At 37.8% G+C, this 288,358-nt stretch overlaps 2 protein-coding genes across 2 annotated transcripts in view; both read right to left on the bottom strand.

The window, feature by feature from the left end:
- LOC150087475 (uncharacterized) overlaps positions 1–31,159 on the bottom strand; it is a 77,139-nt gene extending 45,980 nt beyond the window's left edge. Inside the window, exons 1-3 of the mRNA XM_090372500.1 lie at positions 31,148–31,159; positions 29,717–29,765; positions 11,436–11,720 (exon numbers count right to left, since the gene is read on the bottom strand). Of these exons, the coding sequence (XP_090228626.1) occupies positions 11,436–11,720; positions 29,717–29,765; positions 31,148–31,159 (346 nt within the window). The remainder of the gene's footprint in view (positions 1–11,435; positions 11,721–29,716; positions 29,766–31,147) is intronic.
- An 18,453-nt stretch (positions 31,160–49,612) lies between these two features.
- Positions 49,613–272,859, bottom strand: LOC150087474 (uncharacterized). Its single transcript, XM_090372498.1, has 18 exons — positions 272,445–272,859; positions 272,251–272,321; positions 266,437–266,569; positions 253,688–253,848; positions 239,835–239,937; positions 221,869–222,026; positions 198,689–198,835; positions 184,232–184,319; positions 172,272–172,423; positions 148,305–148,412; positions 133,522–133,605; positions 99,828–99,960; positions 93,428–93,543; positions 88,163–88,226; positions 80,646–80,763; positions 60,274–60,377; positions 50,019–50,126; positions 49,613–49,695 (listed from the first exon to the last, which is right to left on the bottom strand). Exons 1-18 carry the CDS (start codon positions 272,476–272,478, stop codon positions 49,613–49,615), a joined length of 1,965 nt encoding a protein of 654 aa, XP_090228624.1. The 5' UTR covers positions 272,479–272,859.
- Positions 272,860–288,358: the final 15,499 nt, after the last annotated feature.

Here is a 288,358-nt window from a genome sequence, read left to right as displayed (position 1 = left end):
TTACCCCAACTTCTTACCAAAAGAAGTAACGAGTGACAAAAATTCTTCCACCGCATAACTCGTAGTGAGAGTGGCGGTAACATCATCCACATACACTATACATTTACACTGCTCTGCCGGCTTTGGCAACGGTATCCCCTGAATGGCCTCAGTTCTGTCTATTCTTCCCAGTAGTGGTTCTAGTGCTAACGTAAATAACAAAGGACTAAGCGGACATCCTTGTTTTACTCCCCTATCAATTTTAATGTTTTTCGAAATTTCTCCATTTACCAAAAGTCATGTGCTACTACGTGTATATAGATTTCTCAGAACTGTAAACAACTGAGATCCTATGTTCATATTTTTAATTATAGAGAAAAGGTAGCCGTGGTCAATTCTATCGAAAGCCTTTTCTAGGTCGATTGCTACTAACGCTAAATTGTAACTCTTTCATTTCCGATATTCTAATATATCTTTTAATAGCCAAAGGTTATATTCTATCCGCCTCCCTGGTATACCGTAGCACTGTGTGCTTCTAACTACCTGGGTTACGTCGCGTTTTAACTTAGCTGTCAAAATCTTTGCAAATATTTTGTAGTCACAATTAGCCAACGTAATAGGTCTCCAGTTACCAATTTTCGTTAAATCCCGTCCATGCATCGGAATGAAAGTAGTATAGGCATTTAAAAAGCCTTCAGGTACAGCCTCTTCCTGAAAAAATTTGTTAAAGACGGCCAGAAGAATAGGCGCTAACAAGTTCCAAAATTTCTTATAAAATTCAACCCCCAAACCATCCGGTCCCGGCACGCGTCGTAATTTACATGATTTTAGAGCCACAGTTAGATCCCCCATAATTATTTCCCTGTCCTGTAATGCTTTTTGCTCGGGTGTGAATTGTCCAATCGTCCAAATGGAGTTCTCTCTCTCTTTTTTCTGCAAAGCAAGCTCTTTTTCGTAGTAATTTACAAAACTATTCATAATAGTTAGCGCTGTTGAATGTGTGTTGTCATCGTCTTTAATTTCCTGAACCGTTTTGGCTAAATTATTTAGCCTTAGTCTTCTTTGGTAAAACGCAGCTGAAGGACTATCAGCCTCCCTAAATTTCAGCTGTATTTTTCGTACCTTTTCTTTCTCTTCTTCCAATATTATACCGTCAATAATCGCTTGTACGTCTGCTATTGCCTTTTCATCTTCACACCGTTGGTAAATTCTTTTTTCTTGTAAGAGATCTTTTAGTCTATTTCTGCGTTGTTCGTTTCTTTCCTTAATTTTTGAGTAATAAAATGATTTAGCACTTTTTTTAATTTTCGTCCACATTTCCCACTCATTTCCACCTTTCTCTACTATCTTTTTAATAACTGTTGTAAAGTCCCAATCCTCTCTCTCTCTCTCTCCAGAACTGCTGGGTTGAGCTTCCAATAGCCTTTTCCCAGACTAACATTCGTAAATAAATCTCCCTTCCACATTACTGCCATATCATCTGAAACCTGTCGACCTCCCGCAAATTTAACATGCTGTATCATTGTTATCTTATCCTTCAACTGACTCGTTGCATAAGTGCAATCTATCCTAGTTCCTATATTATTGGCTATTCTGGTGGCCGCTCGTTTCCCCGGATTTTTTTCCCTCCAGACATCTACCAAGTCCCGTTTAGTACAAACCTCGATTAATTCACGAACCCCCCCCGTACCATGATGCGGGGTACCCCCAGAATTTTGTCCATAATGGGGTCAGGAACGCAGTTCCAGTCCCCTGCCATTACAACCCACTGCACCCCCCTCATTTAGTTGCCCAGTCCCTGAAACAGAGTTTTCCATTCTAAAGTGGAATTTGGACTATAGACACAGATTAGTCTAATTGCATGCCCCCCATAACTCCAATCCACTGCCACAACCCGACCTTCTGTATCCCTACCAACCAGTCGTACAGTCCCTAAAATTGGAGGAACCACTACTATTCCCACCCCTGCAGATCGATTTGTCCCAAAGCTCTAAAATCCTAACAACCGGTATCTGTTTTGAAACTGCTGGATGTCTGCTTGTAGACATCCAGCAGAGTGAAGTGGGTTTGCGAAGTGGGTTTCTTGTAGAAACCAAATCTTCACCCCCATCTTCATCATAATTTGCCATATCATCCTTTGTTTGTTAACCGCGCGCCTCCGTAGCCAGGTGGGAAGGAGCAGCAGTGCATAGCACACGCTTCTTGATTAGACCGGGGTTCGAGCCCGTCACCACCAAATACGGAGAATGCGGAAAGGTCAGGGAATGACCACCGCATATCCCGGAGCAATATGGCCTTAGTTGCTAATGCTCCTAAAAACCAAATAACAAACAAACTTGTTAACCGCTCTCAGACCCTGTATATTTAACGACATAAATGTTATTCCGGACATTATGAGCAGAACTTTACTAGAACTTCTGCTAAGATATTCCTATGTTCAGCATTTAACTTTAATTTGTTATTGGGGAGCAACACAGTGAGATCTCCAACATTCTTGTTTCTAATATTGGAAATAACGAAATCTCCCCAAGCGAACTATATATTTACTACTTCACCCTCCTCGTTTTCATTCCAAAGAAAAATCGATTCTCCTCGAGTTTTAACAATTTCCGCCACGCTTTGCCTATATTCCCTGTATTCTTTTGTTACTGGATGCAAAAAATAATTTTGATATCTTATATTTGGATTTCAGGAAAGCTTTTGACACTGTTGTGCATGGAAGACTATTGTACAAATTAGAGTAGAATGGTATTAAGGATATGTTGCTACAATGGATAAAAGGATGGTTAAGTGGGAGAAGACAGAGGGTAATCAATGGGTGCTTCTCTTCGTGGACTAATGTTATTAGTGGAGTCCCACAGGGTTCAGTGTTAGGTCCACTGTTGTTTTGTATATTTATCAATGATATTGATGAAGGTATATCAGGCTTAATGTGGAAGTTTGCAGATGATACAAAGGTTGGCAGGGTTGTTAATGACAGTAATGGCAGTGTGCTACTGCAACAGGATCTAGATAATTTGGGCAGATGGGCTAAGAAGTGGCAACTGAAGTTTAACCTTGACAAATGCAAAGTACTGCATATGGGTAGAAGTAACCCCAGAGAAACGTACCAACTGTGTGGTACTACGCTTAAGGTGGTAGAAAATGAAAAAGACCTGGGAGTAATTGTGCAGTCAGATATGAAGTTTTCTGAGCAATGCAGACAGGCTGCCAGGGCAGGTCATGGGGTTTTGTCAATGATATATAGGAATTTTGCTAGCAGGGAGAAGGAGGTGATTGTCCCTCTGTATAAGGCAATGGTCAGGCCACGCCTTGAGTACTGCGTACAGGTCTGGAGGCCTCATTTTAGGAAGGATGCAGATTTACTTGAGCGTGTACAGAAAATAGCAACAAGATTGGTGAGGGGAATGAAGGGATCCTCTTACCAAGAGATGCTTAAGTTCTGCAAATTGCAGTGGCTAGAGACTAGGCACCTGCGCAGTGATCTGATTGAGGTGTATAAGGTCTTGAATGGGTTGAGCACGCTGAATTCTGATGGGATCCTTCAGATTACAAACCGAAGGGGGCATAAATTCAAATTAAGAAAAGACAGATGTAGAATAGATGTGCGGAAATTTGCCTTTAGCCAGCGGGTGGTTAATTGCTGGAACAAACTTCCATCTGTCGTTGTGGAAGTTGATAGGTTGAATAAATTTAAGGAGGAACTGGACAGGCATTTGGAGGGAATGGTGTGATTTTTTTATTTATTATTTTTTATTTTATTTTTTTTTTTAATTTTATTTTATTTATTTATTATTTTTTTTTTTTTGGCTGATGCTGCATAAGCTCATACAGTTGCTTTCTTGCATCACATGCTACTACTACTACTACTATGAGTAATAACAGACTTGTTATCTTATCTTAACTTCTGTTCTGAGAAAAATAATGGAGTTATTAGTTAAAGAAGTATCATCATCAGCCATTTTTAATCCAATGCAGGATGAAGGCCTCTCCAGAAACTTTCCAGTTCCTTCTGTTTTGTGCAATGGCCATCCACTTACCACCCACAAACTCATGAATTTCATCTGTTCATCTCCGTCATTGTCTTCCAGGTTTAGACACATGGATTAGGCAGATTGCTGCCTAATCCATGTGTTTCTTTTCTCATCTAACAGTCTGATTCCCAATATAATTCGTTCCATTCTTCGCTGTGTAGTTCTCAGCTTCTCTTCCATTCTATTAGTGAGTGCCCAAGTTTCACTTCCATAAGTCATGGTGGGAGTATACATTGGTTCATTATTTTACGTTTCAGACAAACTGGTATATTGCTCCTCAGTAGCATTAGCATTAGCAAAGGCACATGATGCAAGAAAGCAAGCTTATATAGCATCAGCCAAAAAAAAAAAAAAAAAAAAAAAAAACCACCCTTATTTCACCCGTCCACTCGCTCCAAATCTTTGTCAAGTTCTGCCTTGATTCTATTTAAGCTATCAACTTCTACAACGACAGACGGAACTTTGTTCCACCAATCAACCATCCGCTGGTTAAAGGCAAACTTTTGCACATCTATCCTACAACCGTCTTTCCTCAATTTGAATTTATGCCCTCTCTCTCTTTTTTTTTTTTTTTTTTTGTTAGTTGTTGGCGCATCGGCTTCTGTGGCCATAATGCACCTCCCAAAGTTTTTGCATTTTACTCAGATCCAAGCCCGAGGCGGGAATCGAACCTGCGACCTTTGGGTTGCCAGTTATGCTCTCTCAGGCGATTATTCTGAGCAAAAGGAAGAATCCCATCTGCATTGAGCATGCTCAAACCATTCACGGCTTTATACACCTCAATCAGTTCACCTCTCAGGTGCCTAGTCTCCAGACACTGTAATTTGCAAAACTTAAGCCTTTATTCATAAGAGCAACCCTTTGTTCCATTCAGTAATCTTGTTGACCTTCTCTGTACTCGTTCCAACAGCTCTACATCCTTCTTAAAATGAGGCCTCCAGACCTGTATACAGTACTCAATGTCTGACCTGACCATTGCCTTATACAAGGGGATAATCACCTCCTTATCCCTGCTAGAAAAATTCCTGTATATCATTAACAAGACACCATGAGCTACTCTTGCAGACAGTCTGCACTGCTCGGAAAACTTCATATCTGCCTGCACAATTACCCCCAGGTCCTTTTCATTCTCTATCACTGTCCGTGTGGTACCACAGAGTTGATACGTTACTCTGGGATTACTGCTTTCCATATGTAGTACTTTACATTTGTGAATGTTAAACTTCATTTGCCACCTCTCGGCCCATCTGCTCAACTTTTATAGATCCTGTTCCAGCAGTGTACTGCCATTAGTGTCATCAACAACCCTGCCAACCTTCGTATCATCTGTAAACTTGGACATTAAACCTGATATACCATCATCAATATCATTAATAAATACGGAAAACAACAATGGACCCAACTCTGAACTCTGAGGGACTCCACTAATAACATTAGTCTACAAAGAGCAGTGCCCATTGATTACCCCTCTCTGTCTTCTTCCACTCAACCATCCCATTATCCATAGCAGCAATTTGCCTCCAATGCCACAATGCTCCAATTTGTGCAGCAGTCTTCCATGTGCAACAGTATCAAAGTCTTTCTAAGATCCAAATATATGATATCATAATTATTCTTTGCATCCAGTTCTTTTGTGACCACACCATAGTATCCAATCAAATTGGTCAGACAAGACTTCTCCTTAACAAACCCATTGTGTGTCCATAATTGCCTGTGTCTCCCTTTGATCCTCCTTTGTGGATTGGGGTCACATTTGCACATCTCCAGTCTATGGGTACCTACCCTCAGTCCAGGGAAGCTCTCATAATTATGGCTAAGGGTTTGCTTACTTCCTTTGCCACCTCCTTTAATATAACTTGATAAATCCCATCCATCCCGGGTGCCTTTTTTATGTTTATCTTCAACAATTTCTCCTCCACTTTCCTCTCAGTTATAATAAAATCATCTAACTCACTGCCAGAGTTTAACTCACCACTGGAATTCCCCTCGCTGAATAACTCCTCATGTGTGAATGTCGATGCAGAATATTCATTTAGTTTGTTAGCTACCTGAGCAGGATCATCAACAGTTGAACCATCGAACCATCGATATCAAGTGAACCAATCTGATTCATCCCCTTCCTTCAAGAGTTTACATAAGTAAAGAACTCTTTGCTGTTTTTCTTTGCATCCTTTGCCAAAGATTTCTCGTAATCTGCCTTCGCCTGCCTAACCTCCTTTGTAACTTGGTATGACTATATTTCCCGAATGCTATCCATCCAAAATTTATTCTTCTCTTTGACTTCCAGCCATTTATCATTATTACTGCTAATGACTTGTCCCAGATAATTATACAACTCCACCTTTTCAATAACTGCTCCTTCAATCATTATATCGCTTTCTGTGGAATACTTGTTCATCATTACTTTTGTTTTAGCCATATTCATCTTTAGTCTAAAATCCTTACTAACTCTGCATAACTGATTAAGATTTTCCTCTAATTCTTTGGGATTATAGCTTATGACCACAATCTCATTTGCAAATCGTAAATGGTTTAGGTACTCTCCATTCACATTGACTCCTTTCTACGACCAGTCTAATATTCTGAAAGCTTCCTCAAGGGCAGCAGTAAACAACTTCGGAGATATTGTGTCTCCTTGTCGAATTCCTCTCTGAATTTGAAATTGGCTACTGTCTTTGTCTAGTCTAGTCTAGTCTAAGAAAGGAGGTAGCATTCTCATATATTTTCTTCAAAATCATAATATATGGGGTATCTATGCCTTGTCTTTCCAGTGCCCGAAACAGTGCCTTATGCTGTATGGAGTCAAATGCCTCTTCATAATCCACAAATGCCAAGCATAATTGTGTTTTATATTCATTTTCTTTCTCCATTAGCTGTGATATTACGTGAAGGTGACCATAATTGAAAATCCTGTCCTAAAGCCAGCTTGCTCTTTTGGTTGATTCTCATCAAGTATTCTTTCTAATCTGTTAGTACTGACCCTTGTGAACAACTTGTAGATGTGGGATAACAAGCTAACTGGTGTATAATTTCCAATTTCTGATTAATCTCCTTTCTTATGCAGCAAAACTATGATTGCAATATTCCACTCCTTAGGCATCACACCTTTTCTAATGCATTTTGTGAAGAGTCTTGCCAGTTTCTGTGTCATGTCTCTTCCTTCCAATTTGAACAATTCTATAGTAACTTCATCTTCCCCTGGGACTTTCTGATTCTTCATTTTCTTCAACGCATGTTCTACCTCATCAGGAAGGATATCGGGTATGTCATATATGTTAATAATTTGCAATCCATCTTCCCCAGTGCTGGCAGCATTACCCCACTCCTTGTATAATTCTCTGTAGTAGTCTTCTGCTATTTGAATTATGCCTTCTCTTCTATTTATAAGTACACCGTCGCTATTCTTCAGTTTCTGCTCATGGCTGCTGATTTAAGCCCTTTGTTTTGCCTTAATGCTTGTTGTACTTTTCTTGTGTTAAATCGTTTTATGTCCTCTCTGAGTCTCAGTCTAATGGTTTTGCATAACTCAGTATACTCAATTTTCTCCTTGTTAGTGTTTATGTTGCTCTTGATTTGTCAGCTTCGGTTCATCATGACAAGTGTTTATTGACTAAATTTTTCTTCTTTGGATTTCTTTTTACCTATAGGTTTTTTGGGCTTTATCACATTCAGAAAGTTGTAATATTCTTTGTTGATATCTTGGTCCTGAGCAGTCTGGAGAAGCTCAAATTTGTTCTTAAGTTCCAGTGCATACTGCTTTTTCTCATCTCTGTTATCTCAAAGACCTTCGTATTATTTACTGAAGTCAGTTTTTTCCTTTCTTTTCCTACATCTATATCCAGTGTGCATTTTACCATTCTGTGATCACTTTCAACATTTACCTTGTTCAGGATGGTAACATCATTCACGATATATCTTCTGTTAGTGAGGATGAAGTCGAGTTAATTAGTTGTTTATCCATTTGGGCTCTTCCATGTCCACTTTCTGTTCACCCTGTTTTTTGAAAAAAGTGTTCATTACTGACATTCCTCGAGATTCTGTAAATTCCACAAGTCTTTCACCTCTTTCATTTCTTTCACCAATTCCAAAATTTTCTCTAATTCGCCTTTCCGTGCTGTTTTGTCTCTTTCCAACTTTAGCATTGAAGTCCCCCATAATGATAGAGTAGTGGGTGTTCTGCTCATCTAGAAGACTCTCAATTTCGGTGTACTTTTCGTCTACCTCTCTATCATCATGGCTCGATGTTGGTGCAGATATCTGCTGTACACCAATAGAAACAGTGAAAGGAGTGAAGGTGGAGTTAGCTTTCTGATCCATAAAGATATAAAAAACAACATTTTGGAATTCAAAAGTACATCACCAAGGGTGTCAAGACTACTACTCAGGATTTCTAAGAGGTACAAGCTAAAGGTTATTAAATCATTATAACCTTTAGCTAAAGGTTATAATGATTTAATAACCTTTAGCTTGTACCTCTTAGAAATCCTTAGTAGTCTTGACACCCTTGGTGATGTACTTTTGAATTCCAAAATGTTGTTTTTTATATCTTTATGGATCAGAAAGCTAACTCCACCTTCACTCCTTTCACTGTTTCTATTGGTGTACAGCAGATTTCCACTTGATAAACTTATAACTGATTCAGTTCTTCTTCTTGTTTCAGCAAAACCGATGATATTCCAATTCACATTTTCTAATTCCTTTTCCAGCTCTAATATCCTGACTTCAACGATGAGCGATCTTACATTGTAACAGGCCAAGTTCAGTTTCCGTGCATGGCAGCCTGGTAGTACCCAGAGATTCTTAGCACCCTCTGCTTCCACTCTAATCCTCTCATTGCTGCAAGAGGGGGAGTGAAAGCCACTGGGGACTGAGGGTCATTTGTTTAGGAGTGTTTGGTCTTTTCCTCTTCACGCTGACAAGGCATCTTGAAAAGAACCACTCTATACATTCGTTGTCACCTAAGTGACGTAATGCAGGACTATCTACACAGGAATATAGTTAAAATTCAGTCACAGCATGGTTCATTAAGGGGAGATCTCGCCTGACTAATCCGAATGGATACTATAATGCAGTGACAAAGGAACTGGAGGCAAAAATTAATTTTGATATCATATACTTTAATTAAAGGAAAGCTTTTGATACTGTTGTACATAAAAGACTGCTATACAAACTGGAGTTGTGTGGCATTAAGGACAAGTAACTGCTACGGATAAAGAGATGGTTGGACAAATGAATAAAGGGATGGGAGAAGACAGAGAATGGTTATTAATGGACAGTGATGTTGTGGACTAATGTTATTAGTGGAGTTCCATAGATGTGTGGAAGTTTGCCTTTAGCCAGCGGGTGGTTGGTTGGTGGAACAGACTTCTATCCTTTGTTGTGGAAGTTGATAGCCTAAATAAATGTAAGGCTGAGCTGGACAGGTTCTTGGAATGAATGGAGGGGTGAAATTGGAGTGTGTTTTTTTTTTCTTTTTTTTTTTTTTTTTTTGGCTGATGCTTCATAAGCTTGCTTTCTTGCATCATATGCCTCTGCTAATGCTAAGGTTCACTGCTGGGCCCATTGTTATTTTCTTTCTTTATTGATGATATTAACTAAGCTATTTCATGCTTAATGTCTAAGTTTGTAGATCATGCAAAAGTTTGCAGGGTGGTTAATGACAGTATCAATGTATGCTGTAATTTTTTATAGATCTTTCAACATGGTCTAGAAAAATTTGGCAGATAGGCTAAGAAATGGCAATTTAAATTTAACATTGACAAATGCAGGGTACTGCATATGGATAACAGATCCCAGAATAATGCACCAACTTTGTGGTACTACACTCAAGGTTGTGGATATGAAAAGGACCTGGGAATAATTGTGCAGTCAGATATGAAGTTCTTCTGAACAATGCAGACAAGCTGCCAGGACAGCTCATGGGATTTTGTCAATGATATACAGGAATTTTGCTAGGAAGAATAAGGAAGTGATTATTCCATTGTATAAGGCAGGTGTGTCAAACTCATTTCTGTTGCGGGCCGACAGAAATGGGTATGATTTTTGCGGGCCGCATAAAATTTTCTTAAATATTATATATTGATTCAGGATTCAGTAGCATAATCAGGATAATTAAAACTCATATGTAATTAACATTTAAATTTTTATTCAGATCTACAGAATACAAGTAATTTAGAATTTAGTATGTATAGTGAAGAAATGGGAGAAAAGTGGCTGTTAATGAACTGGTAACCAAAGGAGGGCAAGGCAGCCAAAGTAACACACCTCTATTAGTTACCATTTATTAGGAAATGTTTCAGAAATTGTTATTGTTACAAAATCCATCTTCAGTCTTTGTAGCAATTTCTGAAACGTTTCCTAATAAATTGTAACTAATAGAGGTGTGTTACTTTGGCCTTGCGCTCCTTTGGTTTTAGTATATATAATTATTATTATTATTTTATTATTATTTTTATTATTATTTTATTATTTTGGCAGTCTCCTTTCAACTGTAGCTTTCGGAGATGGCAGTCTCCTTTCTCAACGCTGTTGAGAAAGGAGACTGCCATCTCCGAAAGCTACAGTTGTTATAGTATATTTTAATTTTTAATATTCTTTAATATCTGTTTTCAGTCATATTTTAATTGTTTTTATTTATATATTTTAAATATTTTAAACTAGTTTTAATCATTTTATTGTAAATACAGTGTTTTTAGTTACAGTATTAAAATATTTTCAAGTACTAGTTGGTTTGAAGTTTAATTATTTAATATGAGTTTTCCCAGCCTTGTAGGCCTATTTAGAGAAATCAGTGACTTACTGGAGACTAGTACAGATTTAACATTTATGACCATGTGCATCCATTTAAATGTGACTGTCTTCCCAATATCACCAAGGCATCTTTCCACAAGCAACCCTCCATGTCTTATTGCAGTGGTGCTTGACTGGTTAGATGAGCAATCCGGCGAGTTTTCTATCTCCCATGGCCATCACATGTGACTAATCTCAGCTCAATTGAATATGTGTGGGATGTAGTGAAATGAGCTGTTCAGCACATGAATCCAGTTTCCTTTGAATAACTTTGTTTGTATGGGTTACCATTCAATGGAGACCCTCTGGCACCTCATGAAATCTATTCTGCAGTGTATCTTGGCCATACTAAAGATGATGCAACAAGACACTCGACAGGTGTTTATAATGCAAAGCTATCCTTAAGTGTATTTTTTTGCCCCTGGAATTACTTTTTTTTCTCATCCCCAAACCAACACTGGCAGATTAACAATCATCTGATAATCTTTCATCACTATTTCTTATTAATTTTTTTACAAAAGTAGAATATACAGTATACATAATATATACAAATGATTTGTATAATGCACACACATTATTATATATAATTTTGAGCAGGTCATCTAACTTATATAATCTCTGAAAAATACTTACTAACATATACTCTGCAAGATTCAGTTTTAAGGAGTGAACTTGTGATACTTTGATCAAATGCTTTCAAGTATTCAGAAGTAAGGCGGCATTTATAATCTCTATAACAAAATGAAAAACTTGAACATGCAATGCTTTTCTCGTTTCTACATTTTTCATGACAGTCTCTAGGTGACTGAGCGTCAACTTCAATAACCTTCATATTTTTAACATTAGTTGTTGTTTGAGGGTCAGGCAGCATAAAATTTTCGTAAGTGGAAATAAACATCTTTTCATCATTATCATCATCTGTAAAATAAAATAATAATCAGTATTATATTTGGTGAGTTAATAATGCAATCCAGTATATTTTTCAGATATTATTATGTTGATATTTATGAAGGATGATCAGAAAAGTTGAGACTAATTTCACTACACAAATGTAACTTTTTTTTACTGAACAAAACACCAACAGAAACATCTGATTTTTACAAAAAAGTGTGTCGGAAATCTACTACCACCAAATCCACTGTATAGACAGCATTAATAGTTTAAAGATTGCAGAACCATCACAGGACTGACTATATTCGAGGACTTCTATCGATATCAATAACTAATGCATTATTGATAAGATAAAGCATCTGCTATCAGCATTAGCATTAGTAGAGGCATACGATGCAAGAAAGCAAGCTTATGCAGCATCAGCCAAAAAAAAAAAAAAAAAAAAAACCCTCCCATTTCATCCCTCCATTCGTTCCAAATGCCTGTCCAGCTCAGCCTTAAATTTATTTAGGCTATTAGCTTCCACAAGAAAAGATGGAAGCCTGTTCCACCAATCAACTACGTGCTGGCTAAAGGCAAATTTCTGTACATCTATTCTACAACTATCTTTCCTCAATTTGAAACTGTGCCACCTCAGGTTCTTAGTCTGAGCAAGACGAAGAATCCCATCAGCATTCAGCTTGCTCAACCCATTCAAGGCCATATATACACCTCAATCAGATCAACTTGCAGGTGCCTACTCTCCAGCACTGCAGTTTACAGAACTTAAGCCTTTCTTGGTATGAGCACCCCTTTGTTTCCCCTCACCAATCTTGTTTCCCTTCTTTGTACTTGTTCTAACAACTCTACATCCTTCCTAAAATGAGGCCTCCAGATCTGTACACATTACTCTAGGTGTGGCCTGACCATTGCCTTGTATAATGGGATTATCACCTCCCTGTCCCTGCTAGCAAAATTCCTATATATCATTGACAAGACTCCATGACCTGCCCTGGCAGCCCATCTGCATTGCTCAGCAAACTTCATATTTGGCTGCACAATTACCCCCAGGTCTTTTTCACTTTCCACTTCCCTGAGTGTAGTACCACTCAGTGGTACGTTTCTCTTTGGTTATTGCTACCCATATGCAGTACTTTGCATTTGTCAATGTGAAACTCCAGTTGCCACTTCTCAGCCCATTTTCCCAACTTATCTAGATCCAGTTGGAGTAGCATACTGTCATTACTGTCGTTAACAACCCTGCCAACCTTTGTATCATTTTGTATATTTATCAAAATCATTGATAAATATACAAAAGAATAATGGGCCCAACACCAAACCCTGGGGAACTCCACTAATAACATTCGTCCACGAAGAGCAGTGTCCATTGATTACCACTCTCTGTTGTCTCCCACTCAACCATCCCTTTATCCATTGTAGCAGCTTACCCTTGATACCATACCTCTCCAATTTGTACAGCAGTCTTCCATGTGCAACAGTGTAGAGATAGGGACGTGATAATCCCATTATATAAGGCTTTTGTTAGACCACACTTGGAATACTGTGTTCAAGTATGGAGACCGCACCTAAAGAAAGACATCGAGCTTCTTGAAAGGGTGCAAAGACGGGTAACTCGCCTGGTGAGATCGGCAAAAGGGCGTCCTTATGAAGAAAGACTTCGAATATGTGCGTTGCAGAGTTTGGAAACTAGACACCTTAGAGGAGATTTGATTGAGGTGTTTAAGGCTCTGAGAGGCATCAGTAAAATGAATGAGGATGAAATTTTCAAGATTATAAATGATGCTAGAACTAGGGGACATAAATTCAAGTTACGGGGGGAAATGTTTAGATTGGACTGCTATTATTATTTATTATTATTATTTGGTTTTTAGGAGCATTAGCAACTAAAGCCATATTTCTCTGGGGATATGCGGTGGTCATTCCCTGAACTTTCCACATCCTCCGTATTTGGTGGTCACGGGCTCGAACCTTGGTCTAATCAAGAAGCATGTGCTACGCACTGCCGCTCCTGCCCACCTGGATACGGAGGGGCCAGATTGGACTGCAGGAAGTTTTATTTTAGCCAGCGAGTTATAAATTACTGGAATAAGTTGCTTACATGCGTGGTAGAGACTGACAGTTTGGGGAAATTCAAAGGTCATCTGGATAGTACCTTTGGGTGAGGGAAGCGCACAGGATGATAGTTTTATTTCCTTTTCTTTTTTTAATTATTATTATTTATTTATTTCTTTTTTTTTTTTTAATATTGTTTTATTCAGTTTTTTTTTTTTTTTTTTTTTTTGGCTGGTGCAGCATAAGCCATAGGCTTTCTTGCACCACCACCATCATCATCATCATCATCATCATCAGCCATTTTCAATCCACTGCAGGATGAAGGCCTCTCCAGCAACTTTCCAGATCCTCCTATTTTGAGCACTGAACATTCATTTACTACCCACAAACTCATGAATTTCATCTATCCATCTCCGCCTTTGTCTTCCAGCTTTTCTTCTAGCTCCTCTTGGATACCATTCTGTTATTTTCTTAGTCCATCTGTCATCATGTCTTCGAGCTATGTATTCTGCCCAAGACCATTTTAGTTCTTTGTTTTGATAAGAATGTCCTTTACTTGAGTTTGTTGCCTAATCCATGTGTTTCTCTTCTTATCTAACAGTCTGATTCCCAATATGATTCGTTCCATTCTTCGCTGTGTAGTTCTCAGCTTCGCTTCCATTCTTTTGGTGAGTACCCAAGTTTCACTTCCATAAGTCATGGTTGGGAGTATACATTGGTTCATTATTTTACGTTTCAGACAAACTGGGATATTGCTCTTCAGTATGTGACTATATTTCCTGAATGCTATCCATCCAAAATTTATTCTTCTCTTGACTTCCAGCCATTTATCATTATTACAGCTAATAACTTGTCCCAGATAAGTATATGACTCCACCTTTTCAATTACTGCTCCTTCAATCATTATTTCCCTTTCTGTGGCATACTTGTTCATCATTACTTTTGTTTTAGCCATAGCATTAGCATTAGCATTAGCATTAGTAGAGGCATTTGATGCAAGGAAAGCAAGCTTATGCAGCATCAGACAAAAAAAAAAAAAAAAACCCACTTCCACTTCACGCCTCTGTTCGTTCAAAATACCTGTCCCGCTGAGCCTTAAACTTATTTAGGCTATCAACCTCCACCACAAGGGATGGCAGTCTGTTCCACCAACCAACCCCCCGCTGGCTAAAGGCAAATTTCCGCACGTCTATCCTACATCTGTCTTTCCTCAATTTGAATTTATGCCCTCTCAGGTGATTTTTCTGAGCTAGAGGAAGAATCCCATCAGCATTGAGCATGCTTAAACTATTCAAGGCTTTATACACCTCTATCAGATCACCTCGCTGGTGCCTAGTCTCCAGACACTGTAATTTGCAAAACTTAAGCCTTTCTTCGTAAGAGCACCCCTTTGTTCCATTCACTAATCTTGTTGCCCTTCTCTGTACTCGTTCCAGCAGCTCTACATCCTTCTTGAAATGAGGCCTCCAGACCTGTATACAGTACTCTAGGTGTGGCCTGACCATTGCCTTATACAATGGAATAATCACCTCCTTATTCCTGCTGGAAAAATTCCTGTATATCATTGACAATACTCCATGAGCTACTCTTGCAGCCCGTCTGCATTGCTCAGAGAACTTCATATCTGCCTGCACAATCACATCCCAAGTCCCTTTCATTCTCTACCACTGTCAATGTAGTACCACAGAGTTGATACGTTGCTCTGGGGTTGCTGTTTCCCATGTGTAGTACTTTACATTTGTCAATGTTAAACTTCATTTGCCACCTCTCAGCCCATCTGCTCAACCTTTCCAGATCCTGTTGCAGCAGCATAGTGTCAGTAGTGTCCTTGACAACCCTGCCAACCTTTGTATCATCTGCAAACTTGGACATTAAGCTTGATATACCATCATCAATATCATTTATAAATACAGAAAACAATAATGGACCCAACACTGAGCCCTGAGGGACTCCACTAATAACATTAGTCCACGATGAGCAGTGTCCATTGATTACCACTCTCTGTCTTCTCCCACTCAACCACCCCTTTATCCATAGCAGCAATTTGCCTCCAATGTCACACTGCTCCAATTTGTGTAGCAGTCTTCCATGTGCAACAGTATCAAAAGCCTTTCTAAGATCCAAGTATATAATATCAAAGTTATTCCCTGCATCCAGTTCTTTTGTGACTGCATCATAGTATCCAATCAAGTTGGTCAGGCAAGACTTCCCCGTAACAAAACCATGCTGTGTCTGAGCTATAACTGAAGTCTTGTCTAAATGATCCTGCAGTGCTTCTTTAACCAGTGCCTCCATTAATTTTCCTGGAACAGAAGTTAAGCTCACAGGTCTATAATTACTTGTGTCAGATTTTGATCCTCCTTTGTGAATTGGGGTCACATTTGCACATTTCCAGTCTATGGGTACCTCCCCTGAGTCCAAGGAAGCTCTCATAATTATGGCTAAGGGTTTGCTTACTTCCTTTGCTGCCTCCTTTAATATAACTGGATAGATCCCATCCACCCTGGGTGCCTTTCTGGTGTTTATCTTCAACAGTTTCTCCTCCACTTTACTCCCAGTTATTTCAAGATTCTGTAGCTTACTGCTAGAGTTGAATACACCTCTGGCATTCCCCTTGCTGAATAACGCCTCATGTGTGAATGTCGATGCAAAATATTCATTTAGTTTGTTAGCTACCTGAGCAGGATCATCAACAGTTGACCCATCAATATCAAGTGGACCAATCTGATTCATCCCCTTCCTTCTAGAGTTTACATAAGTAAAGAACTCTTTGCTGTTTTTCTTTGCATCCCTTGCCAAGGATTTCTCATAATCTGCCTTCGCCTGCCTAACCTCCTTTGTAACTTGGTTGCATATCAACTTGTATCTATCATAGGCTTCTGTGTCATGTGTTAATTTTAAGTATCCCATGCATTTTTCTTCTCTGCCATATGCCTCATTAGTCCATCTGACATCCATTTTGGCCTAAACCTTGAACAATATTTCTTAGTTGGTATGTAAAGCCTAGTAGCTTCCAAGATAAGTTCTTTGAATGCTTCCCATTTTGAATTTGCTGTTGGTAACATCATCAGTTGGTCCCACTGTATAGAATTTAAATACTGTCTCAGTCCATCGTAGTCGCCTTTACGGAAGCAATAACCCTTCCCTTTACCCCTAATGGTAGTTACCTCTTTGAGTAAATCCCACTTCAGCACACTGTGATCACTGCCACCTAATGGTTCATTTATCTGCAGATTCTTAATGCATGAAGAATCACTGCTGATAATCAAATCAAGAGTATTACTCCCTCTAGTTGCCTCCCAAACATGCTGATGTAGAAAACAATCATCCAATAAATCCACAAAAGCCTTGCTACAGTGTGAGTGACCAGCCCCCAAATTCCAGTCAATATCTGGGAAATTAAAATCCCCCATTATAAGACTCTCTGATTTACTGGCCCACTCTATTTCTCTGTACAGTTCCTTATTATACTCATCAGAGTCATTAGGCCTATAGCACACTCTTACTCTCAATTTTGATCTCCCAATGCTTATGTCACACCAAACTGACTCAACACTGCACTGTCCAGCGATGTCGACTGGCTTCACTTCCTTGGTTTTTATGTGTTTCTTAACTAATAGCATAACCCCTCCCCCCTTCCTATCCTGTCTATCCTTTCTGTAGACGTTGTACTCCCCAAATTGCAGTTCTGCATCCCTTATATCTGTGTGATACCACGTCTCTGATATCCCAACAATATCTGCCTTTGATGTTTTGAGCAATACCTCAAATTCATCAAATTTATTTACTAAACTCCTAGCATTGGTGTACACGCAAGTATACCTGCACCTGTTTCTATTCTTAGCTACCCTAACACAACCCATGTGTTTATTTGTACCGCAATGGCTCCCAGCAGTCTCTGAAATACCATGCATCTTGTTTTTCAGGCTTCTGCTCATTCTAATAGAAGCAGTGCAAGAATCTCTTTCACCTCTGCCAGTGGCTACTGTCAATCTATTGGTCTTTGTCTTCCCCCAAGCTAGCAGTTTTCCGACCCACCTAACACTGCCTCGATAGCATCAGCAAATATTCTTGCACCCTTTCTATTTAAGTGTATCCCATCCCTGTAGAAGCAATCTCTTCTGTTAACAAGTACAGTCCAGGCTGAAAAAAATTCTACCCCTTGAGCCTTGCACAATCTTTCCAGGGCCGAATTGATCGACAAGGCTCTCATCATATACTCCCTCCTATCGTGTCTGGGCAGAATTGCAGACACTTTCAAATTCAACCCTAATTCTCGGCTTTTGTTCAACAGTGACCTGTACTTGTTAAGTAATTCTGCCGGTCTCCTACTCTTAATATTATTAGTGCCAACGTGTACAACTATATCACCTTTTGTGCCCTTAAAAGATGATATTCGCTCTACAACGTCATCAACCTTTGCCCCTGGCAGACATACCCTGGTCCTGTTCCACCTATCTTTTTTACAAAGCATGTTCCCCGTTTCCCTGACAATAGAGTCACCAACAACTACTAGTTCCTTCGGGACCAGCGCATTCTGCCTTGGGGGTTGTCTCTGTGTCACGCGATGCCCAAGTGCAAGCTCTGGCGTTGATGTGGGCAGCTGAGAGCTTGATGGGCCCCTCAATTTAGTTTCTTCGAGGGCATCCACCCTGTCCTTCAAGCTCTCATATAGGCCCACAAGAACGCCGAGTTGTTGCCTGATATCGATACACTTCTTGCATCGCGCACACACAAAGACATCCCCCTTGGCAGTATCATGTCCCGTACCCGATTGCTGTGCAAACATCAAGCAAACAGTGCATTTTATAAGGCTGTGAGTCAGAGGACAACTGCCCCCCTCAGTTCTGCTCTGAGCCACAGCGCTTCCATTAGCTTGAGCCTTTTGCTTTGCTGCTCTGGTCTGAGTCATGATTCTATTAATTTATTAATTAATTATAATTAATTATGTTATGTTATTAATTATGTTAAATATAATTAATTATATTACGTTTGTAATCTAAGTCGTTATATGTATTTATTTAAACGTACAATTTAACTGCTAACGAAGTTCAACTAATGCTATCTAGTACGGCATACAACTATCGTATCACAATGGCGGGAAAATTACGAATGCTAGCGGAGTTGAAACACGTGGAAACCTTTACCGATACTTTTATGCAATTACAAGGCCGAGTAAAGAATAAATACACCAAGTTAATCAGAAAATCACAAAATAATGTTATACTACTAAATTTAAATCAAAAGTTTTAGAAAAACAATAATTTCAAATCAATAAATAAGAAAAATCCACTTAGAGGCTTGGAACACGACCGTCTCTAGTAGCTTCGTCAGCAGAAATCCATATTCATCTTTAGTCCAAAATCCTTACTAGCTGTGCATAACTGATTAAGATTTTCCTCTAATTCTTTGGGATCATGGCTTATGACCACAATGTCATCTGCAAATCGTAAATGGTTTAGGTACTCTCCGTTCACATTGACTCCTTTCTGCGACCGGTCTAATCTTCTGAAAGCTTCCTCAAGGGCAGCAGTAAACAGCTTCGGAGATATTGTGTCTCCTTGTCGAACTCCTTTCTCAATTTTAAATTTCCTACTGTCTTTGTCTTGTCTAATAAAGGAGGTAGCACTCTCGTATATTTTCTTCAAAATCATAATATATGGGGTATCAATGCCTTGTCTTTCCAGTACCCGAAACATTGCCTTATGCTGTATGGAGTCAAATGCCTTTTCATAATCCACAAATGCCAGGCATAATGGTATTTTATATTCATTTGCTTTCTCCATTAGCTGTGATATTACATGAAGGTGATCCATAGTTGAGAATCCTGTCCTAAAGCCAGCTTGCTCTTTCGGTTGATTCTCATCAAGTATTCTTTCTAATCTGTTAGTAATGACCCTTGTGAACAACTTGTAGATGTGGGATAACAAGCTAATTGGTCTATAATTTCCAATTTCTGATTTATCTCCTTTCTTATGCAGCAAAACTATGATTGCATTCTTCCACTGCTTAGGCGTCACACCTTTTCTAATGCACTTTGTGAAGAGCCTTGCCAGTTTTTGTGTTATGTCTCTTCCTCCCAATTTTAACAACTCTACAGTAACTTCATCTTCCCCCGGGGCTTTCTGATTCTTCATTTTCTTCAATGCATGTTCTACCTCATCAGGAAGAATATTGGGTATGTCGTATGTGTTGCTACTTTGCAATCCATCTTCCCCACTGCTGGCATCATTCCCCTGCTCCTTGTATAATTCTCTATAGTAGTCTTCTACTATTTGAATTATGCCTTCTCTGTTTATAAGTACACCATCGCTTTTCTTCAATTTCAGTATCATTTGTCTTTCTGTATTACTGCTCATGGCTGCTGATTTAAATCCTTTGTTTTCCCTTAATGCTTGTTCTACTTTTCTTGTGTTAAATCTTCTTATGTCTCTTTGAGTCCTCTGATTAATCCTCTGAGTCTCTTTCTAATGGCTTTGCATAACTCAGTATACTCAATTTTCTCCCTGTCAGTGTTTTTCTTGCTTTTCATTTGTCGTCTTCGGTTCATCATGACAAGTGTTTCTTGACTAATTTTTTCTTCTTTGGATTTCTTTTTCCCTATAGGTTTCTTGGGCTTTATCACTTTCAAAAAGTTGTAATATTCCTCGTCGATATCTTGGTCCTCAGCAGTCTGCAGAAGCTCATACTTGTTCTTAAGTTCCAGTACATACTGCTTTTTCTCCTCTTCTGTTATCTCAAAGACCTTTGTATTATTTACTCGAGTCAGTTTTTTCCTTTCCTTTCCTACATCTATATCAAGTGTACATCTTACCATTCTGTGCACTTCCAACCTTTACCTTATTCAGGACGGTAACATCATTCACAATATATCTTCTGTTAGTGAGGATGAAGTCGATTTCATTAGTAGTTAATCCATTTGGACTCTTCCATGTCCACTTTCTGTTCACCCTTTTCTTGAAAAAAGTGTTCATTACTGACAGTCCTTGAGATTCTGCAAATTCCACAAGTCTTTCACCTCTTTCATTTCTTTCACCAATTCCAAAATTTCCTATAGTTCCCCTTTCTGCGCTGTTTTGTCTTTTTCCAACCTTAGCATTGAAGTCCCCCATAATAATAGTGTAGTGGGTTTTCTACTCACTAGAAGACTCTCATTTTCGGTGTACATTTCTTCAACCTCTTCATCATCATGTCTCGATGTTGGTGCATAAATCATTATAATCTTTAGCTTGTATCTCTTAGAAATCTTGAGTCTTGACACTCTTGGTGATGTACTTTTGAATTCCAAAATGTTGTTTTTAAAATCTTTATGGACCAGAAACCCAACTCCACCTTCACTCCTTTCACTGTTTCCATTGGTGTACAGCAGATTTCCACTTGATAAACTTATAAGTGATTCATTTCTTCTTCTTGTTTCAGCCAAACCGATGATATTCCAATTCACATTTTCTAATTCCTTTTCCAGCTCTAATATCCTGTCTTCACCGATGAGTGTTCTTACGTTATAACAGGCCAAGTTCAGTTTCCATGCATGGCAGCCTGGTCATACCCAGAGATTCTTAGCACCCTCTGCTTCCACTCTAATCCTCTCGCTGCCGTAAGAGGGAGAGTGAAAGCTGCTGGGGACTGAGGGCCATTTGTTTCTTCGTGCTTTCATATTGCTGGAGGGTTTGGTCTTTTCCTCTTCACGCTGACCAGGCGTCTTGAAGAGAACCACTCTACACGTTCGTTTCCACCTAAGTGACGTAACAGGGCTTACCATCGAGGTGTGCATGAGTGGATTTTAGGGAGGCAGGCCAACCGGACTTCTCCTAAATCTTCTGTAATAGAGAGATATTGGATCCATCAGTGTTTTAGGCTGAGTGTCTGATAACACACAGGATACCTGTTCCCCTCTAAGCCCCTTCTTGCACCATGCGGCCATTACTAATACTAATACTAGTATCAAAAGCTTTCCTGAAATCCAAGTATATGATATCAAAATTATTTTTGGCATTCAGTTCCTTTGTGACCACATCATAATTAAACAATCAAATTAGTCAGACAAGACCTACCTTTGACAAACCCATACTGTGTCTTAACTATTACTGCAGTCTTGTCTAGATGATCCTGCAATGTTTCTTTAACCAGTCTTTCACCTCTGATTCCATTGTTTTCCCCAGAACATAAGTTAAACTAACAGGTCTGTAGTTACTTGTGTCACCTTTTGAACCTCCTTTGTGAATTGGTGATACATTTTCACATCTCAGTCTGTGGTGACTTCTCCTTAGTCCAAGGATGCTCTCATAATTATGGCTGATTTGCTTACTTCCCTTGCTGCCTCCTTTAATATAACTGGATAGATCCCACCCAGGTGCCTTCCTTAACTTCAACAATTACTCCTCCACTTTGCTCTCAAGTATTACAAAATCACTTATCTCCCTGTTTGCATTTGATAAACTTCTGGCACTATTATTCTTGAAGGCAGGTGAATTATAGTCAGAAAGCTTGCAGAGGCCTCAGATATTAGTTATGGGAGCATACAATGCATTCTGAAAAAATGTTTAGGAATGACATGAGCTTATTCACGATGGGTCCTTCAACTCTTTACTACTGAAATAAGGAAAGTTATAGTTGACATTGCATTTGCCTCAAAAACAACTAATGATATCAAAAAAATTAATTTTTAAGAATATAACTGGAAGTGAGTCCTGGATCCACCACCACAATCCTGAATCAAAACAACAAAGTTTGCAGTAGAAGCATAAAACATTTCCACCTCCAAACAAGGCATGGTCTGTAAAGTCTGCTGAAAACATATTATCATTACCTTTTTCATATTGTGGAAAAACATTTTATTGTGACTAGACAATATTACAATGAAGTTCTTAAGAAATTAAATATAGAGTAGACCAGAAAAGACATGACATGAAGTTGCTGGATGGCTACTGCATCATGCTGCTCTTGCATTGTCTCAACACTCTTGCATAGCAGAGCTTCAATAGTTCAGAAGAAGACATGAATTGAGTATCAGACCCCCCCTCCCTCCCTGCAGAACAGATCTTGCCCCTTGTGCCTTTTTTCTATTTCTTGAGCTTAAGAGCTAAGAATGTCACTAATTGTATCTTAAATTGTCTCTAAAACAATGGCTTCTCTGATATATTCAGGAAATAGGCAGAGAGATGGGACAAGTGTATTGAACTAAGTTTGAACCAAAAAAGAATAACCATCAGAAGATCAAGAAAACATTTTATATTTTAAATTTAACTTCTCTCAATCTTTTTTGATCAAATTCTAATAATATTTTATATATGGTCTCTGTGTCTCAGTTTTAATGGTGTCATAAAAATTAATAATGGAAAAAAAACACTTAATATCTAAATAGTAACGAATGGGTCTGGTGTACTGGGGTCCATGGTTGAGAAAAATAGATACGTGCAATGATAACCCAGTTTAATGTAATATAATAAAGTATATAATAATAAGTAACAGGTAGTAGCTTTCAAGACTAATGAGTCTCTTTTTTTTTTTTTTTTTTTTTCAACTGATTTAAATACAACGGATAAGTGCAATGAGGCACGTTATTCATTTACTCCACTGATCATCTAGCATTAAAACGGTTGTCTCTAGGATGGGGTGTAGACGTATGCCTTTGTGGCCCAAAAATGTTCCGTGACTGTGGACTGGTCAGTTTTGGCAAGCCAGATTGCTCTGTTCCGTAACGCGATCTTGGAGACGTCTTGATGTTTCTCCTATTACAGTATGTATCTATTACAGGCAAAAGAACTCACATCCCACCCAAGACCACCGAACCGAGATGGTATACCGTCCGCCTACATTCCCTATTATCCAGGCGTGTCAGGAGATGGATCTCGAAAATTCTTAGAAATTACAACATCAAATGCGTGCAGTTACCCTGCAGAAACCTACGTTCACTTGTCTCCAGTGTGAAGACCCCTTCACACCTCTCTTATGCAGCAATGTAGTATATCGCATCACCTGTAGAGACTGTGACAGCTGCTACATAGGAGAAACATCAAGAAGTCTCCAAGATCGCCTTACGGAACATGACAGAGCAATCCAGCTTGCCAAAACTGACCAGTCCGCAGTCGTGGAACATTTTTGGGCCACAAACCACGATCTTGATCCCAAACGTGACTTTGAAATAGTAGACCACTCACGACACTTTTGCCACCGCCTATGGCTAGTCACTTAACATATTAAACAATCCAAAGGCAATAAACCACCACAAAGGCATACGTCTACACCCCATCCTAGAGACAACCGTTTTAATGCTGGATGATCAGTGGAGTAAAAAACAGCGCCCATCTGTGCAACAACAATAGTAAATGAATAATGTGCCTCACTCAGCTCATTGCACTTATCCGTTGTATTTAAATCAGTTGGAAAAAAAAAAAAAAAGAGACTCATTAGTCTTGAAAGCTACTAATGAGTCTCTTAATGAGTCCTGGTGAATGCCTCACCAGGTTTTAAGATGAGAAAATAGCAAGTTACAATTGCTATGTGTGCAAATGCTACTGGGACACCAGATCGTCCATGCTCATTATTGGCAAGTTGAAAAAATTGAGAGCATTTAAAAATCTGTCTAATTTTCCTGTTTTTATAAAAATCATAAAAATGCCTAGATGAATGTTTCTGTTTTCTGAGATTGGTTTATAATTTTTTTATTTAATTAATCTTAATTATTTAATTTAATTGTAAAGTAAGATTAAATTTATTTAATCTTACTTTACGATTAAATTACATTCAATTTTCCAGAAAATTTGGCTATCCGGAAGAGGCCTGACATCAGGCGCCTCCATAGTCAGGTGGACAGGAGCAGCAGTGTGTAGCACACGCTTCTTGATTAGACCAGGGTTCGAGCCTGTGACCACCAAATACGGAGGATGCGGAAAGGTCAGGGAATGACCACCGCATATCCCCGGAGCAATATGGCCTTAGTTGCTAATGCTCCTAAAAAAAAAAATAAATAAATAAAATAAAAAAATAATAGGTCTGACATCAATTATTCCCGATAACTGAAGCTCTACTGCAATTTAAATATGACCAAAACTGATTACAGTTTTGGTTATACTTAAATATAGCCAAAATTCCTGAACAACTGGCAGACTACCCATTCTTTTCAGTGAAAAATTAAAAAAACAGAAAAATTTTCTCAGTTTTCTGTTGATGAGTATGGATGTTTCAGTTGCACCTGCTATGCAGTACATATAATTATCTTTGTTTTAAATGGTTTAACCATTTGTCACTCATTTGAAGAGAGAGGTCTGGATTTGAATCCCATTGGAGACTGCAGGGATTTTTAAAGAACCAAGCATGGATCTAGTTAGCCAGTCTGTGGTGGAGCGGTTCCTATAAATTATTCCAGGTTTTTCAGCTGCACAACATTCAAATCAGCCCATGAACACACACTTGTACAGATATAACACACATATAATGTGCTAATATGCTATATAAATAATAATAACAACTTTGTTTTAATTCAAGGTAGTTTAATTCATATTAGGACTCTCACTGACTAGAGTGTAGCATGTTAGCAGTTCCATAGTTTAATCAGTTTTGAACACATAATTCCTGTGAAACCAAAGCTGCTAATCATGGAAAAAGTTCAGGACTTTAGGTTTCTTATATCCATACAGAACTGGTAGCTGGCATATAATCAGTTTACACAATATTTAAATTACTGAGGAAGGAGTTCAGACAATAATGATTTAATTTCTAAAGAAATGTAAATTCTTCCATATTTAATAAATTTAGATATTAAGTGAGAAAAATAGATACGTACAATGATAACTCAGTTTAATGTAATATAATAAAATATATAATAATAAGTATTTGTTACAATTGCTATGTGTGCAATAATAATAAGTTATTGCACACATAGCAATTGTAACTTGCTATTTTCTCATCTTAAAACCTGGTGAGGCATTTCTCTTTTAGTAGCCAGGGTTTTTTCTCGGTAATGCTTTCCATAATAAGCCTGTCTCATCAACATTATAAATGTTTTCTTTCTCTTAATTTGCTATAACTGAAGCAAACTTACTTTTAAAGGACACCACTGCCAATTCAGCTACAGAAAGTTTCTCACCTTGAATATCTAATTCACATATACTGTGTCTCAGTTTAAAGTTTTTCAGCCAACCTGTGCTTGCCTTAAAATTTTCATTACCTCTTAATTTTCAATTAAAATCCAATACTTTTTCATACAACATTGGGCCAGACACTAGTTCACCTAAACTTCGCTTCTGAAAAAACCACAAAGTGCACTCTCTAAAGTGGCACTTTCAGGTTTCAACATTGTCTTTTTTCTGCTAGATCCTCCTACACTATCCATAATCAACACAAATTCTGTTATAGCACTGGAATTTTTCTTGATGTTGTAAATTGTTGAAGTCCCAACACTAAACTCTTTGGAGAGATTTCCTAAATTTTCACCTTTTCTAATTCTATTAATAATTTCCATTTTTTGTTGCAACGTTAAAACTGCGCTTCTTTTTGTTCACATTTTACAGTAAAAAATTTGAGAAAAATAATAAATTGCACAGTATCAGGCCGATATTATTCTTACCTAATCTGGAGCTAAACTAATCTGAAATTCATTCATGGGGTCCGAGAAATCCCAGTAGTCTCTGATATTTTTCTAAAGCACATTTCTGAAGGTCACAGAATTCTAGAGGTCACGACCATAAAACAATAAAACAATTTGCAATTTTCAATTTATTGGGCTTTTTTTGTACAATCTGTTATAAATGGGTAGTAAATTCGATCTTTCACTTATTAGAATCAAAATTCAGTTTGTAAACATGATTACTATAACCAGCGCTTACTGTACTACCGTTAATAATAAAAAAAAAAAAAAAAAAAAAAGATCAGCCTTTCAAATTATTCCAGATAACTGACGTTCCGGATAACCGATGTTCTACTGTACTTACGAAGCAATAATTTTGTTTTTTTGTAGTAATTTTGAAGGAGTAAATTTTGTTCAACTTTCCATTTTTAGGTTTCAATTTTAAGAAAAATCATAAAAATACCTTTGTTTTTCTATATTGTAATCCATTCTATGGACCTGGCAAAAACTGAGTAAAAGAGAATGCTTACAAAGAAGTTACAAAGTCTCGCTACCCCACTTCATTATCTATTATGATGTAAAATTTCATTTTAGGAAAATTTTACTGATAAGATCATAATCATAATTTAATAATAAAGTCTGCATTTTGTAAAGACCTTATACCATATGCTAATAAAAAATAAAAAAACATACAGATAACTAAAACATAAAAAGGAAGGAATGCAATAAGCAATATAATAAGATAAAATTGAATATTTTATATTTTAATTAATTTATATAATGTTCCTCATCTCTTCATTTTCCTTTATTCCTTTTTTTTCTGATTTTTATAACAAATGATCAATTGATTTTTATTCTATATTAATATATCTGTAAGCTGTCTTTCAAGATGTGCACTTTAAGGCTATGACTGGTCACTCAAGGGAAGCAACAAATATTATTCTCAATCAGGAATGTTTATTAAGCAAGCGAGAGAGAGAGAGAGTAATAGTGATAGCATCCCTCTCTCTTGTATTTGCAATTTAGCTAAAATAATTCTACATCAATAACTGTGTTTATTGACCAATCTAATGGACAGGTAGAGAACATCCTATCCAGTGATGAAATTCTATTGGCCATTGGGACAAGTGTAAGTTTCTGCCTAGTTTATCTAGACAGAAGGTGCCAGGCAACTTCATCCTAAATGGAAGGCATATGGCATACTCCTGAGAATATTTTAGACAATGTAGTCAAAGATTTAATTTGAATTAGTTTTACAATGGGAATCAAATTTATATTACTGTACATGACCAACATGGATGAAACATAAGTGAAATTTTCATTTTAAAATGCACCTTAAAACATTAGATATGCACTGCTAATAGTTCCTTCAGATTTCACTTAGCTGGTTACCACACAGAGTTCACTGTCATCACAGCATAGAGGGAAAATGTTCTGCAGTAAAATATTTCAGCTGGGTGCAGAATCAGAGACCTGGAGAAGATTTTATCTTAGATCTCAGCAGTGTCTCAAGTATTTGATTTTTAACTTTCTAATGTGACCAGAAAAGAACAGTTCTGAGTAAAAAAAAAAAAATTAAAACAGTTAGAGGCAAAAAACAACTTCGATAATATATATCCAGACTTCAGTAAAGTTTTTGATGTAGTACACGTGAAAGGACTTATATAAACTGAAGAAAACAGTGTTTTCTAGTAAGATCCTTTGTTGGATCAAGAGTGGGCTAATATAGGAGGCTGTATCAAATCTTAAAATTATTTAGTTGTCAGAAATGTATATGCATACCTTTATCTATGCTCTCCAACCTACTCACATATTCTAACTTAGCCTAATAAGCTAATCTTAGTAGAAATTTACCAATTCTGAAAGGGTGCATTACTTTGGTTCACAAGCTGCAGTCTGAAACCACTGTTATGCAACAAGGGTTTAAATAGATGCGACCAGGTAAACCAATAATTCTGTAATGGTACAGAAATTTCATAAAGGATGCCTGTCTGTGCAATCATCCTAGCTGAGGTACTGCTGAACAAAAGTAATATTACGTGGAGTCAAAAGATATATGTATGACATGCCAGTTGTGAGCGTAACATGTCAGGGTCAGCGGCGTGTAATGTGTTACACTGCCATCTGAGGATGATAAAGGATGAAATTGTGTTGGTAAATTCCTCTATGATTACAATTTTACAATTAGGCCACAATCTGCTGCATCACACGCATTTTTTGGTTGGTGAATAAAAACTTGAAGATATAAAAACTCCTTTATCAACTGAAAGTGGCTTCAGGTTTGTATCATGTACCCTATTCACACAATAATGATTTAGTTTTGTAAAGGAGCTTTGTGGATGATCTGTATTATACAATAAATATCATAATATCATATTCATTTATATACTGAACATCTTTACTAAATTATTTCAGTTTATTTCTCTACCATTCACACAAACGTACACACATTTTTTGGCGGTGCCTCTGTAGCCAGGTGGGCAGGAACAGCAGTGCGTAGCACACGCTTCTTGATTAGACCAGGGTTCCAGCCCCTGCCCACCAAATACGGAGGATGCGGAAAGGTCAGGGAATAACCACCGCATATCTCCGGAGCAATATGGCCTTAGCTGCTAATGCTCCTAAAAAACCAAATAACAACACATTTTTTGTGTTTCATTTTATTCAGAAGATGGCTGTTGGTATCATAAATAAGAATTTATACTATGATTTTTAGTGTTTTCCACCAACCATGGAATAAAACGAAAGACGAAAAACCCAAATTTTTAAAATATTTAATATTTACAATAAATTATTTACAAACAAAATATTTCTGATAGTAATTTTAAAATAAAACAACTGTGATATACAGGATAATAATAAAATGCCGAATTTAAAATGCAATAAAATATACTAGGTTAAAAGCGCTAAAATACTAACTGAAGCTTTCAAAGGCTTCTGCCTTCTTTCTCAACAGTGTTGAGACTGTTGAGACTCACTGTTGAGAAAGAAGGCAGAAGCCTTTGAAAGCTTCAGTTAGTATTTTAGCGCTTTTAACCTTGTATATTTTATTGCATTTTAAATTCGGCATTTTATTATTATCCTGTATATCACAGTTGTTTTATTTTAAAATTACTATCAGTAATATTTTGTTTGTAAATAATTTATTGTAAATATTAAATATTTTAAAAATTTGGGTTTTTCATCTTTCGTTTTATTCCATGGTTGGTGGAAAACACTAAAAATCATAGTATGAGTATACCCAACCCCAGAGGCCTATTTGAAGAACTGTTAAGAATTTATTTTCAAGAAACATGAAAAACTATAAATAATGTAAATGTAATGGAATAATTCTTGAATTCCATTTACGGATCTTATTCTATATTGTGCTGTATTATTACTCTCTTAAAATGAGAATACTTACTTGTATATGGATTTTCTCCAACAGAAAGTATTTCAGCTGTTACTTTGATCTAAAAAAAAAAAAAAATTACTCAAAAATAAAGTACTGAACACAAAAATTAATACAAGTACACTAAATATGTTTAATTAAAGAATGCAGAAGGGAAAATAAAGGATAACTGTACATTAATGAATTAATGTTTTTAAAGTTAATTATTTTATCAATAATTCCCTTCTGTTTCTCAACTGCTTAGACTCTGCACCATTCAAATAAACACTCTAAAGATTGATTGGCTAGTGAAAATATTAGCCTACAGGCAGGCATACAAGTTAGTGCAATTGCATCATTTCTGTATGTAGCCAGCTACTTAAGTAGTTATAAATTGGCATCATTAAGTAGTAGTAATAATAGTGGCATATGATGCAAGAAAGCAAGCACATGAGCTTATGTAGCATCAGCCAAAAAAAAAAATTTACACAACAATTCCCTCTAAATGTGTGTCCAGTTCCTCCTTAAATTTATTTAACCTATCAATTCCCATGACAGATGGAAGTTGTTCCAGCAATTAACCACCCGCTGGCCAAAGGCAAATTTCTGCACATCTATTCTACATCTGTCTTTCCTCAATTTGAATTTATGCCCCCTTAGGTTTGTAATCTGAAAAAGTGGAAGAATCCCATCAGAATTCAGTGTGCTCAACCCATTCAAGGCCTTATACACCTCAATCAGATCACCTCGCAGGTGCCTAGTCTCCAGCCATTGCAATTTGTAGAACTTAAGCCTCTCTTGGTAAGAGGATCTCTTCATTCCCCTCACCAATCTTGTTGCCCTTCTCTGTACACGCTCAAGTAAATCTACATCCATCCTAAAATGAGGCCTCCAGACCTGTATGCAGTACTCAAGGCATGGTCTGACCATTGCCTTTTACAGAGGGACAATCACCTCCTTTTTCCTGCTAGCAAAATTCCTGTATATCATTGAAAAAACCCCATGACCTGCCCTGGCAGCCAGTTTGCATTGCTCAGAAACCTTCATATCTGACTGCACAATTACTCCCAGGTCTTTTTCATTTTCTACCACCTTAAGTGTAATACCACACAGTTGGTACATTCCTCTAGGGTTACTTATACCCATATGCAGTACTTTGCATTTGTCAATGTTAGTTGCCACTTCTCAGCCCATCTTCCCAAATTTTCTAGATCCTGTTGCAGTAGCACACTGCCATTACTGTCATTAACAACCCTGCCAACCTTTGTATCATCTGCAAACTTTGACACTAAGCCTGATATACCTTCATCAATATCACTGATAAATATACAAAACAACAGTGGACCCACATCGAACTCTGTGGAACTCCACTAATAACATTAGTCCACAAAGAGCAGCGCCCATTAATTACCACCCTCTGTCTTCTCCCACTCAACCATCCTTTTATTCATTGTAGCAACTTACCCTTAATACCATTCTGCTCAGAGGCAGATTAAGCGGTAAACGGACTAAGCGGCTGCGTAGGGCCCGGAATACTAAGGGGCCCGAGGTCTGAAAATGTCTTTTCATTAGGATTCGAGGAAAATTATGTTTTTTTGTATACAATCAACCCTCCTATAATGTGGTATTATTTAAACTTTTGAAAGGAATTTATTTGAGTTTTGGTGGGATTTTAACTTTTAACTGGACATCAGGGGATGAAACTAGTATAGCATAAATAGGCCCAAATTAAGTAAATATATAAATTTTTTTAATTACACAAAAAAATCGACCCCTCCCAAAATAATAATTTGATTTAAATTTAAATACGATTTATGATATGTGGAAAGAGGGCTACATAAAAAATAAAAATTTGAGGTTTGTAATTTTTTTTTAGTTTAAAAGCAAATTGCCCTGACAGGCCGCTATTTTTCATAATGAGATTTTTTTGTAAGAAAAACGATCATAATTCGGAAAAGGGACCCTGAAATTTTTACCGCTTGGGGCCCTCACTTGGCTTGATCCACCTCTGATTCTGCTCCAATTTGTACAGTAGTCTTCCATGCACAACAGTGTCAAGTATATCTTACACTGTGAATGCCTTCACAATGAGTTGCCCTGATATTGCACTACCTCGAATAAGCAATGCTTCACCAGTGGTGAAAACTAATGTTACTTATTCTCGGTGAATAAACCACCTAGACGGCACTGTTTCAGGGCTTTTTGGCCCCATCAGTGGGCAGGTAGATACCCTGGTGTTACAACCCGGTTTTGAAGTATAACTCCACAATATGAGAGATGCCAGATGGTGTGCAACAATATAGATTAAAAAGGTTTTCGGGCTAAAACCTTAAAACCTTGTTAGCCCTTTAACCAGTGGTGAGCTGTGAATATTTTAATAATAGGTTCACACTTTTGCCAATTTTTTGATGAGAAACATCCTTTGGGGGGGGGGGGGGGTTACCTACCAAGTAAATCTGATTGGTCACGGAAATGATGCCACTAGCGGTGTCTGCCAGAGGGGCACTTCCCACACTCAGACCACTAGTCTGTGTGGAGCACTCACTAGTAGTATTATTAGATTAGGGCGCGTGACACATTTTTTGTGACCAGTACGATATCTCGAGTTCTAACTTTTTGGAATTTTTGAATAGTATGTTGTCACAATCATACTTCCTGCAGTTACTACTGTAACTGCAGGAAGTATGATTGCAAGTATTTGTCATATGACTGCAACAATACAAAGATTTGTCAACTATTTCTGATTTCGTCTATCATTTTCGCATACACAACTGTTCGGGGCACCTAGCATTCCATTGTAAGGTGCCCTGACATTTAGATATGTTGTTAGTGCATTTAGATACATTGTCAGGTGCAGAGACATTTAGATACGTTGCAATAGCAAATATACGTCTCTTACTTTAGTTATCATAAATCCATTGTATATTGTCTTCCAGAAATTATGGAAATTTGTGAATGATCAATAAAATAAAATATTTACAATATAAAAGCTCTCTTATTTCGTAATCAATATATACAAATCAAAATATGTAAAAGAAATGAGTAGGATGTTTCACGTAAAACCATCTACCACGCGACTTTTTTATTCTTTTTTTTACAACTAGGGAAATAAAACGGATACATTTTTTTTCATGATAAAATTTTAATATTGCGAATAAAAGATATAAAAATATTTCCCATATTACAAATTATCACAAAAATGACGTATAACGAATAACACAAAACATTCTAGAATATAAAAACAAATATTACATAAAAAACAAACTGTTCTAGAAAAGGTACACAAAAATCACAGATTACATGAAAAAAATATTGCAGAAATATTCAAGAAAATTTTATTCCAAAAATTGCCATATGCAATTTACTTCTTTATTAATATTTGTTTTCGATCTTCTTCTCTGCTCAATAGCTGAGTTATTATTATGGAGGAATGATTTCACATAACGATCTGAATAAAATTGAAGCAATGGTTTCCATTTAGATATATGGTCATCATAATATGCAACGTGTTTAATTGTCAACATTATTCATTCATTCACACAATATTATTCATTATGCTGAAAGCCCGCTTAGCTTCAGCACTGCTAATCGCAGTGGTTTCAAAGATATTTCTGGTTTTCTTAATTGAAAAGGGAATTTCACTCAAATGTAAAGATAAACTGTCTTCGACAAAATCTCTAAAATCATTAATTTTTATTTCATATATTATCAGAAAACAAATTTCTTATTTGGTTTTCACAGTCTTGCCACCAAAACGAAAGTTCTTTCATATTCCACAATTTCCGGTAGCATATGTTTAAAATTTCTTTCAATGGTATCATTTTCTTTATTTAATTTAAAATCACCCTGTTGCATCAATAACTTAAACTTTAAGGATAAAACAATGCATTTAATAACTTGTCACGAGGTAATTTTACTGTTTTTACTTTCGATTTTGATTCCTTCAAATTCTTTCCACTTCAACATGCTCTCAATTTTAGCTTCATAATTTCCTTCAGAATTTTTCAAATTAGCGATAGCACTGATAGTTCGAATAATTAATTTATCTTCTTTTACCATAGTGAATCTGTAAAGCTTCTGAAATGTAAGAGAGCTCCTGCAGGATGTCGATCATTAGTGCTAAATGGTTAAGAAATTCCAGATTTAAAAGTTGATTTAACAATCCCGAATATTTAACTTCTGATTCAAAATGTTTGCAAAATGCAGGATAATTCCCTTAACCTGCAAGCTACAAGCTGCTCTTATAGCCCAAACACATGACCAATCTTTGTAGTTTCCACATCAAGTTCTTTAGCAATCATCTTTAATTCGTGCTGGTTTTTTGGAGATTGGTGATATAATGGATACAGTTTTTTTTTTTTTTTTTAAATTATTGCCTGTATGGCATTATATTTTAGAACATTTTCTACACAGTGAAAGCCTCGACAAAATTTAAAAATCTGCCAACATTTCATCTTCGTAAAGTTTATATAATATTTCAGTTGCAATTCTGATTACATTTGATATTGTTTGATTACAGTCATTTTGTTTGTCAAAACAAAAGTATTGTGTCAGATAACGCTTCTATTGCATCAGACAGTAATTGCAAGGTATTGCATCAGCTGTTTCTATAAATACGGCATTGAAGGGTATACACGCTCATTAGTATCCTGTTTTGCGGAGGTGTGGGCATGGCTCCATATGTTAAGTTGACACTAAGAAAAAAAAGTGTAGCTGTTGCTCTGTCCCAGGAAAGGCTTTCTATGCATGCTACCACTGATAAAATAGGCTGCCATCAGTCAACAGTATCCCGGGTGCTGAAATTAAAGCATGAAACCGGTGATGTGAAGAGAAGACCTGGATCAGGCCGTAAGAGAGAGACTATGCCTTCCCAAGGTTGATATTTGAAATAGGCATGTAATCAGGAGCACCATGCTAGTGCTCCTGATCTAAAACTGGACTTTTGGATGGCCTCTGGTATTGAAACAAGTGCATGAACTATGATGTTGATGACGTTGTAGAGCAGATATCATCTTTTAGGGGCACAAAAGGTGATATAGTTGTACACGTTGGCACTAATGATATTAGGAGTAGGAGACCGGCAAAATTACTTAACAAGTACAGGTCACTGATGAAAAAAAGCCGTGAATTAAGGTTGAATTTGAAAGTGTCTGCAATTCTGCCCAGACACAATAGGAGGGAGTATATGATGAGAGCCTTGTCGATCAATTCGGCCCTGGAAAGATTGTGCAAGGCTCAAGGGATAGAATTTTTTTAAGCCTGGACTGTACTTGTTAACAGGAGAGACTGCTTCTGCAGGGATGGGATACACTTAAATAGAAAGGGTGCAAGAATATTTGCTGATGCTATCGAGGCAGTGTTAGGTGGGTCGGAAAACCGATAGCTTGGGGGGATACAAGGACTAATAGTTTAACAGTAGCCGTAGGCAGAGGTGAAGGTGATTCTTGCACAATTTCTATTAGAATAAGTAGCGACCTGGAGCGAGGGGTGTTGGGGGTTTCGGGGACATATGGCAGTCATCGTGAAACAGGTGGGTATATGGGATGTGTTAGAGTAACTAACAATAAGAATAGGTGCATGTATACTTGCATGTATACCAATGCTAGAAGTATAGTAAATAAATTTGATGAATTTGAAGTGTTGGTCAAGACATCAAAGGCGGATATTGTTGGGATATAAGAGACGTGGTGTCACACAGATATAAGGAATGCCGAACTGGAATTTGGGGAGTACAATGTGTACAGAAAGGATAGACAGGATAGGAAGGGAGGAGGTGTTATGCTGTTAATAAAGAAAAACATAAAATCAAAAGAAGTGCATCCAGTTGATATAGATGAACAGTGCACTGTTGAGTCAGTTTGGTGTGACATAAGCACTGCGAAAGCAAAAATTAGAGTAGGAGTGTGTTATAGGCCTAATGACTTGAATGAGTACAATGAACAATTGTACAGAGAAATAGAGTGGGCTAGTAAATCGGAATGTCTTATAATGGGGGATTTTAACTTCCCAGATATTGACTGGAACTTGTGGGTTGGGCACTCACACACTAGTCAGACTTTTGTGGATTTATTGGATGATTGTTTTCTGCAGCAGCATGTTCGAGAGGCAACCAGAGAAAGTAATACTCTTGTTCTGGTTATCAGCAGTGATCATTCATGTATTAGGAATTTGCAGATAAAAGAACCACTAGGTGGCAGTGATCACAGTGTACTGATATGGGATTTACTTAAAGATTTAATTACCATCAGGGGTAAAGGAAAGGGTTTTTGCTTCCGTAAAGGCGAGTACAGTGGTCTCCGACAGTTTTTAAATTCTGTACAGTGGGATCAACTGACGATGTTACCAACAGTAAATTCTAAGTGGGAAGCATTCAAGGAATGAATCGTGGAAGCTACCAAAAGTTTCATACCTATTAAGAAATATTGTTCAAGGTTTAGGCCTAAATGGTTGTCAAATGAACTAATGAGACTCATAACAGAGAAGAAGCATGGGATGCATATAAATTATCAAGCGACTCAGAAGCCTATGGCAGATATAAGCTAGTCTGTAATCAGGTCACAAAGGAGGTTAGGCAGGCGAAGGCAGATTACGAGAAATCCTTGGCAAAAGATGCTAAGAAAAACAGCAAGGATTTCTTTACTTATATAAACTCTAAAAGGAAGGGGATGAATCTGATTGGTCCACTTGACATCGATGGTTCGACTGTTGATGATTCTGCTCAGAGAGCACACAAACTGAATGAGTATTTTGCATCTACATTCACACGTGAGGAATTATTAAGGTTTGAAAATGGCAGAAGGTTATCAAATTGTAGCAAGATACTTAATGATTTTGTAATAACTGAGAGCAAAGTGGAAGAGAAATTGTTGAAGTTAAACGTAAGAAAAGCACCTGGGGTGGATGGATCTATCCAGTTATATTAAAGGAGGCGGCAAAGCAACTAAGCAAACCCTTAGCCATAATTATGAGAGCATCCTTGAACTCAGGGGAGGTTCCCACGGACTGGAGATGTGCAAATGTATCCCCAATTCACAAAGAGGGGATTGAAGGGTGACACAAGTAATTACAGACCAGTTAGTTTAACTTCTGTTCTGGGTAAAATAATGGAGTCCCTGGTTAAAGATGCATTGCAGGATCATCTAGACAAGACTGCAGCAATAATTTTCCCTTAACTAACCAATAACATGGGTTTGTTAAGGGAAAGTCTTGTCTGACAAATTTGATAGGTTATTATGATGTGGTTACAAAGGAACTGGATGCAAAAAATAATTTTGATATCATATATTTGGATTTCAGGAAAGCTTTTGACACTGTTGCGCATGGAAGACTATTGTACAAATTGGAGCAGAATGGTATTAAGGGTAAGTTGCTACAATGGATAAAAGGATGGTTAAGTGCGAGAAGACTCTTCTTGGACTAATGTTATTAGTGGAGTCCCACAGGGTTCGGTGTTAGGTCCACTGTTGTTTTGTATATTTATCAATGATATTGATGAAGGTATATCAGGCTTAATGTCGAAGTTTGCAGATGATACAAAGGTTGGCAGGGTTGTTAATGACAGTAATGGCAGTGTGCTACTGCAACAGGATCTGGATAATTTGGGCAGATGGGCTAAGAAGTGGCAACTGAAGTTTAACCTTGACAAATGCAAAGTACTGCATATGGGTAGAAGTAACCCCAGAGAAATGTACCAACTGTGTGGTACTACACTTAAGGTGGTAGAAAATGTAAAAGACCTGGGAGTAATTGTGCAGATATGAAGTTTTCTGAGCAATGCAGACAAGCTGCCAGTGCAGGTCATGGGGTTTTGTCAATGATATATAGGAATTTTGCTAGCAGGGAAAAGGAGGTGATTATCCCTCTGTATAAGGCAATGGTCAGGCCACGCCTTGAGTACCGCGTACAGGTCTGGAGGCCTCATTTTAGGAAGGTTGTAGATTTACTTGAGCGTGTACAGAGAAGGGCAACAAGATTGGTGAGGGGAATGAAGGGATCCTCTTACCAAGAGAGGCTTAAGTTCTGCAAATTGCAGTGGCTGGAGACTAGGCACCTGCGCAGTGATCTGATTGAGGTATATAAGGCCTTGAATGGGTTGAGCATGCTGAATTCTGATGGGATCCTTCCACTTGTTCAGATTACGAACCTAAGGGGGCATAAATTCAAATTAAGAAAAGACAGATGTAGAATAGATGTGTGGAAATTTGCCTTTAGCCAGCGGGTGGTTAATTGCTGGAACAAACTTCCACCTGTCGTTGTGGAAGTTGATAGGTTGAATAAATTTAAGGAGGAACTGGACAGGCATTTGGAGGGAATGATGTGATTTTTTTTTTTTTTTGGCTGATGCTGCATAAGCTCATACATTTGCTTTCTTGCATCACATGCCACTACTACTACTACTACTATCCAAAGACGGTTTTTGGAATGTGGTCTGTGTTACAAAAGCCTTTAAAAGTTCACGAATTTGGGGACCAAGAAAGATTCCTTCCTTTACCTTAGCATCACTCAACAGTGGAAATAGTCCTCTCAGGTACATGAAAGCTTCTCCATCCTGGTTCAACCCCCTTAACAAAGTTCTTCACGAGTCCTAGTTTGATGTGTAAATGGGGCAGAAGAATTTTGCTTCAATCAACCAGAGGATTGTGCTGGATATTTTTTTCCTCAGAGCACAGATTTTCCCTTATTGGCCAGACCTTTCTCTTGTAGTGTGAGGACCTAGCTCGACTATCTCACTCACACAGGAAACAGCAGTACTTCATGTATCCCAACTGCATGCCCTGCAGTATTGCAATCACCTTCAGGTCTCCACAGATCTGCCATTGCTGGTCTTTGCACTTCATTGCTTCCAGAATTAATTTCATATTCTCATATGTCTTCATGTGGACAAGTAGTATTCAAAGTATTCTTGTATGTAAAGGCGGTAACCAGGGTTTCCCCATGTATGCCGCCGAGTCATCTAATGGCAAAGTGCCAAGGCCGGCATTAAAAAAAAAGAAGAGAGAGAGATCTAATGAAATGTTTGTATCTTTATGTGTGCTTTGTTTTATGTTGTAAGCCGGCACCTGGCATTTAGCAGTCAGGGGGCAGAAGAACAAAGGCTCCCCTACCACCCGACTCCCATCCCAAGCCACGAGGAGGCAGCCAGTTTCTACTATCAAGAGACACATACTGAGGCTGTCACAAGGAGAACCTCAAAATAATTTAGAAAGGAAGAAGGGAAAAGGAGGGAGAGGATGAAGAAAAGGGAACAGAAGAGAAGAGGAATGTAATTAAAAACTAATTATCAACAGCTATGCATATATTGTTGTTGGTTTAGGGGCATATATTATATATTTAGGGGCATATTTATTAGGTGCATCGGCAACTATGGCCATAGTGTGCCAGCTATGCATATACAGGGTGATTCACTACCAGTGCGACAAACTTGCAGGAGGTGTAGGGGGCACAAAGACGAATCGGAATCACATAGCATTGCAGGGTCCAAAATGCCTTCGTCATGCGGTAGAGGATGTTGAACGGGAGGTCGCGTGAACAGCAATCCCGCTGGAAGTCAGCATTTGCGACCCGTTTCTGTTGAAGAAACCAAGTAGCAAAAGTCCTCCGGAGTGGATAATCCGCAGGCTCCAATGATTGGACGCATTGCAGATGGTATGAACTCATTTGGTTTGTTGACAGTATCCTCCATACAGTGGATTGGGAAATACCCAATCGCTGGCCTATCGCTCGAGTACTCGTACTCGGATTTCCTTCTGCAAGACGTAGGACATTCTCCTCATTGTCTGGAATCCTCGTCGTTCGCTCTCGATTCATGGTACCTCTCGTTAAACAACCAGTCTCACGTAACCTTCTGTGCACACGTGCGAAAATCGTATGATGAGGAGCACGCCTGTGCGGGAAATGTTCCTGGTACAAGCGCAGAGCGGCGTGCACGTTACAGTCCGCAGCTCCATACACGAGGTGCATGTCAGCCAGTTCAACGTTTGAATACTCATCCATCTTACTGCCTCGGGAACTGGTTCGCAAATGCTGACTTCCAGCGGGATCGCTGTTCACGCAACCTCCCGTTCAACGTCCTCTACCACATGACTAAGGCATTTCAGACCCTGCAATGCTATGTGATTCCGATTCGTCTTTGTGCCCCCTACACCTTCTGGAAGTTTGTCGCACTGGTAGTGAATCACCCTGTATAAATACAATCGATTTTACCCAGTAATCACAATAAACCTAGTCATAATATCAACCATTAGGGCAGATAATAACTTAAAATCAAATTTAAAACTCCAAAAACAACAAGGCAAGAATCATACCAATAAGCAATCGAAAGACTGCAAATCAATAAGATTACAAAACCTCGAAAAACTTACAACTAAAACAGCCAATTAATCAACAAAACCCCAAATAATTAATGCAAGATAACAACACATAACACGGTAATTAATCTGATACCACTTCCAAAACCCAAGACACAATCAGAGTGAAAGTCCAAATAAGCAACTTAAAATTTAACTTAACAATAATCAAGCAGAATTTTACATTTTAACAAGTGATAGTCTGAACACAACCCTGACACCAGAAAACTGGAATAAGGGTCAAGCCAGCAAACACATAAATATAGGCTGTCATGACAGAGACACATCTAAACAAAACAAGAAGAAAACATTAATGTTGGGAATCCTCAACCAGTACTGATGGCAAATTACTAAACAGCCATGACAACTTCTATAATATACAAGTTCAGCTGAAACTATAAGCACGAACAATCAAACAGAAGTTAAAACGATAAAATAGGTCATAAAATCTAAAAAACCCTTTATGCAGAAACTCACATAAAGTCATTTTAAATAAGTTCAGATTTAAACAACTACATTGGTGTGCAAAACTTAAAGACCAGTCAGGTTTTAACCTGTAGCTTCTCATAGGAGTGGCCTGGATATCGGAAAAGCATACCAAAGGAACCTCGTGAGGCAAAAAAATGATGAAACAACACCGACACAACAACGGAAACAAAATGGTACAGAGGGACTTTATTCAAAAATGGCAACATAGCACTGGCTGCCATGATACAGATGCATCACTGCCAAAGATGGAACAAAGGGAAGAGGTAGTCCTCAGTAGGAGATATGGCCACCCCTAATGTCGATGCAGGCTTTGCACTGCCTGCCCATACTTAGAACAATACTGTTGATAAGTTCTTGCGGTAACATCGTCCATTCCTCTGTCAGCACCATCTCCAGCTAGTGAACATTTTCTGGTGGGTGTGAACGTGCTGCTAGGTGTCTCCCCAGAGCGTCCTATATGTGTTCGATGGGATTTAGATCGGTGGAACAGGCAGGCCAATCGATACAAACAATGTCCTTACTTTCCAAAAGCATATCAACAGCTGCAGTGCAATGGGGTGTGGCGTCATCATCCATAAACACGAACTCGGGGGCCAATGGCACCTCGGAACAGACGCACATGGGGAAGGATTACCTCAGTACAGTAGCATGCACTGGTTACAGTACCGCCTTCCAGTATCTGTAGTTGTGTACGTCCATACAAGATAACACCTCCCCAGACGAGAACACTCCAACCGCCATATTGATCCCTTTCAGTGATGTTTGCGGGGTGATACCGTGTGCCAACCTCATGCCAGATTAGCTGACATCCAGAATCGCTGCTGAGACTGAATCTACTCTCATCAGTAAAGATACCTTACCCCATTGCACTGCTGTCCAGTCCTTGAGTTCAATGCACCACTTTAAACGGTGTCTCCGATGGGCAGGTGTTAAAGGGACACAGCATGCTACTGGCTGTCGGGCAAACAGTCCATCTTTGTGGAGTTGCCTGGCCACAGTAAACTACAATATCCTGCGTCCTGTGCAGCTGGTTTGCAATGGATCCCGCTGTCTGGTGTAGGTCCCTCTTGGCCTGTAGAAGTATATAGCGGTCATCACTGGGCGTTGTTTTTCGTGGACGACCACCACTGGTCCTCCGAGCAGCTGTACCTGTTGTTCTGAAGGCCGACCACGCACATGAGATGATGCTATGGGCAATACCAAGTCATCAAGATGTTGTCTACAGCCATTTCGTTGTCTGTAGCACTGTATGAAACCAATCAAATGTCTGTAACAATCGTGCTCACCATTCGGTAATTTGCACATAACTGCTGAACTGCTGCTTTTATCTGTTTATGTGAGCCCTCTCATCACGATTCAAATTTTTGCATGTGCACCAGCTTTCTACTGAACAGCCACAGTTATACAAATTGCCACAGGCTGTTTTGTTTGATTTTGTGGTTGTAACCTTTAGAAATAGTGTTGGTCCTTAAGTTTTGCACATCAGTATATTAAGGTTATTAAGAAAACAAAATCCCTGCTGCCAAAGACCTATGACTTAAGCTATGGGTGAAAGACCCACTAAAACGCCAAATCACTAGCTAAAAATCTTTCATGTGGACAGCATGGCCTATGGGAATTGAAGGAAGAGCGTTGGCATTGTGGAGTAAAACAGCTTTTAAACTTAGCTTTGATGAGTCTATGAATAGTCTCCAGTCCTGTCAGTTGTGCTCCACATTCAAAGCCGTAATCAATCCATTGACATCACAGCAAGCAACAAGGTTGTTTTCACTTTTAAAATATGGAGTCAAAGTATTCTGCCTGCTCCTGTACACGGACACCTTGACATTTGGTTGCAGAAGATTCCACTGTTGGAGCCTTGATCCCAGAAGCTCTGCTTTATCTTTCAATAGATCTTGGTCTCGAATTAGATCACTTAGTTCACCTTGAGTGATTCTGTGTGGCCCACTCAGCAACTCAAGTTCTGGCACAAAATCAGGATCCTGTGATGTTGAAGGCCCAGGTTGACCATCATTCCTCACACTGTCCCCATCTTCATCAGACTCCAAAGTGTACTCTTCTGGAGGGTGAGGTACACGCAGACCATCCCCATGTGCCACTGGTCGGATAGCTGACAGGATGTTGGGGTATTCCACAGTCCATTTCCTTTTTTTTGATGCCATGCTGAAGAGGAGGCACCATGCAGTAAATAACAGTCATTTACATGATTTGAAGACTCCCTCCAAATCACTGGAATGGCAGTGATTTGGAACTCCCTCCAAATCACTGGAAAAGACTGAACATCCTTTGTTATTCAACCATCCACAGAGATTTACAGCACATGTATTGCAGCAAATATGAGGCGCCAAGGTTTGTCTTCTTCCCCTGCCTTACAGCCAGAAATAATGGTAGTAGGCTGTCTTCACAAGTGGAGTCAATTAGCATTTCTGAGTGAAAAATGTCACATCATCACACACACATAACAAAAATTGTCAGCACTATTAACACATTTACGTGGCATCCTGGCTTTTTACGTAATTTTTGTCTATAAACCTGAAAAAAAAAAAAAACACTCATAACATCACTTGCAAGGTAAATGATACACAGAAATACAAAAAAAAACAAAAAAAACCCAGCATATTGGTTCCTGTTTCAGTGTTACCAACCTATCTACTCTCTAGTCTCCAAAATTCCCTAGTATTCACCAACATTCCCCTAAATCATAAGAGGGGCTATATCGTGGAACTGAGAGCTAACTAAGAGTTTTAAATGTTACATTCACTTTTCTCATGCTGAAATTAAGAAGAATTTACTATTTTCAATCCAGAAACATTTTTGGTGTTGACCAGCATATAATTCATTCACATTTTTTAAGTTTTCCTAATTATTTCACATCTTAATCTTCAGAAACAGTATTTTCTACTTCTAGATCAACAAAGTTAACATTTATTAGAGGTAAACCACAAATTTCAATGATTGTTCCACACCTTCCTTTGGCATTCCATTAACAGCAATGTCCTTTGCAATTGCTATAGTCTTCTTAATTTCCTACACTGGATGCCAGTTTAAAGTTACATTATATTTGCTCCAGTTTTAAAGTACCACTAGGCATTCTTTTTTCCAATAAAGTCTAGTTTCATCCATGTTGAAAATTTCCAAGTTTTAAACATGGATGAAACTACGGAATTAGGCATTTTTAATTTATTACTGTATTCCACTTTTAACACAATAACAAACTGTGTTAAAACTGAGCCATATCCTAGAGTTTCCAGGATATGGCTCAGTTCCATATCCGTTTGACATTTGGAGACGGCTGTCAATGAAACTTTCTTGACAGCCATCTCCAAACTGTAGGATATGGTTCAGAAGATTCCTCATTTGTGCTTGCAGCTGCCCCTCCCAATAAATTTAAAAACAGGAAGTTAACTATGAAATAAAAGCTGTGTGCATGTTGAATCTCCACCACCTTCAGTAAGATATTGGTAAAGATTGTTGTTGTTGTTGTTATTTGGTTTTTAGGAGCATTAGCAACTAAGGCCATATTGCTCTGTGAATATGTGGTGGTCATTCCCTGACCTTTCCGCATCCTCCGTATTTGGTGGTGACGGGCTCGAGCCCCGGTCTAATCAAGAAGTGTGCTACGCACTGCAGCTCCTTCCCACCTGGCTACGGAGGCACCTTATTGGTAAAGAGACTTAGCCTTTACCATTATTACATGCATGATTATGACACGTTTTTTCACTTAGTCAATAATAACTGATAACTGATTTTAATAATAACTGAAAATTTTGAAAATGCTATGTTTTTTGGCCACTAAAAGTACTCAGTTTTAAGAAAAAAATTCATTAATTATACTTAACTTTTAAGAAAAATATTGGTAACATAAAACAGAAACATGAAACAGTTAATCTCTGCTGAATTTAAATTTGTGGAGGTATTAATTGCACAAACTTTGGCATTACTCTAACACAACAGATTAGGCCAACATTTACAAAAAATATAATTTGAAATTAACATATTTCAATTAAAAAAGAATTTTTATTAATTCTAATAGACAAATACTATTAATTCTGCATGTACTAACATATTATAAACATGAAATCATTCACATCCTTTATTTATTATTTTTTTTCCAGGTTCTTGTGCTACATGAAAATTCACTGGGTGTTAGTTGATTTACTGTTCATGACCACAAACTCTACTAGAATTTTTCTTATTTCCCTTGATAATACTCACATAGATGAGAGGTGAACTTTGAGAAGCTTTTTTAGATAGAGGAAAACATGCCAATTTGATGAAATGGCAGTGTTTCATTACATGATAAACTGTATTTGGTTGGACACAATGGAGTAACATAGACAATATCTTTCACAAAGTGAACAACATTATAAATGGACAAAAAAAGCAGTACATGCAAAACTAAAGACACTATTAAGAAGGTACAAAAAAAAAAAAACAACTGCTAATGCAGAAACAGTGAATCATTGGGATTAAATATTTTTCTGCAAGAGCTGGTGATGAAATATTACCACCGGGTTAAAAGGCATGTACAGTCATTATCACACTGGAAGCAGTTTCGATGCAGTTGTGATTTCAGTTTCATTCAGTTGCGTTCAAACTGTCTTATCACATTGTTTGTCTCTAATATGAAAGCACATGTTTAAGTTTCACAATACACTATAGCAGAGGCACAGTAAGGCCTTAGCAGCCCTTGTGCCACTAAACAACATATCAACCAACCAACCAACACTGTAGCAGAGTAAAATTAGGATTTTTATAGAGCTAATAGTGTTTTAGAAGAAAATAATGATGGCAGTGAATGAGAAAATTTAATGTGTTGTTCAGTCAGAAACTGTAGATGTCATACATCTGTACAAAGGAAGATAAAACAAAAGGCTAAGTAGAGAAATCTCATCTTGTCTAGAAATCTGAGCATTACTGCATTTAGGCACAGATGAAAACAAATTGTGAAAAAATAAGAGAGAAAGTTTTACCAGCATTGAAATTAATGATTGTACATCTACTTGGAATAGTCTTCAGACTATTCTAAGCAGAAGAGTACTTTGGAAAGTGGAAGCCAAAAGCTTATCAAACTCTGGCAGGGAGCTAATGATTTTGTAATAACTGAGAGCAAAGGGGAGGAGAAATTGTTGAAATTGAACATAAGAGAGGCACTGCCAGTGGATGGGAAAGGAAGTAAGCAAACCCTTAGCCATAATTAGCATTAGCATTTAGCATTAGTAGAGGCATATGATGCAAGAAAGCAAGCTTATGCAGATCACCCAAAAAAAAAAAAAAACCTTCCACTTCACCCCTCTGTCGATTCGAAATACCTGTCCAGTTGAGCCTTAAATTTATTTAGGCTATCAACTTCCACAACAAGGGATGGAAGTCTGTACCACCAACCAACTACCCGCTGGCTAAAGACAAATTTCTGCACATCTATCCTACATCTGTCTTTCCTCAATTTGAATTTATGCCCCCTCAGGTGATTATTCTGAGCAAGAGGAAAATTCCATCAGCATTGAGCATGCTCAAACCATTCAATACTTTATACACCTCTATCAGATCACCTCGCCAGTGCCTAGTCTCCAGACACTGTAATTTGCAAAACTTAAGCCTTTCTTCGTAAGAGCACCCCTTTGTTCCATTCACTAATCTTGTTGCCCTTCTCTGTACTCGTTCCAGGAGCTCTACATCCTTCTTGAAATGAGGCCTCCAGACCTGTATACAGTACTCAAGGTGTGGCCTGACCATTGCCTTATACAAGGGAATAATCACCTCCTTATCCCTGCTAGAAAAATTCCTGTATATCATTGACAAGACACCATGAGCTACTCTTGCAGCCCGTCTGTACTGCTCAGAGAACTTCATATCTGCCTGCACAATTACTCCCAGGTCCTTTTTATTCTCTACCACTGTCAGTGTAGTACCACAGAGTTGATATGTTGCTCTGGGGTTGCTGTTTCCCATATGTAGTACTTTACATTTGTTAATGTTAAACTTCATTTGCCACCTCTCAGCCCATCTGCTCAATCTTTCCAGATCCTGTTGCAGCAGCATAGCAGCATAGTAGTGTCCTTTACAAAGGTTGGCAGGGTTGTTAAGGACACTACTATGCAGCATAGCAGCATAGTAGTGTCCTCAACAACCCTGCCAACCTTTGTATTGACTGCAAACTTGGACATGCAGACTGCAAACTTTGTATTGACTGCAAACTCATATACCATCATCATCAATATTATTTATAAATGAAGAAAACAATAATGGACCCAACACTGAACCCTGAGGGACTCCACTACACTAATAACATTAGTCCACGATGAGCAGTGTCCATTGATTACCACTCTCTGTCTTCTCCCCCTCAACCACCCCTTTATCCATAGCATCAATTGCCATCCAATGCCACACTGCTCCAATTTATGCAGCAGTCTTCCATGTGCAACAGTATCAAAAGCCTTTCTAAGATCCAAGTATATAATATCAAAGTTATTCCCTGCATCCAGCTCTTTTGTGACTGCATCATACTATCCAATCAAATTGGTCAGGCAAGACTTCCCCTTAACAAAACCATGCTGTGTCCAAGCTATAACTGAAGTCATGTCTAGATGATCCTGCAATGCTTCTTTAACCAGTGCCTCCATTAATTTTCCTGGAACAGAAGTTAAACTCACAGGTCTCTAATTACTTGTGTCAGCCTTTGATCCTCCTTTGTGAACTGGGGTCACATTTGCACATCTCCAGTCTACGGGTACCTCCCCTGAGTCTAAGGAAGCTCTCATAATTATGGCTGAGGGTTTGCTTACTTCCTTTGCTCCTCCTTTAATATAACTGGATAGATCCCATCCACCCCAGGTGTCTTTCTTGTATTTATCTTCAACAATTTCTCCTCCACTTTACTCTCAGTTATTACAAGATTCTATAGCTTACTGCCAGAGTTGAATACACCTCTGGCATTCCCCTGACTGAATAACTCCTCATGTGTGAATGTCGATGCAAAATACTTTGTATTCATTTAGTTTGTTGGCTACCTGAGCAGGATTATCAACAGTTGAACCATCGATATCAAGTGGGCCAATCTGATTCATCCCCTTCCTTCTAGAGTTTACATAAGTAAAGAACTGTTTGCTGTTTTTCTTTGCATCCTTTGCCAAAGATTTCTCATAATCTGCCTTTGCCTGCCTAACCTCCTTTGAGACTTGGTTACAGACCAGCTTATATCTATCATAGGCTTCTGTATCATGTGTTAATTTATATATATCCCATGTATTTTTCTTCTCTGCCATGTGTCTCATTAGTTCATCTGACATCCATTTAGGCCTAAACCTTGAACAATATTTCTTAGTTGGTATGTAAAGCCTAGCAGCTTCCAAGATAAGTTCTTTGAATGCTTCCCATTTTGAATTTGCTGTTGGTAACATCATCAGTTGGTCCCACTGTATAGAATTTAAATACTGTCTCAGACCATCGTATCGCCTTTACGAAAGCAATAACCCTTCCCTTTACCCCTGATGAAAGCTTAATTGCACTCAGGGGAGGTCCCATGGACTGAAGATGTGCTGGGCTCAGGGAAGGTCCCCATTGACTGGAGTTATGCAAATGTGTCCCCAATTCACAAAGGGGGGGTTCAATGTTGACACAAGTAATTACAGACATGTTAGTTAACTATATAATGCAGGTGTAGATACACCAGTTTACTCATAAATTTGAACTATCTATGTAGTGTGAAAGGCTGCATTTCATCTTCTAAGACATGTTAGTTTAACTTCTGTTCCAGAAAATATAATGGAGTAACTATTTAAAGAAGCCATGCAGGAACATCTAGACAAGACAGCAGTTATAGTTCAGACACAGCATGGGCTTCTTAAAGGTAAATCATGTCTGACAAATAAGATTGGGTACTAGGATTTGATCACAAAGGAACTGGATGATAAAAATAATTTCGATATCATATACTTTGATTTCAGGAAAGCTTTTGATGTTGCACATGGAAGCCTTCTGTTCAAATTGGAGAAGTATGGCATTAAGGACAAGTTGCTACAATGGATAAAAGAATGGTTGAGTGGCAGAAGACAGACAGGGGTAATCAATGGATGCTGCTCTTCATGGACTAATGTTATTAGTGGAGTCCTCCAGGGTTTGGTATTGGGCCCACTGTTGTTTTGTATATTTATCAATGATATTGATGAAGGTATATCAGGCTTAATGTTGAAGTTTGCAGATGATACAAAGGTTGGCAGGGTTGTTAATGACAGTAATGACTGTATGCTACAGCAACAGGATCTAGAAAATTAGGCAAATGGGCTGAGAAGTGGTAACTGAAGTTTAACAATGACAAATACAAAGTACTGTATACGGGTAGCAGTAATCCCAGAGAAATGTACCAACTGTGTGGTGTTACACTCAGGATAGTGGAGAATGAAAGAGGTCTGGGGGCGGGGTAATTGTGCAGTCAGATATGAAGTTTTGTGGAGTAGCTCATGGTGTCTTGTCAATGATATACAGGAATTTTCTAGCAGGGATAAGGAGGTGATTGTCCTCTTGTCTAAGGCAATGGTCAGGCCACACTTTGAGTACTGCATACAGGTATGGAGGCCTCATTTTAAGAAGGATGTAGAGCTGCTGGAATGAGTTCAGAGAAGGGCAATGATATTGGTGAGTGAAACAAAGGGTTGCCGTTATCAAGAAAGGCTTAAGTTCTGAAAATTGCAGCGTCTGGAGACTAGGCACCTGTGAGGTGATCTAATTGAGGTGTATAAAGCCTTGAATGGTTTGAGCAAGCTCATTGCTGATGGGATACTACCTCTTTCTCAGATTACTCACCCAAGGGGACATAAATTGAAATCAAGGAAAAGGAAAAAAACCGAGGAAATGGAAAAATAAATCAAGGAAATGAAAAAAGAAATTCGATATTGAGGAAAGACAACTGTAGAATAGATGTGCGGAAATTGCCTTTAGCCAGTGGGTGGTTGATAGTTGGAACAAACTTCCATCTGTTGTAGTGGAGGTCACCAACTTAAATAAGTTAAAGGTAGAACATTTGGAGTGGATGAATGGGTGAAATGGATAGGTTTTTTTTTTTTTGGCTGATGTTATATAAGCTTGCTTTCTTGTATCACATGCCTCTAGTAATGCTAATTGGTGTGGGGACAGATTCTGACAAGTTGGTGTGGGGACAGATTTTGACATTTTCAGGCCCTAAAAAAAGTTCCAAATGATAACACTCAAAACACCAATTTGAGACTATTATTTTTTTAATTAAAAAATTATATGACTTGCTTTTACTGTGGTTTACTGTAGTGACTACTTTCATGGTGCACTCTAAGGTACAGACTAATATCACCCTTTCTTGGGGAACACATGGGGGGGGCTGTTATTGACAATGATATGGCTCAAGTCCTAGTCAGTTACCTATTGGACAATCTGGTGCTGAGCTCGTGGATATTTTAGAAGTTTTCAGCTCATAATATTCCAAATTTAAAAAAAAGAATGCATTAAAAGTATCAAACTTACATCGTTACCGTCTTTTATAACCAGTGTAAAAATTTTTCCCGCTTTAGCAGCTGTCTTCAAATTTTCTATAGCATCAGGGAGAAAAGGTTCTGTAACTGATATGTCAGTTTCACTTCCTGCATGTAAATTTAAAAAATTACCGTTAAAATTTTTATAACATCATATATTATTAAATTATGCATTGTCTTATTTTTATCCACTCACCACCATCAATGGCCATATTTTACAAATTTTTTTGTCAATGCACTGTTTGTTGATTTTACAAAAACTATTTGCAACTTTGCCATTAGATGTAATAAAATTAAAAATTTTCCCTGAAATTTATCACTGATGCCAGCATAAACCAGGTTAGTACAACTCTATAGTACCATAGATTGATATTTTTAAATAAGTATATTTTCACAAGGTTGTTGAGACTTTTATTGTTGTTGACAGCTTGCTATAACATTTGTGATTTTGGAAATAAATTTTGAGATGAATTTACAATATTACCTAAAGCCTAAGTTGGTAAACAAGACAGAATGAAAAAATGCATATAAGGAAAAGAATTCTTAATATGTTCATTCTAGTAGTGAATTGCAAGTGTCGTTCATAGGACATCACAATTGTAAGAAATCTGTCAATTCTGGTCACAGCTAATTTGAATGAATTTTTTGTTATATATGATATAAAATTAATATTGTTCTTATGCAGTTTCATACAATGAAATGATCCTCACCCTGCAAAACTCATATCTGCAAGCCATTTTGAGCCAATGGTATGTAGCAAGTTAAAAATGATACAAAAAAAACCAAAAAAACAATCCAGAATAAGAAAAGCAGATCTGAAAACCAAGAGAACTACAATATCCTATGAAGGACAGCTCCTTACCTGCTGTTTCAATATCACCTATACTCAGCAAATTAATCAAGTTAAATAATATTTAATTTATGATTCCAAAAACTTGGCTGTCAGCCTGACATCTATGAATTCTGTTAGGCAGCCAACACTTTCAACTGTTATAAGTAAAATTATCCTTATGAACTCACAATAGAAATTGTCTGCCAAATTAAGACTAAAATGTACCAAATTTTTTTTTTTTATAAAGGCATACAACTTCTGCTACTATGAGTGTATTAATATTTATTTCTCTATAAACTTAGAGAGAGAATCATTCTCTATGCCATATCACATGCATTATGTTGTAAATGAAAAACCATGTTGAACAAAGCTTGCTTGTTGGCTAACTCAACAATTATAGAAATTTTTCTCAGGTGTTTATTACAGCTGTATTTGTTACATTTCCTATTTTAATTACATACAGTTATATGTTCAATATCCTGGCAAGCCAAACAGTCAAATGCATTGGTCATAGTTAAATATGACCAATCACAGCTATGGAAAACTTCATTCCTGATTGCCACTTCCAACAATGGTAAATTAAAAATTGTTTGACACCTTGTAAAGGCATATTTCTCATAAATATTAATAATTCCCAATAAAATAAAATAAAAAATAATAATAATAAATAAAACTTCTTTATTGCTGCTAAGTACAGTACAAGTACTAGGAACAATAATACTCATCACAGCAGCATGGCCAGGAGTTTTACATTAAGGCAGAAAATGATACATGTGATTAAAATTTGAAAAAGGAAAAGTTACATAGGAAATTATAAACCTTATCATAATGTGTTTTCTTCTCTGGAGTGAATATTTTTTTGAATTGATTTTCTGGGCAATTGAAAATGCTAGTGGTCATGGAACATTTCCCATAGCTGCCAAAGCAGGGAAAAAATGTACTATGGGAATCACAAAAAAAAAAGAAAAAACACAAAGCTTTTATTTTGAGTGATTGGCGAAAATATCCCATGCTGTATTTATTTGCACTTCTGTTTATTTTTTTTCTCCTTGTTATTTTATTTAATTATTTTTAATGAAACATTATCAAAATGATTTTGTGAGCATCTACTTTGTATAACTTCATTTTGTGTAAGTTTCTATTTTATGAAATCTATTCAAGCATGAACTGTCATGGTGGTACTTATCCTTTTGGACTTGATCAGAAACATGAGGTTACTCTAATAAAGCAAATGTAGAATTTGAATAAAGTTTTTTTTTTTTTTTTTTTTTTAATACAAAATTTTAGTCTGTATAATGAACACTATAACAGACAAAGGCAAAGAAAGAGTGGATGAAAAAGTGGATTCTATTGGCAACTTTCCCACAATGTATTCGGTAAAATGTGTGTGTTTGGTCAGCCATCTATGGGCCGGGTACAGAAACCATGCAAGGACTAGCACTAGGATCAAGTATAAATTTGGATCAGCCTCCTGTAGGGCTAAGCATGGAGCCAAGTGTGTTGCATCCTCACCAAATAGAACCAGAAATGGTTTCCTCTCTATGAACTCAGAGAGGAAACAGAGAACATATGCACTCAGCAACACATTGATATCTGCTAAGGCCAATTGTAAATAGAGATAAATGAGAATGTATGTAATCAGTCAGCAATGTAACTTTCCATGAAACAATGAAGTGCTGTTGATAACAAGTTGAAGTACATTCCTAAAATTAGTGGGAACATGGTAATTGAAATAAAAATAAAACTGCTCATTTGTATGAAATTCAAATGTATTCTACTGACGGCATTTTGAAAATTTCCTTAACCTATATATCGGAAATTAAACTGACAGAGATATTAAATGAGGGAATAAGCAGTGCAACCCAAGTAGAAAACACATTTCAATTTTATGCTACAGGGCAGGTTCCAGTGGCTAGTATAACAAGCTACTGAGCAGGAATGTTCATTAGCATTAGAAGAGGCATATGATGCAAGAAAGCAAGCTTATGCAGAATCAGCCAAAACACAAAAAAAACAACAAACCACTCCCATTTCACCCCTCTGTTCATTTGAAATACCTGTCCAGCTGAGCCTTAAATTTTAGGCTATCAACTTCCACAACAAGGGATGGAAGTCTGTTCCGCCAACCAACTACCCGCTGGCTAAAGGCAAATTTTTGAACATCTATCCTACATCTGCCTTTCCTCAATTTGAATTTATGCCTTCTCAGGTGATTAAGGTTGGGGGGAGACAAAGACCAATAGATTGACAGTAGCCACTGGCAGAGGTGAAAGAGATTCTTGCACTGCTTCTATTAGAATGAGCAGAAGCCTGAAAAACAAGATGCATGATATTTCAGAGACTGCTGGGAGCCATTGCGGTACAAGTAAACACATGGGTTGTGTTAGGGTAGCTAAGAATAGAAACAGGTGCAGGTATACTTGCGTGTACACCAATGCTAGGAGTTTAGTAAATAAATTTGATGAATTTGAGGTATTGCTCAAAACATCAAAGGCAGATATTGTTGGGATATCAGAGACGTGGTGTCACACAGATATAAGGGATGCAGAACTGGAATTTGGGGAGTACGACGTCTACAGAAAGGATAGACAGGATAGGAAGGGGGGAGGGGTTATGCTATTAGTTAAGAAACACATAAAAACCAAGGAAGTGAAGCCAGTCGACATCGCTGGACAGTGCAGTGTTGAATCAGTTTGGTGTTACATAAGCATTGGGAGATCAAAATTAAGAGTAGGAGTGTGCTATACGCCTAATGACTCTGATGAGTATAATAAGAAACTGTACAGGGAAATAGAGTGGGCCAGTAAATCAGAGAGCCTTATAATGGGAGATTTTAATTTCCCAGATATTGACTGGAATTTGGGGGCTGGTCACTCGCACACTAGCAGGGCTTTTGTGGATTTATTGGATGATTGTTTTCTACATCAGCATGTTTGGGAGGCAACTAGAGGGAGTAATACTCTTGATTTGATCATCAGCAGTGATTCTTCGTGCATTAAGAATCTGCAGATAAATGAACCACTAGGTGGCAGTGATCACAGTGTGCTGAAGTGGGATTTACTCAAAGAGGTAACTACCATTAGGGGTAAAGGGAAGGGTTATTGCTTCCGTAAAGGCGACTACGATGGACTGAGACAGTATTTAAATTCTATACAGTGGGACCAACTGATGATGTTACCAACAGCAAATTCAAAATGGGAAGCATTCAAAGAACTTATCTTGGAAGCTACTAGGCTTTACATACAAACTAAGAAATATTGTTCAAGGTTTAGGCCAAAATGGATGTCAGATGGACTAATGAGGCATATGGCAGAGAAGAAAAATGCATGGGATACTTAAAATTAACACATGACACAGAAGCCTATGATAGATACAAGTTGATATGCAACCAAGTTACAAAGGAGGTTAGGCAGGCGAAGGCAGATTATGAGAAATCCTTGGCAAGGGATGCAAAGAAAAACAGCAAAGAGTTCTTTACTTATGTAAACTCTAGAAGGAAGGGGATGAATCAGATTGGTCCACTTGATATTGATGGGTCAACTGTTGATGATCCTGCTCAGGTAGCTAACAAACTAAATGAATATTTTGCATCGACATTCACACATGAGGAGTTATTCAGCAAGGGGAATGCCAGAGGTGTATTCAACTCTAGCAGTAAGCTACAGAATCTTGAAATAACTGAGAGTAAAGTGGAGGAGAAACTGTTGAAGATAAACACAAGAAAGGCACCTGGGGTGGATGGGATCTATCCAGTTATATTAAAGGAGGCAGCAAAGGAAGTAAGCAAACCCCTAGCCATAATTATGAGAGCTTCCTTGGACTCAGGGGAGGTACCCATAGACTGGAAATGTGCAAATGTCACCCCAATTCACAAAGGAGGATCAAAGGCTGACACAAGTAATTATAGACCAGTGAGCTTAACTTCTGTTCCAGGAAAATTAATGGAGGCACTGGTTAAAGAAGCATTGCAGGATCATTTAGACAAGACTTCAGTTATAGCTCGGACACAGCATGGCTTTGTTAAGGGGAAGTCTTGCCTGACCAATTTGATTGGATACTATGATGCAGTCACAAAAGAACTGGATGCAGGGAATAGCTTTGATATTATATACTTGGATCTTAGAAAGGCTTTTGATACTGTTGCACATGGAAGACTGCTACACAAATTGGAGCAGTGTGACATTGGAGGCAAATTGCTGCTATGGATAAAGGGGTGGTTGAGGGGGAGAAGACAGAGAGTGGTAATCAATGGACACTGCTCATCGTGGACTAATGTTATTATTGGAGTCCCTCAGGGCTCAGTTTTCGGTCCATTATTGTTTTCTGTATTTATAAATGATATTGATGATGGTATATCAAGCTTAATGTCCAAGTTTGCAGACGATACAAAGGTTGGCAGGGTTGTCAAGGACACTACTGACACTATGCTGCTGCAACAGGATCTGGAAAGGTTGAGCAGATGGGCTGAGAGGTGGCAAATGAAGTTTAACATTGACAAATGTAAAGTACTACACATGGGAAACAGCAACCCCAGAGCAACGTATCAACTCTGTGGTACTACACTGACAGTGGTAGAGAATGAAAGGGACTTGGGGGTGGTTGTGCAGGCAGATATGAAGTTCTCTGAGTAGTGCAGACGGGCTGCAAGAGTAGCTCATGGAGTATTGTCAATGATATACAGGAATTTTTCCAGCAAGGATAAGGAGGTGATTATTCCCTTGTATAAGGCAATGGTCAGGCCACACCTAGAGTACTGTATACAGGTCTGGAGGCCTCATTTCAAGAAGGATGTAATGCTGCTGGAACGAGTACAGAGAAGGGCAACAAGATTAGTGAATGGAACAAAGGGGTGCTCTTACGAAGAAAGGCTTAAGTTTTGCAAATTACAGTGTCTGGAGACTAGGCACCAGCGAGGTGATCTGATAGAGGTGTATAAAGCCTTGAATGGTTTGAGCATGCTCAATGCTGATGGGATTCTTCCTCTAGCTCAGAATAATCACCTGAGAGGGCATAAATTCAAATTGAGGAAAGACAGATGTAGGATAGACGTGCGGAAATTTGCCTTTAGCCAGCGGGTGGTTGGTTGGTGGAAGAGACTTCCATCCCTTGAAGTGGAGGTTGATAATCTAAATAAATTTAAGGCTCAGCTGGACAGGTATTTTGAACGAACAGAGAGGTGAAGTGGAAGTGGATTTTTTTTTTTTTTTTTTTTTGGCTGATGCTGCATAAGCTTGCTTTCTTGCATCAAATGCCTCTACTAATGCTAATGCTAATCTGAGCAAAAGGAGGAATCCCATTGGCACTGAGCATGCTCAAACCATTCAAGGCTTTATACACCTCTATGAGATCACCTCGCTGGTGCCTTGTTTCAGACACTGTAATTTGCAAAACTTAAGCCTTTCTTCGTAAGAGCAACTCTTTGTTCCATTCACTAATCTTGTTGCTCTACTCTGTACTCGTTCTTGCAGCTCTACATTCTTCTTGAAATGAGGCCTCCAGACCTGTATACAGTACTCAAGGTGTGGCCTGACCATTGCCTTATACAAGGGAATAATCACCTCCTTATCCTTGCTAGAAAAATTCCTGTATATCATTGACAAGACACCATGAGCTACTTTTGCAGCCCATCTGAACTGCTCAGAGAACTTCATATCTGCCCTAGGTCCTTTTCATTCTCTACCACTGTCAGTATAGTACCACAGAGCTGATTCATTACTCTGGGGTTACTGTTTCCCATGTGAAGTACTTTACATTTGGCAACGTTAAACTTCATTTGCCACCTCTCAGCCCATCTGCTCAACCTTTCCAGATCCTGTTGCAGTAGCCTAGTGTCAGTAGTGTCCTTGACAACCCTGCCAACCTTTGTATTGTCTGCAAACTTGGACATTAAGCTTGATATACCATCATAAATATCATTTATACAGAAAACAACAATGAACCAACAATGACCCAACAATGAACCCTAAGGGACTCTACTAATAACATTAGTCCACGATGAGCAGTGTCCATTGATTACCACTCTCTGTCTTCTCCCCCTCAACCATCCCTTTATCCATAGCAGCAATTTGCCTCCAATGCCACACTGCTCCAATTTGTGCAGCAGTCTTCCATGTGCATCAGTATCAAAAGCCTTTCTAATATCCAAATATATAATATCAAAGTTATTCCCTGCATCCAGTTCTTTTGTGACTGCATCATAGTATCCAATCAAATTGGTCAGGCAAGACTTTCCCTTAACAAAACCATGCTGTGTCCGAGCTATAACTTAAGTCTTGTTTAGATAATCCTGCAGTGCTTCTTTAACCAGTGCCTCCATTAATTTTTCTGGAACAGAAGTTAAACTCACATGTATATAATTACTTTTGTTTCCCTTTGATCCTCCATTGTGAATTGGGGTCACATTTGCACATCTCTAGTCTATGGGTACCTCCCCTGAGTCCAAAGAAGCTCTCATAATTATGGCTAAGGGTTTGCTTACTTCCTTTGCTGCCTGCTTTATTATAACTGGATAGATCTCATCCACCCCGGGTGCCTTTTTTATGTTTATCCTCAACAATTTCTCCTCCACTTTCCTTTCAGTTATTAGAAAATCATCTTGCTCACTGCCAGAGTTTACTTCACCTCTGGCATTCCCCTTCCTGAATAACTCCTCATGTGTGAATGTAGATGCAAAATACTTGTTTAGTTTGTTATCCACCTGAGCAGGATCATCAACAGTTGAACCATCAATATCCAGTGAACCAATCTAATTCATCCCCTTCCTTCTAGAGTTTACATAAGTAAAGAACTCTTTGCTGTTTTTCTTTAAATCCTTTGCCAAAGATTTCTCGTAATCTGCCTTCGCCTGCCTAATCTCCTTTGTAACTTGGTTACAGACAAGCTTATATCTATCATAGGCTTCCATGTCACCCATTAATTTATATGTATCCCATGCATTTTTCTTCTCTGCCATATATCTCATTAGTTCACCTGACATCCATTTAGGCCTAAATATTGAACAATATTTCTTAGTTAGTATATAAAGCCCAGTAGCTTCCAAGATAAATTCTTTGAATGCTTCCCATTTTGAATTTGCTGTTGGTAACATCATCAGTTGGTCCCACTGTATAGAATTTAAATACTGTCTCAGACCATGGTAGTTGCCTTTACGAAAGCAAAAACCCTTCCCTTTACCCCTGATGGTAGTTACCTCTTTGAGTAAATCAAACTTCAGCACGCTGTGATCACTGCCACCTAGTGGTTTCTTTATCTGCAGATTCTTAATGAATGAAGAATCACTACTGATTATCAGATCAAGAGTATTACTCCCTCTAGTTGCCTCCTGAACATATCTGATGTAGAAAACAATCATCCAATAAATCCACAAAAGCCTTGCTAGTGTGTGAGTGACTAACCCACAAATTCCAGTCAATATCTAGGAAACTGAACTCCCCCATTTAAGACTCTTTGATTTGCTGTCCCACTCTATTTCCCTGTACAGTTTCTTATTATACTCATCAGAGTCATTAGGCCTATAGCACACTCCTACTCTCAATTTTGATCTCCCAATGCTTATGTCACATCAAACTGACACAACAATGCACTGTCCAGCAATGTCGACTGGCTTCACTTCCTTGGATTTTATGTGTCTCTTAACTAATAGCATAACCCCTCCTCCCTTCCTGTCCTGTCTATCCTTTCTGCACACATTGTACTCCCCAAATTCCAGTTCTGCATTCCTTATATCTGTGTGACACCATGTCTCTGATATCCCAACAACATCTGCCTTTGATGTTTTGAGCAATACCTCAAATTCATCAAATTTATTTACCAAACTCGCAGCATTGTTGTACCCGCAAGTATACATGCACCTGTTCCTATTCTTAGCTACCCTAACACAACCGATGTGTTTACTTGTACCGCAATCACTCCCAGCAGTCTCTGAAATACCCTGCATCTTATTTTCCAGCCTCCTGCTCATTCCAATAGAAGCAGTGCTAGAATCACTTTCATCTCAGCCAGAGGCTGCTGTTAATCTATTAGTCCTTGTATTCCCCTCCAAGCTAGCAGTTTTCTGACCCACCTAACACTGCCTCGACAGCATCAGCAAATAGTCTTGCACCCTTTCTATTTAAGTGTATCCCATTCCCCATAGAAGCAGTCTCTCCTGTTAACAAGTACAGACCAGGCTGAAAAAATTCTACCCCTTGAGCCTTGCACAGTCTTTCCAGGGCCGAATTGATTGACAAGGCTCTCATCATATACTCCTTCCTATCGTGTCTGAGCAGAACTGCAGGCACTTTCAAATTCAACCCTAATTCACGGCTTTTTTTCGACAGTGACCTGTACTTGTTGAGTAACTCCACTGCTCTGCTATTCTTAATATCATTAGTGCCAACTAATGTTCATAAGGTTTGTGATTCATATGGTTCACATGGCTCAAAGACTTATGCAAAATGGAAATCCTCAATGACAAATAAAAGGTGGATCAGAGAGTTGATGTGGTTCATTTTAGTGATTTAACAATTCACAGGTTTGTAGCATAAAATTAACATCATAACAATAGCTAGGTATCTTATGCTGTTGAACAGGTGGAAATTGCCACGGTGGCAACTTGATTATATTTCCCACTGGCAAGCATGTGTGATAAAAGTGCTCTGATCAAAATTATAAAGTCGTGCATCATGTTTGTTCTTCTGTGTGGGAAAATTGAAAAAAAGTTTTTAATTTTCCCACACAGAAAAACAAACTTAAAAGCTAGGTATGCTCTTATCCTGCTGTGTGAAGTTTGACATTCAGCAGCTGATATAACCAGCTGCTGAGCAGAAAAGTGAAAACTGCATTTTCTTCAAATTTCCATTTAAACATTTCTACTCAGAAGAAACAAAAGAATGAAAAAAAAAACAGAAAAGGGAGAACAGTTATGATGGAAAATAAATTGTAGTTAATTTAAGTAATTTACACATTCATAGGTTTGCAGCAAAAAATTAACATTTAGATCAATGACCACATAACAGAACAGATTCAGAACAGAACAGGTCACCAATAGATTTGTTGACAGTTTTCCACTGACTTTATTTGCCTGTTGTCAGACAAATCAAGACAAATAATGAGCCAGAAAATTAGAATGTCTTGTCATGGGGGATTTTAACTTTCCTGATATTAATTGGAATTATTGACTTGCATCTCACTCAGTAGCAGGACATTTCTGGATTTGCTTTCTGGATGACTTTTTAAGTCAATACATTAGGGAGTTAACTAGAGAAAGCAATACTCTTGATTTGGTTCAGGTAGGAGTCTAGAATTATGAATTAGGATTAGTGAATTAGATCAAAGCTATATCATAGTTGCATTTTTTAAGTGCCTAGTGATAATACACATTAGACCTCACTGTCATAAAAATGAGATTATAATAAAAAATTAGAGAAAAAATTCTGCACTTACGAACATATAAGGTACATTTCTTTGCTGGATTTATTGCAACAGCATCCAAATCTGCTACTGGTCTTGTGCTTATATAGCAAGTGCTCTGGCAAAGGTGATAATATCTTTAAAAAATAACTTTTATATTAGGTAGGTATGCATTGCATTATATTTCAGGTACATTTGATTATTATTACAGTAACTTGATAAATCAGCCCAGTAACAAATATTAAATAATATACAGCTGTACATTATCATGTTCCATTATTTACTAAATTTGTACATACACTCAGACCTCGTATAACATGTGTTAACACTACATGAATTTGATCATACACTATTTATAAATAGGGATACGATGTCACATATATCACAAACCTAATTCGCTTATGTATGATTGATTCGGCTTTGTATTTACAAGAAATGGCAGTCAAATGCAGTGGAATCACAACAACTGAACGCAACACTTACTGCATTGTTTACGCAGTTGCTACACATGGGCTGCTTTATGTGTATAAAATGTGCCTCCTCATTTTTGTTCTTTTTTATACTGTAATTGTGCTTTATTCCTTAAAAATGAGTAAAATACTTGAAAATGGTGTGAAAAGGAAGCATGCTGGTGAAGATACTGCAGGTTCAGAGAGAAAAAGAAAAAAAAGTGGCTAAAGTAAAGAAAGCCACCATGAGAACCAGGGCAAACTTTACAGGAACTTGCCAGACAAACTGGTTTGCCACTATTGCAGTTTATCCTTGCATTCTCGGTAAACAGACAGTGCATGTTATTGGTAGTGGCAGTAGAAGTCAAGAACAATATATTGATTGACATGTCGGTTTGTTTGTTTGTTATTTGGTTTTTAGGAGCATTAGCAACTAAGGCCATATGCTCTGGGATATGCGGTGGTCATTCCCTGACCTTTCCGCATCCTCGTATTTGGTGGTAACGGGCTCGAACCCCGGTCTAATCAAGAAGCATGTGCTACGCACTGCTGCTCCATCCCACCTGGCTACAGAGGCACCGACATGTCGGTGTGACAGACAAAGTTAGGAAACCTTATTTCTGAAATACGTTAAGGGCTTTAGCCTCAGGCTGTGAGAGATTTAGACAATGTACAAATTAGCGCAAACGCATCATATTAGTACACAGCTAAACTCTGAATTAGCAAAATTATGTAAAGGCGGCATCGTTTAAGTTATCTCATATTGTGAATACCACAACGAGTTGCCATGATATTGCAATACTTCGAATAAGTAATGCTTCACCATGGAGAAGACTGGGCTATCTGGCCCTTTTTCAGTGGGTGGGTAGGTACCCAAGTGATGCAATGATGACAAAACAGTTATGAAGTATAACTCCACAATATGAGAGATGCCTGATAGTGTATAATTTCAGTCTTAACTTATATTATACACCATCAGGCATCTCTCATATTGTGGAGTTATACTTCATAACTGTTTTATCATCATTGCATCACTTGGGTACCTACCCAACAACCGAAGAAGGGTGAAATAGCCCTGAAACGGTGCCATCTGGGTGGTGGTATCCACTGAGAATAAGTAACAACAGTCTTCTTCTTGGTGGAGCGTTACTTATTCGAAGTAGTGCAATATTGATCTGTAACCAAGTTACAAAGGAGGTTAGGCAGGCGAAAGCAGATTACGAGAAATCTTTGGCAAGGGATGCAAAGAAAAACAGCACAGAGTTCTTTACTTATGAAACTCTAGAAGGAAGGGGATGAATCAGATTGGTCCACTTGATATCGATGGGTCAACTGTTGATGATCCTGCTCAAGTAGCTAACAAACTAAATGAATATTTTGCATCGACATTCACACATGAGGAGTTATTCAGCAAGGGGAATGCCAGAGGTGTATTCAACTCTGGCAGTAAGCTAGAGAATCTTGTAATAACTGAGAGTAAAGTGGAGGAGAAATTGTTGAAAATAAACACAAGAAAGGCACCTGGGGTGGATGGGATCCATCCAGTTATATTAAAGGAGGCAGCAAAGGAAGTAAGCAAACCCTTAGCCATAATTATGAGAGCTTCCTTGGACTCAGGGCAGGTACCCACAGACTGGAGATGTGCAAATGTAACCCCAATTCACAAAGGAGGATCAAAGGCTGACACAAGTAATTACAGACCTGTGAGTTTAACTTCTGTTCCAGGAAAATTAATGGAGGCACTGGTTAAAGAAGCACTTCAGGATCATCTAAACAAGACTTCAGTTATAGCTCAGACACAGTGGTTTTGTTAAGGGGAAGTCTTGCCTGACCAATTTGATGGGATACTATGATGCAGTCACAAAGGAACTGGATGCAGGGAATAACTTTGATATTATATACTTGGATCTTAGAAAGGCTTTTGATACTGTTGCACATGGAAGACTGCTGCACAAATTGGAGCAGTGTGGGGCATTGGAGGCAAATTGCTGCTATGGATAAAGGGGTGGTTGAGTGGGAGAAGACAGAGAGTGGTAATCAATGGACACTGCTCATCATGGACTAATGTTATTAGTGGAGTCCCTCAGGATTCAGTGTTGGGTCCATTATTGTTTTCTGTATTTATAAATGATATTGATGATGGTATATCAAGCTTAATGTCCAAGTTTGCAGACGATACGAAGGTTTGCACGGTTGTCAAGGACATTACTGAAACTATGCTGCTGCAACAGGATCTGGAAAGGTTGAGCAAATGGGCTGAGAGGTGGCAAATGAAGCTTAACATTGACAAATGTAAAGTACTACATATGGGAAACAGCAACCCCAGAGCAATGTATCAACTCTGTGGTACTACACTGAAAGTGGTAGAGAACGAAAGGGACTTGGGGGTGGTTGTTGTGCAGGCAGATATGAAGTTCTCTGAGCAGTGCAGATGGGCTGCAAGAGTAGCTCATGGTGTATTGTCAATGATATATAGGAATTTTTCTAGCAGGGATAAGGAGGTGATTATTCCCTTGTATAAGGCAATGGTCAGGCCACACCTAGAGTACTGTATACAGGTCTGGAGGCCTCATTTCAAGAAGGATGTAGAGCTGCTGGAACGAGTACAGAGAAGGGCAACAAGATTAGTGAATGGAACAAAGGGGTGCTCTTACGAAGAAAGGCTTAAGTTTTGCAAATTACAGTGTCTGGAGACTAGGCACCAGCGAGGTGATCAGATAGAGATGTATAAAGCCTTGAATGGTTTGAGCATGCTCAATGCTGATGGGATTCTTCCTCTTGCTCAGAATAATCACCTGAGAGGACATAAATTTAAATTGAGGAAAGACAGATGTAGGATAGATGTGCGGAAATTTGCCTTTAGCCAGCGGGTGGTTGGTTGGTGGAAAGACTTCCATCCCTTGTCGTGGAAGTTGATAGCCTAAATAAGTTTAAGGCTCAGCTGGACAGGTATTTCGAACGAACAGAGGGGTAAAGTGGAAGTGGTTTTTTTTTTTTTTTTTTTTTGGCTGATGCTGCATAAGATTGCTTTCTTGCATCAAATGCCTCTACTAATGTTAATGCTAATATCATGGCAACTCGTTGTGAAGGTATTCACAATATGAGATATAACTTAAATGATGCCGCCTTTGCATAATTTTGCTAATTCAGAGTTTAGCTGCATACTAATATGATGCATTTGAAACCTTATTTCCTAACTTAATCTTTAAGTTTAAGTTAGGAAATAACATAACTTGGCTGCTGAGAACAATTAGAAAGAATGCAGAGAAAATAAAAGCAGCTTTTATAGCAGGAACAACTCAAAGTGTAACAAAAGACATTAGATCAAGACAAAAAGAATTGGAAGGGATGGAATGTAGTTTATCTGCTTGGATAGAAGATCAAACAAAGAAGAGATCAGGAACAAGTTTGCTTATGATAAAGCAAAAGCATTAGCAATATTTTATTACATAAAAATTGTAACAAAATATTTACGTATTTTATTATGATTATTTATTGCATTTGGTAATAAAGCACCAGAGCTTTATGCTCATATGCAGGAACCCTGACCCCTTTGCTTGGGAATGGCTAATTAAAGAGGACTTTAGAAATTTCTCTAATCTTTGATGGGACTTTGACCCAGATGAGCTGCAAAATGGCAATGTATCATTCCAATACTTCCATGGAGTATATGGGGGCGGTGAAAAGATAAGCCAACATGAGCAAATAGCATTAGCTTTAGCAAGGGCACATGATGCAAGAAAGCAAGCTTATATAGTATCAGCCAAAAAAAACAACAAAAAAACCCCATTATTTCACCCATCGTCACGCTCCAAATTTTTGTCAAGTTCTGCCTTGAATCTATTTATATATCAACTTCTACAATAACAAATGGAATTTTTTTCCAGCAATCAACCACCTGCTGGCTAAAGTTAAACTTCCTCACATCTATCCTACAACCGTCTTTCCTCAATTTGAATTTATGCCCTCTCAGGTGATTATTCTGAGCAAGAGGAAGAATCCAATCAGCATTGAGCATGCTCAAACCATTCAATACTTTATACACCTCAATCAGATCGCTCGCAGGTGCCTAGTCTCCAGACACTGTAATTTGCAAAACTTAAGCCTTTCTTTGTACGAGTAACCCTTTGCTCTATTCACTAATCTTGTTGCCCTTCTCTGTACTCATTCCAACAGCTCTACATCCTTCTTAAAATGAGGCCTCCAGACCTGTATACAGTACTCAAGGTGACCTGACAATTGCCTTATACAAGGGGATAATCACCTCCTTATCCCTGCTAGAAAAATTTTTGTATATCGACAAGACACCATGAGCTACTCTTGCAAACCGTCTGCACTGCTCAGAAAACTTCGTATCTGCCTGCACAATTAACCCCAGGTCCTTTTCATTCTATACCACTGTCAGTGTGTTACCACAGAGTTAATACATTACTCTGGGATTACTGCTTCCCATATGTAGTACTTTATATTTGTCAATGTTAAACTTCGTTTGTCACATCTCAGCTCATCTGCTCAACTTTTCTAGATCCTGTTGCAGCAGTATACTGTCATTAGTGTCATTAACAATCCTGCCAACCTTCGTATCGTCTGCAAACTTGGATGTTAAGCCCGATATACCATATCAATATCATTTATAAATCCAGAAAACAACAATGGACCCAACACTGAACCCTGAGGGACTCCACTAATAACATTAGCCTACAAAGAGCAGTGTCCATTGATTACCACTCTCTGTCTTCTCCCCTCAACCACCCGTTTATCCAGTAGAATTTGCCACTAATTTGCCTCCAATGTCACACTGCTCCAATTTGTGCAGCAGTCTTAGATGTGCAACAGTATTAAAGGCCCTTCTAAGATCCAAATATATGATACCAAAGTTATTCTTTGCATCCAGTTCCTTTGTGACTACATCATAGTATAAAATCAAATTAGTCAGACAAGAATCCCCCTCAACAAACCCATGCTGTGTCCGAGCTATAACTGAAGTCTTGTCTAGATGATCCTGCAATGCTTCTTTAACCAGTGCCTCCATTAATTTCCCTGAAACAGAAGTTAAACTAACAGGTCTGTAATTACCTGACTCCCCCTTTGATCCTCCTTTTTGGATTTGGGTCACATTTGCACATCTCCAGTCCACGGGTACCTTCCCTGGGTCCAGGTAAGTTCTCATAATTATGGCTAAAGGTTTGCTTGCTTCCTTTGCCACCTCCTTTAATATATATAACTGGATAGATTTCATCTGCCCCAGGTACCTTTCTTATGTTTATCTTCAACAATTTCTCCTCCACTTGACTCTCAGTTATTACAAGGTTATCTAGCTTACTGCCAGAGTTGAACACACCTCTGGCATTCCCCTCCCTGAATAACTCCTCATGTGTAAATGTAGATGCAAAAGATTCATTTAGTTGGTTAGCTACCTGAGCAGAATCATCAACAGTTGAACCAACGATATCAAGTGGACCAATCTGATTCATCCCCTTCCTTCAAGAGTTTACATAAGTAAAGAACTCTTTGCTATTTTTCTTTGCATCCTTTTCCAAAGATTTCTCGTAATCTGCCTTCGCCTGCCTAACCTCCTTTGTAACTTTGTTACAGATCAACTTATATCTATCGTAGGTTTCTGTGTCACATGTTAATTTATATATATCCCATGTATTTTTCTTCTCTGCCATATGTCTCATTAGTTCATCTGACATCCATTTAGGCCTAACATTTGAACAATATTTCTTAGTTGGTATGTAAAGCCTAGTAGCTTCCAAGATAAGTTCTTTGAATGCTTCCCATTTTTAATTTGCTGTTGGTAACATCATCAGTTGGTCCCACTGTATAGAATTTAAATACTGTGTCAGACCATCGTAGTAGCCTTTATGAAAGCAAAAACCCTTCCCTTTACCCCTGATGGTAGTTACTTCTGAATAAATCCCATTTCAGCACACTGTGATCACTGTCACCTAGTGGTTCCTTTATCTGCAGACTCTTGATGCATGAAGAATCACTGCTGATAATCAGATCAAGAGTATTACTCCCTCTAGTTGCCTCCCGAACATGCTGCTGTAGAAAGGAATCATTCAATAAATCCACAAAAGCCTTGCTGGTGTGTGAGTGACCAACCCACAAAGTGCAGTCAATCTTTGGGAAATTAAAATGCCCCATTATAAGACACTCTGATTTGCTGGCCCACTCTATTTCTCTGCACAACTGCAGAGAACTATGGATCTGACGTGCTGGGACTATGAATCTTAATACATTTCAAGAGCTATACATTAACTAACAGACATAATGCAGCCAAGAATTCAAATAAAGTCAGTGAAATCAAACTCAGAAGCACTTACAAGGCTGACTAAGTTGAAATGTGTGACCAATTGTTGGCAACAACCAAAATAAAAACAGATGAATGAAAAAATAAAGAAATCAGCCATTCACTCTATACTCCTCCGAAAACTAGTGTTTTTCACTAGACACCTAAATGCAAATTGCAACCTTAATTGAATGGCTGTGATTTTTATAATATGTAACAAAAATTTAGAGAACTGTAACACAAGCTCCTATAATTAGCAAAATAATAAGGTACAGGAACCAAATTCCTCCACTTCAGTTGCACTTTATTAAGCCTTGAAGTCAGGTTTTAATTAAACTTCAAAATATAATGAAAAATATTTCGTATTAAGTATGTATTGAGTTGATTACATTTCAATAAATAATTTATATGAACTCACAGTATTTTTTAATTAACTTTAGTTATTATTATTATATTATTTCTCCCTGATTGGAGGAATCCACTCAGTGACGGGTACTGCTACCAAGTACACAGGGTAGTTGTAAAGTCTGGTGTTGCTGTTGGTCGAGGAAATCTCTGACTATCCTACAGGTGTTCGGGACTGCGACTTTCTGGAGTTCGTTGTAGGTGTTCTCTGGGAGACCTATTGCTGCTATGTAGAGTCTTTGGTACCATACCGATGGCTGACATGATGATCGGGATGGTGACTTTCTGGAGTTCATTGTAGGTGTTCTCTGGGAGACCTATTGCTGCTATGTAGAGTCTTTGGTACCATACCGATGGTTGACATGATGATCGGGATGGTGGCTACTTCTTGCATACGCCACATCTCCTTGACCTCGTGTTTCAGGTTCGTGTACTTCCTAATTTTCTCCTCATGGGTTTTCTGGACATTGCTAGTGTTGGGCACCACTATGTCAATCAGGTAGGTAGCCTTTTCCATCTTGTCCACAAGGGTTATGTCCGGTCTGTTGTGCGGAATGGTCTTATCCGTTATTATGGTGCGATTCCAGTACAGCTTGTGGATTCGGGTCTCTAGTACTGCCTGGGGTTTGTACTTGTAGTATGGTACACTTTCTTTGGTCAACTGGTATTTCCTCGCTAGCTTCTGATGTATTATCCTGGCTACCTGGTCATGTCTATGAGAGTACTCAGTCTGGGTAACCGCAGTGATGTGTTGGATCATTTCTGAGGCCAGGTGGCATCGTCGACATGTGTCATCTGACATTCAAGGCTCCTTTGTGATGTATTTTCTATAGTTGGTGTTGATTACCTGGTCTTGGATGGGCAGCATGAATCCCTCAGTCTCGGGGAAGAGCATCCGAGTCATGCATTGGAAGCAATTGTGTCGATGTGATCTTGATGGAGGTCATTGTAGTGTCTGCCATGGAGTGTCTTCTTTGCCCATCTTTCTAACTTCATTTCTTGGACTGTCTGGGTGGGAAGTTAGGCTGAGTTGGGTATACCACTTATCTATCTTCCTTATGGTCTGGTGGAGTGATGCTGTGTTGTTCTTGAAGTAATCCTTCAGGTTAACCATCGCTGTTTTCTGTTGTTCTATCAGGTCTATCAAGCCCCTTCCTCCCTCTTTTCAAGGTATTGTTATTCTCTCCACTGCTGACTTTGGGTGGTGTTGGTGACTCTTGGTCATCATTGTCCTTGTCTTTCGGCGCCTCCACAGCCAGGTGGGCAGGAGCAGCAGTGCGTAGCACACGCTTCTTGATTAGACTGGGGGTTCAAGCCCGTGAGCCACCAAATATGGAGGATGCGGAAAGGTCAGGGAACGACCACCACACATCCCCGGAGCAATATGGCCTTAGTTGCTGATGCTCTTAAAAACCAAATAACAACAACAACCTTGTCTTTCACATGATATCTTCTAGCTCGGTGTTATTCCAATCTATGGCCCCGAATGTGTATGTTAGTACTGGAGCTGCATAGGTGTTTATGGCTTTAACTGTGTTCCCTTCGTTCAAATTTGCTTTCAGCAGGCTTCTGAGTCTCTGATGATATTTTTCAGTCAGGCAATTCTTGATTTCCTTGTGCTCTAACTGCTCAGCCTGCATCATCCCTAGGTATTTGTAGGTCTCTCCTTCTGTCATAGCTTCGATCTCTTTACCAGTCAGCAGCTGGTAGTTTTGCCCAACTAATTTTCTCTGGTGCAGTCTGTGGGTCTTGCATTTTTCTAGACCAAATTCCATCCTGATGTCCTTGCTGAATTCTTTGGTGATCCAGAGTAGTTGCTGGAGATGCTTCTCTGTTGCCACGTAGAGCCTGATGTCATCCGTGTACATCAGGTGGGTGCCGACCGGGCTAGCTGGGTGGGTAAAGTGCCTGCCTGGCAACCCAAAGGTCGCGGGTTCGATTTCCGTCTCGGGCTTGGATCAAAGTACTGCAAAAACCTTGGGAGGTGCATTATGGCCACAGAAGCCTATGCGCCAACAACTACCAAAAAAAAAAAAAAAAAAACATCAGGTGGGTGAGGGTGTACAGGTTCTTTCTTCCTTCTTTGAGGTTATATCCATACTTGCTGCCACTGAGCATGGTAGATAGCGGGTTGAGTGCTAGACAGAACCATAGTGAACTCAGAGCATCTCCCTGACAGATTCCTCTTCTAATGGGGATTGGCCTGGTTGTGATGTTCTCAACCTTAATGGTGGTACTCCATTTCACCATTGTTGCTCCTAGAAAGTTTGTCACTTTGTTTAATATTATTAGTATGAAGGAAGGAAGCCTGAGGCTTATGCTTCATCAGCCAAAAAAAAAATTCCCAAGTTACCCTGAGAGAGAGAGAGAGAGAGAGAGAGAGAGAGTGTCAAATAAGGAAATCACCAAGAAAAGAAGAATGATGACATCCAGCTCAGGACCCTGGGTGTGCCAAGCCCATACTCACCAGATGTAAGCCCCTGGGATTAATTGAATATGTGAAATGAGAAGGCAAATACAACTTACTAAAAGTAGACCACTACATGTCAAAAACTAACAGGATTTATATGTATAATTAATTATAAAACTCTGCAACATTTCAAAAAAGAAACTCTGCCTCCCCCTTCTTCCAATGATAAACTATAGTAGTACTGGTCACAGAACTATAAATTGCCAAATTCTGATTCTCCATCTACCATTGCTGTAGTTAATTGCTGGAAAGAGCAAAAGGGAAATTTTCCTTCCAATTGTCGGAGTAATGCAATTAATTATATAGAATGAATTGATCTTTTAGTTTTCAATATGTGGTTAGTAGTGTCTTTTAAGTTCTATTTGTTATTATTATACCTACCAAATCAAATAATCAAAATGAGAAGACTCAAGTACTTTTTACTGATATGAAGACTACAATAACAATTTGGTTAATTTCCCCAGAGAAGAATGAAGAATAACAGCAAGAGTTGCAATTTCAAGGAGTACTACATGGCCTTCATTAACTGGGAACATGGCATGAGGTGGATAAATTATGGAATAATTTTAAATTCCAAATGAATACATGCCATTTAGAAAATATAGCAAAAGAAGCATTTTAAAAGCGTCATTTCCTTCACTGGTTATTTCCATTAAGAGATAACCAATTTAATACATTGTTACACCATGATTATTACCTTTCTTAATAGCACCATGTTCTGGAAATTCTGCCAGTCTCTTGTTGACATACACTACTCACATGAACAAGAGACTGGTAATATGCCTCTCAGTAATCAGAAAATGCAGGAAAGAAAGGGAATGAAATGATGTCTTCAGGAAGCAATTGACCCCTAATTGGCCAATCAGAGGAACCCAGTAACCCCACCCTATCCTCTACAGATTCTCTCATAGGAGAAGGTGCGATATATACAAAAACACTTTAGGTGCAGGATAGTATATGCTGGCAAGAGAGGGAGGTTATTTGAAACTAGAATTGCCAAACAATGTAAACATATAGAAAACGGAAATACCAGGAAATTGGAAGTAATAGCTGAACATGCTTACAAATGTTCCCATGCTTTTAATGTAAAAAAAAAATCCATTCAAAATAATCAGGTATCAAAAGAATGGTTAAAGCAACTTATGCATATAAGATGGTTGGTTGGTTATTTGTTGTTTAATGGTGCATTGGCAGCTAAGGCCATAATGCACCAAGATGAAGAAAGAAACATCAATAAATATATTTAGTAACTTCTAAACAGGTTACCACATCAAAGGAACTAAATATATATCAAAGTATATAAAAAAATAAATTTAAATATGTACATATAAATTAATAGACTGTAAAAAGTTAAAAATGTTAGACATATTGTCTCTGCCAGCTAAAATCTGGCTGAGTGTAAAGGGTTCAGCCAGATTAATAAAATGCATAAAACACAAACATTGTGCTTCAGTAAAAACAGTGCACTCCATTTAACTATGAATAATGATTAAAATAGTTTTACAGTTCCCATGCATAAGTAGGTCATCTGCCCTCTGCAGAAAAGTGTGTCAGATGACCGTGACCTATGCAAAGCCAAGCAAGAACAACTTCCTCTTTTCAGACCCTGCAGAGACTGGATTTCCACTGCTTATTTAAGTGCTTAATCTGCTTTAAGACTGTCCACTAGGAATATAGTTTATTATGTATTGTTTGCCTATAGTCTGTACAAGGGACTGACAGGTAACAGTAATTCAAGGGAATTGCTGATTTCACAGCATTATCAGCTAGATCATTTCTTCAATGTGGCTTAGGATCCAGCAGAAATGGATGTCAAATTCAGATTCAAAAAGGAAATAAAGAATTCATCTACTGAATTCAGGACAAGGCTGAATGAGGATTATGGCACAATGTTGATAAAGCCTGCAACACACTTGATGAATTAGTGTATACCATATATCTTTTATTATTGCTAACTTTTATATGATTCAAGGCTAGTTCTACTCCATGCAACTCATGCAATAACAGTACATATGCTACTTTCTCATGGAATCTGGATAGATGTTATTTTATGTGGAAAGACAGCAGCTGAAAGGCAGCAACATATGATTCTGACTTAGAGCCATCTGTGTACATGGTAGAAAGTCAGAACATTTCACTCAATGTGCTGCAAAGAGTTGCTGGTAGAGAGCCAGTGGTGTGGCAGCCTTCTCCCAAATCTTGAGGGCAAAGTCACAAGCTGGAAGATGGGCAAGCCAGGGTGGAAGGAATTGTCTTGGTAACTGTCAACATTGACAGTTACCATGCTTAGTTCACCTAAATAGCTCTTGGATTCAAATTCCTAAAGTCTGACAAGTGTTCTAGAGATTTTCCCCGCCATGGCTTGAAGATTTTTTTTTTTTTTTTTTTGATTTGGTAGTTGTTGGCGCATCGGCTTCTGTGGCCATATTGCACCTCCCAAGGTTTTTGCAGTACTTTGATCCAAGCCCGAGGCGGGAATCGAACCCGCGACCTTTGGGTTGCCGGGTAGGTACTTTACCCACTAGGCTAGCCCGGTTGGCTGGCTTGAAGACTTATGGTCACGATGATCAGGCAGGAATTTTAACTTGAAACATATGCAAGGACAACTACTTATGTTTAAGAGAAAGAAGTGGCTCATTTGCTTCAATATAAAGCCTTTGGATAGAAGATGCATGGAATTCTCTGGGAGCAGTCCAGACAGCCTGAGGGTGGACTGGATCCAGCCACTAAAGTGCACTATCTCCAGCAGGAGCATAAACCTGGGAACTGTAATCAAATTTAGAATGGAAAAGAGATTCGTAGAGCCAAAGTAGGATACAGCAATCTGCACTCCCATGAAGTTGACAAAAGGGCATGAAGGATATTAAGCCCTTTAGCACACTTTTCCCTTAGCTGACCAATATGTTGTAGAAATGTCAGTTTTCTGTCAAAAATAGGTCCTGGAAATTTGGCTTCTGCTACCACTGGGACATTGTTTTACCCAAGCCTTACTTCTTGGTCAGGATGAAGATAAGTTTTGTGACAAAAGTATATATAAACAAAAGACAAAACTTCATACTTAGTGTGTGTGTACTGATAAAATTTTATGTAAAAAAAAAAAGTGTTTTCTTATAGACTTTTACTCTAAAGGGTATTATAATGGATCCACAGTCTGGGACATCAGGACTGAAAAGGAATGGGGATGGACAATATGTTGAAGCTGATAACATTGAATCAGCTCTTTATAATATGTCATGTAATACTGAAATAGAATTCTATTCAAGTGATGCAGATTCTGAATCTCATTCAAATGCATCTGTTGATGTTAGAACATTATTTGCAGTGATGATTCTTCAGAGATGAAATCCATTTACTAAAAAGCAGTGCCATTTGTTCTAGGGCCCCAAGAAAAGTGCTTAAAGCCACATATAAAGGACCCTCGCAAATATAAAAGGCAGCAAAAATGTTAACAAACTCCCCAAATTATCTATCAAAATCAATCCCTCTCCACCATAAAACTTTGAAAGTCTAGGAACTGTTCTTATAACCCACAAGAATCCATGTGACCTATACATAAATGAATGTTTCACACATCTGACCATTACTCAAAAAGAAAATGCCAGACTGACACCAAAATGATAAAATGACACCAAATTTTGAGTATATTTTTGTTAGTGCTTGGGAAGGTTTCAGGATCAATTTCTGATTTGATAGTACCCAGTCCCTGTCCCCCCCACAAAAAACATACATATTAGTTTTGAATATTCAGTCATTGCTTGATAAGAAAACACTGCATCAACACCAAATTTTTATCATGTTTTGTTGGTCTCTGTAGAGGATTTAGGTCTAATTCCAATTTCACAGCCCCCAGAATTCCCTCTCTTGAGAGTGGGAATGAGATTAGCTCGGTGTGGGTGAAGTTTTTATGGCTCCAGCTAATAGAGAAGTTTTTCTTAAATTTTACCATTTTATTGATTAAATTGGAATATTAATTTATTTTCTAGAAGTAGCTTTATATTCGTAGTTACGATACTTAGTTTATTTTGAATTTAGACAGAGATTTTGTGGGATATTACTTAGTATAAGTAAAACTTGTACCATTCTAAACTTGCTGCCATTGTGTAGTATCGATACAGCATAGCATTATGCATATCACGAACTTGATAGCTTAAGGCATAAGGTAAAACTAGATAACGTAATACGTAACACCGTAGTACGATTTTGTTAGCTTAGTATTGGCAATTAATCAATTAAATTTATAACTCCTTTTCATTTTTATTGTTAATTAAATTGTATTTAAACGAAAATCATGCCCCAGACTAGAGCAGCAAAGCAACTTGCGTGAAGTAGCAAAAGTGCTATGATTTGCGGGAGAACCGAAGGGAATGATTCGCCAACACATCACAGTCTAAAAAAATGTGCAAAATGTGACTTGTTTGCAGATGTCTCTCGAACAGCACATAATCTAACCATGGAGAATGTCTTTGTGTGTGCTAGGTGCAGAGAATATGAAGAAATTAGGTGCTAACTCAGCATTCTGATAGACATCTATGAGAACTTGAACAGTCGGGAGGATACCCTCCAAGGAATTAAAATGGGGGCCCATCAAGCTCTCAGCTTCCCAAATCAACACAGCGGCACCCTTCAGGGCAGGATGTGCTGGTACCACAGGAGCTAGTTATTGTTAGTGACTCAATTGTCAGAGAAACAACTACAGTTGTTGTTATTTGGTTTTTAGGAGCATTAGCAACGAAGGCCATATTGCTCCGGGAATATGCGGTGGTCATTCCCTGACCTTTCCTAATCCTCCGTATTTGGTGGTGACGGGCTCGAACCCCGGTCTAATAAAGAAGCGTGTGCTACGCACTGCTGCTCCTTCCCACCTGGCTACAGAGACGCCCCGTCAGAGAAACGGGAAATATATTGTGCAAAAAGGATAGGTGGAATAGGACAAGGGTATGTCTGCCAGGGGCAAAAGTTGATGACGTTATAGAGCAGATATCATCTTTTAAGGGCACAAAAGGTGATGTCGTGATATCACATTAAGTGTAGAAGATCTGCAGATTTACTAAGCAAGTACAGGCCAATGTTGAAAAAAAGTCACAAAGGGTTAAATTTGAAACTGCCTGCAATCCTGCCCAGACACGATAGGAGAGAGTGTATGATGAGAGCCTTGTCAATCAATTCAGCCCTAGAGAGATTGTGCAGGACTCATGGGGTAAAACTTTTCTCAGTGTGGTCTGTGCTTGTTAACAGAAGAGACTGCTTCTACAGTGATGAGATACACTTAAACAGAAGGGGTGCAAGAATATTTGCTGATGCTATCGAGGCAATGTTAGGTGGCTCAGAATACTGCTAGAATGAGGGATTCACAGACTAATAGATTAACAGTAGCCACAGGCAGAGGTGGAAATGATTCTTGCACTGCTTCTATTGGAATGAGCAGCAGCCCAGATAGCCAGTTGCTAGGGATTTAAGGAACTGCTGGGCATCATGAAATAACTAAATACATGGGCTGTGTTAGAGTAACCAAAAGAAGAACAGGTGCATGTATACTTGCATGTACACCAATGCTAGGAGTATAGTAAATAAATTTGATGAATTTAAAGTGCTGGTTGAAACATCCAAAATGAATATTGTTGGGATATCAGAGATGTGGTGCCACTCAGATATAAGGGATGCAGAATTGGAATTTGGGGAGTACAATGTGTACAGAAAGGATAGACAGGATATGAAGGGAGGAGGGGTTATGCTGTTAGTTAAGAAACACATAAAATCAAAGAAGTGCATCCAGTTGATATATATGGAGAATGCAATGATGAGTCAGTGTGGTGTGACATAAGCACTGGGACAGCAAAAATGAGGGTAGGAGTTTGTGTAGGCCTAATGACTCTGCTGAGTACAATGAACAATTATACAGAGAAACAGAGTGGGTCAGTAAATCAGAGTGTCTTATAATGTGGTATTTTAACTTCCCAGATATAGACTGGAACTTGTGGATTGGTCACTTGCATGCTAGCAAGGCTTTTGTGGATTTATTGGATGATTGTTTTCTACAGCAGCAGCATGTTAGAGAGGCAATAAGAGAGAGTAATACTCGTGATCTGATTATCAGCAGTGATTATTCAAGCATTAAGAATTTAAAGATAAAGGAACCACTAGGTGGCAGTGATCACAGTGTATTGATGTGGGATTTATTTAAAGATGTAACTACCATCAGGGGTAAAGTGAAGTGTTTTTTGCTTTTGTAAAGGTGATCTCAGAGATTTTTTAGGTTCTATAGAGTGGAACCAACTGATGATGTTATCAACAGCAAATTCTAAATTCAGCATTCAAGTAAATAATTTTGGAACCTACTAGGCTTTTTGTTCCAACTAAGAAATACTGCTCTAGGTTTAGGTCCAAATGGATGTCAGATGAACTAATGAGACTGTGTGTGTGTGTGTGTGTGTGTGTGTGTGTGTGTGTGTGTGTGTGTGTGTGTGTGTGTGTGTGTGTGTGTGTGTGTGTGTGTGTGTGTGTGTGTGTTATGGAAGTTTAATGGTGCATAAGCTTCTGGGGCTATGGGATACCTGAAAGACAGTTTACCATGGCAGCATACAGATGGTATGCCTTAATGAGACTTGTGGCAGAGAAGAAAAATGTATGGGATGCACATAAATTGTCAGGCGACACAGAAGCCTATGTTAGATACAAGCTAGTCTGTAATCAAATGACAAAGGAGGTTAGGCAAGCGAAGGTAGATTATGAAAAATCTTTGGCAAAGGTTGCAAAGAATAACAGCAAAGACTTCTTTACTTATATAAACTCTAAAAGGAAGAGGATGAATCAGATTGTCCCACTTGATATCAATGTATTGACTGTAGATTATCATTCTCAGGTGACTGCCAAACCAAATGAGTATTTTGCATCTACATTAACATATGAGGAGTTATTCAAGGAAGTGAAGGCCAGATGTTTATCAAACTCTAACAGAGAGGTAAATGATTCTGTAATAACTGAGACCAAAGTGGAGAAGAAATTGTTGAAGTTAAACATAAGAAAGGCACCTGGGGTAGATGGGATCGATCCAGTTATATTAAAGGAGGTGGCAAAGGAAGTAAGCAAACCCTTAGCCATAATGATGAGAGCATCCTTGTACTTGGGAGAAGTCCCCACAGACTAGAGATGTGCAAATGTGTCTCCAATTCACAAAGGGGGATCAAAGGGTGACATGAGTAATTACAGACCTGTTAGTTTGACTTCTGTTCCAGAAAAAATACTGGAGTTACTGGTTTGAACAAGCATTGCAGGATCATCTAGGCAAGACAGCAGTAATAATTCAGACACAACATGGGTTTATCAAGTGGAAGACTTGTCTGACCAATTTGATTGTATACTATGATGTGGTCACAAAGATTGTATACTATGATGTGGTCACAAAGATTGTATACTATGATGTGGTCACAAAGATTGTATACTATGATGTGGTCACAAAGATTGTATACTATGATGTGGCCACAACTGGATGGAAAAAATCATTTTGATATCATATACTCGGATTTCAGGAAAGCTTTTGATACTGTTGCACATGCAAGACTACTGTATAAATTGGAGCAGTATGGCATTAAGGGCAAGTTGCTACAATGGATAAAAGGATGGTCGAATGGGAGAAGACAGAAAGTGGTAATCAATGGATACTGCTTCATGGACTAATGTTATTAGTCGTGTCCCTCAGGATTCGGTGTTGGGCCTATTGTTGTTTTGCATATTTATCAATGATATTGATGAAGGTATATCAAGCTTAATGTCAAAATTTTAAAGATGATACAAAGGTTGGCAGGATTGTTAATAACAGTAATGACAGTATGCTGCTGCAACAGGATCTGGAAAAGTTGGGTAGATGGGCAGAGAAGTGACAACTGAAGTTTAACATTGACAAATGCAAAGTCACGCTTTTGGGAGCAGTAATCCCAGAGAAATGTACCAACTGGGTGGTGTTACACTCAGGGTAGTGGAGAATGAAAGAGACCTGGCAATTGTGCAGTCAGATATAAAGTTTTCTGAGCAGTGCAGACAGGCTGCTAGAGTAGGTTATGGGATCTTGTCAATGATATGCAGGAATTTTGCAAGCAGGGATAAGGAGGTGATTATCTCCTTGTATAATGCAATGATCAGGCCATACCTTGAGTACTGTATACATGTCTGGAGGCCTCATATAAGGAAGGATGTAGAGTTGCTAGAAAGATTACAGAAAAGGGCAACAAGATTGGTGAAGGGAACAAAGGGGTGCAGCTTCTGGAGACTTGGCAGCTGCGAGGCAATCTGACTGAGGTGTATAAGGCCTTGAATGGATTGAGCAGGCTCAATAATGATGGGATTCTTCCTCTTGCTCAGATTACAAACCTGAGGGGACATAGATTCAAACTGAGGAAAGACAGTTGTAGAATAGATGTGTGGAAGCTTGCCTTTAGCCAGTGGGTAGTTGATTGGTGGAACAAACTTCCATCTGTTGTGGAAGTTGATAGCTTAAATAAAATCAAAGCAGAACTAGACAAACATTTGGAATGAATGGATCAGTGAAATGGAATGGGAAGGAGCTTGTTTTTTTTTTTTTTTTGGGCTGATCCTGTATAAGCTTGCTTTCTTGCATCATGTGCCTCTACTAATGCTAATGCTAAAGACATTGTGATAAATATATGAAACAGAAACTATGATCCTTAGCTGAGTAGTCAAGCACAAAAATGCAATATTAGAACATGTTTGAGTTAACTGTGGTTCAAGAGCATGTGACTGCTAAAAATGTTGTTAACAGTTGTGTTCATTGTCAGGATGATTAGTTGTAAAAGTCTCTGGCCTAGTGGGCATGATAGAGTATAAACAAAACTTTTTTTGTTCAAAAAATTTTAGTACCTGTTTAGAATATTTCTCTGGACCTTTGTGCCATATATTATGCTAAATGTTTACCTGTTCTCCCCCCCCCACCAACTACAAAGGGTACTGCTATACAAATCTAACTTCAGAGCTATCTGTCACCAGAACATCACATGATAATCAAATGCATCTGAAATGCAATGCAACGGATTACCCAACTTGCTTTTTTAGGTGTGTTTGTATATATGTATAGAACATCTACTGTTTTGATTATATCTATTTACATGTGGCAAATTGGCTCTGAGTGGACAGATATTGATGAAATTTGATATTTGGGTCTTTTAGAAAGATTTATCAAGACATCCAAATTCTCAAGAGAGTTGAATAGCAATAGAAATTTGTCTCCCCTTCCCCATAAAATTTCTGTATATAAATTGAAGTGTGTTTCAGAATGGAGAGCTTTGCTTTACAAGGAAAAATCAGATTGACACTAAGTGTTCAGAATATGCTCATAATAGTCCTCAGAAAGTTTTAGGATTGATTTTGATTCAATAACTTCCACCAGTTTCTCAACCCTGTAGAATCTATATTAGTTTTGGATGTGGAGCTTTATTCAAGAGGGAAAATTCAAGCCAACATTAAACTTTCAGCATATGTTTCACAGGAATCTTTTAGGACTAATTACGATTCCACAACCTCAATTCCCCCTCACAAATAAATGTTGCAATAAATTTGAAAGAGCTGCTCCAATCCTTTTGAAGACTTCAGAACTTTTTAGAATATTCTTATGGACCTTTACACCAAATTTCACATTGACTGGCTAACAGGATCTCCAATCTTTTTGGCTAGAGAGCCAAACCAGATAAAATTCTGAAGGCTGCAGATGACATGGATTCTCATGGGCAATGGGCAAAAAACAGTTCCTAACCATTAATTATGCATTTTTTAAAACAGGACAATTTTGTTCATCAATATTTATGTTTATAATTCAATTTTTTACATAAAATAATTAAATATGGAAATCAAATACTATTATTAAATGACACTAAGGGCATTTTTATTACATGACTGTAAAAATATTAAATATTGAGGGAGATACATAAAGCATAACAAAGCAGCATAGAATAATCAAATATTAATAAAAGCTGTGAAGCTGTATTTCATCACAGCTAGTTTAACTTGGGGGGGGGCAGCATAACATTTAGAGCTGTCCACATAGCCATGATCAATGAAATCAAGACATTACTAATCATTGTCCATCGCTGTGTTGAGCACAAAAAAAAAAAAAAAAAGTACAAGAAGCAACTACCTTTTTTGTTACATAGTGCAATCAATAAAGGCTTTTATTTAATCAAATGAAGCTGCTTCAGGCATACCAGACTTTTCTTGCTATGACAATTATGATAATTGTTGATTCTCTTGTAAATCAAGAGAATCAACAATTCAAGATGGAACAGTACAAGATTTAAGATATAACACTATTCAAGTCACTACAGAAGACTGCAATAATTACGTATGGAAGAAGAAAGAAGAAGAAAAATCATGGGAAGTAGATAGTATTACTGAAGTAACAGTGAAATGAATGTTAATCATTGTTCGTGATACCAACACTGCCAAAGATTTGTCACAGATTTGTTGTAAATATTAACATGGCCTTTTTCAGGGCAAACAAAATCAGGAAAGTGATTAGAACAATGCTTATTATAAAACTCTAACTAATATAATAAAATAATATTAAATAATTATTAACAGCCAGAAATAATTACAAACAAATGATAATTTCATGTTTCTCTGTGGCCCAAGTGTATAGGGAGGAAGAGATCAAGCATCTGGTCCCTCTTTAGCTTTGAGAATGTTACTGTATTAAACTGAGTACATTACTTACTATAATAGTAGTACAAGTCAAGGAAACAAAAATGTTCTTCTTAGTGCAAATTATCAATATACTCACAAGCATTTTTCAGTATATGACAAGCATGCTTTGGCACACTTCTCAACATCTGAACTACTGTCTATTTTCTTTTCATATATTGCAGGGGTTGATTCTTTCTTTCCTTCTGAAAATCCAGCTTAAAAAAAAAAAAAAGTTCTTAATGTAAAGATAAATTTTTTGTAATGTAATGAAAAACTCAAACTGAAACAAATTAAATTATACCACCTATACACATAATTAAATTTCCATTTCCTTAAGAAAAACAAAAATGCTCTTTAGAAGAAAAAGTTAACAGAAATTTTAATTGGTTAAATATATTGGTAATATATTTTATGAATTCCATGTGAACCTCTGGACTCTATGAATGACAGGAAAATACTAATAATAAGTCATACTGAATTTTTGTTTGAATAAAGCATAAAATTTGGTTGTATGCTATAAAGGCATTGCAAATGATGGTTATGCACATTTGGTTGAAACTTGATGAGGGCTGTTACAAATGCTCTGAAGTAATAGCTAGGATTATACTAAGTTTAGTATTTTCTTGGTTCAAAAAATTGCAAACTATTGCTTAGTTTGAATTTTTATTCAAGATCAAAATTTATACTTTATCCTTTCACAAGTGAGTTTCTGAACAGTAAATTTATGCCACCTGGAAAGAGTTTTTCAAGGAATTCTGAAGTTTGTATTTAAAAAACTAAACTAAAGTAAACTAAACCTAAACTTAAACATTATGTATATAAATTCTTTTAAATATTATTTTTTCCTATTCTGCCTTTATATTTGAACAGCAGAGTGACATTATTGTTAAAATTAAAATCTCTTAAAAAACTGCTATTTTTTTTTTTGCAGTAATAGCAGTAATTAGTATTAGTAGAGGCATATGATGCAAGAAAGCAAGCTTATATAGCATCAGTCAAAAAAAAAAAAACTTTCCATTAATTCCAAATATTTGTCTAGTTCTGCCTTCAATTTATTTAAGCCATTAACTTCTACAACAGATGGAAGTTTGGTCCAGCAATCAGCCACCTGCTGGCTAAAGGCAAACTTCTGCACATTTCACTATTCTACAACTGTCTTTCCTGAATTTGAATTTATGTCCCCTCGGGTGACTAATCTGGGCAAGAGGAAGAATCTGATCAGCACTGAGCTTTCTCAAACCATTCATGGCCTTATATACATCTCGATCAAATCACCTCACAGGTGCCTAGTCTCCAGACACTGCAATTTGCAGAACTTAAGTCTTTCTTTATAAGAGCAACCCTTTGTTCCATCCACCAATCTCATTTCCCTTCTCTGTACTCGTTCGAGCAGCTCTACATCCTTCCTAAAATGAGGTGTGGTCTGACCATTGCCTTATACAAGTGGATAATCACCTCCTGATCTCTGATAGAAAAATTCTTGTATATCATTGACAAGACACCATGACTTGCAAACTGTCTGCACTGCTCAGAAAACTTCATATCCAACTGCGCAATAACCCCCCAGCTCTCTTAGTACCACACAGTTGATATGTTACTGTGGGTTTACTGCTTCCGATATGCAGTACTTTAAATTTGACAATGTTAAACTTCAGTTGCCACCTCTCAGCTCATCTGCTCAACCTTCCTAGATCCTGTTGCAGTAGCGTACTGTCATTAGTGTCATTAACAACCCTGCCAACCTTCGTATAGTCTGCAAACTTGGACATTAAGCCTGATATACCATCATCAATATCATTGATAAATACAGAAGCCAACAATGGGCCCATTGTTGGCTTCTGTATTTATCAGTGTCCATTGATTATCACTCTCTCTGTCTTCTCTCACTCAACCATCCCTTTATCCATAGCAGCAACTTGCTTTTAATGCCATACTGCTCCAACTTGTAAAGTAGTTTTCCATGTGCAACAGTATCAAAAGCTTTCCTGAAATCCAAGTATATGATATCAAAATTATTTTTTGCATCCAGCTCCTTTGTGACCTCATTGTAGTATCCAATCAGATTGGTCAGACAAGGTTTCCCCTTAACAAACCCATGCTGTGTCTTAAGTATAACTGCAGTCTTGTCTAGATGATCCTGTAGTGCTTCTTTGACCAGTGCCTCCATTAATTTCCCTGGAACAGAAGTGAAACTAACAGGTCTGTAATTACTTGTGTCACCTTTGATTCCCCTTTGTGAATTGGGGTCACGTTTGCACATCTCCAGTCCATGGGAAGGACTGGAGATGAGCAAAAACTGATATTTATATATCAGTTGCTGAAACTGATATTTATATATCAGATAATATATATATATAAATGAGAGTATATTAAGAGGGAAGCTTGGATTCCCCTGAGTCCAAGCTTCCCTCTTAATATACTTTCAGCAACTTTCAGTTGAATTTTGAGAATTTCTTCAGTTTTGGCTTGTATAAGCCCATATTATCTGGAATCTTGTTTAAAGTTTGCATCCTTCTATGCCAATTTTTAAAACTATTGTAAATATAAAAACTATTGTAAATTTTAAAACTATTGTAAATATAAAAACTATTATAAATTTTAAAACTATTGTAGAAATAGAAACAAATTCGATAGTTGCCATCCTTTTAGAGTTTCAAGATAATCTGTACATATATAGATGTAATTTGTTGATAGTGAGTCAAAACGACTTCAAAATGAATATATACAGGTTCATGCTTCTTCAAGCTTACACAAAAAAAATAAATAATAAATAAATATATATATATAAGTACATTCATACTTGTACAAATGTTAATTACACTTAAAACAATTAATTTACACAGTTAAAATATTATATCAGATGCTCTGGGATAACCACAACCTTACCAAGAGCAAAATTTATATCAGACAAGCTAGTTTCACTTTATAAATTTTAATTTATACATTTTAATATATATATTTTTTAATATATTTTGCATGGTAATTGATACAGTGTCTTGTCGTTTTTAAGTAATAATTTATATAGTATTTTGTAAATTAGTAATTATAGCTGCTATAACTCAGAGTAGACATATGAGCAATTCTCTGACAGGCATTATTACTTATACAGGCTGTATTATGTAATGCAAGCTCATTTGCAGCTATTTACAGTATGCGTGATGGTTTATTTTTTTATACCAGATGCAGGAGGGTATGATGATCTGAAATTATAACTTGGACTTGGTATATTAACAGACAAGATTGGATTGCTGAGAAAACAGCATGATAACTAGAGCAGTTCTGCATGATTAACTTCAGCATGATTAACTAGAGCTTGCCAATTCCCTAGATAATACTAGGGAATTGGCAAGGACTCAAGTGTCAATAAGGATGTAGAGCTGCTGGAACAAAGTACAGAGAAGGGCAACAAGATTGGTAAATGGAACAAAGGGCTGCTGTTACCAAGAAAGGCTTAAGTTCTGCAAATTGCAGCATCTGGAGATTAGGCACCTGCAAGGTGATCTGATTGAGGTGTATAAGCCTTGAATGGTTTGAGCAAGCTCAATGCTGATGGGATTCTTCCTCTTGCTCAGATTACTCACCTGACGGGACATAAATTCAAATTGAGGAAAGACAATTGTAGACTAGATGTGCAGAAATTTGCCTTTAGCCAGCAGGTGGTTAATAGTTGGAACCAACTTCCATCTGTCGTAGTGGAGGTCGACAACTTAAATAAGTTTAAGGCAGAACAATACAAGCATTTGGAGTGAATGAATTGGTGAAATGGGAAGGTATTTTTTTTTTTTTTTTTTATTTGGCTGATGCTATATAAGCTTGCTTTCTTGTATCATATGCCTCTACTACCTAATGCTAATATCTATGCCTGGAGTAACAACTGATTGTATAGTTCACCAGTTGTCAATTCTCAAAAGAACCAATAGGGTTTTGGTTATACATGACTAAATGCACATACATACTGTGAATATTTGGTTGAAAGTATAAAGAAATGCTGAAAAAATATCTTAGGAAAAAAAGTGTACTGTGACAGCAGTCCTGTCCAGTCACAATAGGAGTGATTTTATGTGCAAGTCCTGTTAATTGAGGGGCTCTGCAAGGCTTTTGAGGGGGAGAATTCTTAACAGGATGATCTGTCCTAGTTGGTATAAGAACTTAGTTGGCAGGAATGAAATAGATTTAAATAGGGAATGCAGAAGAGGATCTTTCCAATGTCATTGAAGAGTCGTTAAGGATTCAGGGAAAGAGGTAATTGGAATGGGAAAACGAAATTTATTAATAGCACAGGTTAAGATCATACTTGCACTCTCCTTGAAAGTTTAAGCAAGACTTATAGCGTCCAAAAGTGAACCATGGCCACAAAGGTCTGTGGATTTTGTAATTATATGAAAGAATGTGACAAAACCAATACATGACAGGATAGTAATAGCACATGCATCAAGCAAATACAATTTTAAGCTGTTTATACAGTAAGGTCAGGAGTATTGTCAATAAAAATGGATGAATTTGAGCTATTGATGTTACAAGAATTGAAAGTGGTGAGTGACAGTGTCCTAAAATGAACATGAAAAAAGGGATTTTGGTAGCCAAGGAAAAATTATTTAAATTTCATCAAACGTTTAATTTCAAGATAGGCGATTACTCTGAACTAAGGAAGTTCTTGGACTCTCCATCAACTGGAATGAAAATATATTAGTATTTGGCAAATGATGCGAGGAAGCAAATTTATACAGTATCATCCAAAAAAAAAAAACCAATACTTTGCATTTCACCTGTCCATCCCCTCTAAGAGCTTATTAGTTCTTCCTTTAATTTATTCAAACACCTCATTATCCCTTCTGACAAAATTCTTGTGCATCAGTGACAAAACCCCATCATTTCTGAAAGTCAAACTTCAATTTCTACTTCTCAGCCCATCTTCCTAACTAGATCTTGTTGCATACCCTAATTACTGTTGTAAACCACTCTGGAAACCTTTGCATCATCTGCAAACTTAGACATTAAGTCTAATATGCTCTCATCATTATCATTAATAAATACAGAAAAACAACAATGGGCCCAGAACTAAATCCTGGGGAACTCCACTATAACTGTAGTCCAGCCAAGAAGAGCAGAGCCCGTTGATAACCACTCTTTGTTTTCTTCAACTCACCCTTTATCCACAGCAGTAACTTACCCCTATTGCCATACTGCTCCAATTTGTACCAGTAGTCTTTTATGTGGAAGAGTGTCAAAAGCTTTTCTGAAATCAAATAATATGTTGTCAAAATTATTTTTCGCATCCAGTTCCTTTGTTTCAGAATCATGGCATCCAATCAGATTGGTAAGACAAGATCGCTGTTTAACTAATTTTTTTGAATGATACAAATGAGGGAATAAAGGATACTATGAAGAAATTGGAAAGTGATATGAACACTGGAGAATGGTTAATAATGGAGGTCAGGCTGAGCTGAATGACATTAACAGCTTCACAGGTGGTTAAAGAAATGATAATTATATTTTAATCCTGTCAAGTATAAGGTTCTCCATTTGGAAAATAACTCTAGAATAAATTTATATACTAGGTGGGGAAGAGATGAAGGGTATAAATATTATGATACACACAGTAAATTTTTTTTTTATTAAGCAATATAAGTAGGTGGCCAGGATAGCTTGCAGTATCTTATCAATGATTTACCATATCATTAAATCTTATCATTGATCACCCTACCAGGTTGGCAGGGTGATAAACAAAAGTAATCAGGGTATGCTACTGCAACAAGGTCTAGAAAAATTAGGCAGATGGACTGGGAAGTGGCAAATGAAGTGAAACATTGAGAAATGCAAGGTGTCATGTTAATCCGAAAGAAAGTGTGGAGGTTGACTCACTACCACACTGAAGACATGGAGAACAAAAACGACCTGATGATAATTTTGCAGTCATGCACAAAGTTTTCTGAACAATGCAGTTGGGTTTGGAGTTCTCTGCACAGTGCAGACAGGCTGTTAGGACAGCTCATGGGGTTTTGCCAATGATAGAGAGGAATTTTTCCAGCAGTGTTAAAGAGGGATTAATCCATTAGATATTTTGTAACTTGTGCAGAGAAAGGCAATGACATTAGTGAGGAGAACAAAAGGGTACTCTTACCAAAAGAAGGCTTCAGTTCTGCAAATTTCAGCTTCTGGAAACTGGGCACCTGCATCTAGGGGTTTAAGCCTTTTAATGGAGTCAGTAAGCTAAATGCTGATGGCATCCTTCCTTTTACCCAAACAATACTCATGAGGGTACATAAATTTAAACTGAGGAAGAATGGGTGTAGAATAGATGTGCAGAAATTTGCTTTTAGCTAGTGGGTAGTTAATCGTTGGAACACTTCCATCTGGTATAATGGAAGTGAGTAGTTTGAAGACAAATTATTAGAGAGTGACGTCGAAAATGTTTTTATATTTTTGTTTCCAAGAAAACAAGCTTTGTGTAAGCTTATTTTCTTGCATCATTTGTTACTACTAATATTAATATCAATATAAAGAAATGAAGGTTACTGTTCCATTATATTATTCATTTAAGTGGATCTATTGGAACTATTGTATTGGGCTGTAAAGGCAAGTTTTTTTTTTTAATTAATGAAGCAAAAGCCTTGTTTTCTTCTACCATTTGTTCCATACTAATACTAATTCAGTATTAGTATGGAACAAATACTGTTCCATACTAATACTGAATCTAAATAAAGAGAGCAAGCTTACTGAAAAAGTTTTTTCAGTAAACTCAGTCTTACTGAAAAAAATTGTATTTTCATCAGATGAGAATAATAAAGTGACATCTATATGAAGTCCCTTTGTTACAGATATTGTTGATTTTATGATAACATCAGTACCCTAGATCATATTGCACCAGTATATTATTATAATACTTGTATTTGCAGAAGTGTGTGTGTATGTTTGGAACAATTTGTATGCTGTGCGGTCAAAATATTAAGCATAATTCACAGTGGGAAGGACCCTACTGTGCCATCAGAGATAGACTATTTACAACCTGACTGAATAGGCCTTTCAGAAGTGATAGTAATGAAACCACTATACTATCACAGAGAATCCATATAAGAAGAAACTATAAAGATATGGTTATGGATTATTACAGAGTTTGGTTACTAGATATCTCAAAGAGGATCTGATTGAGGTGTATAAGGCACTGAAGTGGTGGGAGAGAACAAAATGAATTTTCACACTGAAATGGGACACAAAAAACAGAGAACCTAAAATATTGGGGAGAACAAATAGACTGGACCTCAAGAAGTTTATATTTGGTTAGCATGTTATCAACCACTGGAATAAACTTATCCCCTGGGTGGCTGAGCTTGTTAGTTTGATGAAAGTTAAGCGGAAGCTAGATCAGAACCTTCAGGTGGTGTGAATAGTATAATAAATAATAATATACAGCACATAATTTTTTTTTTTTTTGGTTAATGAGGCAAAAGCCTGGCTTCTTTCATCTTTTGATCCATACTAATGGTAATATTAAATGTACTGTTACCCCACTCTCTAAATTTATTTTGAGAACCTACTAACTGCCATATTTTTGAACAAAAATTCCATTACTAACAATGAAACTAAACAGCATCTTAACTGAATGAAGAAACCTACCTGCATAAGGAGGTCTATCTAAAATCATGGCAGTAACTCCTATTTCTGTTGAAGTATAATCAATCTAAGTATTGAGAGGGAAAAAAAAGGGATATATTCTTATTTATAATAAATATATCGATGAATTTTTTTAGCTGTAAAAAGATATTATATATTAGAAATAAAATGTATTATTAGAGAAAATTATTGCATTTATTTGAATTCAAGAATTTGATACTAACTTCAAAAAAATGTATGTGTGTGTGTGTAAGGACACACACATACAGGTGTGTGTGTGTGTGTGTGTGTGTGTGTGTGTGTGTGTGTGTGTGTGTGTGTGTGTGTGTGTGTGTGTGTGTGTGTGTGTGTGTGTGTGTGTGTAAACACATACATAATATATATATATACAGATGCATATATATATATATACACACATCTGTCTTTAGTATTCTCAGCTAAAACAAACAATGTTTATTTTCATGTCTTTACACTTTCAGACCTTCCAAAAATGGCACAAAAAAAAATTCCTAACGTATCACACTAATGCACCAGCATATAATTTGCATTATCAGAGAATTCATAATCAATATTTTTCTTTCAGAATCATTATATTTTTCTACATGCAGTATTTTTTGAGGCTTTCACAATATATTTATTTAAATACAAGATATAAACTGCAAAAAAAAAAAAAATGTTTAATTAAATAAAAGTGTTACTGGGTCACAGTTATCACAGCATACTAATGTGAAATTCAATTAAAGACATAACTACTGTCAAGTGTAAAGGAAAAGGCTTTTGTTTTCATAAGGGTGACTACAGTGGTCTCATACAGTTTTAAATTCTGTGCAGTGGGAGCAACTGATGATGTTGCCAACAGCAAATTCTAAATGGGGAAAGTAATTCAGGGGCTACTATGCTTTTCATACCGAATCATAGAAGCTACAATGCTTTTCATACCAAATCATAGAAGCTACTATGCTTTTCATACCAAAGAACTATTGTTCTTGAACAATATTGAACTATTGAGGCACATGACAGAGAAGAAAAGTGCATGAGATGCATATAAATTACCAGGTGATACAGAAACCTATGGTATATATAAATTAGTATGTTATCAAATCAAAAAGGAGGTTAGGCAAGCTAAGGCAGATTATGAGAAATCTCTGGGAAAGAATGCAGAGAAAAACAGCAAAGACTTCTATGCTTATATTAACAGTAAAAAGAAGGGGTTGAATCACATTAGATCATCACTTGATGTCAATGGGTTAACTGTTGATGACCCTGCTCAGGTTGCTGAAAAAATGAATGAATATTTTGAATCTACATTCACACATGAGAAATTCTTGATGGGTGAGGATGCCAGAAGCTTATCAAACGTTAACAAGGAGCTAAATGAATTTGTGATAACTGAAAGGAAAGTGGAAGAGAAATTGTTGAAGCAGAACATAAAAAAGGCATCTGAGCTGGATGGAATCTATCTAATTATATTAAGGGGGGAGGGGGGAAGAAAGAAGGTAAGTAAACCCTTAGCCATAATTATGAGAGCATCCTTGGATTCAGGGGAGGTCCCTATGGACTGGAGATGTGCAAAAGTATCCCCAATCCATAAAGGGGGATCAAAAGGTAATATGAGTAATTACAGACCTGTTAGTTTAATGTCTGGGGGGGGGAGATAATGGAGCCACTGGTTAAAGAAGTAATGCAGGACCACCTGGACAGGAATGCAATCATACTGCAGTCACAGCATGGATTTGTTAAGGGGCAGTCTTGTCTAACCTCCCTGATAGGTTACTATGATTCAGTGACCAAGGAACTAGATGCAAAAAATAATTTTCACACCATATACTTGAATTTCAAAAGGCTTTTTTGATACCATTAAACATAAAAGAGTGCTGTACAAACTGGCGCAATACGGCATTAAGGGCAAGTTACTGCTATGGATAAAGGGATGGTAAAGTGAAAGAAGACAAAGAGCGGTAATTAATAGACATTGCTCTTCATGGATTGATGTTATTAGTGTAGTCCCCCAGGGTTTGGTGTTGGGCCCATTGTTGTTTTCTATATTTATCATTAATAATGATATTGATGAAGGCATATCAGGCTTAATGTCCAAGTCTGCAAATGTTGACAGGCTCGCTAATGACAGTATATTACTGCAACAGTATCTAGAAATGTTAGGCAAATGGGCTGAGAAATGACAATTGAAGTTTAACATCAATAAATGTAAACTACTGCTTATGGGTAATCCCCAAGTAACTTTCAACCATGTGGTACTATACTCAGGGTAGTGGGAAATGAAAGACATCAGGATAACTGTGCAGTGCAGACATGCTGCCAGGACAGCTCATGGAGTTAGCATTAGTAAAGGCATATGATGCAAGAAAGCAAACTTATATAGCATCAGCCAAAAAAAAACACACACCCTCTTATTACTTCACTCATCCACCTGCTCCAAATGTTTGTCTGGCTCTGCCTTGAATCTATTTAAGCTATCAACTTCTACGACAGATGGAAGTTTGTTTCAGCAATCAACCACCTGCTGGCTAAAGGCAAACTTTCACACATCTATCCTACAACTGTCTTTCCTCAATTTGAATTTATGCCCTCTCAAGCAATTATTCTGAGCAAGAGGAAGAATCCCATCAGCATCGAGCATGCTCAACCCATTCAAGGCTTTATACACCTCAATCAGATCACCTCACGGGTGCCTAGTCTCCAGACACTGTAATTTGCAAAACTTAAGCCTTTCTTCATAAAAGCAACCCTTTGTAACGTTCACTAATCTTGTTGCCCTTCTCTATACTCATTCCAGCAGTTCTACATCCTTCTTAAAATGAGGCCTCCAGACCTATATACAGTACTCAAGGTGTGGCCTGACCATTGCCTTAATCAAGGAGATAATTACCTCCTTATCCCTGCTAGAAAAATTCCTGTATATCATTGACAAGGCACCATGAGCTACTCTTGCAGACCATCTGCACTGCTCAGAAAACTTCATATCTGCCTGCACAAATTACCCCCAGGTCCTTTTCATTCTCTACCACTGCCAGTGTAGTACCACACAGTTGATACGTTACTCTGGGGTTACTGCTTTCCATATGCAGTACATTACATTTGTCAATGTTAAACTTCAGTTGCCACCTCTCAGCCCATCTGCTCAACTTTTCTAGATCCTGCTGCAGCGCAGCACACTGTCACTAGTGTCATTAACAACCTTGCTGACCTTCATATTGTCTGCAAACTTGGAGTGAGAGTTTTGTCAATGATATACAGAAATTTTGCTAGCAGGAATATGGAGATGAGATGATTATCCCTTTGTACAAGGCCATGGTTAGGCCACATCTTGAGTACTGTATAAAGGTCTGGAGGCCTCACTTCAGGAAGGATGTAGATCTGCTGGAAGGGGTGCAGAGAAGGACAATCAGATTGGTGAAGGGACAAAAGGTTGCTCTTACCTAGAAAGGCTTTCAGTTCTGCAAACTGCAGTGTTTTTAGACTAGGCACCTGTGGGGGAGTTCGGAGTGAGGTGTTTAAAGCCCCAAATGGATTGAGTAAGCTGAATGTTAATGGCATTCTTTCTCTTGCTTAGACTACACAAACATGATGCGACATAAATTCAAGTTGAGGAAGGATTGTTGTGGGACAGATGCATGGGAGTTTGCCTTCAGCCAGCAGGTGGTTGATTGTTGAAATAGGCTTCCATCTGTTGTTGTGGAAATGGATGGTTTGGATAAATTCAGGGGAAAATTAAACAAATTTCTCTGAGGGTATGGATGAGTGAAGTGTGTAGGGTTTGTGTTTTTTTTTTTTTTTTTTTTTTGGCTGATGCTATATGATGGTTGCCTTCTTGCATCATCTGCCATTACTACTACAATGACTATAATAATATTACTTCACTTATCTGACTGCAAATGTTTTTAGGCTGTTTTTTAATGAAATATGAAATTAATACAGCTCACACCATTTGTAAACTTAGCATTGGACTTGATTACAAATCTAAATATTAAGAAAGTTTGATATTGTAATAATTAATTATTTCAAAACTAGTCACTGAAATAATTAATTACTGGATCAAAAGTATTATTATGCATGTGTAAGTGGTGCAAATGAAAACCACTGAATCTTTCTTTTTTAGAATGACAACAAAGAAATTTACACCCTTTTTTTTATTTTTTTATTTTTGAAAACCCCAAAAATGAAGGGTTTTAGAACCTACAGCACTTAGTATGGGCTGTAGGTTGAGAAGAGAGAAGACTTGTTGACATTAGACTTAAATTTCTGTAGATTGAAATTTTTGGGAAATATATGCAAAGGAAGATTGTTCCAGAAAGCACTATACATGGATTTCACACCACTTCAATCCTCCAATAAACAAAGTAGCAGTATTGCACCAGATGATGATGATGATGATGAGAGTATTGCCTGGTGACATTGAGGGGATAGCATTCCTCTGTGTGATGTTGACACCTCGACCACTGCTTACATTAGTTCACACCTCACTACAGTGTTTCTGGAGTTATACATGGGAGGTATACCCAGGTAATAGAAGTCCCACCATTGTGAAGGTGCAAGCAGATGATCTAGTTGTTGTAGAATAACTGCACTTCACAAAAACTGGTCCACCTGAATATCAGTTCCATCAGTGTTTTAGACTCCAAGGTGACAAAGACCTAGCATGTCATACCTGGAAGAATGTATGAGTTTCAGGGCATTGAGAAGCCAGAAAATACACACGAATTAAAATAAATTTAACCATCCTTACAAATGCTGATATATTTTACAGTAACTTGAAAATATACATGTTCTGAACTTTCAATATAGCTCTAAATATGTGGATTCTTAGAAATATTTGCACATGCTTGAAGTTACTGAAACTCAAATGCAGATAAAATATTGCCAAAAGTAAGTATTGTGACAGATTTTCATGGTACCTAGGATATGTCGAGTCCTGATACACAGCCTTCATTTGAATAAAGAAGAAAAATTGTGAACTAAAAAAATGTTCATTTGGCATTATTAATTATGACTTATTGCAAGATTCTACTTTCAAAAAACTTGCACATCTAATTATTAAAACTGATCTAATTAAAACTGGCATAAAACTGATTAAAAAATTACCATATATCAGATATTTTCCAATAAAACTAGAAGAGGTAAGACGTATTGCCATAATGTTAATCATGAAAAACAAATATGCAAAATGCTTGTCTGTTCCTCATGGCATCAAATTCCATGTTGTAAAAGATTATCCACATATCTGATTTATCTATCTGAAATTGAACTCACCCTTAAAGACAAAAGCCTAGCATATGATATTCCAGATTCAGCTATTATGGTTGCAACCATATCAGTCCTGAATGTTTCATCATCAGATTGAATTTGCGAAATGACATCTTCTTTATCTATAATATATATACTTTAGTTGTAAAAAATATACTTATGATAGATCAAAACATGTCAGAATTCAAATCCAAGTGTGTATTTGCCCAGCATGCACAGCAAAGTGAAGTACCTAAGATCCATTCATTTAATCAGAAATTAATCTATGACTAACAACTACTCAACTTCAAAAATCACATCAATTTTATGCAGTATAAATTCATATCAAATTTCATCTTGGAATTATGTTTCTTTACAAATGTAACAAATATAGTATAATAAAAACCACAGTCTCGGGTGCAGTTTCTGAATTTTAATAAGTTTTTTCATCTTGCAATAGACAAATTGACTATGGAACATACACAATTAATAATAAAATATCGCACAATGATGCCTCATGTCTTTAGTTGCCTTTGTTCCCCCCCCCACCAAATTTCACTTCATTTTATCATAAAGTAATTTGCAAGTTTACTAGTAAACTTGATTAAACTATTTCTGATCAAGGTACTTCACATTTTTACTGCTATTGTTGTCGTATGGTGACACTGGTTTAATTTGAACACTCTACTGACACCAGTTAGTGTTTCCGACAAAACTGTTGCTTAATGAAGCAGTATCAATGTCTGCCATGGTCAGATGTAGTTTTTGGTTTGTGAGCAACTAATTAGGGACATAGTCATTTACTAGTTCAGTTTCTGAATTTATTGTATCTATTGTATAAGAAAAAAAAGATGCTGCAAGCCATCAAAATAAAAACCTATATGATATGGGAAAAACAAAATTCAGTGATGAACTGAAAGATATTTATATGAAGACATCAGCAACAATAATTATACTCTTGGATTTGGCAAAAGTCCAAATCCAAGCCTGCCAATGTCACTAAATAGTGGTCCAATAGTTAATATTGTCAAAGGAAAAAGAAAGGGTTTTTGTTTTCATAATAAGAATTACAGTGGTCTCAGACATTTTCGAAGTTCTTTTCAATGGAATCAAAATTTTTAAAAATTTCAGGATAGTAACTTTACAAATACAAAATGGGTAATCAGGAAGTAAATCTGGAAACTACTAAGCTTTTTATACCAACAAAAAAGGTATAGACCAAAATGGATGACAAAAGAATAATGATCTAAGTGGCATAGAAGATACCTGAGATAATTACAAATTAGCAGGGGACTTCAAGGCCTACAATTAATTAGCCTGTAATAAAGTGATTACAGGCTAATTAATTTGGGGGGGGGGGTATACCGAAGTATACTATGAGAAGTTCTTAGCTGAAAGTGTATGGAGTAGTGGTAAGGAATTTTTTTCTTGTGTTAGCAATAAAAGGAAAGGATTCAACCATGCTGGTCTATCTAATATTTATGGCAAGTTATTGATGTTAAAAATGAACACAGCACAAGGAGCTGATGGAATCTGGACAACTGACTAATCTAATTAGCTACTGTGAGGCTGTTGCTGAAGTATTAGATGCCAAGAATAATTTTACAATCATCTTAGATTTTGGTAAAGCTTTTAATACAGTCTCACATGAACGACTGCTATATAAAATGGAGCAATTTGGCATTGGGGCAAGCTACTCTGTATATAAAGGGATGATTAAGTGTTGAGAGTAGTTATAAATGGCTGCTATTCTTCAGGGACTAATGTTATGACTGGGTTCCCCTACAAGGTTTGCTGCTGGGCCACTACCCTTACTCTTTCTGATATTTCTTAATGATATTGATGAAGGTTGGTGATAGGTAGGCCATATGATTAGTGACAATAATCAGAATATACTACACAACAAGACCTAGTTCAATTATTAGGATGAGCTGAAAAATGGCAGTGCAGGTTATATATAAAATAATTTATTGTCAACCAAAAGAAAAGCAGAGGCAATACCCTGGTATAAATAAGCTAACCCTTACTCTTTCTGATATTTCTTAATGATATTGATGAAGGTTGGTGATAGGTAGGCCATATGATTAGTGACAATAATCAGAATATACTACACAACAAGACCTAGTTCAATTATTAGGATGAGCTGAAAAATGGCAGTGCAGGTTATATATAAAATAATTTATTGTCAACCAAAAGAAAAGCAGAGGCAATACCCTGGTATAAATAAGCTATTGGGGGAAGGGAGTTATATTGAATAAAATAACATAAAAATTAGGCAGGTGAGGCTGTAGCAAAGGAATAAAATAAAAGAAAGGAAAAATGCAAAAAGCTCTTTGAAACTGGAGCTAACAGAATTAATCTACTAAAGTCCAAAATACTTCTTTTCTTGCATCATATGCCTCTACTAATGCTAATGCTAAAAAAGCTAACTCCACAATTTTCCTAAAATGATGCCTCCAGACCTGTATAGCATATTTAAGAAGTGGCCTGGCCAATGCCTTACACAATGAGATAATCAACTCCTTATCCCTACTAGAAAAATTCCTGTATATCATTGACAAAACTCAGGAGCTGTCCTGGCAGCCTTGCATTGCTCAGAGAATTTCATATCTGACTGCACAATTATCCCCCAAGTCTTTTCCATTTGCAGTATTTTGCATTTATCAATGTTAAACTTCAATTGTCATTTCTCAGCCCATCTGCCTAAATTTTCTAGATCCTGTTGCAGTAGCATACTGTCATTAACCACCCTGCCACCCTTTGTATCATCTGCAAACTTGGACATTAAGCATGATATGCTTTCATCCGTATTATTGATAAATATAGAAAACAACAATGGGCCCAACACTGAACCCTGGGGGAATTCACTAATAATAGAAGGGCAATGAAGTCCACGACGAGCAATGTCAATTGATTACCAATCTCTCTCTCTCTCTCTCTCTCTCTGTATGTGTGTGTGTGTGTGTGTGTATGTGTGTGTGTGTGTGTGTGTGTGTGTGTGTGTGTGTGTGTGTGTGTGTGTGTGCTTTCTCCCACCCAACCATCCCTTCATCCATAGCAGCAACTTGCCCTTAATGTCATCACACTGCTCCAATTTGTACAACATTCTTTTATGTGCAACAATATCAAAACCTTTCCTAAAATCCAAGTATGTGATATCAAAATTATTTTTTGCATCCAGTTCCTTTGTGACTTTATGTGTATTAAGCAATCAAACTGGTCAAACAAGATTTTCCCTAAACAAACCCATTTGAAGTATAACTGCGGCATTGTCTAGATCATCCTGCATTACTTCTTTTACCTGTGACTCCATTATTTTGCTTGGAACAGAAGTTAAACAGGTAAAACTGTAATTACTCATGTCACCCTTTGATCCCCTTGTGAATTGGGGATCAAAGATCTTTTACACATCTTCAGTCCATGGAGACCTCCCCTGAATCCAAGGATACTCTCAAAATTATGGCTAAGGGTTTGCTGCCTCCCCTTATTATAACTGCATAGGTCCCATCCATCCCAGTTGCCTTTCTTACGTTTAACTTCAACAATTTCTCTTCCAATTTCTGCTCAGTTATTACAAAATCATTTAGCTCACTGTTAGAGCTTGATAAACGTCTGGCCTTCCCTAAAAAATTTCTCATGTGTGAGTGTAGATTCAAAATACTCATTCAATGTGTCAGCTACCTGAGAAGGATCATCAACAGTCAAACCATCGATATCAATGGACCAATCTGATTCATTCCCATCCCGCTAAAGTTTACATAAGTAAAGAAGTTTTTGCTGTTTTTCTTTGCAGCTTTTGTCAAAGTTTTTTCATAATCTGCCTTCACTTGCCTGACCCCTTCTTTGTGACTTGATTACAGACTAGTTTATATCTACCATATGCTTCTGTGTCAGATGACACAGAAGCCTATGGTTCTGAGATGTTCCTGACCTCACCCAGGACAACCTTAAAATTCTACTAATCCCAATAACTTTGCAGCAATACTTCTTGACTGCTATTTTCTCCATGTCTCCATGAGGACTCAACTTAGGTCACAGAATTCTTGATTTTCCCATGGTTTTATACATTTTTATGTAAATAGTTTTTAACTTTACTTTTATTAGTTTGACTAGAGGTTGGAGTGAAACAACCACCTACTTTTTTTTTTTTTCTGGTATCCAGGTTTGGGCAGCCTGGGTAGGTACAGAATTTTGCTGGCATCCACAGGTACAGCACTACTTGTGGATGCAGAATTTCGTGCATTGTGCACAGACAGTGGAAAAGGTCTGTGACTAGGATAGTATGGTATTCAGGACTGGGCAACCTGAGTATGGGGTCAATGTACCCACTGGTTTTGCACTACCTCCAGTGGATGCAAAAAAGACAGGAAACAGGTCCAGCTCCATGTGCTAAGGATGGACACTGGGCAGCAGTTGTCCAGGTTATAGTTGCTCCCTCATGGCAAAGAGGCCTGACACTCACAACACATACTACAGAACATTCATTAACACTGCATATATATTCATTAACCACATGTCAGACCTGTTTTACAGAGTTTCCGTATTTCATCACAGTGACACTAGGTGGAGACGGACATTAGTCTGGGAGCCAAAAGAGACAGGATACACATACATACATACATGTCCTTTCTATACACATTGTATACAAATTCTGCATCCCTTGTATCTGTGTGACACCATGTCTCTGAAATCCCAACAATGTCTGCATTCGATGGCTTGACCAGTACTTCAAATTCATCAAATTTATTTACTATACTCATAGCATTGGTGTACATGCAAGTATACATGTACCAGTTCTTACTCTTAGGTACCCTAACACATCCCATGTATTTACTTGTTTCATGATGACTCTCGACAGTTCCTGAAATTCCCAGCACCATGCTTTCAAGGCTGCCGCCCATTCCAATAAAAGCAGAGCAAAAATCACTTTCACCTCTGCATGCGGCTATTGTTACTCTATTAGTCTGTGTATTTCCCCAAGCTAGCAGTTTTCTAACCCACCTAACACTGCCTTGATAGCATCAGAAAATATTCTTGCACCCTTTCTATTTAAGTGTATCCCATCCCTGTTGAAGCAATCTCTCCCATTAACAAGCACAGACGACACTGAGAAAAATTCTACCCCATGAGCCTTGCACAATCTCTCCAGGGCCAAATTGATTGACAAGGGTCTCATCATATACTCCCTCCATCGTGTCTGGGCAGAATTGCAAGCACTTTCAAATTTAACCCTAACTCGCAACTTTTATTTCAACATTACCTTGTAATTGTTAAGTAAGTCTGCAGTTCTCCTACTCTTAATGTCAGTGCCAATGTATAGAACAATATCACATTTTGTGTTATTAGCCTAGATGCATATGTGATATGCATATGTGTATATGAGAAAGATGCATATGTGAATATTAGCCTAAATGCAAAAATTTGCTTAGAAAATGGTTTCAAGAGAAATTTGTCTAAAGGCTTTAGTAAGAGAGAGATCATATAGATATAGTCCTTAAGTCTTTTGGGTCTTCGCTTTGCATACTTGAGGGCAAGAGTGATAATGTAGTGTTTCCAGTCTGGAGAAACATTTAACATTGGAGAATGCAAGGTATTTTGTCTGAATATTGTATAGTCCTCGAGTAACATACCATGTGGGTAGTGCACTCAAGGTAGTTGATAAAGGAAAGGAATAGAGCAACAACTCTACAATCAGATATGAATTTCTCCAACAGGATAGAACAGCTAATGTGGTTCTGCCAATGAATACAGAAACCTTTCCTGAAACAGAGAGGTGATACAGTAGAAATAAAGAGGTGATTATGCTGTCATATAAAGCAAAGAGTAGGCTGCATTTTAAATATTGTATCTGTATGAAAATTTATTTTAGAAAATATGTAGACCTGTTGAAAAGTAATCAGTTGAAAACAGAAGAGGGGTAAAATTGTTTAAGAGCACAAAGGGGTATTCTATCAAGGTAGACTTGAGTTCTGTGTATTACAATGTTTGAAAGACAATGTCTGCCAGGTGACATGATCAAGATGTTTAAAGTCAAAAGAAATGAGTAAATTACACACTGGGAAGCATCTCTTTATCATGCATCTTTAATCATGTGACATACCAAAGGTGCATCAATTGAAAATGAAAGGAGATAATTACAGAATACATATTCCAAACTTTTTCTTTAGTAAAATAGAAAAAAAAGGTCTAATTTGACTACTGGAATAAATTCCTATCTACTGTTGTGGAGGTGGAAGTGTATCTAAATTTGAAGGATTTGACAAATACTTGAGAAAAATTGGTAAATTAAGTGAGAGTAAATTATCAGTTACTCTCATTTTTAGTTTTAGTTGATGCTACATAAGTTTGCTTGCATCATTTTGCCAATACTAATATTAACACCAATATATGTATGTTATTTATGTAAATTTTAAGCAGATATACATACCAACTAGTCTAAACACAATATATGATTTTTGGTCCACAAGAGGAAAGCAGTGTTCAAGACCAAATGAATCCACAATCTCTAAACCAGCAAAGTCACTGAAGTCAAATATGTTGAATTCTTTTTTTCCTGCAAGCTAAAAATAATAAAACGGAAATAAAAATTAACTTTAATATAAAGTCAAAATATTTAAGAAAAATGTGGATTGGTAAAATTCCTTATCACATCTGTATGAAAATTGGGAAATATGGTAAGTTCCTTTAACATATTTCAATGCTAGTATGAAGGAAATAAGAGCCTACCTACTTACATAATTCTGATACAGGTATTCTACAAGTTACATTACATTAATATATTCCTGGAAATTATCACACAAGATGAAATCGGCACTGGTAAACCTCACTTAATTTAGATCATCTATAATTTGAGCTTGTTACTTTTTTTTTTTTTTTTTTTTTTTTTTTATGTACCAAGGTGTGGCTATTAAATAATGAAATGCACAAAGACATTTTTTTTTTTTTTTATGTAAACCCCAAACACGAGAGGTATTAGAACCTATAGTACTTAGTAGCGTGCTTGGGTCGGAGGTTGAGAAGACGGAAAAAGATATTTGTTGACATTGGACTTGAACTTCTGTAGACTGTAATTTTCAGGAAATATGTATGAAGGAAGGTTGTTCCAGAAAACGGCAGTTGAATGAATAAACGAGGAAGATGAAAAGTTGGTTCTGTGAGTTTGAAGTTGGACAGTAAATGGATGTTGGCTGGTGGCAGCACGTGTTCGGACTGTTTTGAAAGAGAGAGCGGGAATTATATAAGCCAATTCACAAGAACAGTGCCCATGGAAGTATCTGTAGAAGAGGCATGCAGCAGAAACAGTACGTCTATGAGACAGCGAGTGGAGAGACTCTGTCAGAGATGAATCATTAATTAACCTAACTGCTCTCTGCTGAATGGAATCAAGAAGCCTGAGAGAGGTTTTGGGGGCACCACCCCAGATGTGGGAACAATATTCCATGGCAGGGCGGATTTGCGATTTATACAGAGTGAGAAGCTGTTTGGAAGAAAAGTAACGCCGAGAGCAAAAGAGAAAACCAAGTTTTTTAGATGCAGAGGAAGCAATATTTGTAATGTGCTTGTGCCAAGAGAGATTAGAAGTCAGGGTAATCCCCAAAAGAGATATATCATTTTGCCTAGAAATCGGAGTGTCACTAAAGATAAGCACAGGAGAAGAAGAATTCTTTTTGTGAGACATAAGACAAGACTGAATTTCAGAAGGGTTGAAATCAACTAAGTTGTCTTTGCCCCACTGGAGAATTACCTGATGATCAGCATTTAAGGAATTGGTAGCAGATTTTCGAGAAGTTGAAACTGATTGAACAGGGCAAGGTTTCTCAAAATGTAAAGTGGAATGCAATGTGCTATCATCGGCAAAACTATGGATAGGATTTCCAGTCAATGGAAGAAGTTCATTAATATACAAGAGGAAAAGAGTGGGGGAGAGAACTGAACCTTGGGGAACACCGGCATTAGTAGAAAAGTTAGAAGACAGAGAGCCATCTACCATCACCCTCAGTGAGCGATCGGAGAGAAAACTGGATAACCAATTACTAAAAACAGTTGGCACAAACCATAAGATGGAAGCTTGATTAGAAGACCTTTATGCCAAACACCTCAAACTCAATATTAATATAATGGACCGCTGTTCGTTTTATGGTGAATCAGCATCTTAGGCCACATTGTACTAGTGCAGGGGCAATGAACCCATGGCACACATGCCCAAAGTGTCACGCATACAGTGGTGAAACGTACTGATGAAATTTTGAGATTAAATGTCTTAAATATTGCCTTTAGGAGTTCAGGTAAGATTTTCAGGTAAGGGTAAGATTTCATAATTACATATAATATATATATTATGATATCACTATCCAATTGTTCTTTCTTTATAAGTTTTTTTCTCATATGTACTATTTCATTTGTTGTGTTGATTCACCAAATAAAATATCCAGACCAGTTTCCATCTCTGTCTAGCCTCGCATGATACTCCGACTCACTAAACTTCTAAAGGCATAAAACTGAGAAATGTTTACTGCTACAACTAATTTATCCAATTTTAGTAATTGAGTGATGACATATATCAATGGAGTTGCATGTTTTCATGGCGCCTCCATAGCCAGGTGGGCAGGAGCAGCAGTGCATAGCACACGCTTCTTGATTAGACCGGGGTTCGAGCCAGTGACCACCAAATACGGAGGATGCGAAAGGTCAAGAAATGACCACCATATATCTCCGGAGCAATATGGCCTTAATTGCTAATGCTCTAAAAAACAAATAACAACATAACAACAGCATGTTTTCATTCTGCTCATATTTTTATTTCTAATCTTGTTTTTAAATAAATGAGGATATTAGTGATAATAAAAATTTACCCTTTATGTGGATGGTGTGATCATATCTACAGTCATTTGCAAAAATTTAAGACTATGATTAGCTTTTAGTACAAATTGGAAAAAGTGCGATTTCAGAGACTTAAAGAAAAAAAAAATCATATATTTCACATACAAAGGGTACTAGGAAAGTTTTGCAATATGACGCAACAATGAATCACAGGAAGCTGCTTGTTGCTGCATGTTGAGACATGTTCATACGTGCATAGTAGCCGCCGCGCCAAGTCGATGGGCTCAGTTATTCATTAGTACTGAGAGTGTAAAGTGCTTGCGATGGCATCGTGGTCACGAAATGAGATAAGGACAGTTTTGCGGTATAATTTCGTGAGTGGTTTAACCATAGAGCAGTGCTTAGAAGAAATGACTCTTGCACTAGATGATGATTGTCCACATCATACAACGATATTCAGGCGGTATAGAGAATTCCAAAGGGGAAATTTCACTCTGGAGGATTCTGAGAGGCCGGGAAGGCCACGAACGTCAGTTACGGAGGAAAACGTTACTGCTGTGAGGAAAATGCTTGACGCAAACAGGCGAGTGACCTACCAACAGATAGAGGATACTTTGGGCCTAAATGCACCAGCAATTCGTTCGATTCTGCAAGATCATTTGCACGTGAAGAAACTTTGTTCTCTCTGGGTGCCGCATCAACTGACTGAAGAGCAGATGACACGACGTGTGACTTGGTGCCGGGAGATGTTAAAAAAGTTTGATAAGGGACAATCTCGGTATGTGAACAACATCGTGACAGGTGACGAGACTTGGCTGTACTATTACGATCTGCCGACCAAGGCTCAAAAAAAAGTTTGGGTCTTTGATGATGACGACACACCCGTAATTGTCAGAAAATCCCGATCTGTAAAGAAGAAAATGATAGCTGTATTTTTCAAATCGAGTGGAATTGTGGAACGTGTCGTTTTGGACACGCAGAAGACAGTCACAGCTAAGTGGTATACTGAACAATGCCTGCCTAAAGTCATTGGATCTATGAAGAACCTGCGGCCAAAGTCAAGAATGGACACCTGGTACCTCCATCACGAAAATGCTGCAGCTCACCGCGCCAAAGCCTGCACCGAATATTTGACCACGACAGGACTGAAACTTCTCGAGCACCCTCCCTACAGTACAGACCTTGCTCCCTGCGACTTTGCAGTGTTCCCGCATGTGAAAATGAAGCTAAAAGGGAGGCGGTTTTCCAGTGATGAGGACCTTCTACGGGCTTGGGACAACGAGTGTGCTTTACTCCCTAGTGAAACTTGGCAGAACTGGTTTAAAGATTGGTTTCGGAGGATGGAGAGGTGTATTGAATGTAGAGGAAATTACTTTGAAAAAATTAAATAAACAAAGCTGTATTGCAAAACTTTCCTAGTACCCTTTGTATTAGCATTAGTAGAGGCACATGATGCAAGAAAGCAAGCTCATACAGCCTCAGCCAAAAAAAAAAAAAAAAAATCCCTTCCCATTTCACTGATCCATACATTCCAATTGTTTGTCTAGTTCTGCCTTGAATTTATTTAAACTATCAACTTCCACAACACCAGATGGAAGTTTGTTCCAGCAATCAACTACCCGCTGGCTAAAGGCTAAATTCCACACATCTATTCCACAACATAACTTTCCTAAGTTTGAATCTATGCCCACACAGGTTTGTAATCTGAGCAAGAGGAAGAATCCCATCAGCAATAAGCCTGCTCAAGCCATTCAAGGACTTATACACCTCAATCAGATCACCTTGTAGGTGCCTAGTCTCAAGAAGCTGCAATTTGCAGAACTTAAGCCTTTCTTCACTCATTCTAGCAACTCTACATCCTTCCTAAATTGAGGCTTCCAGACTTGTATGCAGTACTCAAGGAGTGGCCTGACCATTGCCTTATACAAGGGGATAATCACCTCCTTATCCCAGCTCACAAAATTTCTCTATATCAATAGCAAGACCCCCATGACCTACTCTGGTAGCCTGTCTGCACTGCTCAGAAAATTTAATATCTGACTGCACAATTAGCCCAAGATCTCTTTCATTCTCCACTACCCTAAGTGTAACACCACCCAGTTGGTACATTTCTCTGGGGTCACTATTACCCATATGCAGTACTTTGCATTTATCGATGTTAAACTTCAGTTGCTACTTCTCAGCCCATCTGCCTACCTTTTCCAGAACCTGTTGCATTCTATTCTATTACTGTTATTTACAACCCTGCCAATCATTGTATCATCTTCAAACTTTAACATTAAGCTTGATGTACCTTCATCAATATCATTAATAAATATACAAAACAACAATGGGCCCATTACCGAACACTGAGGGATATCACTAATAACATTAGTCCACGTCGAGCAGTACCCATTGACCACCACTCTCTATCTTCTCCCACTCAACCATCCTTTTATCCACTGCAGCAACTTTCCCTTAATGCTATACTGCTCCAATTTCTATAGTCTTCCATGTGCAACAGTATCAAAGGCTTTCCTGAAATACAAGTATATGATATCAAAATTATTTTTTCCATCCAGTTCCTTTGTGACCACATTATAGTATCCAGTAAAATTGGTCAGACAAGACTTCTCCTTGCAAAGAAAAACAGCAAAAAGTTCTTTACTTATGTAAACTCTAGAAGGAAGGGGATGAATCAGATTGGTCCACTTGATATCGATGGGTCAACTGTTGATGATCCTGCTCAGGTAGCTAACAAACTAAATGAATATTTTGCATCGACATTCACACATGAGGAGTTATTCAGCGAGGGGAATGCCAGAGGTGTATTCAACTCTGGCAGTAAGCTAGAGGATCTTGTAATAACTGAGAGTAAATGGAGGAGAAATTGTTGAAGATAAATACAAGAAAGGCACCTGGGGTGGATGGGATCTATCCAGTTATATTAAAGGAGACACCAAAGGAAGTAAGCAAACCCTTAGCCATAATTATGAGAGCTTCCTTGGACTCAGGGGAAGTACCCATAGACTGGAGATGTGCAAATGTGACCCCAATTCACAAAGGAGGATCAAAGGCTGACACAAGTAATTATAGACCTGTTAGTTTAACTTCTGTTCCAGGAAAATTAATGGAGGCACTGGTTAAAGAAGCACTGCAGGATCATCTAGACAAGACTTCAGTTATAGCTCAGACACAGCATGGTTTTGTTAAGGGGAAATCTTGCCTGACCAATTTGATTGGATACTATGATGCAGTGACAAAAGAACTGGATGCAGGGAATAACTTTCATATTATATACTTGGATCTTAGAAAGGCTTTTGATACTGTTGCACATGGAAGACTGCCGCACAAATTGGAGCAGTGTGGCATTGGAGGAAAATTGCTGCTATGGATAAAAGGAGTGGTTGAGGGGGAGAAGACAGAGAGTTGTAATCAATGGACACTGCTCATCGTGGACTAATGTTATTAGTGGAGTCCCTCAGGGTTCAGTATTGGGTCCATTATTGTTTTCTGTATTTATAAATGATATTGATGATGGCATATCAAGCTTAATGTCCAAGTTTGCAGACGATACGAAGGTTGGCAGGGTTGTCAAGGACACTACTGACACTAGGCTACTGCAACAGGATCTGGAAAGGTTGAGCAGATGGGCTGAGAGATGGCAAATGAAGTTTAACATTGACAAATGTAAAGTACTACATATGGGAAACAGCAACCCCAGAGCAACATATCAACTCTGTGGTACTACACTGACAGTGGTAGAGAATGAAAGGGACCTGGGGGTGGTTGTGCAGGCAGATATGAAGTTTTCTGAGCAGTGCAGACGGACTGCAAGAGTAGCTCATGGTGTATTGTCGATGATATATAGGAATTTTTCTAGCAGGGATAAGGAGGTGATTATTCCCTTCTATAAGGCAATGGTCAGGCCACACCTAGAGTACTGTATACAGGTCTGGAGGCCTCATTTGAAGAAGGACCTAGAGATGCCGGAACAAGTACAGAGAAGGGCAACAAGATTAGTGAATGGAAGAAAGGGGTACTCTTACGAAGAAAGGTTTAAGTTTTGCAAATTACAGTGTCTGGAGACTAGGTACCAGCGAGGTGATCTGATATAGGTGTATAAAACCTTGAATGGTTTGAGCATGCTCAGTGTTGATGGGGGTTCTTCCTCTTGCTCAGAATAATTACCTGAGAGGGCATAAATTCAAATTGAGGAAAGACAGATGTAGGATAGACGTGCGGAAATTTGCCTTTAGCCAGCAGGTGGTTTGTTGGTGGAACAGACTTCCATCCCTTGATGTGGAACTTTATAGCCTAAATAAGTTTAAGGCTCAGCTGGACAGGTATTTCGAACAAACAGAGGGGTGAAGTGGAAGTGGTTTTTTTTTTTTATTTATTTTATTTTATTTTGGCTGATGCTGCATAAGCTTGCTTTCTTGCATCAAATGCCTCTACAAATGCTAATGCTGTTTGTTTGTTATTTGGTTTTTAGGAGCATTAGCAACTAAGGCCATATTGCTCCGGGAATATGCGGTGGTAATTCCCTTAACCTTTCCGCATCCTCCGTAATTGATGGTGACGGGCTCGAACCCCGGTCTAATCAAGAAGCGTGTGCTATGCACTGCTGCTCCTTCCCACCTGGCAATTGAGGTGCCAACCCAAGCTGTGTCTGAATTATTACTGCTGTCTTGTGTAGATGATCCTGCAATGCTTCTTTAACCAGTAACTCCAGTATTTTTCCTGGAATATAAGTCAAACTAACAGGTCTGTAATTACTCGTGTCACCCTTTGATCCCCCTTTGTGAATTGGAGATACATTTGCACATCTCCAGTCTATGGGGACATCTCCTGAGTACAAGAATGCTCTCGTCATTATGGCTAAGGGTTTGTTTACTTCCTTTGCCACCTCCTTTAATATAACTGGAAAGATCCCATCTACCCCAGATGCCTTTCATATGTTTAACTTCAACAATTTCTCCTCCACTTTGCTCTCAGTTATTAAATCCTTTAACTCCCTGTTAGAGTTTGATTAACATCTGGCACTCTCCTCCTTGAATAACTCTCATATGTGAATGTATATGCAAAATACTCATTTAGTTCGGCAGCTATATGAGAATGATCATCTACAGTCAAACCACTGATATCAAGTGGACCAGTCCCCTTCCTTTTAGAGTTTATAGAAGTAAAGAAATGTTTACTGTTTTTCTTTGCATCCTTTGCCAAAGATTATTCATAATCTGCCTTCGCTTGCCTAAACTCCTTTGTGACTTGATATAGACTAGCTTGTATCTACCATAGGCTTCTGTGTCGCCTGACAATTTATGTGCATCCCATGTATTATTCTTCTCTGCCATGAGTCTCGTTAGTTCATCTGAGAACCATTTGGGCCTTAACATAGAGCAGTATTTCTTAGTTGAAACAAAAGGCCTAGTAGCTTCCAAGATTACTTCCTTGAATGCTTTCCATTTAGAATTTGCTATTGGTAACATCATCAGTTGGTCCCATTGATAAGAAGCTAAAAAATCTCTGAGACTCCTGTAGTCACCTTTACGAAAGCAAAAACCCTTCCACTTACCCCTGGTAGTAGTTACATCTTTAAGTAGATCTTAGATCAGTACACTGTGATCATTGCTACCTAGTGGTTCCTTTTTCTGTGAATTCTTAATGCATGAATAATCACTCCTAATAATCAGATCAAGAGTGTTAGCATTACCATTAGCAGAGGCATTTGATGCAAGAAAGCAAGCTTATGCAGCATCAGCCAAAAAAAAAAAGAAAAACCACTTCCACTTCACCCCTCTGTTTGTTCGAAATACCTGTCCAGCTGAGCCTTAAACTTATTTAGGCTATCAAGTTCCACGTCAAGGGACGGAAGTCTGTTCCACCAACAAACCACCTGCTGGCTAAAGGCAAATTTCCGCACGTCTATCCTACATCTGTCTTTCCTCAATTTCAATTTATGCCCTCTCAGGTAATTATTCTGAGCAAGAGGAAGAACCCCATCAACACTGAGCATGCTCAAACCATTCAAGGTTTTATACACCTATATCAGATCACCTCGCTGGTGCCTAGTCTCCAGACACTGTAATTTGCAAAACTTAAGCCTTTCTTCGTAAGAGCACCCCTTTTTTCCATTCACTAATCTTGTTGCCCTTATCTGTACTCGTTCCTGCAGCTCTACATCCTTCTCGAAATGAGGCCCCCAGACCTGTATACAGTACTCAATGTGTGACCTGACCATTGCCTTATACAAGGGAATAATCACCTCCTTATCCCTGCTAGAAAAATTTCTATATATCATTGACAATACACCATGAGCTACTCTTGCAGCCCATCTGCACTGGTCAGAGAACTTCATATCTGCCTGCACAACCACCCCCAGGTCCCTTTCATTCTCTATCACTGTCAGTGTAGTACCACAGAGTTGATACGTTGCTCTGGGGTTGCTGTTTCCCATATTTGTCAATATCAATTTGTCAATTGAAAAATGTAATACTTTACATTTGTCAATGTTAAACTTCATTTGCCACCTCTCAGCCCATCTGCTCAACCTTTCGAGATCCTCTTGCAGCAGCATAGTGTCAGTAGTGTCCTTGACAACCCTGCCAACATTTGTATCGTCTGCGAACTTGGACATTAAGCTTGATATACCATCATCAATATCATTTAAAAATACAGAAAACAATAATGGACCCAACACTGAACCCTGAGGGACTCCACTGATAACATTAGTCCACAATGAGCAGTGTCCATTGATTACCACTCTCTGTCTTCTCCCCCTCAACCACCCCTTTATCCATAGCAGCAATTTGCCTCCAATGCCACACTGCTCCAATTTGTGCAGCAGTCTTCCATGTGCAACAGTATCAAAAGCCTTTCTAAGATCCAAGTATATAATATCAAAGTTATTCCCTGCATCCAGTTCTTTTGTGACTGCATCATAGTATCCAATCATTTTGGTCAGGCCAGACTTCCCCTTACAAAACCATGCTGTGTCCAAGCTATAACTGAAGTCTTGTCTAGATGATCCTGCAGTGCTTCTTTAACCAGTGCTTCTTAAATTTCCTGGAACAGAAATTAAACTCACAGGTCTATAATTACTTGTGTCAGCCTTTGATCCTCCTTTGTGAATTGGGGTCACATTTGCACATCTCCTATCTGTGGGTACCTGCCCTGAGTCCAAGAAAACTCTCATAATTATGGCTAAGGGTTTGCTTACTTCCTTTGCTGCCTCCTTTAATATAACTGGATAGATCCCATCCACCACAGGTGCCTTTCTTGTGTTTATCTTCAACAATTTCTCCTCCACTTTACTCTCAGTTATTACAAGATTCTCTAGCTTACTGCCAGAGTTGAATACACTTCTGGCATTCCCCTTGCTGAATAACTCCTCCTGTGTGAATGTCGATGCAAAATATTCATTTAATTTGTTAGCTACCTGAGCAGGATCATCAACAGTTGACCCATCGATATCAAGTGGACCAATCTGATTCATCCCCTTCCTCTTAGAGTTTACATAAGTAAAGAACACTTTGCTGTTTTTCTTTGCATATCTTTGCCAAAGATTTCTCATAATCTGCCTTCGCCTAACCTCCTTTGTAACTTGGTTACAGATCAACTTGTATCTATCATAGGCTTCTGTGTCATGTGTTAATTTGTATGTATCCCATGAATTTTTCTTCTCTGCTATATGTCTCATTAGTTCATCTGACATCCATTTAGGACTAAACCTTGAACAATATTTCCTAGTTGGTATGTAAAGCCTACTAGCTTCCAAGATAAATTTTTTGAATGCTTCCCATTTTGAATTTGCTGTTGGTGATATCATCGGTTGGTCCCACTGTATAGAATTTAAATACTGTCTCAGTCCATTGTAGTCGCCTTTACAAAAGCAATAACCTTTCCCTTTACACCTAATGGTAGTTACCTCTTTGAGTAAATCCCACTTCAGCACACTGTGATCACTTCCACCTAGTGGTTCATTTATCTGCAGATTCTTAATGCATGAAGAATCACTACTGATAATCAAATCAAGAGTATTACTCCCTCTAGTTGCCTCCCGAACATGCTGATGTAGAAAACAATCATCCAATAAATCCACAAAAGCCTTGCTAGTGTGTGAGTGACCAGCCCACAAATTCCAGTCAATATCTGGGAAATTAAAATCGCCCATTACAAGACTCTCTGATTTACTGGCCCACTCTATTTTCCTGTACAGTTTCTTATTATACTCATCAGAGTCATTAGGCCTATAGCACACTCCTACTCTCAATTTTGATCTCCCAATGCTTATGTCACACCAAACTGACTCGACACTGCATTGTTCACTGGCTTCACTTCCTTGGATTTTATGTGTTTCTTAACTAATAGCATAACCCCTCATCCCTTCCTATCCTGTCTATCCTTTCTGTAGACATACTCCCCAAATTTCAGTTCTGCATTCCTTATATCTGTGTGACACCACGTCTCTAATATCCCAACAATATCTGCCTTTGATGTTTTGAGCAATACCTCAACTTCATCAAATTTATTTACTAAACTCCTAGCATTGGTATACACGCAAGTATACATGCACCTGTTTCTATTCTTAGCTACCCTAACACAACCCATGTGTTTTCTTGTACCGCAATGACACCCAGCAGTCTCTGAAATATCCTGCATCTTGTTTTTCAGGCTTCTGTTCATTATAATAGAAGCAGTGCAAGAATCTCTTTCACCTCTGCCAGTGGCTACTGTTAATCTATTAGTCTTTGTCTCCCACCAAGCTAGCAGTTTTCCGACCCACCCTACACTGCCTCGATAGCATCAGCAAATATTCTTGGACCCTTCCACCCTCTGCTGCCGCTCTAACATGTTGCTGTAGAAAACAATTATGCAATAAATCCACAATAGTCTTGCTAGTGTTCAAGTGACCATTCCACAAGTTCCAGTCTATATCTGGGAAGTTGAAATCCCCCATTATAAGACACTCTGATTTACTGACCCACTCTATTTCTCTGAATTCATTGTACTCATCAGAGTCATGAGGCCTATAACAAACTCCTACCCTCGTTTTTGCTTTCCCAGTGCTTATGTCACACCAAACAGACTCATCATTGCACTGTCCATCTATGTCAACTGGATGCACTTCCTTAGATCTTATGTGTTTCTTAACTAACAGCATAAACCCTCCTGCCTTCCTATCCTGTCTATCCTTTCTGTACACATTGTACTCCCCAAATTCCAATTTTGAATTCCTTATATCTGAGTCCATGTCTCTGATATCTCAACAATATCTGCCTTGGATGTCTCAACCAGCACTTCAAAGTCATCAAATTTGTTTACTATACTCCTAGCATTGGTGTACATGCAAGTATACATGCACCTGTTCTTACTCTTAGCTACTCTAACACAGCCCATTTGTTTACTTGTTTCATGACACCAGCAGTTCCTGAAATCCCCAGCAACTGGCTTTCTGGGCTGCTGCTCATTCCAATAGACGCAGTGCAAGAATCATTTCCACTCTGCCTGCGACTACTGTCAACCTATTAGTCTGTGAATCCCCCCAAGCTAGCAGTTTTCTGACCCTCCTAACATTGCCTGAATAGCATCAGCAAATATCCTTGCACTCTTTCTATTTAAGTGTATCCCATCCCTATAAAAGAAATCTCTCTGGTTAACAAGCACAGACCACGCTGAGAAAAATTCTACCTCATGAGCCCTGCACAATCTCTCCAGGGCCGAATTGATTGACAAGGCTCTCATCATATACTCCCTCCTGTCGAGTCTTGGCAGGATTGTAGACACTTTCAAATTTAACCCTAACTCACGACTTTATCCAACACTGACCTGTACTTGCTTAGTAAATCTGCAGATCTCCTACACTTAATGTGTATCGGTGCCAACGTGTACAATGATATCACCATTTGTGCCCTTAAAAGATGATATCTGCTCTACAATGTCATCAACTTTTGCCCCTGGCAGATATACCTTGGTCCTATTCCACCTATCCTTTTTGCACAATATATTTCCCATTTCCCCGACAATTGAGTTACCGACAATAACTAGCGCTTGTGGGGCCAGCTCATTCTGTCCTGAATGTTGACACTGTGTTGTTAGGTGCATAAAAGTGTGCTCTGGCATTGAGTTGGGCAGCTGAGAACTTTATGAGTCCCACATTTTAATTCCTTCGTGGGCATCCCCCAACTCTTCAAGCTCTCATAGATGCCCATCAGAATGCTGAGTTGGCGCCTAATTTCTTCACGTTCTCTGTGGCTACCTCTCTGGCTAGATCGTGTCCTGTTCGGGAAAGATCCACACACATGTCGCATTTTGCACATTTTTTTAGACTGTGATGTGTTGGAAAATTCTCCCCTACGGTTCTCCCACGAACCACAGCAGTTTCGTTACTTTGCGCAAGTTGCTTTGCTGCTCTAGTCTGGGGCATGATTTCCATTTAAATACAATTAAGTTAACAATAAAAATTAAAAGGATTTATAAATTCCTTTTAATTAATTGCCAATAATATACTAAGCAAACAGATTTCTACTACAGTCGTACGTATTATGATACCTAGTTATTCAGAACATAAGTTATTGGTAAAGTTATAAGGGATATATTATCCACATTCAGTATTTAGTGTAGTCTCCTTCATTGTCAATTATGGTTTGTATGTGGCATGGAGATTGGAGATTATCTATATATTTAATAGGAAGACATTTTCTTTTGACAGTCAGTGTGAACAATAGGCTTAACCGATCGGGCTGGAAGTGGTCTCAAATTGAAGCTATTTCTTCCTAGGTGTGCACAAAGTTGTTAAAATTTAAAAATTACTAATAGTTTTTTTTACGGAATGGACTAGTTTTGTAGTACGAATGAGAATAGTTCAATATTCACTTCATAGATGGAGCCACGGGAAGATGTTAACTGTTAAACAGTTATTAGCATTAACATTAGTAGAAGCATACGATGCAAGAAAGCAAGCTTCTGCAGCATCAGCCAAAAAAAAAAACCATCCCATTTCACCCCTCCATTCATTCCAAATGCCTGTCCAGCTCAGCCTTAAATTTAGTTAGGCTATCAACTTCCACAACAAAAGATGGAAGTCTATTCCAACCATCAACTACCCAATGGCTAAAGGCAAATTTCCACACATCTATTCTACAACTGTCTTTCCTCACCGATGAGCCAAAACATTATGACTACCTACCTAATATGATATTGGTCCTCCATGTGGCAAAACAGCTCGTACCCAGCAAGGCGTAGATGCTACAAGATTTCTAAATGTGTCTTGTGGTATCTGGTACCAACATGTAACCAGCAGATCCTTTAACTCCTGTAAAGTCTGTGGTTGAGATGCCACGGATTGGAGTTGCTGTTCCAACACAAACCACAAATGCTCATGGGATGTCTGGGGAATTTGGAGGCCAGGGCAATACCTGGAAGTCTTCCTCATGTTCCGCAAATCAGTCACGAACAATCTGGGTGGTGTGGCCTGGCGCATTATCCTGCGGAAAAATGGCACTGCCAGAGGGAAAGACCGTTGCCACGAAAGGGTGTACATGATCAGTAATGATGTTTTGGTAGCTGATAGACGTCAGAGTGCCCAACACATGGATGACTGGACCCAGGGTATCCCAGCAGAACATCGCCCAAAGCATGACACTGCCACCACTGGCTTGTTTTCGTCCCACAGTGCATTTGGGCACCATCACTTCCCCAGGTAAACAATGCACATGTACCCGGCCGTCCAAATGGTGCAACAGAAAACGTAATTCATCAGACCAGATGACCTTCTTCCAATCACTCAAGGTCCAATTTCGATGCTTGCATGTCCATTGCAGGTGCTGTCGCTGGTGAACTGTGGTTAGCATGGGCACTCAGAGTGACCTGCGGCAATGCAACCCCATTTTCAGCAGGGTTCGATGTACTGAGTGTTGACACATTACTCCCGTCGCCAGCATCCCAATTACCTGCTAGTTGCACCACAGTCGCCCTTCTGTTGCCTTGTTAGGTAGCTAAGAATAGGAACAGGTGCATGTATACTTGCGTGTACACCAATGCTAGGAGTTTGGTAAATCAATTTGATGGATTTGAGGTATTGATCAAAGCATCAAAGGCGGATATTGTTTGGATATCAGAGACGTGGTGTCACACAGATATAAGGAATGCAGAACTGGAATTTGGGGAGTACAATGTGTACAGAAAGGATAGACAGAATAGGAAGGAAGGAGGGGTTATGCTATTAGTTAAGAAACAAATAAAATCCAAAGAAGTGAAGCCAGTCGATATCGCTGGACAGTGCAGTATCGAGTCAATTTGGTATGACATAAGCATTGGGAGATTAAAATTGAGAGTAGGAGTGTGCTATAGGCCTAATGACCCGGATGAGTATAATAAGAAACTGTACAGGGAAATAGAGTGGGCCAGTAAATCAGAGTCTTATAATGGGGTATTTTAATTTCCCAGATATTGACTGGAATTTGTGAGTTGGTCACTCACACACTAGAAAGGCTTTTGTGGATTTATTAGATGACTGTTTTCTACATTGGCATGTTCTGGAGGCAACTAGAGGGAGTAATACTCTTGATTTGATCATCAGTAGTGATTCTTCATGCATTAAGAATCTGCAGATAAAGGAACCACTAGGTGGCAGTGATCACAGTGTGCTGAAGTGGGATTTACTCAAAGAGGTAACTACCATCAAGGGTAAAGGGAAGGGTTTTTGCTTTCGTAAAGGCACCTACGATGGTCTGAGACAGTATTTAAATTCTACACAGTGGGACCAACTGATGATGTTACCAACAGAAAATTCAAAATGGGAAGCATTCAAAGAACTTATCTTGAAAGCTACTAGGCTTTACATACCAACTAAGAAATATTGTTCAAGGTTTACGCCTAAATGGATGTCAGATGAACTAATGAGACATATGGCAGAGAAGAAAAATGCATGGGATACATATAAATTAACATGTGACACAGAAACCTACGATAGATATAAGTTGATCTGTAACAAAGTTACAAAGGAGGTTAGGCAGGCGAAGGCAGATTACGAGAAATCTTTGGCAAATGATGCAAAGAAAAACAGCAAAGAGTTCTTTACTTATGTAAACTCTAGAAGGAAGGGGAAGAATCAGATTGGTCCACTTGATATTGATGGTTCAACTGTTGATGATCCTGCTCAGGTAGCTAACAAACTAAATGAATATTTTGCATCGACATTCACACATGAAGAGTTATTCAACGAGGGCAATGCCAGAGGTGTTTCCAACTCTGGCAGTAAGCTAGATAATCTTGTAATAACTGAGAGTAAAGTGGAGGACAAATTGTTGAAGATAAACACAAGAAAGGCACCTGGGGTGGATGGGATCTATCCAGTTATATTAAAGGAGGCAGCAAAGAAAGTAAGCAAACCCTTAGCCATAATTATGAGAACTTCCTTGGACTCAGGGGAGGTACCCATAGACTGGAGATGTGCAAATGTGACCCCAATTCACAAAGGAGGATCAAAGGCTGACACAAGTAATTATAGACCTGTGAGTTTAACTTATGTTCCAGGAAAATTAATGGAGGCACCGGTTAAAGAAGCACTGCAGGATCATCTAGACAAGACTTCAGTGATAGCTCAGACACAGCATGGTTTCATTAAGGGAAAGTCTTGCCTGACCAATTTGATTGGATACTATGATGCAGTCACAAAAGAACTGGATGCAGGGAATAACTTTTGATATTATATACTTGGATCTTAGAAAGGCTTTTGATACTGTTGCACATGGAAAACTGCTGTACAAATTAGAGCAGTGTGGCACTGGAAGCAAATTGCTGCTATGGATAGAGGGGTGGTTGAGGGGGAGAAGACAGAAAGTGGTAATCAATGGACACTGCTCATTGTCGACTAATGTTATTAGTGAAGTCTCTCAGGGTTCAGTGTTGGCTCCATTGTTGTTTTCTGTATTTATAAATGATATTGATGATGGTATATATCAAGCTTAATGTCAAAGTTGCAGACGATACAAAGGTTGGCAGGATTGTTAAGGACACTACTGACGCTATGCTGCTGCAAGAGGATCTGGAAAGGTCCTCTTGCAGCAGACAAATGTAAAGTACTACATATGGGAAACAGCAACCCCAGAGCAAAGTATCAACTCTGTAGTACAACACTGACAGTGGTAGAGAATGAAAAGGACCTGGGAGTAATTGTGCAGGCAGATATGAAGTTCTCTGAACAGTGCAGACGGGCTGCAAGGGTAGCTCATGGTGTCTTGTCAATGACATACAGGAATTTTTCTAGCAGAGATAAGGAGGTGATTATTCCCTTGTATAAGGCAATGGTCAGGCCACACCCTGAGTACTGTATACAGGTCTGGAGGCCTCATTTCAAGAAGGATGTAGAGCTGCTGGAACGAGTACAGAGAAGGGCAACAAGATTACTGAATGGAACAAAGGGTTGCTCTTGTGAAGAAAGGCTTAAGTTTTGCAAATTACAATGAATGGAGACTAGGCACTGGTGAGGTGATCTGATAGAGGTGTATAAAGCCTGAATGGTTTGGGCATGCTCAATGCTGATGGGATTCTTCCTCTTGCTCAGAATAATCACCTGAGAGGGCATAAATTCAAATTGAGGAAAGACAGATGTAGGATAGATGTGTGGAAATTTGCTTTTAGCCAGCGGGTAGTTGGTTGGTGGAACAGACTTCCATTACTTGTTGTAGAAGTTGATAGCCTAAATAATTTTTTTTTTTTTTTTTTTTTAACCTGATGCTGCATAAGCTTGCTTTCTTGCATCATATGTCTCTACTAATGCTAATGCTAATGTACCAGCGAGGAGAGCCTTTGCTCACCTCGAGCATCGATGAGCCGTGGTTGTCCAAGTCCTCGCTGGCAGTTCATGGGTTTTCCCTCCTCGGACCACTTTCGGTTGGTACTAACCACAGCTGACCGTGAGCATCCCACCAGCCATCCCGTTTCAGATATGCTCTGACCCAGTCATCTGGCCATTACAATTTGGCCTTTGTCAAACTAACTTATGTTCACTGCCTTTTCCCTCTAAGAACAAGAGTAACACTGATTAATGGAGCTCAGTATCAGGTGTTTTTTATACTGTGTCCTGATCCGTGCACGTGCCGTAGTTCACTTGCAGTTGCTTCGATTTGCATAACGACTCATTGGTCATAATGTTTTGGCTCATCGGTGTGTGTATGTGTATATATATATATATATATATATATATATGGGTATATGCAGTATACCCTTTGGAATTTGATCAATAAGCACAGTATACTCTCTGCATATGTAAAATCCACAGAGTATACTGATAATTTTACGACTACAGCACTGGATGTATTCATGACTCGTGTCTTCGGGTACATTCTTTCCTTCACTCATTTTTCAATTACAATTCACACACATTCCTCTCTTGCCTTGTGTACACTCACATACATAAGAGAGAATATATATATATATATATATATTTAACTAATATTACTGTATATATATATATATATATATATATATATATATACATACACACAGTAATATTTGTTAAATATATGTATTAGTTTATGCGGAAGAGTATTGCAAAAGACTTAAATCTATGGAGAACACACAGGTAAAATATGGTACATTGTTAAAGAGTACACATACCTAAGATAATATACAAAAATTTAATTGCTACAATTTGGGTGACTCCTTCCAGGGTCAACTACCCAAATCAAAAGGAAAAGACAATGATAAGGGGTTCTCTTTTTCTCTGATGATCAGCATGCATTATGGCAAAAAAATTTTTAAGGTTATATAACAAACAATAGAATTTAAGATTATATAAAATATAATAGAAACTAGTAAATTTAAAATTTATAATGCATAGTACACATTGATCATCATAGACCCAACAGAGATTGAAAGATGTAAAACTAAAAACTAAAGCAAAAATAAAGCATGTGGTATTAGCAGTATATGTGTATGTGTGTGTTATTTTATTTTTGCATTAATTCAGAATCATCTCATTCATTCTCAAAGTAATTCCCCCATTTATCCTCCATTTCAGTATACCAATGCTTTTCATTATCATGTACCACATTCATTCTTATCCAGTTTTGCTCATAATACATCAATTCATTCAGTAAACAGACATCAACCATTCATATATCATATACACCTCATTCAGATTCATTCTCTCAGATCTCATTCTTTTGGTGGTTTCGGAAGGAGGGGGAAGGAAGTGTATGTGATGAGGAGAGTGCCAAAGGTGGCACGTCACATCCCTTTTCACCTTCTTTAGCATTAGCAAGGGCACATGATGCAAGAAAGCGAACTTGAATAGCATCAGCCAAAAAAAAAACATTTATTTCACACATCCCCTCGCTTCAAATGTTTGTCAAGTTCTGCCTTGAATCTATTTAAGCTATCAACTTCTACAATGACAAATGGAAGTTTGTTCCAGCAATCAACCACCCGCTGGCTAAAGGCAAACTTCTGCACATCTATTCTACAACCGTCTTTCCTCAATTTGAATTTATGCCCTCTCAGGCGATTATTCTGAGCAAGAGGAAGAATCCCATCAGCATTGAGCATGCTCAAACCATTCAAGGCTTTATACACTTCTATCAGATCACTTTGCAGGTGCCTAGTCTCCAGACACTGTAATTTGCAAAACTTAAGCCTTTCTTCAAAGGAGCAACCCTTTGTTCTGTTCACTAACCTTGTTGCCCTTCTCTGTACTCGTTCCAACAGCTCTACATCCTTCTTAAAATCAGGCCTCCAGACCTGTATACAGTATAAGGCAATGGTCAGGCCACTCAAGGAGTGGCCTGACCATTGCCTTATACAAGGAGATAATCACCTCCTTATCCTGCTAGAAAATTTCCTGTATATAATTGACAAGACACCATGAGCTACTCTTGCAGACTGTCTGCACTGTTCAGAAAACTTCATATCTGCCTGCACAATTACCCCCAGGTCCTTTTCATTCTCTACCACTGTCAGTGTGGTACAACAGAGTTGATACGTTACTCTAGGATTACTGCTTCACATATGTAGTACTTTACATTTGTCAACATTAAACTTCATTTGCCACCTCTCAGCCCATCTGCTCAACTTTTCTAGATCCTGTTGCAGAAGTGTACTGTCATTAGTGTGATTAACAACCCTGTCAACCTTCATATCGTCTGTAAACTTGGACATTAAGCCTGATATACCATCATCAATATCATCTTTAAATACAGAAAACAACAATGGACCCAACACTGAACCCTGAGGGACTCAACTAATAATATTAGTCCACGAAGAGCAATGTCCATTGATTACCACTCTCTGTCTACTCCAATCCCTTTATCCCTAGCAGCAATTTAAGATTACCACACCAATGCCACACTTCTCCAATTTGTGCAGAAGTTCCATGTGCAACAGTATCAAAGGCCTTTCTAAAATCCAAATATATGATATCAAAGTTATTTTTTGCATCCAGTTCCTTTCTGACTATAACATAGTATCCAATCAAATTAGTCAGACAAGACTTCCCCTTAACAAACCTGTGCTGTCCGAGCTATAACTGAAGTCTTGTCTAGATGATCCTACAATGCTTCTTTATCCATTAATTTCCCTGAAACAGAAGTTACACTAACAGGTCTGTAATTACCTGGGTCTTTCTTTGATCCTCCTTTGTGGATTGGGGTCACATTTGCACATCTCCAGTCCATGGGTACCTCCCCTGAGCAGGGAAGTTCTCATAATTATGGCTAAGGGTTTGCTTACTTCCTTTGCCACCTCCTTTAATATAACTGGATAGATTCCATCCACCCCAGGTGCCTTTCTTATGTTTATCTTCAACAATTTAGACTCCACTTTACTCTCAGTTATTACAAGATTATCTAGCTTACTGCCAGAGTTGAATACACCTCTGGCATTCCCCTCCCTGAATAACTCCTCATGTGTAAATGTTGAGGCAAAATATTCATTTAGTTTGTTAGCTACCTGAGCAGGATCATCAACAGTTGAACCATTGATATCAAGTGGACCAATCTGATTCATCCCCTTCCTTCTAGAGTTTACATAAGTAAAGAATTCTTTGCTGTTTTTCTTTGCATCCTTTGCCAAAGATTTCTCGTAATCCTTCGCCTGCCTAACCTCCTTTGTAACTTGGTTACAGATCAGTTTATATCTATCATAGGCTTTTGTGTTATATGTTAATTTATATGTATCCCATGCATTTTTCTTCTCTGTCACATGTCTAATTAGTTCATCTGACATCCGTTTAGGCCTAAATCTTGAACAATATTTCTTTGTTGGTATGAAAAGCCTAGTAGCTTCCCAGATTAATTCTTTGAATGCTTCCCATTTTGAATTTGCTGTTGGTAGCATCATCAGTTGGTCCCACTGAATAGAATTTAAATACTGTCTCAGACCACCGTAGTCACCTTTACGAAAGCAAAAACCCTTTCCTTTACCCTTGATGGTAGTTACCTCTTTGAGTAAATCCCACTTCAGCACACTGTGATCACTGTCACCTAGTGGTTCCTTTATCTGCAGATTCCTGATGCGTGAAGAATCACTACTGATAATCAGATCAAGAGTATTACTCCCTCTAGTTTCCTCTCTAACATGCTGCTGATGTAGAAAACAATCATCCAATAAATCCATAAAAGCCTTTGATAGTGTGTGAGTGACCAACTCACAAATTCCAGTCAATCTCTGGGAAATTAAAATCCCCCATTATAAGACACTGTGATTTACTGGTCCACTATTTCTCTGCACAATTGATCATAATATTCATCAGATTCATTTGACCTATAACACACACCTACTGTTATTTTTCCTTTCCCAGTGCTTATGTCGCACCAAACAGACTCAGCATTGCATTGTCCACCAACATCAATTGGATGCACCTCCTTAGATTTCATGTGTTTCTTAACTAACATCATAACCCCCTCCTCCTTTTCTGTCCTGTCTGTCCTTTCTGTACACATTGTACTCTCCAAATTCCAGTTCTGCACTGCTTATGTCTGCATGACACTATGTCTCTGATATCCCAACAATATCTGTTTGATGTCTTGACTAGCACTTCAAGCTCATCGAGTTTATTAACTATACTCCTAGCATTGGTGTACATGCAAATATACATGCACCTATTTCTACTCTTAGCTACCCTAACACAGCCCATGTATTTAATTGTTCCACTATGACTGCCAGCTGTCCTGGAAATCCCCATTGCCTTGCTTTCCAGGCTGCTGCTCAATTGCATTTTTCTATGTTGATAAGATATTTTTTTTTATTAACAATTTGCACTTTTCTGTTTAACTATTTAAATTATTAACAATTTGCACATTCACACAATTGCATCCTTTGTTCCAAAAAAAAAAAAATAATAATAATAATAAAACTCTGCTACGAATTGCGAAACTGTCTACCTTAAAAGAAAGAAGTAATCATTAGTATTCCATTGCACTATTTGTTTAACATTAACTGATAAACAAATAGCTCACATTGCACACGCGAGCTCAAACATTCATTGCCATTCATTATGTGTAATACGTTTAAAACGTTCAATAGTCATCAACTTCGACTTTATTTGTTTTTTAAGGTGAGTAATAATAATAATTTATGTCACAGTCAGGGAGACGTGTTGTGTTGAACATACCTTGCGGCGAAGAAAATACATGCCTTTTTGTGTTTCTGCAAATGTATTCAGGATCGGTCTGAAATGGTGAAATCAAAGAAAATTTATAAGTTTTTTCCTCAGATACCAGAATCAGGTACAGGATTCGAAGCATACTGACTTACTTGCTTACGACAAAACACGCACATTTATTTAGGATAACTAGACAAAAACTCTGCTATCAATTGCAAAATATTCACAATTGGCAGCACTACATATTTGCTGGATAATGAAGAGGTACTATACAGTAGAAGCATTTGCAAGAAAATTAAAGAAACGTAATGCTAAACATGAAAGTTTGCCCAAGTTTTTAAAGTAAAAGGTGAGTTTTTAGTGTACTTTTTAATATTCAGCCATTTTTCAGTAGTATTTTATGGAGATGACAATGAATTGTCCAAAAATTTTTCGGAAAATATCAGGCAATAAAAACTGTGCTACCAATGGTGAAATTTTTGCAATGGGTACAGCTGAATACAGCTATTTGCTATTCAACGCATACTGGCTTACCTGCTCACGACAAAACATGGACTACATTTCTTTAGGATAACTAGAGAAAAACTCAGCTACTAATTGTGAAATTTTCACAATGGGTATTGCTAGTTCTTCATTAAATCCCCTAAATTCTTATAAATATTTTAATTGCTATTTTCCCTTTACAGATTGTTCAGAACGTCACCTCAACTGGCAAAGAAACAAAACGTTCAAATGAAGAGAGGAGTAGCAGAGAAGTTCAAGAATCTTGGAGTGAAATATTTGGCATGATTAAGAAGGATAATAAGCATCATGCATTTTGTGTTCTGAATGTGAGGGTAGTTTTTTAAAAGATTTAGCCAATTTTGTGTTCTGGGAACTCAAGGGTAGTTTTTTAAAAGATTTAGAAAATTTTGGCATGCACCCTTAAAAAAGTTCACTACCCCTGTACTAGTGTATTATGTTCATTCAAGTGTGTGTTAATGGGCTGATTTGCATGTTTTCATATAAACATATGTGGGTGGTGGGTTAAACTTACTTCCTTTGATGAATGAAGAGGCCTTCAGAAATTTCTCCAGTTTTCAATAGGATTTGAATGCAGACCTCTCAAAACAAGTGAGTAGTGGAAAAACTTCTACTCCCCCTTCATTGAGGATAATACACTCACTGGCCTAAAAATTAGAAACCTTATTCAATATTCAGTAGGACCACCTTTTGCCCAAATTGCAGCCTGTACACATCATGCCATGGATTCCACTAAGTGAGTCTTATAATGGGGGATTTTAATTTCCCAGATATTGACTGGAATTTGTGGGTTGGTCACTCGCACACTAGCAAGGCTTTTGTGGATTTATTGGATGATTGTTTTCTACATCAGCATGTTCGTGAGGCAACAAGAGGGAGCAATACTCTTGATCTGATTATCAGTAGTGATTCTTCATGCATTAAGAACCTGCAGATAAATGAACCACTAGGTGGCAGTGATCACAGTGTGTTGAAGTGGGATTTACTCAAGGAGGTAACTACCATCAGAGGTAAAGGGAAGGGTTTTTGTTTTCGTAAAGGCGACTATGATGGTCTGAGACAGTATTTAAATTCTATACAGTGGGACCAACTGATGATGTTACCAACAGCAAACTCAAAATGGGAAGCATTCAAGGAACTAATCTTGGTGGCTACCAGGCTTTACATACCAACTAAGAAATATTGTTCAAGGTTTAGGCCTAAATGGTTGTCAGATGAACTAATGAGACATATGGCAGAGAAGAAAAATGCATGGGATACATACAAATTAATGGGTGACATGGAAGCCTATGATAGATATAAGTTGGTCTGTAACCAAGTCACAAAGGAGATTAGGCAGGCGAAGGCAGACTACGAAAAATCCTTGGCAAAGGATGCAAAGAAAAACAGAAAGGAGTTCTTTACATACTTGAACTCGAGAAGGAAAGGGATGAATCAGATTGGTCCACTGGATATTGATGGTTCAACAGTTGAGGATCCTGCTCAGGTGGCTAACAATCTAAACGAGTATTTTGCATCTACATTCACGCATGAGGAGTTATTCAGGAAGGAGAATGATGTAGGTAAAGTAAACATTGGCAGTGAGCTGGATGATTTTGTAATAACTGAGAGGAAAGTGGAGGAGAGATTGTTGAGGATAAACATAAAAAAGGCACCTGGGGTGGATGGAATCTATCTAGTTATATTAAAGGAGGCAGCAAAGGAAGTATGCAAACCCCTAGCCATAATTATGAGAGCTTCTTTGGACTCAGGGGAGGTACCCATAGACTGGAGATGTGCAAATGTAACCCCAATTCACAAAGGAGGATCAAAGGCTGACACAAGTAATTATAGACCTGTTAGTTTAACTTCTGTTCCAGGTAAATTAATGGAGGCACTGGTTAAAGAAGCACTGCAGGATCATCTAGACAAGAATTCAGTTATAGCTCAGACGCAGCATGGTTTTGTTAAGGGCAGGTCTTGCCTGACCAATTTGATTGGATACTATGATGTAGTCACAAAAGAACTGGATGCAGGGAATAACTTTGATATTATATATTTGGATCTTAGAAAGGCTTTTGATACTGTTGCACATGGAAGACTGCTGCACAAATTGGAGCAGTGTGGCATTGGAGGCAAATTGCTGCTATGGATAAGGGGATGGTTGAGTGGCAGAAGACAGAGAGTGGTAATCAATGGACACTGCTCAACGTGGACTAATGTTATTAGTGGAGTTCCTCAAGGTTCAGTGTTGGGTCCATTGTTGTTTTCAGTGTTTATGAATGATATTGATGATGGGATATCAAGTTTAATGTCTAAGTTTGCAGATGATACAAAGGTTGGCAGGGTCGTTAAGGACACTACTGATGCTATGCTGCTGCAACAGGATCTGGAAAGGTTGAACAGATGGGCTGAGAGGTGGCAAATGAAGTTTAACATTGACAAATGTAAAGTACTACATATGGGTAACAGTAACCCCAGAGCAATGTATCAACTCTGCGGTACTACACTGACAGTGGTGGAGAATGAAAAGGACCTGGGGGTAATTGTGCAGGCAGATATGAAGTTCTCTGAGCAGTGCAGACGAGCTGCAAGAGTAGCTCATGGTGTCTTGTCAATGATATACAGGAATTTTTCTAGCAGGGATAAGGAGGTGATTATTCCCTTGTATAAGGCAATGGTTAGGCCACATCTTGAGTACTGTATACAGGTCTGGAGGCCTCATTTCAAGAAGGATGTAGAGCTGCTGGAACGGGTACAGAGAAGGGCAACAAGATTAGTAAATGGAACAAAGGGTTGCTCTTACGAAGAAAGGCTTAAGTTTTGCAAATTAGAGTCTGGAGACTAGGCACCGGCGAGGTGATCTGATAGAGGTGTATAAGGCTTTGAATGGTTTGAGCATGCTCAATGCCAATGGGATTCTTCATCTTTCTCAGAATAATCACCTCAGAGGGCATAAATTCAAATTGAGGAAGGACGGATGTCGGATGGATGTGCGGAAATTTGCCTTTGGCCGGCAGGTGGTTGGTTGGTGGAACCGACTTCCATCACTTGTTGTTGAGGTTGATAGCCTAAACAAATTTAAAGCTCAACTGGACAGGTATTTCGAACGAACGGAGGGGTGAAATGGGAGAGGGTTTTTTTTTTTTTTTTTGGCTGATGCTGAATAAGCTTGCTTTCTTGCATCATATGCCTCTACTAATGCTAATGCTAAGTGTCTGAGGGAGTCTAACTCCAGATTTGACCATTCTCCAATCAAGATATTTAAGCTGTTATATTGTGTTTGTTTGACGGAGAACTGTGAAACCAAACTGCCTTTTTTCAAGATATTCCAGACATTCTCAATTGGATTCAGATCTGGAGAATTAGGCAACCAGGATAGACATTGGAACCTTGGGAATGTTCCTCAAACCATTCAGGTACAGTTTTTGCATGCAGATAGTTGTATTGTCATCTTGAAAGAATTACTGCAATCTGGATAAAATGAAGCACTGCAGGATGAGCTAGTCCAATACAACAAAAAAGCAGTCACTGGAGGTAACATGACCATCTAATACTATGAACAGATCCAGCTTTACCAAAAGAACATACCCCATATCATGATACCAGCTCCAGCTACTTGAGTAATGGATACAAAAGTCTGGATACAGGGCTTTATGAAGTTCACATCACACTTTAAAAAATGTAAATCAAGCCTTGTCAGACCACACAATCTTTTTCCACTGTTCTACAGTCCAGTCTTGGCATTGTCAGCACCACTCCAGCCAAATCTTTCAACATTTTATAAAAAGAAGTGGCTTTTTTATAGGCACATAAATACCAAATTCTTTAGCTCCCACCACATAGTTCAGTGAAATGGGTCTTTCTCTGCTGAAATTTTCAATCATTGGTGTATATAAGGCCCTAAAGAAGATGAGTAAATGAATGAGGGACAGCATATCCTCACTAGTATGAAAGACAGGGGATATAAATGAGGGGAGTGCAAATAGAATGAATCTCAGGAAGTTTACCATTAGTCCATGAATGGTTGATTACTGAAATAAACTACCCGAATTCCTCCTTGAACTTTCCCAAGCTCTCACCAAGGCTGAAAGCTTGGGAAAGTTAAAGGAGAAACTGGATGGATATGTAATAGTTCTAAGTAGATCATGAGAGGAAAGGAGAAGAGTTGTTTGTTGTTGTTGTTAGCAGATAACAATTAAAAACATAGCTTCCATAATTTGGCCATTCTAATAATAACGATAATATTAACTCCATAAAATAGCACTTAGGTCCAGTTTGCCAAGTCTAACTGGTATTGAACTTCCATAAATCTTCTTATCATAATCTTTCCTGATTCTTGAATGGCATTATCTTTGTCTTTGTCCATGTGGCAGTACTCCCAAACTATGCTAAATATTATTACCTTAGGAATATACATGCACTAGCTACTGTGTGGGAGTAATTTTCAAACACTTGTAAGTAGACTATTACTTATCAGAGTTTAAAACAATTTCACCTACTTTACCTGATAAAGTAAGTGAAGTTGTTTCTTACTTGGCATTGGAAATTATTCAAAAGTGAGAGTCAATGTAGGAGAGCCATTTGCTGCCACTGTGTTTGTTGCATCAATATAAGAACGATATAAACACTATGTAAATTTTTTATGTAATTCTATAGGAGCATAATTAATATTATAATTTTTTAAGTCTATAAATTATAAATTTATAACAATACAAACATGACTTTATAATTTTAAAACACATTTTACATAATATAATTTTATAGTATAGCACACAATATTGTCATATAACATGATAACAGAGTAGCATAATCATTGTGCTTACATTTCTCTTAAATTAGTGTGGTATTTTTAATTTAAATTTAAACTAAAATTATACCTTAGCCAAGAGCAGAAAAGCAAACAGTAATTGAAAATATTTGGTTTGGGAGAGAACTGCCAGTGCCATCCCCTACACAAGATATTATTGCATATACTACTTGCATTATACAGTGGAACTTCTCTATTACGAACTTCTATTTAACGAATTTCTCTATATTATGAATTTTTTTGCAAAACGCAAATTGCACCTTGAAACGAAATTACATGTAAAATTAACCCCATATAGCGAAATGTTAGTCTCTCAATAAAGAATTTTTAAAAAAATTAGTAAAAGCATTTTTGAAGATTTTCAAGCATTTACTGCTAAACAGCCACTCAAATATATGGACCCCTTCCCTCCGAATTGTGCATTAGCATCTGGAATTAATCATCCTTTTAGTGAATATTTGTGGCCATTGACGCCCATAGGATGGTCTTTGTTTCATTTTTGTTAAGGTTATAAAACCAAATGGGTTTCTTAAAAGTGGTCATAAACTTTGAAATAAATAGGGTAGATTTGTAAATTGATGTTGGCTCAGGGGAAAACTAAATTCGCTGCGGTAAACCTTTATTGTGCTGTGGCAGCAATACATAGAATGCTACCATAGTCAGATTTTAGTAACGCCTACTGAGTGACATTCGCTTCTCACCTCAACCGTACCGTGTGACCTTCCTGTCAATCATTATATGATACATCCTTTCTCATCTAACTGGACTTCCAGTAGATGGTTTTCATGATTTTTTTTTTTTTTTTTTGTAGTTTCGTTCTTTTAGAACAATTTATCATCAATCACATAGGCTATATACTCTTATATATATATATTTTTTTTTTTTTTTCTGAAAAGTAACATAGCATAAATTAACCATAAATTTTCTTTCGTGTATATATGAATGAAAGCAGAATAAAAGAAATTCACAAAGTCGTATATTTCTTCAAAGTGATTGATAGGAAAGGTCACGTGATACTGTTGAATTGGCTGTTATTGTTTGTTTGTTTGTTATTTGGTTTTTAGGAGCATTAGCAACTAAGGCCATATTGCTCCGGGAATATGCGGTGGTCATTCCCTGACCTTTCCGCATCCTCCGTATTTGGTGGTGACGGGTTCGAACCCCGGTCTAATCAAGAAGCGTGTGTTACGCACTGCTGCTCCTTCCCACCTGGCTACAGAGGCGCCGTTGAATTGGCAAGTGAACGTCATTGAGTAGGCGGTACTAACAATTCACTATATGGCCAGCGCACGAAGTTTGCAGTATGTGTATCGGCAAGAGCGGCAGTCGAGTAATTTTTACAATTGCAGAAACAATGTCGAAGAGAAAGTGTTTAAGTATTAATGATAAAGTAAAGATTCTTCATGATATCGAGCAGGGTTTTAAGAAAAAAGATGTTGCGGAGAAATATGGCATACCTGCAAGCAGCTTATCTACGCTTTTAAAAAATTGAGAATCAATTTTAAATGCAATTAAAGGAGGAGCAGACAAGAAGCGAATTAAGTTGTGTATATATACGAAGATGTTGATAAAGCTGTTCTAAAATGGGTGAAAATGATACGTGAAAAGAATATACCAATATCGGGTCCAATAATTAAGCAATAAGCTCTGAAATTTGCACAGTCCCTTGGACATACAGAATTTAATGCGAGCACTGGGTGGCTAGATAAATTTAAGAAGTGCCACAGAATTGTGGAAAAGGTTATTTGTGGAGAAAGTGTTAATGTAAGCGAAGAAGATTGCAACAGTTGGAGGAACAATACCTTAAAGAAGATTTTGGAAGAATATGAACCTAAGGATGTTTTTAATGCTGATGAAATGGGTTTATTCTTTAAATGTTTACCAAACAGAACATTTGCTTTTAAGGATGATAAATGTTTTGGCGGAAAACAAAGCAAAGAAAGAATCACTGTGCTAGTTGGGGCAAATATGACAGGAAGTGAAAAATTAAGACTTTTAGTCATCGGAAAATCAAAAAACCCAAGATGTTTCAGAGGCACAAAATCTTTGGAAGTTGACTACACCTTTAATAAAAAAGCATGGATGACAAGTGATATCTTTGAAGACTGGATATTAAAACTAGATAGGTGTATAACAAAAGAAAAAAGGAAAATCATCTGGTAACTGTCAACTGTCCGGCACATCCTGCCAGTATTTCTGCCAAACTTAAAAGTGTGAAGTTGTTGTTTTTACCACCAAACGTAACATCAAAACTCCAGCCAATGGACCAAGGCATTATTAAAAATTTTAAATTTCATTATCGAAAGAGAATAATAATGAAGATTGTCAATGCGTTATCAGAAAATAAAAACTTGGAGGTTACAATTAACCTTAGAGATTGCATCTCTGAACTGGCAAAAGTTTGGACAAACAATGTCACTGAATACACTATTCAAAATTGTTTTTCGAAAGCGGGATTTGCATTGAATACAGAAGTCGAACAACAACTGGACGAACAAGATGAATTGCCCCTTTCACAACTGAAAAACTTTTGGACATTATTAGAATTGTCCGGAAACATCGAAAATGAAATAACACTAGATAGTTATGTTTATGTAGATCAAGATCTGACTATGTTTGTTTGTTTGTTATTTGGTTTTTAGGAGCATTAGCAACTAAGGCTATATTGCTCCGGGATATGTGGTGGCATTCCCTGTCCTTTCCGCATCCTCCATATTTGGTGGTGACGGGCTCGAACCCCGGTCTAATCAAGAAGCGTGTGCTACGCACTGCTGCTCCTTCCCACCTGGCTACGGAGGCACCTAGATCTGACTACAACAGAACATCCAAATGAAGATGAAATACTGCTGAACAGTGTTAGACGCGACCATGATCATGAAGAAATTAATGATGACGCTGAAGATGCATCAGAACAACCCGTAAAAAAGCCAACTTGCGAAGAAATGATTAACACTTTTAAAACGGTTTGTATGAGTCTACAGTTTTGTGAAAATGTTCTGAACAAATGTGAGGTTTTATTTGAGAATCAGACATTTTTTAATTATACTGTGCAAACGAAAATTACAGATTTTTTTAATTTGTGATACTTACTGGCAAAAATTGTGTAAAGGTAATTTAAATAAGTGTTTTTGAAATAAAATACATTAAAAATAAATGTAGATTCATTTTCATTTTCTAATTAAATAACAATTTTTAATAAAAAAGATATTCTCTGTATAACGAAATTCTCTATAACGAATTTTTTCGGTGGATTTATCGAATTTGTTATAGGGAAGTTCGATTTGTATTTCTGTATTTGGTCAAACTCTTGCAAGTCATTTGGTAATACAAAAATTTTTATAATATATCTTTGTAATTACCACACTTTTGTAAAGCAACTTTGCTTTAACTTACTGTGCACTATTTTATTCTACATTGACATGCACTCATTAGCTAACACATTATGACCACCCCTGTCTCCATAAGTGGACACATCCCACAGCACCTAAAATGGTGTCATCAACCAGCGAAGCATGTGCAGTGACGGCACTGGTAGTGCCTGTTACTACATATGCTTCGCTGTACAAAGCTCACACATTGGGGGAAGGGGACCTGATGGCATTTGAATGGGAATTGCAGAGCTAGGAAGGTGGGGCCAGTATCTCAGCAACCAGAGGCACTGTTAGCCGTTTGAGGGCTGCCACAGTGAAGGTGTGGCTGGAATGGTCCAAAGAGGGACACACAACCATTCAATGTGCCACGAGAGGGAGAGCACTACTGGTTGACAGTTGAGATGAACAGCAGTTTGCACATGATGCCTGGAACAACAGACAGCTCACAATCTCTCAATTAATGTTAGACTACAACCAGAGTTCAGAGAGAAATGTTTTTGAGTGTCCCATCCAGTAGATACTCTTGAAGATAGGCCTATAGAGTAGGCAACCTGTTTATGTGTCCATGTTGACCACCTGTCATCGACATCTCCACATGCATCGGCCTGGGAGCACCATTCCTTGACATTGGATGACTGAAAAAGAGTCACCTGATCTGTTGAATTAATATTCCAGCTTCATCATGCCAAAGGATAGATGCATATTTGGTGGCTAGCAGGTGAAGAGCTTAACCAGACTGTGCAGCTGGATGAAAACTGGCCAGTGGCAATGGTATCATGATTTGGGGGATGTTTTCATGGACATCACTAGGTCTCCCATTCCCACTGAACACATCTACATTGATCCTCAGCATTGTTTCAGACCAAGTTTTGCCCTACATGGTGGCTGTGTATCCAGATAGCACTGGATTCACATTGTGCAGAATGGTTTGAAGATTATGTCCAAGTGTTTTGTATGCTCCACCAGCCACCAAATTCTCCAATCATCAAATTCATTGAATATTTGTATGATGCAGTGGAATGCAGCATTCACCAGTCCATGCCAATGCCTCATGTCATTGCCAAACTCCACAATGTTCAGAGTACCCAAGAACACCTGCAGCCTTGTGGAGCCTATGTCACACTGGGTACAAGTAGTTATCATGGTGAAAGGTGGCCAAACATGCTATTAGATGAGCAGTCATAATGTTTTACCTCATTAGTGTAATATTAGGTTATTTATCTGCTTTAGTTCCATTTTTGTAAACTGCAATTTTTATTATTGCTAATTGTAACTCTACCTTTCTTATTTTCTTCATCTCTTCAGACCTGGTGACATTACTTTTTTGAATTACAAAATGTTGCCTTGTTAAGTAGCACCTGTATTGTGATGGTTATCTAGTTCTCTTGTAACCATTCCAATAAATGTACTTAGAATTTGAATGTGATTTGATAATGTTTCTTTTTTTTACATTAATATCATTTAAATAAATTTTTTAGTAATTTATTTTTAAATTTTCTGAGTATATATTTTAATCTTTTTCAGTAATGTCCCTTGATTTTGAAATGACTACACATCATTATGGTGCATCACTCACTACTCATTTTCAAATTATCACATTTTTATTTTATAAAAGCTCATCTCAATTGCAATAATATTTCCACAGTATTCTTGTGTTGCATTTCCCACATATTTTTCTTTTATGTACAGTCTATTATATTTAGTTTTTTATTATCTATTGTCAGTCTCTCTTGCTATGTTATAATTAAGTATTGGTTCTTGGGTACACTACAGAATGAATTAACTTAGAAAAACTAATTATATCTTCAAAAATATAACTAGTTTTTTTAAGTTAGTTGAAGATCTTTCTTGAACATTACAATATACATTTCAAAAAATTTAAGTTTTTCACAACAACAAAATCTTTAAATGAAAGTCTAATTTAAATCAAGTTTGTATGAGTCATTCAAATAAACACTTCTCTGAATATGGAGGATAGGATAATAACTCACACTTCATCTCCTATATCTGATTCACTGAAGAATGGGAACTATTATGCTGCAGGCACACACCTGAGGACAGCAAACCACATTTTCTTTCAAACTGCTGGATTTAAATGGTTCAGAAACATAGAACAGTATTTGTAATTCATTACAGTTTCTCCAGATAATGTTTCAGAATCACTGCTTTATGATCCCAGAATTCAGTGAGTAACACTTTACCAACTGATGGCTTAGCTTGGATATAAACTTTCTCCAGTCAAGTGAGTGTGAATGGCCTTGCTGGTGTGTAACAGTGCACTCATGATTCATTTTCAATCACTATGTATTCTAAGAAGGCATCTCCTTTATACTCATATAAAGGAGACGGAACAAACACACATTAAGTTGTTATTCCTTCAGTTCTGGTGCCAAAGGATAGATGCCTATTTGGTGGCTAGTAGGTGAAGAGCTGTAACCAGACTGTGCAGCTGGATGCTAAATGCTAAAGAATTCCATTGAACTCCTCAAGATTAGAGATCTTGCACACCTGGCAATTTCTTCACTACTAATGCAATGGTTTCCTCATATGAGTCATCTCTTCACTACTAATACAATGGTTTCCTCACTGCCACTATGACATCTTGTGTCATGACATGATGTGCTTGCTGTGGTCAAGGAAAATCCTCAACATTTTAATACTATGTTTAAACTTATTCACCCACTTGTAGATTTCTTAATGACTCATGCATGCTTCAACAAACTGAACAAACATTCTGCAATAAATTTCAGCAGGTTTTATTCCTTCTGCATTCAAAAATAAGTATAGGCTGTATCTCTATCCAGGTGCATGACTGCAAGGGTGCGACCACCTTGAAAATTGACTGTTCCCAAATAATGCCACCAGATAGTGTCTTAAAGGTGTTCAGCATTGCCAAGGGACTTCAATCAGTAATTGACACAAGATTATCATTGGCTTTTGCATAAAACGAATTTTGAATTGGTTTTGTTTCATCTGAATGACATTTGTATGTTAGTAACCAAAAATATAATATATAGATTAAAAAAAAATGTACCTGATCACCATTATATCCATGTACTAAAATACGTATTAATACTTGACTTTCTTTTGCCCCTTGTTTTACTGCTTCCGTGCTCAACTTTAAAAGAAAAATTAAAAATACATTTTTGATATCAGAAATTAGCTTTCTTAAAAACCAATTTCAAAATATTAAAATCAGAATATATAAGTGGGAAAATGTTTCAAAATTTAAAAATTAAATTCTTTAGTTCATTTTTTATTTATATTACATATATTAAGTAATTTTATAGAAACATGACTGCTTAAATTATTAGCACTAAAAGCACGGAAAATCATGGAAAAGCAGAAAGCAGTTTTTTTTTCAGTGCTTTTTATGGCATATACAATAGAATTAAAAGATTCCCACTAATATTAAAAAAAAAACATAAATGAATAACTAAGAAAGAAAAATAATATTATATTACTCTAAAAGTCAATTCCTTCCATACTTCATAAAAATATGATTTTAAAATTTTTGTCTGCCTATTTCATAGAAGTGTGATTTTCTGTAATATACTTCTGTTTAAATCTGTCCCTGTGAATAGTTAGCGTTCCTACCCAATGTGACTTGGTGCATTATAACCCTAGTCATTTTTGAACCATAAAAAAACAAAAATCAACCAACCATGACTAAGAAAAATGTTTATCAATTAATCATCAAAAAATAGATACAAGCTATAATGATCTATAGCTTGCCAAAATATATCTATAGCTGCCAAAATGATCTATATTTTAAGATAGTTCATGTTTCTTCTTTTCAAGTCGTGTGTCCAGGCGGCCATTTGTACAGCCATTTCTATAGCACAGTAACACTCACTTCGTTGATAGATACATCAGCACACAACTGACAACTCTTTTTCTGTTGATTTTTAAGAAATTGTATCTATTCTATCAATTGTGAAGACAGTTCCTAAAGAATATTCACTTCTCCTGCACAGCTCGCAGCTGACTCAGCAGTTGTCTCCCACTTGGGGAGCTGGTATCAGTTGTAATTTCATTCTTTCTGCAGAACAAGGTACCAGTTTTATGTTTCCATCATAACCCATTTTTGTGCTATAGGGCTTTAAAACGGATGCATCCAAGATCATCAGGTCAAGTAATGTGTGAATATCAAAGATCATCAAAACTGAAATATTATGCGACAGAAAACAACTGAAATTCATGACTGGTTGAATAATTCATCACCAACTATTGAAATCATTCAATAGTTGGTGACAAATCAATAGATCTGCGAGCTTATCTGCGAAAAGATCTAAACCTCCCAAGCACTTCCTAATTCATTTCACAAATATACCTGGTCTCAATTCTAATCTTAACGATGTCCATTTACACTTGCGGTCTGCCAAACCCCATGTACTTTTTCTGACAGAATCTCAGTTATCAGTTGATTTAAATACTCAGATGCCAAAATTATTCGCTGTATGATTCCTTTTGCCTTAAGGTGGTACTTGTGCATATATCCATTATGATATTCCCTGTCAGAGACTTGTCAATTTTGAATCTCCTCTCTTTGATCTTCTCTGGCTTAAAATCTCTCTACCTCATTGTGTAAAATTCATTTGTTGTCTCTACCATTCTCCCAACTCCACTAATCACTTGGAGCTCTTTGACTTCCTCTCTTTGCAACTTGACTTTCTCCAGTCCAACTTTCCTAACAGTGAGTTAATTTTTCTTGGTGATTTTAATGTTCACAACTCCAGCTGGCTTCCGTTTTCTAGTCACATCGACCCAGCTGGTCGAGATGCTGAGGGCTTTTGCAATTACTAATGACCTAGCACAGATTGTTCATTTACCTACAAGAATACCGGACAATCCTAATGATACAGCCAATGCGCTTGATCTTTTTCTCACAAACAACCCTTCTAAGTACATGGTCGAAGTGAGAGGTCCTTTAGGCACTTCAGATCACAACTTGGTGATTGTCTCTTCTCCAATGGAGCCTTTATCTCATGGCTATTCCCAACCTCCTTAAAGAGAGGGCGCTGACTCTCTTTAAACATTACAGCTGTCAGTTGCAGGCTCCGAAAAAAACGATAAGTGTTTGCCTTTTTATTTACATAATTGTTATTTTATATTGTACTTAATACGTAGTCTTGTACTTAAAGTTACGCTGGTTATTTTTATTTTAATTTAGATAAACAGTTTTTGTAAATATACATAATACTTAATAACCATTATTTCATTCGAATCTTGCAGCCATTGTTTTTGTATATAGTGGTAGGGAATTCAACTTTTTAATTGAGGTAGTTAGGTAGCTCTAACGCATAATTTATAGAGTATTATGCTTCACTGTTTCTATTAGATAGCATAGTATTGACATTTAATTAATTTAATTTATTGATTTTATTAATTTAAAGTATCATGCCCCAAACTAGAGCAGCAAAGAAACAGGCTCAAAGTGGCAGGAGTGCTGTGACTCGGGGGAGAACTGAGGGGGGGCGATTCTCCAATGCATCACAGCCTAAAAAAATGTACAACTTGTGAAATGTTTGCCAAGCTCTCTGGAACGGAACATGACATTGCCATGGGGGATGTCTTTGTGTGTGCGCGATGTAAGGAGTGTAAGAAAATCAGGCGACAACTCAGCGTTGTTATGGGCCTATATGAGAGTTTGAAGGACAGGGTGGATGCCGTCGAAAGATCTAAATTGAGGGGCCCATCAGGCTCTCAGCTGCCCACATCAACGCAGAGCTTGCACTTGGTCATCACGCAACACAGCGGTAACCCCCAAGGCAGAATGCGCTGGTCCCTCAGGAACTAGTAGTTGTTGGAGACTCTATTGTCAGGGAAACATGCTTTGTAAAAAGGATAGGTGGAACAGGACCAGGGTATGTCTGCCAGGGGCAAAGGTTGATGACATTGTAGAGCGGATATCATCTTTTACGGGCACAAAAGGTGATATAGTTGTACACGTTGGCACTAATGATATTAGCAGTAGGAGACCGGCAGAATTACTTACCAAGGACAGGTCACTGCTGAACAAAGGCCGAGAATTAGGGTTGAATTTGAAAGTGTCTGCAATTCTGCCCAGACATGATAGAAGGGAGTATATGATGACAGCTTTGTTGATCAATTCGGCCCTGGAAAGAATGTGCAAGGCTCAAGGGGTAGAATTTTTTTCAGCCTGGACGGTACTTGTACCTGGAAAGACTGCTTCTATAGGGATGGGATACACTTAAATAGAAAGGGTGCAAGAATATTTGCTGATGCTATCGAGGCAGTGTTGGGTCGGAAAACTGCTAGCTTGGGGGGATACAAGATACAAGGACTAATAGTTTAACAGTAGCCATAGGCAGAGGTGAAGGTGATTCTTGCACAGCTTCTATTAGAATAAGTAGTGACCTGGAGCGTGGGGTGTTGGGGGTTTCAGGGACGGATGGCAGTCATCCTGAAATAGGTGGGTATATGGGATGTGTTAGGGTAACTAAGAATAGGAGTAGGAGCATGTATGCTGCATGTATACCAATGCTAGAAGTATAGTAAATAAATTTGATGAATTTGAAGTGTTGGTCAAGACATCAAAGGCGGATATTGTTGGGATATAAGAGACGTGGTGTCACACAGATATAAGGAATGCTGAACTGGAATTTGGGGAGTAAAATGTGTACAGAAAGGATAGACAGGATAGAAAGAGAGGAGGTGTTATGCTGTTAATTAAGAAAAACATAAAATCAAAAGAAGTGCATCCAGTTGATATAGATGAACAGTACACTGTTGAGTCAGTTTGGTGTGACATAAGCACTGCGAAAGCAAAAATAAGAGTAGGAGTGTGTTATAGGCATAATGACTCAAATGAGTACAATGAACAATTGTACAGAGAAATAGAGTGGGCTAGTAAATCAGAATGTCTTATAATGGGGGATTTTAACTTCCCAGATATTGATTGGAACTTGTGGGTTGGTCACTCACACACTAGTCAGACTTTTGTGGATTTATTGGATGATTGGTTTCTGCAGCAGCATGTTCAAGAGGCAACCAGAGAAAGTAATACTCTTGATCTGGTTATCAGCAGTGAACATTCGTGTATTAAGAATTTGCAGATAAAGGAACCACTAGGTGGCAGTGATCACAGTGTACTGATGTGGGATTTACTTAAAGATTTAATTACCAGCAGGGGTAAAGGAAAGAGTTTTTGCTTCCATAAAGGTGAGTACAGTGGTCTCCGACAGTTTTTAAATTCTGTACAGTGGGATAAACTGACGATGTTACCAACAGTAAATTCTAAGTGGGAAGCATTCAAGGAAATAATCGTGGAAGCTACTAAAAGTTTCATACCTATTAAGAAATATTGTTCAAGGTTTAGGCCTAAATGGTTATCTAATGAACTAATGAGACTCGTAAAAGGGAAGAAAAATGCATGGGATGCATATAAATTATCAAGCGACTCAGAAGCCCATGGCAGATATAAGCTAGTCTTTAATCAGGTGACAAAGGAGGTTAGGCAGGCGAAGGCAGATTACGAGAAATCCTTGGCAAAAGATGCTAAGAAAAACAGCAAGGCTTTCTTTACTTATATAAACTCTAAAAGGAAGGGGATGAATCTGATTGGTCCACTTGACATTGATGGTTCGACTGTTGATGAACCTGCTCAGATAGCAAACAAACTGAATCAGTATTTTGCACCTACACATTCACACATGAGGAATTATTAAGGTTTGAAAATGGCAGAAGGTTATCAAATTGTAGCAGGATACTTAATGATTTTGTAATAATTGAAAGCAAAGTGGAGGAGAAATTGTTGAAGTTAAACATAAAAAAAGCACCTGGGGTGGATGGGATCTATTCAGTTATATTAAAGGAAGCGGCAAAGCAACTAAGCAAACCCTTAGCCATAATTATGAGAGCGTTCTTGGACTCAAGGGAGGTTCCCATGGACTGGAGATGAGCAAATGTATCCCCAATTCACAAAGGGGGATCGAAGGGTGACACGAGTAATTACAGACCAGTTAGTTTAACTTCTGTTCCGGGTAAAATAATGGAGTCGCTGGTTAAAGATGCATTGCAGGATCATCTAGACAAGACTGCAGCAATAATTCAGACACAGCATGGGTTTGTTAAGGGAAAGTCTTGTCTGACAAATTTGATAGGATATTATGATGTGGTTACAAAGGAACTGGATGCAAAAAATAATTTTGATATCATATATTTGGATTTCAGGAAAGCTTCTGACAATGTTGTGCATGGAAGACTGTTGCACAAATTGGAGCAGAATGGTATTAAGGGTAAGTTGCTACAATGGATAAAAGGATGGTTAAATGGGAGAAGACAGAGGGTGGTAATCAAAGGGTGCTGCTCTTCATGGACTAATGTTATTAGTGGAAACCCACAGGGTTCGGTGTTAGGTCCACTGTTGTTTTGTATATTTATCAATGATATTGATGAAGGTATATCAGGTTTAATGTTGAAGTTTGCAGATGATACAAAGGTTGGCAGGGTTGTTAATGACAGTAATGGCAGTGTGCTACTGCAACAGGATCTAGATAATTTGGGCAGATGGGCTAAGAAGTGGCAACTGAAGTTTAACCTTGACAAATGCAAAGTACTGCATATGGGTAGAAGTAACCCCAGAGAAACGTACCAACTGTGTGGTACTACACTTTAGGTGGTAAAAAATGAAAAAGACCTGGGAGTAATTGTGCAGTCAGATATCAAGTTTTCTGAGCAATGCAGACAGGCTGCCAGGGCAGGTCATGGGGTTTTGTCAATGATATATAGGAATTTTGCTAGCAGGGAGAAGGAGGTGATTATCCCTCTGTATAAGGCAATGGTCAGGCCACACCTTGAGTACTGCGTACAGGTCTGAAGGCCTCATTTTAGGAAGGATGTAGATTTACTTGAGTGTGTACAGAGAAGAGCAACAAGATTGGTGAGGGGAATGAAGGGATCCTCTTACCAAGAGAGGCTTAAGTTCTGAAAATTGCAGTGGCTGGAGACTAGGCACCTGCGTCGTGATCTGATTGAGGTATATAAAGTCTTGAATGGGTTGAGCACGCTGAATTCTGATGGGATCCTTCCACTTGTTCAGATTACGAACCTAAGGGGACATAAATTCAAATTAAGAAAAGACAGATGTAGATTAGATGTGCGGAAATTTGACTTTAGCCAGCGGGTGGTTAATTGCTGGAACAAACTTCCATCTGTTGTTGTGGAAGTTGATAGGTTGAATAAATTTAAGGAGGAACTGGACAGGCATTTGGAGGGAATGGTTTTTTTTTTTTTTTTGGCTGATGCTGCATAAGCTCATACACTTGCTTTCTTGCATCAAATGCCACTGCTACTACTACTACTACTACCTCGTGTTGTTTGGCATTACAAGAATGCAAAATGGGATGACCTGCGATATTTCTTTTCTTCTTTTCCTTGGTTGGATTACTGTTTCATAACTTCTGATGTCAACGTTTGCTCAGATCGTGTCAGTGAAATTATTCTTGCAGGAATGGAATCCTTTACCCCACATTCCACTTTAAAATCATTTCCTTTATCTAAACCTTGGTTTTCCCATACATGTGCTAAGGCTGTTCAAGAGAAGAATGCTGGATACGGTAATTGGCCTGTTTCCAATTCTTCAGTTTCATTTTCTGTCTACACCAAAGCTCGCAACAATTGTAAACCAGTTATTAGTCAGTCCAAACTAGAGTTTGAACAGGTTAAGAGTAGAAAACTTTCTTCTTGTCCTAATGGTAGCCGAGCATTCTGGTCCCTTGCCAAAGCTATTGGCCGCAACTTTTGCCCATCTCTGCTCCCACCTCTGTCCAAACCAGATGGTTCTATTGTCACAAAGCCAAGGATAAAGCTGACCTGATAGCATCCCATTTTTCTTCCAACTCATGTATTAATGATCTTGGTAAAACACCTCCCACCATTCCCAACACGCTCCATTCAATGCCTCCTGTGGTCTTCCGCCAAAAGGATGTCAGAAGGATTTTGATGAATCTTGATACTAACAAAGCTCTAGGTCCCAATGGTATTTCTCCACTTGTTTTAAAAACCTGTGCTCCTGAACTTACTCCTATTCTTTGCCGCCTTTTTTCTTTTGTATTCCAAAGGTGTTTTTCCTTCTCCTTGGAAATTTGCTCATATTCAGCCAGTTCCTAAAAAGGGTGACAAATCCCATCCATCCAATTATCGTCCCATTGCAATTACTTCTACTCTTTCTAAAGTAATGGAGAAATCAATTAGCCGCCAAGTCTTAAACTACCTAGAAACCTTCCTTCTGATCAACGATCGCCAGTATGGATTCCGTCAGTGTCGATCCACTGGTGATGTTCTGGCTTATGTTACCCATTTATGGACTAATTCAAATGAAAGATTCGGTGAAACACAAGTAGTTGCTCTTGACATCTCAAAGGCTTTCGATCGTGTTTGGCACAAAGGTCTTCTAATCAAGCTTCCATCTTATGGTTTGCTAACTGTTTTTAGTAACTGGTTATCCAGTTTCCTCTCTGATCGCTCACTGAGGGTGATGGTAGGTGGCTCTCTGTCTTTTAACTTCTCCACTAATGCCGGTGTCCCCCAAGGTTCAGTTCTTTCCCCCACTCTTTTCCTCTTGTATATTAATAACCTTCTTCCATTGACTGGAAATCCTATCCATAGTTTTCCCGATGATAGCGCATTGCATTCCACTTTCCATTTTGAGAAACCTTGCCCTGTTCAATCAGCTTCAACTTCTCGAAAATATGCTACCAATTCCTTAAATGCCGATCTTCAGGTAATTCTCCAGTGGGGCAAAGACAACTTAGTTGATTTCAACCCTTCTAAAACTCACAAAAAGGATTCTCCTGCTCCTATGCTTATCTTTGGTAACACTCCGATTTTCTATGCAAAATGATATATCTCTTTTGGGGATTACCCTGACTTCTAATCTCTCTTGGCACAAGCACATTACAAATACTGCTTCCTCTGCATCTAAAAAACTTGGTTTTCTCTTTCGCTCTCGGTGTTACTTTTCTTCCAAACAGCTGCTCACTCTGTATAAATCGCAAATCCGCCCTGCCATGGAATATTGTTCCCACATCTGGAGTGGTGCCCCCAAAACCTCTCTCAGGCTTCTTGATTCCATTCAGAAGAGGGCAGTTAGGTTAATTAATGATTCATCTCTGACAGAGTCTCTCCACTCGCTGTCTCATAGACGTACTGTTTCTACTGCATGCCTCTTCTACAGATACTTCCATGGGCACTGTTCTTGTGAATTGGCTTATATAATTCCCGCTCTCTCTTTCAAAACAGTCCGAACACGTGCTGCCACCAGCCAACATCCATTTACTGTCCAACTTCAAACTCACAGAACCAACTTTTCATCTTCCTCGTTTATTCATTCAACTGCCGTTTTCTGGAACAACCTTCCTTCTTACATATTTCCTAAAAATTACATTCTACAGAAGTTCAAGTCCAATGTCAACAAATATCTTCTTTCGTCTTCTCAACCTCCAACCCAAGCACGGTACCAAGTACTATAGGTTCTAATACCGCTCGTGTTTGATGTTTACATAAAAAAAAAGATCAAAGTAAAGTGTCTAGAATGGCAAAATGTTTTCAAGAAGGCTGTGGAAGCATTTTGGATGATTCAAGATTGGGAAAATCAAAATCATGCAACTGATGATACCTTGACCATCATTGCTGCCACCTATTTAAGTGCTACATGCAAAAATATCCCCTTTATTTAATTTATTAAAGGCCTTAAATACTATAATCAAGTCACCACATTGCTGTTTGGTCTAGAGCAACTAGCAAAACTGAAGGCTTCTGCTCTCGCTCGCTCGCTCTCTCTCTCTCTCTCTCTCTCTCTCTCTCTCTCTCTAAGAATACTTTTTATATCAATATTGGGGGGATACAAGGACTAATAGATTAACAGTAGCCACTGGCAGAGGTGAAAGTGATTCTTGCACTGCTTCTATTGGAATGAGCAGCAGCCTGGAAAACAAGATGCAGGATATTTCAGAGACTGCTGGGAGTCACTGTGGTACAAGTAAACACATCGGGTAGCTAAGAATAGGAACAGGTGCATGTATACTTGAATGTACACCCATTCTAGGAGTTTGATAAATAAACTTGATGAATTTGAGGTATTGCTCAAAACATCAAAGGCAGATATTGTTGGGAGATATCAGAGACGTGGTCACAGATATAAGGAATGCAGAACTGGAATTGGGGGAGTACAACGTGTACAGAAAGGATAGGCAGGACAGGAAGGGAGGAAGGGTTATGCTATTAGTTAAGAAACACATAAAATCCAAGGTAGTGAAGCCAGTCGACATTGCTGGACAGTGCAGTGTCAAGTCAGTTTGGTGTGACATAAGCATTGGGAGATCAAAATTGAGAGTAGGAGTGTGCTATAGGCCTAATGACTCTGATGAGTATAATAAGAAACTGATGAGTATAATAGGGAAATAGAGTGGGGGCCAGTAAATCAGAGAGTCTTATAATGGGGGATTTTAATTTCCCAGATATTGACTGGAATTTGTGGGTTGGTCACTCACACACTAGCAAGGCTTTTGTGGATTTATTGGATGATTGTTTTCTACATCAGCATGTTCGGAAGGCAACTAGAGGGAGGAATACTCTTGATCTGATTATCAGTATTGATTCTTCATGCATTAAGAATCTGCAGATAAAGGAACCACAAGATGGCAGTGATCACAGTGTGCTGAAGTGGGATTTATTCAAAGAATAATTACCATCAGGGGTAAAGGGAAGGGTTTTTGCTTTTGTAAAGGAGACTATGATGGTCTGAGACAGTATTTAAATTCTATACAGTGGCACCAACTGATGATGTTACCAACAGCAAATTCAAAATGGGAAGCATTCAAAGAATTTATCTTGGAAGCTACTAGGCTTTACATACCAACTAAGAAATATTATTCAAGGTTTAGGCCTAAATAGATGTCAGATGAACTAATGAGACATAGGGCAGAGAAAAAAAATGCATGGGATACATATAAATTAATGGGTGACGTGGAAGCCTATGACAGTTATAAGGTGGTCTGTAACCAAGTCACAAAGGAGATTAGAATAGAATAGAATAGAATAGAATAGAATAGAATCTTTAATTAGGCAGGCAAAGGCAGATTATGAGAAATCCATGGCAAAGGATGCAAAGAAAAACAACAAAGAATTCTTTACCTATGTAAACTCTAGAAGGAAATGGATGAATCAGATTGGTCCACTGGATATTGATGGTTCAACAGTTGAGGATCCTGCTCAGGTGGCTAACAAACTAAATGAGTATTTTGCATCAACATTCACACATGAGGGGTTATTCAGCAAGGGGAATGCCAGAGGTGAAGTAAACTCTGGCAGTGAGCTAGATGATTTTGTTAAGGGAAAGTCTTCCATGACCAATTTGATTGGATACTGTGATGCAGTCAAAAAAGAACTGGATGCAGGGAATAACTTTGATATTGTATATTTGGATCTTAGAAAGGCTTTTGATACTGTTGCACATGGAAGACTGCTGCACAAATTAGAGCAGTCTGGCATTGGAGGCAAATTGCTGCTATTGATAAAGGGATGGTTAAGGGGTAGAAGACAGAGAGTAGTAATCAATGGACACTGCCCATCGTTGACTAATGTTATTAGTGGAGTTCCTCAGGGTTCAGTGTTGGGTCCATTGTTGTTTTCTGTATTTATAAATGACATTGATGATGGTATATCAAGCTTAATGTCCACGTTTTCAGATGATACAAAGGTTGGCTGGGTTGTTGAGGACACTACTGATGCTATGCTGCTGCAACAGGATCTGGAAAGTTGAGCAGATGGGCTGAGAGGTGGCAAATGAAGTTTAACATTGACAAATGTAAAGTACTACATATTGGAAACAGTAACCCCAGAGCAATGTATCAACTCTGTGGTACTACACTGACAGTGGTAGAAAATGAAAAGAACCTGGGGATAATTTTGGTGGAGGCAGATATAAAGTTCTCTGAGCAGTGAAGACAGGCTGCAGGAGTAGCTCATGGTGTCTTGTCAATGATATACAGGAATATTTCTAGCAGGGATAAGGAGGTGATTATTCCCTTGTATAAGGCAATGGTCAGGCCACACCTGGAGTACTGTATACAGGTCTGGAGGCCTCATTTCAAGAAGGATGTAGAGCTCCTGGAACGAGTACAGAGAAGGGCAACAAGATTAGTGAATGGAATAAAGGGTTGCTCTTATGAGAAAAGGCTTAAGTTTTGCAAATTACAGTGTCTGGAGACTATGTACTGGCGAGGTGATCTCATAGAGGTGTATAAAGCCTTGAATGGTTTGAGCATGCTCAATGCCAATCAGATTCTTCCCCTTGCTCAGAATAATCACGTGAGAGGGCATAAATTCAAATTGAGGAAAGACAGATGTAGGATAGATGTGCGGAAATTTGCCTTTAGCCAGTGGTTAGTTAGTTGGTGGAACAGACTTCCATCACTTGTGGAAGTTGATAGCCTATATAAATTTAAGGCTCAAGTGGACACACATTTCGAATGAATGGAGGAGTGAAATGGGAGTGGTTTTTTTTTTTTTTTGGCTGATGCTGCATAAGCTTGATTTCTTGCATCATATGCTTCTACTAATGCTAATGCTAATACCTCTTGTGTTTGGGGTTTTCATAAAAAAAAAAAAAAAAAAAAAGTAATGAAGGTAGGTTTTTTTTGGCTGATGCTTTATTTCCAGAATTTTGAAAACAGTCAGGACATCTTACACACCCCAGACCGGTCTCATTCAGATAGCCATAAAATCTATTCTGCAGATGTGATTTCCAAGTTGCCATTGGTTTTGGAAAAATTTATAGAAATGAGCAGTACTGAAGAATGTACTGCTCAATGTACTCAAGAACTGAGTAAACTACATAATAATAAACTCTATAATATATGTAAGTTAGTTATAATACAGTTTAATACAAATATATACTAACAAAATCAGTAGCTTTCTAGACGCATGTCTCTTTCTCAACTGACAAATTAAATACAAAAATACAATGAGCTGAGTGAGGCACATTAAACATGTGCTACTTTTTCTAGTTCATAACATAATACTTGCCGTATTTTGGCAAGTATTAAAAAAAAAAAAAGGTGCCTCACTCAACTCGTTGTATTTTTGTATTTAATTTGTCAGTTGACAAAGAGACACGCGTCTCGAAAGCTACTGATTTTGTTAGTATATATTTGTATTAAACTGGATTATAACTAACTTACGTATATTATAAACTATGGACCCCAGTACTCCAGGCCCATTCGTTACTATAATAAACTCTATTTTGATGTTAGTACCTTGTTGATTACTACTTTTCCTCAACCCTTGTTTATACTCTGTGTGCATGCGCATGTGTACTGAAACACAAACACGCACACACAATAATATGCACAACTTTTGCAAGGAAAAAAAGCAGTGAAAAATAAGTAAATTAATACTGGAAAAGTGATATAAGGAAATTAATAGTGGAAAAGTGATATAAGGAAATTAATAGTGGAAAAGTGATATAAGGAAAATAATACGGCAAGTATTATTTTATGAACTAGAAAAAGTAGCACATGTTTAACATGGAGGCCTTAATTAAAAGACAATCCATGATGTCAAACATTACAGGAAAGAAAAAAAAGGTACAAGTCACTTTCATATCTATGATTACTTATTAAATATACTGTGGTACTGAAGGTCCATATAATTGAATAAACAGTGTAAGCCCTCCAATTCACTTGTTGAATCATGTGCTGAAATAAAACACCACTCGTTTTAAGTCCAATTAGCTTGTCACCTAATGGCAGAAACCCAAACAATACAATCACGTCTGTGATTATGCATTCAATATATGGTAGCACTGAAAGTACATCCTGATATAAGGATATAGGATATACAGGGTGATTCACTACCAGTGCGACAAACTTGCAGGTGTAGGGGGCACAAAGACGAATCGGAATCACATAGCATTGGAGGGTTCGAAATGCCTTCATCGGTAGAGGATGTTGAACTGGAGGTTGCGTGAATAGCGATCCCGCTGGAAGTCAGCATTTGCGAACTGTTTCCCGAGGCAGTAGGATGGACGAGTATTCAAACGTTGAACTGGCTGACATGCACCTCGCGTATGGAGCTGTGGACTGTAATGGGCACGCCGCTCTGAGCTTGGACCAGGAATGTTTCCCGCACAGGTGTGCTCCTCATCATACGATTTTTGCACGTGTGCACAGAAGGTTACGTGAGACTGGTTGTTTCATGAGAGGTACCATGAATCAAGAGAGAATGACGAGGACGCCAGACAATGAGGAGAATGTCCTATGTCTTGCAGAGGGCAATCCGAGTACGAGTACTCGAGCGATAGGCCAACGATTGGGTATTTCCCAATCCACTGTATGGAGGATACAACAAACCAAATGAGTTCATACCATCTGCAACGCGTCCAATCATTGGAGCCTGTGGATTATCCACTCTGGAGGACTTTTGCTACTTGGTTTCTTCAACAGAAACGGTTCGCAAATGCTGACTTCCAGCAGGATCGCTGTTCACACGACCTCCCGTTCAATGTCCTCTACCACATGACGAAGGCATTTCGGACCCTGCAATGCTACGTGATTCTGATTCGTCTTTGTGCCCCCTACACCTCCTGCAAGTTTGTCGCACTGGTAGTGAATCACCATGTAGTGGCTTAGTAAATGGTGCTTGGACTCTGCCTCGCAAAACAACAGTTCCGGTCTTGTAAATCTGTAGCATCTATCAACACATTTTCACATTTCTGAGAAAATAGACATGGAATCATTTTCTAATGATTCTATATTCCTCAGAACATTCATTAAACCCCAGAATAACATACCATTAGGGTAGTTCCAAACTCAAGGCAGTTGATAACAAAAAAGACCTGCAATTACCATACAGTTGGCCATGAAGTTCTCTGACAATGTAGACAGGCTGCTGCTACAACAGCTCATGGGATTCTGTTAATGATATACAAGAACTTTGCCAGCAGGACAAGAAAGGTTATTATCCTGTTGTATAAGGCAATGGTTAGGCCACAACTTGAATACTTCATATAGATTTGAACACCACATTTTAGGAAGGGTGTAGAGCTGTTGTAAAGAGTATCAGAAAAGATTATTTAGGGACACAAAAGGGTATTCTTAACAAGATGGACAGGGTTTCTGTAAATTGCAGCATCTAGAAACTAGGCACTCATCAGGAGTTTAAGGATAAGTAATAGGCTTAGGATGAGAGGCCTCCATAGCCGAGTGGTCAGGAGCAGGAGTTCAACAGCACACGCTCTTTGAGTAGACCGGGATTCAAGCCCCTGTTATTTTTTTGATTTTTAAGAGCATTAGCAACTAAGGCCATATTGCTCTGGGAATATGCGGTGGTCATTCCCTGACTTTTTCCGCATCCTCCGTATTTGGTGGTGACGGGCTCGAACCCCGGTCTAATCAAGAAGCATGTGCTACGCACTGCTGCTGCTCCTTCCCACCTGGCTACGGAGGCGCCTTCAAGCCCCTGACTGCCAAATGTGATCAATCTGCCAACCCACATTGGCCTAGCATGGCAGATTATGGTCCATTTCCTCATCATGACTTGTTGAGGAGGGCTACATCCTGCAGTGGATTGGCAATGGCTGCAGCTTGATTCCATGTCTATTTGCTCAGAAATATGAAAATGTGTTGATAGATGCTACAGATTTACAAAACCAGAACTGTTTCTGGTTTTGTAAAAGAATAGCTTCCAAAATAATATATATAAAAATATACATTCTTCATTATAATGAATAAAAAAGAAGAAAGAAATTGGGAAGGAGAAAGAAGAGATAAACACAAAAACATCGATACTTACACTGCTGAAGAAATAGGTTGCTACAAGTTTATCATATATCTTAGATTCAAAGAGAGCACCTGTACTCACAATTTCCCAGACATCACATTTGATCCCTCTTGTTGTTAGCTATTTTAGAACAGGAAAGTATTCATATTCAAGTAACTGTACTAATACAATGTTTAATGCACCTTAATTTTATCACTTAACTTACTATAATTAAATTAAGATAAATCTTTAATTCAGTTTTGTTGAGTTCCACCATCTAAACATGGTGTAAAAGAAAATAAGGATATAATTTTTTATGCTTCATTACTGTAATCAATAAACTGTGAAGACAGTTTTACTGTCTTCATAGAATAATTAGTTAAAGTAAATGATAATTGGTTAAAATAATGCAGTTAAAAAAGTATTGCTTAAGTAAATAATAGTTTTAATCAAACATATTATCCCCATTAAAAAAAAATTCCCAATATTGCTTCATGAAGAAATAATTACAGAAAAAAAGAGATATTTGGCCGTCAGCCTGACATATAGCCTTTTGTGTAATTAGATACTTCAGTCTGCTGAAGTTTACCTAGGAATGCCAATCTTTAACAAAGGAGATTTTGAAAGAAAGCAGTAAATTATTATTGCAAAAATTAATAAATTATATTACAGTAATAAATAAATCACAAAGAGCAGTAATGTTACATGCAGTTTTCGTGCATGAATATCTTAACTGGTAAGTTTCTTTTCTATATTTTTATGTTTTTTAAATTTTTTATTTTCAAATTGCCATCCTTTGTCTTCATACAGGTAAAAATAACTGACAAACTGATAATAACTACTAATTAGATAAAGGTCCAGTGATTATATGGGTTAACCACTTACAATTGTCATTTATACTTATATTTATAGCATAACTTAAGTTCCAAAGGGAGCTTTGGAAGAAACTTGCCTATAGTCAACACCAATTAAACATCAGCTAAAAGATTTCTACAGATTAATAGCACTATAATCATTCCAGTTAATCCATTATTTTTAATGCAGTAATGACATGTACATAAAACATTTGTGCGTATGGCAAATCTCTTGATCAAAAGTTCGTCATTTCTTTTGCAATGCTATGTTCATCACATAGCATTGCAAAAGAAATTGGACTGAAGACCAAAACACCAGCCAAAGCAAAACTACAGATTATCTGAGCTTTGGCCACTGCAGACCAATTAACAAGAAGACCAGTTACAGTTCAAATGACCTGCATTTGAGCTTTGGCTGGTCTTCAGTTTAATTTTCATTTTTAATTTTATTCAATGATAAATGTTCACAGCATTAATATTCTTCAATATAATCTCCTTCTATAACAATACACCTTGTTCCATCATGCCTATCCCTCATCAAAACATTTTTGGAAGTCTTCTTTTGTGAATGCTTTTAGGTGATCCATTGTTTTTGATTGGATTTCTCAAATCAATTTGTTTCCATGTCCTCTGTTAACTTTGGGAGTAGCCAAAGTTGCATGGTGCTAAACCAGGGAATAAGGTGAGTGCAGCACAACTGGAATATTCCAGTTATGCTGCACTGCATTAGAAAATTGTTGGACAACAAATGATGTATGGCATAGCACACTGTTGTAGTGAAAGAGTGAACTATTTCACCGTTTATCAAGTCATTTACAGTAGATTATGATCTAAACCATTTAAAACTTCTTCGTAGTAGACTGAATTAATAGTGGTAATTTTCAGAACAAATTCTGACAATAACATTCTCTTGTTGTCAAAAAATGCAATCAGTATTATTATTATTATTTTGACTGCTGCCTTTTCTGTTTTTTTTTTTTTTTTTTTTTTTGCTTTGGTGGGTGAAGACTGTTCTCCACTGGAGGCTTTGAACCTTGGTCTCTAGGTTGTATCCAGTGCTGTAGTCATAAAATTAGCAGAAGGTATATTCTGTGAATGTTACATATGCAAAGCATATACTGTGCTTATTAATTGAATTCAGAGGGTATACGGCATATACCCGTATATATATATATATATACAAAATTTGTATATATATATATATATATATATTTTTTTTTTTTTATTTATATATAAAATAAATAAATTTATTTTTTAATTTTCAGTAAATATTTTAATAATATTTGTTTTTTCAAATCTTTCAAAACCAGAAGGTATTGCTATTCACCTAAAAAAATCCAGCTGTAGGGAGGGTATACAGTGTATACCCTGTCTGCATTGCTCAGAAAACTTCATATCTGGGAGTAATTGTGCAGTCAGATATGAAGTTTTCTGAGCAATGCAGACAGGCTGCCAGGGCAGGTCATGGGGTTTTGTCAATGATATATAGGAATTTTGCTAGTAGGGAAAAGGAGGTGATTATCCCTCTGTATAAGGCAATGATCAGGCCACGCCTTGAGTACTGCGTACAGGTCTGGAGGCCTCATTTTAGGAAGGATGTAGATTTACTTGAGCGTGTACAGAGAAGGGCAACAAGATTAGTGAGGGGAATGAAGGGATCTTCTTACCAAGAGAGGCTTAAGTTCTGCAAATTGCAGTGGCTGGAGACTAGGCACCTACGCGGTGATCTGATTGAGGTATATAAGGCCTTGAATGGGTTGAGCATGCTGAATTCTGATGGGATCCTTTCACTTGTTCAGATTACGAACCTAAGGGGGCATAAATTCAAATTAAGGAAAGACAGATGTAGATTAGATGTGCGGAAATTTGCCTTTAGCCAGCGGGTGGTTAATTGCTGGAACAAACTTCCATCTGTCGTTGTGGAAGTTGATAGGTTGAATAAATTTAAGGAGGAACTGGACAGGCATTTGGAGAAAATGGTGTGATTTTTTTTTTTTTTTTTGGCTGATGCTGCATATGCTCATACACTTGCTTTCTTGCATCAAATGCCACTGCTACTACTACTACTACCCTCCACTAGAGTTCTGGTTGTATCTATATAACCAAGACTCATCACCAGTTATAATATTTGTTAAAAATGCAGGATCTTATATAGCTTATTAAAACTACTCAGATTAAATGAGGAGTGAAGACTGTCTTTTATCTCAAGTGAGAACATGTAAAAAAAACTCGGCACTTGTTGACCTTATGCCCAAATCCTCAGTTAAAATGGCCCGAACCTAGCCAAATAAAAGAGACATGTCAGCAATTTCTCAAATAGCCAATTGATCTTTTGCCAAATAATGTTTTGATTATTTCAGTGACCACTTCTTTCATCATCTTATGATGAAGAAAGAAGCAGTTGAGGAAAATTTTCACTTGAAAGTGTGTGTGTGTGTGTGTGTGTGTGTGCGCGTGCGCGTGCACGCGTGTGTGTGTGTGTGTGTGTGTGTGCGCGTGTGTGTGCATGTGTGTGCGCGTGTGTGTGTGTGTGCATGTGTGTGTGTTTATTGGCATATTCGCTGCTATGCCTATAGCGCACCTTCACTTGAAAGTGAAAATTTTCTCATGAAACCGTTGAAACCACTTGAAAACTGTTGTTAGTTTAGCTAAGATAAAGAAGGGCAATATGAGAACCATGGCAAACTTACCGGACAAACTGGTTTGCCACTACCGCACTGCAGTGTTGCTCGCTAGGTAAACAGATGATGCATGTTATCACTCTGGAGCAGAAGTCGAGAGTGATATAGTGATTGATACACAGGCACGACATGTGATGAAATGATTGGTGGTGGGCATGACAGGCAATAAGATACTGTGTAGTTGTTGGTTGGCATTACGATGTGTATTTATGGGTAAAGAACAGTGCATAATTAATTTTGTAATGAATGGTAAATAGATAATAGTAGCGATGAATCTTTTAAAAATGGAAGAAATTTGTAAGGAAAATGAAACGTTACTTGATTTTTTGATGAAAACTGAATTAAAAAGACCAAAATTGTACTGCTTTAGGTGCAATGATTATTATAAACTGATTCAGTCATGTGGAAAGTTGTGGCATTGTAAAAATGTTCTGCAAGTTTCTTTGTTAAAACATGGTTTTATGGAAAATACAAAACTTCCATTAAAAAACATAATGCCTATTATACAGGGTGATTCACTACCAGTGCGACAAACTTGCAGGATGTGTAGGGGGCACAAAGACGAATCGGAATCACATAGCATTGCAGGGTCCGAAATGCCTTCGTCATGCAGTAGAGGACGTTGAACGGGAGGTTGCGTGAACAGCGATCCCGCTGGAAGTCAGCATTTGCGAACCATTTCTGTTGATGAAACCAAGTAGCAAAAGTGCTCCGGAGTGGATAATCCACAGGCTCCAATGATTGGATGCGTTGCAGATGGTATGAACTCATTTGGTTTGTTGACAGTATCCTCCATACAGTGGATTGGGAAATACCCAATTGTTGGCCTATCGCTCGAGTACTCGTACTCGGATTGCCTTCTGCAAGACGTATGACATTCTCCTCATTGTCTGGCATCCTCGTCATTCGCTCTCAATTCATGGTACCTCTCGTGAAACAACCAGTCTCATGTAACCTTCTGTGCACATGTGCGAAAATCGTATGATGAGGATCACGCCTGTGCGGGAAATGTTCCTGGTACAAGCGCAGAGCGGCACGCCCGTTACAGTCCGCAGCTTCATACGCGAGGTGCATGTCGGCCAGTTCAACGTTTGAATACTCTTCCATCCTACTGCCTCAGGAACCAGTTCGCAAATGCTGACTTCCAGCGGGATCGCTGTTCACGCGACCTCCCATTGAACGTCCTCTACCGCATGACGAAGGCATTTCGGACCCTGCAATGCTATGTGATTCCGATTTGTCTTTGTGCCCCCTACACCTCCTGCAAGTTTGTCGCACTGGTAGTGAATCACCCTGTATAATTTTGGTCAACATGCATGCCAGTAACTATGACAGCATTCCATTTGGAGATTTAAAAAGCAACAGCAATTAAGTTTAATAGGAAACTAGGAGATATTTGCAAATTGCAGTTGTTAAAAATCCCATAAAGTTGGGCAGATTGGGGGAAACTGCAGAAGTAGATGAAACTGTATTGGTAAAACTAAAACATCACAGAGGATGAAATTTAACTGCTAAGAAGAAATAGGCGTTTGGAGTATTTGAAAGAGAATTAAAATTCATGTTCATGAAATTTATAAAAAATTGGAAAGTAAAAACTCTTTTACGCATTATTTGAAAAGCAGTGAAAAAAACACTACCATCATAACAAATGAATGGCATGGATATAGGCATATTATGGCTTTAGAAAAAAAAAGAATCCCAAACATTTGACGATGAAGCATAATCATTTTGTAGATCCACATACAGGAACACATATGAATAACATCGATGTCCAGTGGAAGAGACTAAAACTAAATGGCAGCTGTAAAGATATGTTGATGGGTCACATAAATGAATATATGGGCATCAACTTTATGGGAAAAATCATGAAGACGCTTTTCAAAATATTATTAATCAAATTGTAAATAGCTATTGAGGTGCAAATATATGATTAGTATTCATGAAATTGATTTTTTTTTTCCTGAAAAAGCGATGTTCCATTCATTTTTATGTTCTTTATTATGTTTTTTCTCATTATTAAAAGCAGATTTTTGGTGTTTATGAGTGTTTTCACTGTATTACTGATTTAGGTTAGGTTATGAAAAAAGGAAAAGGTTTCTTTATTTTTTTGTTATATTTCAAAATGAAAAAAAGAAAGATTCTTCATATATATTATATATTCAAGTGGGGTTAACCTCACCTTATTTTCACCATTATGGAAAGCATTCATTAGGGCATGTGTAATTAGGGCAAGTTATCATTGGGGCAAGTGACCATCTGAGATTAGGGCATATGAATTAGGGAAAGAGAGACTAAACTGATGTTATCATCTGTTGTGTTCATGCACCAATCAGTACATCATCTGCCATGCCTACCTGTCAATCAATATATCATTCTCGACTTTTACTCCAGACCAATAACATTCACTGTCTGTTTACCGAGCGAGCAGCACTAGAGTGTGGTAGTGGGAAACCAGTTTGATCAGCAAGTTTCCCGAAGTTTGCTATGGTTCTTGTGTTGCTTTCTTTACCTTCGCCGTAATTTTTTTTTTGTTTTTTTTGTTGCAGTATCATCCTCATAAACTGTAATGAGCATTTCACATTACCATGGCTGACATCAAATTCAAAAAAAATTTTATGTTTACATATATTTCAAATTTCACCATTTTCAGATCAAACAATAAATTAAAAAAAAACAAGTTTATTCAAAATAGCTTTCTGCTAGTCTGCAACAGCTTGTTGCTAGTTGTGTACTCAAAAGATATCACTGTAAGTCCTGCTCATGATCTTTTAGCTACCACTATACATTCAAGAATTATAAGATCATTCACCAAACTTTTAGATCAAACCTGTGAACTATTCAAAAACAAGAACTGCATATATAAAACTTTTAACATTCATGATATTCTTTATCTGTATCTGTAGTATTTCACTTATGGAAATGGACATGCTTCTAATATAAATGTACTTCTAGTATATGTGTGTCGGAGTATATTAAACATGCAGGTGCTATTCATAAAAATGATTCTTTATGTGAAATGCAGCAAAGAAAAGTTTAATGCAAAAATAAAATATAGTCTCTTTCATTACTGAGTTTCTGTGCACTTGGTTCTAATTCTTCATCCTTAATTACATTTTGCTTACAGTCATAGAAAGGTCTGGAAAAAGCAGACCAAAATAATCTAATTTAATTCTGCATTCATTTTCTAATTCTGCATTCATTCCAAATTTAACTGAAATTAAACATAAGCTCTGTAAAGTAATAATTTTATTTTTATATTAAACATTTCTTTGTGGCATTTCACTTTTTCTTTTTTTTTACTTATAAACTGCATATGTCACTTTCCCATGTAATAAACAATACTAAGCTGAAATACGTTAAGGGCTTTAGCCTCAGGCTGCGAGAGATTTAGGCAATGCATAAGTTAGTGCAAATGGATCATATTAGTACGCAGCTAAACTCTGAATTAGTAAACATATGAAAAGGCGGCATCATTTAAGTTATATCTCATATTGTGAATACCTTCACGAGTTGCCATGATACTTGTTACTGTACTTGTTAACAGGAGAGACTGCTTCTACAGGGATGGGATACACTTAAATAGAAAGGGTGCAAGAATGTTTGCTGATGCTATCGAGGCAGTGTTAGGAGGGTCGGAAAACTGCTAGATTGGGGGGGATACAAGGACTAATAGATTAACAGTAGCCACTGGCAGAGGAGAAAGTGATTCTTGCACTGCTTCTACTGGAATGAGCAGCAGCCTGGAAAATAAGATGCAGGATATTTCAGAGACTGCTGGGAATCATTGGGGTACAAGTAAACACATGGGTTGTGTTAGCGTGGCTAAGAGGAAGAGCAGGTGCATTTATACTTGCGTGTACACCAATGCTAGGAGTCTAGTAAATAAATTTGATGAATTTGAGGTATTGCTCAAAACATCAAAGGCAGATATTGTTGGGATTTCAGAGACGTGGTGTCACACAGATATAAGGAATGCAGAACTGGAATTTGGGGAGTACAATGTCTACAGAAAGGATAGACAGGATAGGAAGGGAGGAGGGGTTATGCTATTAGTTAAGAAACACATAAAATCCAAGGAAGTGAAGCCAGTCGACATCGCTGGACAGTGCAGTGTCGAGTCAGTTTGGTGTGACATAAGCACTGGGAGATCAAAATTGAGAGTAGGAGTGTGCTATAGGCCTAATGACTCTGATGAGTATAATAAGAAACTGTACAGAGAAATAGAGTGGGCCAGTAAATCAGAGAGTCTTATTATGGGGGATTTTAATTTCCCAGATATTGACTGGAATTTGGGGGCTGGTCACTCACACACTAGCAAGGCTTTTGTGGATTTATTGAATGATTGTTTTCTACATCAGCATGTTCGGGAGGCAACTAGAGGGAGTAATACTCTTGATTTGATTATCAGTAGTGATTCTTCATGCATTAAGAATCTGCAGATAAATGAACCACTAGGTGGCAGTGATCACAGTGTTCTGAAGTGGGATTTACTCAAAGAGGTAACTACCATTAGGGGTAAAGGGAAGGGGTATTGCTTTCGTAAAGGCGACTACGGTGGACTGAGACAGTATTTAAATTCTATACAGTGGGATCAACTGATGATGTTACCAACAGCAAATTCAAAATGGGAAGCATTCAAAGAACTTATCTTGGAAGCTACTAGGCTTTACATACCAACTAAGAAATATTGTTCAAGGTTTAGGCCTAAATGGATGTCAGATGAACTAATGAGGCATATGGCAGAGAAGAAAAATGCATTGGATACATACAAATTAACATGTGACACAGAAGCCTATGATAGATACAAGTTGATCTGTAACCAAGTTACAAAGGAGGTTAGGCAGGTAAAGGCAGATTACGAGAAATCCTTGGCAAAGGATGCGAAGAAAAACAGCAAAGAGTTCTTTATTTATGTAAACTCTAGAAGGAAGGGGATGAATCAGATTGGTCCACTTGATATTGATGGGTCAACTGTTGATGATCCTGCTCAGGTAGCTAACAAACTAAATGAATATTTTGCATCGACATTCACACATGAGGAGTTATTCAGCGAGGGGAATGCCAGAGGTGTATTCAACTCTGGCAGTAAGCTAGAGAATCTTGTAATAACTGAGAGTAAAGTGGAGGAGAAATTGTTGAAGATAAACACAAGAAAGGCACCTGGGGTGGATGGAATCTATCCAGTTATATTAAAGGAGGCAGCAATGGAAGTAAGCAAACCCTTAGCCATAATTATGAGAGCTTCCTTGGACTCAGGGGAGGTACCCATGGACTGGAGAAGTGCAAATGTGACCCCAATTCACAAAGGAGGATCAAAGGCTTACACAAATAATTATAGACCTGTGAGTTTAACTTCTGTTCCCGGAAAATTAATGGAGGCACTGGTTAAACAAGCACTGCAGGATCATCTAGACAAGACTTCAGTTATAGCTCAGACACAGCATGGTTTTGTTAAGGGGAAGTCTTGCCTGACCAATTTGATTGGATACTATGATGCAGTCACAAAAGAACTGGATGCAGGGAATAACTTTGATATTATATACTTGGATCTTAGAAAGGCTTTTGATACTGTTGCACATGGAAGACTGCTGCACAAATTGGAGCAGTGTGGCATTGGAGGCAAATTGCTGCTATGGATAAAGGGGTGGTTGAGGGGAAGAAGACAGAGAGTGGTAATCAATGGACACTGCTCATCGTGGACTAATGTTATTAGTGGAGTCCCTCAGGGTTCAGTATTGGGTCCTTTATTGTTTTCTGTATTTATAAATGATATTGATGATGGTATATCAAGCTTAATGTCTAAGTTTGCAGACGATACGAAGGTTGGCAGGGTTGTCAAGGACACTACTGACACTATGCTGCTGCAACAGGATCTGGAAAGGTTGAGCAGATGGGCTGAGAGGTGGCAAATGAAGTTTAACATTGACAAATATAAAGTACTACATATGGGAAACAGCAACCCCAGAGCAACGTATCAACTCTGTGGTACTACACTGACAGTGGTAGAGAATGAAAGGGACCTGGGGGTGGTTGTGCAGGCAGATATGAAGTTCTCTGAGCAGTGCAGACGGGCTGCAAGAGTAGCTCATGGTGTATTGTCAATGATATATAGGAATTTTTCTAGCAGGGATAAGGAGGTAATTATTCCCTTGTATAAGGCAATGGTCAGGCCACACCTGGAGTACTGTATACAGGCCTGGAGACCTCATTTCAAGAAGGATGTAGAGCTGCTGGAATGAGTACAGAGAAGGGCAACAAGATTAGTGAATGGAACAAAGGGGTGCTCTTACGAAGAAAGGCTTAAGTTTTGCGAATTACAGTGTATGGAGACTAGGCAGCAGCGAGGTGATCTGATAGAGGTGTACAAAGCCTTGAATGGTTTGAGCATGCTCAATGCTGATGGGATTCTTCCTCTTGCTCAGAATAATCACCTGAGAGGGCATAAATTCAAATTGAGGAAAGACAGATGTAGGATAGATGTGCGGAAATTTGCCTTTAGCCAGCGGGTGGTTGGTAGGTGGAACAGACTTCCATCCCTTGTCGTGGAAGTTGATAGCCTAAATAAGTTTAAGGCTCGGCTGGACAGGTATTTCGAACGAACAGAGGGGTGAAGTGGAAGTGGTTATTTTTTATTTATTTATTTTACTTTAATTTTTTTGGCTGATGCTGCATAAGCTTGCTTTCTTGCATCAAATGCCTCTACTAATGCTAATGCTAATGATACTGCACTACTTCGAATAAGTAACACTTCATCAAAGGAGATATTCTCAGCGGATACCACCACCCAGACGGCACCGTTTCAGGCTATTTGGCCCTTCTTCGATGAGTGGGTAGGTACACTAGTGATGCAATGATGACAAAACAGTTATGAAGTATAACTCCACAATATGAATATGAGAGATGCCTGATGGTGTATAATATAAATTAAGACTGAAATATGTTAAGGGCTTTAGCCTCAGGCTGCGAGAGATTTAGATAACGTACAAGTTAGTAAAAATGCATCATATTAGTATGCAGCTAAACTCTGAATTAGCAAAAATATGCAAAAGCAGCATCGTTTAAGTTAATGAGTAAGTTACAACAGTCTTCTCCTTTGGTGAAGCATTACTTATTTGAAGTAGTGCAATATCATGGCAACTCGTGAAGGTATTCACAATATGAGATATAACTTAAACGATGCCGCTTTTGCATATTTTTGCTAATTCAGAGTTTAGCTGCATACTAATATGATGCATTTGCACTAACTTGTACAATACTAAGCTATATTGTATATAAGTTCAATAGTTAAAAATTTACTAAGGAAAAAACTATGATTGTAAACTGTGTACACTGAAAAAAAAAAGAATATTACAGTAAACAAAACTAATAAAAAAAGCCTCTTTTCATTGATAGACAGATAAAACTGACACAACACTATTTCTTCTGTACAATAAAATAATCTCTTAGGTTATATAAAGTCTGGAATGATTTTAAAAAGTTCATAATTCGAAAGTTGTTGAGCTGATATGTCCAAAACATTAAGGAATTTTGAAAACACAGCTAATAACATGACTATGTTTTAAATATATGAAAAAAATTTTGTTTTTTTAACAGGCTGGCTCAGCAACAAACCCAAAACATGTTTCATCTATGACCTGGTCTTCACACTTCAATTACCACTACCGAACATGTATTTACTCCCACATGTATATGTTCTGTACTTGAAGAAGCAGATATACTTATGTCATGCTTGTTTCTGTTAAGTAGGTAGATGTGGTCTTACAGCATACTCAGAGAACAAAAATGTTCATCAAGTATTATGAATCAAAGCATTTTCCTAGAATACAGTTAGAAAAGCAGGTTACCTTCCTTCATTATCCATGTAAAATGAATATACCTGATTATATAATTTTATCATGATTTTTTTTATATCAGTAAATCAGAATGTTTTATAATGGGAGACTTTTAATTTTAACTTTCCAGATATTAACTGGAACTTGGGTGTTAGTCACTCACATGCTAGCAAGACTTTTGTGGATTTCTTGCATGACTCATTTCTACAGAAGCATGATTGACAGGCAACAAGAGGGAGTAATACTCTTGATCTCATTATCAGCAATGATTATTCATGCATTAAGATTCTGCAAATAAAAGAACCACTAGGTGTCGGTGATCACTGTATATTGATTTTGGATTTACTTAAAGTTGCAACTAACCTCTAAGTTAAAGGGAAGGGATTTTGCTTTCACAAAGGCGAATACATGAGACTCAGACAGTTTCTAAATTCTATACAGTGGGACCAACTGATGATGTTACCATCAGCAAATTCTAATTGGGAAGCAGTCAGCAAGAAATTAATCATAGGTGTTACTAGACTTTTCATACCAACTAAGAAATACTCTTCAAGGTATAGCATTAGTATTAGTTGAGGCATATGATGTAAGAAACCAAACTTATAGAGCATCAGCCAAAAAAAAATAATAATAAAAAATAAATAAAATAAAAAAAAAACCTTCCCATTTCACCCATCCATTAACTACAAATGTTTGTTTAGTTAAGCCTTAAATTTATTTCAGCTATCAACTTCCACAACAACAGATGGAAGTCTGTTCCAGCAATCAACTACCCGCTGGCAAAAGGCAAACTTCTGCACATCTATTCTACAACTGTCTTCCCTCAATTTGAAGCTATACCCCCTCAGGTTCTTAATCTGAGCATATAGAAGTATCCCATCAGCACTGCACCTGCTCAAACCATTCAAGGACTTGTACACCTCAATCAGATCACCTCGCAGGTGCCTAGTCTCCAATTGCTGCAACTTACAGAATTTAAGCCTCTCCTGGTAAGAAACTCCTTTGTTCCTCTCACCAATCTTGTTGCCCTTCTCTGTACTCATTCTAGCAACTCTACATCCTTCTTAAAATGAGGCCTCCACACCTGTATGCAGTACTCAAGGTGTGCCCTTATATAAAGGTATAATCACCTTCGTGTCTCTGCTAGCAAAATTCCTATATATCATGGACAAAACTCCATGACTTGCTCTGGCAGCCCGCCTGCACTGCTCAGAGAACTTCATATCTGACTGCACAATAACCCCCTGGTATTTTTCATTCTCCACCTCCCTGAGTGTAATACCACACAGTTGGTATGTTTCTCTTGGGTTATTGATACCCATATGTAGTACTTTGTATTTGTCAATATTAAACTTCAGTTGCCACTTCTCAACCAATCTATCTAACTTTTCTAGATCCTGTTGCAGTAGCATACTAGTCATGAGGGTAGGAGCAGCAGTGCGTAGCACATGCTTCTTGATTAGACCGGGGTTCGAGCCCGTGACCAGCAAATATGGAGGATGCGGAAAGGTCAGGGAATGACCACTGCATATCTTCGGAGCAATATGGCCTTAGTTGCTAATGTCCTAAAACCAAATAACAACAGCAGTAGAATACTGTCTTTACTATCATTAACAACCCTGCCAATCTTTGTATCATCTGCAAACTTTGACATTAAGCCTGATATATCTTCATCAATATCATTAATAAATACACAAAACAACAATAGGCCCAGCACCGAACCCTGGGACTCCACTAATAACATTAGTCCATGTAGAGCAGTGTCCATTTATTTCCACTCTCTGCCATCTCCCACTCAACTATCACTTTATCCACTGCAGCAATTGCCCATAATACCATACCACTCCAATTTGTACAGCAGTCTTCCATCACCCTTCTTTCATTGCAAAAATATCAAAAGCTTTCCTGAAATCCAAATATATGATATCAAAATTATTTTTGCATCCAGTTCCTTCATGACCACATTGTAGTACCCAAACAAATTGGTCAGACAAGACTTCCCCTTAACAAACACATGCTGTGTCTGAACTATTACTGCAGTCTTGTCTAGGTGATCCTGCATCACTTCTTTAACCAGTGCCTCCCTTATTTTCCCCGCAAGAGAAGTTAAACTAACAGGTCTATAATTATTTGTGTCACCCTTTGAAACCCCTTTGTGAATTGGGAATACATTTGCACATCTCCAGTCGATGAGGACCTCCCCTGATTCATCTAAGGATGCTCTCATAATTATGGCTAAGGGTTTGCTTACTTCCCTCACTGCCTCCTTCAATATAACTGGATAGATTCCATCTGCCCCAGATGCCTTTTTTTATGTTTAACTTCAACAATTTCTCCTCCACCTTGCTCTCTTTTATTACAAAATCATTTAGCTCCCTTCTAGAGTTTAGTAAACTTCTCTCCTCCCCTTCCTTTGAGACACCCATATGTAAATGTAGATGCAAAATACTCAATCAGTTTGTTAGCTATCTGACCAGGATAATCACAGTCAAATCTCTAACATCAAGTGGACCAATCTGATTCATCCCCTTCCTTCTAGCGTTTACATAAGTAAAGAAGCCTTTGTTGGTTTTTTTGCATTTTTCATCCTTTGCCAAGGATTTCTCATAATCATCCTTCGCTTGCCTAATCTCCTTTGTGGCTTGATTACAGACTAGCTTATATCTGCCATAGGCTTCTCTGTCACATGATAATTTATATGCATTTCACATACTTTTCTACTCTGCCACGAGCCTCATTAGTTCATCTGACATCCATTTAGGCCTAAATGTTAAACAGTATTTCTTAGTTGGTATGAAAAGCTTAGTAGCTTCCAAGATTAATTCCCCAAAGGCCTCCCATTTAGAGTTCACTATTTTTAACACCATCTGTTGATCCCACTGTATAGAATTCAAAAACTGACTGAGACCACTGTAGCCACCTTTATAAAAACAAAAACCCTTCCCTTTACCCTTGATGGTAGTTACATCTTTAAATAAATCCCACATCCAGTAGACTGTGATCACAGTCTGCAAATTCGTAATGCATGAGTGATCACTGCTGATAATCAGATCAAGAGTATTACACCCTCTAGTTGCCCCTCGAACATGTTGCTGTAGAAAACAGTCATCCAATAAATCCACAAAAGTCTTGCTAGCGTGTGAGTGACCAACACACAAGTTCCAGTCAATATCTGGAAAGGTAAAATCCCCCCCCCCCATTAGAAGACATTACGATTTACTGGCCCACTCTATTTCTCTGTACAACTGGGGGTTGTACTCATCAGAGTCATTAGGCCTATAACACACTCCTACTCTCATTTTTCCTTTCCCATGGTGTTTATGTCACACCAAACTGATTCAACATTGCACTGTCCACCCATGTCAACTGGATGTACTTCCATAGATTTTATGCGTTTCTTAACTAACAGCATAACCCATCCTTCCTTCCTGCCCTGTCTGTCCTTTCTGTACACATTGTACTCCCCAAATTCCAATTGTGCACTGCTTATATCCGTGTGACACCATGCCTCTGATATCACAACAATATCTGCTTTTGATGCCTTGATCAGTACTTCAAATTCATCAAATTTATTTACTATACTCCTAGCATTGGTGTATGTGCAAGTATACATGCACCTGTTCTTACTCTTAGTCACCTTAACACAACCCATGTATTTACTTGTTCCATGATGACTGCCAGCAGCTCTTGAAATCCCCAGCAACTTGCTCTCTAGGCTGCTGCTCATTACAACAGAAGCAGTGCAAGAATCGCTTTCACCTCTGCCTGTGGCTACTGTTAATCTTTTTGTCTGTGATCCCCTCCCCAAGCTAGCAGTTTTCCAACTCACCTAACACTGCCTTGATAGCATCAGCAAATATTCTTGCACGCTTTCTATTTTAAGTGTATTCCATCCCCGTAGAAGCAGTCTCTCCTGTTAGCAAGCACAGACCAAGCTGAAAAAAATTCTACACCATGAGCCCTGCACAATCTCTCCAGGGCCGAACTGATTGACAAGACTTTCATCATATACTCCCTCCTATTGTGTCTGGGCAGAATCGCAGATCCCTTCAAATTCAACCATAGCTCGCAACTTTTTTTCAACATTGACCTGTACTTGTTAATTAAATCTCTTAGTCTTAAGGTCATTAGTGCCAACATGCAGAACAGTATTACTTTTTGTTCCCTTAAAAGATTATATCTGCTCTTTGTCATCAACTTTGGCCCTTAGCAGATATACACTGGTCCTGTTTCACCTATCCTTTTTGCATAATATGTTCCCCACCTCTGTGACAATAGAGTCACCAAAAATAACTAGTTCCTGTGGGACCAGCACATTCTGCCTTGGAAATTGTCACGGTGTTGCCTGATGCACAGGAGTGAGCTGTGGCATTGAGTTAGGCAGCTGAGAGCTTGATGGGCCCCTCTTATTAATTTCCTCAAGGGTATCTATCCTATCAAACTCCCATAAACGCCCATCAGAACGCTGAGTTGGCACCTAGTTTCCTCACAGTCTCTGCACCTAGCACATGCAAAGAACAGGACATGATCTATCCAAGCTAGATCATGCCCTGTTCTAGACAGGTCTGGAAACATTTCATATTTCGTGCATTTTGTAAGACTGTGATGCATTGGAGAATCGCCCCTTCTGTTCTCCCCCGAGCCACAGCACTCTGGCTAATTTGTGAGCATTGCTTTACTGTTCTAATCTGGGTCATAATTCCATTTAAGTACAATTTAATTAACAATTAAATTTAATAAGATTAAACCCCAAAAATAACCCCAAACTATAATATTAATTGATAATATTATACTATACTAAATTAACAGATTTCTAATACAGTGCTACGTGTTTCGCTATCTAGTTTTATGTTAAACCTTATGCTATGTAATTTGGGATATACGTTGTATCGTATAACAATGGTAGAAAGATACGAACGGTAAATCTACGTACAAGTAAGTATTAACTTTCAAAATTGCTATCTAAATTCGAAATAAACCAAGGAGCTTGACTAGGACTACAAGCTACTTATAGAAAATAATTTAATAAAACAATTAAGTCAATAAAACGGCTAAATATAATTAAAAACTTAGCATTTGTCAGAGCTGAAAAATCTTGTCCAACACGCAGGGCCCGCCGCAAGTGGGTAGGCAAGGTAAGCATCGCTTATGGGTGGCAGTTCAGGAGGGTGCCAAATAATGTTTGACATATACAAGTCAGACCTCTGTTTAACGAATTTCTTTATAGTGAAATTTTCTAGTTCGCAATATTTTTTGAATACCCCTTGATAATTACATTCAAAACAGTTTCCACAGAACAAAGAAAATATCCATATAACGGATTATGAGAGACTTAATTGAGAACGCATTGTTCACACCTCTGGCCTTCAGGCAATTGAGGTAATTAGTGCTGCTACTAAGCACAAATTCAAAATCAAAGGGGTTGTCAGCCATTCTGCAACTTGGTACACATAAAACATATCCAATTGCCATTCCTATATGTCCAGAAGTTCCGCTGATCATCTGATTGGTTAACATTTACTGGTATTCAACACGGCAGGCAAATAATTCATTTGAAATAAATACAGTATATGAAATTGCAGACTTATGTTAATTTGCTTATTATCTGGAGCCATGTTTCATATTTATATTTCACAGGGTATGAACAGAACAGGTACGCCAGAACATGTGTATAACTCCATACTTCGGCGAGAAAGAAATCTGAATCAAAAATATCATGCATTATTTGGGTGATCCAGAAGCCGATGCGCCAACAACTACCAAAAAAAAAAAAAAAAAAAATTTGGGTGATCAAATACAAAATGAAATTATTTAAATAATTTCACAAAATATTGAAGATAAAATACTAGAAATGAATGGAGAAGCTAAATATTTTGCTATGATTTTGCTATAATCACCAAAGACAAAAATAAAGATATGGATACAAGGAATCATGCCAAATCAACAGCCTTAAAAATAACAAAAGAACTAGTTTCTTTGTTCAATTATAATTTGGCATGATATTAATTCGGTAAGTAAAATACTCCAAAAAAAAAAAAAAAAAAGAAGAAAAAGGATTCTGATATACACGAAGCTCTTGAATGTAATGTCTACAAAATATTGCAGAATACTTTAAAGAAAATAGAACAGAGGAAGCAGTCCAAAAAATTCTCGATTCGGCTAATAATATGGCTACTATCATTGGCATTGAAGCTTCGTTTCCAGAAGTAAGCACTGCAAGGAAAAGATTAAAAAGATGTCATTTTAATTATGAATGTAGAGATGAAGCTATTCAGGATCCGTAACAAAATTTCTAAATTAATTTTTTCTTTAAAATTATGAACATAACAATTTTCTCGTTAACTGAAAGGTTTACAAATATGAAAGAATACATAGAAATATTTAAAATGTTTTATAATATTTCTAAATTAAAAAAATGGTCAGATGTTGATTTATTAAACCATCGCAAAGGTTTGCATAGTACGTTAAATGACATTATCGTAATGAGTCTGATGTTGATGGTTTAGCATTATCTGAAGAACTTAAGAGTACTTCAAATTTATATTAAAGTCAATATTATTCCATTTGAAGGTTTACAATATATATTTTAAAAACTATTTTACAGATATTTTTCCAAATGTAACAATTGCATTAAGAATTTTTCTAACTTACCAGTTTCAGTTGCCTCGGGTGAACAGAGTTTTTAAAAATTAAATTTAATCAAAAATTATTTATGATGTCAACAACGACTCTCTAATTTGGCAATAATTTCAATAGAAAATTGTCATTTGGAATAAATAAACATAAATAAAATAATTAATAAATTTGCACATCATAATTCATAATTTGCACATCATAAACATAAATTTGTATATTTTTTAACATTATAATTTTCCTTTCATTTTATTATTATAGGTACGATTACTGTGATTTAGAATTTAAAGTTCATTTCCAGAATTTCAGAATAATTTTGTTATTTTTGTTTATTGTTTCATTTACTAAATTAGTAATAATTATTTACGCCTTATTTAATTTTTAATCCAAATATTTTGGGGCAGCAAATTTGATATCGCTTATGGGCAACACATAGGGTTGCAGCGGCCCTGCCAACATGTGGATACCCTTACCAATACTCCTATATAGCATAGGCCTAAATGGAAGTCAGATGAACAGATGAGACTCATGGCAGAGAAGAAAAATGCATGGCACGCATATAAATTATCAGGCTATACAGAAGCCTATGGTAGATATAAACTAGTTTGTAATCAAGTCACAAAGGCCTAACTGGAAAGCAAGGTGCAAGGGAATTCAAGGACTGCTGAGAGTCATCATAGAAGTAAATACATGGGCTATGTTAGTGTAACTGAGAATAAGAACAGATCATGTATACTTGAATGTACACCAATGGTAGGAGCATAGTAAATAAATTTTATGAATTTGAAGTGCTGGTAAAGACATCAAATGTGAACACTATTGGGATATCAGAGGCGTGGTGTCCCACGGATATAAGGAATGCGGAATTTGAATTTGGGGAGCACAATGTGTACAGAAAGGAAAGACAGGACAGGAAGGGTTATGTTATTATGTTATTTTTGGTTTTTAGGAGCATTAGCAACTAAGGCCATATTGCTCCGTGAATGTGCCGTGGTCATTCCTGACCTTTCCGCATCCTCCGTATTTGGTGGTGACAGGCTCGAACCCCGGTCTAATCAAGAAGCATGTGCTACGCACTGCTGCTCCTTCCCACCTGGCTACGGAGGCGCCAGGACAGGAAGGGAGGAGAGATTATACTGTTAGTTAGGAAACACATAAAATCTAAGGCAGTGCATCCAGTTGACATGATTATACTGTTAGTTAAGAAACACATAAAATCTAAGGCAGTGCATCCAGTTGACATGAGTGGCCAGTGTAATGTTGAGTCAGTTTTGTGTGACATGAGCATTGGAAAACAAAAATGAGAGTAAAAATGAGAGTAGGAGAGTGTAATGAGAGTGTTATAGGCTTAATGACTCTGATGAGTACAATGAACAATTGTACAGGAAATAGAGTGGACTAGTAAATCAGAATGTCTTACAATGGGAGATTTTAACTTTCCAGATACTGACTGGAACTAGTGCATGAATGGTCACTTGCACACTAGCAAGACTTTTGAGGAGTTAATGGATGACTGTTTTCTATAGCAGTATATCAGAGAGGCAACCAGAGGGAGTAATATTCTTGATCAGTTATCAGACATGATTATTCTTGCATTAAGAATCTGCAGATAAAGGAACCACTAGGTGGTAGTGATCACAATGTACTGATGTGAGATTTACTTAAAGATGTAGCTACCATCAGTGGATAAAGGGAAGGATTTTTGCTTTCGTAAAGGTGACTACAGTGGTCTCAGAGATATTTTAAATTCTACACAGTGGAACCAACTAATAATGTTACCAACAGCAAATTCTAAGTGGGAAGCATTCAAGGAATTAATCATGGAAGCTATTAGACTTTTCATACAAACTAAGAAATACTCTTCAAAGTATAGGCCTAAATGGATGTCAGATGAATTTGAGAATTGTGACAAAGAAGAAAAATGCATGGGATGCATATAAATTATCAGGTGAGTGAGAAGCATATGGCAGATACAGGGTGTCTCAAAAATACACGGCATAACTTCAGGAATGAGTTCCTCATATGCAGACAATAAAAATATTTTATATCAACATAGTTCCGGAAATGCTTAGTTTCCGAGTTTTGAAAGTCTGTCTATGACACTTAACTGTTCACATCACCTTATAGTAATTGTTCAAAATGTCCACCTTCTGCCTGAATACAGGCCTCACATCGACATCTCATGGACTCGCGAAGATGATGCCAAATTCCTGGCATGTTTCGTATTGTCTCACAACCTGCCACAATTCGATTGCCACATCAGCTACAGGAGTCGAATACACCAATGACTTTAAATGGCCCCCACAAGAAGAAATCTAGTGGGTTTAAAACAGGTGAGTGTGGATGCCAGGCAGTTGGCCCACCTCTATTTATCCACTGACCAGGAAACCTTTGATTCAGGTAATTGTGGGCTAGGTGACTGAAATGTGCAGGAGTGCAATCGTGCATGAAGTGCGTTTGTTGATGAATGATCAGTGGCGTGTCGTCCAAGAAATCAGGCATGTTGTTTTCCAGAAAGTTTCTGTACGCCTGCCCTGTGAGTTTGTTTGGAAGTACATGAAACCCAAATAACTTATCACCAAAAACAACAGCACAGATGCTGAGGCTGAACTGCTGTTGGTGATGTGATGGAACAATTGTATGTGGGTTTTCCTCAGCCCATACATGCTGATTGTGAAAGTTTTGGATTCTGTCTCGTGTGAACTGTGTTTCATCTGTGATTATCACTAAGGCAGGAAAGTGAGGAGTTGTACCACACTGCTGCAAGAACCACTGGCAGAACATTACTCGCACAGGTTAATCTGCTGGTGACAAGGCCTGTACCCATTGCAGATGATAAGGATACAGTTGGTGTTCTCGCAACACTCTCCAAATAGTCGAACGTTGAACAGTCAGTTGCATTGCTATTCTGCATGTGCTGATTCCAGGAGTGGCATGCACAACATCCAAAATCTTCTCCTCTACTTCAGGAGTCATAGATCTTGGTCATACTCTGTCAGCAGCACGAGGTGTAAAGGTCTGTTTACAAAGGCAGCGATGGATACCTTCAAACGTTTTCTTGTCTGGACATCTTCGTTCTGGGAACCTTTCGTGGTACAAATGACGAGCCTCCAGCACATTGCCGTCCGCCAAACTGCACATAAAGTGCATATCCGCTTACTCCTGATTTGAGTGCATGGTCGGAATAGAAAACCACCAGATTCTGTCAGTACCTTGTGATGAAGGAAATCACCTGCGAGAGATAAGATATTCCATTTAATAACTCGGGAACCAAGCATTTCCAGAACTATATTGATATAAAATATTTTTATTGTCTACACATGAGGAACTCATTCCTGAAGTTATGCCGTGTATTTTTGAGACACCCTGTATAAACTAGCCTGTAATCAAATCATAAAGGAGGTTAGGCAAGTGAAGGCAGATTAATAATGAGAAATCTCTGGTGAAAGATGCAAAGAAAAACAGCAAAGACTTCTTTACTTATATACACTCTAGGAGATGAATCAGATTGGTCCACTTGATATTGATGGTTTGACTAATGATGATCCTGTTCAAGTAGCTGACAAACTGAATGAGTAAAGAGGTGATTATCCCACCGTATAAGGCATTGGTCAGGCCACCTCTTGAGTACTGCTTACATGTCTGGAAGCCTCATTTTAAGAAGGATGTAGAGCTGCTGGAATGAATAAGCGTACAGAGTATTTGTGAGGGGAACAAAAGGGTGATCTTACTAAGAATGGCTTCAGTTCTGAAAATTGTAATGTTTGGAGGCTAGGCACCTGCAAGGTGATCTAATTGGGGCGTTTAAGGCTTTGAATGGACTGGGCAAGCTCAATGCTGGTGAGATTCTTCCTCTTGCTCCTTCTACATATACTAGGGGGACAGAAATTCCAATTGAGGAAGGATGGTTGCAGAATAGATGTGTGTTAATTTTCCTTTAGCTAGTGAGTGGCTGAATACTTGAACAAACTTCCATCATTGTTGAAGAAGTTGATAGCTTAAATAAACTCAAGTAAGAACTAGACAAATCATTGGAGGGAATGGTTAGGTGGAATGGAAAGTGTTTTTTTTTTCTTTTTGGCTGTATAAGCTTGCTTTCTTGCATAATATTCCACATTGAATGCTAAAGCAAAAAACTTTCAGTGGCTTACAATTTCATATGTTATGAAGAAACTAAGCAAAACTGAATTCATGTGTACTACAAGGATTTATATCACAAGAGAGGTAAGGCAGCCAGTATTTTCCTTATCATTACCTTCTATCAGCCTGCTGGGCATGTTACACATTAGTAGGGTGTCATCTGAACCTTTCACATGGCACCCTACTGACACGTGACATGCTCGGCAGGCTGCTTCACATTAATTTTTTTGCATTTCAAAACAAAATGGATTCTAAAAATTTATTTGATATGGATGATTTCATTTTGTTCTTAAAACAAGAACTGAAAACATGTTCACATTCTGCATTACTCTGAGGAACAATGTGGATGGATAAAATTATTTTAGATATTCTATCATACTTTAAAATTCCATATACTCCACAAATACTGGCCAGCTTAAGCCCATTTTGTATCAGCACTCTCTTCTGTTGTGGTAATGGCTGGAACAACATTCATCATAACACTTATGAATTGCTTCTGAATTTTTCCATGTAAGAAATGCAAAAACTATTATTCATGAAGCAGGAAAGCAAACCAAATGCAAGTGGGTGATCATGGGTGCCAAGCACATGTGATTACCTATCAATATGACTGCCTTGATTTGCTTGTTTTCATTCGTGCAAAATTATAATTTTCAAGACATTTTAAATTTCCTTCAAAAATCTTTGCCGGTCAAAAATATACTGGGAACGATCCATTCAGTTAACCTGTGGATTTATTTATTTTACTGTGAGTATTATCTATAAACATAACATCAACCATGATTTCAGTATTTTGGTAGATCTGTATTGGAAAAACAAGAGATACAGATTTGAAAAACATGATATAAACTTGAGTCAAAAATACGTGAAAAAAAGGCATTTCCTGTAAAACTAAAAAAGATGTTTTTTTCAAAAAAATGATAAAAGTTGGCAAGCTGTTATGTTTTTGATACATTATTTTCAACAAAACAAAACCTTTGTTAGGTCTGCTGAAAAAAAAAAAAAAATTACAGTCAAAATATAAAAACATGAAACTATAGTTGTTTCATTTTTCATTTGCACTCCTAACAGTTTTCTGAAAAACTATTAGAAGAGCAAAAATTCAAACTTACAGAATGCATGTATTAAGTTTTTTTTCAAATAAATGAAGGAATAAACAGGTAGATATAATTATAATTGAAACAAGAAGCATTTTTAGATTAATAATAATAAAGGAAAAAAAAGACATTTTGTAGAATAATTAAATATGAAACAAAGAGTATCTAATTTTTGTAGCAGATGATGTGAGCCAATCAGTCAGCAGGCAAGCATTATATTTTTTATGTATGTTGAAACAAACTAGCATGCTAAAATGAAAGACAAAAATAGTCAGGCAGTACCTGACAGACCCTTTGCATGTATATTCTAAATAAACAATAATTGTTCACTTCCAAAACTGTTCAAATAAAAGTTTTATTATATTTAAGACATTAGGAAAAAAATTAATATTTTCAATAATAATTAATAAATGGTTAAGGCAGGATCATTATTTTGGAGAGAGACTTGCTGGATCCCTCACAAGCAAGCACTGCTGGATTAATATAGTTGCATGTATAGTTTAATATTTTTTGTGTTCTGTGACATCTATCTCAAACATAAAAGTGGTATATAAAAAAAAAGGTTGGGAAAGAGGTTGAAAAATGTTACACTGATCTAATGTATTTCATTAGCATACAGTGTCAGCATGCTAGTTAAGAATGAAACTCTTGTTGCAGGTAGTAAAAGGTACTTATTTGAGAATTTCTGCTAAAAGTTTATAATAATATAAATAATTAAATACTATGTAATTTTAATTTATTTGATAATTAAAACCATACTTGCCTGCCCCAAGTAGTATTTGTCCCCAATAAATCCAAATATTTCCTCTGTGGATTTAATTGAACCAACTAAGGCATCATTATATTTTTCAAAGATAGAATCCTCCAACGGTCCCATTTTGCATACATTATTTTCAAGCATTTCATATGATACACCTATAAAATATTAACAAAAAAAGTAATGATCTGTTAGTTATTTTAAATCAATGCACCCACACACTCTCTCTCTCTCTCTCTCTCTCTCTCACACACACACACACACACACACACACGATTATAGGATCATTATAGGATAATTTCAAGATCTGGAAATTTTATATTTCATATATTCACAATGCAAAATTATAAATTTTGTTATTTGACTCTCACACACAACTATAGGATCACTATAGGATAATTTCAAGGTAATCATAATCTGGAAATTTTATATTAGCATTAGCATTAGTAGAGGCATATGATGCAAGGAAGCAAGTTTATGCAGCATCAGCGAGAAAAAAAAAAAAAAAAAAGAACAGGATCCCATTTCACCCCTCCGTTTGTTCCAAGTACCTGTCCAGCTGACCCTTAAATTTATTTAGGCTATCAACTTCCACAACAAGGGATGGAAGTCTGTTCCACCAACCAATTACCTGCTGGCCAAAGGCAAATTTCCGCACATCTATTCTACATCTGTCTTTCCTCAATTGGAATTTATTCTCTCTCAAATGATTATTCTGAGCAAGAGGAAGAATTCCATCAGCATTGAGCATGTTCAAACCATTCAAGGCTTTATACACTTCAATCAGATCACCTCGCAGGTGCCTAGTCTCCAGACACTGTAATTTGCAAAATTTAAGCCTTTCTTCATAAGAGCAACTATTTGTTCCATTCACTAATCTTGTTGCCATTCTCTGTACTCGTTCCAACAGCTCTACATCCTTCTTGAAATGAGACCTCCAGACCTGTATACAGTAATCAAGGTGTGGCCTGACCATTGCCTTACATAAGGGGATAATCACCTCCTTATCCCTGCTAGAAAAATTCCTACATATCATTGACAAGAAATTATGAGCTACTCTTGCAAACCATCTGCACTGCTCAGAAAACTTCATATCTGCCTGCACAATTACCCCCAGGTCCTTTTCGTTCTCTACCACTCTCAGTGCAGTACCACAGAGTTGATACGTTGCTCTGGGGTTGCTGCTTCCCATATGTAGTACTTTACATTTGTCAATGTTAAACTTTATTTGCCACCTCTCAGCCCATCTGCTCAACTTTTCTAGATCTTGTTGCAGCAGCATACTGTCATTAGTGTCCTTAACAACCCTGCCAACCTTCAATATCATCTGAAAACTTGGACACTAAGTTTGATATACCATCATCAATATCATTTATAAATACAGAAAACAACAATGGACCCAATACTGAACCCCGAGGGACTCCACTAATAACATTAGTCCACGATGAGCAGTGTCCATTGATTACCACTCTCTGTCTTCTCCCACTCTCCCAACCCTTTATCCATAGCAGCAATTTGCCTCCAATGCCACACTGCTCAATTTGTGCAGCAGTCTTCCATGTGCAACAGTATCAAAAGCCTTTCTAAGATCCAAATATATGATATTAAAGTTATTCCCTGCATCCAGTTCCTTTGTGACCACATCATAGTATCCAATCAAATTGGTCAGGCAAGACTTTCCCTTAACAAAACCATGCTGGGTCCGAGCTATAACTGAAGTCTTGTCTAGATAATCCTGCAGTGCTTCTTTAACCAGTTCCTCCATTAATTTTGCTGGAACAGAAGTTAAACTAACAGGTCTATAATTACTTGTGTTGCCCTTTGATCCTCCTTTGTGAATTGGGGTCACATTTGCAAATCTCCAGTCCACAGGTACCTCCCCTGAGTTCAAAGAAGCTCTCATAATTATGGCTAAGGGTTTGCTTACTTCCTTTGCTGCCTCCTTTAATATAACTGGACAGATCCCATCCACCCCGGGTGCCTTTTTTTATGTTTATCTTCAACAATTTCTCCTCCACTTCCTCTCAGTTATTACAAAATCATCCAGCTCACTGCCAGAGTTTACTTCACCTCTGGCATTCTCCTCCCTGAATAACTCCTCATGGGTGAATATAGATGCAAAATACTCGTTTAGTTTGTTAACCACCTGAGCAGGATCATCAACAGTTGAACCATCAATATCCATTGGACCAATCTGATTCATCCCTTTCCTTCTAGAGTTTACATAGGTAAAGAACTCTTTGTTGTTTTTCTTTGCATCCTTTGCCAAGGATTTCTCATAATCTGCCTTTGCCTACTAATCTCCTTAGTAATTTGCACTGTAACCAAGTGGTTACAGACCAGCTTATATATATCACAGGCTTCCATGTCACCCATTAATTTTTATGTATCCCATGCATTTTTTTTCTCTGCCATATGTCTCATTAGTTCATCTGACATCCATTTAGGCCTAAACCTTGAACAATAATTCTTAATTGGTATGTAAAGCCTAGTAGCTTCCAAGATAATTTCTTTGAATGCTTCCCATTTTGAATTTGCTGTTGGTAACATCATCAGTTGGTCTCACCATATAGAATTTAAATACTGTCTCAGACCACCATGGTCACCTTTACAAAAGCAAAAACTCTTCCCTTTACACCTGATGGTAGTTACCTCTTTGAGTAAATCCCACTTCAGCACACTGTGATCACTGCCACCTAGTGGTTCCTTTATCTGCAGATTCTTAATGCATGAAGAATCACTACTGATAATCAGATAAAAGGTATTACTCCCTCTAGTTGCCTCCTGAACATGCTGATGTAGAAAACAATCATCCAATAAATCCACAAAAGCTTTGCTAGTGTGTGAGTGATCAACCCACAAATTCCAGTCAATATCTGGGAAATTAAAATCCCCCATTATAAGACTCTCTGATTTACTGGCCCACTCTATTTCCTTGTACAGTTTCTTATTATACTCATCAGAGTCATTAGGCCTATACACACTCCCACTCTCAATTTTGATCTCCCAATGCTTATGTCACACCGAACTGACTCGACACTGTACTGCACTGTCCAACAATGTTGACTGGCTTCACTTCCTTGGATTTTATGTGTTTCTTAACTAATAGTATAACCCCTCCTCCCTTCCTATCTTGTCTATTCTTCCTGTACACATTGTACTCTCCAAATTCCAATTCTGCATTCCTTATATCTGTGTGAATATCTGCCTTTGATGTTCTGAGCAATACCTCAAATTCATCAAATTTATTTACCAAACTCCTAGCTTTGGTGTACATGCAAGTATACATGTACACCAATGCTAGGAGTGGTGTACATGCAAGTATACATGCACCTGTTCCTATTCTTAGCTACCCTAACACAACCTATGTGTTTACTTGTACTGCAATGACTCCCAGCAGACTCTGAAATACCCTGCATCTTGTTTTCCAGGCTGCTACTCATTCCAATAGAAGCAGCGCAAGGATCACTTTCACCTCTGCCAGTGGCTACTGTTACTCTATTAGTTCCTGTATTCCTGCCAAGCTAGCAGTTTTCCGACCCACCTAACACTGCCTCGATAGCATCAGCAAATATTCTTGCACCCTTTCTATTTAAGTGTATCCCATCCCTGTAGAAGCAGTCTCTCCTGTTAACAAGTACAGACCAGGCTGAAAAAAATTCTACCCCTTGAGCCTTGCACAATCCTTCCAGGGCCAAATTGATCGATAAGACTTTCATCATATACTCCCTCCTATCGTGTCTGGGCAGAATTGCAGACACTTTCAAATTCAACCCTAATTCACGACTTTTTTTCAACAGTGACCTGTACTTGTTAAATAATTCTTCTAGTCTCCTACTCTTAATATCATTGGTGCCAACATGTACAACAATATCACCCTTTGTGCCCTTAAAAGATGATATCTGCACAACATCAACCTTTGCCCCTGGCCAACATACCCTGGCCCTGTTCCACCTATCCTTTTTACATAGCATGTTCCCCATTTCCCTGACAATAGAGTCACCAACAACTACTAGTTCCTGTGGAACCAGCGCATTCTGTCTTGGGCGTTGCCGCTGTGTTGCGTGATGATCAAGTGCAAGCTCTGGTGTTGATGTGAGCAGCTGAGAGCTTGATGGGCCCCTCAATTTAGATCCTTAGAGGGCATCCACCCTGTCCTTCAAGCTCTCACATAGGTCCATAACAATGCTGAGTTGTTATGGACCTATGTGACCTCATTTCCTCACACTCCTTACATCGTGTGAACACAAAGACATCCTTTGATTTATCATTTGATTTCTCCACAAACATCAAGCAAGCAGTGCATTTTAAAAGGCTGTGATTCAGAGGGCAACTGTCCCCCTCAGTTCTCCCCTGAGCCACAGCACTCCATTCTGCTTCAGCCTTTTGCTCTGCTGCTCTTGTCTGAGTCATGATTCCCATTCAATTTCAATAAAATTTCAATTTTAGTACAAAATTATAACCCTAAACTTGTATCCCAATGTTGTAACACTATATATCTATATATATTTTTTAAGTGTCAAGTATTATCTTCGAGTTTCTTTATATAAGTTCCGTATCAAATTATGTATTAATTAATTATGTTACGTTCATAAAATCTAAGTCGTTATATGTATTTAATTAAAGTACAATTTAATTGACAAAGAAGTTCAACAAGATTAATAAATTACTGATTAACTGATAATATTATATACTATACTATACTAAGCTAACGCTATCTAGTTCGGGATATAACGTTGTATCGTATAACAATGGCAGCAAGTTACGAACGGTAAATCTAAGGACACTTAAATATTAATTAATTTCCAAAATCTCGCTGTCTCAATTCATAATAAATCAAGGATCTTGCCTAGGTCTATAAGCTACTTACAGAAAATAATTTAATATAACAATTGGTCAATAAAGTGGCTAACTTTAGCTAAAAAACTTCCAGTTCACCGGCTCTGCAAAATTTGTAAAACACATGGATTCGATACCCTTACCAATATTAAGCAATAGCCTACAAAATCTCTATCAATGTTAAAATTTAAACTAAGTATCGTAACTAGGAATATAGAGCTACTATAGAAAATAAGTTAATATGCCAATTCAAGCCAATTTAAGTTAATAAAACAGAAAAAACTTCTCTATGTTCCTCAGCCGTAAAAACTTCGCCTGCACGAGGCTACTCTTGTCCCCAACATATATTCACAATGCAAAATTATAAATTTTGTTATTTGACTGTAAGAGCATGTGATCCTCTCCTGAAATCATATTTCATGTTGCTCTCTGATGGGAAAGAGTGGGTTTTTGTTTCTCATATATCGTGTGATGGACAGGGTAGGATCAAAAAACTCTAGGACTGAATTTTTATTTAAAAAATAATTACACATTCTTTGAAATTTTTAACCCTGTGTTAGCCACATAGGGTCAATTTGACACTGACAATATTTCAACAATTTGTGCTTCATCTACTTTGTCCTTCTTAGGATTTATCTGTTATTACAACAGTTCTCCTCAACCTATCATTGAAAAGTCATTCCTTTATTCTTTTTTTCCATTTTGTTCTATCTTCCCAATCTCCATCCACCAGTCCTCCTCTATTTCATGGCTGCTCTCACACCTTCTATCCATGTCCTTCTTGGTCTTCCTCTCTTTTTCCTTCTCCATGCCATCCATTCCATGGCTTCTCTGGGCAATCTGTCATCCTCCATTCTCTTCACATGGCCAAACCATTCCAATCTTTTCTCCTCTATTTTATTAATGATGGATAATGGACATTCATTATATTCCTTATCAGGTCATTTCTAACTTTTTCAGTACTAGACTTTCTTGCTGATCTTTGCCAAAAATCTATCTCAATGGCCAGTAGTTTATTTTTTGTCTTTCAGTTAAGGTCCAAATCTCACATCCATATAATAAAACACTTCGTAATATTGCATTATATATTTGATGTTTAGTTTTGTTAATAATATTTTTATTTCATAGCACAGAATTAAACATTCCTATGACCTTACTACCTTCACCCAGTCTTCTCTCGATTTCCTGTGCAGATGATCCAATCAGCCTGGATAATTGCACCCAGGTATTTAAATTGCTGTACAGCTTTCACCTGTATTCCATCTAAATCCAGAATCTCTACACTTCGATTCATGTACTCTGTCTTATTAAAATTAACTGTCAGTCCCCATTTTTTATATTCCTCTAATAACTTTCTGCCCATGTAGTTTACATCATCATCATCCTGTGCTACCACAACTTGGTCATCTGCAAACAGTAGATTGTAAAGGTACTTATTTTGACCAAGGGGAACACCTACTGAACTGCACTTCTGTGACCATGGTCTTAGAACCACTTCCAGGTACAGCTTAAACAAAGCAGGAGACAAACACAGCATCCTTGAAGTAGTCCTTTGGAAGTCTTAAATTTTCTTCATACTTTTGAACCAATTTTTATACAGCATGTTTTGTTCTTGTAGATTCTTCTAATTATTTCAATTAATGGCTGGCTTATTGACATTTTTTTCATAGCCTTCCATAGAAGATTTCTTGGCACATTATCATACACTTTCTTTAAGTCTATGAACAGCATACCTACATCTTGGTTTGTAGCCTGACATTTTTTCAGAATTTGCTTAGCAGTGAATAAATGGTCTATACGTGAACATCCAGTTGAAAATCCACACTGTTCCCTCAGAAATAGCTTGTTCCAGTTTTATTTTATCACTTTACCAAATAGTTTAGCAATAAAGCTCATAACACAGATTCCTCTTTGTTTGTTGGTTGTTTATTTGGAGCATTAGCAACTAAGGCCATATTGCTCCGGGATATGCGGTGGTCATACCCTGACCTTTCCGCATCCTCCTTATTTGGTGGTGACAGACTCGAACCCCGGTCTAATCAAGAAGCATGTGCTACGCACTGCTGCTCCTTCCCACCTGGCTACGGAGGCGCCAAACAGATTCCTCTATAGTTGGATCATCTTCTTCTGTCACCTTTCTTGAAAATTGATATAATGTATCCGATTGTCATCTCATTTGGTATTTTTTCACCATCGCATAATTTGTTGAACAATTGAGTTAGTAGATTTATAACTTTTTGACCTCCATATTTAAGCAGCTCCATGTTAATTCCACCTGGGGCCTGGTGCTTTTCCGTTTTTATTTCCACTTCCTTAATTTGGATGTTCAATCCTTTTTCCATGATAACCGTCTCTGTTTCAGTTTCTCTGAATTCCTCTCTTCCTTCATTCAATAGCTGTTCATAATAATTCACCCATTCCTCCAGATCTATCATTTCCAGTCTAGCATTTCGCTTGTGAGGTTTCCTTAAACTCTTCAATATTCTCCACACCTCTGCAGATCTTGTACATTCTAGTTTGCTGCTCACCTTGGCATATATTCTATCCCAGGACTCGTTCTTTGCCCTGATGACTTCCGCTTTCACTTCCTTATTTTTTTATTTATATATTTTTCTATGAACTTTACTTTTTGAGCTTAGCCATCTTTGGTATGCTTCCTTTTTCTCCTTTATTAATTCCTTAATTTCCATGTTCAGCCAATCATTTTGTTTGATCTTTTGGGATTTTCCTATTGCCTCTCCAGCAATTTTCTTCACTGTTTCCTTTAGGTATTCATATATATCTTTTGCACTCTCCCCATAGGTTTCATATAATTCTTGGTCTAATCTTCGTTGATACAAGCCTTTAGTGCTCTCATTTTTTAGTGAGTCCACATCGAATCTTTCAGTGTCAAGTTGTTCACTCGTCTCAAGGTCTTTCTTCCTTTTCTCCTTGGCTGGATGCTGTTTGTAGACCCCCCCCAAATGGTATCTTTACCTTGTTGTGGTGGTGGGGCTTGTGTGTCTCAATGATCTAGAGCTATGCTGGTGGTAGCTTGCTACTGGTAAGGCCTCCCATGCCAGAAAGGTTTGTAGCTAGAGACCAGACGAAAAAAGATACCCTGGACCTCCAAGGTTGGGGATTGATGCAAAGTGCCAGCTCCCCATTCATCACAAAACATTCTTTCAATGCTAAAAGACCTAACAGAGAAAAAATCGGACGGACAAATAGGATTCGAACTGACAAACAGAAAAGGATTATGAATTTTGGCTGCTGGAATGTATAAGGACTTAGCACAAAACAAGATGAAGTTTTATTGGAAATGGGAAAATATAAATTGGATGTGGCAGTCTTAACTGAAACAAAGAATAAAAGGAGAGGTGAAGAAATGACTGGAGAATATATTTTCCTTTAGTCTGGTGTCAACCAACACGTAAGAGCTAAGACAGGGGTGGCTGTACTTATTCACAAGAATCTCAGAAATTTCATTGAAAAATGGAGTTTTGTTGATGAACAAATCATGACCCTTGAAGTTAAAATATATGGAAGAGAAATTACTATTATTGGGGTATATGCTCCTAATAATGAGTCTCCTACAGATATTAAAGAAGATTTCTGGGAAAACCTGAGAGAAGTAATAGAAGCAATTCCACGTTGCAGAGAGATAGTCATAATGGGGGATTTGAACTCCAGAGTGGGACAAGCTGCGGACAAATAGAATATCTACTCTGTCCACACAGCTAAAACTCCTAATACCTGTTGAAAATGTTTTCTTTGAATTTTCTGGAGAAAATTTCAGAACTGTCTTTTAATTATTGCACAATTAGGAAAAATTCGAGATTAAATTAAACCTAATTATATACACATGTTAATTGACATATATATCATGAAGACTTATTTATAGTTATTTATTTATAGGAGGTTTTGCTTTATTTGCTGATTTATAGGAGGAAAGTATACAGTTTTAATGCTGCATGCTTTCCTCCAATTGCTAATGCACTCTGTTTTGTAACATTGATGCAATGTCAGGAATCAAACTGTTTTGTAACATTGATGCTTCATGCAGCAAGTGCTTCTGTTATTGACATGCATCTAATCAAAGTATACATTAAAGGGTGCAGTTTTTAAATTTGCATTCACTTGTCCATTTGGCACCTCCGTAACCAGGTGGGAAGGAGCAGCAGTGCATAGCACACGCTTCTTGATTAGACCAGGGTTCGAGCCCGTCACCACCAAATACGGAGGATGCAGAAAGGTCAGAGAATGACCACCGCATATTCCCGGAGCAATATGGCCTTAGTTGATAATGCTCCTAAAAACCAAATAACAACAACAACAAACAACTTGTCCATTTAAGCAAAAGTGGGCTTTATCACTCCAAAGGATGTTCCATGGCCAAGTGATATCCACTGTCATTCGCGTCAGAAACTGAAGTGCATATGTGAAACAAATATCTGCATCACCATGCTTTAGTTGCTGTAGCATGTGTATCCTGTAAGGATAGTACTGCAACATGTGAAGCATTACTAGCCTTACAGTGGAATATGGCATGTCACTTCACGAGAAACAGACTTCACGAGAAACAGCTGGCACACTTGCACTACCACATGGAGATTGACTTGATAAATCCACGACAGCCATAGCCACGTCTTCAACATGAGAGGAATCCACTCGTTTTTGACCTCTACCTGGTTGAACAACAAGATGTCCTGTCGGTTCAAATTTCACAATCAATTTGCGGACAGCACAAACAGTCATAGATATGCCTTATGCACTTCTGACGTCGGAATTCTCTGATAGCAGCAGCTGCATTGTTGCTGTTCTGATAGTACAGCTTCACTAATAGTGCCTTTTCCTGCAACGTTGTTGGCATTGCTGCTGTAGTACAGGCAAACATCTACTGTATGATTTTGAAGAGACTGCTTTGCTTTTATACAGCACAGTAGAGCTGAGTAGTGGCTGTGGCAATAACTTATGATTATACAAATAACGTAAGTTATTTGCATAATCATATAATTATGCAATCATATAATCATATTGCATAATTATATGATTATGCAATAATCATATATATTATGCAAATAACTTACGTTATTTGCATAATCGTAACTAAGATAGTTACGCGCCACACAGTGAAAATTTTGTAATTAACTTTTTTTTCCAATAAATGCTGAGTGCATTCTTTATTGTACCTGTTGTCCAAATTTTTCTTCAGCATGAGCCTTAGAACTTGCTCCAGAGCCCTCTACATAGGGATACTTTAATTTTAACAATCCTGTATATATAGCAGCAACATATAGGCATATACATTGTCACTAAAAGCTCTAAAATTTGTTAGCCAGCACCATTAGGCTAAAAATGCCCGAAATGCACCATATTATGCCTATATCCACTCCACAAAATCAGATCCATAATAAAACAAAGTCATATAATGTCTAATTATAAACTATAACAACAGCATTAATGCTACATGTCAACAGCACGTTACTAACAATCCATAATAAACAGGATTATTTCATTATACTGTAGTAATAAAAAATATATAATAAAGTATATATATATATATATATATACAGTTGGTCGTCGACTTACGACCGACTTCTGTTCTGACTGACCGGCCGTAAGTCGATCTGGTCGTATGTCGGCCATATATTTATTAACAGTATTTTTTAACCTTTCTAATCTTTTTATCATCTTTATAAATTATTTTTATAATCTTTTAAATTTTTATCATCTTTTATTTTTCATTTTAAATACAGCAATGTTTTTATCTTTTACTTAGCGATACTGTACTAGGCGTAGAAACGAAGGTATCTCTCTCTATGAGCTTAAATTCAAACGTTCTCTACATTTTAATTGGTTTATTATTCGTACTGTTTATAAAAAAAAAAAAAAAAAACTACAATCTATAATTATATTGTACATAATGTGAAAAATAATACTGTGCATAATGTACTGTAAACACTAAAATTAATGTAAAAATTAATACAAATGAAATTTACAAAATCAATTTTTAATCTTTGCTTGTGCTGGGTTGTGCATCGTCAGGGTCATGTTCTTGGGTTGAGGTAGGAGATGTTTATTTATAGAGACATTATGCAAAGCAAATTTTTTTTTAAAACGCTTAAACCACCCAGTACTAGCCTGAAAATCTTCAGCGTAATCGTCTCCGGCGCGTGATTTTAAACTCTGAAAAACAAACTTCTAGCCTTTGCTTGCACTGTGTGAAGGCTCATGGGTGTATTTTTTTTGTATTAAATCTTCCATCCACATAAACAACAATTTCTCCATTTCATGGATGGGTTCCTGTCGTTGTTTGGTTAAAATTGTAGACATAATAGGTGCAGTATCGTCGATGCCATGGAATGTGATAATTTCAAGTCACGTGCTATCGTATTCACTTTCTTTCCGCTTTCATACTGCTGGATAATTTTCGTTTTACACTCTGAATCAATAGTTTTCCTTGACTTCTTAGCTGACGTATATGTAGATGAAGACATTTTCCTTTTACTAAACATATTATGCGTATTTCAGTGGAATTTTAATTAATACACCACACGCAACAGATGCTTAATAGCGACTGGGTGTATGTGAGAGAGAGAGAGAGAGCGACTGAGTGTATGTGCCTGGTGCTGTCCTCAGGCCTCCCGTTATCGACGTGCCTCCTCACCTGGGTTATGGGTGTCCTCAGTAGTGATTTCCTGATTTATTATTAATTTATTCATTATTTATTATATATATTTTTTTGGTGGTCGTAAGTGTGGCCGGTCGTAAGTCGCATAGGTCGTAAGTCGACGACCAAGTGTATATATATATATATATGTGCAATAATTATGTAAACAATTTTCTACAAAAATTATACTCTAATTTATAATTTAATTTTCTTGTTGTTTTTTTGGAAGTTATAAATCCCAATAGGTTATAACATTCAAATTATTTATATAAAATTAGTATATTTATATTATTTTATTATTATTTTTTTTGGGAATAAAAAGGAAATAAAAATAATAGCATCTTTATCATGCTTGAGAAGAAAGGATTGTTGCATTTGATTTTAAAGGAGAAGGAGGGGGGGGAGATATAGTGACATAATTAATGACAAAAGATTATTTGAAATTTTACTTCTACATAATAAAACAACTGCTTACCTGTATTAAAATCATAAAGAGTTGACACCCGACCAAATTGATTAAATGAATCAACTCGTCCAAGCTTTGTATATGGAGAAAACCAAACCTAAAAAAGAAAAGGTTTCAAAATTTAAGATCTACCGAAAAGGCTTCAAATCTGGTAGGGTAAAAAAAAGTAAGAAAAATCTGGCTGAACACAAATCCATTTTCCTTATTTTGTAAATAAAAACATATAAAACTTGATCCACCAACATTAGCATGTTGTAGTGTTATCCATAAATTATTAAATTGATTCACAAAATTGAAGAAAGTGTCAATGGTATCCGTTTAGTGACTGAATATGAAATAGAAAAAACAACAATTTTAGACAAAAAATTTAGAAGTCAATTTTTATCTAAATAAGATGATCATCTGATTAATTATTATCAGTTTTAATCAAAATAAACCAAAAGTGGTACAAGCTTTTGATTTGAATTGATTATAACTGTTCAACAACCAAGTTTTACATAAATCCTAACTCCAGGCTTAATTCATAAAACTAAATATATATATATTTACAAAATAAACTGATAATTATTATTATTAAAGTTTGCAATTACTGAAATAAAAGTTTGAGGGTTGAATTTTAGTTAATGTTTACAAGTGGGTTCCCCTTCTAACTGATCATTGTGAGTAGCAGTGATTGATATGCTAACCCACTATGGTTAATCTTAGGGTGTTTATCCCCCACTTGCCACTGTTTTACAATCAGAAAACCAGTTCCCAATTTTAAAACAATGGTGGGGGAGGATAAACATCCTAACTGAGACTTTGGATTAATGTTTACCTGCTTGTAAACATTAATCCAAATTTTTACACTTCCAAAACTTTCCCCTGGTATTACAATATGAATAAATGATAATGAAGAAAGATTCTATGTAGAAGCAAAAAACTTTTCTGGAAAGTGAACTAGTGACTTCATAATGAAAATCAATGACAAATTTTAAGTCTGATTTTATAAACACCTTGTACATATACCAATATATATACCATACAAAATTAGCAATTATCATATAATTATCTCATTTCAAGGAATTGTAAAAGACATGGATCTGGGTTATCGCACAACCACTCTTCTAATGTTCATCAGCAACTACCACAACAGAAGTAAGATGCCCATGATTTCTTTTGCACTGAAAAACTTAGCACTACTCAAATAGCATTAGCATTAGTAGAGGCATATGATGCAAGAAAGCAAGCTTATGCAGCATCAGCCAAAAAAAAAAAAAAAAAAAACCACTCCCATTTCACCCCTCCATTCGTTCGAAATACCTGTCCAGCTGAGCCTTAAATTTATTTAGGCTATCAACTTCCACAACAACACAACAAAGGATGGAAGTCTGTTCCACTAACCAACTACCCGCTGGCTAAAGGCAAATTTCCGCACATCTATCCTACACCTGTCTTTCCTCAATTTGAATTTATACCCTCTCAGGTGATTATTCTGAGCAAGAGGAAGAATCCCATCAACATTGAGCATGCTCAAACCATTCAAGGCTTTATACACTTCTATTAGATCACCTCGCCGGTGCCTAGTCTCCAGACACTGTAATTTGCAAAACTTAAGCCTTTCTTCATAAGAGCAACCCTTTGTTCCATTCACTAATCTTGTTGCCCTTCTCTGTATTCGTTCCAGCAGCTCTACATCCTTCTTAAAATGAGGCCTCTAGACCTGTATACAGTACTCAAGGTGTGGCCTGACCTTATACAAGGGAATAATCACCTCCTTATCCCTGCTAGAAAAATTCCTGTATATCATTGACAAGACACCATGAGCTACTCTTGCAGCCCGTCTGCACTACTCAGAGAACTTCATATCTTGTGTTACTGATCTGCTTCAGGTCAATGTAATATCCATAAACATTGCAGGACTCTAGAGAGAGAGAGAGAGAGAGAGAGAGAGAGAGAGAGAGGGGGGGGGGGGAACTTCACAACCTTGACTGGTAGCCGTAAAAATCTGAAACCAAACAAAAAATTATATGCACAGATTTGAAAGTATTTATATAATGTGTAGAGAAATCATGGAAAGTTAAAATGCATGATTCCTTCCAGACAACACAACATAACACCAAAGGAAAGTTAAGAAAGTTAAAATGCATGATTCCTTCCAGACAACACAACATAACACCAAAAACAATGCAGTCAAAACTATACTCAGCAAGGCTAAATTATGATCCTAACAAAAGCCAAGGAATGGCTGTAATTATAAAAAAAATGTAATTATTTATTTATTTAAAGAAATTAATTGTGCATTGCCTTACCTTCAGCAATAACAGTTGCTTCAATTCATCGCGGTAGAACCTTATATTAATTTCTGGTAGAAAGCCAGTGACATTGTGCTCCACTCCTTTAAAACATTTGTAAGCTCCACTAACAAAGCAAGCTGTGTTTAGCCTAGCCCTAATTGCATTCCAATTCATCCAAAAAAAATTTTCAACTGGGTTGAGGTCAGGGCAATGTTCTGCTGGTATTCTCTTCAAACTATGTACCCACAGTCCTTGCTTTGTGACATGGAGCACTGTCTTGTCAGAAAGTATAAGGGCTACTTTGATAAAACTGCCATAATGTAGGGACCACAGAATTGTCTAGAAAATCAACAATCATGGTTCCATGCATTACAAACTATGAACTAAATTCATACCAGAAGAAACATCCATAACACAAAATTTCCCTCCACTCTACAGATGGGACAATTTTCTTGGATAGAAAGAGCTCTCCAGGCATCCTCCATACCCAAACATGTTTGTCAGAGTGGAAGAGCAAGTAACATAACTTGTTACATTACAAGACCAATTTCTATTGATCCACAGTCCATGTTCATCATTGAACCTTGCACCATACCAATCAATGATATGCACTTGTTTTTGTTAGCAAGGGCTTGTGGGCTGCAGTTCTTCCATGAAAGTTCATGGTATGGGGCTCCACATATCATGAACATTACCCACCCATATCCTCACAACCAATATCTTGAATCCCTTAAAAATAAAAATAAAAAAGCACATATGTACCCTGTACGCCAGAAAGATCTTTGATGAAAATGTGAAACAGAAATGATGAAAATTACATCACTTCCTAAACGGCGCTAATGCAGTCACTAATATTTATTCAGTAGAGTAAGTAGCGGGCTTGGGCCCGCTACTTACTCTACCAAATCTATGGTTGGTTGGTTGGTTGGTATAGAAGTTTAATGGCACAAGGGCACTACCAAATCTACTGCATTACTGCAACGTTCTACCAAATCAATGTTAGCAACTGCATTACTGCAACATTCTACCAAATCAATGTTAGTGACTGCATTACTGCAATGTTCTACTGAATCAATGTTAGTGACTGCATTACTGCAATGTTACCACCCACCGGTAAGTAGTAGGCGTGAGCCAGCTACTTACCGATGGATGGTAACGGTGGAAGGTCAAATGTCAATAACCCTACTCTTTATCCTGAAGTTGATGGTCAATTTATGGATTCTGAGCAGTGCAGTGAGTCTGCAAGAGTAGCTCATGGTGTCTTGTCAATGATATACAGGAATTTTTCTAGAAGGGATAAGGAGGTGATTATCCCCTTGTATAAGGCAATGGGCAGGCCACACCTTGAGCACTGTATACAGGTCTGGAGGCCTCATTTTAAGAAGGATGTAGAGCTGTTGGAATGAGTACAGAGAAGGGCAACAAGATTAGTGAATGGAACGAAGGATTGCTCTTATGAAGAAAGGCTTAAGTTTTGCAGATTACAGTGTCTGGAGACTAGGCACCTGCGAGGTGATCTGATTGAGGTGTATAAAGCCTTGAATGGTTTGAGCATGATCAATGCTGATGGGATTCTTCCTCTTGCTCAGAATAATCACCTGAGAGGGCATAAATTCAAATTGAGGAAAGACAGATGTAGGATAGATGTACGGAAATTTGCCTTTAGCGGGTAGTTGGTTAGTGGAACAGACTTCAATCTTTTATTGTGGAAGTTGATAGCCTAAATAAATTTAAGGGTGAACTGGACAGGTATTTGAAATGAACAGAGTGAAATGGGAGTAGTTTTTTATGGCTGATGCTGCATAAGCTTGCTTTTTTGTATCGTATGCCTCTACTAATGCTAATGACAGTGCCGCAGTGGCAATGAAGTTCTTTGACTCCTTACTCCAACTTTGGAGCAAGAAGTCCAACACTGGAAGAGTTGTTAGTAGTAATGTTTTGTTTGTTATTTGGTTTTTAGGAGCATTAGCAACTAAGGCCATATTGCTCCGGGATATGCGGTGGTCATTCCCTGACCTTTCCGCATCCTCCGTATTTGGTGGTGACGGGCTCGAACCCCGGTCTAATCAAGAAGCATGTGCTATGCACTGCTGCTCCTTCCCACCTGGCTGTTAGTAGTAATAACAGTTAATGACTATTATTATTACTAACTACTATTAACGTGAATACTCCTCCTATTCACTATTAGTTAATGTTAGTAGTTATTACTACAAAAATTATACTCCTAGTTAACTAAAAACTTAATGTTAATAATGTTAGTAGTAAAAACTATATACTGTACATTACTAGTTTTAAACATAACTACTAACTGTATATTACTATATACTAAAACTACTAACCATATACTAGAGGTCTGCACAGACCAGGGCCCGGCCCTCAGGCAGGGTATCACTAATGATGTTCGAGCTCACCTCGGGAACAAATAATCGAAATGAATTGTTATTTCAAACATTTTGGTCTATTTCTTATATATATATTATTTTTAAAATATTTTTTATGTATTTAAATTTTTAAAGCTTTTTTAGAAAAAATGTGTATTATTTGTTTGTTGACACTTTTAATTGGCCAATAAGGTGCACTTCGCCAATGCCTCTAAAATTCACTGAAATTTGTACTCTTTTTGTGGAAATAACCCACCAGCAGTGCAAGTTCTAAAAAAAAAATTTAATGCAGCCAGATTGGCAGTGCAAGAGCATCGAAAGTAGTGACAGTGTTGACTCTATTTTATTTCTGCACAACAATTTGCAATAAAAAGCATGTGAAGAGAAGGTGGCTGGTAGAGGTGGATATCAATATTCGTTTTGGAATTATATTATGTATGTTAAATTGAAAATTTATTACATTTTCTCTTTTTATAATTAATATTGATAATTATTTTGGATAATTATTATTGTTATATATTTATTAATACTGAATTTTTAATCAGAAAGTTTATTTCTTTATTACTATGAAACTTCAGAAACTAATAGCAATTTCATTTATATAAAAAGTTTCAGTCGGGCCAGGATAAAAATCGGTTAGGGTGGGGTAGGGTATGGGTAATGAATTTGAAAAACAAATTCTTGGTTTGGATCAGGTTGGCCATCTAGACTTCAAGCCTGGCCAGGTTAAGAGGGGAAAGCTTTTATTCTTACATAATATTGCTACCCGCTACTTACTCTACAGAATCAACATTAGTGACTGAGTTAGCATCGATAGTGCCATGGGCCGACCGGGCTAGCCGAGTGGGTAAAGTACCTGCCCGGCAACCCAAAGGTCGCGGGTTCGATTCCCGCCTCGGGCTTGGATCAAAGTACTGCAAAAACCTTGAGAGGTGCAATATGGCCACAGAAGCCGATGCGCCAACAACTACCAAATCAAAAAAAAAAAAAAAAAAAAAAAAATCATAGTGCCATTTAGGAAGTAACATCATTTGGGTCATTTCCGTAAGAAATTTTCATTACCAATTGGTTTTGCTTCAGTCCAAAAATGTAGTAGATGCTGCCAAAGATATTTTCACATAAAAAAAAGTTCTGTTTGGAATCCAGCATAACTCCATTTGGACTCCACATAAGTAAGAGAAGTTTACAACCATTTTAACTAGATTATTACCATTAACTCTATTTAAGGGTCTCCTGGGGCTCGAATTAAAGTTACAGTCACTTGAAATGTGTGTAACACATTAACTGAAACTATTACTACAGCTATACATGTATCTTATTTTGAGAGCCCCCCACCGCAAAATTAGGAGCCACAAGAACATGCCAAGTAAGCTCGTGCAAAAAGATTTCACTGTTAAAGCACATATAATGCAATGGGAACCCCTGGAAAAGGATTAAGGGTTTTACATTTATGAACAGTGTTTAAGGAAGTATATTTAGTTTACTAAAATCTGTTTTAGATCTGGAAATATGAAAAACATTAAGCTACCTATTTGCCCATTAAGCTACCTATTTGCCCACGTACTCAGCTACTCACATCTCATTAAAGTAAGTCTCTGCTACATCATCCAAATAGTAGTAGCATAGAATATTATGAGATTAAGAAAAGTATAGAGTCATTGAATTATTATGTCTTATTCTAGGCATTAAATCTTACTTTAGTTTCCAAAATGCTTTATTAAATTTAGGAATAAGATCCTCTATATGATTATAAAAAGAAAAATCATGTAGCACACGCTTCTTGATTAGACCGGGGTTCGAGCCCATGACCACCAAATACGGAGGATATGGAAAGGTCAGGGAATGACCACTGCATATCCCCGGAGCAATATGGCCTTAGTTGCTAAAGCTCCTAAAAACCAAATAACAACAACTTATATACTAACCTTGCAATGTGCATTCTTAATGGTTCCAAAAGGTTCTTTGTTTACAATCATACTAGATAAACTGATAACTAGTGGGCACCAAGCTTGTAATAATGAAAAATACAATATAATTTTTTATATTTCATTCAAAATCATAAAAAACAAGATTATGATGGTTTGTGAAATATCTGTATACAATGGAGAAAAATAAATACCATGTTTAAACTCACAGCACACCAATTACCAAAGCTAGGTTTCAATTCTTTTATTATCTTAAATTTGCCAATTTCATATCAACTATTTTATTTCTTTGTAAGTGAGTGTTTAAGAAAGGCCAAAATGTAGTAGTAGTAATAATAGAGGCATGTGATGGAAGAAAGCAAGTGTAAGAGCTTATGTAGCATCAGCCAGAAAAAAAAAAAAACAATTTCACACATCCATTCCCTCTAAAAGTTTGTCCAGTTCCTCCTTTAACCACCCACTGGCTAAAGGAAAATTTCTGCACATCTATTCTACAACTGTTTTTCTTCAATTTGAATTTATGGCCACTCAGATTCGTAATCTGACCAAGAGGAAGAATCCCATCAGAATTCAGAATGCTCAACCCATTCAAAGCCTTATACACCTCACCTCAATCAGATCATCTTGCAGGTGTCTAGTCTCCAGATGCTGCAATTTGCAGAACTTCAGCCTTTCTTGGTAAGAGGACCGCTCACTAATCTTGTTGCCCTTCTCTGTACAAGCTCAGCAACTCTACATCCTTCCTAAAATTAGGCCTCCAGCCCTGTTTGCAGTACTCAAGGCATGGCTTTCCCACTGCCTTATTAGCATTAGTAGAGGCATTTGATGCAAGAAAGCAAGCTTATGCAGCATCAGCCAAAAAAATAATAATAAATAAATAAATAAAAAATAACCACTTCCACTTCACCCCTCTGTTCATTCGAAATACCTGTCCAGCTGAGCCTTAAACTTATTTAGGCTATCAACTTCCACGACAAGGGATGGAAGTCTGTTCCACCAACCAACCACCCGCTGGCTAAAGGCAAATTTCCTCACGTCTATCCTACATCCGTCTTTCCTCAATTGGAATTTATGCCCTCTCAGGTGATTATTCTGAGCAAGAGAAAGAATCCCATCAGCATTGAGCATGCTCAAACCATACAAGGCCTTATACACCTCTATCAGATCACCTCGCTGGTGCCTAGTCTCCAGACACTGTAATTTGCAAAACTTAAGCCTTTCTTCGTAAGAGCACCCCTTTGTTCCATTCACTAATCTTGTTGCCCTTCTCTGTACTCGTTCCAGCCTCTCTACATCCTTCTTGAAATGAGGCCTCCAGACCTGTATACAGTACTCTAGGTGTGGCCTGACCATTGCCTTATACAAGGGAATAATCACCTCCTAATCCCTGCTAGAAAAATTGCTATATATCATCGACAATACACCATGAGCTACTCTTGCAGCCCGTCTCCACTGCTCAGAAAACTTCATATCTGCCTGCACAACCACCCCAGGTCCCTTTCATTCTCTACCACTGTCAGTGTAGTACCACAGAGTTGATACATTGCTCTGGGGTTGCTGTTTCCCATATGTAGTACTTTACATTTGTCAATGTTAAACTTCATTTGCCACCTCTCAGCCCATCTGCTCAACCTTTCCAGATCCTGTTGCAGTAGCATAGTGTCAGCAGTGTCCTTGACAACCCTGCCAACCTTCGTATCGTCTGCAAACTTGGACATTAAGCTTGATGTACCATCATCAGTATCATTTATAAATACAGAAAACAATAATGGACCCAATACTGAACCTGCGGGACTCCACTAATAACATTAGTCCACGATGAGCAGTGTCCATTGATTACCACTCTCTGTCTTCTCCCCCTCAACCACCCCTTTATCCATAGCAGCAATTTGCCTCCAATGCCACACTGCTCCAATTTGTGCAGCAGTCTTCCATGTGCAACAGTATCAAAAGCCTTTCTAAGATCCAAGTATATAATATCAAAGTTATTCCCTGCATCCAGTTCTTTTGTGACTGCATCATAGTATCCAATCAAATTGGTCAGGCAAGACTTCCCCTTAATAAAACCATGCTGTGTCTGAGCTATAACTGAAGTCTTGTCTAGCTGATCCTGCAGTGCTTCTTTAACCAGTGCCTCCATTAATTTTCCGGGAACAGAAGTTAAACTAACAGGTCTATAATTACTTGTGTCACCCTTTGATCCTCCTTTGTGAATTGGGGTCACATTTGCACATCTCCAGTCCATCGGTACCTCCCCTGAGTCCAAGGAAGCTCTCATAATTATGGCAAAGGGTTTGCTTACTTCCTTTGCCGCCTCCTTTAAAATAACTGGATAGATTCCATCCACCCTAGGTGCCTTTCTTGTATTTATCTGCAACAATTTCTCCTCCACTTTACTCTCAGTTATTACAAGATTCTCTAGCTTACTGCCAGAGTTGAATACACCTCTGGCATTCCCCTCGCTGAATAACTCCTCATGTGTGAATGTCGATGCAAAATATTCATTTAGTTTGTTAGCTACCTGAGCAGGATCATCAACAGTTGACCCATCGATATCAAGTGGACCAATCTGATTCATCCCCTTTCTTCTAGAGTTTACATAAGTAAAGAACTCTTTGCTGTTTTTCTTTGCATCCTTTGCCAAGGATTTCTAATAATCTGCCTTTGCCTGCCTAACCTCCTTTGTAACTTGGTTACAGATCAACTTGTATCTATCATAGGCTTCTGTTTCACGTGTTAATTTGTATGTATCCCATGCATTTTTTTTCTCTGCCATATGTCTCATTAGTTCATCTGACATCCACTTAGGCCTAAACCTTGAACAATATTTCTTAGTTGGTATGTAAAGCCTAGTAGCTTCCAAGATAAGTTCTTTGAATGCTTCCCATTTTGAATTTGCTGTTGGTAACATCATCAGTTGGTCCCACTGTATAGAATTTAAATACTGTCTCAGTCCATCGTAGTCGCCTTTATGAAAGCAATAACCCTTCTCTTTACCCCTAATGGTAGTTACCTCTTTGAGTAAATCCCACTTCAGCACACTGTGATCACTGCCACCTAGTGGTTCATTTACCTGCAGATTCTAAATGCACGAAGAATCACTACTGATAATCAAATCAAGAGTATTACTCCCTCTAGTTGCCTCCCGAACATGCTGATGTAGAAAACAATCATCCAATTAATCCACAAAAGCCTTGCCAGTGTGTGAGTGACCAGCCCACAAATTCCAGTCAATATCTGGGAAATTAAAATCCCCCATTATAAGACTCTCTGATTTACTGGCCCACTCTATTTCCCTGTACAGTTTCTTATTATACTCATCAGAGTCATTAGGCCTATAGCACACTCCTACTCTTAATTTTGATCTCCCAGTGCTTATGTCACACCAAACTGACTCGACACTGCACTGTCCAGCAATGTCGACTGGCTTCACTTCCTTGGATTTTATGTATTTCTTAACTAATAGCATAACCCCTCCTCCCTTCCTATCCTGTCTATCCTTTCTGTAGACATTGTACTCCCCAAATTCCAGTTCTGCATTCCTTATATCTGTGTGACACCACATCTCTGAAATCTCCACAATATCTGCCTTTGATGTTTTGAGCAATACCTCAAATTCATCAAATTTATTTAATTTAACTCCTAGCATTGGTGTACACGCCCAAGTAAACACAACCCATGTGTTTACTTGTACCCCAATGATTCCCAGCAGTCTCTGAAATATCCTGCATCTTATTTTCCAGGCTGCGGCTCATTCCAATAGAAGCAGTGCAAGCATCACTTTCACCTCTGCCAGTGGCTACTGTTAATCTATTAGTCCTTGTATCCCCCCAATCTAGCAGTTTTCCGACCCACCTAACACTGCCTCGATAGCATCAGCAAACATTCTTGCACCCTTTCTATTTAAGTGTATCCCATCCCTGTAGAAGCAGTCTCTCCTGTTAACAAGTACAGACCAGGCTGAAAAAAATTCTACACCTTGAGCCTTGCACAATCTTTCCAGGGCCAAATTGATCGACAGGGCTCTCATCATATACTCCCTCCTATCGTGTCTGGGCAAAGGGATAATCACCTCCTTTTCCCTACTAGCAAAATTCCTGTATATCATTGACAATACCCCATGACCTGCTCTGGCAGCCTGTCTGCATTGCTGAGAAAACTTCATATCTGACTGCACAATCACTCTCAGCACTTTTTCATTTTCTACCATCCTAAGTGTAGTACCACACAGTTGGTACTTTTCTCTGGGGTTATTTCTACTCATATGCAGTACATTGCATTTGTCAATATTAAACTTCAGTTGCCACCTCTCAGCCCATCTGCCCAAATTTTCTAGTTCCTGTTGCAGTAGCACACTGCCATTACTGTCATTAACAACCCTGCCAACCCTTGTATCATCTGCAAACTTTGACTTTAAGCCTGATATATTTCCATCAATATCATTGATAAATATACAAAACAACAGTGGGCCCAACACCGAACCCTGTGGGACTCCACTAATAACATTAGTTCATGAAGAGCAGGATCCATTGATTACCATGCCGACCAGGCTAGCCAGGTGGGTAAAGTGCTTGCCTGGCAATCCAAAGGTCGCGGGTTTGAGTCCCGCTTCAGGCTTGGATCAGAGTAAAATGCAAAATCTTTGGGAGGTGCATTATGGACACAGAAGCCGATGCGCCAACAACTAACAAAAAAAAAAAAAAAAATTGATTACCACTCTCTGTCTTCTCCTACTCAACCACCCTTTTATCCATTGTAGCAACTTACCCTTAATACCACACTGCTCCAATTTGTATAGTAATTTTCCATGCACAACAGTGTCGAAAGGATTCCTGAAATCCAAGTATATGATATAAAAATTATTTTTTGCATCCAGTTCCTTTGTAACCACATCATAGTATCCAATCAAATTTGTCGGACAAGACTTTAACTTAACAAACCCATGCTGTGTCCGAATTATTGCTGCAGTCTATCCTTATGTAATATCCGTTATGTAAGCCTATTATGTAATATCCACTAAAATAGTCCCCCACCCCCACTAAGAGAAGAGAACATTTAATTTAATTTTCACAGCATTTAATTTACATTAAATGCTGTAAAAACATTTATGTAAACAAGATTCTGTTTTAGAGTATGATTAGATCATGCCCATCGATAGTATAATACTAGACCTACTGCTAACATAATGAATGAACTGGTAAAATCTTGAACATCCTAATTTGATACTCAGCAATGTTTTGTGCAATTTCTAAAATTGTTATTATTTTGCAGCAGAGACTGAAGTGAGTAACTTAAATAGGATTCTGATGTTTGCAATAAGCTGTATAATACATTTATAGTAGAGAGTATTGTGATCACTTTTTTAGAAAGAAATTAAACCAGATATCAGATATCTGTTATACGTGGAGAGTTCAAAAAAGATTAGTATTCACCCAGTAGTTGTTGTGACAGGTTTATGCTGCAAAAAAAAAAAAAAAAATGAATTGTCAGATTAAGATTAAAACTAAAATTTGAATGGTTGCTATAGAGATTTCAAGGTATCAAACAAAAAAAAAAAAAAAAAAAAAGAAGTCATATTTCTATCACAATCTTCTGAGTAAATAAAAATATTTCTTGAACTCCCCCTCATAACTATCGATCAGAATATGTTTTAATTATAAAAATAGTAACACAGGGTTAAAACAAACACTATGTATTACACTTTATCAACACAGTCAACAGACAAAATGACACATTTTTGCCACCAATCTTCTACAAGCCAGTTTTGAAGTCCTCCGACTGACCTTCAAATCATAATGCGGCAGCAGAAATCACCTCGCCATCAGCAAATGACCTAATTTTCATGGAAAACACAGCAAAGCATTTTCCACGAAGAAAGGGAAATAAATCCAAGGGTGCAAGTTCAGAGGGGAGGAGAAATAAGCAGGATATAGCAATCTTTCAAACCCACGCTCATAAGCACAATTCTGTGGCTTGTGAAGACTGCACAGAGGCATTATTATGGAGCAGGCACACACCTTTGGACAGCCTTTCTCATCTCTTTTTCTTTATGGCAGCACATAGCTTTATGAGGAGGTTCTTGGAATAATATTTCACTGTCACGGTACAGCCCTTCTGACGGTAATCTGTTAGTATTACACCATGCTGATCCCAAAAACAACTTGCCAGCATGTGGTTGCACTTTTACCTTTAGGTGGGGGGGGAGGTGATTCTGCATGCTTCCATTGTTTTGATATTTGTTTAGTTTCAGGATCATAATGATGGATCCAAGTTTTGCCCATAGTGACTAGCCGTGAAAGAAACTCCTCTTGCTTTTCCTGGCACATAAACATTTCATGTGCACATTGTGCCCTTTCCTTCTTCTGGTAAGGGGAGTTGGAAGTCTGAGACCCCATGTAGCAGACAATTTACTCATGTGCAACTGTTGATGGATAACATTCTCCACGACCCTACACTAATTTGGAGCTCTGCTCTTTCTAGTGCTTTGACACTAATATGGTGATCTATGATTAATGCTTCAATTATTGAACACTCCCTTCTGTTACAGCAGTTGCTGGGTGTCCTGGGATCTCTTCATCATGCACTGTGGTTCTTCCACATTTGAATTGTTTATACCAATGGGCAGTCCTCTCCATAAACAGTGACCATTTCTTCATGGACTGATTTGGGTATTTTCCCTTGCAGATGTTGTTTGGTTTTTAGGAGCATTAGCAACTAAGGCCATATTGCTCCGGGAATATGCGGTGGTCATTCCCTGACCTTCCCGCATCCTCCGTATTTGGTGGTGACGGGCTCGAACCCCGGTCTAATCAAGAAGCATATGCCACGCACTGCTGCTCCTTCCTACCTGGCTACGGGGGTGCCTCCCTTGCAGAAAGAGGAACCAAATCACCAATCTGTATTCAACTTTATCCATTGTGACACCAGTTCATTCAGCACTACGAAAAAAAAAAAAAAAATTAATTATCAGATCAAAACCAAAATTTGTGTGGTTGCTATAGAGATTTCAAGATATCAAGCAAAAAAAAAGTCATCTTTCTATCACAACTACTTCTTTCTATCACAACTACTTCTGGGTGAATAAAAACATTTTTGAGGCCCCCCCCTCGTAAATATTGATCAAAATTTTGCTTAATTATAAAAAAAGAGATGCTATCTGTAACTGAAATATTAATAGAGAAAGTTATGGAACTTCTTTTTTTTTTTGTGAGAATTTCAATTATCTGTAACTGTTACAGATGACAGCTTAGTTTTTGAAATGAAGTTTTTGGACAGTCCAAAAGTCTGGCCACAAACAAAGTTCATCCAAAATTAAACACTGTGATCAGGTATACTGTCTTCTGCTGGTTTTATGAATCTATGTTTATTCCTCACATTTTTTCTAAGAAATTTTATTTAATTGCAAATACACTTAAGTAAATGCATTCTGAGCTAGACTTTTTCCATTTATGGAATGCTTTTTTGTTACATTTTAATATGATTAGAAGTTCTTAGTTTCTGAGGCCAAGAGATTTGCAATTGAATTCTGCCATATGGAAAATAAGTGAAGTGACTAGGTAATTGTGAATCTAAGTCAGCTGGTTAAGGTAATCTAGGAAAAAAAAAACACATTTTTCTAAAAATTTCCTTTTAAAAATTCTTGAGGTTGTGATTAAATGACAAATAGATTATATCTATAGAAATTTAAATCAAAACACTATAAATATTATCATATTATTTCAATTCTAAAACACTGAAATTTTATTTTTATTTTCTTAAAATGATTTCAATAATCTAATAAACAGTCATCAAGAGAAAAAAACAAGATCAAAGTTTGTTTTTAAATACATAAAAAATATTTAAAAATAACATTTTGCTTCTCAGTTTTTAATATACAATACTCACATCAAAAATATTCACAACAGATTTTTTCTCCTGGGAAGACAGAAAAATGTCATATTCCTCTACACTAAAAGAAACTTCTTTTGGTAATTTTGGTAGTATTCCATCATCATCTGTTTTCAATCCTTCACAACCCAGGCCAATTGGAGGCTAAATGTGTGTGCATGTATATAAATAAAATAAGTTAAACAAGTTTTAAAAAAAAAAAGTTAAAAAAGGAAAATAAGAAATGAAAGAAAAAAGAGAAGTCTTAATGGACCAGTGATATCAGGCTACTGATATCACTGGCCAACAAGGTTTTGCTAACGTGAGTAAAAGACATTTTTTGTTAATTAACAAAAAATGAAAAAAGAAATTAACATTTTTTGTTAATTTGTATGTGCTGATTATGAATATGACAGTAAAAAGTTTCTAATCACATCAAATTTTTTTAGAAAAATGCAAAAACAGTTTAAAAAAAATGTAAAACAGCTTCAAATCAATGAAATCATCCAATATCACACTCTGTACCTTTCCTGGTCAAATTTATTGTAACAAACGAGACATATCTGTGTTGTTTAATAGAATACTAATACCACTTTTTAGTTTTATGGCCATGAGGAGTGGCTGCTCTGAGTTATATTGCTATAATCCTTATTATATGGTAGCACGTTTGGACCCTACAATATTTCTGGTGGTCAGGGTGCCTCTGTGAAAGACAACTTGTTTACACTGTCTTTAGCTCTTAAATGTACATTTTTGGGGTTGATTGTGGCGTTATAAAGTTCTGTTTTGGTCATGTTAAAACTCATGAAATGGAGTGAAAACTGCATGTGTGCGTTAATTCACCAAACAGTTTTTGCTATGTTTGTGGATAATTTACAGTGAAGTCGCAATGTTGATCAATCACAAAGGTGAAACAAGCTTATTATTTTTATTTTGGTGTTAACATGGGTGATCAGGTTAAAAGGTGGGCACCATATATGTGCTTTGTAAATCTGACTGAATGGATGAAAGGGAACAATTCTAAAATGCCTTTTTTTGCTGTTCTGATGATCTGGCAAGAACCAACAAGTTACCTCAAAGATTGTTATTTCTGCCTCACAAATACTAAGGGGATTTTCAAGGAAAAATAGTTAAAAAGTTAAATAAAATACCCCAACCTTCTGTCTGCAATAAGACCAGTGCCCATACACCAGATCTCCGTATTCCTATTCCTCCACCTAGTTGTGAAGAAATCACTATTCCAGAAGAAGAGCAAGAGTCACTAGAGACCATACCTGTCCCCTCAACATCTGCCGATCCTGGTTACAATCCTGAAAATGACAAAACTCACACTTAATTGGGCAAAGTGAACTTAATGATTTGGTTAGGGATTTAAATCTTTCAAAGCAACAGGCTGAGCTAGGCAGATCTAGGTTGCAACAGTAGAATTTTCTGGCAAAAACCATGAGGATTTCTGTGTTTAGAAACCAAAATGAAAAGTTTGCCGGTTATCATATGGAAGGTTTGTGTCTGCAAAGATGTAAACAGATTGATGGATGAACTAGGGTTAGAATACAATCCTGAAGAATGGAGATTATTCATCAATTATTCTAAACTAAGTTTAAAAGCAGTTTTGCTACACAATGGTAATATCAAAACATTGGTCCCAGTGGCTCATTCGGTGGCTATGAAAGAAACCAATGATAGAATGTCATTGCTGTTAAATGCCTTAAACTATAAGAAATATCGTTGGGGAAATCTGTGGTGATTTAAAAGTAATCACTTTGTTGCTTGGACTACAGGGTGATTTTACTAAGTATTGTTGTTTCCTGTATTTATGGGATAGTCGAGCAGTAGAATGTCATTATACTGTGAAGGAATGGCCCATCAGAGAAGAATAAGTTCCCAGGAAATTCAACATCAAATGCACACCTTTAGTGAAACCTGAAATGGTGCTTCTCCAGCCTTTGCATATTAAGTTGGGTCTCATGATAATTTTGTAAAAGCTCTGGACAAAAATAGTGAAGGTTTCGAGTACTTAAAAAACCAGTTTCCAAAAATTAGTGATGCAGAGTTGAAGGAGGATATATTTGTGGGCCCACAAATCAGATGGCTTTTAAAGGATGAAATCTTTGAAACTAAACTTAATGCCACTGAATCAGCTGTGTGTAAATCCTTCAGAGCTGTTGTTAGCAGGTTTTTAGGGAATAAATAAGTAGAGAACTATAAAGAGTTGATAGAAGAATTGTTGCATAACTATCAAAAGTTAGGATGCCAAATATCACTGAAGATACACTTCCTACATTCACACCTGGACTTCTTTCCAGACAACTTGGGATCTGTCAGTGACGAGCAGGGGGAATGATTCCACCAAGATATAAACACTATGGAACAGAGGTATCAAGGATGATGGGATCCAGCAATGATGGATGATCACTGGTTTCTGATAAGGGAGGACCATTTTGCTCATAAGAGGAAAAAATAACTGTAAGTAGTACAATTGCCTATTTTTGCCTCAACTTTTGTGGGTTAATCACTTACTTAAATCCAAATAGGTGTTTATAAAGTTCAATATATGATTTTTTATTCATTTGGAATGTTTACTGGTCATTATTTCTATTTCAAGCAATTAATTTACAAGAAAAGTAGTCATTTAGATAAGTAAAAATTCACAATTTTTGGGAAAAGGAGAACAAAGCCATAACAGGAAAATGTGACATGCTAAAAACTTTCTACTGTCATTTTCATTTTCAGCACATGCGATTTAGTCAAAATCAGTTGATTTTATTCATGTTATCGAAAGTTCAAAATTGTTGGCTATTTTAATCAGAGAAAACCCAACGATCATTATGAATATTAGTTACTACTAAAAATAATGGAGAGAGAGGTAAATATAAGTGTGAATAGAAATAGAAAAGAAACAAGGAAGGAGTAAGTGAATGAAATAAATAAAAGTAATGGAGAGAGAGAGAAATAGACATAGAGAGAGAGAACAAAAGAGAAATATAATAGATATATAAAAAAAGATCATAAGAAATAAGGAAGAAATCAGGAAGGAGTAAAAGTACTTTTTGATCAAAGTAATAGAGGGGAAAAAAACATATAGGAAATAATAATAATATTTAATACAAAATGATATTATACTAAAGAAAAAGGTATTGCCACATAATGCACAACCTTGGTGTCACTTTTCAAGAGCTTGTCATCAAGATAACATAGAAAGCAAACTTATACAGCATCAGCCAAAAAAAAAAAAAAAAAAAACTTTCCCATTTCACCCATCCGGTCACTCCAAATATCTGTCTAGTTCAGCCTTAAATTTATTTAAGCTATCAACTTTCACAACAGATGGAAGTCTGTGGCAGCAACGAACTACCTGCTGGTAAAAGCAAACTTCCACACATCTATTCTACAACTGTCTTTCCTCAATTTGAATCTACGCCCCTTCAGGTTCTTAATCTGAGCTAGCGGAAGTATCCTGTCAGCATTGAGCCTGCTCAAACCATTCAAAGCCTTATACACCTCATCAGATCACCTCACAGGATCATCAATAGTCAAACCATCTATGTTAAGTGGACCAATCTAATTCATCCCCTTCCTTCTAGAGTTTACATAAGTAAAGAACTCTTTGCTGTTTCTCTTCACGTCCTTTGTCAAAGATTTCTTGTAACCTGCCGTCGCCTGACTAACCTCCTTTGTGACTTGATTACAAACTAGCTTATACCTGCCATAAGCTTCTGTGTCACCTGATAATTATATGCATTCCATGCATTTTTCTTTTCTGCCACGAGCCTCATTAATTCATCCGACATCCATTTAGGCCTGAACCTTGAGCAGTATTTCTTAGTTGGTATGAAAAGCCTAGTAGCCTCCAAGATTAAGATCCTGAAGGCTTCCCATTTAGAATTCACCATTGGTAACATCATCAGTTGATCCCACTGCATAGAATTTAAAAACTGTCTGAGACCACTGTAGTCGCCTTTACGAAAACAAAAACCCTTCCCTTTACCCTTGATGGTAGTTACATCTTTAAGTAAATCCCACATCAGTACACTGTGATCAGTGTCACCTAGTAGTTCCTTTATCTGCAAATTCTTAATGCATGAATAATCACCGCTGATAATCAGATCAAAGGTATTGATCTGATTATCATGTTCAAGGGTTGCCCCTCAAACATGTTGCTGTAGAAAATAATCCTCCAATAAATCCACAAAAGTCTTGCTAGCATGTGAGTGACCAACCCACAAGTTGCAGTTAATATCTTGAAGGTTAAAATCCCCCATTATGATTTACATTCTGATTTACTGGCCCACTCTATTTCTCTGCAGAATTGTTTGTTGTGCTCATCAGAGTGATTAGGCCTATAACATACTCCTACTCTCATTTTCCTTTTCTCAGTGTTTATGTCACACCAAAGAATAGATTTCATGTGTTTCTTAACTAACAACATAACCCCTCCTCCCTTCCTACTCTGTCTGTCCTTTCTGTACACATTGTACTCCCCAAATCAAATTCTAATTCTGTACTGCTTATATCTGTGTGACACCATGTCTCTGATATCCCAACAATATCTGGCTTTGATGTCTTGATCAGCACTTCAAATTCATCGATTTTATTTACTATACTTCTAGCATTAATGTACATGCAAATATACATGCACTTGTTCTTACTCAGATATTGACTGGAACTTGTGGGTTGGTCACTCACACACTAGTAAGACTTTTGTAGATTAATTGGATGATTGTTTTCTGCAGCAGCAGGTTCGAGAGGCAACCAGAGAGGGTAATACTCTTGATCTGGTTATCAGCAGTGATCATTCATGTATTAAGAATTTGCAGATAAAGGATTGATGTGGGATTTACTTAAAGATATAATTACCAGGGGTAAAGGAAAGGGTTTTTGCTTCCGTAAAGGTGAGTACAGTGGTCTCAGACAGTTTTTAAATTCTGTACAGTGGGATCAACTGACGACGTTACCAACAGTAAATTCTAAGTGGGAAGCATTCAAGGAATTAATCGTGGAAGCTACTAAAAGTTTCATACCTATTAAGAAATATTGTTCAAGGTTTAGGCCTAAATGGTTATCAAATGAACTAATGAGACTCGTGACAGAGAAAAAAAATGCATGGGATGCATATAAATTATCAAGCGACTCAGAAGCCTATGGCAGATATAAGCTAGTCTGTAATCAGCAGGTCACAAAGGAGGTTAGGCAGGCGAAGGCAGATTATCAGAAACCTTTGGCAAAGGATGCTAAGAAAAACAGCAGAGACTTCTTTACTTATATAAACTCTAAAAGGAAGGGGATGAATCTGATTGGTCCACTTGATATCGATGGTTCGACTGTTGATGATCCTGCTCAGATAGCAAACAAACTGAATGAGTATTTTGCATCTACATTCACACATGAGCAGTTATTAAGGTTTGAAAATGGCAGAAGGTTATCAAATTGTAGAAGGTTGCTTAATGATTTTTTAATAACTGAGAGCAAAGTGGAAGAGAAATTGTTGAAGTTAAACATAAGAAAGGCACCTGGGGTGGATGGGATCTATCCAGTTATATTAAAGGAGACAGCAAAGCAACTAAGCAAACCCTTAGCCATAATTATGAGAGCATCCTTGGACTCAGGGGAGGTCCCCCACGGACTGGAGATGTGCAAATGAATCCCCAATTTACAAAGGGGGAATGACTGGTGACACGAGTAATTACAAACCAGTTAGTTTAACTTCTGTTCCGTGTAAAATAATGAAATCACTGGTTAAAGATGCATTGCAGGATCATCTAGACAAGACTGCAGCAATAATTCAGACACAGCATGGGTTTGTTAAGGGGAAAAGTCTTGTCTGACAAATTTGATAGGATATTATGATATGGTTACAAAGGAACTCGATGCAAAAAATAATTTTGATATCATATATTTGGATTTCAGGAAAGCTTTTGACACTGTTGCGCATGGAAGACTATTGTACAAATTGGAGCAGAATGGTAATAAAGGTAAGTTGCTACAATGGATAAAAGGATGGCTGAGTGGGAGAAGACAGAGGGTGGTAATTAATGGGTTCTGCTTTTCGTGGACTAATGTTATTAGTGGAGTCCCACTGGGTTCAGTCTTGGGTCCTCTGTTGTTTTGTATATTTATCAATGATATTGATGAAGGTATATCAGGCTTAGTGTCGAAGTTTGCAGATGATACAAAGGTGGCAGGGTTGTTAATGACAGTAATGGCAGTGTGCTACTGCAACAGGATCTAGATAATTTGGGAAGATGGGCTAAGAAGTGGCAATTGAAGTTTAATCTTGACAAATGCAAAATACTGCATATGGGTAGAAGTATCCCCAGAGAAACGTACCAACTGTGTGGTACTACACTTAACCTGGTAGAAAATTAAAAAGACCTGGGAGTAATTGTGCAGTCAGATATGAAGTTTTCTGAGCGATGCAGACAGGCTGCCAAGGCAGGTCATGGGGTTTGTTAATGATATATAGGAATTTTGCTAGCAGGAAGAAGAAGGTGATTGTCCCTCTGTATAAAGAAATGGTCAGGCTGTGCCTTGAGTACTGCATACAAGTCTGGAGGCCTCATTTTAGGAAGGATGTAGATTTGCTTGAGCATGTACAGAGAAGGGCAACAAGATTGGTGAGGGGAATGAAGGGATCCTCTTACCATGAGAGGCTTAAGTTCTGCAAATTGCAGTGGCTGGAGACTAGGCACCTGTGCAGTGATCTGATTGAGGTGTATAAGGCCTTGAATGGGTTGAGCACGCTGAATTCTAATGGGATCCTTTCACTTGTTCATATTACGAACCTAAGGGGGCATAAATTCAAATTAAGAAAAGACAGGTGTAGAATAGATTTCCGGAAATTTGCCTTTAGCCAGCAGGTGGTTAATTACTGGAACAAACTTCCATCTGTCATTGTGGAAGTTGATAGGTTAAATAAATTTAAGGAGGAACTGGACAGGCAATCGGAGGGAATGGCGTGATTTTTTTTTTTTTTTTGGCTGATGCTGCATAAGCTCATCATAAGCTTGCTTTCTTGCATCACATGCCACTACTACTACTACTACTACTCTTAGATACCCTACCACAGCCCACGTATTTACTTGTTCCATGATGACTCCCAGCAGCTCTTGAAGTCCCCAGCAACTAGCTCTCTAGGATGCTGTTTATTACAATAGAAGCAGTGCAAGAATCACCTTCGCCTCTGCCTGTGGCTACCGTTAATCTTTTAGTCTGTAAATTCCCCCAATCTAGCAGTTTTCCAACTCACCTAACACTGCCCAGATAACATCAGCAAATATTCTTGCACCCTTTCTATTTAAGTGTATCCTATCCCCATCCCTGTAGAAGCAGTCTCTCCTGTTAGCAAGCACAGACCATGCTGAAGAAATTCTACCCCGTAAGCCTTGCACAATCTCTCCAGGGCTAACATGATTGACAAGGCTCTCCTATACTCCCTCCTATCATGTCTGGGCAGAATTGCAGACACTTCCAAATTTAACCCTAACTCGTGACTTTTTTTCCAGCATTTAGATTTACTTATTAAGTAAATCTGCAGATCTCTTATTGTTAAGGTCATTAGTGCCAACGTGTATAACAATATCATCTTTTGTGCCCTTAAAAGATGATATCTGCCCTACAACATCATCAACTTTTGCCCCTGGCAGTCATACCCTGGTCCTATTTCACCTAGCCTTTTTGCATAATATATTCCCCATCTCCCTGACAATAGAGTCACCGGCAATAACTAGTTCATGTGGCATCAGCGCATTCTGCCTTGGAGATTGCCTCTGTGTTGCCTGATGCACAGGAGTGAGCTCTGGCATTGAGTTGGGCAGCTGAGAGCTTGATGGGCCCTTCATTAATTTCTCTGAGGGTATTTACCCTACAACTCAAACTCTCATAGATGCCCATCAAAATGCTGAGTTGGCACCTAATTTCTTCACAGTCTCTGTGCCTAGCACACACACACACACACACACACACACACACACACACACACACACACACACACACACACACACACACACACACACACACACACACACACAAAGACATTCTCCTTGGCTAGATCATGTTCTGTTCTAGACAGGTCTGCAAACATAAAATGAAGAGGAAATTAAGGCCAAAATGAGAGTAAAGGGGGATTTCACATAATAGCATGTAGTTTCTTCTCTCTCTCTCTCCCTATCTCCATTACTTTTATTTATTTCATTTGCTAACTTCTTTAGTTTTTTTTTTTTTTCTATTCGTGCTTATATTTACCTCTCCTCTCTCTCTCCATTATTTTTAGCAATAACTTATATATTTATATATATATTTATATATATAAAGGTTAAATGAACAGAATGGGGAGGAGGGATTATAAACTAAAAACTATGATTGGATCTAGGGAAAACATGAAAAATACAAATAAATGCAAATAGCACAAAAAAAAAATAAATAAATAAATAAATAAATAAGAAAAAGAAAGTACATATTTTAGTTTATATTCCATGCTCCTCCCTGTTATTTTCATTTAGCCTTTATATATTCATTATGGTCATTGGGTTCGTTCTGCAAAATGTTGTGTCCCTAGTCCATAAACCATATATATGCATATATATATTTTTATGTAAATGTGTATTAACTATATAATATCGGTGTAAATACACCATAGTTAACCCATAGATTTGAGCTACGATTGTAGCGTAGAAGGCATCGTTTTAATTGTATCTCATAATGTGGTTGCCTTCACAACAAGATAGCTACTATTGAATTACTTCAAATAAATAACGCTTCTCTAGTAGAGAAGACTACTGTTATTTATTTTCAGCGTACCACCACCCAGACGATCGTTTCGAAGCTTTTTGGCTTCGTCATCAGTGGGCGGGTAGGTAATACAACAAGCCATCTCAGTTGCGAAGTTATATCCTATGAGAGATGCCAGAAGGGTGTGGTGGTAATGTATTTGGAAAATTAAATGCACTAGGCATAATCCTTATGGGTTTTGATAATTAACTATATAATATTGGTGTAAATACACCATAGTTAACCCATAGATTTGAGCTACGATTGTAGCGTAGAAGGCATCGTTTTAATTGTATCTCATAATGTGGTTGCCTTCACAACAAGATAGCTACTATTGAATTACTTCAAATAAATAACGCTTCTCTAGTAGAGAATACTGTTATTTATTTTCAGCGTACCACCACCCAGACGATCGTTTTTAAGCTTTTTGGCTTCGTCATCAGGCAACCACATTATGAGATACAATTAAAACGATGCCTTCTATGCTACAATCGTAGCTCAAATCTATGGGTTAACTATGGTGTATTTACACCGATATTATATAGTTAATTATCAAAACCCATAAGGATTATGCCTAGTGCATTTAATTTTCCAAATACAAGTAAATGTGTATTATAGTTAAAAGTCATTGTCTGGCTGTTTAGCTAATGGAGGCGAAATTAGGAAGGTAATTAGGATAGAAATAAGACACTCCTGCCCTCGTATTACACTAACAGCTCAGAGTGTAGAAGAATTTTAGTTGTAGAAAAGTAAATCTTCTTTTTTTCTTTACTAAGTTTTTTTCTCTCTTCCTTTTCTGATGAATCCATCTGTGATTCCTCACTGTAATCTTCTTCACCAACCCTTCCAGTTCCCATACTTCTCCCTACTGATTCCCTATCCTTTTTCTTCTATTCACATTCACTTGGGTTTTCTAAGTGAATATGGGCAAGATGATTAGTAGATCTTGGCTGCCTCCTCATGGCAGGGATGGAAGGCGGGACGGGGCAACCAGTTGTTTCTGTTTCTCATCTACTAAGAGCCAGATGCCGGTCGCTACACAACAACAGAACAAACACTGCACATTCACACTACATTTTACATAAAAATGGCCGGCTTTGGCGTTTTAACTCCACCACAAGATGAATAACAGCAGCTAATGGGGAAAATGCTGGGGGTCTTCTGTTTCTCATCTACTAAGAGCCAGATGCCGATCGCTACACAACAACAGAACAAACACTACACATTCACACTACAACATTTTACATAAAAATGGCCGGCTTTGGCATTTGAACTCCACCACAAGATGAATAACAGCAGCTAATGGGGGAAACCCTGGGGGTCTGCATCTCAACACATGAATATTTGAATACTTGTAGAAAAAAGTAAACATTAGCATTAGCATTAGTAGAGGCACACGATGCAAGAAAGCAAGCTTATACAGCATCAGCCAAAAAAAATAATAATAATAATAAATAAAAAACCCTTCCCATTTCACTGATCCATTGATTCCAAATGTTTGTCTAGTTCTTGAATTTATTTAAGCTATCAATTTCCACAACAACAGATGGAAGTTTGTTCCAGCAATCAACTACCCGCTGGCTAAAGGCAAACTTCTGCATATCTATTTTACAACTGTCTTTTCTCAGTTTGAATCCATGCCCCTTCAGGTCTGTAATCTTAGCAAGAGGAACAATCCCCTCAGCATTAAGCCTGCTCAATTCATTCAAGGCCTTATACACCTCAATCAGATCTCCTTGCAGGTGCCTAGTCCCCAGAAGCTGCAATTTTCAGAACTTAAGCCTTAAGAACTTAAACAGTATATAAAGAACATAAAGCTGGTGCTCAGGTTATCTGGGAGCACAATTTCCCATCTGTGTTAGTAACAGCCCTGGACATATATGTGTTGGTAGTGGTCCATGTCCGGGGCTGTTACTAACACGGATGGGAAATTGAGCTACAAGATAACCCAAGCACCAGCTTTATATTCTTCGTTCATTAGCATTAGCATTAGTAGAGGCATTTGATGCAAGAAAGCAAGCTCATGCAGCATCAGCCAAAAAATAAAAAAATAAATAAAAAATAACCACTTCCACTTCACCCCTCTGTTCGTTCGAAATACCTCTCCAGCTGAGCCTTAAACTTATTTAGGCTATCAACTTCCACGACAAGGGATGAAAGTCTGTTCAACCAACAGACTTCCATCCCTTGTCGTGGAAGGGATGGAAGTCTGTTCAACCAACCAACCACCCGCTGGCTAAAGGCAAATTTCCTCACGTCTATCCTACATCCGTCTTTCCTCAATTTGAATTTATGCCCTCTCAGGTGATTATTCTGAGCAAGAGGAAGAATCTCATCAGCATTGAGCATGCTCAAACCATTCAAGGCTTTATACACCTCTATCAGATCACCTCGCTGTGTCTAGTCTCCAGACACTGTAATTTGCAAAACTTAAGCCTTTCTTCGTAAGAGCACCCCTTTGTTCCATTCACTAATCTTGTTGCCCTTCTCTGTACTCGTTCCAGCATCTCTACGTCCTTCTTGAAATGAGGCCAACAGACCTGTATACAGTACTCTAGGTGTGACCTGACCATTGCCTTATACAAGGGAATAATCACCTCCTTATCCCAGCTAGAAAAATTCCTATATATCATCGACAATACACCATGAGCTACTCTTGCAGCCCGTCTGCACTGCTCAGAAAACTTCATATCTGCCTGCACAACCACCCCCAGGTCCTTTTCATTCTCTACCACTGTCAGTGTAGTACCACAGAGTTGATACATTGCTCTTGGGTTGCTGTTTCCCATATGTAGTACTTTTTTCCCATCTGCTCAACCCTTCCAGATCCTGTTGCAGTAGCATAGTGTCAGTAGTGTCCTTGACAACCCAGCCAACCTTCGTATCGTCTGCAAACTTGGATTAAGCTTGATATACCATCATCAATATCATTTATAAATACAGAAAACAATAATGGACCCAATACTGAACCCTGAGGGACTCCACTAATAACATTAGTCCACGATGAGCAGTGTCCATTGATTACCACTCTCTGTCTTCTCCCCCTCAACCACCCCTTTATCCATAGCAGCAATTTGCCTCCAATGCCACACTGCTCCAATTTGTGCAGCAGTCTTCCATGTGCAACAGTATCAAAAGCCTTTCTAAGATCCAAGTATATAATATCAAAGTTATTCCCTGCATCCAGTTCTTTTGTGACTGCATCATAGTATCCAATCAAATTGGTCAGGCAAGACTTCCCCTTAACAAAACCAAGCTGTGTCTGAGCTATAACTCAAGTCTTGTCTAGATGATCCTGCAGTGCTTCTTTAACCAGTGCCTCCATTAATTTTCTGGGAACAGAAGTTAAACTAACAGGTCTATAATTACTTGTGTCGCCCTTTGATCCTCCTTTGTGAATTGGGGTCACATTTGCACATCTCCAGTCCATGGGTACTTTCCCTGAGTCCAAGGAAGCTCTCATAATTATGGCAAAGGGTTTGCTTACTTCCTTTGCTGCCTCCTTTAATATAACTGGATAGATCCCATCCACCCCAGGTGCCTTTCTTGTATTTATCTTCAACAATTTCTCCTCCACTTTACTCTCAGTTATTACAAGATTCTCTAGCTTACTGCCAGAGTTGAATACACCTCTGGCATTCCCCTCGCTAAATAACTCCTCATGTGTGAATGTCGATGCAAAATATTCATTTAGTTTGTTAGCTACCTGAGCAGGATCTTCAACAGTTGACCCATCGATATCAAGTGGACCAATCTGATTCATCCCCTTCCTTCTAGAGTTTACATAAGTAAAGAACTCTTTGCTGTTTTTCTTTGCATCCCTTGCCAAAGATTTCTCGTAATCTGCCTTCGCCTGCCTAACCTCCTTTATAACTTGGTTACAGATCAACTTGTATCTATCATAGGCTTCTGTGTCATGTGTTAATTTGTATGTATCCCATGCATTTTTCTTCTCTGCCATATGTCTCATTAGTTCATCTGACATCCACTTAGGTCAACAATATTTCTTAGTTGGTATGTAAAGCCTAGTAGCTTCCAAGATAAGTTCTTTGAATGCTTCCCATTTTGAATTTGCTGTTGGTAACATCATCAGTTGGTCCCACTGTATAGAATTTAAATACTGTCTCAGTCCATCGTAGTCACCTTTACGAAAGCAATAACCCTTCCTTTACCCCTAATGGTAGTTACCTTTTGAGTAAATCCCACTTCAGCCAACTGTGATCACTGCTACCTAGTGGTTCATTTACCTGCAGATTCTTAACGCATGAAGAATCACTACTGATAATCAAATCAAGAGTATTACTCCCTCTAGTTGCCTCCCGTACATGCTGATGTAGAAAACAATCATCCAATAAATCCACAAAAGCCTTGCTAGTGTGTGAGTGACCAGCCCCCAAATTCCAGTCAATATCTGGGAAATTAAAATCCCCCATTATAAGACTCTCTGATTTACTGGCCCACTCTATTTCCCTGTACAGTTTCTTATTATACTCATCAGAGTCATTAGGCCTATGGCACACTCCTACTCTCAATTTTGATCTCCCAATGCTTATGTCACACCAAACTGACTCGACACTGCACTGTCCAGCGATGTCGACTGGCTTCACTTTCTTGGATTTTATGTATTTCTTAACTAATAGAATAACCCCTCCTCCCTTCCTATCCTGTCTATCCTTTCTGTAGACATTGTACTCCCCAAATTCCAGTTCTGCATTCCTTATATCTGTGACACCACGTCTCTGAAATCCCCACAATATCTGCCTTTGATGTTTTGAGCAATACCTCAAATTCATCAAATTTATTTACTAAACTCCTAGTACTGGTGTACACGCAAGTATACATGCACCTGTTCATTTTCTTAGCTACCCTAACACAACCCATGTGTTTAATTGTACCCCAATGATTCCCAGCAGACTCTGAAATATCCTGCATCTTATTTTCCAGGCTGCGGCTCATTCCAATAGAAGCAGTGCAAGAATCACTTTCACCTCTGCCAGTGGCTACTGTTAATCTATTAGTCCTTGTATCCTCCAATCTAGCAGTTTTCCATCCCACCTAACACTGCCTCGATAGCATCAGCAAACATTCTTGCACCCTTTCTATTTAAGTGTATACCATCCCTGTAGAAGCAGTCTCTCCTGTTAATAAGTACAGACCATGCTGAAAAAAATTCTACCCCTTGAGCCTTGCACAATCTTTCCAGGGCCGAATTGATCGACAGGGCTCTCATCATATACTCCCTCCTATCATGTCTGGGCAGAATTGCAGACACTTTCAAATTCAACCCTAATTCACGGCTTTTTTTCAACAGTGACCTGTACTTGTTAAGTAATTCCGCCGGTCTCCTACTCTTAATATCATTAGTGCCAACATGTACAACTATATCATCTTTTGTGCCCTTAAAAGATGATATCCGCTCTACATATACTTCATATACTATTTACTTTCTTACAACTAAAAGTCTTGCACACTCTGAGCTATTAGTGTAATATGAGGGCAGGAGTGTCTATTTCTATCCTAATTACTTTTCTAATTTCACCTTCAGTTAGCTAGAGAATGACTTTTAACTATAATACACAACATTTACATAAAATATATATATACTTACGAGCTCTATCTATGCAGCCAGTCGCAAGATAGGCATGTAGATTTGTGAAAATTACTTATACAAAAACCTCACAAATAACATATATATATATATATATATCCGATAATTTCAAAATAAAACAAAATTAAAACATAAGCCAGTAGTATGGCAATGACAGCTTAATATTTATTTATTTTCTTATTTTATTTTACGTTAAACTTTAAGCCATTATTTATATATATATATATATATATAATTAAAATTAAATCAAATTGCATCGATCAGCAAATCCAACAGCAAAAATAAATGTAAAATTAAATAAAAATAAAGATAGTAAAGTAGACATCAGTGGCAGCAAAAATGCAAAAACCGTGTGTTGCATATAATAAACTTAAATAAAAGGTGAAATAAAATGTATGTATAAAATATGTATGTATAAATAAAATATATTCCAGTAGCATGGAAAACTAGTAGAGTGAAGATGAACATTACAGATAAAAGCACAAAACACAAGTTCCCCCCCCCCCCCTTTCTTGTGTTTTTTGCTGTTTTATCTGTTATGTTCATCTTCACTCTACTGGTTTTCCACTTTACTGGCATACATTTTATTTATTTTTATTTTACCTTTTATTTAAGTTTACACGCACACACACATATATATGCAGTGGTGAGTTATAGTTGGCTCGCATGGACTCATGAGAGCCCATTGTTATTTTTTTTTTTAATTTGCGAGCCCATTGTTATTTTTTTTTAAATTTCCGAGCCCATTGTTGAGACAATCATTTATTTTACAAATGAAATGCTGAATGCAATTATTGAATATCCAGAGCCGAAACTATAGTGGGGCGAGGGGGGCCCATTCCCAGCATTTTAAAATTGCTTCATTTTTGATTTAATTAGTCGGACCTCTGTTTAACGAACTTCTTTATAGCGAATTTTTTTTATTCCCCTTGGTAATTACATTTAAAATAGTTCCTGTTGAACGAAGAAAATTTCCATGTAACGAACAGATTAGGAAAGAACTTTGTATGCATTGTTCTCACCTCTGGCCTTTAGGCAATTTAGATAATTAGAAAGTGCGAATTAAGGGTGAAAGGGATTATCGTTTCACAATGTTAGTGGTGTCTGTAAAACCTATGCAGCCACATACTGAGAAGTCACGCTAGTCAATATGCTTTCCATAGTCAGTCAGAGGATTAAGAAGATTCCGACACGGATAATAGCCCCTGGTCAACCTATGTTGTGGTTCTCCTTTACTCGGACAAATGGGCATATGTTTTTCGGAGAAGTGAGTGATCCACACATTCCAGTTAATTTCTCCTGTTTATGTTTACATGGTCACAGTAACTGAATATGCATGTGATTCTGACATTTTGCACTGTATTCAAAGAACTAGTGATAGTAGCAGTGTAGAGGGGGGGGGGGAATTGAGGCAACTAAGATATATAAACTTTACGAAGATGAAATGTTGGCAGATTTGAAACTTTGTCGAGCCTTTCACTGTGTAGAAAATGTTCTAAAATATAATGGCATACAGGCAATAATTAAAAAAAAAAAAACTATATCACCAATCTCCAAAAAACTAGCGCAAATTAAGGATGATTGCAAAAGAACTTGATGTGGAAACTATAAAGATCGGTCGTGTGTTCGGGCCATGATGAGCAGCTTTTAGCTTGCGGACGGCAATTGTGGGTTGGAGGAATTCCCACTTTGTGCAAACATTTTGAATCAGAAGTTAAATATTCCGGATTACTAAATCGACCTTCAAATTTGGAATTTCTTAACAATTTAGCAGTAATGATCGACATCCTGCAGGAGCTCTCTTACCTTTCAGAAGCTTTACAGAATCACAATGGTAAAAGCATATAAATTAATTATTCTAACTATTAGTGCTATTGCTAATTTAAAAAATTCTGAAGCTAAAATTGAGAGCATGTTGAAGTGGAAAGAATTTGAAGGAATCAAAATCGAAAGTAAAAAAATTACCTTGTGACAAGTTATTAAATGCATTGTGTTATCCTTAAATGATAAGTTATTAATACAACAGGGCAATTTTAAATTAAATAAAGAAAATAACAATACCATTGAAAGAAATTTTAAATATATGCTACCTGAAATCGTGGAATGTGAAAGAACTTTTGTCTTGGTGGCAAGAGGGTGAAAACCGAATAAGAAATTTGTTTTCTGATAAAATATGAAATAAAAATTAATGATTTTAGAGATTTTGCCGAAGACAGTTATCTTTAAAATAGAGTGAAATTACCTTTTCAATTAAGAAAGCCAGAAAATATCTTTGAAACCATTGCGATTAGCAGTGCTGAAGCTGAGTGAGCTTTCAGCGTAATGAATAATATTGTGACAATTAAACACATTGCAGATTATGATGACCATACCTCTTATCTAAATGGAAAACCATTGCTTCAATTTGATCTGGATCGTTACGTCAAATCATTCCTCTGTAATCATCGCTCAGCTATTGAGCAAAGCAGAAGATCAACAACAAATATTAATAAAGAAGTAAATTGGAAAATTTTAGAATAAATTTTTCTTGAATATTTGTGAAATATTTTTTTTCATGTAATCTGTGATTTTTGTGTACTTTTTCTAGTTTGTTTTTTATGTAATATTTGTTTTTATATTGTGGAATGTTTTGTGATAGTTTTTATGTTATTTGTGATATGGGAAATATTTCATATTATTTTTTATTCTCACTATTAGAATTTTATCATGAAAAAAATGTATCCATCAGTGGTGTAGCTACCATGTAGGCAGGCAAGGCAATTGCCTCCGGGCCTGGCCCTTTAGGGGCCCGGCGTCTTTGGCTGTCTCCTGTTTTTGCAATTTTCATTAATTAAGTAGGGGCCCGAACATGCTCTTTGCCTCCGGGCCCGAAAAAGGGTAGCTACACTACTGGTATCCATTATATTTTCCCTAGTTGTTAAAAAAAAGATGAATAAAAAAGTTGCGCATGTGTCGAGCACGCACAGTAGATGGCTTATGTGAAGCATCCTTCGCATTTCTTTTAGGTATTTTGATTTGTATATATCGATTACGAAATAAAAGAGCTTTCTTATTGTAAATATTTTATTGATTATTCACAGATTTTCATAATTTCTGGAAGACAAGATACAATGGATTTATGATAACTAAAGTAAGAGATGTATACTCGCAGGTGCAACGTATCTAAATAGCTCTGTAAAATAGCACCGATTGATGTACCGATCTTGTAGTTGAAGTGACATACGCAGCTGTTAGGGGCACCTAACAATGGAATGTAACGAAAATGCGAGACGAAAAAAGAAATTGTTGACAAATATTTGTATCGTTGCAATCATACTTACTGCAGTAGTAACTTCAGGTAGCATGACTGTGACGTCATAGTATTCAAAAATTCTAAAAAGTTAATTCTAAAGAACTCCAGACACTGTCGTATCCAGTTATCATTGTAAGGCGAAGCATGATGACCAGGTTTTTAAGTTTTTTTTTTTTTATATAGACCTAGGAACGTTCTACACATTCACTTATACACATGGTTAAGGGGTAATAAGTCGCATCGGTCCACCCCCCCTAAATCCGCCACTGACTCAAGATATCATACCAGTCAAAAAATGCGTCACGTGCTTTAATCACACTACTAGTAGTGCGAGCGTGCGAAGCGCCTCTAGTGGAAGCCGCGGATGACGTCATTTCCGTGACCGATCAAATTTACTCGGTAGAAAGTCGGAAAAACTGCGAGCCCATTGTTAAAATATTCACAGCTCACCACTGCATATATGTATGTATGTATATATATATATATATATATATATATATATAGCTATAAAAATTTCAACAAAATTCTAAAAATTTAATTAAGCTACAATAAATTCACAAGTTTTATATTTTAAAATATAATACTAAATTTAATTATTAATTCATTTCCTTAAAATAAAGAGATTACATTTATTCAAATTAACCATTCAAACATTAGCATTAGTTGATGAATATGATGCAAGAAAGCAAGCTTACACAGCATTAGCCAAAAAAAATAAATAATAAATAAATCAATAAAAAAAACCTTCCCATTTCACCCATCCAGTCAGTCCAAATGTTTGTCTAGTTCAGCCTTAAATTGATTTAAGCTATCAACTTCCAAAATAGATGGATATCTGTTCCAGCAATCAACTACCTGGCTAAAGGCAAACTTCCACACATCTATTCTACAACTGTCTTTCCTCAATTTGAATCTATGCCTCCTCAGGTTTCTAATCTGAGCAAGTGGAAGTATCCCATCAAACCATTCAAGGCCTTTGTACACCTCAATCAGATCACCTAGCAGGTACCTAGTCTCCAGATGCTGCAAATTACAGAATTTAAGCCTTTCCTGGTAAGAGAACCCCTTTGTTCCTCTCACCAGTCTTGTTGCCCCCCTTCTCTGTACTCGTACTAGCAACTCTACATCCTTCCTAAAATGAGATATCCAGACCTGTAAGCAGCACTTAAGGTGTGTGGCCTGACCATTGCCTTATACAAAAGTATAATCACCTTCTTGTCTCTGCTAGCAAAATTCCATAATTCGCTCTTTTTGTTTGTTTTGTTTTGTTATTTGGTTTTTAGGAGCATTAGCAACTAAGGCCATATTGCTGCAATAATTCGCTCTGGCAGCCCGTCTGCACTGATCAGAGAACTTCATATCTGATTGCACAATTACCCCCAGGTCTTTTTCATTCTCCACCTCCCTGAGTGTAGTACCACACAGTTGGTACGGTACGTTTCTATGCAGTACTTTGCATTTGTCAATATTAAACTTCAGTTGCCACTTCTCAACCCATCTACCTAACATTTCTAGATCCTGTTGCAGTAGCATACTGTTTTTACTATCATTAACAACTCTGTCAACCTTTGTATCATCTGATCATCTGCAAACTTGGACATTAAACCTGATATACCTTCATCAATATCATTAATAAAAACACAAAACAACAATAGGCCCAGCACGGAACCCTGGGGGACTCCACTAATAATTACTTTTTGCATCCAGTTCCTTTGTGACTACATCGTAGTATTGAATCAAATTGGTCAGACAGGACTTTTCCTTAACAAACCCATGATGTGTATGAACTATTACTGTAGCCTTGTCTAGGTGATCCTGCATCACTTCTTTAATCAGTGACTCCATTATTTTCCCCAGAGCAGAAGGTAAACTAACAGGTCTATAATTATTTGTGTCACCCTTTGAAACCCCTTTGTGAATTGGGGATAAATTTGCACATCTCAAGTCCATGAGGACCTCCCCTGATTCATCTAAGGATGCTCTCAAAATTATGGCTAAGGGTTTGCTTACTTCCCTCACTGCCTCCTTCAATATAACTGGATAGATTCCATCTGCCCCAGATGTCTTTTTTATGATAACTTCAACAATTTCTCCTCCACTCTGCTCTCCTTTATTACAAAATCATTTAGCTCCCTGCTAGAGTTTAGTAAACTTCTGTCCTCCCCTTCCTTATAGAATTCCTCATGTGCCAATGCAGATGCAAAATACTCATTCAGTTGGTCAGGTATCCGAGTAGGATCATCAACAGTCAAACCACCAATATCAAGTGGACCAATCTGATTCAACCCCTTCCATCTAGAGTTTACATATGTAGAGTTTTACTTGTTAACAGGAGAGATTGCTTCTACAGGGATGGGATATACTTAAATAGAAAGGGTGCAAGAATATTTGCTGATGCTATCGAGGCAGTGTTAGGTGGGTCGGAAAACTGCTAGCTTGGGGGGAGACAAAGACCAATAGATTGACAGTAGCCACTGGCAAAGGTGAAAGAGATTCTTGCACTGCTTCTATTAGAATGAGCAGAAGCCTGAAAAACAAGATGCATGGTATTTCAGAGACTGCTGGGAGCCATTGCGGTACAAGTAAACACATGGGTTGTGTTAGGGTAGCTAAGAATAGAAACAGGTGCAGGTATACTTGCGTGTACACCAATGCTAGGAGTTTAGTAAATAAATTTGATGAATTTGAGGTATTGCTCAAAATATCGAAGGCAGATATTGTTGGGATATCAGAGACGTGGTGTCACACAGATATAAGGGATGCAGAACTGCAATTTGGGGAGTACAACGTCTACAGAAAGGATAGACAGGATAGGAAGGGGGGAGGGGTTATGCTATTAGTTAAGAAACACATAAAAACCAAGGAAGTGAAGCCAGTCGACATCGCTGGACAGTGCAGTGTGGAGTCAGTTTGGTGTGACATAAACATTGGGAGATCAAAATTGAGAGTAGGAGTGTGCTATAGGCCTAATGACTCTGATGAGTATAATAAGGAACTGTACAGGGAAATAGAGTGGGCCAGTAAATCAGAGTGTCTTATAATGGGAGATTTTAATTTCCCAGATATTGACTGGAATTTGGGGGCTGGTTACTCACACACTAGCAGGGCTTTTGTGGATTTATTGGATGATTGTTTTCTACATCAGCATGTTCGGGAGGCAACTAGAGGGAGTAATACTCTTGATTTGATTATCAGCAGTGATTCTTCATGCATTAAGAATCTGCAGATAAATGAACCACTAGGTGGCAGTGATCACAGTGTGCTGAAGTGGGATTTACTCAAAGAGGTAACTACCATTAAGGGTAAAGGGAAGGGTTATTGCTTCCGTAAAGGCGACTACGATGGACTGAGACAGTATTTAAATTCTATACAGTGGGACCAACTGATGATGTTACCAACATCAAATTCAAAATGGGAAGCATTCAAAGAACTTATCTTGGAAGTTACTAGGCTTTACATACCAACTAAGAAATATTGTTCAAGGTTTAGGCCAAAATGGATGTCAGATGAACTAATGAGGCATATGGCAGAGAAGAAAAATGCATGGGATACATACAAATTAACACATGACACAGAAGCCTATGATAGATACAAGTTGATATGCAACCAAGTTACAAAGGAGGTTAGGCAGGCGAAGGCAGATTACGAGAAATCCTTGGCAAGGGATGCAAAGAAAAACAGCAAAGAGTTCTTTACTTATGTAAACTCTAGAAGGAAGGGGATGAATCAGATTGGTCCACTTGATATCGATAGTTTAACTGTTGATAATCCTGCTCAGGTAGCTAACAAACTAAATGAATATTTTGCATCGACATTCACAAATGAGGAGTTATTCAGTGAGGGGAATGCCAGAGGTGTATTCAACTCTAGCAGTAAGCTACAGAATCTTGAAATAACTGGGAGTAAAGTGGAGGAGAAACTGTTGAAGATAAACACAAGAAAGGCACCCGGGGTGGATGGGATCTATCCAGTTATATTAAAGGAGGCAGCAAAGGAAGTAAGCAAACCCTTAGCCATAATTATGAGAGCTTCCTTGGACTCAGGGGAGGTACCCATAGACTGGAAATGTGCAAATGTGACCCCCAATTCACAAAGGAGGATCAAAGGCTGACACAAGTAATTATAGACCTGTGAGCTTAACTTTTGTTCCAGGAAAATTAATGGAGGCACTGGTTAAAGAAGCACTGCAGGATCATTTAGACAAGACTTCAGTTATAGCTCAGACACAGCATGGTTTTGTTAAGGGGAAGTCTTGCCTGACTAACTTGATTGGATACTATGATGCAGTCACAAAAGAACTGGATGCAGGGAATAACTTTGATATTATATACTTGGATCTTAGAAAGGCTTTTGATACTGTTGCACATGGAAGACTGCTACACAAATTGGAGCAGTGTGACATTGGAGGCAAATTGCTGCTATGGATAAAGGGGTGGTTGAGGGGGAGAAGACAGAGAGTGGTAATCAATGGACACTGCTCATCGTGGACTGATGTTATTAGTGGAGTTCCTCAGGGCTCAGTGTTGGGTCCATTATTGTTTTCTGTATTTATAAATGATATTGATGATGGTATATCGGGCTTAATGTCCAAGTTTGCAGACGATACAAAGGTTGGCAGGGTTGTCAAGGACACTACTGACACTATGCTGCTGCAACAAGATCTGGAAAGGTTGAGCAGATGGGCTGAGAGGTGGCAAATGAAGTTTAACATTGACAAATGTAAAGTACTACACATGGGAAACAGCAACCCCAGAGCAACGTATCAACTCTGTGGTACTACACTGACAGTGGTAGAGAATGAAAGGGACTTGGAGGTGGTTGTGCAGGTAGATATGAAGTTCTCTGAGCAGTGCAGACGGGCTGCAAGAGTAGCTCATGGAGTATTGTCAATGATATACAGGAATTTTTCCAGCAGGGATAAGGAGGTGATTATTCCATTGTATAAGGCGATGGTCAGGCCACACCTAGAGTACTGTATACAGGTCTGGAGGCCTCATTTCAAGAAGGATGTAGAGCTGCTGGAACGAGTACAGAGAAGGGCAACAAGATTAGTGAATGGAACAAAGGGGTGCTCTTACGAAGAAAGGCTTAAGTTTTGCAAATTACAGTGTCTGGAGACTAGGCACCAGCGAGGTGATCTGATAGAGGTGTATAAAGCCTTGAATGGTTTAAGCATGCTCAATGCTGGTGGGATTCTTCCTCTAGCTCAGAAAAATCACCTGAGAGGGCATAAATTCAAATTGAGGAAAGACAGATGTAGGATAGACGTGCAGAAATTTGCCTTTAGCCAGCGGGTGGTTGGTTGGTGGAACAGACTTCCATCCCTTGTGGTGGAGGTTGATAGCCTAAATAAGTTTAAGGCTCAGCTGGACAGGTATTTTGAACGAACAGAGGGGTGAAGTGGAAGTGGGTTTTTTTTTTTTTTTTTTTTTGGCTGATGCTGCATAAGCTTGCTTTCTTGCATCAAATGCCTCTACTAATGCTAATGCTAATGTAAAGAAGTAAAGAACATATATTAAGAGTTATGCTTACCTCAAACATTTGAAGACTGGCTCCTGGTTGAAAGTATACAAAATCAATCACCTGGTCAAAAATAAAATTTTTATCAAGTAAAGTCACATTTCCTACTACTTCAACACGAATGGGAGTATGCTTTAAGAAAGGCTTAAATGGCGTATCCCAATCTTCAGCTTCAGAATGAGGGAGAAAAAAAAGAAATATACAGTAATATTAATTAAATATCTATTCATTTCAAAAATATTAGCATTTTTAGAAATTTCTACAAAAATTTCTTTAGAAAATAAAAAAATAGACTAATAATGCTATCTATCAATTTTTTTTTGCTCAATGGCAATATTAAACACTATAGCAAAAAAATACTGATACTGAGGTGTTCTATCAATTTTAATTAGTACTGTTGTTATACTGTGATTATTTAATCAACTACTGGTCTTTCTTATCGGAAAGATATATGGATGATTCAAGCTACACTTCTACACCTACTGGTATTTCTTTTTCCCCCTTCATTCACTGGACTAACTAAAGCTTATATTTCACACTCAAACTAGTTGTCAAAAAATTCTTCCTTATTAACCAAACAGTAATTGATCTTTCAGTTGGATGGCTAAGGTCCACAACCACTCCCTCTTCTTTTCTTGTGCTTGCTAATGATTAATTTTTTTGTTTTGTTACTGCTATCATTGTTGTTCTTCACTATTCCCTTTTATGTACACTGTTCTCGTTGAAACTGCCCCGCATAAAAAGAATGAATGGATTTACCATCACAATTGTACACCCATATACAACTGTGATGTATATGAGTGTAAAGAATTAACATGTCAAGCTGATCAGGGCAACAGAATATCCAATAGTATGTCTGTTACTCCGAAAGAGGAATCTAAAGGTTCAACAAAAATGTTGTTGTTATTTGTTTTTTAGGAGCATTAGCAACTAAGGCCATATTGCTCTGGGGATATGCGGTGGTCATTTCTTGACCTTCCGCATCCTCCGTATTTGGTGGCCACAGGCTCGAACCCCAGTCTAATCAAGAAGCATGTGCTACGCACTGCTGCTCCTGCCCACCTGGCTACGGAGGCGCCCATCCCATCGAGCATCTGTGGTTTGTGTTGGAACAGCAACTCTGATCTATGTGTGGTGTCTCAACCACAGACCTTACAGGAGTTAAAGGATCTGCTGGTTATGTGTTGGTACCACAAGACACATTTAGAAATCTTGTAGCGTCCATGCCTCACCGGGTACAAGCTGTTTTGACTGCATGTGGAGTACCATCATATAGGCGCCTCCGTAGCCAGGTGGGAAGGAGCAGTAGTGCATAGCACACGCTTCTTGATTAGACCGGGGTTCGAACCCGTCACCACCAAATACGGAGGATGCGGAAAGGTCAGGGAATGACCACTGCATATCCCGGAGCAATATGGCCTTAGTTGCTAGTGCTCCTAAAAAAAAAAAACCAAACCAAACCAAACCATCATATTAGGTAGGTGGTCATAATGTTTTGGCTCATCGGTATAAATATGTAGACCCGAAAGGTAGCAATGCTTGTATCACCAATTTTAATAATTCTGAATACTTGTGTCAAAAAGAAAGCCAAAATTTTTCACAAGTAGTCTTGAAACGAGCACGTAATGCTTCGTCAGACATCAGGTCAATAAGATATTCCTTTTGCTCAATGGTAATTTTGGGACATAAAGAAATTTCAAATGCAAAGGGATCATGAATCCAATGCAACTTTTTTTTCTGGACATTAAATCGTTTGGAAAAATTCTTAATTAGCATTGTTAGGTGGGTGGCAATGATATCCCTAAATTGTAAAATGTCAATATCATTGCTATTAACAAAATCAGAAAAACATGGGAACATTTCAGTAATATTATGCTGAATTTCAGTTTTCCAAAGGTTAAGTTTATTTTTGAAAGTTCTGTTTTATCACTGAGTATTAATAAACCTGTTCCCTGTCCTTGAAGGCTTAAATTTATATCATTAATTTTTTCAAATATATCAGCAAGGTAGCTAAGTTTTCCAAGCCATTTTTGATTTGTAAACAATTGAGAAAGGTTCTGATCTGTATCTGATAAAAACAATAAACTTCATATTTGAGGCCAAAAAGACATTGCAACACTTACCACTGGAAAGCCGCCTCACTTTCGTATATAAAAGAAGCATTTGATAAGCTGATCCCATTTCATTAAAAAGTATAGTGAAAAGTCTGCTATTTAAGCTTCTACTTTCAATAAAGTTAATCACACTTACTGCATCTTTCCAAACTTCGTGCAAATCAATTTGCATTTCCTTTGCTACTGAATGCTTCCCCTATATATAATGCAATGATTAAAAACTATAATAGGGACAATTTCCTTTACTATACAGCACAGTGCAATCCGCAATGCACTATGCTGTATAGGATCCAGCCATCGTAGTGTACTCTTACGGGAAGAATCATAGAGTGGAGCACCATAATCCAAACAGGATCTGATCAATGTCCTATATAAGAGCAGCAAAGATGTACAGTCTGCTCCCCAAGACAAGGTAGATAAAGCTCTTAGTATGTTCAGCTTTTTGAGGCAGGAGGTATGCAAAAATTTAATGTGCTCAAGGAAATTTAATTTTTCGTCAAGGATTAATCCCAAGAATCTGATGTTATTAGTCACTGGAATGGTAAAGTTTGACATCTGAAGTTCAGGGTCTGTATGCATTTTTTGTTGATTACAAAAGTGGATTGCAACAGTTTTCTGCTGTGATAGATGATAGCCATTGAGTCCTGCCCACCTTTGGATTTTATATCAAGGTTGTTGTTGTTGTTGTTGTTATTTGGTTTTTTAGGAGCATTAGCAACTAAGGCCATATTGCTCCGGTGCGGTGGTCATTCCCTGACCTTTCCGCATGTTCCGTATTTGGTGGTGACGGGCTCGAACCCCGGTCTAATCAAGAAGGGTGTGCTACGCACTGCTGCTCCTTCCCACCTGGCTACGGAGGCGCCTTTTATATCAAGGATATCTGCAATTGCTGTTCTATAGATCTCATATTCTGAGAGTAGCAAGAAATGGAGAGATCATTGGCATAAAGATAGGTCTCAATTGTATTTGGAAGTTCTTTTGTGATGGAATCAATTTTAAGGGCAAAAAGGGTTGTACTCAGTACAGAGCCTTGTGGTACTGCTTCTTCCTGTAAAAATGTCATAGAAAGCGAGTTGTGGAACGAACGATTCTGGATTTGTTATTTGGTTTTTTTTTTAGGAGCATTAGCAACTAAGGCCATATTGCTCCGGGATATGCGGTGGTCATTCCCTGACCTTTCCGCATCCTCCGTATTTGGTGGTGACGGGCTCGAACCCCGGTCTAATCAAGAAGCGTGTTCTACGCACTGCCGCTCCTTACGATTCTGGAGAAAGTTCCTGATGAATATAGGAAGTTTACCTCATAGACCAAGAGCATGGAGGTCACTGAGAATGCCATGATGCAGGTAGTGCCAAATGCCTTCTCTATGTCTATGGAAATCATAACAAGGTATTCAATTTTTACAAAGGCATTGTGAATTTCAGACTCGGCCTTGATCATGAGATCTAAGGAGGACTAGTTCTTACGAAAGCCATGCTGATTATTACTCATTAGGTGTTGTGTTTTGATGATCCAAACAAGTCGATTATGGATAATTTTTTCAAGTAATTTACTGGGGCAACTGCAGAGGGAAATTGGTCGGTAATTGTACGGACTGGTAGGGACTTTTCCAGGTTTCAAAAAGGCAAGAACTGTGGCATGATGCCAAGAGGCTGGGATAAATGTTTTCCATAAATATTCAGTTATAGTAGACCAGCAGTATTTGTAAATTTTTGTCACCAAGGTTTTGTAACATGATATAAGATATTCCATCTGGCCCAGTGATACTGTTGCGTGTTGTTTTAATGGCATGTAGAAGTTCATGATATTGAAGAGGCTGGTTATATGGAAGGAAAACTGAGGTTCGAAAGTTGATGGCTCATTGTTCAGTCTTGTTCTTTATTTTCTGAAAATCCGGAGAATAAGTTGATGCTGCTGAAACTTGGGCAAAGGTTTTGCCCAAGGCTTTTGCTATGTCATCAAGAGTAAAGAGTTCTTGCCCATTCCGTGAAAGAATTGGTGAAGGAGTGGTTGGAAATTTCCCAGAAATCTGCCTGATTTTCTTTCATATTAACCTGGAGTTAGTGTTTCTGTTTATGGTAGGTGCAAACTGAATCCAAGAATTCTTCTTAGATTGCCTTTGAATGAGGTGTGCTTTTGCTCTTAGCTTCTTGTAGTTGATGAGATTAGCTGTGGTTAGGGATCTACGAAATAAATTCCATGCTTTATTTTTTTAACCTCTTTGCTTTTGTGCATTCTTCATTCCACCAATAGTTAAGGTACCATCGGGTCTGGGGATTCGACAATCGAATTGAACATTTAGCTGCAGAGAGTAGGTGTGAAGTGATATAATCTGTGGCTTCATCTATCGACTGAGTTTGTATATATTGCTCATCCAGGGTGACAAGTGACTGAAATTTGGCCCAGATGGCTTGAGAGAACTTCCATTTCCTGCAGCGTTGGGCTAATGGTGGTTGTGCAGTGAGCAGATCACAAATAATCGGAAAATGGTCACTGCCCATGGGATCGTCCATAACAGACCATTCTATGATTTTAAACAGAATTGGGGAGCATATTGATAGATCGATTGCAGAAGTTTGTCCAGTTGGTAATTGCATGCGAGTGGGTGCATCAGTATTAAGAACAGTAGGTTTTGCTTATCCAGAAAGGTTTCAATTAGTCGGCCATGTGTATCTAATTTTGTCAATCCCCATAAGGGGTGGTGGCCATTGAAATCCCCCAGGGGAAGATAACTGCATTAGTAGGTTTCAAGATCCTGGTAAGAGAAGGTATGACTTGGTGGGAGATAGACTGATACTAATGTTAACGCAATCTGGGTTATCAAACATATGGCAACAACTTCAATTTCAGTTTGCAAAACAATTTGCTTGGTCCGAATCTTTGCGCTGACCAATATGGCTACACCCCCAAGGGTGGCATTTGAAGTATTACGATCTTGTCGATAGATGATATAGTTCTTTATGTTGGTGGAAATTTGAGGAGTTAGATAGGTTTCCTGTAGACAGAAACCAACTGGAGAGTAGCGGTAAATTAAGACTTGAATATCATTAAGGTTGCTACGAAATCCTCTACAATTCCATTTTAGTATATAAGGTATTACTGGTGTTTAGTAGAAGAAGCTGTATCTGACTGCAGATACAGCAAGTGACTGGCTTGTGACGTTCAGGGTTTGGTTTGTCTTTTTTTGAGAAGAATGGCATACCAGTGTCCATTTCTTCTTCTGCATATATTTGTAAGATCGGTTTTTCCTGTCTGGATGAGTCAATTGTATCTTCTGGATGCGTCTGGATCTTATGGATGCGTCTTGGATATTCTTTTTTAATTATTCAATGTAGGAGCAATCACTGGGGGAGGAGAAGAAGATGTAGCTGGTACTGTAAGTGCAGTATTACTTGCCTGGTTCAACTGCTTAGGGATATTGGACTGTTGCTGAGAGAGAACAGTCTGAGTCCAGTCAGAGATTGAAATGTTTGAAGGGACTGTAACATCAGTTTGGGTGGCCACTGATTGATATTTTTGCGCAATATTAGTGTATGTATGCTTAGTCATACTGGGAGCAATTACTTGCTGTGCTTCTTGAAAGATTACTTTATTTTCAATCTTATATTTCACAATCTTCTTTTCAGTTTTCCATTTGTAGCATGTCCTTGAATAAGCAGGATGGTTTCCTTTACAGTTGAGGCAAGTCATTTCTTTTGTGAAGCAGTCACTTTGGGTGTGGTCAGAGGACCCACAATTAGGACAAACTTGGTTTCCTCTGCACACCGTTTGAGAGTGGCCATACTTTTGGCACTTAAAACATCTCAATGGATTAGGAATGTATGGTCTAATGCGGCAAAGTAGATAGCCTGCTTTTATCAATGGTGGTAGATTTGGCGTGCTAAAGGTTAGAATAATATTCCTTGTAGGTGTGAGTGTATTTTCTCTTTTAACCATAATTCTTTTCACAGCAATGACATTTTGATCTTGAAGCGCTTATATTATCTCCTCCTCTGTGTCATTCAATAGATCCCAACTGGATATAACACCCTTGGATGTATTTAGGATTGCACAGGAAGAAACTTTTACTGGAATTCCAGCAAAGTTTATAAGTTTTAGCAATTTCTCTGAATGTTTATGGTTCATTGTTTCCACTAGAAGGTCCCCTGATTGTAGTCTCTTGATTGTCTTGGGAGATCCTGCCAGACTTTCCAGGTGTTTCTAAATAAGGAATGGAGAGAGCTTACTGAGAGGCTGATCTGCAAGAGAGTGCATTATAAGGAATGTAGGAAAATCTGTTACTGAGAAAGTGGTTTTAAACCTCTTGGGCTGCGACATGTCATGTTCAATATCTAACTCTAGCCGAAAACTTGTTGGCTCTAGAGGCGGAATCGCATTTTGATCCACGTTTGCTCCTTTTGGCCCTTGGCAGATTAGCTTTTCTGCCAAGGTTTCTGGCCCTGCCACGGGGAGGCAGGAGCAGTGCCTGGTGTGATCAAGTGTAAAGTAGTAAGTGTTAGTAATAAAAGTAAGAAAAATAAAGAAAGATGGTTTTTCTTTCTTGCTCTGTCCAAGTACTTTTGTAACAGGAGCTGTTATTAAATAAATAAATTTCTTAAGGATAGGAACTTAAAAGAACTATAAATCGCTTTTAGATAATCTCGCTTTAAGCACAGAGAAAATGCTCAATCACAATCGCTCGGCACCCGGGGCCGAGTTATAACTGAAGTCTTGTCTAGATGACCCTTCAATGCTTCTTTAACCAGTGCCTCCATTAATTTCCCTGGAACAGAAGTAGTAGTAGTGGCATATGATGCAAGAAAGCAAGCTTATGAAGCATCAGCCAAAAAAAAAAAAAAAAACCCACGTAACCACTCCATCACTTCCAATAATTTGTCTAGTTCTTCCTTGAATTTATTCAAACCATTCACTTCCATAACAACAGATGGAAGCCTATTCCAACAATCAATCACCCACTGGCTGAAAGTAAACTTCCACACATCTATCCTGCAACCATCCTTCCTCAACTTAAATTTATGCCCCCCATCATGCATGTAGTCTAAGCAAGTGGAAGAATGCCATTCATGTTCAGCTTACTCAATCCATTCAAGGCCTTAAACACCTCAATCGTATCACCCTGCAGGTGCTTAGCCTCCAGATGCTGCAATTTGCAAAATTGAAGCAAACCTTTCTAGATAAGACCACCTTATTTTTTTCATTTGGTTAACCTTCTCTGCACTGGTTACAATACTCTAGATGTGGCTTAACCATAGCCTTGTACAAAGACATAATCACCTCCTTATCCCTACTAGCAAAGTTTCTGTATATCATTGACAAAACCCCCTTAGCTGTCCTGGCAACATATCTTCACTGCTCAGAGAATTTCATATCTGACTGCACAATTATCCCCAGTTCTTTTTAATTTTTTCTACCCTGAGTGTAGTTACACACAATTGATAAGTTACTTTGAGATTACTGCTATGCAAATGCAGTACCTTGCATTTGTCAATGTTAAACTTCAACTGCCATTTCTCAGCCAATCGACCTAATTTTTCTAAATCTTGTTGCAGTAGCATACCATCATTACTATCATTAACCACTCTGCCAACATCTGTATCATCTGCAAACTTTGACATTATGCCTGATATACCTTCATCAATAAAATTAATAAATATTGAAAACAACAATGGGCCCAGCACTGAACCAGATCTTAGCTGCTATTTAAAAGTTACAAATAAAGAGAGGCCTTGTGGGGTTGTTCATTCCAGAGCCAATGCTGGTCTTTGATACTGCAAGTTATATTTTGTCCATTATAAGAAATTGCATGGACTTTTAGCAATTATTTGATAAACAATGAAAACCAGGCCAGACCACAAATACTACATAACACTATATTATTGTTACACCTTACTTTATTTGTGAATGATACATTATTTATAGAAACATGCCCAAACAATTCAATGCAAAGATATAATCCTTTACTTGCATTTTCATAATGCATCCTTGGCATAAGATTATATTGATGGATAAATGCTGTAGCTCTTTATATTTACTTTATTTATATGGATATAGATTATTTATGATATAATTATATTTTCTTTTGTTATGCAAATTGCTTTCACCTTATAGCGTTAGCATTAGCACAGGCATATGATGCAAGAAAGCAAGCTTATATAGCATCAACCATAAAAAAAACCCTTCCCATTTCACCCATCCATTCACTCCAAAAATTTGTCAAATTCAGCCTTGAATTTATTTAAGCTGTCAACTTCCACAATGACAGATGGAAGCTTGTTATGGCAATTAACCTAAAGGCAAATTTCTGCACATCTATTCTACAACTGTCTTGCCTCAATTTGAATTTATGCCCCTCGGGTGTGGAATCTGGGCAAGAGGAAGAATCCCATCAGCATTCAGCTTGCCAAAACCATCCAAGGCCTTATACACCTCAATCGGATCACCTCGCAGTGCGTAGTCTCCAGATGCTGCAATTTGCAGAACTTAAGTGCCGACCGAGCTAGCCGGGTGGGTAAAGTGCCTGCCTGGCAACCCAAAGGTCGCAGGTTAGATTCCCGCCTCGGGCTTGGATCAAAGTACTACAAAAACCTTGGGAGGTGCATTATGGCCACAGAAGTCTATGCGCCAAAAACTACCAAAAAAAAAAAAAAAAGAACTTAAGCCTATCTTGGTAACAGCAACCCTTTGTAATGCTCACTAATCTCCTTGCCCTCTGTACTCATTTTAGTAGCTCAAATCTTTCCTAAAATGAAGCCTACAGACCTATATTCAGTATTCAAGGTGTGGCCTGACCATTGCCTTATGCAAGAGGATAATCACCTCCTTATCCCTGCTAGAAAAATTCCTGTATATCATTGACAAGACACCACGAGTTACTCTTGCAGACCATCTGCACTGCTCAAAAAACTTCATATCTGCCTGCACAGTTACCCCCAGGTCCTTTTCATTCTCTACCACTGTCAGTGTAGTACCACACAGTTGATACGTTACTCTGGGGTTACTTTTTTGCATTTGTCAATGTTAACCTTCAGTTGCCACCTCTCTGCCCATCTGCTCAACTTTTCTAGATCCTGCTTCAGTAGTGTACCATCCTTTCATTAACAACCCTACCAACCTTCATATCATCTGAAAATTGCGGGAAAATTGAACATTTTCAGACTGACCACCGCAGGATATGGAGGTGAGGTACTATGATATTTCAATCTGATACATACCTGTAGGGCTTTGAATCTCCTATCACAGTTTGCTGTCATATACGTAAACCACCCTGTCTATTTAAATTTAAGTACATATATTCAAAAAAATTTACTCTGATTATTCCAAATTATTTGCCAAGTAATTACCTAAAGTTAACCTAGCAAAACTGGTATAGAGATTACAGAAACAGATATGTATAATACATTCCTCTAGTATGGCTCAAAGCTCCTGAGGAAGTAGCAGAGGTATGGCCATGAGGGAGAATGTTAATTTTCACTAACTTTTGCTAATTTTCTCCAATTTCTCCAGCTTTCTCTAATCTTCTTTAAATTTACATTAATTTGTTGTTTTTATATGTATGTAAGTTATATATTTTTATATATAAGGCTATACATCCCAGGGCTAGATTTATATATAACTAGTGGGTTGATTGGGGCCACTACAAACCTAGGCTCCCAAGTAGTACCATAATTTAATAAGTAATAATGTATAAATAAGTTAAGTACATATATAACCCATGCAAGTATAATGTCTAATTGTCACAGGACAATAGCATTAACATAGGAGCCAATACCCTCATTTATGCTATTTAATATTTAAATCTAATTGTCATGAGGTATGAAGGAAAATATAACACTATTTTCCTTCATACCTCATGAACTATTAGAGCAATTCGAGGGGGATTGAGGTACTATTGCTATTCTACATCCTACTTCCGTTCTCCTTCCTTTAGCCCGAGCTGCCTATTCAACAAAGATATACAACTACAATGGATGGAACTCTTACTCTAGTATATTTATTTATATCTTTCATGCTACTGTGCTGTCTGTCGGGCTAACAGTCATCTCGCCAGCAAACTACTTATCAAATACATGCTTGTTAGCAGCATTTGGATCATATCTTATTGCTTCTAAATTCCTAACCTACCAATAACGGCGTAATACCAGCTTTCGGCATATTATCATTACCTTTTTACCTTCCTACTTATATTCTTACCTAGAGTTGCTGGCAGTTGACTACAGAAACAGATAGCTACGTTAATTATGGGCTGATACAATGAGAAGGTTAGCCCTAGACAAAGTCCCTTTTAATGTATCTACATACCCATAATTGACCCCTTTTTTATAATTTTTATAATTTACCACATTGCTTTATAATTTGCCTCTGTATTGTTATACAATTTTGCCTCACTAGCTTATATATTTTGCTCTATCATATATTACTTCCATTACTGCTTTCACCTTTTTGCTCTACGCTTTATCTTTTGTTTTCCACTCACCTTTTAATTATATATTGTATCATATATAATATATTCTATCTCTATGTTTTGCCATGGTGCCAGCATTAGCATATGTACGTTACCTGGGTGTTTGACACACATGGCGTCCACATATTGCACCGTATCTCACCCAAAACTGCTACCACTTTACCAAACTGACATTTTTTCCATCATATCTAATACTTATATATATATATATATATATATAGATAGATATATATATATATAGATAGATATATATAGATATATAGATATAGATAGATAAAATTAGAAGTAATTAATAAAAATACTAAAAGATGGAGAAGTAAATAACACCAGGTGCCGAGCCTAATAGGGGTAAAGGGAAGTGAATCAGAAATTAAAAGAAAAAGAATTTTAAGAACCTAAAAAATTATAAAATTATATAGAATTAAAGGCTGAATTGACAAGCCAATTATATGTACATGAGCTGAAAGGGAAAAAAGAAATTAATCAAAGTTAAATAGTAGAGAGCATCAAAAGGTAAATAGGAAAAAATAATAATAAATAAATAAATAAAATTGGTACATAGATCAGGTATTTCATCAGGGGACTACACCCGATCATGTACCAAAACACTGGGTTTCTATGTGAACTTATGTTGATGGAGGAAAGATTAAAATATAACAACAAAAAAGGGGGGGGGGGGTGTGAAAGATAAAACCTCCATAAACATAAGTAAGGTAGCCCCAAAGCAGTGTATGTAATTAAATTAAATTAACTCAAATAAAGTGTAAAAGCCTTATTTACATGTACATGGCTTAAAATGTAATGTAAATTTTTAATCGTCTAAAGGAAGAAAAGTTTTGAAAAATGTGAAAAAGATGAAAAGGTGGTTATATGTATTATAATAAAATAAAAGTGACAGGCAGTGGTATAGAAATGGGAAATAATGCAGGGTAAAGGAGGGGAAAAAAGTAATAAAAATAAAGGAGGCGAAAATAGCAAGAATGAGAAAAGTAGGAATGTTCGAATTGTCCTCGTATTGCACTAATAGTTCAACGGACGGAAGAAAGAAGAATAGAGAGTAAAAACATGAAAAGAAAAGGATACTAGGGCTAGGCATGTAAATACCCAACCTCTTAGAGAGGGCCTTGGCTGTGAGAGTGTTAGTAGAAGTAGAAACTAATACCACTGGCCTGTGTTATATTTTAGAATGCCAAAAATACAATGCCGAAAAAGCCAAAAAGTAAATAAAAATAGTGCATAGGAGAAAACAATTAAATGCCTGTAAAGTTATGTAACATCAAAGTTGGCCAAAAAGTATTACATTAAAAAGAAAATAATTCATCGAGATGAGTAAGTAAAAATGGAGTATAAACATGGAATATAAACAGAAGGATATCTATGACGACTATGGAGTTTCTCAGTAGAGAAATACGCAAAAGGAACATAGAAGCCCTCTATAGTCAAGATAAAAAAATGTGAACTGGAGAAAAAATCTTGAAAGAAATGTGAGCAACATGTCATAGATGATAGCAGAGAAAATGGAGTATCGTTACAATTATTAATGATTATTAAAATAAAATGAATAATAATAATATAGAAAATAAACTTAGAGAGTGAAAAGGTATGAATATCGTTCAGAAAGAAGTCAGAAATGTGTTCACTTTCAAAGTAGTGGAAATACCACCATTCAAATATACATCTATACAACTGTACAAGTATCAGGTTAGCTCTAACCAAAATGAGAAATAGTGAATCCAAATTTTTGTTTGATGAAAGCAGATATATTATTTGCAATATAATTGATGAAATTAATTGGAATATCGTTAATGCGTAATTTAGTATAAAGGCCATATAAGGCATTATTGAAAAGTGAATGATTGCTGCTTATATTTGCAATATGAATAATTTGTGTATAGATGATGTTTTTATGAACTTTAATAGAAATATTTGAATTCCAATTAGTTAAGTAAATAATGTTGAAATTAAATTTACTTCTTTTATCAAATAATGCCAAATTATGGTGAAGTGGGGGCTATTTAAATCAAGGAAGTTTGTGTGTTGATTACCATTATTTTCTTTGTTTAAGGTGAGGTCTATAGGATATATAGTTTTTGCAATAATTTCGAAATCAACATTCAGAACCAGGATGTCGTCAACGTATCGAAATGCATAGAAATTATGGTTTGGATTATCACGAGTATAAAGATCTTCTTAATAATGTAGAAATAAATTAGAGACTATGCTAGAAATTTGCGAGCCCATGGGTACTCTTACAGTTTGTTTATAAGTATATTTACCATCATAAATGTAATTATTGAGAATACATAAGTTAATATAGTTATTCCAAACAACTTCATCTATAACAAGAATGTTTTATTAGTTTCTACTTCTACTAACACTCTCACAGCCAAGGCCCTCTCTAAGAGGTTGGGTATTTACATGCCTAGCTTGCCTAGTATCCTTTAAACTGTTTTCCTTTTCTTTTCATGTTTTTACTTTCTATTCTTCTTTCTTCCATCCGTTGGACTATTAGCGCAATACGAGGGCGATTCGGATATTCCTACTTTTCTCATTCTTGCTATTTTCGCCTCCTTTATTTTTATTACTTTTTTCCCTCCCTTACCCTGCATTATTTCCCATTTCAATACCACTGCCTGTCACTTTTATTTTATTATAATACATATAATCACCTTTTCGTCTTTTTCAAATTTTTCAAAACTTTTCATCCTTTAGACGATTCAAAATTTACATTACATTTTAAGCCATGTACATGTAAATAAGGCTTTTACACTTTATTTGATTTAAATTTAATTTGCTTTAATTTACTTAATTACATACACTGCGTTGGGGCTACCTTACTTATGTTTATGGAGGTTTTATCTTTCACCCCCCCCCCCTTTTTTGTTGTTATATTTTAATCTTTCCTCCATCAACATAAGTTCGCATAGAAACCCAGTGTTTTGGTACATGATCAGGTGTAGTCCCCTGATGAAATACCTGATCTATGTACCAATTTTATTTATTTATTTTTTTTTTCCTATTTACATTTTGATACTCTCTACTATTTAACTTTGATTAATTTCTTTTTTCCCTTTCAGCTCATGTACATATAATTGGCTTGTCAATTCAGCCTGTAATTCTATATAATTTTATAATTTTTTTAGCTTCTTAACATTCTTTTTCTTTTAATTTCTCATTCTCTTTTCTTTCTCCCTATTAGGCTCGGCACCTGGTGTTATTTACTTCTCCATCTTTTTGTATTTTTATTAACTACTTCTAATTTTATCTTTATATCTTTTGTATCGTAGCTTTGTGCATTCAGGTGCAATTCCTGTTTCTCTCTCTCTCTGTCTTTCTCTTTCCTCTTACTTTTCCCTTTTTCTTGAATTTACTACTTATACATAATACATATATATATATATATATATATATTATAATATATATCTCATAATGCTATACAAGCTTGCTTTATTGCATCACATGTGAAGCAATATGGCCTTAGTTGCTAATTCTCCTAAAAACCAAATAACAACAACAACAGCAGCATCACTTGCCTCTACTAATGTTAATACTATATTGTTTATGATATGTATATATCATTGACAGCAGGGACAAGAATGCCACTGTCCCACTGTATGTCCTTTACAGTGTACTTATAAAATGGTTCATACATAACATCCTTTATGTATGAACCATCTTGAAATTTTTGCTGTATTTGCTGTATATTCTTAAATAAGAATAAGTAAACATGTACCTAATATGTTTTACTAGGTATGAGTCTGCTTATTCTTTTTTATTATTTTTTTACCACCGAAAACTCCACAGCCTTTTTAAGATTCAAACAAATGTAGCTCTGTATCCAATTAGAATCAGACCCACATTGATGTAATATTTTTTACTCAAATTGACCTCAGAAATGATATCTTGAAATTAGTAGTAGTAGTAGCAGCAGTAATGACAAATGATGCAAGAAAACTTATATAATATCAACAAAAAAAAAAAAAAAAAACCTAAACAGTTCACAACAGACGGAAGTTTGTTCCAACGATCAATCATCTGCTGGCTGAACACAAACTTCTGCCCATCATCCTGCAACCATCCTTCCTCAACTTGAATTTATGCCCCACGTGTGCATGCGTGTGTGCACGTGTGTGGTCTCAGCAAGTGGAAGAATGTCATTAGCATATTCAATCCATTCAAGGCTTAAACACATCAATCAGATCTCCCTGCAGGTGCCTAGTCTAAGCCTTGAATGGATTGAATAAGCTGATTGCTAATGACATTCTTCCACTTGCTGAGACCACAGCAAAGGTGAAGGGAACAAAAGAGTACCCTTTTGTTCCCTTCACCAGTCTTGTTGCCTTTCTCTTCACCCATTCTGCAGATCCACAACCTTCCTAAATTGAGGCTTCCAGGCTGTATACAGTACTTAAGATCCAGCATAACCACAGCCACATGCAAAGGGATAATCACCTCCTTATCCCTGCTAGCAAAGTTTCTGTATATCATTGACAAAACTCCATGAGCTGACAGGGAAATATGTTTGCACTGCTCAGAGAATTTCATGTTTGACTGCACAATTAACCCCAGATCTTTTTCATTCTCCACTACCCTAAGTATAGTACCACACAGTTGATAAGTTACTCTGGAGTTACTACTACCTATGCAGTACCTTGCATTTGTCAATGTTAAACTTCAACTGCCATTTCTCAGCCCATCGACGCAATTTTCCTATATCTTGTTGCAGTAGCTTGATTTAATAACTGTCGTTAACCAACCTGCCAACCTTTGTATCATCTGCACTTAGACAGTAAGCCAGATATACTTTCATCAATATCATTGATAAATATTTAAAACAGTGGGCCCAGTACTGAACCCTGGGGAACTACACTAATAACATTAGTGCACAAAGAACAGTGGGCATTGATAACCACTCTCTGTCTTCATCCACTTAACTATCCCTTTATCCACAGCAGTAACTTGCCCTTAATGCCACATTGCTCCAATTTGTACAGTAGTATTTTATGCATTTTTGTACATTTATGAAAAATATGCACCTTCCTCATTACTCACCCTGTATGTATGAATATTGACCTTTGTGATTATGACAGGCATCATATTGAGAATCAACATTCCTTATATGGCAAACTACTCATTAACAGATTTAAATAACACTATATTTTACTTGCATGGAGCAGAAATTTCACTGAGCCTTACAGCAGAAGTGAGAAAACCAACTAAAGCTTATTCAGCGCTTCAGACTCTAAAGAGCTGTTAAATACTCTCACTGGAGGTGCAGATGACTCCCTATTGATGTCTAACTACACATGTCAAGCTGATGGGTGGTTGTGATGAGGAAAATCATGGCTCCCTGGTACTTTGCTTAATTGTGAAAATATTTTAACTGATGGAAAATACCACAGAGTGGGGCAGTTACATCACACCTCATAAGGGTGAAAATCTGGGGGAGCTGATGCTGCTTATTATTTCCAAAGTCCATTAAATTGAAGTCTATTAAAGTGAATGTTTACTTGTACTTGAATATCATACAGATTATGGCTGGCTGTGGTCATATGGTAATGCACATAGATGTAATTGAAACAATGCAGAACTAAAACCCCAAATGTTACCAAAAAAAGTGCACTGTCCACTGTTGACTGTTGGCAGTTCTGCTGGTAAATAGACAGCAATAAAGCAGTTACAATGAATTTGTAAAGTCCTCTAACCTTGGTCATCCAAAGTATAAACAGAAATTTATTTATTTAGATGTTTCTGAGTAAACCACGGAACCAATACAACATGTTGTTCAAAGGTAAACACATTACATATATGAATATTCATGATACCACAAAAAAAGCACTGGTCGATGATTCTATTTATTTCTTCAACAAAAATATGCGTTTTTTGTAGATACCAATTTTTCAATTATGAAAATGTTCTTGAAAATGTTTCTGTTCATATCAGATTTCTGAGAAAAATGCAAATCAATTTATTCCCTAATTCATTTAAGAAAAAAATATCAAGCTTTCTTTTCCTGGACTCTGCTAGTGATTACGATGTAGTTCTCCGGAACTTTTACATAAAGCATTTGTGACAATATAGGAAATTAAATTGATTAAAATGAGCAATTCAAATGATAAATACAACAGTTATTACAAAAAAAAAAAAAAAATTAAAAAGCAACAACAACACACTAATGAACTGTTGCTATATTTTTTACCTTTTGAAATTCTAATAAAGTGCATAACATGACTTTCAGTTAATTTCTACCATTTTTATGATATTTCAATGCTGAAATTTAACATTTTTAAAATATTTCATATTTCCAAAGGTATCAAATATCTTTCAGATATATCCCAATTATTTCTGTTACATTTGTGGAGAATTTAAACTCAACCAAGAAAGAAATAGACTACTCTAATAAAAATGTTATGCAAATTGTATTTCTTTTAAATTTAGTGTTCCAAGTGAAAACTGGGCATAATACATATGTTGTACACCTAGCACAGTAAATAATAGGGTGCTTTGGTTGAGGGTAACTTACAAAAGAAATTTCACAAGCTGCTAACCTTGGATTGATTAATGTTTCTATATTCTCTTTTGCTATCAAATAACCAAATTTTATATTCGCAATGAAGCCAGTAGCTGAAATGGGTATCACTCCAAAGCTCTACCATTAGAAATCAGCATCTCAGAAAACACACTTTATAGTGAGAGGAAATATCAACAGGCTAAGATAAAGGAGTTTTGCTAAATGCATCCACAGAACCACATACATTTGTTTTCTTTTTTTCATCATACATTATTGCAACAGAAAAATAAATGGCTTTCCAATGACTCTGTTTACTTTGCTCTGCAATACCATCATATGTTATTATTGCAACATATACATATGTTACAATAACAACATATATCAGAAATCCAATAATATCAGCTTGCCAATGGCTCTGTTTGTTTCTCCATTGCAATAACACATCATAACTTATTAACATATCAAAAATTAACAGTTGCCAATGGCTCTATGTCCAGTATTTAACTGATAAATGAGACTCTTCATTTACTAATTAAGCAAATGAAGAATTAAGAGAATTCTTTTATCTTAAGAGAATTATCAGAATTAAGCAAAAAGGTTAAAGGACTACTCTATTTTATATTTAAAATATATTTCCATCAGATCCCATTAAACACCTGTTAATGTGAAGGAATTATATAAAATAATGAAATATCACCTGTGCTATATACAGTGCATATATAATGAGTTATATATACATTATATAGCGTATATATAATGGTATATCTATTATGGCATATACTAGTGCCATTTTACTTGCCTTTTAAACTTGAAAACTTAAAAAAAGGAAGAAAAAAGGAGAGGCCAAAACAATTAACAATAATTTTTAAATATAATTAAAATCTTCACTTACTACTGGTATAATATGATATGGTTATATCCTCCCCTTCAGAAAGTCGCCTCTTTTGAAACTTATTGACATCAATGCCTCTAATATTATCAGGCTTTTCAAATATCTAGTGAAATAAACAGGCTTCCATTAAAAATAAATTATTTAACTTAACTACTAATTCTGTTAAATAAATAAAATACATGATTCAATCTATGATTTAATAATTATAACCTACTGGCAATAATTTTTATCAAATGCAAAAATACATAAATACCCTTCAGTATCCAAAATAGGCATCATTTGAAACATACAGACTCAAAATCTGAATGCAATCTACCCTTAGATAAATAGAGACTTAGTATTATGGCAACTTTAAGTATAAAAACTGTGTATATAGGCTGTTTCAATTAAAAGGCACAGGGATCTACCTCACTTATTAGGTTTGCCATCAGGAATTTTTTTGTTACATTTGGGCTAAAATTTTTAAATTTGATGTTAAAATTGGACTAAGTTTTACCATTTGCATTTTATGATTTCTAAATTTAAATTTTAACTAACCAACTGCTTTTTTCTCAATTAGAAAACTGTTTCGGTCCTTGGTTTAGTCTAAAAATGTCATTAGTGTACTTCTGAATAGCATAAACCAATTTTATTTGAAGAAAAGAAAAAGAATTAAACACAATAGTTGCAAGCATAATGAGATGTGACACATAACTACCCTCATACAGTTAAACTCTCATAATGAAGAGCAAACATCTCATACAAGCATTGTGGTTTCCCCCTTCCTTCAAATAAAATTGGTTTGCATTTGTTTCAGAAATACAGCAATGACATTTTTATACTAAACCAACAACAAGGAACAATTTTTCCACTGAGAAAAAAAAAGCGGCTGATTAAGCAAAAAAAATTTCAGTTCAGAAAATGTAAAATCTAAATGGTAACACAGTCTAATTTAACATCAAATTAAAAAATTTCAGCTGAAATATGGCAAAAAAAAAGAAGGTACAAATAGCCTAAACCTAAATATAAGTAGATTGATGCCAATGTTTTTTAATTGAACACCTTGTATAAATAAATATATATACAGGGTATCCACAAACCTCTTTTACAAAAAACTAAAATGTTATTGTATAAACAGAGTACGTGATACAAACCTGATACCACTTCCAGGTGATAAGAGGACCTCTTCAATTTTTTATTTACCAAACATAAAATATGTACACGTGGCAGTATATGACACCATAATCGCAAAACTATAATTGTGATGAGATTTGGTGGCTGTTATTGTTGTTGTTTGGTTTTTAGGAACATTAGCAACTAAGGCCATATTGCTCTGGGATATGCGGTGGTCATTCCCTGACCTTTCGACATCCTCCGTATTTGGTGGTGATGGGCTCGAACCAAGTCTAATCAAGAAGCGTGTGCTATGCACTGCTGCTCCTTCCCACCTGGCTACGGAGGTGCCATGAGATTTGGTCTTTTGCACAATGAGTTGTCACAAAGCGTATAGTTCTTTCTTCTTTGAGAAGCTATTATCATAGACATCACATATCTCGACATATCACAGAATTTCTTTATGCCCAACTTCATAATAACAATGCCAACTTGATTTTCCAACAAGAGAGAGCACTGTCATTTTATAGTAAAGACGTTTGTGCATACATGAACAGAGTGCTTTCTCAGAAGTGGATTGGTAGAGGAGGATCAATTTTGTGGCTTCCACAATCCCCTAATCTGATTCCTTTAGATTTTACTGTTTGGGGATTCATGAAAGACCAAGCATATGTTCCACCTATTTCAGGAATGATTGTGGAACTTAAGGCATTTGTGAAGCAATCAGCATACTGACAGGGATATGTTGTGCCAAACAGTGGGGGGGGAGAAGAAATTGGATTATAGATGAGACAACTGAAGAGCAAATAAAACTAAAAATTAAGATAAGATTAGATAAAAAGAAATAAAATATAATAGCAAGCAACCCAAGAGGAATTAAAAAACAAAAGTAAAGTAAATGTAAAAGTAAAGTAAACCTGTTAGTTTAACTTCTGTTCTAGGGAAATTAATGGAGGCACTGGTTAAAGAAACACTGCAGGATCATCTAGACAAGACTTCAGTTATAGCTCGGACATGGCATGGGTTTGTTAAGGGAAAGTCTTGTCTGACCAATTTGATTGGATACTATGATGTGGTCACAAAGGAACTGGATGCAAAGAATAATTTTGATATCATATATTTGGATCTTAGAAAGGCTTTTGATACTGTTGCACGTGGAAGACTGCTGCACAAATTGGAGCAGTGTGACATTGGAGGCAAATTCCTGCTATGGATAAAGGGATAGTTGAGTGGGAGAAGACAGAGAGTAGTAATCAATGGACACTGCTCTTCGTGGTCGGCAGGGTTGATAATGACACTAATGACAGTACAGTGCTGCAACAGGAATTAGAAAAGATGAGCAGATGGGCTGAGAGGCGGCAACTGAAGTTTAACATTGACAAATGTAAAATACTGCATATGGGAAGCAGTAACCCCAGAGTAATGTATCAACTGTGTGGTACTACACTGACAGTGGTAGAGAATGAAAAGGACATCGGGTTAATTGTGCAGTCAGATATGAAGTTTTCCGAGCAATGCAGATGGTCTGCAAGAGTAGCTCGGTGTCTTGTCAATGATATACAGGAATTTTTCTAGCAGGGATAAGGAGGTGATTATCCCCTTGTATAAGGCAATGGTCAGGCCACACCTTGAGTACTGTATACAGGTCTGGAGGCCTCATTTTAAGAAAGATGTAGAGCTGTTGGAATGAGTACAGAGAAGGGCACCAATATTAGTGAATGGAACAAAGGGTTGCTCTTACAAATAAAGGCTTAAGTTTTGCAAATTACAGTGTCTGAAGACTAGACACCTGCAAGGAGATCTGATTGAGGTGTATAAAGCCTTGAATGGTTTGAGCATGCTCAATATTCATGGGATTCTTCCTCTTGCTCAGAATAATAGCCTGAGATGGCATAAATTGAAATTGAGGAAAGACAGTTGTAAGATAGATGTGTGGAAGTTTGTCTTTAGCCAGTGGGTGGTTGATTGCTGGAACAAACTTCCATCTGTCGTAGAAGTTGACAGCTTAAATAGATTCAAGGCAGAACTAGACAAGCATTTGGAGCAAGTGGATGTATGAATGAGGAGGGTGCATGTTTTTTTTTTTTGGTCGATGCTATATAAGCTTGTTTTCTTGCCTTTCATGTGCCTTTACTAATGCTAATATGCAGATGAGATGATATTGACAAAGTCAGACAACTTGCTTGTTAACAGGAGAGAGTACTTCTACAGGGATGGGATACACTTAAATACAAAGGGTGCAAGAATATTTGCTGGTACAATCAAGGCAATGTTAGGTGGCTTGGAAAACTGCTAGCATGGGGAATATGTGGATTGTTTATTATTTGGTTTTTAGAAGCATTAGCAACTAAGGCCATATTGCTCCGGGATATGCGGTGGTCATTCCCTTGACCTTTCCGCATCCTCCGTATTTGGTGGTGACGGGCTCGAACCCCGGTCTAATCAAGAAGGGTGTGCTACGCACTGCTGCTCCTTCCCACCTGGCTATGGAGGCGCCAGGGGAATACGTGGACTAATAGATTAACAGTAGCTGCTGGCAGAGGTGAAAGTGATTCTTGCATTGCTTCTATTGGAATGAGCAGTAGTCTGGAAAACAAAGTGCCGGGGATTTAAGAAACTGCTGGGAGTCATTGCAAAAAAGGAAATATATGGGCTGTGTTAGGGTAGCTAAGACTAAGAACAGGTGCATGTATACTTGAGTGTATACCAATGCTAGGAGTGTAGTAAAAAAAATACACGAATTTGAGGTGCTGGTCAAAACATCAAAAGCAGATATTGTTGAAATATCAGAGACGTGGCGTCACACAGATATAAGAAATGCAGAATTGGAATTTAGGAAGCACAATGCATACAGGAAGGAATACACAGGATAGGAAGGGATCAGGGGTTATGCTATTAGTTAAGAAACACATAAAATCTAAGGAAGTGCATGTGTAGACATGGGTGGGCAGTGCAGTGTTGAGTCAGACATAAGCACTAGGAAAGCAAAATTGACAGTAGGAGTGTGCTATAAGCCTAATGACTCTGATGAGTATAATGAACAGCTGTACACAGAAATAGAGTGGACCAGTAAATCAGATGGTCTAATAATGGGGGATATTAATTTCCCAGATATTGACTGGAAATTGTTGGTTGGTCATTCACACACTAGCAAGGCTTTTGTGGATTTATTGGATGATTGTTTTAAATAGCAGCATGTTTGGGAGGCAACCAGAGGGAATAATACTCTTGATGTGATTATCAGTAGTGATTATTCATGCATTAAAAATCTGCAGATAAAGAAACCACTAGGTGGTTTCTTTATCTGCTTTTTTATCTGATATCTGTTCCTTTATCTGATACTATGATAAAGTTGACTGCGGAGGTCTGAGACAGTTTTTAAAGTCTATAGAGTGGGACCAACTGATGATGTTACCAACAGCAAATTCTAAATGGGAAGCACTCAAAGAATTAATCATGGAGGCTACTTGGCTTGTCATACCAACTAAGAAATATTGTTCAAGGTTTAGGCCTAAATGGATGTCATATGAACTAATGAGACATGTGGCAGAGAAGAAAAATGATTGAGATACATATAAATTAACAGGTGACACAGAAGCCTATGGAAGATATCAGCTGGTATATAATCAAGTCACAAAGCAGGTTAGGCAGTCAAAGGCAGAATACAAGAAATCTTTGGAAAAGGATGCAAAGAAAAATAGCAAAGACTTCTTTACTTATGAAAACTCTAGAAGGAAGGGGATGAATCAGATTGGTCCACTTGATATCGAAGATTCAACTGTTGATGATCCTGCTCAGGTAGCTAAAAAACTGAATGAGTATTTTGAATCTACATTTACACGTGAGGATTTATTCAGGGAAGGGAATGCCAGAGGTGTATTAAACTGTGGCAATGAGTTAAATGATTTTTTAATAACTGAGAGCAAAGTGGAGGAGAAATTGTTGAAGATATACATAAAAAAGGCACCCGGGACAGATGGAATCTATCCAGTTATATTAAAGGAGGCAGTTAAGCAAGTAAGCAAACCCTTAGCATAATTATAAGTGCTTTCTTGGGCACATTTGCACAACTACAGTACCCATCACATTTGTACATCTCCAGTGGACTGGAGATGTACAAATGTGACCCCAATTCACAAAGGAGAATCAAAGGGTGATACAAGTAAATACAGACCTGTTAGTTTAACTTCTGTTCCAGGAAAATTAATGGAGCCACTGGTTAAAGAAGCACCACAGGATCATCTAGACTGTTAAGGGGAAGTCTTGTCTGACCAATTTGATTGGATACTATGATGTGGTCACAAAGGAACTGGATGCAAAAAAATAATTTTGATATCATATACTTGGATCTTAGAAAAGCTTCTGATACTGTGGCACATGGAAAAACTACTGTACAAATTGGAGCAGTATGGCATCAAGGGCAAAATGCTGCTATGGATAAAGGGATGTTTGAGTTGGAGAAGACAGAAAGTGGTAATCAATGGACACTGCTCTTCGTGGAGTAATGTTATCAGCGGAATCCCCCTGGGTTTAGTGTTGGATCCATTGATGTTTCATGTATTTATTAATGATATTGATGAAAGTATATCAGGCTTAACATCTAAGTTTGGAGACCATACAAAGGTTGGTAGGGATGAAGGTTGTATTTAATGACAGTACATTACTGCTACAGGATAGAAAAGTTGAGCAGATGGACTGAGAGGTGCTATACTAGCAGTATCACAAAATGTCAAGCACCAAATTTCACTGATCCCATCCTTCAACCTAGTTGCAGGTCTTCCGTTAACAGCAGTTTATAGAGTTGGTTTTGTTATGGTTTCTATGGCATCAGATAATGTGGCAGTATGCCATTGCCTGTCACATGGCCAATTTTGAAAGGGGCTGGCTTTAATCATAGGAAGAGTCATCATGCATCCCATGAGATGCTCTTGAATAGGAAAGGTGACTACAGCAGAGCCCCGCTTAGTGCAGAAGGCTGATTAACAAAACCTGGTTTCCAGAGGTCGTCTATGTATATAAACAGATATATATTATTCATTACATTCGCAAAAGTAGTTATTATATCTTCAGTCAATGAATTTATTCATAAGGTGGGGCTGTTATCCCTCTTCTTCTTCCTTCTTCGATGTCTAATTAATGTCCAATATTTCCAATTAATTATGTAGAATATATTTTAAAATAATTTTCTCCCAAACCATAAAGCACGCAATGATTCTTTACCATAAACATATTTTCATGCTGATTCGAACAGTCCCTGATGAATACATTTCTTAGATTTTAAAATATTCCCTCCTGTATTTCAAATTTACACTCCTTTTATATAGCATTAACCACTGCATAATCTTCTATATTCGTTGAACGTGCTAACCGTTAAACTGTTATTTTAATCTTAGAGCCTAAATATTTACCATGCAGATATAACATATGTGTCTAATGAATCCTCTGTAATTATATATATATAATTACATTATACATATACATTACATTATTACATACATTTTATATATATATATATGAAAGTGTCTTTCAGATGTTTGTACATTACTTAATATGGAAGAGTTAGCTTAAGATCAATGCTAAATTTTCAGAATATGTTCTATTAATCACTAGTGATTGGTTCAATTCTCATTCCATAGCATTCTTTACCAACTTCTCACTAAAAAAATCCATATAAACTAGTTATAAACTAGTTCTAAACTCTTTCTTTTTAAACTAGTTTAGAAAGAAAGTTTCGTTGATATCACCAAATTTTACACCATTTTTTACTGTTATCTAGGAAGGTTTTAGACCCAATTCTGGGGGTTCGAGCCCGTCACCACCAAATACGGAGGATGTGGAAAGGTCAGGGAATGACCACCGCATATCCCGGAGCAATATGGCCTTAGTTGCTAATGCTCCTAAAAACCAAAATAATAACAACATAACAAATAACAACCCAATTCTGATACCAGTCCTAAAGTTCCCTCCCACCCCACTTTCAGAAATCTATATATAGGGTGTTTTCAAAAGTATGTGCATAAAATTATATTTTTAAAAATTAATATTAAAAATTTTATTTTTAAAAATGAAAATTATAAATTTATATTTTTTATTTGTAATTCATATTGTTACTTATCGTTGTAAATTAGTATTTATTTTTCTGAATCTGTTATTCCCCTTTTAGGCTTGATGACATTACTCAGTTGAGTAACAAAACATCACCTGGTTTGTTAGACACCAGCATTATGGTTATACTGATATTAATTTTTGTTACCTTAAACCATTTCAATAAACGTATGTAACATTCATAGTTGGTGTATAGTGTCTTTCTTGCAATTATTATTATTATTATTATTAGCCATATGGTACAAGGAAGTCTCAGGCTTATGCTGCACCAGCCAAAAAAAAAAAAAAAAAAAAAATTTCTGAATTACCCCGAGAGAGAGAGAGAGAGAGAGAGAGAGAGAGAGAGAGAGAGAGAGAGAGAGAGAGAGAGAGAGAGAGTCAGAAGTAGAAGGGAATCGCCAAGAAAGAAAGAAAGAGAAGAATGATGATATCCAGCTTAGGACCTTTGGTGTGCCAAGCCCATACCAGATGTGAGCCCCTGGGGTTATCACTCATATCACTTAAAATGACTAATAGTTTCAGGTTTATATTTCAAATTTTGTTGTTTTTTTTCAGCAGAATTAATAAATATTTTGTACTTGAAATAATATGTTTCAAAAAAATACATTTTCAAATTCATCAATAAAAAAAAAAAAAAAACACATTTAATAAGTATCATGGTCCATCAGTTAAAGGTTAAGTATTGATATACTCCAGGCAGAATTTAAAATAATAAAAACATTTTCCAGAAATAAAAAACAAAGTTGGGCTCATGATGACAGGACCCATGCAACTGTTTTTGTTACAATTGGGGTGAAATCACTGCTGAGTTAAATAAGGGTGAGAATGAGCAAGGACAGAATTTTTAAGTGACCTGGCTTTAAGAATCCATGCAAAAAAGGTACATTTCTGTCTTATTAGATGCTTGCAGGATTATCTTGTCCTTTAATCTGTTTTCTTGGTCAGCGTGAGTTAAACTGTATATGGGCTTGCATACTCAGGGTCCCGAGCTGAATATCATCATTCTTCTCTTTCTTGGTGATTCCTTTCTACGTCTAACCCTTGCTGTTTCTCTCTCTCTCTCTCTCTCTCTCTCTCTCTCTCTCTCTCTCTCTCTCTCAGGGTAACTCGGAAATTTTTTTGGTTAGTGCAGCATAAACCTCAGGCCTCCTTGCACCATATGGCTAATAATAATAACTAGGGAGCTCCATCTCCTGCTCACTTTGTTTGCCAACCCCACAGCATGCTTTTCTACATAATATGTAGAGGTATGACAGAGTAAGTCAAATCTTTTCTACGTAAAAGATATACCTGTCAAAATGCACTGATCGATATCTAATCAGGAAATGACCTATGTAATTATTTACCTGTGCATTTGTAGCGTGCGGCATTCTCAAGGTAATATAAATATCACTATGTAATTATTTACCTGGTTTACATAGGCCACTTAGGAAAAGGCCTGGTAAAAACTCAGATATTGGATACTACTCCAAACTTCGACTAAAAGTTTGGAGTAGTATCCAAAGTATCCAATTTGGGGAGTACAACGTCTACAGAAAGGATAGACAGGATAGGAAGGGGGGAGGGGTTATGCTATTAGTTAAGAAACACATAAAAACCAAGGAAGTGAAGCCAGTCGACATCGCTGGACAGTGCAGTGTTGAGTCAGTTTGGTGTGACATAAGCATTGGGAGATCAAAATTGAGAGTAGGAGTGTGCTATAGGCCTAATGACTCTGATGAGTATAATAAGGAACTGTACAGGGAAATAGAGTGGGCCAGTAAATCAGAGAGTCTTATAATGGGAGATTTTAATTTCCCAGATATTGACTGGAATTTGGGGGCTGGTTACTCACACACTAGCAGGGCTTTTGTGGATTTATTGGATGATTGTTTTCTACATCAGCATGTTCGGGAGGCAACTAGAGGGAGTAATACTCTTGATTTGATTATCAGCAGTGATTCTTCATGCATTAAGAATCTGCAGATAAATGAACCACTAGGTGGCAGTGATCACAGTATGCTGAAGTGGGATTTACTGAAAGAGGTAACTACCATTAGGGGTAAAGGGAAGGGTTATTGCTTCCATAAAGGCGACTACGATGGACTGAGACAGTATTTAAATTCTATACAGTGGGACCAACTGATGATGTTACCAACAGCAAATTCAAAATGGGAAGCATTCAAAGAACTTATCTTGGAAGCTACTAGGTTTTACATACCAACTAAGAAATATTGTTCAAGGTTTAGGCCAAAATGGATGTCAGATGAACTAATGAGGCATATGGCAGAGAAGAAAAATGCATGGGATACTTACAAATTAACACATGACACAGAAGCCTATGATAGATACAAGTTGATATGCAACCAAGTTACAAAGGAGGTTAGGCAGGCGAAGGCAGATTACGAGAAATCCTTGGCAAGGGATGCAAAGAAAAACAGCAAAGAGTTCTTTACTTATGTAAACTCTAGAAGGAAGGGGATGAATCAGATTGGTCCACTCGATATTGATGGGTCAACTGTTGATGATCCTGCTCAGGTAGCTAACAAACTAAATGAATATTTTGCATCGACATTCACACATGAGGAGTTATTCAGCAAGGGGAATGCCAGAGGTGTATTCAACTCTAGCAGTAAGCTACAGAATCTTGAAATAACTGGGAGTAAAGTGGAGGAGAAACTGTTGAAGATAAACACAAGAAAGGCACCCGGGGTGGATGGGATCTATCCAGTTATATTAAAGGAGGCAGCAAAGGAAGTAAGCAAACCCTTAGCCATAATTATGAGAGCTTCCTTGGACTCAGGGGAGGTACCCATAGACTGGAAATGTGCAAATGTGACCCCAATTCACAAAGGAGGATCAAAGGCTAACACAAGTAATTATAGACCTGTGAGCTTAACTTCTGTTCCAGGAAAATTAATGGAGGCACTGGTTAAAGAAGCACTGCAGGATCATTTAGACAAGACTTCAGTTATAGCTCAGACACAGCATGGTTTTGTTAAGGGGAAGTCTTGCCTGACCAACTTGATTGGATACTATGATGCAGTCACAAAAGAACTGGATGCAGGGAATAACTTTGATATTATATACTTGGATCTTAGAAAGGCTTTTGATACTGTTGCACATGGAAGACTGCTACACAAATTGGAGCAGTGTGACATTGGAGGCAAATTGCTGCTATGGATAAAGGGGTGGTTGAGGGGGAGAAGACAGAGAGTGGTAATCAATGGACACTGCTCATCGTGGACTAATGTTATTAGTGGAGTCCCTCAGGGCTCAGTGTTGGGTCCATTATTGTTTTCTGTATTTATAAATGATATTGATGATGGTATATCAAGCTTAATGTCCAAGTTTGCAGATGATACAAAGGTTGGCAGGGTTGTCAAGGACACTACTGACACTATGCTGCTGCAACAGGATCTGGAAAGGTTGAGCAGATGGGCTGAGAGGTGGCAAATGAAGTTTAACATTGACAAATGTAAAGTACTACACATGGGAAAAAGCAACCCCAGAGCAACGTATCAACTCTGTGGTACTACACTGACAGTGGTAGAGAATGAAAGGGACTTGGGGGTGATTGTGCAGGCAGATATGAAGTTCTCTGAGCAGTGCAGACGGGCTGCAAGAGTAGCTCATGGAGTATTGTCAATGATATACAGGAATTTTTCCAGCAGGGATAAGGAGGTGATTATTCCATTGTATAAGGCAATGGTCAGGCCACACCTAGAGTACTGTATACAGGTCTGGAGGCCTCATTTCAAGAAGGATGTAGAGCTGCTGGAACGAGTACAGAGAAGGGCAACAAGATTAGTGAATGGAACAAAGGGGTGCTCTTACGAAGAAAGGCTTAAGTTTTGCAAATTACAGTGTCTGGAGACTAGGCACCAGCGAGGTGATCTGATAGAGGTGTATAAAGCCTTGAATGGTTTAAGCATGCTCAATGCTGATGGGATTCTTCCTCTAGCTCAGAAAAATCACCTGAGAGGGCATAAATTCAAATTGAGGAGGGACAGATGTAGGATAGACGTGCGGAAATTTGCCTTTAGCCAGCGGGTGGTTGGTTGGTGGAACAGACTTCCATCCCTTGTGGTGGAGGTTGATAGCCTAAATAAGTTTAAGGCTCAGCTGGACAGGTATTTTGAACGAACAGAGGGGTGAAGTGGAAGTGGGTTTTTTTTTTTTTTTTTTTTTTGGCTGATGCTGCATAAGCTTGCTTTCTTGCATCAAATGCCTCTACTAATGCTAATGCTAATGCTAAAGTCAGGAAGAAGGCAGGGATTGGCAGGTGCTGCTCACTATTTTGCCCCTCCCCCCTTTCCTCCTAGGTTGACATGCCTAAGGTGTTTATCACCCACTCGCCACTGTTTTAAAATCAGGAACTCGTTTTCCAATTTTAAAGCAGAAAGCATCGAGGAGGGGGGGTGCTTAGCTAAGCTAAGCACCCCCCCCTCCTCGATGACACAAAACAGAAACAAAATGCACAATAATCACCCAATCACTCCATTCTATGACCACGCCCACTGTGTGGAGACAAGTGGTTACCCAAATAATAGATTTTAGCCAAAGGCCTTTTGCTTCGGGTTCCATAATGCATAAGGAATATTGTTGCATCCAAAAGAGCAGGACTAAAATATTTAACTGAAATATTTACAAACTATATAAATATTTAAAATATTTACAAAATACTAAACTATTTACAAATATGCAATATTCATTAATATACAAAAAACGGTACAATGGAACATCAAGTGTTAGACAGTGAAGCATGTGAAAAAGGTTGGTGAATGTTATGGAGGCAGTTGACAATAATTAATTGTATTTGTAGTGACATAATTGCCTTCTCCCACTGGCTTGAATAAATAACCCTAGGAGGAAAACTTTTTAATGTACAGAGAGATAATATAATTATGGTCTTTAATGTCACACCACAACAAACTTGCCTTTGCAATCACTTGCTCTGATATTGTAATATTTCCAAGCAGATGGCCTTGCAAAAAGGTTAATCAACCATTTTCTTAAAAGATGAGACTGCTATGGCATCCTATTTCATAACTAACTGGTCCCTTATTAGATGGCAGGTTGTTTCTAGCGGCAAAACACTTATAAAGAAGTTGTTCTATGTGAGCTGCCATGCAGCATACGAAATCAGTTTTCAGAATTGTAATATAGCTAAAGTTATCTGTTTAAAGTAGTACAACGCCAGAGAAGGTCATTACAAAAGCAAGTTTGTTTTGCTCTGAGAACTGACCATTGCATTATCCATACAGTTTAAATCCTACTGGCCATAGAAACAAATAAAAGGACAAAGGAATTTAAGATATTTTAATATACAGGGTGTTTCAGTTAAACGTTTCAGAACTTCTAAGAGGGGTAGGGTACATCCTGACAACTCGAAATCATATAGCAATGTGGGATCGGAAATGCTTTCCTGAAGCGGTGTTGTACACAGAAGCACCATAAAAAGAAAAGAGACCGTAAGTGAGAAATCGTTTTAATAATATATGAAAAGAAGCAAAAGGTACATGGATTAAAGTAAGTGTTCGAAGTTTCTTCCACGGGCTACAATGCACGCCTCACATCTCCGACGCATGGACATCCGAACATTCTGGAATACTCCAGGCGAATTTCGAATTTCTTCGGCAGCTACTGCGATTCTTGCAACCAGCTCCTCAGCATTGTCAACAGGGGTGTCATAAACTAGCGATTTCATATGACCCCAGAAATAAAAATCAAGACATGATAGGTCGGGTGACCGAGCAGGCCAACGCACGGGACCACCACGTCCGATCCACTGTTGACCAAATGTGACATCCAGGTAGTTACGAACATCTCCGCTATAATGGGCAGGGGCTCCATCGTGTTGGAACCACATTGTCTGTTGCGTCGATGCAGAAATCTGTTCATCTCTCAAAAGTTGTGGCAATACTTGCTGCAGAAAGATCAAGTAGATAGGTCTGGTTAGACGACACGGTAACAGGTAAGGTCCGATGAGGTGATCTCCCATAATACCGGCCCATACATTGACCGAAAATCGAATCTGTGCTGCACGACGTCGTATTGCATGCGGGTTCTCGACCGCCCAGATATGGTCGTTATGCGTGTTGAAAATTCCTTCCTTTGTGAAGGAATTTTCACGGTCATATGAAATCGCTAGTTTATGACACTCCTGTTGACAATGCTGAGGAGCTGGTTGCAAGAATCGCAGTAGCTGCCGAAGAAATTCGAAATTCGCCTGGAGTATTCCAGAATGTTCGGATGTCCATGCGTCGGAGATGTGAGGCGTGCATTGTAGCCCGTGGAAGAAACTTCGAACACTTACTTTAATCCATGTACCTTTTGCTTCTTTTCATGTATTATTAAAACGATTTCTCACTTACGGTCTCTTTTCTTTATGGTGCTTCTGTGTACAACACCGCTTCAGGAAAGCATTTCCGACCCCACATTGCTATATGATTTCGAGTTGTCAGGATGTACCCTACCCCTCTTAGAAGTTCTGAAACGTTTAACTGAAACACCCTGTATATTGAAATGTATGCCTCTAAAACTGCTCAGCCACTAAGCATATTTCTCAAAATTCTGAAAAATTTTACATCACTTCTCAAACCCCAAAGGTGCCACATTTTAAAGAGTTTACTGTAATTTTAATTGTAATTACATATTTACTGGTTATTGCTTACTGGTTTTTTGTTGTTTAGTGTATCAAACAGAAGAGATGAGGGACCAAATGCCATGAGGTCATTTTCCCCAGTTGTAGATGACTGTTTATACACCCAGCCATAAAGAAATCCTTGTTCCAAAAAATCAACATCATCAATTGACATAACGTTGCATTTCTTGTCTGAAACAGAAACAGAATTCATAAGTTTTTAACAATTAAACTAATTATTTAATAAAACAAGGTATCTAAAAAAAATCATTGTTATAAAAATGAATATAATAAAAAAAAGTTAGGAGTTCAATTTCATTAATGCTTGAACTATTGTGCCACTAAATATGGCACAATAGTTAATTGTGCCAATCATTACATAACGTTTGAAACCCCTAGACACTTCAAATAAGTTCCTTCACAATGCCTAGTTTCCAACCACTACAATTTGCAAAACTCGAGTCTCTGTTTGCAAGAATAGCCTTTTGTGCCTCTATCTAATCTTACTGCCCTTCTGTACAGCCTTTGTAACAGATCTATATCCTTTTTTCCTTTTATATCCACTGACAAGTGAAGCCAATGATTAACATCACTTTTATTGCAGTGAATAACCCAGTTAACAAAGGGGTGTGCATTTTTTGTGGTAGCATTAGTGAATAAATTTGGCTGGAACATATTGGAATGTTAATCTAGTAAATAAGTTTACTATTTTAAATTAATTTTGTTACTTAAATTAAGCCCAAAGCATTCCAGTCATTAACCTTCAAGGAAAAAAGAAAATCCAAACGTTAAGATGTTCATTGCCAACTAAAAGTTTGAAAAAATTATCTTAAAATTTGTAATCAATTGTGGTATCTGAATAGTATTAGCATTAGCAGTGGCAAAAGATGCAAGAAAGCAAGCTTATATGGCATCAGCAAAAAAAAAAAAAAAAAAAAAAAAGACACCTTCAGTTTCACCTATTCATTCCCTCCAATAGTTTCTTTTGTTCTTCCTTGAATTTATTTAAACTATCAACTTTCACAACAACAGATGGAAATTTGTTTCAGCAATCAACCAACCACTGACTAAAGGCAAACTTTCGCACATCTATTCTGCAACCGTCCTTCCTCAATTTAAATTTGTGCTACTTCGTGAGTGTGGCCTGATCAAGAGGAAGAATCCCATCAGTACAGAGCTTGCTCAATCCATTCAAAGCCTTAAACACCTCAATCAGATGCCCTCGCAGGTTCCTAATCTCCAGCTGCAATTTGGAGAACTGAAGTCTTTCTTGGTAAGAGCACACCCCCCCTTTGTTCTGCTCACTAATTTCATCATTACCCTTTATTGTACTCGTTCTGGCAGCTCCACATCCTTCCTAAAATGAGGCCTCCAGACCTGCATGCAGTATTCAAGACATGGCCTAACCTTTGTCTTATACAATGGGATAATTACCTCCTTATACACAAGAAAAATTCTTGTATATTATTGACAAAACCACATAAGCTGTCCTAGCAGCCTGTCTACATTTCTCAGAGAACTTCATATCTAACTGCACAATCCTCAAGGTCTTTTTCATTTTCCACTACCCTGAGTTTAGTATCACACAGTTGGATACTGTGTGATACTGCAGTATTTTGCATTTGTCAATGTTAAACTTAAATTGTCATTTCTCAGCCCATTTGCCTAACTTTTACAGATCCTGTTGCAGTAACATTCTATCATTCCTACTATTAACCACCCTGCCAACCTTTGTATCATCTGCAGACTGGAACACTAAGCCTAATATGCCTTCATCAATATCATTGATAAATATGGAAAACAACAAGGGTCCCAACACCAAACCCTGGGGGTCCTCCACTAATAACATTAGTCCACGAAGAGCAATGTCCATTGATTACCACTCTCTGTCTTCCCGTACTTAACTATCCCTGTATCCAAAGCACAACTTACCCTTATTGTCATACTGCTCCAATTTGTACAGCATTTTATGTGCAACAGTATCAAAAGCTTTCATGAAACCCAAGCATACGATATCAAAATTATTTTTTGCATCTAGTTCCTTTGTGACCACATCATAGTATCCAATCAAAGTGATCAGACAAGATTTCCCGTTAACAAACCCATGCTGTGTCTGAACTATAATTGAAGTCTTGTCTAAGTGCTCCTGCATTGCTTCTTTAACCAGAGACCTCATTATTCTCCCCACAACTGAAGTTAAACCAACAGGTCTGTAATTACTCATGTCACCTTTGATCGCCCTTTATGAATTGGAGATACATTTGCACATCTCCAGTCTGTGGGGACCTCCTCTGAATCCAAGGATGCTCTTGTAATTTTGACTAAGAGTTCGCTTACTTCTTTTACTGCCTCCCTTAATATAACTGCATAGATCCCATCCACCCCAGGTGCCTTTCTTACTTTCAACTTCAAGACCATTGTAAATAATTATGACAAAAGTTATTACAAGATCATTTAGCTCCCTGTTAGAGTTTGATAAACTTCCAGCATACCCTTCCCTAAAGAATTGCTCATGTGTGAATGTAAATTGGGATATCAGAGACGTGGTGTCACACAGATATAAGGGATGCAGAACTGCAATTTGGGGAGTACAACGTCTACAGAAAGGATAGACAGGATAGGAAGGGGGGAGGGGTTATGCTATTAGTTAAGAAACACATAAAAACTAAGGAAGTGAAGCCAGTCGACATCGCTGGACAGTGCAGTGTTGAGTCAGTTTGGTGTGACATAAGCATTGGGAGATCAAAATTGAGAGTAGGAGTGTGCTATAGGCCTAATGACTCTGATGAGTATAATAAGGAACTGTACAGGGAAATAGAGTGGGCCAGTAAATCAGAGAGTCTTATAATGGGAGATTTTAATTTCCCAGATATTGACTGGAATTTGGGGGCTGGTTACTCACACACTAGCAGGGCTTTTGTGGATTTATTGGATGATTGTTTTCTACATCAGCATGTTCGGGAGGCAACTAGAGGGAGTAATACTCTTGATTTGATTATCAGCAGTGATTCTTCATGCATTAAGAATCTGCAGATAAATGAACCACTAGGTGGCAGTGATCACAGTGTGCTGAAGTGGGATTTACTGAAAGAGGTAACTACCATTAGGGGTAAAGGGAAGGGTTATTGCTTCCGTAAAGGCGACTACGATGGACTGAGACAGTATTTAAATTCTATACAGTGGGACCAACTGATGATGTTACCAACAGCAAATTCAAAATGGGAAGCATTCAAAGAACTTATCTTGGAAGCTACTAGGCTTTACATACCAACTAAGAAATATTGTTCAAGGTTTAGGCCAAAATGGATGTCAGATGAACTAATGAGGCATATGGCAGAGAAGAAAAATGCATGGGATACTTACAAATTAACACATGACACAGAAGCCTATGATAGATACAAGTTGATATGCAACCAAGTTACAAAGGAGGTTAGGCAGGCGAAGGCAGATTACGAGAAATCCTTGGCAAGGGATGCAAAGAAAAACAGCAAAGAGTTCTTTACTTATGTAAACTCTAGAAGGAAGGGGATGAATCAGATTGGTCCACTTGATATTGATGGGTCAACTGTTGATGATCCTGCTCAGGTAGCTAACAAACTAAATGAATATTTTGCATCGACATTCACACATGAGGAGTTATTCAGCAAGGGGAATGCCAGAGGTGTATTCAACTCTAGCAGTAAGCTACAGAATCTTGAAATAACTGGGAGTAAAGTGGAGGAGAAACTGTTGAAGATAAACACAAGAAAGGCACCCGGGGTGGATGGGATCTATCCAGTTATATTAAAGGAGGCAGCAAAGGAAGTAAGCAAACCCTTAGCCATAATTATGAGAGCTTCCTTGGACTCAGGGGAGGTACCCATAGACTGGAAATGTGCAAATGTGACCCCAATTCACAAAGGAGGATCAAAGGCTGACACAAGTAATTATAGACCTGTGAGCTTAACTTCTGTTCCAGGAAAATTAATGGAGGCACTGGTTAAAGAAGCACTGCAGGATCATTTAGACAAGACTTCAGTTATAGCTCAGACACAGCATGGTTTTGTTAAGGGGAAGTCTTGCCTGACCAACTTGATTGGATACTATGATGCAGTCACAAAAGAACTGGATGCAGGGAATAACTTTGATATTATATACTTGGATCTTAGAAAGGCTTTTGATACTGTTGCACATGGAAGACTGCTACACAAATTGGAGCAGTGTGACATTAGAGGCAAATTGCTGCTATGGATAAAGGGGTGGTTGAGGGGGAGAAGACAGAGAGTGGTAATCAATGGACACTGCTCATCGTGGACTAATGTTATTAGTGGAGTCCCTCAGGGCTCAGTGTTGGGTCCATTATTGTTTTCTGTATTTATAAATGATATTGATGATGGTATATCAAGCTTAATGTCCAAGTTTGCAGATGATACAAAGGTTGGCAGGGTTGTCAAGGACACTACTGACACTATGCTGCTGCAACAGGATCTGGAAAGGTTGAGCAGATGGGCTGAGAGGTGGCAAATGAAGTTTAACATTGACAAATGTAAAGTACTACACATGGGAAACAGCAACCCCAGAGCAACGTATCAACTCTGTGGTACTACACTGACAGTGGTAGAGAATGAAAGGGACTTGGGGGTGATTGTGCAGGCAGATATGAAGTTCTCTGAGCAGTGCAGACGGGCTGCAAGAGTAGCTCATGGAGTATTGTCAATGATATACAGGAATTTTTCCAGCAGGGATAAGGAGGTGATTATTCCATTGTATAAGGCAATGGTCAGGCCACACCTAGAGTACTGTATACAGGTCTGGAGGCCTCATTTCAAGAAGGACGTAGAGCTGCTGGAACGAGTACAGAGAAGGGCAACAAGATTAGTGAATGGAACAAAGGGGTGCTCTTACAAAGAAAGGCTTAAGTTTTGCAAATTACAGTGTCTGGAGACTAAGCACCAGCGAGGTGATCTGATAGAGGTGTATAAAGCCTTGAATGGTTTAAGCATGCTCAATGCTGATGGGATTCTTCCTCTAGCTCAGAAAAATCACCTGAGAGGGCATAAATTCAAATTGAGGAAAGACAGATGTAGGATAGATGTGCGGAAATTTGCCTTTAGCCAGCGGGTGGTTGGTAGGTGGAACAGACTTCCATCCCTTGTCGTGGAAGTTGATAGCCTAAATAATTTTAAGGCTCAGCTGGACAGGTATTTTGAACGAACAGAGGGGTGAAGTGGAAGTGGGTTTTTTTTTTTTTTTTTTTTCTTTTTTTTTTGGCTGATGCTGCATAAGCTTGCTTTCTTGCATCAAATGCCTCTACTAATGCTAATGCTAATGCTAAATACAGAATACTCATTCAGTTTGTCAGCAACCTGAATGAGATTATCAACAACGAAACCATCAATATCAAGTGGACCAATTTGATTCATCCCCTTCCTTCTAGTTTTTACATAAGTAAAGAAGTTTTTGCTGTTTTTCTTTGTGTCCTTCACCAAAGATTTCTCATTATCTGCATTTGCTTGCCTAACCTCTTTTGTTACTTGCTTAGAGACTAGTTTATGTCCACCACAGTCATCTGTGTAACCTGATAATTTATACGCATTTTGTGCACTTTTCTTCTCTGCACGAGTTTCATCAGTTCATCTGACCTCCATTTAGGCCTATACCTTGAAGAGTATTTCTTAGTTTGTATGAAACACCTAGTAGCTTCTATGATTAATTCCACAAATGCTTCCCATTTAGAATTTGCTAATGGTAACATAATCAGTTGGTCCCACTATATAGAATTTAAAAACTGTCTGTGATGACTGTAATCACCTTTACAAAAGCAAAAATCCCCCCTTTACCCTTGATGGTAGTTATATATAAAAGTAAATCCCAAATAAATACACTGTGCTCGCTATCTAGTGATTCTTTTATCTGCAAATTTTTAATGCATGAATATTATCTCTGCTGATATTCAGATCAAGAGTATTACTCCTTCTTGTTGTCTGAGTAACATGCTGCTATGGAAAACAGTCACCAATAAATCCACAAAAGTATTTCTAGTCTGTGAGTAACCAACCCACACGTTCCAGTCAATATCTGGAAAGTTAAAACTAATGAGAACTGGTATATGATATTAACAAGTGTTGGATAAAAATTATTGACAAAGAGTACATTTAATATATACATTTTTTTGCCAAATAATAGAGCATGAGACCAGCAGCAGAGGAGCAAAATGCATGGGATGTTTATAAATTATCAAATGATAAAGAAGCTTACAACAGGTATAAACTAGTCTGCAATCAAGTCGTAAAGAAGGTTGGACAAGCTAAGGCAGATTGCAAGAGGTTTCTAGCAAGGAAGGCAAAGAAAATAGGAACAATTTCTTTATTTATACAGGGTGATTCACTACCAGTGCGACAAATTTGCAGGAGGTGTAGGGGGCACAAAGACGAATCAGAATCACATAGCATTGCAGGGTCCGAAATGCCTTCATCATGCAGTAGAAGTCGTTGAACGGGAGGTCGTGTGAACAGCGATCCCGCTGGAAGTCAGCATTTGCGAACCGGTTCCCGAGGCAGTAGGATGGACGAGTATTCAAACGTTTCCCGCCCAGGCATGCTCCTCATCATACGATTTTTGCACGTGTGCACAGAAGGTTACGTGAGACTGGTTGTTTCACGAGAGGTACCATGAATCGAGAGCGAAGACAACGAATCGACGAGGACGCCAGACAATGAGGAGAATGTCCTACGTCTTGCAGAAGGCAATCCGAGTACGAGTACTCGAGCAATAGGCCAACGATTGGGTATTTCCCAATCCACTGTATGGAGGATACTGTCAACAAACCAAATGAGTTCATACCATCTGCAACATGTCCAATCATTAGAGCCTGCAGATTATCCACTCCAGAGGACTTTTGCTACTTGGTTTCTTCAACAGAAACGGTTCGCAAATGCTGACTTCCAGCAGGATCGCTGTTCACGCGACCTCCCATTCAACGTCCTCTACCGCATGACGAAGGCATTTCGGACCCTGCAATGCTATGTGATTCCGATTCGTCTTTGTGCCCCCTACACCTCCTGCAAGTTTGTCGCACTGGTAGTGAATCATCCTGTATAAACAAAAGAAGGAAATTGATGAATCATATTAGTATTAGCCATGACAAATGATGCAAGAAAGCAAGCTTAGAGAGAGCAACAGCCAAAAAAAAAAAAAAACTACTCAGTCACCCATCCACCCCTTCAATGATTTGTCTAGTTCTTCCTAAAATTCATTCAAACTACCCACTTCTACAATAACAGATATAAGTTTGTTCCAACTAACAATCATCTGCTGCCTGAAGGGCAGTGTATAGTTGAATCAATGATTTTGCATCTAAGTTATGAGGAATTTTTTAGGGATGAGGATATGAGGAAGTATTTCAAATTTCAGGGGAGCTAAATGATTTTGTAATAACTGAGAGTAAAGTGAAAAAGAAATTAAATTGTTGAGGCTTGATGTAAATAAGGCTTGGTTATTTGGTTTTTTTTAGGAGCATTAGCAACTAAGGCCATATTGCTCCGGGGATATGCGGTGGTCATTCCCTGACCTTTCCGCATCCTCCGTATTTGGTGGTCACAGGCTCGAACTCCGGTCTAATCAAAAAGCGTGCGCTACGCACTGCTGCTCCTGCCCACCTGGCTATGGAGGTACCTGTAAATAAGGCACCAGGGGCAGATGGGATCTATCCAATTATATTGAGAGGGAGACAAAAGATATCAGCAAACCTTTATCCATAATTATGAGAACATCCTGGAATTTGGAGGAGGCCCCAATGGACTGGAGATGAGTGAATGTACCTCCAGTTCACAAAGGGGAGATTAAAGGATGAAGTGATGCAGAAAAATAATAGTCACTGGTTAAAGAAGTAATACAGGACCGTCTAAACAGGAATGCAGTTATACTGCAGTTGCAGCATGGATTTTTTAAGAGCAATCTTGACTGATGGATCTGATTGGATACTATGATGCAGTAACAAAGGAATTGAATGAAAAAAATAATTTTGATATCACATACTTTGGTTTCAGAAAAGGTTCTGATACTGTTGCACAGAAAAGACTGCTAAACAAATTGAAGCTGCATAGCATTATGAGCAAGTTATTGCTATGTATAAAGAGATGGTTGAGCAGGAAAAGACAGCAGATGATACAAATATTGGCAGAGTGGTAAATGACAGTAATCATGATATGCAACAAGATCTGGAAAAATTACGAAGCTGGAGCAAGAAGTGGCATTTGAAGTTTAATATTGACAAACACAGATGTGTAGCAGTAATCCAAATATGTGGTACCACATTCAAGGTTGTTTGTTGTTTGTGTTTGTTATTTGGTTTTTAGGAGCATTAGCAACTAAGGCCATATTGCTCCGGGGAGATGCAGTGGTCATTCCCTGACCTTTCCGCATCCTCCGTATTTGGTGGGCACGGGCTCGAACCCCAGTCTAATCAAGAAGCGTGTGCTATGCACTGCTGCTCCTGCCCACCTGGCTATGGAGGTGCCCACACATTCAAGGTATGGAGAACGAAAAAGACTTGGGTGTAATTGTGCAGTCAGACATGAGGTTTCTGAGCACGGTGGACAAGATGCCAGGTCAGCTCTTGATGTTTGTCAATGATGTGCAGGAATTTCACCAGTAGGGATAAGAAGATGACTTTCTTATTGCAAAAGGCATTGGTTAGACCACACCTCGAGTACTGCATACAAGTCTGGAAATCTCATTTTAGGAAGGATGTGTATCTGTTGGAACAAGTACAGAAAAAGGCAACAAGATTAGTGAGGGGGAACAAAAGGTACTCCTACCAAGAAAGGCTTCAGTTCTGCAAATTACAGCATCTGGAAAGTAGGCACCTGTGAGGAGATTTAATTGAGGAGTTTGAGGATTTGAATATATTGAATAAGCAAAATTGGCATCTCCCAGACAACACACACGAGGGAGCATAAATTTAAATTAAGGAAGGATGGTTGCAAGATAGATAAGCAAATATTTTCTTTCAGCAGCAGGTAGTTGACTGTTGAAACAAATTTCCATCTTTTTGTGGAAGTGGCCAGCAATAAATTTAAGGAAGAACTAGACAATTATTAGAAGAATTGGACAGGATATGGGAAGTGATTTTTTTTTGACTGATGTTCTGTAGGCCTGCTTACATATCATTTGCCATTAGCCACTACTAATATTAATCAGCATTACAGTTGTCAGTATCTTCCAATTTGAGTGGCGCCTCTGTAGCCAGGTGGGCATGAGCAGCAGTGAATAGCACACGCTTCTTGATTAGACCGGGGTTCGAGCCCATGACCACCAAATACGGAGGATGTGGAAAGGTCAGGGAATGACCACTGTATAACCCTGGAGCAATATGGCCTTAATTGCTAATGCTCCTAAATAAACAAAATAACAACAACAACCAATTTGAGCATAAGGATAGAATACAGGCTCAACTGTGACATTCAGCCCTATATGTTCTCAAACATTATTCCAGGAACAGAGCCAGCCCAAACTCCAGCATTCAGGTTCAATGATTACAAATTCATAAAAAAAAATTTGAGTTACCTGCAAAAACTGCAAGCTGATAATGTAATTTTGACATTACTCATCTATAAAATTTTTAGGCATCCTATATTTAATATACACAATAAATAAATCAAAAAATACAACAATTTAAATGTAAATAATAAAATACAAATATAAGAAAGCATAAAGCTTTAAAACTTGTATAAGGCAATGACCCCTTGTATAAGGCAATGGTCAGGCCACACCTTGAGTACTGCATATAGGTCTGGAGGCCTCATTTTAGGAAGGATGTAGAGCTGCTGGAACGAGTACAGAGAAGGGCAACAAGGTTAGTGAATGGCACAAAGGGTTGCTGTTACCAAGATAGGCTTAATTGTAGCTTCTGAAGACTAGGCACCTGCGAGGTGATATAATTGAGGTATATAAGGCCTTGAATGGTTTGAGCAAGCTCAATACTGGTGAGATTCTTCCTCTTGCTCAGATTACTCATGTGAGAGGACATAAATTCAAATTGAGGAAAGACAATTGTAGAATAGATGTGCAGAAATTTGCCTTGCAGGTGGTTGAGGCAGAGCTAGACAAACATTTGGAGTGAATGGATGGGTGAAATGGGAAGGTTTTTTTTTTTTTTTTTTTGGCTGATACTATATAAGCTTGCTTTCTTGTATCATATGTCTCTACTAATGACTAATGAAAATGAAATAAAAATTACAACCGGTCTATCTAGCCCTAGAATACCATAAAACTGTTGTTGTTGCAATAAAATTATTGCAGTAGCATACTTTGATGACTGTCATTAACCACCCTGCCAACCTTTGTATCATCTGCAAACTTAGTTGTTTGTTTGTTATTTGGTTTTTAGGAGCATTAGCAACTAAGGCCATATTGCTCTGGGGATATGCGGTGGTCATTCCCTGACCTTAACATATCCTCCATATTTGGTGGTCAAGGGCCCAAACCTCGGTCTAACCAAGAAGCGTGTGCTATGCACTGCTGCTCCTGCCCACCTGGCTACAGAGGCGCCTGCAAACTTAGACATTAACTCTGATATACCTTCATCATTATCAAGAACAAATACTGAAAACAACAATGGGCCCAAAATTGAACCACGGGGGACTACAGTAATAACATTAATCAACGAAGAGCAGTGTCCACTGATTACCACTTTGTCTTCTCCCACTGAACCATCCTTTTATCCATTGTAGCAACTAGCCTTTATACCATACTGCTCTAATTTGTACAGTAGTCTTCCATGAGCAACAGTATCAAAAGCTTTCCTGAAATCCAAGTATATGATATCAAAATTATTTTTTGCATCCAGTTCCTTTGTTACTGGATCATAGTATCCAATTAAATTGATCAGACAAGGTCACCCCCCTTGACAAACTCATGCTGTGACTGAAATATAACTGCACTCCTGTCTAGATGGTCCTGCATTACTTCTGCAGCTAGTGACTCTATTATTTTCCCTAGAAAAGAAGTTAAGTTAACAGGTCTGTAATTACTCAAGTTACCCTTTGGGCAGTTTTTTTGAGTAATTTGTGCATCTACTCCATAAACACAGCTGCAACTCTTAATATCTAGTGCTGATAATGTTTTATTTGAATTCTATGCTGCAAAGTCCAGAAATGTGTGTTAATTATCGCACTATTAGGAAAAATTCATGATTAAGTTAAACCTAAATTATATGCACATGGTGATTGTCATATCATGTATAGTTATTGACAGAATGTTCACTTTACTGCCATATGGTTTCCTCCAATCAGTAATGCTTTTTTTTTTTTTTTTTTTTGTAGTTGTTGGCGCATAGGCTTCTGTGGCCATAATGCACCTCCCAAGGTTTTTGCAGTACTTTTATCCAAGCCTGAGGCGGGAATCGAACCCGCGACCTTTGGGTTGCCAGGCAAGCACTTTACCCACCCGGCTAGCCCGGTCGGCCCAATCAGTAATGCTCTCTGGCTTTAAGACACTGATGTATCATCTGAAATCAAACTATTGACGCGTGCAATTCACATTTCATGCAGTGAGTGATCCTGTTATTGACAAGCTGGCGTCTAATTGTAACATTCATTAAAGCACATTGTTTTTAAATTTGCATTTACTCACTGACAGGTCTAAAGGGAGTTTTAATTTAAAAAATTAATTTAAAATGTTTTTAATACAGAACATGGATTTTCCACAGCTTTGTTCAGCAAAAACTAAAAATAAAAGTCGCATCAATAAAATGAACCATTTTGAATTATTTTTTGTTGATTTTTCAACTTTTTGCATCCACAGAGGTATTTCAAATTTTTTGCATGCCTAACTCAGGTGTAATTTTATGTTTTGCATTTAACAGTTGCCCGGTGAGCAAAAGCATCTATGTGTATTTTTATTTTAGGTAATTCCCATTCCAATTTGACACCTTCAAGGCACCAATGACAGGTATCTAATTTTTTTGTAGATCTTTGGTTTCATAAGCTAAAAATGAATAGCTGACAAAAATAAAGATGTTCCCGTTGCATTTGCCATATGTCACATGGATATCTGTATTTCAATCCAGATATCAGTGATCTTGAAAATTCAAAAAAATACAATATTATTATTGGTTTCTCTCATTTATTTTTGTTCAACACTTTTTAACTGAGTTTAGCATATCATAATTAAGAGATCCTCATTTTCAATTTAGTAGAAAAGCTAAAGGAAGTGAAAAACAATATTATTGATACTATTGTTTAACATGGTATGGACATATAAAACAGATGCAGGAAACCAGATATCCAAAGGCTATTCTGGAATGGATGCCTCCAGGAAAAAGGAGAAGAAGAAGACCTAGGAGGACATGGATGGATAGAGTATGGGAGTGCATGACAGCCCGAGGTTTAACCGACCACGACACCTTGAACGGCACTTTATGGTGGGAAAAAATTCCTACCAAAAATTAACTTGTAGTCTGAGGAAACCCATTATAAATGGAAATGCTCCTCTTGAAGAAGAAGAAAAGTTAAAAATTATTTTTTTATAAATCAGACAAAAAGGAATGTCTCACAGATGCCATATGTCCTTGTTAAATTGAGGGCATGAGTAACGGAAAGGCAATACTCTTTGTAAATAAAATTATTTATTCCCAAAAATAGTTTTTTTTTTTTAAATTTCACAAACAATAGCATTAGTACCTATTAATTTATCAGTAGTTTTATATGATTAAAGACAGATTTAAAAAAATAAATAAATGTACACGAATTATAAGCGCAGCTTAATTCAATTAATAATTATTAAAGTTCTATAACTTACCTTCAACTTTTACGAACTGATTTGTTTGCCCAAAAAAATAGTAAAAATCAGATATTTTTGAACTGTACATTGCATTAACATGTCCTACACTCTCAAAAAAGTTATAATATTCTTGTATGTAGGCACTTGCATTCTATTTGAAAAAAAAAAATAATAATAAATAAATATTTAAATGATTTAAAAATAACTATTTATACAATAAAATTAGATAACCTATAATAAAATTCCTTTTATAAAATTTAACTACTTAGTGAACACAAAAAATTTTAAAATTTATGCTATATGCAATTTATCATTACTTCCTATAACAACATTTTCTGATATATAATGCTTGATTATTAGGTTTTTTGTTTTTCTTTTCCTATTAATGAAAACTTTTTCTCTTCAAAACATATTTATACTGTTAGGAAGCTTATAATATAATCAGATATTAAATTTACCATTCAATAATTTTTAGGAAATAAATAACAAAAAAGGAAAGTGAGTTTTAATACCGATATTGCCCAAACAGTGCAAGGAAGCCACTTTTGCCACACAAACCAGAAAAAAAAAAACTTCCATATTTCTTTCTTCATGTGCCCTCATGGGTAGCACAGTTGGTAGAATCACTGTCCTCCCCATATGGGGTGGAAAAGACCTGAGTTCAAATCCCATCAATGATGTGAAGAATTTTAATGGGCTTCTTTCACAACATGGATGAGTTACTTAGTCTCGAGTGAGGGTAGCATGGTTATTTCGTCCCAAAAACTTGAGTGTTTCATTCAGCAAAGATCAATTAACCACAGAACCCATGGAGTTTAGAGACATATTATATAGGGTGCAATATGGACTAACTTGCTGATGTGCCTAGAACCATACAACAAACAAAACAAATCTTCGGGTAGATACTGATTCCCACCTGGCCTTTCAATTCCTCAAAGCTATTGATCTCAACTGTCAACGAAAGCAACTTATTCCATGATTAATTTGTCTCTATCATCAACTTAGAGAAATAGAATGGACAAGCAACCCAGAATGTCTCATAATGGGGAATTTTAACTTACCATATGTTGATTGGAATTTGTGGGTTGGTCAATCACACACTAGCAAGAGTTTTGTGGATTTCTTGGATGACTGTATACTACAGCAGTATTTTAAAGAGGCAACAATAAGAAGCAATACTCTTGATTTGGTTATCAGCAGTGATTCTTCATGCATTAAGAATGTGCAGGTAAAAGACCAACTGGGTGGTATAGATCACAATGTACTAATGTCCAATTTAATTAAAGACATAACATTGTCAAGGGTAAAGGGAAGGGCTTTTCCTTTTGTAAAGGTGATTACAGTGGTCTCGGACAGTTTCTAAATTCTGTACAGTGGGACCAACTGATGATGTTACCAACAGCAAATTCTAAATGGGAAGTATTTAGGAAAGTAATCAAAGAAGCTATTAGGCTTTTCATACCAACAAAGAAATACTCTTCAAGGTATAGGCCTAAATGGTTAGACCTCATCTTGAGTACTGTATACAGGTAAACTGTGTAGGGTTTTTTTTTTTTTTTTTGGCTGATGCTATATAAGCTTGCTTTTTTTTTTTTTTTTTTTTTAATGTAAACCCCAAACACGAGAGGTATTAGAACCTATAGTACTTAGTACTGTGCTTGGGTTGGAGGTTGAGAAGATGAAAGAAGATATGTATTGATATTGGACTTGAACTTCTGTAGACTGTAATTTTCAGGAAATATGTATGAAGGAAGGTTGTTCCAGAAAATGGCAGTTGAATGAATAAACGAGGAAGATAGAAAGTTGGTTCTGTGAGTTTGAAGTTGGACAGTAAATGGATGTTGGCTGGTGGCTGCACATGTTCGGACTGTTTTGAAAGAGAGAGCAGGAATTATAGAAGCCAATTCAGAAGCTGCCCTCTTCTGAATGGAATCAAGAAACCTGAGAGAGGTTTCGGGGGGCACCACCCCAGATGTGGGAACAATATTCCATGGTAGGGTGGATTTGCGATTTGTACAGAATGAACAGGCTGTTTGGAAGAAAAGTAATGCCAAGAGCAAAAGAGAAACCAAGTTTTTTAGATGCAGAGGAAGCAATATTTGTAATGTACTTGTGCCAAGAGAGATTAGAAGCCAAGGTAATCTCAAAAAGAGATATATCATTTTGCCTAGAAATCGGAGTCTCACCAAAGATAAGCATAGGAGCAGAAGAATCCTTTTAGCGAGATATAAAACAAGACTGAGTTTTAGAAGGATTGAAATCAACTAAGTTGTCTTTGCCCCACTGGAGAATTACCTGAAGATCCGCATTTAAGGAACTGGTAGCAGATTTTCGAGAAGTTGAAGCTGACTGAGCAGGGCAAGGTTTCTCAAAATGGAAAGTGGAATGCAATGTGCTATCATCAGTAAAACTATGGATAGGATTTCCAGTCAATGGAAGAAGGTCATTAATATACAAGAGGAAAAGAGTGGGGGAAAGAACTGAACCTTGGGGGACACCAGCATTAGTGGAGAAGTTAGAAGACAGAGAGCCATCTACCATCACCCTCAGTGAGCGATCAGAGAGAAAACTGGATAACCAATTACTAAAAACAGTTGGCAAACCATAAGATGAAAGTTTCTTTGGAAAACCTTTATGCCAAACATGATCAAAAGCCTTTGAGATATCAAGAGCAACTACTTGTGTTTCACCGAACCTTTCCATTGAATTAGTCCATAAATGGGTAAAATAAGCTAGAATACCAACAGTGGATCGACACTGATGGAATCCATACTGGCGATCGTTGATCAGATGGAAGGTTTCTGGGTAGTTTAAGAGTTGGCGGTTAATTGATTTCTCCATTATTTTAGAAAGAGTAGAAATAATTGCAATGGGACGATAATTGGAGGAATAATGGGAGGGATTTGTCACCCCTTTTAGGAACTGGCTAGATATGAGCAAATTCCCAAGCAGAAGGAAAAACACCTTTGGAATAAGAAAGTGAAAAAAGGCAGCAAAGAATAGGAGTAAGTTCAGCACAGATTTTGAGAACAAGTGGAGAAATACCATCAGGACCTGGAGCTTTCTTAGCATCAAGATTCATCAAAATCCTTCTGACATCCTTTTGACGGATGACCACAGGAGGCATTGAATGGAGCATGTTGGGAATGGAGGGAGGTGTTTTACCAAGATCATTAATACATGAGTTGGAAGAAAAATGGGATGCTAGCAGGTCAGCTTTATCCTTGGCTGAAGTGACAACAGAACCATCTGGTTTGGACAGAGGTGGGAGCAGAGATGGGCAAAAGTTGCCGCCAATAACTTTGGCAAGAGACCAGAATGCTCGGCTACCATTAGGGCAAGAAGCAAGTTTTCTACTCTTAGCCTGTTCAAACTCTAGTTTGGACTGATTAGTAATTGCTTTACAATTGTTGCGAGCTTTGGTGTAGGCAGAAAATGAAGCTGAAGAATTAGAAACAAGCCAATTACGATATGCAACATTCTTTCCTTGAAAAGCCTTAGCACATTTATTGGAAAACCAAGGTTTAGATAAAGGACGAGATTTTAAAGAGGAGTGTGGGATAAAGGATTCCATTCCTGCAAGAATAATTTCACTGACATGATCTCAGCAAATGTTGACATCAGAAGTTTTGAAACAGTAATCCGACCATGGAAAAGAAGAAAAAAATCTCGCAGGTCATCCCATTTTGCATTCTTGTAATGCCAAACAACATGAGGTTGGGAACAGCCATTAGATAAAGGCTCCATTGGAGATGAGACAATCACCAAGTTGTGATCTGAAGTGCCTAAAGGACCTCTCACTTCGACCGTGTACTTAGAAGGGTTGTTTGTGAGAAAAAGATCAAGCACATTGGCTGTATGATTAGGATTGTCCGGTATTCTTGTAGGTAAATGAACAATCTGTGCAAGGTCATTAGTAATTGCAAAAGCCTCAGCATCTCGACCAGCTGGGTCGGTGTGACTAGAAAATGGAAGCCAGCTGGAGTTGTGAACATTAAAATCACCAAGGAAAATTATCTCACTGTTAGGAAAGTTGGACTGGAGAAAGTCAAGTTGCAAAGAGAGGAAGTCAAAGAGCTCCAAGTGATTAGTGGAGTTGGGAGAACGGTAGAAACATGAATTTGGCACAATGAGGTAGAGAGATTTTAAGCCAGAGAAGATTGAAGAGAGGAGATTCCAAATTACCAAGTCTGTGACAGGGAATATCAGAACGGACATATGCACAAGTACCACCTTTGAGGCGAAAGGAATCATACAGCGAATAATTTGGGCATCTGAGATGAGCAGTAGTTGAATCAACCGATAACTGAGATTCTGTCAGAAAAAGTACATGGGGTTTGGCAGACTGCAAGTGGAAATGGACATCGTTGCGATTAGAATTGAGACCACGTATATTTGTGAAATGAATTAGGAAGTGTTTGGGAGGTTTAGATCTTTTTGCAGGTATGCTTGCTCTATTAGTTTGACAATTCAGGGTGTATTCAATAGTAAGAAAAATTGGGTGGGACATGCTGTATATGATGTAATGAAATTTTTGGATATGGCGTACACATGGTAAGAAAATACCCAGATCCTTGACATAACGTGGCCTCGACAATGCCCCCCACACACACACACTACTCGGACTCCCTCCAGTCACTATCTGGCAGAGTAGAGGTAGCAAGATTATACACTAGCTGATCCGGAAGCCTCCTGGAGAGTTACCAATAGGTTCAGTCCAGTGTACTAACTAGCGGCCGGCCTGCGAACACCGTTTTAGAGCTGTACCCTCGAAATGTAAGGAATAATGGATCTCGCCACCATGTTCATCATAACCTCAAAAGTCATCAATCATACTGCATGATGGAAGAGATGGGGGTTGACTGGAACTTAGCTCTAGAGACTAAACATGGGTTCCACCACTTCAAGCCTCCAATAAGCAAAGTGGTGATATTGCACCGGTTAATGAGAGTCATCTACCACCTAGTAAATATATAGCATTACGACTACTACTACTACTTTGGAATTTCCAACTTATAAGCAAATGAATTGGATCGATGCATGTGGTGGAAGTAAATCCCACCGCAGCTCACCAATGAGGCTGTCTCAACCATACCAACATGCATAGAACCTCCAGCGGTCCTATGATTAGCATCATCATCATCATCATGCTAATCATAGGACCACTGGAGGTTCTATGCATGTTGGTATGGTTGAGATGGTATGGTTGGTATGATTAGCATACGAAGTCATAAGTAATGAGGTTACGGGTCCAATCCCACACACTGCCATAAAAAATGTATGGACATTGTGAAATGTACCACCAAAAAATTAGCTGCTCTTAAACATGCAGTCTCAGTGAATATGAAAAAAAAAAAAAAAAAATTTGATCCCAGCCTGATACCAACCAATTCATTTACATTGTAAAAAAAAATGGCCCATAAAAATTCCTTGTGTCACGGATGGGATCTGGGACTTCTCCATCTGATATGGGAAGACGGTGATTATACCAACAGTAAGTGAACATTGTCTACAACATGCATGTACCACAATGTTTTGTCAGGTTAGAACTAAGTTGCATCTTCACTCTGACAGGATGTCATCATACATATAAGTGTGGTTGTCACAGCTGCCTCTTATGTTACTTTTAGGACAGTAACCATATTTCAAATATATAATGCAATTAATTAATATTTATATTTTGTAGAATTTCTTTAGTATTTTCTGTTTTTTTTTAATATTTTCTGTTTTTTTTTTAATATTTCTTTAGTATTTTTTCCTATTTTTTTAGTATTTTATATTGTTTTAATATTTCTATTTTTTTTTTTAAATTAATATTTCTGTTAAACCTACCTTTTCCCTTACTGTGAACTCTACTTTTGTAGAAAAGAGAGACTCAAGAAGGCCTGTGTAATCTGGAAAGACTAAAATAAAAAATACAAAAAATTACTATTATATTTAGAAACTATGTATTACAAGAAACTATGTTAAGGATTAAAGCTTTTGCATCTGATATTTTACTAAACATAAGAGAATCCCAAACTCACCAATTTTTGTCAACACTTTGGAATCTGAACCCATACTTTTTTTTCCTGGTTATTCTGGTAAATTAACCTATTATTAAATTTTAATTATTTCAAAGAGACCTATTAAAGGGGGGGGGGACTGTAATTTTCTCTGGATCAAAGCAGCAGTTATGATCCTTAGCTCCCATAAAGAAAAATATTATTTTGACTCCCCCAAACCAAGAGCATTTAAGGGGGTTTTGGGGGGAAAAGCTTATAAATATTGAAATTATTTTGATTTGGGACTATCTTGATTATAATCAATTATAACCTCCCCCAAGGTTCCATCTTTGCCACAACATGAAAAGGAATGTTTATTTTGCTGCCCCTGAGAGCTGGTGGCTAGATTTGAATGTTTCAGACTTCCATGTTAACCCCAGTTCTGGTCTAGTATAACCCTAGTAAATGTCATGTCTTGTATTTATTTTTTTTTATTAGCTACATGGTACAAGGACCATGGTAGTAGAAATCCTAAGTTAATATACTGCCTGGCTGTGGCAAAACTATAAATTATGGGTCCTTATAAGGAACTAACCATTAAGACCTAGCATAAACTAGTTTTGTCACTGCTACCATGCGAAATTGTTTTGGAAAATATTCTCCATATAAGACATTCGTGACTTAGTAAATATTTACATTTGCATTCTGTATAATTATTCAAATAGAAATTATTTCCTAATAAGGTATATTTTAGACATATGCCTAATGAGGCATAAGTCTAAAACGCTGGTAATTTCTGTTACTCATTGTAACTGTTACAAAACTTCCCTAGTTTCGAAAACAACGATTCAAAATAAACATTACTTTGAATCGTTGAATAGAACACCATTTGCTCGTATGAGCCCCACCACGAAAACCGCCCCAGTACAACTTTTTACATGTTTACATCTGTTTAATTGGAATATGCATGGTAAAAACTTTTTTCTTCATTGCATCATTTTCACCCTATCACTGACGCATTATCATAATTCCATTATATAAAAAAAAAAATATATGCAGGGCAACATTATACTATTCAGATATAGAAAAGGAGAAACCACGAAAACCGCCCCAGTACAACTCTTTACATGTTTACATCTGTTTAATTGGAATATGCATGATAAAAACTTTTTTCTTCATTGCATCATTTTCACCCTATCACTGACGCATTATCATAATTCCATTATATAAAAAAAAAAAAAAAAAAAAATGCAGGGCAACATTATACTATTCAGATATAGAAAAGGAGATGCAATCATCAGATAACTTTTTATTCCGGAATCCTACATCGGTCAAGTTCCCTTGAAGATTTTGGGAGTTTTCCATGATTTTTTTTTCCTTTTTTTTTTTTTTTTTAATATTTATGGTAAAGAATTGTGTCATATTTTGAATTTTCATAGCTTGGGGCTTATAGCCCTTAAATTTTCATTTCAGATATTTTTTTTAAAATTTCTTTTCTGTAATTTTCTGGTTGTAACATTTCGCAATATATATCAGAAAAAGAATTTTCTGTACTGCAGAATTTCTGGGAAGTATTTTAGTTTCCAAAAAAGGAACAAAGAAGAAAATCACATAAATATCTATTTATCTATCATCGAAATGCTTTGTTTCAGAGTTCTTGACCATGAAGGTGATTTACAGCAATCATTTGAAGTCATGATGTCCTTGAGCGGGATGAATGGAACAGGGGTGTCAATGTTCTTAATTATAAAAGGCTGATACTGTTACTGAGTTCGAAAGAAAGGCGATTTCAAAGTGAAGGGAAAGCTTTTATTTTCATTTTCCCTTCCTTCCCCTCCCCTCACTAAGAATGAACGCATTCCGGAGCAACTTTTTGCATCGGCGCGTTTACAAGATGCCCTTTTCGTGTATGTCGCATGCAACAAGGCTCAAGAAACAGGTAGTGAAGACGCATGCTACTTCATGTTTACACAGTGTGCAATAAGTGCTTGTAATTTAGTTCAATAATGTCACCATTAAAATATATGATGGAGTGTGACTGTGTTTGTGACTACTGCTATACGCCAGAAAAATAAAACGACACTTTTAATGATTGACTTTTTAAAGGGATATGATGAAACTGGACTATGAAATGAAGTACAATTAAATAATTGCCTATTATTTATGAATTTGGATCTATTTTGGTATGTCCCCGCAAAACATTCAAAATTTCCTATCAGGTCTGATAATGAGAAAAGAGGCTGGTATGCCCACACATATTATTATTATTATTATTAGCCATATGGTGCAAGGAAGCCCGAGGCTTATGCTGCACCAGGAAAAAAAAATTCCCGAGTTATCCTGAGAGAGAGAGAGAGTGTGTCAAAAGTAGAAGGGAATCACCAAGAAAGAAAAAAATGATGATATCCAGCTCAGGACCCTGGGTGTGCCAAGCCCATACTCACCAAATGTGAGCCCCCAGGATGACTGAAAAAAAGAGTCTAACCATGCTTAGTATTCGTTGCTAGTTGTTGTTGATGTCCTCGTTATCGCTACCACTGATGACTGGAAAAGAGAGCCCTTTAATTTTACATCATTAAATTACATCATCATCATTACATAACATCATAACAGGAGAGACCGCTTCTACGGGAACGGAATACACTTAAATAGAAAGAGTGCAAGAGTGTTTGCTGATGCTATCGAGGCAGGTTAGGTGGATCGGAAAACTGCTAATTTGGAGGGGGGGGGGGGATTCACAGCCTAAAATGATAAAAGTAGCCGCAGGCAGAGGTGAAGGCGATTCTTGCACTATTTCTATTAGAATGAGTAGCCGCCAGGAGAGATGGGTGCTGAGGGTTTCAGGGACTGATGGCAGTCATCGTGGAACAAATAAATACATGGGCTGTGTTAGGGTAACTAAGAATAAGAATAGGTGCGTGTAGTAGAAAGTGTACCAGGACTGGCGTCAAAATGGTCAAACAACTACCCAACGGAAAAACTGAAAAGTTCAGCGAAAGGTTGATGTTAGAGGTGAGCGCCGGGTTCCACGACTCGTATGAGCTATACCAGCAGACGACCCCTATGGCATCCTCTCCTAACCAATTTCATCGGCGTAAAAGATTCGCCTGCTGCAAAGAGCATGCAAGTTGGACGTTAGAAGACTGGAAGGTGTGCTGGTCGGATGAGTCACGTTATTTACTCCACACCGTGGATGGTCGTGTACGGATTTGTCGTCAACAACATGCATGATATCAAAGTGCAAGCTGGTGGAGGCAGTTGTATGGTGTGGGGCATGTTTCATTGGCAGGAACTTCGACCACTTGTGCATGTGAACAATGTATCAGTGGTGTCCGCTTTTTTCAACATAACACCGCTATGTTGCACTTTTTCCCGAATGGCGTTGATGTCTTCCAAGATGACAATGCGCCGAGCCATCGGACACTTCTTGTTGGAATGGCTTGAGGAACACAGTTCTGACTTCCAGAATATCGATTGGCCTCCGAACTCCGCCGATATTAATCCCATATGGGACAATATGGAAAGACATATCAGGCGTCTGGATACACCAATCACCTCCATGTCTGCATTGATGACCGCATTACACACAGCTTGGTTGGCCATTCCTCCCGAACGCTTCCAATATATCTTGTTGAACCAATGCACGTTGAATAGCTGCTGTACTGAGGGTAAAAGCAAGAACTACGAAATATTGGAAAGCTGTTCATAATTCAGCGATCACTAGGTGTACAACATTACAATAATATGAATAGCATTAGCATTAGTAGAGGAATATGATGCAAGAAAGCAGGCTTATTCAGCATCGGCCAAAAAAAACACCACTCCCATTTCACCCCCACGTTCGTTCGAAATACCTGTCCAGCTGAGCATTAAATTTCTTTAGGCTATCAACTTCCACAACAAGTGATGGAAGTCTGTTCCATCAATCAAATACCCGCTGGCTAAAGGCAAATTTCCGCACATCTATCCTACATCTGTCTTTTCTCAATTTGAATTTATGCCCTCTCAGGTGATTATTCTGAGCAAGAGGAAGAATCCCATCGGCAATGAGCATGCTCAAACCATTCAAGGCCATATACACCTCTATCAGATCACCTCGCCGGTGCCTAGTCTCCAGACACTGTAATTTGCAAAACTTAAGCCTTTCTTCGTTAGAGCAACCCTTTGTTCCATTCACTAATCTAGTTGCCCTTCTCTGTACTTGTTCCAGCATCTCTACATCCTTCTTGAAATGAGGCCTCCAGACCTGTATACAGTACTCAGTGTGTGACCTGACCATTGCCTTATACAAAGGGAATAATCACCTCCCTATCCCTGCTAGAAAAATTCCTGTATATCATTGACAAGACACCATGAGCCAACCTTGCAGCTCGTCTGCACTGTCAGAGAACTTCATATCTGCCTCCACCACAATTACCCCCAGGTCATTTTCATTCTCTACCACTGTCAGTGTAGTACCACAGAGTTGATACGTTGCTCTGGGGTTACAGTTTCCCATAGGTAGTACTTTACATTTGTCGATGTTAAACTTCATTTGGCATCTCTCAGCTCATCTGCTCAACCTTTCCAGATCCTGTTGCAACAACCTAGCGTCAGCAGTGTCCTTAACAACCCTGCCAACCTTTGTGTCGTCTGCAAACTTGGATATTAAGCTTGATATACCATCATCAATATCATTTATAAATACAGAAAACAACAATGGACCCAACACTGAACCCTGAGGAACTCCACTATTAACATTAGTCCACGTTGAGCAATGTCCATTGATTACCACTTTCTGTCTTCTGCCACTCAACCATCCCTTTATCCGTAGCAGCAATTTGCCACCAATGCCACACTGCTCCAATTTGTGCAGCAGTCTTCCATGTGCAACAGTATCAAAAGCATTTCTAAGATCCAAATATATAATATCAAAGTTATTCCCTGCATCCAGTTCTTTTGTTGAACCATCCTCAACTGTTGAACCATCAATATCCAGTGGACCAATCTGATTCATCCCTTTCCTTCTAGAGTTTACATAGGTAAAGAACTCTGTTGTTTTTCTTTGCATCCTTTGCCAAGGATTTCTCATAATCTGCCTTTGCCTGCCTAATCTCCTTTGTGACTTGGTTACAGACCAGCTTATATCTATCATAGGCTTCTATGTCACCCATTAATTTATATGTATCCCATGCATTTTTCTTCTCTGCCATATGTCTCATTAGTTCATCTGACATCCATTTAGGCCTAAACCCTGAACAATATTTCTTAGTTGATATGTAAAGCCTGGTAGCTTCCAAGATAAGTTCTTTGAATGCTTCCCATTCTGAATTTGCTGTTGGTAACGTCATCAGTTGGTCCCACTGTATAGAATTTAAATACTGCCTCAGACCATCGTATTCGCCTTTACGAAAACAGTAACCCTTCCCTTTACCCCTGATGGTAGTTACCTCCTTGAGTAAATCCCACTTCTGCACACTGTGATCACTGCCACCTAGTGGTTCCTTTATCTGCAGATTCTTAATGCATGAAGAATCACTACTGATAATCAAATCAAGAGTATTACTGCCTCTAGTTGCCTCCCGAACATGCTGATGTAGAAAACAATCATCCAATAAATCCACAAAAGCCTTGCTAGTATGTAAATGACCAACCCACAAATTCCAGTCAATATCTGGGAAATTAAAATCCCCCATTATAAGATTCTCTGATTTACTGGCCCACTCTATTTCCCTGTACAGTATCTTATTATACTGATCAGAGTCATTAGGCCTATAGCACACTCCTACTCTCAATTTTGATTTCCCTATGCTTATGTCACACCAAACTGACTCGACACTGCACTGTCCAGCGATGTGTTTCTTAACTAATAGCATAACCCCTCCTCCTCCCTTCCTGTCCTGTCTATCCTTTCTATACACATTGTATTCCCCAAATTCCAGTTCTGCATTCCTTATATCTGTGTGACACCACGTCTCTGATATCCCAACAATATCTGCCTTTGATGTTTTGAGCAATACCTCAAATTCATCAAATTTATTTACCAAACTCCTAGCATTGGTGTACATGCAAGTATACATGCACCAGTTCTTATTCTTAGCTACCCTAACACAACCCATGTGTTTACTTGTTCCGCGATGACTCCCAGCAGTCTGAATTATCCTGCATCTTGTTTTCCAGGCTGCTGCTACTCATTTCAATAGAAGCAGTGCAAGAATCACTTTCACCTCTGCCAGTGGCCACTGTTAATCTATTAGTCCTTGTATCCCTCCAAACTAGCAGTTTTCCGACCCACCTAACACTGCCTCGATAGCATCAGCGAACATTCTTGCACCCTTCTATTTAAGTGTATCCCATCCCTGTAGAAGCAGTCTCTCCTGTTAACAAGTACAGACCAGGCTGAAAAAAATTCTACCCCTTGAGCCTTGCACAATCTTACCAGGGCTGAATTGATCGACAAGGCTCTCATCATGTACTTCCTTCTATCGTGTCTGGGCAGAATTGCAGACACCTTCAAATTCAACCCTAATTCACGGCTTTTTTTCAACAGTGACCTGTACTTGTTAAGTAATTCCGCCCGTCTCCTACTCTCAATATCATTAGTGCCAATGTGTACAACTATATCACCTTTTGTGGCCTTAAAAGATGATATCCGCTCTACAACGTCATCAACCTTTGCCCTGGCAGACATATCTTGGTCCTTTTCCACCTATCCTTTTTACAAAGCATGTTTCCCGTTTTACTGACAATGGTGTCACCAACTACTAGTTCCTGTGGGAACTACTAGTTGTAGGAACAACAACTAGCAGTTATAGCTGTGGGAACTAGTAGTTGGGAACTAATAGCACGTCATTACAGTATATCATTACAGTAATATGAAAATATATTTTGATATGCCTCCGCTTTGGTAGTTATACAGTATATGTCACACCGCATATTATACAGTATATGCTTGATGAAGTTAGGTCAAGTTTTGTTGTGCTATTTAGATTATGTTATGATGTATAATAATAACCATAATAATATATTTTTCTATTACTCTAATAATGTGCTGTTCATATTACTGTAATGATATATAAATTTAAATAAATTTTCTGTTTATACTCCAGGACGACCAAACAGTCAGAGGAGTTAACAAGATAGACAGAATACAAGGAACAGCACCGTATTCAGCAGTCACCGGCTTGAACCCCGGTCACTCAAGGCACGTGTACTTATGCATCCGCGCGCCTGACCACTAGGCTACGGCGGCCTTTTATACTGTATAGTGATGTTATATAATGATGATGATGTAATTTAATGATGTAAAATTAAAGGGCTCTCTTTTCCAGTGATCAGTGGTAGCAATAACGAGGACATCAACAACAACTAGCAACGAATACTAAGCATAGTTAGACTCTTTTCCAGTCATCAGTCATATATTGTATAATATGCGTGGCATGCTCTTTGCCAGTTATCAGACCTGATAGCCAATTTTTAATGTTTTGCAGGAGTATACCAAAATTGACCCAAGAATTTTTGATTTTTAACTCTTACTTAATATGATAAGGGCAAATGGATAGAAGCCAACCAGACAGACTGCACATCGTTGTTAAGAGCTGATCAGCTTTTTCAGTTGACAACTTTAGAATGCTTCTTGTGCAAACATGCTCATAATCTTTTATAATAAATAAATTTTCTGTTTATAGTCCGGCTCGACAACCAAGTCAGTAGAGTTTACAATAAACCGTCAATACAAATATTTATCGTATTTAGTAGTCACGGGCTTGAACCCCGGTCCACTCAAGGAACGCGTGCTATACACTCTCGCTCCTGACCACTAGGCTACGTCAGGCCTATTATATTTTTTTAATATACTTTTAAGAAAATTTCCGCAGAAACATACACCGTACTGCCACTTTATTAGGTACACCTACCTAGCAGCGTGTTGAGCCTCCTTTATCATTCAAAGCAGCCTGAATTCATCTAGGCATGGATTGAACAAGATGCTGAAAACGTTGTGCAGGAATAGAGTACCATGCAGACATACGTTTGTCACGCAGTTCCTTGAGATTCGACGGAGGTGTAGGTCTGCAGGGAACAGCCCTTTACAGCTCATTCCAAAGATGTTCAATAGGATTGAGATCCGGGGACTTGAGCAGGCCACTGCAGCAAAGAAAAATCATTGTCATCTTCCTGGAACCATTCCATAGTGATCCAGACTTTGTGCACCAGTGCATCATCCTGCTGGAAGTAACCATCTGACTGAGAATAAACTGTCAACATGAACGGATGCACTTGGTCAGCAACGATGTTTAAGTACGATGTGGCATTCAGACTTGAATCTATGTGTATCAATGGACCCAACGTGTGCCAAGAAAACAATCCTTACACCATAACACTGCTCCCACCACCTTGCACAGTAGTCATCAGACATGAAGACTACTGTGGTTTTGCTGGTGTTGCTATGCCCACAGGAGGCATGCTCTCTTGTTCTTGATTGTACGCGATGTGGCCGCCGGCTGTTGTAGCCCATTCGTGTCAGAGTGCGACTAGTGGTCCGTTGCGATATTTTGTTCTGCGCACCAAGGTTGTATTCTGGCGTATTGTGCGACATTCTGGCCTGTCTGTTTGCTTGCACAATTATAGCCATCCTCCTCTGAGATGCTTTGTCCAGCTTTGTCCGTTTCAGAGATGCTTTGTCCAGCACGTCTTGCACCTACTACCATGCCACGTTCGAAGTCCGTTAGATCACTCCTTTTCCCCATTCTTGCTACGGTTTGTACGCTTAACTGATACTAGAAAGGTTGTTCTGCTGCATTTATATCCACAACTGTGGTCATGGGACTTGCAACATTGTGGGACAAACCATTTATGTGCACAGCAGGGGTGTACCTAATAAAGTGGCAACACTTTATGAGGTCTGAACAAGTGGAAGAATCCCATCAGAATTCAGCGAGCTCAACCCATTCAAGGCCTTATACACCTCAATCAGATCACCTCGCAGGTGCCTAGTCTCCAGCCGGTGCAATTTGCAGAACTTAAGCCTCTCTTGGTAAGAGGATCCCTTCATTCCCCTCACCAATCTTCTCTGTACACGCTCAAGCAAATCTACATCCTTCCTAAAATGAGGCCTCCAGACCTGTACGCTATACTCAGAGCATGGCCTGACCATTGCCTTATACAAATGGATAATCATCTCCTTTTCTCTGCTAGCAAAATTCCTGTATATCATTGACATAAACCCATGACCTGCTCTTGCAGCCGATCTGCATTGCTCAGAAAACTCCATATCTGACTGCACAATTACTCCCAGGGCTTTTTCATTTTCAATAAATAAATAATCTCTATTGATATAACACATTACCAACAGATGGCGAATACCATTCTCATGGCAAGGAGTTTCAATATTATATTTATTAAATATCATCATGTTATAAAAGAAACAGAGCGTCATAAACGTAACTTTACCAACTTGGTAGTAAGTGTAAGAAAGCTTCGTATAATGTAATGTTATTGTTATAAATAAACCATTTGAATTATATAAAGAATGATAAATATTGTCTAAAAAAATTCATTTATTAGAGTTCATTTATAAACTCGAAAAATTTTCTATATTAATAAATATTATAAATGACAGAGGGCGCCCCAGTGGCAGTCGCATTAGAGGCCGTTATGCTATATTCCCCATCTCCACTTCAGAAAATCTGAAACTGCTGCTGGCGAATATAAATAAATGAAAGAAAGCTTTAAATCGATTAATTATTCACATTAAACGAATAATCAATCGATTTAATGTTCAGATATTAGGGAAAGGTAATTCTAATATGAAAACGTATACGTTTTGTCTACTTGCATGATAATTAAATCCATTTGCGATATAATTACTTCATAAATGAATGAAGCATTTTTTTTTCTGTCAATTAATCTAGTTTTATCTTTAAAATGATGAATTTATTACTTGGACAGCTTTTCTATCTAATGCTGAAAATTTTCTAAGATAAATAAAAGAAAGCTTTAACTTACTGTGCTTGAAAATCTATAGTGAAAAGCATTAACCATTAAAAAAGAAAATAGGAGATCTACTGTCCCTCGCATAAAACATCTCACACGGGATTCAAGGATACTGCCATTGCACACTACACTACACTACAACAGTAGTTCCTCCCCTCATCTGATTTACATAGACACAGGCTTACAAATGTGGCACTACAGGGTTATGATTCCAATCTGGTACCGAAGGTTGCAGTAATCTGCAATTGCAGCAGGCTGTCTTTTATTAGTTTTATTAGAATCCAATGGAATCCTGCAACTGGTAAAATTTTTGATGTTTGACAATGTTAAGTCAAACTTTGTATCAACCAGTCCAACATGTCACAGGCAGACAGTAGAAGGTCGACCACATGAGCCTTTTTGAGGTGAACCGGAACAGAAGTAATCACATCTACGAAGCATTTCCATAAAGGCTGAAGAATTTAAGGAATGCTTTCAAACATTCTGTTGTAGGTGATAGAAGTGTAACATCAGTAGGAAACAGATGTAACATCTGTAACATCTACAGATGTAACATCTGTAGGTGATAGAAGTGTAACATCTGTAGTGTGTAACAGCTGTAGGAAAATATTTTGAGTTGGGTTGTGCATTTTTACCAGAATGGGTCCCAATTTTGACGTGGTATCGTGTTCCAATAAAGAAATTTTTAATTGTGATACACTCAGAACTTTTTGGTTGTATTACATAAAATTCTAATTTTAATTATTGGTAGTATAAAAAGAAAATGTCTTGTTTAAAAGTATTTAACCTGGCTTGCAGCCATGATGGGTTGATGACACCTTATGGTTGTTCATAATTCTATATATATATATTTTTTTTTTTCTTAACGTTGTATATATTGTATATACAGGGTGTTTCAGTTAAACGTTTCAGAACTTCTAAGAGAGGTAAGGTACATCCTGACAACTCGAAATCATATAGCAATGTGGGGTCGGAAATGCTTTCCTGAAGCGGTGTTGTACACAGAAGCACCATAAAGAAAAGAGACCGTAAGTGAGAAATCGTTTTAATAATACATGAAAAGAAGCAAAAGGTACATGGATTAAAGTAAGTGTTCGAAGTTTCTTCCACGGGCTACAATGCACTTCTCACATCTCCGACGCATGGACATCCGAACATTCTGGAATACTCCAGGCGAATTTCGAATTTCTTCGGGCTACTGCGATTCTTGCAACCAGCTCCTCAGCATTGTCAACAGGGGTGTCATAAACTAGCGATTTCATATGTCATAAACTAGCGATTTCGTTGAAAATTCCTTCCCTTGTGAAGGAAAGGAATTTTCAACACGCATAACGATCATATCTGGGCGGTCGAGCACCCGCATGCAATACGACGTCGTGCAGCACAGATTCGATTTCCGGTCAATGTATGGGCCGGTATTATGGGAGATCACCTCATCGGACCTTACCTGTTACCGTGTCGTCTAACCGGACCTATCTACTTGATCTTTCTGCAGCAAGTATTGCCACAACGTTTGAGAGATGAACAGATTTCTGCATCGACGCAACAGACAATGTGGTTCCAACACGATGGAGCCCCTGCCCATTATAGCGGAGATGTTCGTAACTACCTGGATGTCACATTTTGTCAACAGTGGCTCGGACGTGGTGGTCCCGTGCGTTGGCCTGCTCGGTCACCCGACCTATCATGTCTTGATTTTTATTTCTGGGGTCATATGAAATCGCTAGTTTATGACACCCCTGTTGACAATGCTGAGGAGCTGGTTGCAAGAATCGCAGTAGCTGCCGAAGAAATTCGAAATTAGCCTGGAGTATTCCAGAATGTTCGGATGTCCATGCGTCGGAGATGTGAGGCGTGCATTGTAGCCCGTGGAAGAAACTTCGAACACTTACTTTAATCCATGTACCTTTTGCTTCTTTTCATGTATTATTAAAACGATTTCTCACTTACGGTCTCTTTTCTTTATGGTGCTTCTGTGTACAACACCGCTTCAGGAAAGCATTTCCGACCCCACATTGCTATATGATTTCGAGTTGTCAGGATGTACCCTACCCCTCTTAGAAGTTCTGAAACGTTTAACTGAAACACCCTGTATATTTAACTTTCTAAAAATGCCTTACTTGGTCTATCTTGTGCTAGAGCCCCAGCATACAGCATAAGAAAAATTATGATCTTCATGCCTCCTGCAAATATGAAATGGAACGTTATTATCAAGAACTATAATCTCTCTACTATTGTTTTTTGACCGATTTTAAAAGTAATACCGTCACATTTTGGCAATATATATTTTTTTATTATTATAAAATAACTTATAAGCATAATGACTGATAATAATAATATACAAAACACGTATCAAGCACTTTTATAATGTTCATTCATGAGCTGAGGTGGTCAATGTAGTAGTGCTGAATGTTAAAAACCTTATTTATGAAGGATGGCCAGTTTTCGGTTGTAAAGATCTGAAGATGAAAATGGAGTAGTATTTCCTTTCAAGCTCAATCTTCTGTCAAAGAATTCTGTCAATTCTTTGACAGAATTCTACAATATATAGTATATTGTAAAAGTATCTATATACGCCTAGGATTTTTTAATAATAAACTATACCCGCCATCCATGGGTAGAAGAAAGATCATATTGAAAGTAAGAAGATCAACAAAATACACTAAATATGTCTCGGCGTTGAACTTTAGCATTAGCATTAGTTGAAGCACATGATGCAAGAAAGCAAGCTTATACAGCGTCAGCCATAAAAAAAAAAAAAAAAAAACTTTCCCATTTCACCCATCCGATCATTCCAAATGTTTGTCTAGTTCAGCCTTAAATTTATTTAAGCTATCAATTTCCACAACAATAGATGGAATCAGTTCCAGCAATCAACTACCCGCTGGCTAAAGGCAAACTTCCGCACATATATTCTACACTGTCTCTCCTCAATTTGAATCTATGCCCACTCAGGTTCTTAATCTGAGCAAGCGGAAGTATCCTGTCAGCATTGAGCCTGCTAAAACCATTCAAGGCCGCCTTATACACCTCGATCAGATCACCTCACAGGTGCATAGTCTCGATGCCACAACTTGCAGACCTTATGCCTTTCTTCGAAAGCGCACTCGTTTGTTCTTCTCACCAATCTTGTTATTCTCTGTACTCGTTCTAGCAATTGTTCATCCTTCCTAAAACGAGGCTTCAAGACCTGTACCTAGTACTCAAGGTGTGGCATGACCATTGCCTTATATAAAGGGATAATCACCTCCTTGTCTCTTCTAGTAAAATTCCTATATACCATTGACAAAACTCCATGACCTGCTCTGGCAGCTTGCTGCACTGCTCAGAGAACTTCATATCTGACTGCACAATTATTACCCCCAGGTATTTTTAATTCTAGATCTCCCTGAGTGTAGTACCACACAGTTGGTACGTTTCTCTTGGGTTACTGCTACCTATATGCAGTACTTTGCATTCGTCAATGTTAAACTTCAGTTGCCACTTCTCAGCCCATCTACCTAACTTTTCTAGATCTTGTTACAGTAGCACACTGTCTTTACTATCATTAAGAACCCTGTCAACCTTAGTATCATCTGTAAACTTGGACATTAAGCCTGATATGCCTTCATTGATATCATTGATAAATACACAAAACAACAATGGGCCCAGTACCGAACCCTGGAGGGACTCCACTAATAACATTAGTCCACATAGAGCAGAGTCCATTTATTTCCACTCTCTGCTGTCTCCCACTCAACCATCCCTTTATCTATTGCAGCAATTTAGCGACATCCCACGGGAGTCATCAATGGAAAACAATGCTTCCAATCTATCAATTAACTATCAATCTATTTGTTCATTTGCGACAAAACTGCAACGCCCTATATTAGTCTTCGCGGATATCACTGTGATTATAATCACCATCCTCCCCACACCGGGTGGAAAAAGCTGAGGTTTGAATCTCTCAACAATTTTATCGAGAATTTTATCGTTTTTTTTCCACTCTGTCACTTTATTGGCAAGGACAGCAGGGTCTCCTTCTCCTAAACTTTTTGTCCATTAAAATGCAAACTGACCAGAGGACATAAGCAATTTACAAACATGATCAAACATGATACACACAGGTAGATGACGTAATTGTGGATGGCCCTAATATGACAAGAAAGACATTCTACATTCAGGGCGGGACATCCCGAGGGTGATAGGGTGCACTGCGCCTAGGCACCAACTTTCAAGGGGCTTAAAAATCTGAAACTTGCACATATGAGGAAAATTTTAAGGGGGGGGGGGAACAAATTGCGATTGGTACCCGAAAGCCACATAGCCTAGGAATGCCCTGCCTACATCAATGGTGGCTGACATCATCACCAAACTGAAATGTCATGGTGCCAATACAGCGTGGAAATATTCAGGTAGACCAGTGAAATTGATGGAAAGAGACAGTATGGAGCTCAGAAGAGTGGCACGTGGATATCGTTAGGCATCGAATACTATCAGCTAGATATTTAGATAGGGTACAGGAAGTGATATTATTAAGGACGAAACGTAAGAAGTCGAATACTATCAACTATATATTCAGATAGGGTACAGGAACTGATATTAGTAAGGACGAAACGTAAGGAGCCGTCTGTCATCTTACGTTTCGTGCTAGGATGGCATCCAGAACGTTGGTTCAACTCCACCTCGTGTCATTGTGATGATACAGACTGTAAAAAGGCCAGTTGTGTGAATACTGTTATGTTCGTGTGTGTCGTGCTTGTTATGTTGTTTCTGGCCCTTTGGCTACCCAAAAGCTAGAAAGTACTTAGAATATGCAACTATAAATAATATGCCTACTGAGGCGATGGGCATTATTACATGTCCGGAGAGAAATAGAATTTACTGCATGCAGGAAAAAAGGAAGGGATGAAGAGGATAAATAAGGAGCTAGAGCGAATATGGCAAGAGCGATGGAGCAGTTCTGACAACCTACTATATTTAGGCCACCCGAATAATTAAATTCATCTGCTGTGCTGTGTCTTATGTCTGTTAATTGCGTGTGTTCTATGGTCGATTTGTCTATTTATTGGACGAAAAACCCCAGTTTCTGGAGGAAAAACCTTGCTATCTAGCAGTCTGACAAGGGGAGGATCACTTATGCCTTTCTGCTGGATGCTTTAACTATCATAAGAAATAAAGGTTGGCCAGAGTTGGGTGTATACGCCGCCATGGTGATTACTGGGCATGGTTTAAAGAAGAGATTAACCAGCTAGGAGTGGAAGATTCAGCACTGTGTGAATGTGATGCCACTGAGAATGTGGAACAAAGGTTAATGGGATGTAAATAGTGTAAATAGAGTTCTGAAACTTGGTTTTATATATATATATATACATGGATTTTAATTGTACATAGAGTTTTTATGTATAGTAGTTTTATAATATACATATGTAAAACTAGAGTGTACGATTACGTGGAATAGACGTTGGAAATAGGCTGAGTGTGGCAGCGCGCTCTCTTCGTCCATGCGGCAAGGAAGCCTAGTGTAAATATGATGCACATAGTTTTAATTAAATTATTATCACTGAGCTAGATAGTAGCGACCCACCTGACCGTGGTTAGGGGCGGTAGCCGATCACTATGTCCAAATAGACAATTTTACTGTGGCTAGGACCAAGAGATCAGTGATATCGTGTTATTTAAAATTGTTTGTAAATTTAGTGTGTTATGAAAAGCGAGCCCCTAACGTGGATGTGCCTATATCGCAGGAAACGTTCTAGGCGTGGAGGGTGGTTTGAAATGAAAAAAAAAAAAAAAAAAAGTTTGTGTATGTCGTGCGTGTTATATTGTTTCTGGCCATTTTGGCTACCCAGAAGCTACGATCACCAGGAAGGCAAGTTCCAAGTAACCTCTGGTGGGAAGGCCAATTCTACCATCTACACTATCTCAATTCGAAACAACTCTATCACAGGAGGTAATGCAAAACCAGTGATAGAGATCGACACCTCGTGGCGTAAGCCAGGCAC

This window comes from Mastigoproctus giganteus, chromosome 4, assembly GCF_048544385.1.
Source record: "Mastigoproctus giganteus isolate SK-2022 chromosome 4, ASM4854438v1, whole genome shotgun sequence".
NCBI classification, from domain to species: domain Eukaryota; kingdom Metazoa; phylum Arthropoda; class Arachnida; order Uropygi; family Thelyphonidae; genus Mastigoproctus; species Mastigoproctus giganteus.
The sequence above is the reverse complement of the archived record's forward strand: the minus strand, read 5'-3'. Positions and strand labels throughout refer to the sequence as shown.

Excerpts from the sequence above, each read along its gene's own strand:
- LOC150087474 (XM_090372498.1), bottom strand. The coding sequence starts at position 272,478 with ATGGGTTCAGATTCCAAAGTGTTGACAAAAATTG. Across the intron at positions 184,320-198,688 it reads CTGTTGTGAATATTTTTGAT|GTTTGGTTTTCTCCATATAC; the intron begins GTGAGTATTGTA and ends TTTCTTTTTTAG. Across the intron at positions 148,413-172,271 it reads ACAAATACTACTTGGGGCAG|CTAACAACAAGAGGGATCAA; the intron begins GCAAGTATGGTT and ends GTTCTAAAATAG.